At 41.2% G+C, this 288,358-nt stretch overlaps 1 protein-coding gene and 1 long non-coding RNA gene across 6 annotated transcripts; one reads left to right on the top strand and one right to left on the bottom strand.

Moving 5' to 3' along the window:
- The first annotated feature begins 10,722 nt into the window (after nt 1-10,722).
- LOC119562209 (monocarboxylate transporter 13) lies at nt 10,723-156,137 on the top strand. 5 transcript variants are annotated; one of them, XM_037875406.1, is made up of 6 exons: nt 10,724-11,032; nt 30,931-31,173; nt 103,349-103,442; nt 153,838-154,062; nt 154,121-154,247; nt 154,304-156,137. In XM_037875406.1, the coding sequence occupies exons 3-6, from the start codon at nt 103,352-103,354 to the stop codon at nt 155,826-155,828; spliced, it is 1,968 nt and encodes a 655-aa protein (XP_037731334.1). In that variant the 5' UTR covers nt 10,724-11,032; nt 30,931-31,173; nt 103,349-103,351; the 3' UTR covers nt 155,829-156,137. The 5 variants fall into 5 exon arrangements, with proteins under 5 accessions (XP_037731337.1, XP_037731334.1, XP_037731335.1 ...); XM_037875409.1 differs by lacking the exon at nt 153,838-154,062 and having other exon boundaries at nt 10,723-11,032; XM_037875407.1 differs by lacking the exon at nt 30,931-31,173.
- On the bottom strand, nt 114,597-115,160 carry LOC119562212. The gene is made up of 3 exons (XR_005221763.1): nt 114,898-115,160; nt 114,787-114,833; nt 114,597-114,730 (listed from the first exon to the last, which is right to left on the bottom strand). It is a non-coding gene; the product is annotated as an uncharacterized LOC119562212 (long non-coding RNA).
- Nucleotides 156,138-288,358: the final 132,221 nt, after the last annotated feature.

Genomic DNA, 288,358 nt, shown 5'->3' on the forward strand with positions numbered 1-288,358 from the left:
TAAAATTGAAGAAATTCCGGCTAGATGTAATGATAAAATTGCTAAATCTACTGAAGCTCCTCCATGAGCAATTCCAGCAAAAAGAGGTGGGTAAACAGTTCAACCTGTTCCAGCTCCGTTTTCAACCATTCTTCTCACTAATAATAAAGAAAGAGCAGGAGGCAGTAATCAAAATCTTATATTATTTATTCGTGGGAATGCTATATCTGGGGCCCCTAATATTAATGGAACTAATCAATTTCCAAACCCTCCAATTATAATTGGTATTACTATAAAAAAATTATAATAAAAGCATGTGCAGTAACAATTACGTTATAAATTTGATCATCTCCAATTAATGCACCTGGATGACCTAATTCAGCTCGAATTAAAATTCTTAGAGATGTTCCTACTATTCCGGCTCAAGCTCCAAAAATAAAATATAGAGTTCCAATATCTTTATGATTTGTAGAAAATAATCATTGTCGCGATTGGATTAAGTGGCTGGAGATTAGGCGATAGATTGTAAATCTATTTATAAGAGTTATTCTTCTTAATCAAATCAATTAAATTGGTCTTATAGTCAATAATGACATCAAACTGCAATTTTGAAGGAGTAAAATTTTACTAAGCCTTAAAGGAACACGCTTTATTTACAGCTTTGAAGGCTATTAGTTTGATTAACTTAAAGCCTTAAAACAAAAAAAAAATAAAGAAATTAAGAATAATTCGAAATAATTGAGTATAAAAGCTGAGTAACAAATCCGGATATAAAAAAATAATGTAATTAAAGTTTATATTATTATTAATGTTAATAAAATATATTGATTACATAATGTTAATTGTTGAATTACCAATCATTTAGATAAAAATCTTAAAAATGGAGGTAATCCACCTAAAGATAAAAAATTTATAAATAATGAAAATTTTAAAATTTTTCTATTAACAAATCAAGAAAATAATTGATTTAAATGAAATAATTTAAAAATATTAAATATAAATGTTAAAATAAAAGATAAAAATGAATAAAATAAAAAATAAATTAATCAAATAGATTCTCTAATTATTAAAGATCTTAATATGCATCCTAAATGATTAATAGAAGAAAAAGCCATTAATTTTCGTAATTAAGTTTGATTTAACCCCCCAATAACTCCAATAACTACAGATAAAATTACTCTAATTAATAATAAATTTTTAATATTTAAATAAGAAATTATAATTAATGGAGCAATTTTTTGTCAAGTTATTAGTATTAAGGCGTCTATTCATGTTAATCCTTCTATTATATTAGGAAATCAAAAATGAAAACGAGCGGCTCCACTTTTTAATAATAAGGCTGATATAATAATTATTGATGTAAAAGATTCATTAATTTCATTATTTATATTATTTTTCAATATTAATAAAATTGAAGAAATTAACAATACAGTTGATGCCAAAGCTTGAGTTAAAAAATACTTTAAAGAGGCTTCTGTTGATATTAAATTGTTATTGTCTCTTAATAGGGGGATAAAAGACAACAAATTAATTTCTAAGCCTATTCAAGCTCCTATTCAAGAATTAGATGAAACTGTAATTAATGTTCCAATAATTATAATTGTAATAAATACAATTTTTGATGAATTATTAAAAATTAAAGAGAAAAGGTTTATAACCTTTATAAATGGGGTATGAACCCAGTAGCTTAATTAGCTTATCTTTTTATGTATATAATAATAAATATAATAAGGCCGCGAACCAAGGATGCCCAAGGCGCTATACGAAGAGAAGACACGAGGGAACACCCCAGAAGTCTTCACAATCAAAGCGGCCAAGATGAAGGAAATATTTGAGGTCGTCAAAAGTAATGCGGAGCGGGCGAATGCCGACCAGATGCGCCACTATAACCTGAGAAGACGCGAATGGCGCCCGCCTTGGACTCTCTCGTGTTAGTAAAACAACAGCAACTGTCCAGAGGAGTCGACGGCTTCGCGGCGAAATTGGCGCTGAAATATGACGGCGTTTATTGTAAGCTGCACCAGTAGGCAGGGAAATCTTAGGGTCAGTTATATAAAGTAAGTTATCTACCCACTACAGATACTATGGAAGAAGAAGAGTCAGACTCCACTCAAGAGTGGACCGGCGAGGATGGCGAGATGGACGACGGTGGATCCGAATCGGAGAACGGTCCTATCGACCTCACCTTGGCGGGCGACGAGGAGGCTGCGACGTAAGCAGAAAGGGACAACCCATCGTGATCGAGTGAGCCGCCAGACGAGTCAACCCGGGACACCTCACTTGGGAGTACATCCCCCAGGGGTGCGTCTCCACGGTACGCGTCTCCCCAGTATGCGTCACCCCGTTACGCGTCCTCGGATTTCCCGACATCCTGGTACCAGCTGAACCCACGCTTCGCAACGGAGGAATCTCCTCCCTCGACGTACAGGGGCTACCAACCTCTTCCCCGCGGGCGGTGTCATTGCCCTCACCCAGCATCCTTTGTCAACCTGGGGGGGCATACGTATGAAGCCCGACACACCGACTACGCACCCACCTGAGGTCGCTCGCGTGACCCCAGACGAGGGCAAGGCGTATACCAGCGGACAACAGAGACGACGGTGGACCGGTACATGGAGTCACAAGAGTCCGAAGAAGAGGAGGATGAAGACAGCGAGTGGACTGCCAACTTCGTTAGGGAACGAGAGGATTACCACTGGGCGACAATCCCTGGGGGATATTGGGTCACCCAAGTCCGGCAGGTGACGATGGACATAATTCCACCACTAGGACAAGGTCCCGCGTTCCAGTTTGAGGCAAGCTGCGGCAGCACTCGTGCACCTCCCCTGGCTGAACGAGCAGCATGGAGGGAGGGATACTCCAACGAGAACACCCAGGTGGCCCGGGAACCCACGCCCCCATCCCAGGAGGAAGGCGACAATGCAATGCAGAGTCGCGAGGACAGACGGAGCACAGGACAAATGACGAACAAGATGCCGCTGAGGAAACCGGAGTCGCACGACGCCGTCGGATACGCCCGCGGAAGTATTGCACCTGGGACTCCATCCCGTCCGAGGAAGACGAGCAAGAGGACGACCAACCGCTCCTACGGCGTAGATAGTCCGGGGACTCTAAGTCTCCGACGACGCAACTCTAGAGCCGCGACGATCGAGCCCGAGGAAGCCCAATCTATACCAGAGGCGGAACCCGGAACAGAGGCCGGAGTAGAGGACCTGGACGTGATCGATTTCGACCTATGACTGGAAAACGTCGAAGAGGGTGTGGAGGAGTTACTCGACGACATCGAGGCGCTAGAGCGCGCCACTACTGAGACCCCTCGACGGGCGTTGTTGGAAGCACCGGAGACCTGGAGGGTTTACACGCCCGGCCGTATGCTTCCGGAAGAGTTAGTGGACGAATTGTCGAGATACGTGCCGCAAGGACCAAAGAGGGACCGCTTCACCCGAGAAGTCGATGGGGACGTGTATCGAGTGACACGGAATGTAGACGCAGGAAGGAAAACGGCGCTGACCGTAGTCCTTCGTCCTCCCAAGTAAGGGGGGTGTGACGGCGATTCCGACGCCGCCACAATTATTCCCGATCCCCACGGAGGGGAGGAGGAAATACGATATTTTTTTATTGTTATTCCTTTTGATTTTTATTAGCTTTAAGAGAAAACAATGGATTAAATAATTAGTATAATAAGCCTAGGCGCAAATAAACATAAATATATTATTCGATAAGTAGAAGGGAGGGAGGAGAGCGGGGAAGAGAGACGAGGCCGGGAACAACTCCTACGCAGTTGCCTAAGAAATTCACCCCCGAGGGAGCGCGAGAGAGCAGTAATCCGAACGACCTAAACGGAACGCAAAGCCCACCTTAGCGACTGCGCCGTCGACGACAACGGAGAGCGAGAGGGAATATCGAAAAGCGAGCTTGCAAGCAGAGGAGTTGCTGTTGCCAAGCCGAGAAAAGAGAGTCTCGAACTTTGCCGAGAAGTTCACCACTGCGACTGCGTGGTGAGAAAATGGTGAGATCGGAAAGGCCAAGGGCAGGAGGACGGAAAAAACTAAAGGAGCTCAGAGGGATTGACACGCGAACATCGGAGTCGGATAGACCTACTTAGGCAGACGAGATAAGTCGCGATTAGGCAGACCACGCGGTTTTTGTAGTCGGTAAGCGAAACGGTATAGTCGTGCAGGATTTTTACTGGTGCAGCGAGAAACGCGATTAGAACAAAGAAAACTGTAGACGGAGATTTTGTGAGAAGACGAGAGAAGCCAACAGTGAATAAAGACAAATTTAATGAATTATAACTTTGACAACGAATGTGTATTCCTTTACCTTACTGTAGACGGAAATTTTGTGAGAAGGCGAGAGAAGCCAACGGTGAATAAAGACCAATTTAATTAATTATAATTTTGACAACGAGTGTGTGTTCCTTTTCCTTGACTTTCGACCCGTCTCTATCAAGCCCGAAGAATAAATAAATAAATTATAACAAATGATAATAACCCTAACCCGAGAATCGATAAAACGTAACGGAACCGTAACCCCCACGCGTAATTAACTAACATATCGACCGTTAATAGAGTTATATCCTAGTTATTAATAAAACCCTGGGTCCGCCCGAGTTTCATCGTAATTAGTAATAAAACCTTGGGTCCGCCCGAGTTTTATCGTAATTAGTAATAAAACCCTGGGTCCGCTCGAGTTTTATCGTAGTTAGTAGTAGCGAAATTAGTAGCGAGTAGTTATTAATAAAACCCTGGGTCCGCCCGAGTTTTATCGTAATTAGTAATAAAACCCTGGGTCCGCCCGAGTTTTATCGTAGTTATTAGTAGCGAAACCCTGGGTCCGCCCGAGTTGTATCGTAAATAGTAATAAAACCCTGGGTCCGCCCGAGTTTTATCGAAATTAGTAATAGAACCCTGGGTCCGACCGAGTTTAATCGTTGTAATTAGTAGCGAAACCCTGGGTCCGCCCGAGTTTTATCGTAGTTATTAGTAACGAAGCCCTGGGTCCGCCCGAGTTTTATCGTAGTAATTAGTAACGAGACCCTGGGTCCGATCGAGATTTATCGTAGTAATTAGTAGCGAAACCCTGGGTCCGCCCGAGCTTTATCGTAGTTATTAATAGCGAAACACTGGGTCCACCCCAGTTTTATCGTAGTTATTAGTAACGAAACCCTGGGTACGCCCGAGTTTTCTACAATAGCCGTTTACCAAGTCCAGGGTCTGCCCGAACTCGGTAAACGGTCTTAGGTCTAGTCACGTACCTTTTGGTTCGATTTCCTCTCCTAATTATAAAGACCACGCCTCAAAACTCACTCGATTAACCCACATCGTCCACTGTAAATTTATAAATATTTTGTGGAGCCCCTAGCCAACCCCTGAGCATATCCTTGCTGGGAAAACATCCTTACAGCACGAACACCAGCAAAGATTAAATTTCTTATTCTTTGGGCCGCGGCTAACGGCGTTCATCGAAATTCACTCATCTGAGTACCGCGCTAAAAGACAGACCTGACGAAAAGCGTTAGCCGCGTATTTGCCTTGCGGCTTTCGTCGATGTGAGTTCTAGGCTTAAAGTAAATGGGTATATAGTATTAGTCTGAAAGTATGTTTTGTACGGTAGAATATATATATATGGTAATAATTTAGAACAGGTGCATGTGGTTCTAAATTCCCAAAAAAAATATTTTAAGGATTTATCCCAAAAGGTTTTCCGCGAATATCCGTGGTTCTCTTGTAATTTAATTTCAAAGTTGCGCGTTTTCTTATAAAAACAAAGTAGCTTCTACAACGATCTTGTGTGTTTTGCTTTAAAAAGATAGTAGGCCTTTTTACGATTTGCTATAAAAAATTACCTTTTCGAATTTTGTTTTTGATCTTGTGGAGCTATAAATTCCTGTTTAATGATTATGGGCAACTGCAGCAAGTGCTTTTCAACATTTAAAGCCTTTTATGTGAATAATACCTTTATATATCTGCAAACTACATAGCTAGCTTCAGTTTCTTGAAGACACTCGAACCACACAACAAGATTCCAGGCATTTTGTTTAGCAACGGTAAAATTGTATAATACTGATCGAAATGTATTTAAATACTTATTTTTTAATACTTATATCTTACACTCTTGCATTTAAAGAAACCACCGATACTGACAACGATGAGGAAAATGTTTAGTCTCTGAAATGTATTTGCAATATGGAGTATGCTTTGTTTTAGAGATAACACAAAAAACCAATATACCCTTATACTCTCAAAGTTTACTGTGAAAAAAAGTGCTTATACCCCAAAAAATGTTAAAATAGCTACCCCTCCTTGGACCGCGGCTTTTTTTGATTAACATTGCAAAGTTATATGAGGACACGCGATTCCTTGGAGAGTCTGTCGATGATATTTAATTGGCGGTTGTGGGAACTGGCCTGCTATTAAAATAATTTTTTTTTTTTTAATTTTAAAGAATGCTTATTATTTTAACAACGAATGATAAGCCCATATATATTTATAGCACAAAACTTAAAATCTCAGATAAGTCTGCTTTGTTTGTGCAGCATATCGATAATTTTGGACCTGAACGCCTTTGAAATCGCGATCCATCGAGGGTAATATTTTCGCGATTTAGATGACGGACAGATGAACATTTTTAAACCTATGGACCATCTAATGGTTGATGGTGGAAAGTCCATCCGTTGGAAACGGTTGGGATTTTTGACAAATGTAGAACTCCGGTCCCCACAGACCACATACACAATCTAGCATCCGACAACAGCTGATCTGAGAAGCTACGACAGCAAAATGAAGCCCACAGATTTTTAAAAAATCAAGTGGTTTCAAAGCAGTCGTTTTCTTGCACTGTCACTCCGGCCAGCCTTTTTTCGAAGACATTCACCCTACGGTAACCCTCTCACAGGGGTTGTGTCAACTAGCACGGTACCTTATAAGAACGGGGGCAATTCGGACTATTTTCTAGATTTATTACAGCCAAAATAAACCCACATATTTCAAGAAAATCAAGTGTTTTCAAAGCTGCCGATTTCTTGCGCGGTCACACCGGCCAGCTTTTTTTACCCTAGATGTGTTCCTTAAGAGTGTTTTTGGCGTGTCGCGGATGCTTCGCCATCTTCTCCGCGCCATCTGCATTCCAGCTCTGACTCGCAAAATGTCAACATGGGCCTTAAGTGAGTATGAGCTTGATTGGAAATTGAGTTTCGCTGATGGTGCAGGAAGTCACCCAGCATCCTGATAATATCTGGTAGAAGTCAGCACGTCCTCCAGCTTCTCATTAGCTGGCAAATAGCTCATTGGGAAGGACATGAACATAGACATCCTGCCGGGCGTGTCCACGCAAAGAAAGCAAGTTCTGGCCTAAAAAATTTGGTTGCGTTGTACTAATAAAAGTACCTTAACACGATCTCAGACAAGTTCTCCATTGGGGATTCGCTGGTCTCCACCACCACCAGCTACTTGGCAGCTAATGCGGAGCTGGAGGAAGCGCTGGCTACTATAGGGAGGAGGAAAAAAAACCACCCTCTAAGGTAAAGCTGGAGGAGCCATTACCAGCCATTGCCAGGACGCTGGGTGACTTCCTGCAGCGAAACAACCCCGTTCCTAATCCGGATCCCATTCACTTAAGGCCCATGTTGGCATATTGCGAATCAGAGCTGGACTGCAGGTGGCGGAAATAAGATGGCGAAGCATCCGCGACTCGAGAAGGAAGCTTTACAGTTCAAACTAACCTAAATAAAAACATTCTTCAAACATTCCATGTATAATTATTTCTTTGTGCACCAGCACATTCTTCTTTTTTAAATCGTGAACACAAAAAAAGTAGTAAGACCAAGTTACATGCATTCCGTTTGAACTTTGAAAACTTCGATCACACTAAATCGAATACGGTTTTTCGACTAGTGAAACTCTTAGCTGATCTGAGTTCTAGGCTATTTCCTTAGCTCATCTGAGTACCGCGCTGACAAACAGACCCGACAAAAAGCGTTAGCCGCCTATTTATCTCTCACTCACTCCTAAGGCTAGCTCGCGGTTTTCGTCGATATGAGTACTATCCCACGATTTAATGAATTTATTACTGACTTAGCTATTTGTTACGGAACTACAAAAAAAAGACAGCGCCAACTATTGAGAGCAAAATTCAGTAAGCAATCATCGCGGAGGAATGAGAGCATGAGCGTTAAAAGAGCCGCAAAAGATTTTAGTGTGCTTAGGAGTACCTTGAGAGACTGGCTAAAATATAACTATGAAGAAGTGGTTGACACATTTCTGCAGTTAAGGTGGGAAGCCCGGTTTCTGGCGCTGAATCACAAAAGACTTTGGAAGCATACATTTTTTTTGGTCGTTGCCCGTAACAGCTGTGTGCCTTGGCTATGTTATCGGAAAAATCTCTTTGTCGTTATGCCGCATACATGGGAGCAGAATAAAATGGCTGGTAATGAGTTCAGAAGCTTCCCTTCAGTTCCAACAAAAAGTTTCACTTGTGAATCACCTTGAGAATACCGCGGGACATTCCATATTGACAATTATATGGGTTTCCGCTTTTTCACAAGTAAAAATTCAAATGAAAATTTTTCGAAGTCCCTCGGGATTTAACTTGTTTCTTATAATCATTTGTAGCATGGCCTCACTGGGATTCTGTAGTGGATCTCCTCCAGCAGTTCAACTATTCTGCGGTTTTGCCCTTCCGTGGTCTTGCTTCCTGTCGGTGAAATCCCACAATAAAGGGCAACAGCTTGGATTAGGCGTCCTATTTCATCTGCACATACTCCTGCACGAACACCGCCAAAGATAAAATTTCATATTCTTTGGGCCGCGGATAACGGCGTTCGTCGAAATTCACTAGCTAAATCTGGTATTTTTTCTGGTATTTCCTCAGCTCATCTGAGTACCGCGCTGAAAAACAGACCCGACGAAAATCGTTAGCAACGTATTTGCCTCTCGCTCACTCCTATGGATAGCTCGCGGTTTTTGTCAATGTGAGTACTACCCTTCAGTTCTGCAGTAGGGACGCGGTGACATGGCTCAACGCAAAAAGCTTTTTTTGTGCCTAAAACGCTGTGCCGCTGTTGACGTCAGCAGAGCAGTCGGCGCAGCCGTAGAAGACTGCCCACGTAAACGATCGTGCAACAAAGAGAGGCAGATATTCGGATATTTCCCTCTCTTTCTTGTCTTATAATCTGCCTGCACTCCGCGCTCGCAGAGACAAATTTCGGACGGTCCGCTATTTTTTTTTGCGTCTCTCCGTTATGTTCGGCTAGCGACTAATTTTCGGCGGAAAAATTTTCGTAGAGCAGCGACATGTGAATGCCCTAATATTTTAGGCTCATTATTGTGTATCGAAAATATACAACTTATATTGTTTTATAAAAGTAAATTATTTGATTATAGAAAAATTAAGTAATTTGGATTTATTTATAATGTTATGTTTACTTATTATACATTTTTATTACAATATATTTTTTTAGTGTAATTATAGAAAATTAGTCCGTTAAAATTGATTTCAATATTTAAAACATTAGTAGTATTAGTATTAACATTTTTAAAAAATTCGTATTGTATTTTTTACTGAAGAAGTACAAATTATATAGTCGGATATATTTCGCCTTAGAAAGGGTATAAGTGCAGTGGCACGCGCCAACAGCGAAGAGAAAACAAAAGAAATCAAGTAAAGGGGTGAGAAGACTTGGTGCATTCTGTTTGAGTGATTGAAAGGGAAGCATCCATTTTAATGGTGCGCAGCAGAGTTACTTTAATCGTTTAGTTAATATAATAAAGTCAGGTAAGTGCTACATTAAGTTTAAGATGTTGTGCATTGATCTTAGTTTAAAGTACGTAAATTTTGAAGGTATTCAATGGGTTCCGTTAGCCGAAAGTGGATGACGAAATGTTTTGTGCCAATAAAAATCCTGCAAAGTAACCCTTTGCACACAGCTATAAAAGGTAAATATACAATTAAACAAATAAATCGCATTTTTTAAACATATGTTTTTTCAGGAGCGTTGGCCAAGGATTCAGAGGACCCGGACAAAGGTTTAAGAACGGCGATGACTAACGTTAAAAATAAGCTTACGAAGCATAAAAACAGAAACAATAATTGTACAATTTTTAATAATCTAAATAATACCATATATTTAAAATGAATGAAAATGAAATTAAATATGTACGTATTTTAAATTCTATATTTTTATAATTGACAACTCAAGGAAAAATTCTGATTTTCACAAGTGATTCACTTGGGACGTGTCCCTTGCAAGTGATTTCACAAGTGAAAACTCAAGGAAAAATTCTGATTTTCCCAAGTGATTCACTTGGGACGTGTCCCTTGCAAGTGATTTCACAAGTGAAAACTCAAGGAAAAATTCTGATTTTCCCAAGTGATTCACTTGGGACGAGTCACCGCCACGTGACAGGCCATACGAAAAATGAGTATAAGGAACAAGTGAAATCCCGTAGGACTTCGAAAAATTTTCATTTGAATTTTCACTTGTGAAAATGCGGACATCCCATACAATTTTCTGTATGGAGCGTCACTTGTTCTTCACTTGTGCACGAGGACAAGTCCCAGGTGATTCCCAAGGTGATTCACAAGTGAAACTTTTTTTTTGGAACTGAAGGGTAGGTTCTAACATATACATAGCGTAAACGAGCTGTAAAAGGGAGAGCAGCACTTCATCCTTAAATTCCACCGTTCCACTTTTGTCGCTAATTACTGCATATATTTCGTCGTTCCGCGATGGCCAAATTTTTTTCAATATTGTATTTTATGGTTAAACTGGGGTGAAAACAAGTCTTTCGTTTTTCGCGTTTTGTTTTTGTATATATTTTGAAAGAATTACATAAAGAAAACTGCCCTCAAATAGTGTACATAGTATGATAGTTAAGCAATAACTCGTTTCTGCTGTGGCGAATACTTATTAATAAATCAAAATATTCGGGTGTAAATAAGTGTTTGTCCGGTTACCATGTAACAGTAATAGCGAAAAAAAAGTCTTCCTTGTTGAGCAGATGTGTGACCTTATTTTGGCCGAATTTACATTGAAAAAAATTAAGATTCCAAGGTGAGCTAACATTTCCTTTTTCTTTCAGATAGTAGTTCGATGTGAACAGATCAGCTGACTTCTAACCAAAACATTGTCAATCGAACGTGGGGTCCGAATTTATAGCAAATTTATGTTGTTTTTGTTAAAACTCCCAAGACCTTTAAACAAATGTATATGGGACTAAGAGAATGTAAATATACATACATACTTTTAAATTATTTTAAGAAATAAAAAAAATTGTATGAATCAGTAATCCCGACAATTAATTTTATGTTGCCTTTCATCGAGAAAACATGTAAATCAAGGAAGTTTTTATACGCGTAACTCGTAGAGTTAAAGGGTATATTCGTCAGAAAGTATGTAACAGGTAGAAAAAGCGTTTCCGACCCCATAAATAATATATATTCTTGACCAGCATCACTCTACGAGTCGATCTAGCCATATTCGTATGTCCTTATGAATGCTGTGATTTCGGAAACTATAAGAGCTAGTGTTGAGATTTCAGATTAGATTCCTTAGCTTCGTACGCAGAGCCAGTTAGTTACGAGAATATGCCACCCACACTGTAACGCCCACAAGCCGCCCAAAACTGGCTTCTACAGTTTTAAAGCTAGAAAACATTTTTTACTGAAATGTATTGCTTTCGTAAATATTTACCTATCGATTGACCTACTAAAAATGTTGCCAAGCCTACTTAAAGAATCGCCACTATGAACACTGAAATCTGGGAAACAATCAAAGCTAGAGAGTCGAGATTTTAGATTAAGATTAAGCTTATTACGCTTATGTGCCACCCCTACAAGCCGCCCAAAACGTTGGCCCCCACAGTTTTCATGCTAGAAAAAGCTTTTAAAATAATAAATGAAAAACAGGTGCGCGGCTGGCACGAAATTTCTCATCAGAAAATACCTACATTACAAAATCTCGCAAGAGACCAATGTCCAATAAAGTGCCTCGAACAGAATAAAAATATTTTATCTAATCTGACTAACTTTAACTTATGGCGCTTAAAGCCCTATAGTGTTCTAAGAAACTTTCATTAACAACGACGCACATTTTAATGAACCCGTTTAGCTATTAGGGCCACAAAACTTTCATTGCCCATTAACTATCCTTATCCCACTTTCCCTTAACTTTTTTATAAGTGGGATATAAAATGAGGAAAACTCAAAAAAATTTAGGCTAATCCGATAAGTACAAACGAAGATGTTAACTCTTAAATGTTCTTTTTTCTATTGCAGGTAATATATAAGTCGGAACGAACCGGATCGGGCAACTATATACTATAGCTCCTATAGGAATGATCAAAAAATACTTTAAAAAAAATATTTAAAAAATTATAACTTCGATGTTTTTGACATATGTTATTCTAATCTTGGAATATTCTTTTAAAAGGTGAGTTCCAAAGTAAACAGGACTTTTAAAAAAAGACAGAACAAATAGTTTTTTCGGCAAAATCAATTTATTTTATTTTCAAAAGTCTCCTGCTGTAATACAGCGTTTTGCACGGTGCCATATCAGGTGAATACGGGGAGTGGTTGATGGTTAAAATGTGATTTTTGGTCAAATAGTCGGACACAAGCGTCGATCGATGAGACGGCGCATTATCGTGCAACAAACGCCAACTTCCATCTTCGCGATATTCGAGCCGAACACGTCGAATACGGTGCACCAAACGCTTCAAAACTCCAAGGTAGAATACCGCATTAACGTTTTGGCCGGGTGGAACAAATTCTTTGTGGACAATACCCTTGGAATCAGAAGAACAAATCAGCATTGTCTTTACTTTTGACTTCTCCAGGCGCGATTTTTTGGGTTTCGGCACGACCACTTTGAAAACGTTGAAACCACTCGTGCACTCTGCTACGGGATAGGCAATCATCGCCATAAACTTGTTTCATCAATTGAAACGTTTCGGTAAAAGTTTTACCAATTTTAAAACAAAATTTAATGTTGGCTCTTTGTTCGAAGCTCATTTTCGCACCGATGACAAAAACATACTGACACTTAAAACGCAATAACCTCACTTCCAATAGATGAAATGTCATGAGATTTTTACTGGAAGTCGATAAACGATAGCAGATTCTAACGCACCAGTTGACATATAGGTGGCGCCACTAGAGGGCGCTAGATTCAAAAAGTCCTGTTTACTTTGGAACTCACCTTGTAATATTTCAAAACTTCGATTAAAAATAAACAAATTATCGGACGACTTTATCATATACAGTTGCGGTTGTGCAGACTTAATAAGATAAGATTATGGGTAAAAATTGTACCAAGCATAATTTTACGATTTACCAGAGTAGGAAAATTAATCAATAGCAATCTATTCGAGTAAGAAGGTAACCTTACGTTTTGATCCCAGTTTTAACAAAAAGAAAAAATTGTTTCTGTACGGTCAATATGCACTTGATAATGTGGACTCCAAACAGAAGAACATTATTCTAAATTAGGACGGACAAGGGAAGTAAAAAGTAATTTGGTAGTGTATGGATTATCAGTTTATTCTTTAGACCAACGCTTTATAAAGCCAAGAACACTCATAGCTTTATTTACAGTAGAGATTATAAGAGAGTCAAATTTATGTTTTGGATCCATGAAAACACCTAAATCGTTGGCTGAATATATTCGGTTCAGAGACATGTTCTGAAGAGAGTAACTCATGAACGTTGGCGTACCCCTATAGAAAGTCATAACGTTGCATTTAAGATAGTTTAAATTCAAAAGGTTGTACTGACACCATTCCTGGAATCTATTAATATCTGATACAATCAGAAACAAAGCTTAACATTATCAGCATACATTAAAGTACACGAGAGTGAGTTACGATAGAGGGAAGATCATTTATAAACAGAGTAAAAAGCAAAGGGCATAAATGACTGCCCTGAGGCACTCCAGATGTCACGTTGATCATCTTGGAAACAGCGTTTTTGAATAAAACCCTCTGAGATCCACCATTCAAATAACTTGAAATCCAAGTTAACAGATTATTCGGAAACCCGAGCTGATCTAATTTGAATAAAATAAGAGAGTGGTTTACAGAGTCAAAGGCTTTGCTAAAATCTGTATATATAACTTCTGTCTGGAATTTTTTTTGTTAAATCCATCTGTTATAAAAGATGTCAATTCGAGCAGGTTAGTGGTGGTCGATCTTCGCTTTGGTAATAATGCGGTAAAATGGAATTAGGAATTAGGAATTTCACACAATTTGGAGATTTCTCTATACTTCTGAACATTCATCTTTGCAGATGGTAGGAAAAACAGATGATGAGATAGACAAATTAAAAAGTTTTAGAATGGGTTTACAAATAGTTCGGGCACAAACCTTAAGCAAACACCCAGGGAGTCCATCTGGCCCCGGAGAATAGGTTGGCGTTATAGTTTCTAAGTCACTTAAGAGAGAACTTTCGGTCATTACAGGAAAAAAAAATACAATTTGCCCGGTTTAAGTAATTGGCGTAGCTAGAATTAGACCAAGAAACAGAACTATAAGTAGATTGGAAGAATTCAGCAAATAAATCTGCAATTTCGGGATCCGTAGATGCCTCAATAGAGTTAAATCGTACTGATGATGGCAATGCTGAAGACTTTCGCTTAGCATTAACAAAGTTATAAAACTGCCTCGGATCCCTACAAAATTTAAATTTACATCGGTTCAAATACATGGAATAGCAATGACTGTTAAGTACGTTAAAATTAGTACGAGCCACCACACATCTTGAAAATTTGGATAGCCTACCCGACTTTTTGTACTTTTTATAGAAGTTCTTATTATTTCAAGCAGCAAAATGTCAACTCTCGTTTGAAAGAGTACGCTAGTTTCAGCATGAACTCCATACACTTTATCTTTGCGAGAAAAGGTAGATTTCCATATTCATTATTCTCCTAATCTGCAGAATCGTTCAAGTTTACAAGGCTTTTTCGCGTCGTTGTTCTTCAATGTCATTCACTGTGATAGTAAAATCATACAAATTGGTTTTCGCAGAGATTTCGTATGTGGTGGTCGTGAGTTTGTCTTTGCTGTCGGAATATGTTTGTATCCGGGTAAAAGGTCGTGTAATATCTCATACTTTTCTTTGGAAAGTTCTAAGTTTATAAACAAAGCCATTGCTGCTTAAGAACCATACTTTTGAAGAAACCCGCTTGGAATTGTAGGAATGCTTTCCTTAATGTTTTTATAGAAGTTTGTTTTGAGGTTTCTAAGTCTTTGCAACTCATTGGTAAGCCTATCTAACTTAGGAGGAAAACTATCAGGAACACATTTACAGAAAAAAGAGTTTAGGACACTATAAAATAGTTCCGTAGCACTTTCAATAACCAAGCAATTATATAAATTTGTCCAGACAAATTGTAAGTTCCAATGTGGGATGATATCGGTCTTCTGGCACAACTAGTGGGTCAATTCTAGATACCGTGACTTCAGACGGATCTAAAACAAATACAAGATCTAATTGTCTGTTTAGTGAATTACGTATAAAGCTAACTTGCTGTAATGATAATTCTAACAGACGAAGTCATGGACAGATAAAGGGGTATAGAAACTTTAGCTTGGCGAAGTTAGCTTTCTTTCTTATCAAACAAAAACAGCTCTTAACGAGGTAAAAAGTAGTGGCGAACGCGCCTTAAAAAATTTCTGATATCAACAATTGTGACGAAAAATGATATTACATTCGATAAAATAAATAAAATAAATAAATAAATGCGTATTCTCAGTAAGAATAAATTTAGCTAAACAGCCGGGGGTTTTAAGCCCCACCGTATCAAGCATCTCCCATTTTCTAAATTTTTACTTTAACACTTTCACCGCTTTTTCTCCAAAGCAAATCTATATTTCGAAAGTCTTGATATGCAATCTTCTTGGTTTTTGCGATACCTTTCGATTGGTGTATCACTCGTTGCGATCGAACCATAATGGCAGATTTTCAATTTGCGGCTATATATAGTAGTTGTCTTCGCACGCTCTCTTGCGCGCTTCGCCACTACGTGTACTGCCGTCCACAGTGATTTATCATGGCTTTAGTAACAAAGGCATCAAGCTATTGCTAAAACTTCGCACCTGTATCATTTTACCAGAAAAACAAAACTATGCAATTCAAATGTCTTTTTAAATAGGTTTTTAAGGTTTTGACAATCACTTTATAAGCAAATGTTTATATATGTTTTTATACTAGATTGATGTTTATACCCGTTACTCGTAGAGTAAAAGGGTATACTAGATTCGTCGGAAAGTATGTAACAGGCAGAAGGAAGCGTTTCCGACACCATAAAGTATATATATTCTTGATCAGGATCACTAGCCGAGTCGATCTAGCCATGTCCGTCTGTCCGTCTGTCCGTCTGTCTGTCCGGATGAACGCTGAGATCTTGGAAACTATGAGAGCTAGGCTATTGAGATTTGGCGAGCAGATTCCTGAGCTTCTTACGCAGCGCAAGTTTGTTTCAGTAGAGTGCCACGCCCACTCTAACGCCCACAAACCGCCCAAAACTGTGGCTTCTACAGTTTTGATGCTAGAGTAAAAATTTAAACTGAAATGAATTGTTCTCATCAATACCTATCGATTGACCCAAAAAAAAAATTGCCACGCCCACTTTTACGCCCACAAACCGCCCACAAACTTCAAAAAACCGTAAATATAAACGCGGATATATCGGAAAATATCAAAGATAGAGAAACGGGATTTCAGATTTAGATTCCGTAGCCTTGTACGCAGCGCAGGTTTGTTATGCGAATATGCCACGCCCACTCTAACGCCCACAAACCGCCCAAGCCTGTGGCGCCCACAATTTTTATGCTAGATAACAAATTTTAACTGAAATGTATTGGTCTCGTCAATACCTATCGATTGATCCAAAAAAAAATTTTCCACGCCTACCCTAACGCCCACAATGCTTAAATCTGTCTTCCGCCGGTAGGTGGCGCACTTAAATCTCGCTTTGCTGCTTGCATATCTCCATTTCCCTTTGGTCCCTTTAGCTGAGTAACGGGTATCTGATAGTCGAGGTACTCGACTATAGCGTTCTTCCTTGTTTTATACTAGATTCGTCGGAAAGTATGTAACAGGCAGAAGGAAGCATTTCCGACACCATAAAGTATATATATTCTTGATCAGGATCACTAGCCGAGTCGATCTAGCCATGCCCGTCTGTCCGGATGAACGTTGAGATCTCGGAAACTATAAGAGCTAGGCTATTGAGATTTGACGTGCAGATTTCTGAGCTTCCTACGCAGCGCAAGTTTGTTTCAGAGTGCCACGCCCACTCTAACGCCCACAAACCGCCCATATCTGTGGCTCCTACAGTCTCTAGCATCAATGCTTGAGAAAAAATTTTAACTGAAATGTATTGCTCTCGGCAATACCTATCGATTGAGACAAAGAATTGGGATTTTAGATTGAGATTCCGTAGCCTTGAACGCAGCGCAAGTTTGTTAACGCCCACAAACCGCCAAAGCCTGTGGCGCCCACAATTTTTATGCTAGATAACAAATTTTAACTGAAATGTATTGGTCTCGTCAATACCTATCGATTGATCCAAAAAAAAATTTGCCACACCCACTCTAACGCCCATAACGCTTAAATCTGTCTACCGCCGGTAGGTGGCGCATTTCAATCTCGCTTTGTTGCTTGCATATCTCAATTTCCCTTTGGTCCCTTTAGCTGAGTAACGGGTATCTAATAGTCAAGGTACTCTACTATAGCGTTCTTCCTTGTTATACCCGTTACTCGTAGAGTAAAAGGGTATACTAGATTCGTCGAAAAGTATGTAACAGGCAAAAGGAAGCGTTTCCGACCCCATAAAGTATATATATTCTTGATCAGGATCACTAGCCGAGTCGATCTAGCCATGTCCGTCTGTCCGTCTGTCTGTCCGTCCGGATGAACGCTGAGATCTTGGAAACTATGAGAGCTAGGCTATTGAGATTTGGCGTGCAGATTCCTGAGCTTCTTACGCAGCGCAAGTTTGTTTCAGTAGAGTGCCACGCTAACGTGCCCACTCTAACGCCCACAAACCGCCCAAAACTGTGGCACTTACAGTTTTGATGCTAGAATAAAAATTTTAACTGAAATGTATTGTTCTCATCAATACCTATCGATTGACTCAAAAAAAAGTTTGCCACGCCCACTTTAACGCCCACAAACCGCCCACAAACTTCAAAAAATCGTAAGTATGAACGTGGATATCTCGGAAACTATCAAAGATAGAGAATCGGGATCTCAGATTTAGATTCTGTAGCTTTGTACGCAGCGCAATTTTGTCACGCGAATATGCCACGCCCACTATAACGCCCACAAACCGCCCAAACCTGTGGCGTCCACAATTGTTATGCTAGATGAAAAATTTTAACTGAAATGTATTGATCTCGTCAATACCTATCGATTGATCCAAAAACAAATTTGCCACGCCCACTCTAACGCCCAGAACGCTTAAATCTGTCTACCGCCGGTAGGTGGCGTATTTAAATCTCGCTTTGCTGCTTGCATATTTCCATTTCCCTTTGGTCCCTTAAGCTGAGTAACGGGTATCTGATAGTCTAGGTACTCGACTATAGCGTTCTTCCTTGTTTTTAATTAAAGTTGCTTTGTTGTTGTTGATCCACAGCAATCGTAGATACGTAAAAAAAAAAAATCCTGAACAGTTGTGTATTTAATTTAACTTACTTCATCGGATTTTTTATTATAATAATTATCTTATTTCTCCTTTTTAATATATATACAAGTATATTTATAATTTTTTTCGCGCGGAATCTAACAGTCACACCTTCCAACCAACTGACTGAGGGGCGTACGGCGAGATAATGGACGTGTAGAAAAAGAAAGATATAGTTCGAGGAAAAAAGTAGGATCTAGTTCTGTGCTGAACAATTCAATATTAATAGTTTTAAGAGAGAGAGTCAGATATTGAGATAATAGGATAAAGTCTATTGCCTTTAGTCAGAACATAATACTTTGATAGGTTCATGCAAGTCATAGGGTAGAAGTCATAGGGAAATGTAATTCCTTGTTAAACAGAAAAGTTTAGCTGGCTAACCAAGTCGGGGCTATCAATAAAGATTGTTCCAAACATCATTCTGCGGTTGTCTAGGGAGGGTAAGTTAATTAGAAGTTTTGGGTCCAAAAGAACGCCAAGATCGTTTACTAGTTATTTTATCCAGTGAGCCGTCACTCAGCGGACATGTCGCATATTGAGTATCGACTAAAAGTCATTACCTTACCTTAGAGCAATTTGAATCCAGTAAATTGTCAGAGCACCATGTTTGAAAATGATTCAAATCTGATTGTAAGTCGGACTGGCAAGAAGTATCCTTGTACTGTGTAACTTTATAACTGAGGGAAGGTCGTTTGTAAGTAAAGTAAAAAGTAGCGGCCCCAGCTTTTGGGAAACCGGAGATAACGTGGAGTAGACAAGAGACAGCATTTTTATAAAAGTACTCTTTGTGTTCTGCAATTCCGATATCTTTAGATCCATCTTAAAGGATCTACAGGGCACCCTAACAAATCGAGTTTTCTAACCAGAAGAACGTGGTTTACGGAGTCAAATGCTTTAGTAAAGTCAGTGTAAGCCAGTTTGAAATTTTTTTTAAAATATAATTAACACAAATGAATTAAATTCCAAAAGTTTAGTGGTTGTTGATCTACGTTTCATAAAACCGTATTGAAACGGAGATATAACTTATCTACTGAGGTGCTGCAAATGGGAAGTAATAATATTTTCGAAAAGATTTTCGATTGCTGACAATTTAGAGATACCTCTATAATTATTTGCTTCCACTTTTCTACCCTTCTTGTGGAAAGGATTAACATATGGGGAAATTGTGAAGATTCCAAAGATAAGGTAAACAATTTGAGAAGGGTTTTGCATAAGGCCTCCGCGCAATATCTAAGCACGGAGCCAGGAACTCCATCGGGACCAGATCAACAAGTAGAGAGCTTTCGTTTAAGGTGGGACAGAATATTAAATTCGACTTGGATAAAGTGTAAAAACAAGGAAGAACGCTATAGTCGAGTACCTCGACTATTAGATACCCGTTACTCAGCTAAAGGGACCAAAGGGAAATGGAGATATGCAAGCAACAAAGCGAGATTGAAATGCGCCACCTACCGGCGGTAGACAGATTTAAGCGTTATGGGCGTTAGAGTGGGTGTGGCAAATTTTTTTTGGATCTATCGATAGGTATTGACGAGACCTATACATTTCAGTTAAAATTTGTTATCTAGCATGAAAATTGTGGGCGCCACAGGCTTGGGCGGTTTGTGGGCGTTAGAGTGGGCGTAGCATATTCGCATAACAAACTTGCGCTGCGTACAAGGCTACGAAATCTCAATCTAAAATCCCAATTCTCTATCTTTGATAGTTTCCGTGATATCCAAGTTCATATCTACGATTTTTTGAAGTTTGTGGGCGTTAAAGTGGGCGTGGCAAAGTTTTTTTTGGGTCAATCAATAGGTATTGCCGAGAGCAATACATTCCAGTTAAAATTTTTTCTCTAGCTTCAAAACTGTAGGAGTCACAGTTTTGGGCGGTTTGTGGGCGTTAGATTGGGCGTGGCACTCTGCTGAAACAAACTTGCGCTGCGTAGGAAGCTCAGTAATCTGCACGCCAAATAGCCTAGCTCTTATAGTTTCCGAGATCTCAGCGTTCATCCGAACATACGGACAGACGGACATGGCTAGATCGACTCGGCTAGTGATCCTGATCAATAATATACAAGGTGAGTTCCAAAGTAAACAGGACTTTTTGAATCTAGCGCCCTCTAGTGGCGCCATCTATATGTCAACTGGTGTGTTAGAATCTGCTATCGTTTATCGACTTCCAGTAAAAATTTCATGAAATTTCATTTATTGGAAGTGAGGTTATTGCGTTTTAAGTGTCAGTATGTTTTTCTCATCGTTGCGAAAATGAGCTTCGAACAAAGAGCCAACATTAAATTTTGTTTTCAAATTGGTAAAACTTTTACCGAAACGTTTCAATTGATGAAACAAGTTTATGGCGATGATTGCATATCCCGCAGCAGAGTGCACGAGTGGTTTCAACGTTTTCAAAGTGGTCGTGAGGACATAAATGACGATGAATATGTGGGCCAACCAAAATCCGTGATCACCGAAAAATCAGCCGAAATCATCATTGAAATTAATGGAAATAGAATTGAAAATCTCCAAAACATCGATTTATCGCATTTTGACCGAACATTTGGGCTTACAAAAGGTGTGTGCACGGTTTGTTCCGGACAAATAGACTGACGTCCAAAAATTGCTCAGAATTCAACATTCGAAGGACATCATTAAAGAGGCAAAAAAAGACCGGAACTTCCTTTACAAGTTTGTGACTGGTGACGAAACGTGGTGTTTTCAATATGATCCCGAAACGAAACGCCAGAGTGCTGAATGGAAGGCGCCGGACGAGTCGAAACCCAAAAAATCGCGCCTGGAGAAGTCAAAAGTGAAGACAATGCTGATTTGTTTTTATGATTCCAAGGGTATTGTCCACAAAGAATTTGTTCCACCCGGCCAAAACGTTAATGGGGTATTCTACCTTGGAGTTTTGAAGCGTTTGGTGCACCGTATTCGACGTGTTCGGCTCGAATATCGCGAAGATGGAAGTTGGCGTTTGTTGCACGATAATGCGCCGCCTCATCGATCGACGCTTGTGTCCGACTATTTGACCAAAAATCACATTTTAACCATCTACCACTCCCCGTATTCACCTGATATGGCACCGTGCGACTTCTACCTTTTCGGAAAAATGCATTTGCCGATGAAAGGAAAGCGTTATGCAGACGTAGAGGCCTTTCAAAAGGCTTGCACCGGCATACTGGCGGCCATACCGGGAAACGAGCTAAAACACTCGTTCGACATGCTTTTGGACGCTGTATTAAAGCAGAAGGAGACTATTTTAAATAAAATAAATTGATTTTGCCGAAAAAACTATTTGTTCTGTCTTTTTTTTTAAAGTCCTGTTTACTTTGGAACTCACCTTGTATATACTTTTTGGCGTCGGAAACGCTTCCTTCTGCCTGTTACATACTTTCCGACGAATCTAGTATGCCCTTTAACTCTACGAGTAACGGGTATAACAAGGCTGAGAAGGATGAGGTAAAGTAGAATATGTCGCTTGAAAAAACAAAAAAAAACAAATAGATCGACTGTTGCCTGATAAGTTGTTGCAGAAATATTTTTTTTAAAAGAGGTATCCACCAATTGGTGGATTTACACGTAGTGTTAACAAAATTATAAAACTTTATCGGTTTTCGATTTTAATAGCTTTTGTAACACAGAGAGAGCACGGTAAAACTAAACAAAGTACTTAAGTATCTAGAAACAGTTGCTCCGGATATATAATTAAAATATGACATGTAGATTCTTAATTTTTTATTTGTCAATATTGGCGCGCCAAGTTTTAGTCGGTCCGCTAGTTAATAAGTTAAATTAGTTGTTGAATACCGGGTATGTGGTAGTCTCGAATCTGGATTGTAGTAATTTGATCAAGTTAATACTAACTAATTTTAATAAAATTAACAAAAACTTACGCAAGCCGAAGATTCTATACCCTCGCAGGACGATTCTGTGGAAGCATTGTATGTACAGGACTTTCTGATTTTTAGAAAACTACAAAAGAGAAAAGACTATAGTCGATAGCCTCGACTATTAGATACCCAGATACCCGTTACTCAGCTTAAGGGAGTGCGAGTGAGATTGAGATATGCTTAAAGCAACTTTGCTTTTTTCATGAACCCACCTAGACTATAGCCCCACCTATCTTCTTTTTCTATAGCGCCACTTGGCCTACAGCGGGTCGGAAACCGTTCCTTCTACCTGTTACATACTTTCCGACGAGTCAAGTATACCCTTTTACTCTACGAATAACGGGTATAAAAATAATTACAGAAATACTAAAAATTTGTTCCATTTCAATTTTCTACCATATATGTATGTATGTTTACCGAAAACGAAAAATATAACGGTCTTTGCATTATTTTGACATTAATTATACAATCGTTTCCATGCCAGCTATATGATAAAATCATTCTTTTTTTTATAATTTTAATCGAAATTCTGAAATTTTAAAAGAATGTTATTCCCAAGAGTGGATCATTTTATTACATTTAAAAAATATATATTTTTCGCTCATTGCTATGGGAATGTTCGATCCGGCTCGTTCCGACTCATATACTACACCTGCAACAGAAATATGACTTTTGGGAAGGTTAATCCCAATAGCTTCATAACAGAGAGACTAGTTTGAGAAAAAAACGGACATACGGACGGTCAGATCGACTCGTTTAGTGATGCTAATCGAGAATAAATGAAGTCGGAAACGTCTCCTTCACTGCGTTGCAAACATCTGACTTATATCTTTATACCCTCTGCAAGGATATACAATGTTTAGATTCTTTAGTAAGTCATTAACAGACCAATAGGTTGTTAGAAAGTTTATCTAAACATATTTAAAAAAAGGGTATACAAATATAAAAAAAAAGCAGAGGCCAAAAAAAAGTTGCAATGAAAAATTTTTAATTTTTAAGGAGAAAACAGCAAGTGCGTTATGTAAATAAATAAGCGGTAATACTAATCAGTAAAAATCTTAAAATCTACTTTCTTGCGAATTTGCTAGTGATCAAAAATAAGATATTTGTCGTTTAAACTTATGTACAAGGTGAGTTCCAAAGTAAACAGGACTTTAAAAAAAAGACAGAACAAATAATTTTTTCGGCAAAATCTATTTATTTTATTCAAAATAGTCTCCTGCTTTAATACAGCGTTTTGCACGGTCCAAAAGCAAGTCGAACGAGTGTTTTAGCTCGTTGACCGGTATGGCCTTTTGAATGGCCTCTACGTCTGCATAACTCTTTCCTTTCATCGGCAAATGCATTTTTCCGAAAAGGTAGAAGTCGCACGGTGCCATATCAGGTGAATACGGGGAGTGGTAGATGGTTAAAATGTGATTTTTGGTCAAATGGTCGATCGATGAGACTGCACCATAAAAAAAAAAAGCAAAATGATTTTTGAAAAATTCTTTTTGCAGTTACTATTATTTTTGTTTGAAGAAACTTTTTGCATCAAAAAATTTAAGTTTTCAAGTCGAGGAAAAAAGTTTAAAAGTAGATGTTAACACAAATTCGTCCTTTTCAATAAGTACTGAATGGTTTAAGAAATGTATTGTATCATTCAAACGGCATTTAAATTACCTTTCCATTGATGCCAAAGTTTACAAGAAGTAAGTTCAAATTTTGAGTATATTTAACTTTTGTTTTGTCAAAATACTTATGCCGACCACTGTATGTTGTTGAAACTCGTTAAAAATGAAAAATAATTATGTTAGACTCAACTATTTATACTTTTGTGTACGAAAAAAATTCGTCAAATGGCTATTAAAATAAAAGTCATCTCTTATCTTTTGGGTTCATGAAATTTTTTTTTTCCGTAACAGCAAAATAAACAAATGTTTTAATAAGTTACAAATAAGTATGGCGAGTGGCTTTAAAAATATTAAAAATATAATATTCACATAAATGTCTATCCCTGTTGCTTTAGTTTTTAACAAAATAAATAAAAAAGCGGTAACACAAATCATTAAAAAATCCTTAGATCTGCTTCAATGCGAACTTGCTTGTGACCAAAAATTAGATGTTTTTTTTCAAACTTATGGATCTTGTTAAAATGAGTTTAAAATGTAAAATAATAATCAGGGTATTCCCTAAACTGTTGAATTGCTGAATTGTTAAAATTTGGTCAGCTGTTAATCAGCTGTTCCATACAAAGTCAACTTCCAGAAATTTCAGCAGTTCAACAGCCTCGGGGTTGCAAAATTTTTTTGAATTGCTGAAAACCAGAGTTGTTGCCGCTCTCGGCTAAAAGAAGAAGGGTAACTCTGGTCACTTGTGAACATGGAGTAATTGCAATCGTATAAAATATCCAAGTAAAGGATATCTGTTAGGATGCTGCCTTTTAGCAGTTCTAATAGTTTAGTTTTTTGGCTTATTTTCGACAATTTCGTTCATTTTAAACATAATCTTTGGTAAACACAGCCTGGCAATTTGACAATGTGACAAGCAGCTGATAGAACATCTGACATCTTAAAATTGAAAATTCAACAGGGAACTTTTATTGCTGAAATTTTCTGTTGAATTTTTAACAATTCAGCAATTCAACTGTTTAGGGAATACCCTGAATATTAGACTCAACTATTTTCTACTTTTGTATACTATCTCGTATCGTTGTATACTATTATCGACTATCAATTACCCGTTACTCATCTAAGGGAGTGCAAAGAAGAAGAAGATATGCATAGCGACTATTTCCAAGATTGCACACTTTATTTGCTTATAACTTTTTATGATTGGTCCGTTTTGAACCAATTTTGGTATGTAGATGGGCATTGATATACCAAACAAAGTCTCATTTAAATGTTTACAAAATATAAAAATCTGGGGGCCAGACAGGGTAATGGTCGTTTGTGGCCAGACAGACAGTCATGGCTAGACCGGCTCGGCTAGTGATCCTGATCAAGAATATATACCGTATGGGGTCGGAAACGCTACCTTGTACCTGTTAAGTACTTTCCGACGAATCTAGTATACCCTTTTATCCAAAAATGTGCCGCCCACAAGGGCTAAAATAATTAAAAAACAAGAAAGGAAGTTAGCTTCGGCAAGCCGAAGCTTATATACCCTTGCAGCTATAATTATTAAATTTAAAAACACAAAAAATGATATTCCCAATAGTATAAGATAATATGTCAAAAAACACCGAAGCTATAATTTGTTTCATATTATTTTCCTACCAATTTTCCGATCGTTCCTATGGCAGCTATATGATATAGTCGTCCGATTTTGATAAAATTAAATTCGAAACTCAGAACTAATTAAAAAATGTTATTTCCAAGCGTAGGAGGTTATATGTTAAAAAACACCGAAGCTATAATTTGTTTCATATTATTTTCCTACCAATTTTGCGATCGTTCCTATGGCAGCTATATGACATAGTCGTCCGATTTTGATAAAATTTAATTCGAAATTCAGAACTAATTAAAAAATGTTATTTCCAAGCGTTGGAGGTTATATGTTGAAAAACACCGAAGCTATAATTTTTTTCATATTATTTTTCCACAAATTTTCCGATCGTTCCTATGGCAGCTATATGATATAGTCGTCCGATTTCGATAAAATTTAATTCAAAATTCAAAACTAATTACAAAATGTTATTTCCAAGCTTAGGAGTTTATATTGTAAAAAACACCAAAGATATATTTTTTTTTCATTTTTTTGTCCGATTATTCCTATGGGAGCTATAAGATATAGTTGTCCGATCCGGCTGGTTCCGACTTATATACTACCTGCAAAAGATATAAGACTTTTGGGAAAGTTTCAGCCCGATAGCTTTAAAACTGAGAGACTAGTTTGCGTAGAAACGGACGGACAGACGGACAGACGGACATGGCTAGATCGACTCGTCTAGTCATGCTGATCAAGAATATATATACTTTATGGGGTCGGAAACGTCTCCTTCACTGCGTTGCAAACTTCTGACTGAAATCAATATACCCTCTGCAAGGGTATAATTAGTTGGCAAAGTGCAACAGCCGGCCGTTGAATCCCAAGATAGCAGATATCAAGAAACAGTAGTCCTAGTAATAATTCGATCCATACCGTCAGCCAAGTAAAAGCTCTAGACCTTATCCAACAGTCCTTGAAGAGGACACAAATCGCAGCTCGAAAGAGTCTTGTGTCGTGGAGAGGATCAACAATAAGGACGACATCCGACATACTGTGATACCCGTGATCCCCATGCTCCTGAAAATTGTTCAGCTGTAGGAGCCATCCGCTCAACAGTGAAAAATAACATACTTCGGAGAAAGTAGTGACGCAATATAAATGTGTTAATCGAGCCAATCAAAGCCAAAGTGAACCTATTCATAACCAAAGACCAATATTCTCAAATAATATAATTGGAGAACAAGTGAAAATCAAAAAAACATTGGAAGCATACAAACATGCATTTAAATACATTCAAACCAACCGAATCAATAGACAAAGTGCGAATCATGATGAACAATTAGAGAGGACGAGTCTCTCCACCAGCAGTTATGCCTCTGGCATAATATATCTATATATCTTGCAAAGGGCCTAAATGACTGCCCTGAGGCAAAGACCATAGAATAACAAGATGCGTAACAGCCATAGAACTGAATGTGCGGCAAAATTTTTGGTGTGGATTTTCGATGTGGATTTTCGTTTTTGCTAGTGTGCGTTGTCCGTGTAAAGCTCTTTGGTTGTGTTGGTGAATCATTTCGTGTGGTCTGCTGCAATAAGGGCTCAATCTCGCATTTGACTAACGCAATTTGTCAAAGGCCTCTAGGCCAGGGGTCTAGTCGCTCAACCGCGGGAATTGCAGGTCGGAGTTCAACCCCGACTGGCAACAACTTTTTTTTTTATGCAATCGGTTTTTTTTTTAAACAATTATTGAAAATGATGAGTGCTATTCACATAAAATGCTAATGTTAGATAAATTGATTAGTTTTGCTGTACAAAACTTGTAAGTGGCAAGACTCCCCAGACAAATGTAAGAGGAGCAATAAGCTAAATATAATTCGTCATAAATAAATAAATATCTGGGGATCTTTGAACAGTAAAGCTTTAATCTATTTATCGAACATTTGCATTTTATACACATTACGCTTTGATTCAAAGTGAATTGCTTATTGTGTTCATGTTTTTATTGTTATTAGATATTTGATCAAAACCTTTGTAAAAAGTAAGAAAAACTATAAAAAAAAAAATCTAAAAAATCTATGTGTGAAAAACTAAAACAAATTAAAAAAACAAAAACTAAATAAAAAAAAACTAAAAAATCTATCAAAAATATTTAAAAAAAAAAATTGTCAAAAAAGTACAGCTAAAAAGATATTAAAATAAAAAAAATATACAAAAATATTAAATTGATTCCAGCCTCAGAGTGGACTCGAACATGGAACTCAAATCCATTATCCACGGGTCACCAACATACGCAGAGCGCCACAGCCCGCTTATAAATCGCTTGAGCAATGCGTCTTTTAGATCGATTCCTATTCGTCAACATAATTCAAGAATCGACAATTGAGACAAAAATTGGAATTTGACTTTTTCACAGCGCGGAGTGTCGTGAGCGAGATAGCAAGAGAGAGGGAGAGCGAAGGAAGCAAAGCAACGGCATTCTAAAAATAGATTCCTATACGTGTAAGGGTTGCTTTGCAAAAATGAGGCCGCCTGTGTACATTTTCTTACTCCTAGTTACGCATCTTGTTATTCTATGGTCTTTGCCTGAGGCACTCCAGATGTCACGTTGATCATCTTGGAAACAGCGTTTTTGAATACAACCCTCTGAGATCTACCATTCAAATAACTTGAAATTCAAGTTAATCCCGAGCTGATCTAATTTGAATAAAAGAAGAGTGTGGTTTACAGAGTCAAAGGCTTTAATAAAATCTGTATATATAACGTCTGTCTGCAATTTTTTGTTAAATCCATCTATTACAAATGATGTCAATGCGAGCAGGTTCGTGGTGGCCGATCTTCGCTTAACAAAACCATGTTGACACGGCGATATTAAAGAGGAGCACAAGTGTTGCAACTGAGAGGTAATAATGCGTTCAAATGTTTTAGGAATTGCAGACAATTTGGAGATTCCTCTATAGTTCTGAACATTAACCTTCGCACCCTTTTTGTGGAGTGGAATAATAAAAGAATCTTTCCAGATAGTAGGAAAAACAGATGATGAGATAGACAAATTAAAAAGTATAAGAATGGGTTTGCAAATAGTTCGGGCACAAAACTTAAGCACACACCCAGGGAGTCCATCTGGCCCCGGAGAATAGGTTGGCGTTATAGTTTCTAAATCACTTAAGAGAGAACTTTCGGTGATTACAGGAGAAAAAATACAATTTGCCCTGTTTAAGTGATTAGGGTAGCTAGTATTAGACCAAGAAACAGAACAATAAGTAGATTGGAAGAATTCAACAAATCTTCAATTTCGGGATCCGTAGATGCCCCAAAAGAGTTTAATCGTACTGATGATGGCAATGCTGAAGACTTTCGCTTAGCATTGACAAAGTTATAAAACTGCCTCGGATCCTTTGAAAATTCAAATTTACATCGGTTTAAATACATGGAATAGCAATGACTGTTAAGTACATTAAAATTGGTACGAGCCACCACATATCAAAAAAAAATTTGGATGGCCTACCCGACTTTTTGTACTTTTTATCTAAGTTTGTTTTAAGGTTTCTAATTCTTTGCAACTCATTGCTAACCAAGAAGGCCTGTCTAACTAAGGAGGAAAACTATCAGGAATACATTCACAGAAAAAAAGAATTTAGGACACTATAAAATAGTTCCGTAGCACTTTCAATATCCAAGCAATTATATAAATTTGTCCAGTTATATTGTGAAATCATTTTGTTGAGTTTATTATAGTCACATTTACGAAAGCATCTACTTTTAGTTGGAGAAAGTAAAGGAGAGAGGGTATCAACGCAGGGAAAAGAAATTGTAAGTTCCAATGTGGGATGATATCGGTCTTCTCGCACAACTAGTGGGTCAATTCTAGATACCGTGACTTCAGACGGATCTAAAACAAATACAAGATCTAATTGTCTGTTTAGTGAATTAAAGATAACTTGCTGTAATGATAATTCTAACAGACCGTCAACGAAGTCATGGGCAGATAAAGGGGTATAGAAACTTCAGCTTGGCGAAGTTAGCTTTCTTTCTTATTTATCATGGCTTTAGTAACAAATTCATCAAGCTACAGATAAATTCATGATATGATATAAGCTGGGATGTCAAAATATATGAAATTTAAATATAGCTCTATAGAGTAGTAGGCTTTGAAGTAGGATGTGCCGCAGCATTTCATGTATTGAGGCTGAATTCATAGTCAACTTTCGTGTGTTATCACGAAACGGTGTTTATGCACACTCGATTTTACTCTTGTCATGAAATAGGCATAAACACAGTAAAAGAAAATTTTCAATAGTTAATTTTTATAAAAACTTACATTTGTAGGCCATTGTCGCACTTTAATAAGGTTCAACCAGTAGTAGAAGCGGATAACTCAAGTAAGTTCTACTTTTAGAAGTCTATATCATTCGCGTATTAGTTATCTTTGCAAAGGGTTGGCGTTGGGACTTGAACATGCGTAGCGACGTGTCGTTTTGTTTTCTAACCAAATAGTCCGGTCGCTTGCAAGGTCTAAAATTTAATACTTCGGTGCCCCAGAGCATGTTTAATTTTAGGGTGATGTTATTAATGCGTTAGCCTTCCAATTTGTGAAAATCAATTTATAAATGTAAGCAATTTATGTAATCAATTTATAAATGTGAGCATATTTTGCTTGTTTTTAAGGCAATTTTTATTCATATTCTTTTCTCAAATGAAATATATGTACGCTTTTTGATTTAACAAAAAAAAAACTTGCCTTAAAAAAAGTGCTGCTCTTAGAAAAATAAAATTTTAATGGGGATTATTTAAACCTGTTACTCGTAGAGTAAAAGAGTATATTGTATTTGGGGAAAAGTATGTAAGAGGAAGCTTTTCCGATCTCAACAAGTATATAAAAATGTAATTTTAGGTTTTTTTGCAAGGTTACACTAAATTACATTACATGAGATTGGCAACTCAACATTCTTGTTAATTTTGGCAGTTTAAATCAAAGATTATCGATACACATTTTCCAAAACAATGGACACATTAAAATTCGTATTATCTGATCTCATGGGTGACATGAAGATATTTGAGTTACGTTAACCTAAACAAAAAAAGTACATATATGTGCTTTTAAGATATATCTTAAAAGGACTTAATGTAAAGGTACACATATGAATGAAACACAATAAAATTAAAATTGGCTTTTTAATTTAACTCAAAATCTTGATTCCTCTTCCAGCATAGCGACTATCGCTTAAGTTCGATCTCTGAACCAAACCAAAGCCAAAGTGATTTGAGTCCACAGCCCTGGTTCTATCATCTCTATCTGTTCAAAAATCGACTTTAAGTGGAGCTGACGTGTATTTTTCGCTGAAGGGAAAATTTTGGATCCGTGAATTCAAGGCTCGCTATAAGATTTTGGCTCGATCAGTTAGAAAGTTGGTTGCAACATTAGGATGAAGAGCGTGGGCTCAAACCCTGGGTGAGTTATTTTTTTTAATGTTCTGTTTCTAAAAATGAAATCCCGAACCATTAGCAAAAATGTGGACCCCAAGAAGGTATCATGCGTTCAGTTCTTGTACATCGCGCCGACTTTATTAAAGACACCAAAATCAATTTGTTAATATGCGCTCAAAATTTGTAAAACACATAATTTGGCAGGAATTTTTTTATACAAGGGTGGTCAAAAGTATTTTCACAAAACAAAAGTTAAATATACTCATAATTTGAACTTACTTGTTAACTTTGGCATCAATGAAAAGGTAATTTAAATGCCGTTTGAATGATACAATACATTTCATAATCCATTCAGTACTTATTGAATTTGATGATGATGATGATTTGTGTGAAAATCTACTTTTTGAACTTTTTTTCTCGTCTTGAAAACTTAAATTTTTTGATGAAAAAGTTTATTCAAACAAAAATAATAGTAACTGCAAAGAAAAATTTTCAAAAATCATTTTGCTTATATTTTTTATGATTTTTTGAAAATGTTTAGAAATTTTTTCCGACATTGTCACCTTCAAAAAATCATCAAAAATATAAGCAAAATGATTTTTGAAAAATTCTTTTTGCAGTTACTATTATTTTTGTTTGAAGAAACTTATGGCATCAAAAAATTTAAGTTTTCAAGACGAGAAAAAAAGTTCAAAAAGTAGATTTTCACACAAATTCGTCCTTTTCAATAAGTACTGAATGGATTTTGAAATGTATTGTATCATTCAAACGGCATTTAAATTACCTTTTCATTGATGCCAAAGTTAACAAGAAGTAAGTTCAAATTATGAGTATATTTAACTTTTATTTTGTGAAAATACTTTTGACCACCCCTGTAGACATAGCTAGATGTATTTGGCTCTACAAAAACATGTAATTTTTAGATAGTTTATTTCTCTTCTAGGTCTCTTGTCCTTGAAAGAAATTTTTAAAGGAGTTAAAAAAGATTATACTGGGGTGTCACAGAAACTGAAGACGGTTTTGGGGACGATTAATTTTAAAGCCGTATCACTACAACTTTTACCTTTTCCGAAAATAGCAGTGCTTGATGCATGTACTCAATATAGAATACCGAACTTCATATACTAATCATCGATTTTGGCATGACTTGCGTTGACTTGTTTCAATAAATTTTAAATTCATTTTATGTGTTATTGCGGAACTAATAAATATTTGTTTATTGTACAAAATACAAAAAAAATTTAGTTATTAACTACCCGGCCTCTAAACACACAAATCACCCCTTTCTTAGCCAGCTGATTGCGACTGTTAAAAATTAATTTATTTATATTTTTAAGCAATCAACAAGAAAATACATTAATCAAAAAGACAATTCACGCGATATGGTTTTGCAATATTTGCGCAGGAAACTTTAAGAAGTTTACCCAATTCATTTTATTAAACAGATGGAACAGACAACGTCGACATTCCCTTAAAAATTAGCAATTTATTTAATCAAAATGTGTTGATAGTCATTTTCATGTATTCCAAATATGTGTGTACCCTGTTGTGACACTCACGGCTCCCGGAGGTTTTTCCACTTATTTCTAGAACTTATTTTTTTTAGCAGGTAGCTGAAATCTTTTTTTCAAATTCAATGAGTTACAAAAATTAAAATAAATAACATTTTTCTTACACTTATGGTTTGCCGCTCTTCAACTTCTTATAGGCATCACCTTTTTATACCCTTGCAGAGGGTATATTGATTTCAGTCAGAAGTTTTCAACGCAGTGAAGGAGACGTTTCCGACCCCATAAAGTATATATATTCTTGATCAGCATGACTAGACGAGTCGATCTAGCCATGTCCGTCTTTCCGTCCATTTCTACGCAAACTAGTCTCTCAGTTTTAAAGCTATCGGGCTGAAACTTTCCCAAAAGTCTTATACCTTTTGCAGGTAGTATATAAGTCGGAACCAGCCGGATCGGACAACTATATCTTATAGCAACCATAGGATTAATCGGAAAAAAAAAAATTTAAAAAAATTATATCTTTGGTGTTTTTTAGCATATAACCTCCTAAGCTTGTAAATAACATTTTTTAATTAGTTTTGAATTAAATTTTATCGAAATCGGACGACTATATCATATAGCTGCCATAGGAACGATCGGAAAATTGGCGGAAAAATAACATGAAACAAATTATAGCTTCGGTGTTTTTTAACATATAACCTCCAACGCTTGGAAATAACATTTTTTAATTCTGAGTTTCGAATTTAATTTTATCAAAATCGTAAGACTATATCATATAGCTGCCATAGGAACGATCGGAAAATTGGTAGGAAAATAATATGAAACAAATTATAGCTTCGGTGTTTTTTAACATATAACCTCCTACGCTTGGAAATAACCTTTTTTAATTAGTTCTGAATTTTGAATTTAATTTTATCAAAATCGGACGACTATATCATATAGCTGCCATAGGAACGATCGGAAAATTGGTGGGAAAATAATATGAAACAAATTATAGCTTCGGTGTTTTTTGACATATTATCTTATAATATTGGGAATATCATTTTTTGTGTTTTTAAATTTAATATTTATAGCTGCAAGGGTATATAAGCTTCGGCTTGCCGAACATTACATTATCATTACATTACATTACATTATTATCAAGTTTTTCAATACTAACAACTAGGGATGACATTGACGAGTAGTGTTGAAGAACTTAAGTGTGTTTTTAAATTCAAGTTAAATTGGACAGAAGGCGCGCGGCTAAGAATTCTCACTAGCCACGCAACATTTTCCACCCCGTGGTTCTTCTATTACCAATCCTTATGATGTCTATTTTAGCCAGTTTGATTGCTGGGCGAGTAACAAGTCCACCCGGTGTATGCACAAGACCGCTACGAACTTGTTCATCCTTCGCCCGATGAACACCCACGACGATTCCTTTTTGCCAAGAGTCTCGCTTGCTTGTTTCATCAACAATAAGAAGCACGTCATTCACGGAAGTTGGAGTTGGATTCGGCTAAAACCATTTTATACGTCTAGTCAGCGTGGGCAGATACTCTCGAACCCATCTTTTCCAGAATCGATCTGCCAGTTGACCAGCGATGCGGAAATGTTTGGCCAAGCGTAAGCCGGTGGATTCCATCGAGTATTTGTCGTATTTCGTTGACTCATATTTCTGCATGTTGATGGTGGTACTTCCGGTGGTGATACTCTACTAAAAGGTATGCAATTCTGTGGTGATGTGAAAGTATAGCAGGACGCTTAACACTGACTTCTATATTTTCGATAGCATCGATTCGACCATGCATGCGATGCACTCCAACTGGGTATGGCGAGCATTTATATATAATGCTTTTCCGGTTTGTCAGGCAGCGACCGTCTTTTAGGCATCGGATTTCGTCAAAAAATTCTTCCTCTTGACATATTCAAATGAAAATTGCATGCATTTCGACATCCCGCTTAAGCAGAAGCAATCTCTCCAACTCAGGTCCGAGCGGTTTTACAGAAAGAAGGCGTAGAAATTCTAACACTCTTTTGGGCAGCACGCAGACGCTCCAATTTGGTGAATGAGATTTGTTTGAGTTACCTCCTTGTGGTACAAAACTTGGGTCTAAAAATTCTCATGAACTTTCTCCATAAGAAGTTCTGAGAAGATTGGTTTAGAGCACGAACTTTGATTTGTTGAAACATTTCCCTTATATCGCCTAATACCGCTATAGGTCGTTCTCTGAAGCACAAAAGCTCTCCCAGCAAAGACACCAACAAAGCTTCGGATCCTTTAACATTTTTGCCTCAAGGCACTTGAGCCTTTTAAGAGCCATGGGGTACGAATTAGGCATGTTGGCTTTGTCGTACTTCCATAACAACCCAGTCTCCCAGCGACTTTCGTTGGATTTGTACTTTGTAGTTGCTTTCATTATCATTAGCGCCTGTTCGTCTTCCTTAGATCTCAACGGTTTTATAGGATTGCTCACGCCGAAAAACTCCAAAGAGAAGAACGCCATCATAGCTTTATCTATTTTTCGCTTACCACAAACTGTTGTGCAGTGGCAAATATCCAATACACTAGGTGACGTGTCATTTTCGGATCCTTCAGCTTCACGTACCTCGAACGCCACACTGATCTTAATGTTGTCCAGTCCGATGATAATTTCAGCCGTAACATCTTTGTATAATAACACCGGAACGCTTCTTAGGTGCTGACGTACAATGAGAGTCTGTTTATCGATGCTTTCCAATGGAAGATCCAAGTTGCCTACACTGCGCATTCCTTTAAGTACGTGTCTTACTTGCGGACCACACTAGCGCTAACGACTTTCGATTTTGAATCGCTCTAGGCAAAGCTGCTCTTCAGCTAGAGTATAATCATCTATGCACCTGGAATTATTATGCAATGTTACTGGTATGTTACGGAACAGAGCCTTTGTTGTGGATTTCTCATGGAAGAAAACCGTTAACTCACTGGTCTCTGACTCGCCGGTTTTTCTAGGACTGTCCTCCTTGTCATGACGAACATCGCTGTTAATCTCAGCATTCGGAGAGTGCAATAGCACATTGTGCGTTAACTTACATCCATCATTACAAGGCTTCTATACTCTGCAATTAAGAAAAACAACAAAAGCAGAGCCGTTTGGATTTAATAAATTCCACTCTCGAGTTGATGGACGTGGATAAGAATCCCTTCCAATTTGACAGCAAATGGTCGCAGCCACATTCTGGACAAGGACGTTCTTCTGTGACGTGTGCCTTCGGCTCGCCGTTCCTTTGAATACTTTTCACTTTTATCTTTCTCTGTTGAGTGACATTCATATGTCAAAGGTAGACAAATTGTCAATGCTAAGCGAAAGTCTTCAGCATTGCCATTATCTGTACGATTAAACTCTATTGAGGCATCTACGGATCCCGAAATTGCAGATTTATTTGCTGAATTCTTCCAATCTACTTATAGTTCGGTTTCTTGGTCTAATTCTAGCTACCCTAATCACTTAAACAGGGGAAATTGTATTTTTATACCCGTTACTCGTAGAGTAACCGAGTCGATCTAGCCATGTCCGTCTGTCCGTCTGTCTGTCCGGATGAACGCTGAGATCTCGGAAACTATTACTGTGTTTATGCGATGCCGAATTCACGCTTTCATTTCGCGATTTCAGCCGATTCGTGTGTGCATAAACGCCATTTCGTGAATTCGGCAACACACGAAAGTTGACTATGAATTCAACCTCAAAGCGTGAATTGGTGGCAATTAAACTCCGGTAACTCTATATAATTATCGGAGTTGCCACAACGATATAAATACATAAATACACCTTACATTTAACAAATTATTTGTTCATTTAGTGCCAATGGAAACTAGTTTTCATCATTTATTTTGACGGTAAAAAGATGTTATACTGGCTTGCACATACTTTATCTTTAATATTAGCAAGATTATTTCATGCGAATCGAGAAAAAATAATCGGTTTAATAATCGCTAACACCTTTTTCCACCGGTTCGGCACCTCTGTCAGCTGAGATTGATAGAATGCATGAATTCGGCGGTGTCGCATAAACAGGAGCAAATTTTATTTCACGCTTTTAAGAAATCATGAAACCCTTAGCATAAACATAGTATATGAGAGCTAGGCTATTGAGATTTGGCGTGCAGATTCCTGAGCTTCTTACGCAGCGCAAGTTTGTTTCAGTAGACTGCCACGCCCACAAACCGCCCAAAACTGTGGCTTCTACAGTTTTGATGCTAGAATAAAAATTTTAACTGAAATGTATTGTTCTCATCAATACCTATCGATTGACCCAAAAAAAGTTTGCCACGCCTACTTTACCGCCCATAAGCCGCCCACAAACTTCGAAAATTCGTAAGTATGAACGTAGATATCTTGGAAACTATCAAAGATAGAGAATTGGGATCTCAGACTTAGATTCCGTAGCCTTGTACGCAGCGCAAACCGCCCAAACCTGTGGCACCCACAATTTTAATGCTAGATAAAAATTTTTAACTGAAATGTACTGGTCTCGTCAATACCTATCGATTGAGCCAAAAAAAATTTTCCACGCCCATAACGCTTAAATCTGTCTACCGCCGGTAGGTGGCGCATCTCAATCTCGCTTTGCTGCTTGCATATCTCCATTTCCCTTTGGTCCCTTAAGCTGAGTAACGGGTATCTGATAGTCGAGGTACTCGACTATAGCGTTCTCCCTTGTTTCTCCTGTAATCACCGAAAGTTCTCTCTTAAGTGATTTAGAAACTATAACGCCAACCTATTCTCCGGGGCCAGATGGACTCCCTGGGTGTGTTCTTAAGTTTTGTGCCCGAACTATTTGTAAACCCATTCTTAAACTTTTTCATTTGTCTATCTTATCATCTGTTTTTCCTACTATCTGGAAAGATTCTTTTATTATTCCACTCCACAAAAAGGGTGCGAAGGTTAATATTCAGAACTATAGAGGAATCTCCAAATTTTCTGCAATTCCTAAAACATTTGAACGCATTTTTACCTCTCAGTTGCAACATTTGTGCTCCTCTTTAATATCGCCGTGTCAACATGGTTTTGTTAAGCGAAGATCGGCCACCACGAACCTACTCGCATTGACATCATTTGTAATAGATGGATTTAACAAAAAATTGCAGACAGACGTTATATATACAGATTTTAGTAAAGCCTTTGACTCTGTAAACCACTCTCTTCTTTTATTCAAATTAGATCAGCTCGGGTTTCCGAATAATCTGTTAACTCGGATTTCAAGTTATTTGAATGGTAGATCTCAAAAACGCTGATTCCAAGATGATCAACGTGACATCTGGAGTGCCTCAGGGCAGTCATTTAGGCCCCTTGTTGTTTACTCTGTTTATAAATGATCTTCCCTCTATAGTAACTCACTCTCGTGTACTATAATGTATGCTGATGATGTTAAGCTTTGTTTTTCATATAATAATATTGAGTCTGGTTTCTGCTTGCAGTCAGATATTAATAGATTCCAGGAATGGTGTCAGTACAACCTTTTGAATTTAAACTATCTTAAATGCAACGTTATGACTTTTTATAGGGGTACGCCAACGTTCATAAGTTACTCTCTTCAGAACATGTCCCTGGACCGAATATACTCAGTAAACGATTTAGGTGTTCTCCTAGATCCTAAACTTAAATTTGGCTGGGTTTATAAAGCGTTGGTCTAAAGAATTTGATGATCCATTCACTACCAAATTATTATTTACCTCCCTTGTCCGTCCTAATTTAGAATACTGTTCTTCCGTTTGGAGTCCTCAGTATCAAGTGCACATTGACCGTATAGAGTCCGTACAGAAACAATTTCTACTTTTTGCCTTACGTGGTTTGATCTGGGATCAAAACGTCAGGTTAGCTTCTTACTCGAGTAGATTGCTATTAATTAATTTGCCTAGTCTAGTAAGCCGTAGAACTATGCTGGGTACTAGTTTTATGAATAATCTTATCAGAGGCGATATTGATTCTGTAGATTTGTTAAGCCGCCTTACTTTCAATGTTCCTGTTAGACCAGGGGTCGGCAGCGGCCTGTCTAGTGAGCATAGGGAAGTGTTCTGCCCATCCTCTGCTCGCTCACGTATAACGTAGATGTTCGTATGACTTCGGCATGGGTCTTCGGGTCTTTTTTCTATCAGCTTCGGCGCGCTTTTTTGCTGCTGCGGCAAATAGTCCCAGGCAAAACAGAGAAACGTCAGACTGCGCCAACTTGGTGTTTTTACACTCACACTAATGCAAGGCAAACTTGTGATGGTATGTGTGTGCCGACCACTGTGTTAGACTAATGCGAAACTACTATCCTATCAACTTGCCCGATGTTCATCTAATTTTAGTCAGCATGAGCCCTTTTGCGTTCCTTGTAATAATTATAACAACCTATATCATTTAATTTGTTCCTCAACTTCTATCCCTGTAATAAAAACTAAAATCGTAGCTCATTTGCTTTAGTCTTGTTGATCTATGTTTTGTCCTCTCTTTGTACCTTCCTCGCGAACCGTATTTGCCCGAAATAAAAATGGGCCCGCGCGTAACAAGCACGTGCTTGGTGTCGTTTGGGCCACTTGTTTGTACTGCTCTTAGTGCATCAACGTTCAACAAATTAAATTTTAAAAAATTGGCGGCACCAGCTGCTAAGCGATGTCTACCCCAATCTAGCATCAAATCACTTGGCAACTTATCAAGCAAATCATTTAACAGAGATGAATAGTTAGGTATTCCGGACAACAGGTGACATCATTGCGGCACAATAATTCTGGGCTGGCAGTGCCAGTCGTATTACGGATTTTAAATTGTTGGGTTTGATGGGCGGCTCATCTTTTAGCTTCCGTTACAAGGTAGCGTGCACTATTTCTAAACGCCCACACAACATCCTTAGCGTTCCAATCTCATAAGGTACCATTTCTGGGATCATAAGCTTTCTCCGAACGTCTTCTAGCGCAGATCCTTTCAGGCACTTTTGAAGTCTGATACGATTTTCTTCGTTGGTGTCAGGTATCGTGATATGACCTGATGCGATGCAACTTCTACTGCATGTGGGAGTTGTGTGGCGGCAAACTGTGACACATGTCCTCCTGCCCACCATTGTAAAGGGCGTTACTTTGAGGGAAATTTACATTATTTGTGTTACCCGATGGTTTATTATCGAAAGAACGAAAATTCGGAGCGCAAGACAAAAACACGACAGGTCACTGTGATTTCAATAATTTGGCTAGTGATCGTGATCGGGATTATATAAGCTTTCTATACGTTCCCCACCTCGTGATTTGAGTATTACCAATCCTTGTGGTGTCCAATTTAGCCAGTTTGACTGCCGGGCGAGTAACGAGTCCACCCGGTGTACGCACAAAACCACTACAAACTTGTCCATCCTTCCCCCGATGAACATCCACGACGATTTCTTCTGGCCAGGAGTCTCGCTTGCTTGTGTCATCAACAATAAGAACAACGTCATTCACGGAAATTGGTGTTGGTTTCAGCCGAAACCATCTTGTACGTCTAGTCAGCGTGGGCAGATATTTTCAAATCCTTCTTTTCCAGGGTCGATCTGCCAATTGACCAGCGATGCGGAAATGTTTGGCCAAGCCTTAGCGGGTGGATTCCATCGAGCAGCGTTCCCGTAGTCCACTGGGCGGCCTTGGGTTTAAGGTGCATTCGAAATCGGTCAACGCAGCGCGCAATACTTTCTCGCGCAGTACGACGTTCGACAGAATTTCAGTCAGGATTGATTTCGTAGAACGTTCAATGCGTTTCCAGCTGCCGCCCATATGAGGCGATCCCGGAGGAATGAAGGTAACCGACATCTCAGGATACTTGCTTTCCACGGCTGATGTTGATATGCGTTCAATCTCTTGCGCGAGTACTCTGCTGGCTCCGCGAAAATTAGTCCCGTTATCGGATAGCAACTTAAGGGGTACACCTTTGCGAGCAGTAACTAGTCTCAGAGCCAACAAAAATGATTCCGTTAATAGAGAAGGCTCTTATTCTAATTGTACATCGCGAACTGAAAGAAAAATGATTCCTCTTTTCTGAATGGCCACCCCGACTCATCTTGCAACATTTTTTGTCCATTTAGTACCTTCATCCGTTACATTTAGATCCGATGGTTCCCAAAGCTATTCACCAACTTCGGATCCTCCAAGAATTTCACCACTCGTAAAGCTATAAATTGCGGGTTCTTCAATAATTTTTTTGACTCGTAAAGTTACAAATTGCGGGTACTTGCGAGCATATGATCTTATCCAGAACAGAAAATCTTGAGCATCAATCCAAAATACACGTTTTTCAATTTCGTTTGATAGCTCAGACTCCAAAACAATCTGCCAGGCGCAATCCCAAAGCCGCAGCCAGTAGCTTAATTCGAGGTACTGATATAGGTTTCAAAGATGCTACTGTGGCTATCGATGCAAATAGAGAACAGCGGATTTCGTCACCAAGATCAACTCGCAAATATGCTACCGCAGCGTAAGCATCCAAGCTAGCATCCACAAACATATGTAGCTTCAGGCTCTTAATATTGTCGTCACAGCTAACTCCAGACCTCCATATATTATGTGGGATAATTTTGGCGCGAAAGTAAGAAAATCAAAAAGGCCCGAGTGGATCGAAAATAGATATAACGGTACTCAACACTGGGCTTTTTTATGTGAGCCAGCTGACGACTTCTGCAGCAACTCAGACCTGATGACAAGCGTTACCGTGTCAGACACCACATTCCTAAAACTTTATCCTGCAGTTCGTCCTGTGAGCCAAGAAACTTAGGCGGTGCTTCATAAATGTCATCCAGAGAGTGTATGACGCGCTTGGAGTTCGCGTGGATATTCTTAATACTGTTCGCTAGTAGAACCATTTGATCCTCTCTACCTTTCAGAGTCTGTTCGTCGATGCTTTGCAATGAAAGATCCAAGTTGCTTACAGAGCGCATTCCTTTAAGAACGTGTCTTACTTCCGGACGACCTTCAGCGGAAAAACTGGCGCTAACGACTTTCGATTTTGACTCGCTCTGGCTCGTTTTCGTCGCTAGTCAACTTTAGGCAAAGCTGCTCTTCAGGACCGTCAAGTCCTAGCTCATCAGCTAATGATCGTTCCATTACCGTACAGGACGCACCTTCGTCGATTAGAGCGTAAACATCTAAGCTTCGGGAATTATTATGCAATGTTACTGGTACATAACGGAACAGAGCCTTTGTTGTAGATTTCTCATGGTAGAAAACCGTAAACTCGCTGGTCTGGTCTCTGACTCGCCGGTTTTTCTAGGACTGTCCTCCTTGTATTTACGAACCTCGCTGTTAATCTCAGTATTTAGAGAGTCCAACAGCGCTTTGTGCAGTAATTTACATCCATCAAGATTGCAATGCTTCCTTACTCTGCAATTACGAACAATATGCCTTCCAAAACAGCAAAAGCAGAGCCGTTTGGATTTTTATAAACTCCAATCTCGGCTTGATGGACATAGATTAGAATCCCTTGCAATTTGCCAGAAAATCGTCGCAGCCACATTCTGGACAAGGATGCTCGCCGATGTCATTGTTTCCTAGCATGTCGTTGCATTTACTTTCATCTTTTTCTGTTGAGTGACATTCATAAAGTGCAACCATCGTTGCGCATATTGCTATACCAAAGAGCCAATTGTCAAAGGTGGACAAATTGGCGGCACCAGCTGTTACGCGATGTCTGACACAACCTAGCTTCAAAACACTCGGCAACTTAGCAACCAAATCATTCAATAGGGAAGAACCATTAAGGTATTCCTGTAGTCCTACTGATATCATTGTGGCACAATAATTTTTGACTGCCAGTAGTACCAGTCGTATTACGGATTCTCAATTGTTGAGTTTGATGGGCGGCTCATCTTTCATCTTTTTGGCATTGCGAGGTAGCGTGGACTATTTCTGAACGCCCATATAAAATTCTTCGCGTTCCAATCGCATAAGGTACTAAAGCTGGGATCATAAGCTCTCCCCGAACGGCTTCTAGGGAAGATCTTTTCAGGAACTTCTGAAGTCTGATGAGATTTTCTTTGTTGGTGAATCCACATCTTTCGGTTGATTGCTCATAATTGCTTATAAATAAAAGCCACTCTTCGGGCTTTCCGCTAAAAACTTGCAGGTCTCGTGATGCAACTTGAGCTGGTGTCAATGTGGTTCCCGATGACCCTGCATGTGGGAGCTGTCCCAGTCGTAAATGACTGCAGTCCAGCACCCGTTCTTTCATTATGAAATGGCTCTGTCCATTCCTTTTACACGGGTGCAGGACAAAAAAATTTACCCGTTGCATGTATGCAAGTTATATGACACATTATGTGGGGGCTCTTACCCAATTTATAAACAACTTTGAGCCGAGAGCTAATTTCCAAATAACTCTGACAGACCCGAGATAAATCCGTGGTCAGCTATTTCTGTCAACCAGGCCTCCAAATCATTCCCACCCAGATCAATTTCACGCAGTCAGCATCAAACGGATGCTGTAAACATCCAAGCCGGTATTGTAAACATCGGAGTCCCAAAGCGAGCCCTGAGTCCGCTAACGTAAACAAAAGATCACCAAAGGGAGCTCAAAGTCCGCTAACGTAAACAAAAAGATCCCCAAAGTGGTCCCTAAACTCCGCTAATGTAAACACCAATTTCCGGCCAAAGTTTGGACTTCAAATTTAATTGCCAAATTGCATCATCCTATTTTCCGACTCTCTTGAGTCATTCTCTGTATCTAGTTTTGGGGATAAATCTCTTAAGCCGAGGTTTGATTATTGATCATTGAACTAGAGGAAAGGCAGTCCGTTTTTGAGTTCCGATTCGAGCAGTAGAGTAAATCGAGAAAATGTAAAAGAGCAGTCAATAAAAAAGTTCGACCTCTTGAAAAATTGTAATAGTGAATAAGTGATTAAAAAAATAAAAATACATTTTTTTAATCAATTCACTTCACGTTTAAGCACATTCTGGACGAACTCTTTTTTAATGCACCAATGTACCCAGGAATGCATCCATATGCTTTCAAAAATCAAATACCTGTAAGCTTTCCCAGGGAATACATAAAACTGGATTTCAATTTCATATTTTTTTATTTTTATATTTAAGAACGCAACTATTTTTATTCGGAATCACTCCCCATCTGTACGGGGCTTTGCTGCTTCCTTCTTATTTTTGTACTGGTATCATTTACACAGTTCTGTCCTTGGTGTGCCCATCGCGTTTTTGCGATTCTGAAAGATATAAAGCTATTTTAATATTATACATTTAAATACATGTGTATATATATTGCAAATTTACAATTGATCTATTTTGGCACAATTACACTGTTGTATGAGTTCATATTGTACTAGATTATCTACACTTAACTTACATGTGTAAGTATTGATGCAAAATTGGTGGCAGAAAGCAACAAACTTTCAAAACACGTGGCATAAATTTCACATTTCAGAATTAAAAATGCAACTGACACGAAATGCAAGAGACAAGAAAAACCGCGCACTTCCTTGCTTGTCCCCTTTTGTCTTTATTATTTGTTTGTCAAGAGAAAATACCGAAAAAAACGATCGTAAAAAAAGCACATCGGCTAACTTCGAGATTAAATTTTGTTTTTTTTACACATCTTGAAGGCCCCGCAATTGACTGCACCTAGTACGCACATTTGTTTTGGTAAATTTGCATAAGTGTTGCTTTGCGTACAAAATTTACGACCTCGAACAATTTTTTTTTGAATATGTTCCCAAACTTACGACTGGGGTATGCTGCCAAACTGTGGCGCGAAACCCAGTTCATTGGTTGACGGAACGAACCCTGCTGCACCATTTTGCTGTACGAACATTGGTGTATTGTTTGGTGGCATGAGTCCGACAGTATTACATAGCGATACGTGGCGCGCTGCGGTATTTGTCGGTATAAACTAACCTGTAACAGGTAGGAGGAAGTGTTTCCGAACCTACAAAGTGAATATATCTTGATCAGAAAACTTAAGATTTCTGCAAGAAAGAGCAGATGAAAATTTGTATATCTTTCGTAGCACGTGATGGTTCATTATTATCTCTCTCCATTATCTCTAAAAATTACATAAATATTTATTTAATAAATCGATCACGTGCAAGATGGGCTGCCGATATACGCAATTCGATCGACGGAGATTTGAAATTGGAAATTTAGGGGAAAAACAAATTGGTTTCGTTTTGCTATAGATGCACAAGTATATGGAAAGATATTGTTGCTGCCACGAATGCCCACCTATGTGAGGGTCTTAACCCTCTATGTTAACCTTTTATCTAGTTAGGGGTCTACTCAAGATTTATCATAAGACTTATTTATTATTGTAAAATATTAAAATCTACGGCTAACATTAGTTATCCAGGGCTTATTCCCAACCACAATGGAAATACAAATAATTATTCAAAATAGGAAAATATAGTCATAATGGTCATATATAAAACAAGGAAGAACGCTATAGTCGAGTACCTCGACTATCAGATCCGTTACTTAGCTAAAGGGATATGCAAGCAGCAAAGCGAGACTGAAATGCGCCACCTACCCATGATGTCAATACAGATTTAAGCGTTATGGGCGTTAGAGTGGGCGTGGCGCTGCGCTCAAAGCTACGGAATCTAAATCTGAAATCCCAATTCTCTATCTTTGATAGTTTCCGAGATATCCGCGTTTATACTTACGATTTTTTGAAGCTTATGGGCGGTTTGTGGGCATGCCAAACTTTTTTTTTGGGTCAATCGATAGGTATTGATTAGAACAATACAATTCAGTTAAAATTTTTATTCTAGCATGAAAACTGTATGAGCCACAGTTTTGGGCGTTAGAGTGGGCGTGGCACGCTGCTGAAAAAAACTTGCGCTGCGTAAGAAGCTCTGCATGCCAAATCTCAATAGCCTAGCTCTTATAGTTTCCGAGATCTCAGCGTTCATCCGGACGTACGGCTAGTGATCCTGATCAAGAATATATATACTTTATGAGGTCGGAAACGCTTCCTTCTGCCTGTTACATACCTTCCGACGAATCTAGTATACCCTTTTACTCTACGACTAACGGGTATAAAAATAAAATAAAGGGCAAAATAAATTCAATATGTATTTTGAAAAGAAAATAAACCATGTGTATGTTTAACGTACATAACACCAGCGGGCATAGACTGTGGAAGTTAAGTGGATTTATATGACTTACCATTTCACAATAATTAATTTGTATGCATTCTCTATTCGTGGCGAGTTCGGATGAAAATTCTAAGTAGGCACTCGCCGAACTTTCCAGTCGCTCGCCATGGTCGACTTCGACAAAATCGCATAACTTGAAAATATTTCTTGACCCTGAATATGCTTATACACACAAGCAGGAAGCTGTGATTATTAGGATGGTTTTCTATATTATTATTCAATCTTTCATTTCATTTCTTCTCTTTTGATTGTAAATCGCTCAGTTCAATTTTTTTCTTTTTTTTTAATTTTTAAGGAACAATATTTTTAATTTTTTTTTTATTTTTATTAAATGAGACAATTCGGCTAATGTTAGTTTGTCTGATATTCTGGTCGAGGTTGTTTTCTTTATGCATATTAGGAAAAGAGATGTTATAATAAATATAGGGTGACTCACTCTGATGGGGCGGGTCCGTGCCAAGCTGAGAACCCAAAATTTCCCAAAAGCAAAGGGTTGCTGGTTTCCTTGATCGGGCTTTACTTTTTATACCCTTGCAGAGGGTATATTGATTTCAGTCAAAAGTTTGCAACGCAGTAAAGGAAAAGTTTCCGACCCCATAAAGTATATATATTCTTGATCAGCATGACTAGACGAGTCGATCTAGCCATGTCCGTCTGTCCGTCCGTTTCTACGCAAACTAGTCTCTCAGTTTTAAAGCTATCGGGCTGAAACTTTCCCAAAAGTCTTATATCTTTTGCAGGTAGTATATAAGTCGGAACCAGCCGGATCGGACAACTATATCTTATAGCTCCCATAGGAATAATCGGAAAAAAAATGTTAAAAAATTATATCTGTGGTGTTTTTTAACTTATTACCTCCTTTCCTTGGAAATAACATTTTTTAATTAGTTTTGAATTTTGAACTTAATTTTATCATAATCGGACGACTATATCATATAGCTGCCATAGGGACGATCGGAAAATTGGTGGGAAAATAATAAGAAACAAATTATAGCTTCGGTGTTTTTTTTAACATAAAACCTCTTAAGCTTGGAAATGACATTTTTATACCCGTTACTCGTAGAGTAAAAGGGTATACTAGATTCGTCGGAAAGTATGTAACAGGCAGAAGGAAGCGTTTCCGACCCCATAAAGTATATATATTCTTGATCAGGATCACTAGCCGAGTCGATCTAGCCATGTCTGTCTGTCCGTCTGTCCGTCTGTCTGTCTGTCCGGATGAACGCTGAGATCTTGGAAACTATGAGAGCTAGGCTATTGAGATTTGGCGAAAAAATTCCTGAGCTTCTTACGCAGCGCAAGTTTGTTTCAGTAGAGTGCCACGCCCACTCTAACGCCCACAAACCGCCCAAAACTGTGGCTTCTACAGTTTTGATGCTAGAGTAACAATTTAAACTGAAATGAATTGTTCTCATCAATACCTATCGATTGACCCAAAAAAAAAGTTTGCCACGCCCACAAACCGCCCACAAACTTCAAAAAATCGTAAATATGAACGCGGATATCTCGGAAACTATCAAAGATAGAGTATTGGGATTTCATATTTAGATTCCGTAGCCTTGTACGCAGCGCAAGTTTGTTATGCGAATATGCCACGCCCACTCTAACGCCCACAAACCGCCTAAGCCTGTGGCGCCCACAATTTTTATGCTAGATAAAAAATTTTAACTGAAATGTATTGGTCTCGCCGATACCTATCGATTGATCCAAAAAAAAAAAATTTGCCACGCCTACCCTAACGCCCACAATGCTTAAATCTGTCTTCTGCCGGTAGGTGGCTCATTTAAATCTCGCTTTTCTGCTTGCATATCTCCATTTCCCTTTGGTCCCTTTAGCTGAGTAACGGGTATCTGATAGTCGAGGTACTCGACTATAGCGTTTTTCCTTGTTTTTAATTAGTTTTGAATTTCGAATTAAGTTTGATCAAAATCGGACGTCTACATCATATAGCTGCTATAGGAACGATCGGAGAATTGGTGGGAAAATAATATGAAACAAATTATAGCTTCGGTGATTTTTGTTATATTACCTTATACTATTGGAAATAACATTTTGTGTATTCTTAAGAATTTCGAATTCTATTTAATACAAATCGGAAGACTCTAACATATAGCTGTCAAAGAAACGGTCAGCGAAATAATGAAATATTTATTATACCCTTGCATTTATTATTATACCCTTGCAGAGGGTATATTGATTTCAGTCAGAAGTTTGCAACGCAGTGAAGGTGATGTTTCCGACCCCATAAAGTATATATATTCTTGATCATTTCTACGCAAACTAGTCTCTCAGTTTTAAAGCTATCGGGCTGAAACTTTTCCAAAAGTCTTATATCTTTTGCAGGTAGTATATAAGTCGGAACCAGCCGGATCGGACAACTATATCTTATAGCTCCCATAGGAATAATCGAAAAAAAAAATTTTTAAGAAATTATATCTTTGGTGTTTTTTAGCATATAACTTCCTAAGCTTGGAAATAACATTTTTTAATTAGTTTTGAATTTTGAATTAAATTTTATCAAAATCGGACGACTATATCATATAGCTGCCATAGGAACGATTGGAAAATTGGTAGGAAAATAATATGAAACAAATTATAGCTTCGGTGTTTTTTGACATATTATCTTATACTATTGGGAATATCATTTTTTGTGTTTTTAAATTTAATAAATATAGCTGCAAGGGTATATAAGCTTCGGCTTGTCGAAGCTAACTTACTTTCTTGTTTTTTATTGAATTAAGTACCGGTCGCGAACGTACGGGTCGCGAACGTACGATTTTTCCATGTTGTTTTATTAACAGTGAATCGAAAATTTTTTTGCTCTCCTTGAATTTTTATCTTTTTATTAGATTGCAATAAAGAGATTTGGTAGAAAAAGTTTTCCTTGCGAAAAAATTAATCATAAAAATGCCTTTAAAAGTAGCTAATAATGAAAAAAAGTGAATTTTTTCAGTTTTCAGGGAAATTTCTACAGCAAAACAAATGAAATATACTTTAATTCCACTGTATTATAAAAATATGGCCATTGATTTGTGAAAATACGCAAAAAATTCGATGATTTTGAAGATTTTTTTGTTTCGGTCCTGGTTGACCATTTTTCGGATTTGCCCATATTTTAAATACTTTAGAATTTTGAAATAATTTTTAACATATCGTTATTTTTTGGGAGATCCGAGGTGTAAATTCAGTCGTCATCTAGCTTTCTTTGCGTTCTGACGTGCTTAAAATTCTCGCAATTCTCGCTATGTTAATTCCCCGCTGTCCCGAGTGCAAAACCGATGTTACATTGGCCCAGCTTCGCGCTTCGGATGCTGTTCGCTGCTCTTCTCTGTGTCGTCGCGCCTATCATACTTCTTGAATAGCCCTACCGGACGATGTGCTCAAACTTTTATTAAATCCAAATATACTGTGGCAATGTGATAGCTGTGTGGTTGCGAATGATTCGCATTCTAAAATTGATGAATTCGATGATAAATTGAAAGCCCTGGAGCGCTTATTATCAGGGCCTTCATAATAAATTCTTGGAGGCGTTCCCCCTGAAGATGATGCATTGAATCAGAATGTAAATCCCAAACCTCGTCTATCGAGGCCTACCAACGTAGCTGCAGCTCCCCAGTCATATGCGGCTGCTGCTGCTACGGCTTCCGCGGTCGTTGACCCTTCTAATCATGCTCTGGATATTGAGAGAGGAAATTTCATACAAGTTCGAAATAAGAGGAGAAGGAACAACAATAAGCCCAAAAAACATGTTGTTGGAGTGGCTCCTAATGCCGAAGATCTTCATGTTTTGCCGACCAAGAAATTTTTGCATGTCGGAAAGTTTGCAACTGACACAGAGCCGAATGCTGTTTTAAAACATGTGTCCACCAAGCTTAAGGTGGATGCTAGTTCTCTCACTTGTGTAAAACTTGTAAAAAAAGATGTTGACGTTACAACTTTAAAGTTTGTAAATTTCAAGCTTGGTATTTTTTGTTGTCCGATCAGCTTTACGATACAGTCTTCAAAAACGATTTCTGGCCGAACTCAGTTAAGGTCAAAAGATTTATTCATAGAGAACGGGCCATTGTGGTAGGGGATAGAATCTTATCTAATATGCCGGAGCCTGGACAAACTTCATCATCAAGTCAGCCATCAAAAAACCCCTAGTGTTCGACGCCACTGTCGTCTATACTTTTGCGGGACATCGTTTGCAAGCCTTTCCTCATTTGTCGGAGTCGTTTTCGCAACAACATCGGCAGCTGCTTGCCTTTCTCACTGCGCTCTCTTCATCTTCTGACTCTCTCCTAACGCACCATTGACAACATCAGCCGGAGCTTTTGTTGTCCACTTTGTGCGACATTCGCCGTCCGCCTGGCTCGGATTTCGGCGCGCTCCTTGGAGTTGCGCTCACATCATTTTTCGTTGCTCTCCTGATGCTTCATCAACAGCATCAGCCGGAGCTTTTGTTGTTTGCTTTGCGCGACATTCGCTGTCCGCCTGGTTCTAGTATCGGCGCGCTCCTCGGAGTTGCGCTCTCATCATCTTGCGCCTCTCTCCCGTTGCACCATCAACAACATCAGCTGGAGCTTTTGTTGTCCGCTGTGCGCGACTTTCGCCGTCCGCCTGGCTCTAATATCGGCGCGCTCCTCGGAGTTGCGCTCTCATCGTCTTGCGCCTCTCTCCCGTTGCACCATCAACAACATCAGCTGGAGCTTTTGTTGTCCGCTGTGCGCGACTTTCGCCGTCCGTGACTTTCGCCGTCCGCCTGGCTCTAATATCGGCGCGCTCCTCGGAGTTGCGCTCTCATCATCTTGCGCCTCTCTCCCGAAGTACCTAGAAAGTCGGCTGGATTCTTACTCTTCATCGCCTAATATCGCTCTCCGTCTCTACCTTTCTGACGTTCGACTTTCTACAACAACTTTTATCGACACATTTGGCTGGATGGCGAGCTCAGAGTGCTCTCTCTGAAGGTGCTCTCTGGAGATGCTTTCGCCATCAACAACAATGGACTGCGGCTGCTGTAGTACGTTCTCGCTTATTGTTACCAGGAGTGAATTCACCTGCGTGCAGTTATATTTTGAATGCTAATATTGACTGCCCACCTAATATTTGGAGCGCCGATCACCACCCTATTCGTATCCGTACCGCTACTTTACTGAAGGTTCTTACAAATAATTTTATTAATTATGATAAAATCCCAGCGAGGCCTCTTACGGATTCGGGCCATGATGCTGGACCAGTTATTGATAGCATGACCATGGATGACCGGATATGCGCTAACAATAAAAATTTCAATATTTATTTTCAAAATATCGGTGGTATGCGTACGAAAGCTCAATCCCTTTTCCAGGCAACGTCTCATGGTGATCAAGACGTCATCATTTTTGTTGAAACCTGGCTCAACATGGATTTCTTCGATAATGAATTCTTTGATACAAATCTTTATCATGTGTTCCGTAAGGATCGAGATTCCGTTAAAACACGATGCTCCAGAGGTGGCGGAGCTTTAATTGCTGTGCGGCGTGAGCTGCGTTGCATTGCTATTCGTCTCCAGAACGAGGATTCTCTGCTCGACCAACTCTGTGCATCTCTCGCTGGTCCTACGGAAACAATTTTCCTGACACTATCATACATACCCCCAAGCAGCAGTTTTGATTTATATAAAGCGCATGTGGACAACATTGCCCACCTATACCAGGAGCTGGAAGATGGCCAATATATATGTGTTTTGGGCGACTTCAACCTATCTTCGCTCGTGTGGGCTCATGATCTTGAGTCTTCAGCAATGGTTCCCAGTAATTTGCATCTTCCCCACGAAATCTTAGTCATCGATGAGCTTCTTAGTATGGGATTAGTCCAGATTAACCATGTATTTAATAACTTAAATAAGCTTCTAGATCTAATTTTTGTACACCCTGATTTATGCTTTACCTTATGTTGCAGCGATAATCCTCTAGCCGCGTGTGATGCTCATCACAAGCCCCTATTCATCTTAATTACTTGTTATATTATCTCACCAAATAATTCTCGCTTGCCTCATACCTATATTAATTCTAGCAGTTTAGATTCTATCCGTAGTGATATTTTTAATATCAGATGGGCGGAAGTCCTCTCGCATGCGGATGTGAATACAACCTATGAAGTTTTTATATCTTTTCTCTCTACTATTATAGGCAGATACGCTAAAACTAGAGTTCAAAGTTCTTATAGACTACCATGGTACACACAAGGACTAAAAAAATACAAAAATCTCCGAAATAAATTCTATAAGCGCTACATAGAAAGCGGTGATGCTGCTAACTTTGATCGGTACAAACAACATAATCGTGAGTTTGAGTTCCTCAATAAATTCTAAACGAACAACCTCCTACTTTCCTTCCCATATGTCATATGAAAGACTTTCAGCTTCTTCAGATATTGGGGTCGCTAATCTATTTTCTAAGTACTTTGCATCCAACTTTGAACGGAGCTCGCTGTGGAATGACGATGATTCACTCAGTGCCATTGCCACGATGCTAAATATTGGGTGCTTAGATGTTACTGATTTGGACTGTCATATGGCGGCTGAGAGTTTTAACGACTCAGGAAAATTAGACTGCGATGGCCTTTCTCCATTAATTTTGAAAAACTGTATAGGTGTTCTTTGTGAGCCCCTAAAAATGATCTCCAACAAGTCTCCTTCCACTGGCGTATTTGCGCATAGATGGAAACTTGCCACAGTTTCTCCTATATTCAAGTCTGGTTACAAAAATATTGTTTCAAATAATAGGCCAATTGCAAAGCTAAGTAATGTCTCAAAAATGTTTGAACGAATTGTAGCTAAGCAGCTAACTTTTCTTGCTGGTCGGATCATCAGTCCTAACCAACATAGTTTTTTGCCTGGAAGGTCAACTACCACTAACGTAGCTACGTTTAATTTTTTTTGCATCCACTCGTTTATCAGTCATCATCAAGTTGATGTAGTCTACACCGACTTCGCCAAAGCATTTAACAAAGTCTCCCATAATGCTTTATTGGCAAAATTGCAGAAATTGGGATTTCATTCATCAATATTAAATTGGTTTAAATCTTATTTAGATGGGCGGAAAATAATATGAAACAAATTATAACTTCGGAGTTTTTTAACATATAACCTCCTACGCTTGGAAATAATATTTTTTAATTCATTCTGAATGTCGAATTTAATTTTATCAAAATCGGACGACTATATCATATAGCTGCCAAAGGATCGATCGTAAAATTGGAAATAAAATTTTTAAATAGTTCTGAATTTTGAATTTAATTTTATCATAATCGGACGATTATATCATATAGCTGCCATAGGGACGATCGGAAAATTGGTGGGAAAATATTATGAAACAAATTATAGCTTCGGTGTTTTTTTTTTAACATTAAACCTCTTAAGCTTGGAAATGACATTTTTTTAAATTAGTTTTGAATTTCGAATTAAGATTTATATATATTATATTGATTTCAGTCAGAAGTTTGCAACGCAGTGAAGGTGATGTTTCCGACCCCATAAAGTATATATATTCTTGATCAGCATGGCTAGACGAGTCGATCTAACCATGTCCGTCTGTCCGTCCGTTTCTACGCAAACTTGTCTCTCAGTTTTAAAGCTATCGGGCTGAAACTTTTCCAAAAGTCTTATATCTTTTGCAGGTAGTATATAAGTCGGAACCAGCCGGATCGGACAACTATATCTTATAGCTTCCATAGGAATAATCGGAAAAAAAATGTTAAAAAATTATATCTGTGGTGATTTTTAACTTATTACCTCCTTTCCTTGGAAATAACATAACTATATCTTATAGCTCCCATAGGAATAATCGGAAAAAAAAATGTTAAAAAATTATATCTGTGGTGATTTTTAACTTATTACCTCCTTTCCTTGGAAATAACATTTTTGAATTAGTTCTGAATTTCGGATTAAATTTTATCAAAATCGGACGACTATATCATATAGCTGCCAAAGGAACGATCGTAAAATTGGAAATAAAATTTTTAATTAGTTCTGAATTTTTTATACCCTTGCAGAGGGTATAATGATTTCAGTCAGAAGTTTGCAACGCAGTGAAGGAGACGTTTCCGACCCCATAAAGTATATATATTCTTGATCAGCATCACTAGACGAGTCGATCTAGCCATGTCCATCTGTCCGTCCGTTTCTACGCAAACTAGTCTCTTAGTTTTAAAGCTATCGGGCTGAAACTTTCCCAAAAGTCTTATATCTTTTGCAGGTAGTATATAAGTCGGAACCAGCCGGATCGGACAACTATATCTTATAGCTCCCATAGGAATAATCGGAAAAAAAATGTTAAAAAATTATATCTGTGGTGTTTTTTAACTTATTACCTCCTCTCCTTGGAAATAACATTTTTTAATTAGTTTTGAATTTTTAATTAAATTTGATCAAAATCGGAAGACTATATCATATAGCTGCTATAGGAACGATCGTAAAATTGGTGGTAAAATAATATGAAACAAATTATAGCTTCGGTGTTCCTCAACATATAACCTCCTACGCTTGGAAATAACATTTTTTAATTAGTTCTGAATTTCGAATTTAATTTTATCAAAATCGGACGACTATATCATATAGCTGCCATAGGAACGATCGTAAAATTGGTGGGAAAATAATATGAAACAAATTATAGCTTCGGTGTTCCTTAACATATAACCTCCTACGCTTGGAAATAACATTTTTTAATTAGTTCTGAATTTCGAATTAAGTTTTATCAAAATCGGACGACTACATCATATAGCTGCTATAGGAACGATCGTAAAATTGGTGGGAAAATAATATGAACAAATTATAGCTTCGGTGTTCCTTAACATATAACCTCCTACGCTTGGAAATAAAATTTTTTAATTAGTTCTGAATTTCGAATTAAATCTTATCAAAATCGGACGACTATATCATATAGCTGCCATAGGAACGATCGTAAAATCGGTGGGAAAATAATATAAAACAAATTATAACTTCGGTGTTTTTTAACATATAACCTCCTACGCTTGGAAATAACATTTTTGAATTAGTTCTGAATTTCGAATTAAATTTTATCAAAATCGGACGACTATATCATATAGCTGCCATAGGAACGATCGTAAAATTGGTGGGAAAATAATATGAAACAAATTATAGCTTCGGTGTTCCTTAACATATAACCTCCTACGCTTGGAAATAACATTTTTTAATTAGTTCTGAATTTCGAATTAAATTTTATTAAAATCGGACGACTATATCATACAGCTGCCATAGGAACGATCGTAAAATCGGAGGGAAAATAATATGAAACAAATTATAACTTCGGTGTTTTTTAACATATAACCTCCTACGCTTGGAAATAACATTTTTTAATTCATTCTGAATGTCGAATTTAATTTTATCAAAATCGGACGACTATATCATATAGCTGCCAAAGGAACGATCGTAAAATTGGAAATAAAATTTTTAATTAGTTCTGAATTTTGAATTTAATTTTATCATAATCGGACGACTATATCATATAGCTGCCATAGGGACGATCGGAAAATTGGTGGGAAAATAATAAGAAACAAATTATAGCTACGGTGTTTTTTTTATACCCTTGCAGAGGGTATATTGATTTCAGTCAGAAGTTTGCAACGCAGTGAAGGAGACGTTTCCGACCCCATAAAGTATATATATTCTTGATCAGCATGACTAGACTAGTCGATCTAGCCATGTCCGTCTGTCCGTCTGTCCGTCCGTTTCTACGCAAACTAGTCTCTCAGTTTTAAAGCAATCGGGCTAAAACTTTCCCAAAAGACTTATATCTTTTGCAGGTAGTATATAAGTCGGAACCAGCCGGATCGGACAACTATATCTTATAGCTCCCATAGGATTAATCGGACAAAAAAATTTAAAAAAATTATATCTTTGGTGTTTTTTAGCATATAACCTCCTAAGCTTGGAAATAACATTTTGTAATTAGTTTTGAATTTTGAATTAAATTTCATCGAAATCGGACGACTATATCATATAGCTGCCATAGGAACGATCGGAAAATTTTTGGAAAAATAATATGAAACAAATTATAGCTTCAGTGTTTTTCAACATATAACCTCCAACGCTTGGAAATAACATTTTTTAATTAGTTCTGTATTTCGAATTTAATTTTATCAAAATCGGACGACTATATCATATAGCTGCCATAGGAACGATCGGAAAATTGGTAGGAAAATAATATGAAACAAATTATAGCTTCGGTGTTTTTTAACATATAACCTCCTACGCTTGGAAATAAGATTTTTTAATTAGTTCTGAATTTCGAATTTAATTTTATCAAAATCGGACGACTATATCATATAGCTGCCATAGGAACGATCGGAAAATTGGTAGGAAAATATTATGAAACAAATTATAGCTTCGGTGTTTTTTGACATATTATCTTATACTAAAGGGAATATCATTTTTTGTGTTTTTAAATTTAATAATTATAGCTGCAAGGGTATATAAGCTTCGGCTTGCCGAAGCTAACTTCCTTTGTTGTTTAACATAAAACCTCTTAAGCTTGGAAATGACATTTTTTTAAAATTAGTTTTGAATTTCGAATTAAGTTTTATCAAAATCGGACGACTACATCATATAGCTGCTATAGGAACGATCGGAAAATTGGTGGGCAAATAATATGAAACAAATTATAGCTTCGGTGATTTTTGTTATATTATCTTATACTATTGGAAATAACATTTTGTGTATTCTTAAGAATTTCGAATTATATTTAATACAAATCGGAAGACTCTAACATATACATAGCTGTCAAAGAAACGGTCAGCGAAATAATGAAATATTTATTATACCCTTGCATTTATTATTATACCCTTGCAGAGGGTATATTGATTTCAGTCAGAAGTTTGCAACGAAATGAAGGTGATGTTTCCTACCCCATAAAGTATATATATTCTTGATCAGCATGACTAGACGAGTCGATCTAGCCATGTCCGTCTGTCCGTCCGTTTCTACGCAAACTTGTCTCTCAGTTTTAAAGCTATCGGGCTGAAACTTTTCCAAAAGTCTTATATCTTTTGCAGGTAGTATATAAGTCGGAACCAGCCGGATCGGACAACTATATCTTATAGCTCCCATAGGAATAATCGGAAAAAAAATGTTAAAAAATGATATCTGTGGTGTTTTTTAACTTATTACCTCCTTTCCTTGGAAATAACATTTTTTAATTAGTTTTGAATTTCGAATTAAATTTTATCATAATCGGACGACTACATCATATAGCTGCCATAGGGACGATCGGAAAATTGGTGGGAAAATATTATGAAACAAATTATAGCTTCGGTGTTCCTTAACATATAACCTCCTACGCTTGGAAATAACATTTTTTAATTAGTTCTGAATTTCGAATTAAATTTTATCAAAATCGGACGACTATATCATACAGCTGCCATAGCAACGATCGTAAAATTGGAAATAAAATTTTTAATTAGTTCTGAATTTTTTATACCCTTGCAGAGGGTATAATGATTTCAGTCAGAAGTTTGCAACGCAGTGAAGGAGACGTTTCCGACCCCATAAAGTATATATATTCTTGATCAGCATCACTAGACGAGTCGATCTACCCATGTCCATCTGTCCGTCTGTCCGTCCGTTTCTACGCAAACTAGTCTCTTAGTTTTAAAGCTATCGGGCTGAAACTTTCCCAAAAGTCTTATATCTTTTGCAGGTAGTATATAAGTCGGAACCAGCCGGATCGGACAACTATATCTTATAGCTCCCATAGGAATATTCGAAAAAAAAAAATGTTAAAAAATGATATCTGTGGTGTTTTTTAACTTATTACCTCCTTTCCTTGGAAATAACATTTTTTAATTAGTTTTGAATTTCGAATTAAATTTTATCATAATCGGACGACTATATCATATAGCTGCCATAGGGACGATCGGAAAATTGGTGGGAAAATATTATGAAACAAATTATAGCTTCGGTGTTTTTTTAACATTAAACCTATTAAGCTTGGAAATGACATTTTTTTTAAATTAGTTTTGAATTTCGAATTAAGTTTTATCAAAATCGGACGAATACATCATATAGCTGCCATAGGGACGATCGGAAAATTGGTGGGAAAATATTATGAAACAAATTATAGCTTCGGTGTTCCTTAACATATAACCTCCTACGCTTGGAAATAACATTTTTTAATTAGTTCTGAATTTCGAATTAAATTTTATCAAAATCGGACGACTATATCATACAGCTGCCATAGCAATGATCGTAAAATTTGAAATAAAATTTTTAATTAGTTCTGAATTTTTTATACCCTTGCAGAGGGTATAATGATTTCAGTCAGAAGTTTGCAACGCAGTGAAGGAGACGTTTCCGACCCCATAAAGTATATATATTCTTGATCAGCATGACTAGACGAGTCGATCTAGCCATGTCCGTCTGTCCGTCTGTCCGTCCGTTTCTACGCAAACTTGTCTCTCAGTTTTAAAGCTATCGGGTTGAAACTTTTCCAAAAGTCTTATATCTTTTGCAGGTAGTATATAAGTCGGAACCAGCCGGATCGGACAACTATATCTTATAGCTCCCATAGGAATAATCGGAAAAAAAATGTTAAAAAATGATATCTGTGGTGTTTTTTAACTTATTACCTCCTTTCCTTGGAAATAACATTTTTTAATTAGTTTTGAATTTCGAATTAAATTTTATCATAATCGGACGACTACATCATATAGCTGCTATAGGGACGATCGGAAAATTGGTAGGAAAATAATATGAAACAAATTATAGCTTCGGTGTTTTTTAACATATAACCTCCTACGCTTGGAAATAAGATTTTTTAATTAGTTCTGAATTTCGAATTTAATTTTATCAAAATCGGACGACTATATCATATAGCTGCCATAGGAACGATCGGAAAATTGGTAGGAAAATATTATGAAACAAATTATAGCTTCGGTGTTCCTTAACATATAACCTCCTACGCTTGGAAATAAGATTTTTTAATTAGTTCTGAATTTCGAATTTAATTTTATCAAAATCGGACGACTATATCATATAGCTGCCATAGGAACGATCGGAAAATTGGTAGGAAAATATTATGAAACAAATTATAGCTTCGGTGTTCCTTAACATATAACCTCCTACGCTTGGAAATAACATTTTTTAATTAGTTCTTAATTTCGAATTAAATTTTATCAAAATCGGACGAATACATCATACAGCTGCCATAGCAACGATCGTAAAATTGGAAATAAAATTTTTAATTAGTTCTGAATTTTTTATACCCTTGCAGAGGGTATAATGATTTCAGTCAGAAGTTTGCAACGCAGTGAAGGAGACGTTTCCGACCCCATAAAGTATATATATTCTTGATCAGCATCACTAGACGAGTCGATCTTGCCATGTCCATCTGTCCGTCCGTTTCTACGCAAACTAGTCTCTCAGTTTTAAAGCTATCGGGCTGAAACTTTCCCAAAAGTCTTATACCTTTTGCAGGTAGTATATAAGTCGGAACCAGCCGGATCGGACAACTATATCTTGTAGCAACCATAGGATTAATCTTTCGTGTAGCGATTTGCAGACTTTATTTTTACACCCTTGCAGAAGGTATAATGATTTCAGTCAGCAGTTTGCAACGCAGTGAAGGAGACGTTTCCGACCCCATAAAGTATATATATTCTTGATCAGCATCACTAGACGAGTCGATCTAGCCATGTCCATCTGTCCGTCTGTCCGTCCGTTTCTACGCAAACTAGTCTCTTTGTTTTAAAGCTATCGGGCTGAAACTTTCCCAAAAGTCTTATATCTTTTGCTGGTAGTATATAAGTCGGAACCAGCCGGATCGGACAACTATATCTTATAGCTCCTATAGGAATAATCGGAAAAAAAATGTTAAAAAATTATATCTGTGGTGTTTTTTAACTTATTACCTCCTTTCCTTGGAAATAACATTTTTTAATTAGTTTTGAATTTCGAATTAAATTTTATCAAAATCGGAAGACTATATCGTATAGCTGCCATAGGAAAGATCGTAAAATTGGTGGTAAAATAATATGAAACAAATTATAGCTTCGGTGTTCCTCAACATATAACCTCCTACGCTTGGAAATAACATTTTTTAATTAGTTCTGAGTTTCGAATTAAATTGTATCAAAATCGGACGACTATATCATACAGCTGCCATAGGAACGATCGTAAAATCGGTGGGAAAATAATATGAAACAAATTATAACTTCGGTGTTTTTTAACATATAACCTTCCACGCTTGGAAATAACATTTTTTAATTCATTCTGAATGTCGAATTTAATTTTATCAAAATCGGACGACTATATCATATAGCTGCCAAAGGAACGATCGTAAAATTGGAAATAAAATTTTTAATTAGTTCTGAATTTAGGATTTAACTTTATCATAATCGGACGACTATATCATATAGCTGCCATAGGGACGATCGGAAAATTGGTGGGAAAATAATAAGAAACAAATTATAGCTACGGTGTTTTTTTTTAACATAAAACCTCTTAAGCTTGGAAATGACATTTTTTTTAATTAGTTTTGAATTTCGAATTAAGTTTTATCAAAATCGGACGACTACATCATATAGCTGCTATAGGAACGATCGGAAAATTGGTGGGCAAATAATATGAAACAAATTATAGCTTCGGTGATTTTTGTTATATTATCTTATAACAATAACATTTTGTGTATTCTTAAGAATTTCGAATTATATTTAATACAAATCGGAAGACTCTAGCATATACATAGCTGTCAAAGAAACGGTCAGCGAAATAATGAAATATTTATTATACCCTTGCATTTATTATTATACCCTTGCAGAGGGTATATTGATTTCAGTCAGAAGTTTGCAACGCAGTAAAGGTGATGTTTCCTACGCCATAAAGTATAGATATTCTTGATCAGCATGACTAGACGAGTCGATCTAGCCATGTCCGTCTGTCCGTCCGTTTCTACGCAAACTTGTCTCTCAGTTTTAAAGCTATCGGGCTGAAACTTTTCCAAAAGTCTTATATCTTTTGCAGGTAGTATATAAGTCGGAACCAGCCGGATCGGACAACTATATCTTATAGCTCCCATAGGAATAATCGGAAAAAAAATGTTAAAAAATGATATCTGTGGTGTTTTTTAACTTATTACCTCCTTTCCTTGGAAATAACATTTTTTAATTAGTTTTGAATTTCGAATTAAATTTTATCATAATCGGACGACTACATCATATAGCTGCCATAGGGACGATCGGAAAATTGGTAGGAAAATAATATGAAACAAATTAAAGCTTCGGTGTTTTTTAACATATAACCTCCTACGCTTGGAAATAAGATTTTTTAATTAGTTCTGAATTTCGAATTAAATTTTATCAAAATCGGACGACTATATCATACAGCTGCCATAGGAACGATCGTAAAATCGGAGGGAAAATAATATGAAACAAATTATAACTTCGGTGTTTTTTAACATATAACCTCCTACGCTTGGAAATAACATTTTTTAATTCATTCTGAATGTCGAATTTAATTTTATCAAAATCGGACGACTATATCATATAGCTGCCAAAGGAACGATCGTAAAATTGGAAATAAAATTTTTAATTAGTTTTGAATTTCGAATTAAGTTTTATCAAAATCGGACGACTACATCATATAGCTGCTATAGGAACGATCGGAAAATTGGTGGGCAAATAATATGAAACAAATTATAGCTTCGGTGATTTTTGTTATATTATCTTATACTATTGGAAATAACATTTTGTGTATTCTTAAGAATTTCGAATTATATTTAATACAAATCGGAAGACTCTAACATATACATAGCTGTCAAAGAAACGGTCAGCGAAATAATGAAATATTTATTATACCCTTGCATTTATTAATATACCCTTGCAGAGGGTATATTGATTTCAGTCAGAAGTTTGCAACGCAGTGAAGGTGATGTTTCCTACCCCATAAAGTATATATATTCTTGATCAGCATGACTAGACGAGTCGATCTAGCTATGTCCGTCTGTCCGTCCGTTTCCGCAAACTTGTCTCTCAGTTTTAAAGCTATCTGGCTGAAACTTTTCCAAAAGTCTTATATCTTTTGCAGGTAGTATATAAGTCGGAACCAGCCGGATCGGACAACTATATCTTATAGCTCCCATAGGAATAATCGGAAAAAAAAATTATATCTGTGGTGTTTTTTAACTTATTACCTCCTTTCCTTGGAAATAACATTTTTTAATTAGTTTTGAATTTCGAATTAAATTTTATCAAATTCGCAAGACTATATCATATAGCTGCCATAGGAACGATCGTAAAATTTGTGGTAAAATAATATGAAACAAATTATAGCTTCGGTGTTCCTCAACATATCACCTCCTACGCTTGGAAATAACATATTTTAATTAGTTCTGAATTTCGAATTTAATTTTATCAAAATCGGACGACTATATCATATAGCTGCCATAGGAACGATCGTAAAATTGGTGGGAAAATAATATGAAACAAATTATAGCTTCGGTGTTCCTTAACATATAACCTCCTACGCTTGGAAATAACATTTTTTAATTAGTTCTGAATTTCGAATTAAATTTTATCAAAATCGGACGACTATATCATACAGCTGCCATAGGAACGATCGTAAAATCGGTGGGAAAATAATATGAAACAAATTATAACTTCGGTGTTTTTTAACATATAACCTCCTACGCTTGGAAATAACATTATACCCTTGCAGATGGTATATTGATTTCAGTCAGAAGTTTGCAACGCAGTGAAGGAGACGTTTCCGACCCCATAAAGTATATATATTCTTGATCAGCATGACTAGACGAGTCGATCTAGCCATGTCCGTCTGTCCGTCTGTCCGTCTGTCCGTCGTCCGTCCGTTTCTACGCAAACTAGTCTCTCAGTTTTAAAGCTATCGGGCTGAAACTTTCCCAAAAGTCTTATATCTTTTGCAGGTAGTATATAAGTCGGAACCAGCCGGATCGGACAACTATATCTTATAGCTCCCATAGGAATAATCGGACAAATAAATGAAAAAAAATTATAACTTTGGTGTTTTTTAGCATATAACCTCCTAAGCTTGGAAATAACAATTTTTAAATAATTTTGAATTTTGAATTAAATTTTATCGAAATCGGACGACTATATCATATAGCTGCCATAGGAACAATCGGAAAATTTGTGGAAAAATAATATGAAAAAAATTATAGCTTCGGTGTTTTTCAACATATAACCTCTAACGCTTGGAAATAACATTTTTTATTTAGTTCTGAATTTCGAATTAAATTTTATCAAAATCGGACGACTATTTCATATAGCTGCCATAGGAACGATCGGAAAATTGGTAGGAAAATAATATGAAACAAATTATAGCTTCGGTGTTTTTTGACATATTATCTTATACTATTGGGAATATCATTTTTTGTGTTTTTAAATTTAATAATTATAGCTGCAAGGGTATATAAGCTTCGGCTTGCCGAAGCTAACTTCCTTTCTTGTTTTAATTCATTCTGAATGTCGAATTTAATTTTATCAAAATCGGACGACTATATCATATAGCTGCCAAAGGAACGATCGTAAAATTGGAAATAAAATTTTTAATTAGTTCTGAATTTTGAATTTAATTTTATCATAATCGGACGACTATATCATATAGCTGCCATAGGGACGATCGGAAAATTGGTGGGAAAATAATAAGAAACAAATTATAGCTACAATGTTTTTTTTAACATAAAACCTCTTAAGCTTGGAAATGACATTTTTTTAAAATTAGTTTTGAATTTCGAATTAAGTTTTATCAAAATCGGACGACTACATCATATAGCTGCTATAGGAACGATCGGAAAATTGGTGGGCAAATAATATGAAACAAATTATAGCTTCGGTGATTTTTGTTATATTATCTTATACTATTGGAAATAACATTTTGTGTATTCTTAAGAATTTCGAATTATATTTAATACAAATCGGAAGACTCTAACATATAGCTGTCAAAGAAACGGTCAGCGAAATAATGAAATATTTATTATACCCTTGCATTTATTATTATACCCTTGCAGAGGGTATATTGATTTCAGTCAGAAGTTTGCAACGCAGTGAAGGTGATGTTTCCGACCCCATAAAGTATATATATTCTTGATCAGCATCACTAGACGAGTCGATCTAGCCATGTCCATCTGTCCGTCTGTCCGTCCGTTTCTACGCAAACTAGTCTCTTAGTTTTAAAGCTATATCTTTTGCAGGTAGTATATAAGTCGGAACCAGCCGGATCGGACAACTATATCTAATAGCTCCCATAGGAATAATCGAAAAAATAAAATTTTAAAAAATTATATCTTTGGTGTTGTTTAGCTTGTAACCTCCTAAGCTTGGAAATAACATTTTTTAATTAGTTTTGAATTTTGAATTAAATTTTATCGAAATCGGACGACTATATCATATAGCTGCCATAGGAACGATCGTAAAATTGGTGGAAAAATAATAGGAAACAAATTATAGATTCGGTGTTTTTCAACATATAACTTCCAACGCTTGGAAATAACATTTTTTAATTAGTTCTGAATTTCGAATTTAATTTTATCAAAATCGGACGACTATATCATAAAGCTGCCATAGGAACGATCGGAAAATTGGTAGGAAAATAATATGAAACAAATTATAGCTTCGGTGTTTTTTGACATATTATCTTATACTATTGGGAATATCATTTTTTGTGTTTTTAAATTTAATAAATATAGCTGCAAGGGTATATAAGCTTCGGCTTGTCGAAGCTAACTTACTTTCTTGTTTTTTATTGAATTAAGTACCGGTCGCGAACGTACGGGTCGCGAACGTACGATTTTTCCATGTTGTTTTATTAACAGTGAATCGAAAATTTTTTTGCTCTCCTTGAATTTTTATCTTTTTATTAGATTGCAATAAAGAGATTTGGTAGAAAAAGTTTTCCTTGCGAAAAAATTAATCATAAAAATGCCTTTAAAAGTAGCTAATAATGGAAAAAAGTGAATTTTTTCAGTTTTCAGGTAAATTTCTACAGCAAAACAAATGAAATATACTTTGGTTCCACTGTATTATGAAAATATGGCCATTGATTTGTGAAAATACGCAAAAAATTCGATGATTTTGAAGATTTTTTTGTTTCGGTCCTGGTTGACCATTTTTCGGATTTGCCCATATTTTAAATACTTTAGAATTTTAAAATAATTTTTAACATATCGTTATTTTTTGGGAGATCCGAGGTGTAAAATCAGTCGTCATCTAGCTTTCTTTGCGTTCAGACGTGCTTAAAATTCTCGCAATTCTCGCTATGTTACTTCCCCGGTGTCCCGAGTGCAAAACGGATGTTACATTGGCCCAGCTTCGCGCTTCGGATGCTGTTCGCTGCTCTTCTCTGTGCCGTCGCGCCTATCATACTTCTTGAGTAGCCCTACCGGACGATGTGCTCAAAGTTTTATTAAATCCAAATATACTGTGGCAATGTGATAGCTGTGTGGTTGCGAATGATTCGCATTCTAAAATTGATGAATTCGATGATAAATTGAAAGCCCTGGAGCGCTTATTATCAGGGCCTTCATAATAAATTCTTGGAGGCGTTCCCCCTGAAGATGATGCATTGAATCAGAATGTAAATCCCAAACCTCGTCTACCGAGGCCTACCAACGTAGCTGCAGCTCCCCAGTCATATGCGGCTGCTGCTGCTACGGCTTCCGCGGTCGTTGACCCTTCTAATCATGCTCTGGATATTGAGAGAGGAAATTTCATACAAGTTCGAAATAAGAGGAGAAGGAACAACAATAAGCCCAAAAAACATGTTGTTGGAGTGGCTCCTAATGCCGAAGATCTTCATGTTTTGCCGACCAAGAAATTTTTGCATGTCGGAAAGTTTGCAACTGACACAGAGCCGAATGCTGTTTTAAAACATGTGTCCACCAAGCTTAAGGTGGATGCTACTTCTCTCACTTGTGTAAAACTTGTAAAAAAAGATGTTGACGTTACAACTTTAAAGTTTGTAAATTTCAAGCTTGGTATTTTTTGTTGTCCGATCAGCTTTACGATACAGTCTTCAAAAACGATTTCTGGCCGAACTCAGTTAAGGTCAAAAGATTTATTCATAGAGAACGGGCCATTGTGGTAGGGGATAGAATCTTATCTAATATGCCGGAGCCTGGACAAACTTCATCATCAAGTCAGCCATCAAAAAACCCCTAGTGTTCGACGCCACTGTCGTCTATACTTTTGCGGGACATCGTTTGCAAGCCTTTCCTCATTTGTCGGAGTCGTTTTCGCAACAACATCGGCAGCTGCTTGCCTTTCTCACTGCGCTCTCTTCATCTTCTGACTCTCTCCTAACGCACCATTGACAACATCAGCCGGAGCTTTTGTTGTCCACTTTGTGCGACATTCGCCGTCCGCCTGGCTCGGATTTCGGCGCGCTCCTTGGAGTTGCGCTCACATCATTTTTCGTTGCTCTCCTGATGCTTCATCAACAGCATCAGCCGGAGCTTTTGTTGTTTGCTTTGCGCGACATTCGCTGTCCGCCTGGTTCTAGTATCGGCGCGCTCCTCGGAGTTGCGCTCTCATCATCTTGCGCCTCTCTCCCGTTGCACCATCAACAACATCAGCTGGAGCTTTTGTTGTCCGCTGTGCGCGACTTTCGCCGTCCGCCTGGCTCTAATATCGGCGCGCTCCTCGGAGTTGCGCTCTCATCGTCTTGCGCCTCTCTCCCGTTGCACCATCAACAACATCAGCTGGAGCTTTTGTTGTCCGCTGTGCGCGACTTTCGCCGTCCGTGACTTTCGCCGTCCGCCTGGCTCTAATATCGGCGCGCTCCTCGGAGTTGCGCTCTCATCATCTTGCGACTCTCTCCCGAAGTACCTAGAAAGTCGGCTGGATTCTTACTCTTCATCGCCTAATAGTGATGCGCTCTCCGTCTCTACCTTTCTGACGTTCGACTTTCTACAACAACTTTTATCGACACATTTGGCTGGATGGCGAGCTCAGAGTGCTCTCTCTGAAGGTGCTCTCTGGAGATGCTTTCGCCATCAACAACAATGGACTGCGGCTGCTGTAGTACGTTCTCGCTTATTGTTACCAGGAGTGAATTCACCTGCGTGCAGTTATATTTTGAATGCTAATATTGACTGCCCACCTAATATTTGGAGCGCCGATCACCACCCTATTCGTATCCGTACCGCTACTTTACTGAAGGTTCTTACAAATAATTTTATTAATTATGATAAAATCCCAGCGAGGCCTCTTACGGATTCGGGCCATGATGCTGGACCAGTTATTGATAGCATGACCATGGATGACCGGATATGCGCTAACAATAAAAATTTCAATATTTATTTTCAAAATATCGGTGGTATGCGTACGAAAGCTCAATCCCTTTTCCAGGCAACGTCTCATGGTGATCAAGACGTCATCATTTTTGTTGAAACCTGGCTCAACATGGATTTCTTCGATAATGAATTCTTTGATACAAATCTTTATCATGTGTTCCGTAAGGATCGAGATTCCGTTAAAACACGATGCTCCAGAGGTGGCGGAGCTTTAATTGCTGTGCGGCGTGAGCTGCGTTGCATTGCTATTCGTCTCCAGAACGAGGATTCTCTGCTCGACCAACTCTGTGCATCTCTCGCTGGTCCTACGGAAACAATTTTCCTGACACTATCATACATACCCCCAAGCAGCAGTTTTGATTTATATAAAGCGCATGTGGACAACATTGCCCACCTATACCAGGAGCTGGAAGATGGCCAATATATATGTGTTTTGGGCGACTTCAACCTATCTTCGCTCGTGTGGGCTCATGATCTTGAGTCTTCAGCAATGGTTCCCAGTAATTTGCATCTTCCCCACGAAATCTTAGTCATCGATGAGCTTCTTAGTATGGGATTAGTCCAGATTAACCATGTATTTAATAACTTAAATAAGCTTCTAGATCTAATTTTTGTACACCCTGATTTATGCTTTACCTTATGTTGCAGCGATAATCCTCTAGCCGCGTGTGATGCTCATCACAAGCCCCTATTCATCTTAATTACTTGTTATATTATCTCACCAAATAATTCTCGCTTGCATCATACCTATATTAGTTCTAGCAGTTTAGATTCTATCCGTAGTGATATTTCTAATATCAGATGGGAGGAAGTCCTCTCGCATGCGGATGTGAATACAACCTATGAAGTTTTTATATCTTTTCTCTCTACTATTATAGGCAGATACGCTAAAACTAGAGTTCAAAGTTCTTATAGACTACCATGGTACACACAAGGACTAAAAAAATACAAAAATCTCCGAAATAAATTCTATAAGCGCTACATAGAAAGCGGTGATGCTGCTAACTTTGATCGGTACAAACAACATAATCGTGAGTTTGAGTTCCTCATTAAATTCTAAACGAACAACCTCCTACTTTCCTTCCCATATGTCATATGAAAGACTTTCAGCTTCTTCAGATATTGGGGTCGCTAATCTATTTTCTAAGTACTTTGCATCCAACTTTGAACGGAGCTCGCTGTGGAATGACGATGATTCACTCAGTGCCATTGCCACGATGCTAAATATTGGGTGCTTAGATGTTACTGATTTGGACTGTCATATGGCGGCTGAGAGTTTTAACGACTCAGGAAAATTAGACTGCGATGGCCTTTCTCCATTAATTTTGAAAAACTGTATAGGTGTTCTTTGTGAGCCCCTAAAAATGATCTCCAACAAGTCTCCTTCCACGGGCGTATTTGCGCATAGATGGAAACTTGCCACAGTTTCTCCTATATTCAAGTCTGGCTACAAAAATATTGTTTCAAATAATAGGCCAATTGCAAGCTAAGTAATGTCTCAAAAATGTTTGAACGAATTGTAGCTAAGCAGCTAACTTTTCTTGCTGGTCGGATCATCAGTCCTAACCAACATAGTTTTATGCCTGGAAGGTCAACTACCACTAACGTAGCTACGTTTAATCTTTTTTGCATCCACTCGTTTATCAGTCATCATCAAGTTGATGTAGTCTACACCGACTTCGCCAAAGCATTTAATAAAGTCTCCAATAATGCTTTATTGGCAAAATTGCAGAAATTGGGATTTCATTCATCAATATTAAATTGGTTTAAATCTTATTTAGATGGGCGGATTTATAGAGTAGAGTGCAATGGTGTTTTCTCAAACCCGTATGTGGCTACTTCTGGCCTTCCTCAGGGAAGTGCATTCATCATCTTCCTTAATGATTTAAACTATTGCATAACAAATTCTGAATTTCTGTTGTTTGCGGACGATCTTAAAATATTTAGGTCTGTGAATTCAATCTCCGATAGTGAACTTCTACAAAATGACCTAGTAAAAGAGGGAAATTGGTGTTCTCATAATAAGTTGCCTCTGAACTTTTCAAAATGTTTCTACGTTAAGTACAGCAAACGATTAATTAATGTCCTTAGCTTGTATTCCATTATTTCCCATGTTCTTTCCATAAGAAATGAATCACTGGACCTAGGAGTTATGTTTGATACCAAATTTACTTTCATTGATCACATAAATTACATAATTCCAAAGGCATACGCTATGTATGGTTTTGTAAAACGAAATTCCACGCAATTTAAAGATCAGTACACGAAACTAAGCCTATTTTCTTCGTTCATTAGGTTCAGATTGGAATATGCTTCGTTTGTCTGGAGTCCGACTGGTACTACACACATCAATCGTATTGAGCGTGTTCTACTGAAACTTGTTGCCTTGTTCTACTGAAACAAACTTCCATCTCACATGCGGCTTGACCCATGCTCCCCCAGGGAATTAATTAAGAAAACCCTTTACAATTACATTTCGTCCCTTAGTATTTAGTTTAGTAATAGACAAGTAGCCAGTTAAGGTACCAACTGTTGGCGAAATAAATAAATAAACAAATAAATTGTGTACAGAATTTGGACCTAACTCATCCAGAACCTGGTTCGCAACTCTGCTTAATAGCGGAATGGAGACTACAAAAACTAAGCTGGTGGTTTGGTACAGCGTCATTAAAGGCGTCCCAGTTTATTAGCCTAGATGATTTTTAACTGAATATACGCGTCGAACGACACTCCATTTTTTAGAGTTTCCCCCGACTTTCGCTCAAAAAGTTTTTTGCGACACCCCCATATCCCATACGATCCAGTTTTTAATAACCAAGTTATATTGGGACGACTGGTGGTCATGAGGTATACTAGTATGAAAACTAACATTGAGATATTAATTGTATCTTTTAGAGTCATCAGGTTAATGACTAGCTCGATAAAGTGTAAAGAGGCTCCTGACCTGTTTTTCAAACCTAAAACAAAACTGACTTACTTAAAACCCATTTGACAGTTAAACAAAACCAAAGTTAGTTAAGTAGTTCAAGTCAACAACAAATAAAAATGGTTCAAGTAACCTCTTAGGTTTTTAAACAACTTTAAATTAAATTTTGCCAATAATGGACATGGTTTTTAACTAAAGAATTCGAGTTTTGAACACGGTCCAACGAGGTGCGTGTTCGTTTAGCTAAAACTGGCACACAAAAACAAGACACCAGTATTAAATTAAACATAAATTAATTATGCCTAATATTTTTATATTCGAGTCATGCTGAGTCTTCCAAAATAATTGGTCATACTCTCTTCAGTGCTAAGTCAGCTGCTCTACACCCAGATAAATGTGGGACGTGCATCTTTCTATCAAAAAAGTATACAAATGTTAAATAAAAAAAAAGTTTTGAAGATGTTAAATACACTCATAAATTAGTATATTTAAGATACACTTTTTTAAGGTTCCCATCGAAAACAAATATTTTATTTAGTTTTAATCCTTTTAAGAAATTAAAGCGGAGGAGAGTGTGGTACAGATAGTAAGAAAAGTTTGGTTGAGCATAGCATCTATAAAGAGTCATCACCATGAAAGTAGTATCATTAGAAAGCATGTACTTTCGGCTATAACTTCCAAGTCAGTTGCAAAGCCATCAGTTGCTAAAATACTTGTTAAACTACCCTTGCCCCAGTATTGGGGTAAAAATATATATAAATTTACTTACGATGTAAATGGTATATGGCTCAAAAAAAAATTTTTTTTTTTATTTCTTTACCTCTCAAATGAATTAGTTTTTTGTTTTTATACCGCTTACTCGTAGAGTAAAATGGTATATTGTATGTAAAAGGAGCGTCTCCGACTTAATCAGGATCACTAGCCGAGTCGATCCAGACATGTCCGTTAGTCTGTCCGTCCGTATGACGCTGAGACCTCGGAAACTATAAAAGCTAGAAATTTGGTATTTGGCGTGCAGATTCTAGAACTCCTTGTTGAACTCCAAGTTCCGTTCACTCAAGCGGTGGAGGTACGGGAGGCTGAGGACATCCTGGTTGGCGGTGATGTTCAACAGAGGGAAGCTGGCTGCCCCTGGAGCTCTTTTCTGGGTGTTAGCATGGTTTATGAAGAGGGTGTCGTTTATCATAGCCTGTTTTTCAAAGGTGACGAGGTGTGTGTTATGTATCTAGACTTCTGTCCCATTGTCCACACGAACTTTGGCTGATCTGTCGTTAAAAATTACGATCCCTTCATCCAGTCAGTTTTAGCTATTGGTTGCAGATCGCTCTCTTGTATTCTGCAATGCGCCACCCCACCTGCATGCAGTTCTTTGGCGCATGAACTCTCTGATGCCAAACGGCAGAACGTGGATCCCGGTGATACGGAGCAGTTCTTAATTGCATTCCGTTATGACGTTGTCTTTTATCTGCAAAATTGTCCCACTATGGACGACTGGGAAAACTGTTATTTTTTTACATGCTAGTTTAATTTTAGGAAATTTTATGATGAAATGTAAAATGTTAGCGGACTGCAGAATTTTCACTGACGAGACAGACAAAAGATCCCCCATGGGTGTGTTGGTGGGCTCCTCTAGCCAAACTGATTTTATCTTCATGATCTAAAATATTCGGACTAACAATATTAATTTTAGCAAGGGTTATCGCAAGCATTACATTTCGTAATTCTGTCATCAGCATTCTGTTTCTAGCAAGTAGTGTCACATATAAATGACCAGTATCTACATGTGAGTTTTTGGCCGATCTCAAAATTAAATTGACAGTAGAGGTTAGTTGATTAATTTGGTTTTGAATTTTAGTGTTGATTTGAATTTGCCTATTGCTCGACCCAACTAACTTCATTTCGGTAAATCTGATTTTTTCTAAGTCACCGGCATCTGGTGTCCCTGCTACGACCTTTAGCATCGATCCTAAGAAATCTAAACTCCTAGCTACTCTGTGATGAACGCCCAACGACTCTAACAAGTCCTGGAGGTGAGCGGTATCTACGCTTATAAGCTTCTTCATGTGGGATAGCGGAAACATGTCGATCACGTTGCTTGTTTCCTCTATTACGCGCGCATATTCTGAGAGGTTCGCTGTGTGTGAGACGAATGCGAACTCCTCCCATACTAGGATTTCACCATCAACGATGGGGATGTAATTGGCCTGTGAATAATTTATGATTATGTTTATGATTTTGGGAAACTTGGGCAAGGCCAGGTATTTCACGACATTGGACCTTAAGTCAGGTTACCACCAAATCATGCTTGTGGGAACGCGATCGTGAAAAAACTTCCTTTTCGGGAAACGGAGGCAAGTATGAATGAAGACTCCCTTTTGGTCTGAAAAATGCAGCCAGCATATTTCAGAGGACAATCGAAGACATTTTGCGGGAACAAATCGGCAAATTTTGTTACGTATATGTGGATGATGTGATTATTTTTTCAGAAAGCGAAGAATCCCATGTCACGATTGGGTGCTTAAGAATCTTTACGAAGCCAACATGAGGGTGTCAGTAGAAAAATCGCGCTTCTTCAAAAAAAGTGTAAGTTTTCTGGGATTCATAGTCACCAGTAGCGGTGCAACAACCGACAAAAGGTCAAAGCCATTCAAGACTTTCCGGAACCAAAATCCGTATTTGAAGTCAGATCATTCCTCGGCCTGGCAAGCTACTATAGATGTTTTATAAAGGATTTTGCAGCAATAGCAAGACCCATTTCAGACATCTTAAAAGGCGAAAACGGAAGTGTTAGTAGGCATAGGTCAGGAAGCATTCCGGTACAGTTTTCTGAAACGCAGCAACAAGCGTTTCAGAAACTACGAAACATCTTGGCATCTGAAGATGTGATGCTAAGATACCCCGATTACAAAAAGGCGTTCGATCTAACGACTGACGCCTCTGCCTATGGTGTTGGTGCAGTCCTAACCCAAAAAGGACGCCCCATTGCGATGATTTCAAGAACGTTAAAAGATAGAGAGTCAACTAAGCCACAAATGAGACGGAGTTATTAGCCATTGTATGGGCTTTGGCCAAATTACGGCACTACTTATGCGCGGTAAAAGATATAAATATCTTCACCGACCACCAGTCGGTATAGGAATCCAATTCGAATGAAAATTAATAAGGTGGAAAGCTCGCATTGACGAGTCTGGGGTGCGTATTTATTACAAACCCGGTAAAAAAATCTTGTTGCCGATTCACTTTCTCGGCAGCAACTAAATGTCATAGGGGAACAAGAGGCTGAATCGTGCGCTGTTACTATAAATAGCGTACTCTCCCTGACCCACACCATCAAAACAACGGACAAGCCCTTGAACTGCTTTCAGAATCAAATAACTCTGGAGGAGGCACGCTTTCCGTTAAAACGCAGCTTCGTACTCTTTGAAAACAAGAGAGATAATAGTTCCTAAAGACGTAAACGCCATCCATTGTGACTTGCACACGTATCATTACAGGACGAACTGGTTCACCAATTTCCAGACACAAAATTTTGGCATTGCAAAAATCGCGTAACAGATATTTTAGGAGCCGCGGAGAGAGCCGAAATCTTGACTGCCGAGCACAATAGGGCTTACAGATCGGCACAGGAAAATGTCAAGCAAGTACACTCCGAATATTATTTTCCCAAAATGACGAAACTAGCTAACGAAATCGTTCAAAAATGCAAGACCTGCGCGAGGGCTAAATATGGCATCCAAAGAAATAGATGAGATGTTACACATTGATATATTCTGAACGGACAGGAAATATTTCCTGACATGCATCAATAAGTTCTCAAAGTTCGCAGTCGTGCAACCTACTCCCTCTAGAACGATTGAGGACCTCAAACCGGCACTGATGCAGTTAAGGAACTATTTTCCAAGAGCCAAAAAGATCAATTGTGACAATGAACCGTCATTGAATTCGCATACGATCTCGGCCATGCTGACTAACCACTTTGGAGTTAGTATCGCAAATGCACCACACTTACACAGTATATCGAACGGTCAGGTGGAACGACTTCACAGCACCCTGCTGGAACTCTCTAGATGCATTAAAATCGACAAAGGCATAACCGACACCGTAGTGTTAATTTTACTAGCCAGTACCAAGTACAACAAGTCAATTTACTCGGTCATTGACAAAAAAAACAGCTGATGTTCTGCAGTCGAACACGGATGACTTACAAATAGAAATCCGAGAGAAAATAAAAAGCGCCCAGAACGCGCTAAGAAACAGGGAAAATGCTTCTCGGCAGAATAGGGTCTTCGATGTTGGTGAAAAGGTATTGGTAAAATCCAACAGAAGGCTAGGAAATAAACTCACACCCTTGTGCGAGGAGAGAGCCGTAGAAGCGAGCCTGGGGACCGCGGTCCTCATTAAGGGGAGGATGGTCCACAAGGACAATCTTAAATGATACAATCAAACAATGTCCTTTAAGTTTTTTAATTCATTTTTTATTACACCTTTAAGCCACACCCAAAAAAAAATCTTCGAGTGTCAATTTGATAAGTGTGTGTGAAAATGACACTATTTAGGGTCAAATATGATTTTTCATACAATGTAGTATACTTTTGATACTTATTTAGGATCAAATTGATCCCAATAATTTGATCCTAAATAAGTATCAAAAGTATACTACATTGTATGAAAAATCATATTTGACCCTAAATAGTGCCATTTTGACAACAACCGTGCATACTTCGATACCGATAAAAGCTTTTTTTGATTGTTCGAGTTTCAATTATCGGTTATCATCGGATTTGAACTAAGAATCCGCGGGAAACGTTGTGCGATAGACCAATGGGTAAGGTGTCTGTCTCTGGTGCGAAAGGTCCCCGGTTCAAGTGCGCGCCGATGCTGTACGATTTTTAAGAATAATATCTAACATTTCTCTATCAGTTGTAATAAAAAAGTTATATTTAAAACGTTTCCAGATTTCAAATAAAAAAGAAAATAAAGTTTGTCATAAGCGGGACTCGAACCACTATCCCTCTGGCCCGTGCATCAAAAACAATGCGCTAGCAGTCTGAGCCTCGCCTGTATTTTTTTATCAAGCGGCAAAATGCTTTTTTGTGACATAAAAGCTTTTTTGTAGAAAACTTTTTTCAAGTGGCATAGTGATCCTATATTAGGGTCAATTTGATGTGCTTCGTATCAAAGATTTTTTGACACTCAATAGTATCACATTGGCACCTAAGTAATGGCATATTGATGACGATTTTTTTTTCGGGTGCACTTGGCGCAATTTCTTACTAACTATAAAGTTCATAGCCACTGCCATAGTTTGTTTGGGAACCTCTCTATAAGCAAAAAATAGCTAGAGTTTAATTCCACAGGCTTGGACCAATACTTTGTCTATTCCTATCCTTGGCGTCGGCTCACATTACTGATTATGATCTGACACCCTCATGTTGGCTTCGTAAAGATTCTTAAGCACCCAAGCACCCAATCGGGACATGAGGTTCTTCGCTTTCCGAAAAAAAATCACATCATCCATATATGTGTAACAAAATTTGCCGATTTGTTCCCGCAAAATGTCATCGATTGTCCTCTGAAATATGCTGGCTGCATTTTTCAGACCAAAAGGGAGTCTTCGAAGTTCATACTTCCCTCCGTTTACCGAAAAAGAAGTTTTTTCACGATCGCGTTCCCACAAGCATGATTTGGTGGTAAGCTGACTTAAGGTCCAATGTCGTGAAATACCTGGCCTTGCCCAAGTTTCCCAAAATCATAGAGATACTCGGCATGGGGTACTTGTCAGACACCGTTCTTTCGTTAAGTTTGCGAAAGTCGATTACTAGTCGCATGTTCTTGTTACCCATCTCATCAGTGCCCTTCTTGTCTACTATCCATATTGGACTGTTGTACGGAGACACTGATTTTTGAATTATGCCATTATTTAAAAGATTTTTAATTTCTTTGTTAACAAAATCGGTCGCCCCCCATGGGGTACGGGTACAGTGGGGGTCACCAGAACAATCTACGTTAGTAAAATTGACATCAGCGCAGGTGGGGAAGGAAATTTTTTCGACCTCCGTGCCTCATTTAAGATTCCCGGTTTCTAAGCAAAGCGATGCCCCGGCCTGTTTTAACAGGTCGAAACCGATTATCCCGTCGAACGTTGATAAGTCCGATAGAACAAAGAATGTGGCCGTAATATTAAAAATTGAGACAAGGCATTTCTCTGTTATTTGAGTTGTGCCATGGATCGAGTGAATGCTGAAAGGGGCTTCTACTGGACGTACGCCTTATAGCCCCTTATAAGGCGTAATAAAGCTTTTAGAGGCGCCCGTGTCTATAAGAAACTTCATAACAGTCCCCGCTACTCTCCGTCTGAGAATGGGTAGCAGGGATTTTTCCCTACAAAATTAATAGCTTCTGGATCATATTCTTCAATGGCGTCTTCGATTTTCGTTGCTGCACTGGAGGCGACGCTGGCATAAGTTTTTCCTGCCTGCTCGCCACTCTGAGTGACATGATTAACCCTTTGTTTTTTTTTGTATGTTTGTTCGGTCAGACGCAGCTGCCCTCCTATTCTGATAAGCTGGGGCTGGGGGATGTTGTAACATTTTTGAAAAGGATGGGTCAACATCTATGGGATCTTGTTGGCCATGGCCGCTTCATACGTCATATTGACCTTGTTTGTTAATAAGGTAAGTTTTTTCTCAACCTCATCATAGTACTGTAAGAAGGTTAGGCCACCCTGTCTTAGAGTGCCTAACTCTTGCTCGATGACATGCATCGGTCGCTTGTCACTGTAAGTGAAGTCCAAGCGATTTATAATCGCGTCGAAATTAAACACAGACCCAATCGAAGATAGCACAGCATCAGCGGGACCCCTGACCTTACTCCTAATAATTATGACTGCTTAATAGTGGCGGGAGCTGCCATCATATCTTCTGAAAATGTGGTAGGCGGCTACAGCTGCTTATCGCCAAGATACGTATGATTCTTGCGTTCCCTCGAATTCGGGCAGACATTTAACGTCATCTAAAGGCTCCTTGCATTGTATGTCTTCTCTTATTTCTATGGCCACATATGTTTTTACTTGAGGGGAGCTGGAGCTGACGCAGTGCTTACTGCCGCTACTCGCCCGGGCAATTCCTCAATTTGCTGCCTAAGCGCTTGCTCTCTGAGCTGGTTTTGGGCGGCCTGTTCTGCAAGGGCATTACTAATGGCGGCCTGTATGACGGTTCGGAGCTGCGTATTGGTGTTGAGGTTCGGACCTGCCCTTCACTCTCTGACTCTGAGTCGCGCGAGTATTGTTTCTTGTTCCTATATGTGAGAAACGGACTCATGGACAGCTGAATTCAACTGCACAAAAATCCGTGCGCGTAAGCAAAAGCGCTACAAAAACAAAGTCGAAAGGCTTTGGGGTCGTATTTCCTTGCAATAAGCGGAGCAATAAAAAGAAAAACAATATCTGCAGGGTGACAATGTATGCACTGTGCATAAAATTTATATTGAGTACACAGTGAGAAAAAAAAATTACTGAAATGCCAGGCGAAATAGCGATGCGCCGTTACACAGAAAGAAAATTATAGGGCAAAAATAAATTTTAATATGCACTATTACTAATATATTTATTATTTATTTTTTTTATTAATTAAATCTTTTCGCATGGAAAATTATGTGCAATAACATTACAATATTTATGTTTTTGATACTGGGGTTATTGGGTAAAAGTTCTCCACCGGACACAATAAAAAATAAACCAACTGTAGCCGTCAAATTAAATACTGAGATTCTTTGAAAAGTCACTTCACACTCGTTTGTTTATATCTTTAATTTTTGTTCACTTTATTGTTACAGGGAAAGAATTTAATTCTTGTTTTTTTTTTTCAAGATTTTACACTAATCCGAATTATATACTGGTCGGCATATGTATTTTGACAAAACAAAAGTTAAATATACTCATAATTTGAATTTACTTCTTGTAAACTTTTGGCATCAATGGAAAGGCAATTTAAATGTCGTTTGAACGATACAATACATTTCTTAACCCATTCAGTATTTATTGAAAAGAACGAATATGGCTAACAAAAGCAAATATGCAGTGTTTGCCGTCTGTGCACGAGCGTCCGGCCCATTGCTAGGTCAGCAGTTTGGCCGGCGCGATGTTGTTGACGTAACTATGGGCAATGACTTTGGTCTTGCTGACCACAGTTTACTTGTCCACCAGGTTACAAGCGGTTGGCGTCCTCCCAACCCTTATGCTCAGATCTTTTCGGACAGACAAAAACACGTGATCTGCGTCTTCATTATCCGACTTGCAGAGTGGACAGTGCGGAAACGTTCATGCCTAAACCTTTTCAGGTAGTATTCAAAGCATTCATATCCTGTCAGCTGTTGTCTCTGCAGTTCTGGGATAAGCTTATACGTCCATCGTCCTTTGCTACTATTTACCCACCTCTCTTGCCACTTAGCTATGGTAAGTTCTCTGGATTCAGCAGTTCCGACCCCTGTGCTGCCTGCGCCGATATCAGCTGATTCCACTGCTAGCAGGTCAATCGGTATGACTCCCGATATTACCAGCGCCGCGTCTTGGGATACCGCGCGGAACGCACAGCATATCTGCACTGAGTCGCCGTCTTACATATAACTTCCTTTTTTTGTGGTTCGAGCCCATATGGGAGCAGCGTACATCAACGTCGATGTGACAACGCTAACCAGTAATTTACGTCCTTGTTGCCTCGGGCTCCGAGTGTTCGCCATAATTCGCGAAACTGCGGCCGCGGTCCTACTTGCCTTGCTACTAGCGTACGCTACATGTTGTTTGAAGGAAAGCCGGTGGTCGATCATGACGCCCAAGTATTTTAGGCTTGGACGAGATGTAATTGTGGTTTCTCCAATTTTGATAGTAGCCGCCACCTTCTTCAGTTTTGTGCGCTGCCAAGGCGAGTCCCTTGGAATCGAGCCATGGGCTTGCTCGTTTCCCCGCTTCGTTGCAGATTCTTTCCGCATCTGGGAGTTTCTTTGCCGTAACTACTATGGCCACGTCATCCGCGAAACCAATGAGTCGTGCCCCTTCGGGCATCGTGATCTCAAGGATCCCATCGTACATGACATTCCATAACAAAGGGCCTAGGACTGATCCTTGGGGGACTCCCCCGCTGACCCTGTGGGACGATTGCCCGGAATCAGTTTCGTACAGGAGCAGGGGCATTCGAAGTAGCTCGCTATTACTCTCTGTATATACACTGGTACATTTAGGTTGCTCAGTGCATTTAGTGTGTGGTGCCAGCTAGCGGAGTTAAATGCGTTTTTAACATCCAACGTTGCCGTTATGCAGTACTGCTTAGTGCCGTACAACCACCTTTTCCCCTCGATGGCTTTGTCTGCGATTTCGCACAGTTTACCGACGGCGTCGATGGTGGATAGCCCCTTCCGAAAACCGTACCGAACTTTATTCGGGATTCCATCTGGTCCCGGTGCCTTGTCGTCCAGTATTGTCTTCAATACCCGGAGGACTTCTTCGGCACTTGTGAGCTTTATGCTAGCCGTATTCAGGATCTGTGAGGTTCGCGCCATACTCTCTTGCTCTGGGAATTGTGTTTCCACTTTCCTTTTTAGGCTGACTGGGCATGTCGGTGATGGCCTACTAAGTGCCCCCAGCCGTTTTGTGACGAGTTTATATGCGAAGCCCCATGAGTTGGAGCCTATTTCTTCGCATATATTGTTAAAGCACCTGCGTTTGCTCTCTTTTATAGTTTTTTCCAGGTCTCGTCTTTTTTCCCTGAAATATATTTGAAGTGCCTCACATTCGGGCCTTCCTCTTGAGCGTTGGTATGCGCGTCTTGCCCTGTGGCAGTCTTTCCTGGCTTCCGTAATGGATTGGTTCCACCAGTATGCAGGTCTTCTTCTTGATGGGATTTTCCACTTTCTCTGCATAGATGCATCACAGGCTACCTTGGTGTATTCTGCGATGTGGTTTGCCCTTTCTTCAGCTGAGCCGCTTGTGGAGAGGTCCTCGAACAGCATCTGTACCATCTCCACGTCTAGCGTTTCTATTTTGTACCCTGGCACGGTCTTAGGAATTCGTGGTGGGCCATTTATAGATTTTATCGTGCAGATTATTGCTGTATGGTCAATCCATGTAGGTGTCACTAACCTCCCAGCTGGAGCCCGAGGCCAATCCAGCGCTCACAAATGTGAGGTCAATGATAGAACTGGTACCGGCTTCAGATGAAGTCGGTTTTGTTCCAGAGTTCAGCAGCATTAGGTCAAGTGCGGCGAAGTTCTCAAGTAGCGCCTTTCCCCTCGCATTTGTTCAGTAGGCATTAAAGTCCCCGGCAATTACGGCAGGGCGATTTTCCCGGGCATCTTCTGCAATCTCTTCGGGCACAAATATGGCCTGGGAAAGGCTAAAGCTTGGCGGCAGGTAACAGCTATAGAAAGCTATACCATTCACATGGGCCCTAGCGAAGCAATTTCCGTTTTTTATCCTTCTAATCTGACGCCTTGGATTTCCGCAGCTTCACATTGCCGAATTTTTGCTATTATTTGCTAGCCATTCTTCGGTACTTGTATTCCTGTATTGCTTGCTTATGAGTGTCATGTCTACGTTTTGCTCGATGACATTTTGCTTCAGCAACGATTGGGCAACCTCACAATGGCTTAGGCTTATCCGAAGGAACTTCTTTTACCCCTAAGCCCTTGCATAGCCCTCCTGAAGTACGGGCCTTTCCCACTCGTTGTTGGGTTGTCGCAATCTTTCTCCTTTTTGCGCTTGCAGAGCATGCAGCAGGATTGCTTTGCAGCCTCTGGCTTGGTGCTCCTTTGCGAAGCAAAGCATTTTGAGCAGTCCTCCAGGATCCTGCAATTCTCTGCTATATGGTTAAACTCCATACAGTTAAAACACCTTTTAGGTGTTATCTTTGAGCGGACTCCTAACCAATTCCATCCCAGCCTAATTTAACCCTTCTCCATGAGCATTCTCACTATGTCGGGCATGACTCTTAGTGTGGCGGTTTGGGTGCCTCCGTATGCCGCCCTTAGTCTTACTCTGACGTCAACATTGCTGCCCACGACCGCTTTCATTGTGGTCTGGAGCTCTGCGGTTTTGGGGTCAGAGACCTTATTTAGAAGGATTTAAGAGTTCCCCCTTAGCTGTGCGCTTAACGGCCTGTACGGCTTGTCCTAGCTCCTTCAGCTGCGGTTCAACCTTTACCTTTTTAAGGATATCAGCATAGGGCCATCCAGCATAGGTTGCGATGACCATCGCGTCGTTCCGTGACGGTCGCACCTTGGACTTCCTAACCTTCTGCTTCATCTGTGTCCACTCCTGTGGCTTCTTACCAGGTTTTTGAGGCTTGCTGGTGCTCACTGTCCCAGCATGTTTCCCCTTATTTCTACCATGGCTGGCGTCGCTTGCCGGTGCCTTATACATCGCCTTTTTTGCTGGTAACGCTAGCGTTTTCCCAGTTTCTTGGCCCCTGGGTCGCTTGCTTTTGCCGCTCGCGAGCGCTTCTGCGCAGGTTTTTTTTTAAGCTTTCTCCTTAGCTTTTTCCTGTTCATCGATTATGCATTGTACAGCCGACAGGACTTCCCTCTGAAGATAGTCAATTTCGTCGACTATATCCTTCATGGGGTTTGTAATGGAACGCTTTCCGTCCATTAGCTTCTTCAGCTCCCTGGCCTTTGATCCCAGGCCAGTCAGCTGTTTCAGCACACCCTCTGCTCTTCATCAGCAGCTTTTGGGCTGTTTTGTTGTCCTGCTGGGAAGGTGCCAGACTGCCTGCTAGTGCACTCCACCCTTTTTTCTGGCGATCTCCCCATTGCACTGCTTTTCTTGGACGGGTCAACTCCCATGTTGGCCCAGTCAAGTAGACTGGACAATGCACTTATGTGCTTGGCCTGAACTCTGTCCGAAGCTTGCTGCTTAGCACCCGCAGCCCTTTTCGCACACTACGATCAGCATGAAAATAGAAAGCGCGAGTGAAAAATTTGGCAACAGCTACACAAACAACGAGTGGAAAGAAAACAAGGAAGCACGTTTTAGTTGATTACCTCGACTATCAGATACCCGTTACGCAGCTAAAGGGACCAAAAGGAAATGGAGATATGCAAGCAGCAAAGCGAAATTGAAATGCTCCACCTACTGGCGGTAAACAGATTTAAGCTTTATGGGCGTTAGAGTGGGCGTGGAAAATTTCATTCCAAAATTTGGATCAATCGATAGGTATTGACGAGACCAAAACATTTTAGGTAAAATTTTTTATGTAGCTTGAAAATTGTGGGCGCCACAGATTTGGGCGGCTTGTGGGCGTTAGAGTGGGCGTTAGAGTGGGCGTGGCATATTCGTGTAACAAAGTTGCGCTGCGCACAAAGCTACGGAATCTAAATTTGAGATCCCAATTCTCTATCTTTGATAGTTTCCGAGATATCGACGTTCATATTTACGATTTTTTGAAGTATGTGGGCGTTAAAATTTGTATTCTAGCATCAAAACTGTAGGAGCCACAGCTTTGGGCGGTTTGTGGGCGTTAGAGTGGGCGTGGCACTCTGTTGAAACGAACTTGCGCTGCGTAAGAAGCTCAGGAATCTGCACGCCAAATCTCAATAGCCTAGCTCTTATAGTTTCCGAGATCTCAGCGTTCATCCGGACGGACGGACAGACGGACATGGCTAGATCGACTAGTGATCCTGATAAAATATATATATAATATATGGGGTCGGAAACGCTTCCTTCTGCCTGTTACATACTTTTCGACGAATCTAGTATACCCTTTTACTCTACAAGTAATGGGTATAAAAAGGCAAAGATGCCTCCCCTCCCTCACCTCCGAGCGGCCCCGGCCTGGCCGCCAAACCTGTTCGAGATTGATTCCCAGGCTGTTCCCAGGTGTCGTCCACGGCCTCCTGTCCACCAGCTGATGTCCAGGTGCGTGTCCAAATGCTCCACGCCGGATGGCCGGCTGCACTTTTGGCTTTACGCTGAAGAAGAAATAAACGGAGCGATTTTAAAACGCGTCCGCACTCTCTGCTTTCACAATTCTCTCCAGTGTCGAGCGGTAGTTTTATCCGCTCTCCCTCTCCAACTCTCCCCTAAGTCTTCGCTCTGCTCTGGAGCGCTTTAGTTAAGCTAGGCTTAAGGAGTTCTAATTTTCTAGTGAACTAATAAGCACCCACGCACGTCGCGCAACAACCCGAAAGTAATCCCGCGATTTTCGTACCATTTTTTCTTGGGACTTCCTACATTTCAGCAATCAAGCCACACCCCGCACCAACATTTTGGTCCTTCGAGCCGGGTTCCTTTATTCGTGGACTTTCCTCTCCTGCCGTTTCCTTGGATTTTTCCCAGCGGCAACGGTGGCACGAACCGCTTCAGAAAAGCTCCAGTTATTCGGACCCTATTTCGACTAACTTTCTGTAAGGTATATGGTATATTGGTACATCTAAATCCAAATTCCAGTGACATACCAAATATATCCCAATGCTATTCCAAGTGTGTGAAAAATATAACGCAGTCACAGAAAAAATTCCAGATTCTAAATATTTTACCTGAGAATTTTTCCTTTTTTTTTTCTTTATTTTTTACTGTGTAACAGCTGCTTATATAAGTTAAAAGATTACATATTATTTTTTTATTAAAAAAAATCAAACTTTATTTTAATGAGTTGGATTAAGAACTGATTTTAATTAAGCTAAACAATTATTCATTATGACTACGCGTCGATCCACCGCTGCCACCGTCTCTGCCGCTGTTGCCGTTTCTGCCAACGTTCTTTATTATCATTGGGTGCTGCTCTTCATCGCTGTCGCTGTTGACCAAATTTAGTTGTCATTGGCCAATGCATTTAAGTTATTGCTATTGTTATATGTACTTGGCTGAGGTCGGTCAACTTTGGAAATTGGCTATTCTGCATTCCCACGATCGCTAATCAAAAGGTGCAAGCCCAGCGCACGTGGCTTTGGGGCCATTGGTTGTGCAATCAATGCTTACTTCTACTTATGTCTGGGTCTTTATAAAATTTTGGGTGTTAACTCTTCCCTCATTAAACGCGACTGTCCTCGGTCGCAACGTAATAGAGTATAGGTCCGGAATGTTGAGGCTTTTCTTGCGTTTTTAAAATGGAAGCCAATGTACTTTCCGTTGACTTCTGTCTTCGTAGGAGTTCCGTGATCGATCCTATTATTAGTAGAAGTAGGATGATGGCGGATCCGTTACTAACGGAAGATTCTATAGTTGTTTTGCTTCTTAGTTTTTCCAGCGCTTTTGTGTTGTTGATATTAAGTTTCTTGACCATTTGTAGTGAGAAAACTTCCTCTAACTTCGTCTATTCTCCCATTAGTTGGAATAACGGAGGTAGTTTCGTAAATAGTTTCGGACCTTGCAGCGTCATCTATGTAAATTATGCGTTTATTTCAAGAGCTTGTCTATTCAACAATGTTATAAACTCCCTTTTTCCAGGTCTTCCCTATTACATTGGTATCTAGAGTTAGTATTTTATGGTAATCTAGTATTATTTTTAATCTAGTATTTTGTTGTATGATCGTTGCTTGCCGACCTGTAGGGGGTAATTTATTAGCGATTATCAGCTGTGCTACGCCCCTGCTCTCAGCTTTTGATAATCGGCATCGCAACGACCCTAGAAAACAAAATAAACAGTCAGATGACCAAACACTTGGGGTTTTTTAATTGCTTTTATTTTTTAAGTTCTACAGTTATCTGTTTTAATGGTTTTAATAAAATAAATGAATCGTTGCCATTTGTGGCTAATTTTAATTTAGTAAATTCCAATAATTCCTCTATGTTAAAAAATTTAAATTTATACTTCAAAATATTAGCTTTCTGATTTACGATTTCCTTTGAACTCTTGGTAACTTTCAATAATGGGACTTTATCTATTTCAGCGATCAAGCCACCCCGCCCCAACATTGTGGTCCTTCGAGCCGGGTTTTAAAATCTTTGGATTTTCCTCTCCTGGAGTTTCCTTTGATTTTTCCCAGCAGGGTTGAACCGCTCCAGATAAGTTCCACTTACTATATTTTGCCGGTCATACAGCCAGTTTTTCGAACCCTATTTTTCGACTAACTTTCTGTTTGATATATTGTCTAAATCCAAAAGTGATTAATCCGACGCAACGGCAATAAATATATGTATTTCAATTCCGTTATTTGTGCCCGACAATATTCCAGTTTCCTTTGCTTACGTCAAAAGGGCGTTTAATTTCAATAGGCAGTGTTGAGCGGCAGTTTTATCCAGATGTCTACATCTCGCGCGCTCGCACTGTCGTTCGCTCTCCCTCTCCATCTCTCCCCTAAGTCTCCGCTCCGCACTGGAGCGCTTTAGTTAAGTTAGGCTTAGGCCTATGCCCGTCGCGCAATGAACCCCAAAGTACCCCCGTGTTTTTATGCTTACCCTTCGTTCTTGGGACTTTATCTATTTCAGCGATCGAGCCAGTCATTTTCATGCAGTACCTATTGCTTCAATTGTCCTTTTTTGTCTTTTTTTTAGTTTCAAGTATGCGTAAATCAGTATGAATCTGTTTTAATTCGTAGGAAAGGTATGGGTGTAATGGATGAGATGAGGTGAGTGAATGAAATGATTCTTCTAACTTCGCAAGAGTTTCTTCATAGCTGAGTAAGTCAAAGATGTGGATGGTTTTAAATGTTCCGCCTTGCTTAGCCGCTAATTCGGTTTCGAGTGAGATGATTTGTGAGTTGGAATAGACGAGGACTGTGGTTATCCCCAAGCATGTTGGTAAAAATAGTTTGAAAAATTATGTTCTTATATTATTTTTATGTATGATTTTTCCGGTTTGCGTTTTAATATGGTCATTTTGTTTTCTACAACTTTCTCAGCGTTGTATCTAGGTGTAAGTTTACTTCCTAGCCTTCTATGTATTTTTACGTGGACTGTATCGCCTGGCTTAAAAAGTTTTGGTTGTACTTTGCCCTGATTGTGATATTCGAGGACGGCTGATTTTTTTTTCTGGATTTCTTTATGATTTCTTCTCATTTTTTTTTCTATATCGTCTGCTTCTAAAAAATATGTTTGTCGGACTTTCTTTTGTTACAGAATGGATCGATTTATTATATTCCTGAACTGCTTTAAAGATTAAGTCCTCAAATTTCTTGCTCCCGTTGTCTTTTTTGAGGCACCGCATGATTTCAGATATAGTTGAATAAAACCTCTCTATTTGTCCTTTACTTGTCGATGCATATGGAGCAGTCGTGTGCACTGATATTTTGAGTTCATCTTCTAACATAAACTTGATTGCTGCTGAGCCTAATGAGCGTTCATTGTCCGTTATTATCCATTTCGGCATACCGAAAGCAATTAACATTTCCCTCAACGGATTAATTATTAATTATTTCGTTTTGTTGAGATTCTGAAGTTACGTCGTCTATTTCGCACTGGGTGAACCTTACTTTAAATGATTTAAAAAAAAGTGGGGTAAATGTTTTGTATTTTCCCCATTACTTTTTTGGATGTAATGATTCCGTTTATAAGTTTAGGGTCAAGTCTGCTAGTTAAAATTGTTTTTCTTCTGTATAAGATTTTTGTTTAATAATTAGGGTATTCAATTGCGTTGCAAAAGTGTAAACTTTGTAAGTTTGCCAGACGAGAATTGTGAACGCCCTCTATTTCAATTCATCGTTGCAGGAAATTGACGTACAAAAGAAAGATAACTTTTAAATTTTTGTATTGCTCCAACATATAATCTAGGACTTTATTAACTTCGCTCTCAGACCATCGCTTAGTTTTGAGATCCCTGGCTCGCTTTTTTGAGGGTTTTTCTTCCATTGAAATTGTTATTCAATGATTTTGTTTTATAGAAGACAAATTTTTTTCTTTTGCATTTAAAATTCATATTTGTTTCTTTCCTTTCACTGTCATTACCATGGATTTAAACCCAACTTTTCAGTATATTTTTAGTATTTTAGATAAAATTCTTACCCAATATTAACCCCCTATTTCTACACAAGTACAACAGATTTGTATACATAGGCTGGGGTGTTGTAGGCCTTGAAAACTATTTTGTATGGAAATTGTTGTTGGAACTGCTTACACTTTTACACTTTTCAAACATTTGCAACGCAATTGAATACCCTAAATATGTATGTGATATGTTGGAAATGGCATTTCGAAGCTATAGGAATCTGTGTCATCTGTCAGTAAATATATCTGGTTTTTAAATACATTAATTGGAGCTGCTACCGAAAATATGGGATTGTGAGACGAGCTTTCCTCGCTATGAACTGATCCTGAGGAATTGATAACGCATCCAGGCTTGTACCTGATCTCGTGGTTATGCTCGCCAATGAGATCTCTCCAGCGTTTTAGCTTAGCGTTATGATTATTTACGCTATTTGCAAAAAACTCAGAGGCTGATCCGTGTATATTATCACCTTCGAATACCCGTAAAGGTAATGTCTTAGGCAGGGTGCGCGAAATGAAAGTTCTTGGTTTATGATTTTGTTCCAATACCGCGCCTATTGGGTAGCTTGAAGCATTTTCTGATATTGTATACCCCAAGAAATCTACTTCGTTTCTGAAAAAATGGCATTTCTCTATTTGGACTCGCATGCTAGCGTTTTGTAGGGTTGAAAATACCTTTTCAAGATTTTGACCGTGGTCTACTTCATTTTTGCTAAAGTATATGATATCGTCCACGTATACATAGCAAATTTTCACTTTGTATTCTCTCAGTATATCATCTCTAGCTCTTTGAAAACTGGACGGGGTATTTTTTAGACCCAACGGAAGTCTCGTAAATTCATATTTTCCGCCGTTTACGGCGAATGCTTTTTTTTCTATATCCGGTCTTTCAATGGTATTTGGTAAAAACTACTCTTGAGGTCTAATACCGAAAAGTACTTGTTGTCTCCAAATTGCGCAATAATTTCTCCAATTTCGGGGACCGGGTACCGATCTGAGATAGTAACTTCATTGAGTTTCCTATAATCGATTACTAATCTGTACTTTTTTTCTTAGGACTGACCAGATTTTTTCTGATCTCGCCTACTACTTTAGTTGTATCGTATCGGGATCTGCAAAAAGGGTTTTGTGACTTTGTACGAGGCGATTTATGGTTGATTTCTGAAACTTGATCATATGGCCGACTTGCGGTCTAACTGTATTTACTGCTTGTGTTGCTTATTGGTGAATTTTAATTTTGCGCTTATTTCCAAGAATTAATGTATCGTTCTGCACATCTATAATTGCTCCTAGATTTTTTTATTGTAACACTGACCAGTATACCGTGGAACGTTTTTAGTGTCTCTAGTAAAAAAAATTTCATGGGTGTACCTGAAATGTTAGGAAGCTAAAGTATTGCATATTGTGTTATTTTAGTGGTACCTCCAACAGAGCTGACGGAAAAATGTTTCTCATTTTGTTTTGGTTTTGGTACTAATTGGTTTTGAATATAATTTTAATTTGAGCCCGTGTCTATTAAAAATGTTAGGATTTTTCCGTTCCCCGTGGTTACTTTAAAGTAAGGTAATGAGGAACGATTTACTCCAAAAAATGAAGCTCTGACATTTTCCTGTCGCTCAATATCGTTTTGCCATACATATTCTTCCTGAAGCCCGTTTACATTATTTTCTTCTGCCAACTGATAATACTCTTTTTCTGGGCAATTCGTCTGAATTGTGCTGTGCATTACTTCCTGTCTCTGGATGGATATGGAATTGCCTAGGCATTTTGTTAGTATTTGGAACGTTGGCAGTGCTGAGAGGTCTTTGCCCTGCATAACCATTATTTGCTGGTCTGTTCATATAATTTATATGACGTGAGCGAATTGACTGATCGACATCCATAGGTACCGATTTCGGTTGGGGTCGTGGGGGAGGTTTTGGTGTGTTGTAAAATGCTACTGCACTGGCCTGGTTTGTACAGGGTTGGTTACAAGATCTGAATTGGTTAGTCTGAGTAGCTGGAGTTGTTTCAGCTATGGGTACTAAATGTATTTGGTTTGGGTTATGATAGAGTTGTGGATGGAAGTTTTGTTTGACCATCCTATAAGGCTGTTGGGATTTGGGTGGTAGCATAGCTGCCCTCCCTAAATAAGGAATTTTTGGTGTCTGACTATTCCTTGTATTTTGGTTCTAAAGTAGAGAGCACAGATGTAGGGCATGTCCTAAATCATTGGGTTTTTTAATGGCCAGAAATTCTGCCAAGTTTCCGTTAAGGCCTCTGACAAAGGTGTCCAAGGCTTTTTCTCTGTACATGGCTGTCAGAGACAGCACATTTTCTTGTGAGGCATCTAAGTTGCCAATTTGGTTCAGAATTAGTGACAACTGTTGGTACACTGCCTGATAATAATCAAATATACTATCGCTACCTTGATTAAGAGCATAGGGCTGATATTCCAAAGTTTTAAGGTCACGTATGTCAGCAAAATGCGCTGTAAGGCATTTTGAAATAGCTGTCCAATCTAAGGGGCTATTATACGATTCTAACACTGCGTCCGCATGTCCGGTAATTTTGTTTCGGATAGCTAAAAGAATTCCATAATATTTTGGGGAGCCAATCCTGAGTTCGTAAATTTTTAACACCCATTCGATACTTTTCTTCCATGACGAATATTCGCGTTTGTTTCCTGAAAAATCTCTAAGTGTCCGCACGATGTCTGGTAATTTATCTAGGTCACTAAGTTTGTGCACTAATTCTCTTTTAATAATTTGGTCTGTATACATAGAAAAGTCTTTATTGGGATTTAGTATTTCTTTTACTAGGCTACTAAGGTTTGCTTCTAGTACAGTATTAATTTTTTCTTCAATGTCTCTCTCGGTCATGATTCGCGTGTTTGTTTGTACGTTACTAACTGACGAAGGTGCGGAAAGATTCGCGAGTCTGTCTGCTAAATCTTGTTCGGTCATTTGGAATATATGAGCTATGAAGTTGAGTTAAACTTTTAATTTAAATTACTCAGAATTCGGAATTTTGTTGCCTTAAAGAATTATAGTACGGGTCTTTGCTTATGCTGCGAATTTTCACTTTGTTGTGTGTGGTTTTTTTTCTTAAAAACTATAGTGTGGGTCTTATACTTTCTATTTTTTTTAATAATTTTTTTTTAATAACAAGTTTGTTTTTTTATATATTCCTTAAAGCTATTCTTACAGTAATAGCATATTTTAGCGTCCTCTCGTGACGACAGGATCGACGAATTCCGGTTTATCCCACGCTGCAGCGATCTCTCCTGAGAGCTGGTTTACTAGGGGGCCTCCTCTGCACTTTGTTCACGTTCCCTCCGAATGGATACTAGAGGGATCACGGCAATAAATTTTGGTCTGATTAATTCACTAGGCACAAGTCCTGTTTTTAGGAGTGACAATACTGTGCCGTTTTTTTAACGGCACTTTCGGTTTCGGATTTTTCTTTTCACTTCTCACGGATTAGGTGGAGGTTTTTACTTTTCCGAACTTCACGAGACGCGGTACTTGTTATCCTTTCGCGGCTTTTAATCAGGCCCCTTTTCGGGCGCCAGTTATAAGATTAGTTATTATTTTGATAAAAAACAAGGAAGAACGCTATAGTCGAGTACCTCGACTATCAGATACCCGTTACTCAGCTAAAGGGACCAAAGGGAAATGGAGATATGCAAGCAGCAAAGCGAGATTGAAATGCGCCACCTATCGGCGGTAGACAGATTTAAGCGTTATGGGCGTTATAGTGGGCGTGGCAAATTTTTTTTTGGATCAATCGATACGTATTGACGAGCCCAATACATTTCAGTTAAAATTTCTTATCTAGCATAAAAATTGTGGGCGCCACAGGCTTGGTCGGTTTGTGGGCGTTAGAGTGGGCCTGGCATATTCGCGTAACAAACTTGCGCTGCGTACAAGGCTACGGAATCTAAGTCTGAGATTCCAATTCTCTATCTTTAATAGTTTCCGATATATCCACGTTCATATTTACGATTTTTTGAAGTTTTTGGGCGGTTTGTGGACGTTAAAGTGGGTGTGGCAAACTTTATTTGATTAATCGATAGGTATTGATGAGACCAAACATTTCAGTTAAAATTTGTATTCTAGCATAAAAACTGTTGGAGCCACAGTTTTGGGCGGTTTGTGGGCGTTAGAGTGGGCGTGGCACGCTGCTGAAACAAACTTGCGCTGCGTAAGAAGCTCAGGAATCTGCACGCCAAATCTCAATAGCCTAGCTCTTATAGTTTCCGAGATCTCAGCGTTAATCCGGGCGGACGGACAGACGGACATGGCTACATCGACTCGGCTAGTTATCCTGATCAAGAATATATATACTTTATGCGGTCGGAAACGCTTACTTCTGCCTGTTACATACTTTGCGACGAATCTAGTATACACTTTTACTCTACGAGTAACGGGTATAAAAATCAAACTTCACTTTATTGATTTGGATTAAGAATTAATTTTAATCAAGCTAAACAATTATTCATTATGACTACGCGTCGATCCATTGCTGCCACCGTCTCTGCCGCTGTTGCTGTTTCTGCCAACGTTGACAGCTGTCGCTGTTTGCCAAATTTAGTTGTCATTGGCTAATGCATTAAAGTTACTGTTATTGTTGTATACACTTGGCTGAGATCGGTCAACTTTAGAAATTGGCTATTCTGCATTCCCTCGATCGCTAATCAAAAGGTGCAAGCTCAGCGCACGTGGCTTAGTTCGTGTGAACTTTATTGGGGGCATTGGTTGTGCAATCAATGCTTACTTCTATTTATGTCTGGGTCTTTATATAAATTTGGGTGTTAACTTATATATTTAGTAAATATAGTACTTCTAATACAGTCCCTTCTACCATCACTTCTAATACAGTCTACTGCTATTCTCTACCTACAAATGCGATTTAAATATTTCTCAAAATGAAAAACTAATCCTAGGATCCGCAAATTTAACATTAATAATTTAACATAACATAAGCGAAGTCTTCACAATTCCCGCAAACATTTGTTAAAATTCAACGCTATTTTGCTATTCGCACCCCACATATGTACATTGTACATACATACGCACATCTTCGTGTTTTCCACCGCACAGTAAGTCAAGTGCTCACAATAAATGTGCGTTTGAAAAAAAAAATTAAAGTCTGTAGTTTCTTATAAAAATCCGAACATCCGACCTAATTAATAATTATTGAGTTTGCCCATCCAAGCTCCACTGTGACCGTATATTTTTACGGACTTTGATTGATTCCAAAAAATTCAACTTGTTTCTATCCCGATTCCTTTCCTTACTTCTAATTCAAATTTCTAAATTATTTTCCGTCATGGCTTTATCAGCAAAAGTTTGAGGCCAGTATAAACGTTCCAGGTGCATCCACACAACTTTTTCCGCCTGTAAAATCCGTCCATGTGGCAAATGGTAAGGGAAGTATATGACTATTCTCCGATTGCAGCGAGTGCGCCGCATACACCAAATCTATACTAAAGGCGAAATATAACGAAACGTATTCTATATAAAAAACAGTTGCAGCTCACATCCTCGAGCAAATCCAACAAGGCTCCTCCCAAATACCTCAAGCTCCAGTAACTCCTTTCCAAAAGTCCACGTCTTATGGCTGTCGGCTGCCTCCTATCGACAAAGGTTTTCTCGGGCGACTATCTTCGCTGGCCAACTTTCCGGTACCTTTTCACGGCGAAATACATTGACAATCCGAGTCTAACGCCCGTCGAAAAATTATTCCACTTAAATTCAAAATCTAGTGGCGAAGCTTATTCCATAGTTTCAAAATTCCCACTCACCAATGATGGCTTTCGCTCAGCCTAGAAAAATCAAACTGAGCGTATCGAAAACAAGCGACTGCAGGAAAACTGAAAACTCTTTTCAATGTGCAACCAATAGCACAGGAGTCTGGAGCAGCCTTAAACGAACTTCCACGCACCATTCAAGGTTGCTTAACATCCTTACAATTTTCCTGCGTTAATATTGAGAATTGGGACCCTATCCTGGTTTATATGTGCTCGACAAAACTACCGAAGCTCATGTTCTCATTATATAGGTTAAGTTAGGTTAGGTTGGGGCGGCTGTCGGACTATAGTCCGACACACTTAGACCTCAATGGGTCCGTTGTGATACCGCATGATCACGTTTCTTCCTTCTCTAGGGTCACGTTTCTAGTAGTTTCAGCTTGTGTTAAGCTGATTAGCATGTCTTCCACCCGGAAGATTTAATAAAGGCACTTATGCTTTTGAGATTAGTCTCCGATATTTCGGTAAGATCGTCGATGAAGGGGCTTCCTAAGTGTTTCAGTCTGAGTCTGCATAGGGCTGGGCAGAAGCAGAGAAGGTGTTCTACCGTTTCCACTTCTTCCTCATCCCTACAGCTTCTGCAGAAATCATTTTGCGGGGCTTTTAACCTGCCGGCATGCGCGCCAACAAACCAGTGGCCTGTAAGAGCTCGGATCAGCATGCCACGCTCTGTGCGGCTGAGCTTGAGTAACTCCGAGGTTTTCCTGTTGTCTATCACAGGCCATGTCTGGTGAGAGATGCGACACTGTGGTGCGTTTTGCCAATGGGTGTTGGCTAGTGTGTTGAAGGGGTTTTTTTTATGTTTTGCTTGCAAGTAGCCATGGGCATACCGACATTTTCCTCTCCTGGTAGGAGAGGCTTGGAGTGCCCTGCCTGGCTAATTCGTCCGCTATGCAGTTGCCTACGATGTCCCGGTGACCCGGAACCCATATTAGGCTGATAGTAAACTGATTTGCCATCTCGTGGAGAGATCTGCGACAGTCTGCTATTGTACTTTATAGCCGCTTGGCTGTCACTATATATGTTTATGTGTCCTCTCTGGAGGCTAAGGTTCCTTAAACAGGTTAGTGCTTCTTTTATAGCGTGGACCTCCGCCTGAAAGACGCTACAGTGGTCCGGGAGCCTGAATGACTTCCTGATATCTAATTGTTCGGAGTATACACCTCCGCCGACGTGTCCTTCTAATTTGGAGCCATCTGTATAGAAACAGATTGCGTCCGTCGTGCCCGGTCGGCCCTGTTCCCATTCCTCTCTATCAGGAATCAGGGCCTCAAAGGGTGTGTGACTATATTCAATAGATTTGCATAGATCCGTGATTTTCGGAATCGATTTATCATGCTGGAGAATTTTAGCATGGCCATTTAATTGGGCTTTCCATTGCCCTGTGTCCCTCAGTCGAATAGCTGCCGATTTGGCCCTTTCCATGCCTGCTAAGTCCAGGCTAGGGAGGTTCAAGATCGCATTCAGCGCTTCATTCGGGGTGGTTCGAAGGGCTCCACTAATACACAAAGCCGCCATTCGCTGTACTTTGTTTAGAGGAGTCAGTATGCATTGTTTGTGTAAGGCGGTCCACCACAGAGCCACTCCGTACAGTAGGATTGGCTTGACTACCGCTGTGTATATCCAGTTAACTATTCTTGGGGACATGCCCCATCTTAGCCCGATTGCTTTTTTACAGGAGTAAAGTGCAATGGTCGCTTTTTTGGTTCTCTCTTGGTTGTTTAAGCCCCATTTGAGGCGTTTATCTAGTACTAACCCCAAGTACCTGGCGTGATCGCTAAAGGAGAGATTACAATTGTTTAAAATGGGTGGGTTAAGTTGTGGAATTTTGTACCTATTCGTAAATAGAACAAGTTCTGTTTTCGAGGGATTTACCCCGAGTCCGTTCGCTATCGTCCATTCCGATAGCATTTTAAGTTTAGCGGTCATAAGATCGCAAAGTGTTTGTGGATATTTTCCATTAAAGATGATGGCGACGTCGTCTGCGTATGCCACGACCTTACAACCTCCTCCCTCCAGAATCCGCAGTAGTTTATTTACTGCGATATTCCACAAGAGGGGTGATAGTACACCTCCTTGCGGGGTGCCTCTGTTCACTAGTCTAGTATGGGTTGAGGTCCCTAGTGTGGCTGTGACCATTCTGCTTATCAGCAATTTATGGATTAGCCTCACCATTGGCGGCTCAACCCCTAGTTCTGTGAGAGATTCTGTTATAGCGGTGGGAAGCACGTTATTGAAGGCTCCCTCTATATCCAGGAAGGCGATCAGTGTGTATTCCTTGATGTTGAGTGATTTCTCGATGCTGTTTACCACCAAGTGTAGCGCCGATTCGGTTGACATACCTTTGGTGTAAGCGTGTTGTGCTTCTGATATTTGTGTCGGGTTTACGGTGGCCCTTATGTGTAGGCTTATCATTCTTTCAAAGCTCTTAAGCAGGAATGATGTTAGGCTTATTGGCCTAAAATCCTTTGCTGTGGAGTGAGTGGCCTTCCCTGCCTTGGGAATGAAAACCACCTTTGTTCCTTGCCATGCTGTTGGTAGTTCTCCTACCGCAGCAGGTCCAAGGACTCTTTACTGGAGTCTGACCATGATCCATCTGCTTTTTGAAGATAGCCCAAAGGCGCGGCTGTCTTAGAGAGTATTTTCCTGAGCCTTGCGGCATCAGTTGTTTTTTCTATGTCAGAGCAGAAGGTCTGCCATGCCGTTCGTTTTGCTCTTCTAATGGCCTTTTTGTAGGAGGCTAGTTCAAACTTGCTAGCCAGCTCAGCCAGTTGGTGTCCTCATTTCCCGCCTTTGCTCTGTTAAACAGGCATCTGCAGTTGGTTCTGAGGATAGATAGTTGTTGGGTCCACCAGGGGGGTTTTTTCCTTCCTCTTGGTTTCTCTGTGGGGCATGCCACTTTGAAGGCAGTGTTGCATGCCTCTGTGAATTTGTATACTGTTTCGTCCAGCTCATGTGGGTTTGTGATGCTTTCTGACGGTTCCATGGGGAGGATATTTGTCAGAACTTCTTTGTACCTGTGCCAGTCCGCTCGTCTGGGGTTGGCGAAGCTGACCGGCAAGGGCGAATCAAGGGACAATACGGTTTCTATGAACCTATGGTCCGAAAAGGAGTGCTCGTCAGAGACTGCCCAGTTTTTGACTGCGCCTACGAGTGAATCTGATACCAAAGTTAGATCTATGATCGTTTGGCAAGCTTTAGTTATGAAAGTAGGGGCATTGCCCCTATTGCATAAGAATAGGTTCGAATTTAGAATAAAATCAAAAAGAGACTCACCTCTGTCGTTGTTGTTTGGGCAACCCCACTGGGTGTGATGGGCGTTGGCGTCACAGCCTATTACCAATCCGTTCTTGAGCTTTTCGCATTCCTCTGCTAGTCCTCTGACCAGCGCATCTGGGGGGTTTTCCTTCTCAAAGCCCAAATAGGCCGATAGAACCCTTATAGAGCCACTCTGCAGCTCCAGGCTTACTGCGGTGTTGTCTCCGTTGCTGTAATTGCGAAGTAGAAATATACTAAGATGCCTTTTGGCTAATATGCAGGTTCGAATTTTACCTTCTTTGGGGTCAAGCATAAGCTTGTATTCCTTTGTTCCTAGTCCAGCAACCTCGCCTCCTACAACCCAAGGTTCCTGTACGAGGACTAGGTCGGCTCCGCCTTCTGTCAGGCGAAGCAGAAGTGCAGCAGACGCTGCTTTACTGTGGTAAAGGTTTATTTGTATAAGTCTTAATGACATCTACAGCTTCAACCTCCACCACAGTGACTTCGGCCTCCTCTGTGTCGTTGAGGTCCACGTCCTCGATTGCCGGTCCGAGCGCTCGCATCTCTCTGCTTAGCGACGAATCGGTAGAGTAGCCGTCCTCCGGCCCACCAGGTGCCTCCAACTCCTCAGCAAGCACCTGCTCGGCTGGATTGCCGGCAGAGCTGCTAGCGGCGTTGGAGTCGCCCTTATACACTTTGATGTGTATCGCACTGAACCCGAAGTTCAGCACTCCACGAGCAGTCTCGATCGGAGCTACTGACTCCTTGTTTAGGACCAAAACCGCCTGGTTGACATCCCCTTCATGCTCCTCCACCTTGACGACTTTCCAGTCCTTCGTGGGGAGGTGCGGGTTGCATTCTTGCAACATGAAGAGGATGTCCTCCGGCGTCTTGATCGCTGCTGGAAGCCAGATCCTGGCTCGGGGTCTACTGGGGACATCGCACCAGTCTAGCGCAACGATGTTCGCCCCTTCGTAAACCTCGCCGAGCTTGCTTGTCGCCTCTTTGTACATATCAGCCGACCGCTGACTGTCGCATGCTACCGCCTTGACGCTGCCCTGGTACCAGCCCGCGTCCATGCAGCAGGGCGAGGTGCCTGGCTTCTCTCGTACCATGCGCAGGCAAATGAGGGAAAGGTGGGACTCCACTGCCTTCCACTTGTTTCTGGGGATCCTGCCCTCCGGATTTCCCCTGTCAATTAGGCCAAGTAATACACGATTCTTCGTGATTTCGGCGAAAGAGACCGATGGCTGGATCTTAGATCTCTTCGCCGATGGCCCGGGTAGTTCGAGGGATCGCTGCCTTTTCGCCTGAGTCGCCTCTTGAGTGGGCTTTTCCTGCCCGTAGTTTGGGAGCACCTTCCTTGCCCACTCTACCTTCTTTAGCCATTCAGGCGAAGGCGTGGCAACGGTGCTCCTGGTGTGTGAGCGCAGAGTCTGGGCGGCAGTCCGCCTTTCTGCGTATGTATATTTAGCACCAGCGGGTGGCCCGAGCGCCTTGGCAGTGCCTACCGTTGCTTTCGGCGCAGATGCGCACGTAGCGGAGGCGTTTGCGGTTGGCTTTCTGCCACCCATCATCCCCAGTTTGGGATGCGGCCCTTTCTGGGCCGTGCTGGTATGGAAGGTGGAACCAGTGTTCGTCTTATCCATGGGTTTTTTAAGAGTACCCGTCTCTATGTTTTTTGTTTTTTTGTCTTCTGTTTTTTGATCCATAATTTGGTCCCACGAGTTGCGGAGAAGGGGAAAAGTCCGCCCGGGCAGAGATCCGCGATGCCCGGGTAAGGCGATAGTTAGAACAGGGGGTCGCCATGTCCCTGAGCACACCGTTTGAGACTGGGCTATTTTAGATCCGGGCCCCCAGCCAGGCTGACTCTTGGCACGGTCCGTATTACACCGTAGTCCGGCCCGGAGTGAGATGTTGTTTGGGAGGGGAGTTGGGTAGGTGTTGTGTTGGGAGTGGGTTTGTGTAAAGCAACTATTTAGATGCGGCTGAACAACTCGCATCGTCGGTATTGCTTCGTTGCAAAATACCCGCTGGCTGTCCGGGACTGTTTATTTACTGGGGTTTCCGTCCACGGTACCGTGTTTGACTTATCCCACCAGCTTATTCACAGTTGACCTCGAGAGAGGTCGTCCGCTATCCGCAACCTGCGACCCGCTCGGATGCCCCAGCTAGGCGACTTTGGAACCATCTCACAAGTTCCTCAGCCGAGTCTCATTATATAAATAAAGCCGAAATTCCTACGTGGCTCGAGCTTGATTCCTTTTTGACTGAGCATCATCGAACCCTTGAGGCCGTCGATAGCTTTCGAATTGCCACCCCCCTACGTCCAGTCCAAAGACACAAATAGAATGCAGAATTTTCAAGAATAAATTCGTTCACGACTAGGATCGGTCCAGTACTCAAAGGCTGCGATCTGTGTTTAAGGAAGAACCACCCCTACAAATTACGGTAGACAATCGCCTAGCCTAGCTCCAATTGCTTTGCAAGCAGTCATCAATTCTAGAATTGCACAAGCTTTGGATAGCAGACGTTCCCGAGGTATTTTATCCTACCAAGGACAAGTCTGCCAAAAGATCAATTCTATACGGAAGTGCCACCACTTTCTGCGGCTTAGCGCCCAGAAACGGCTCGTGGATGTACGTATCCACACTGCTCCAATTGTCGAGTGTCGAGCGAAAGTAAAAGTAAATGTAAATTATGCAAACATTTTTTCACAAACCCATATTTTTTTTTATTTATTCAGAACACTGCACCAAGGGAAATGTAAAGAGTTAAAAGCGCGGGAAGATCACAAACTCTGCACGCTTAAGCTTTCGATTAAGGAGAAAGTTAAGAAAGAGAATGCGAGTGTGCGGGTAATGCGCATCCAGAAGAAACAACACAAAACAGCACTGTAGCCTCGACGGATAACGCACAAAGGAAAGCCAATACAAATTAAAAAAAAAAAAATAAAACAAAAGAAAATTCAAATTGTAAATGGATTTACTAAGACTGTGCACAGAACAGAATAAATTCACTCGCGATGCGAACGAATAAATGAGCCAATTCAATTCAGGGACCTAGTATTGAGTTTAGATTTTAACCATCTCGGCATTATGCTTAATTTAAACAATCACCCAATGATTTCCAGATTTGTATGCTAGGCACTTTTATTTAGGCTGTCACTGAACTGTGGATGTTTGGTTCGGATTAACCGTTTGATTAAAATTGCATTCTCCTGCGCAGCTTTTAGAACTTGCCCTCTGAGCAACTGTTTTGTCGCGGGGTGCATCGGGTTACTTCCGATTGTTTAGATGCGCTTTCTCAACTTTTCGATCATCCTCTGCCAAAGAACATTTTCGTACTTCCGGCACTAGGCTAGGAAGCAGAAGCTTATCCCTCATAATTTTCTGTTCCCTACCTTTTAGACACTTTTGTAAACGAAGCATGCTTTGGAAATTAAAGAATCCTGCTGCTGCAATGATTTACTCAAATGTACTGAGAAACATTGACCACTCCTCAGGGTCCCCGTTGAACGAAGGAAGATTCTTGGGTACAGCTTGTTTTGCGGCGGTTTGGGAGCTGGTGATGCGGCTATCCGTCTAGCGGCCATCCGTCTACCTAAAATTGCAAAGCGTCAAAAGAAAACTTTAACTTTTAAACGCGTTTTTCTCCAAACCACATATTTTAAACTGGTATAATATGTTCAGTAAATGTGTGGCTATCATATAAAATATAAATGTCCAACATCGGTTAAAAAAAAACAAGAAAGAACGCTATAATCGAGTTCACCGATTATCAGATACCCGTTACTCACCTTAAGGGATCAACGGAAAATGGAGATATACAAGCAGCAAAGCGAGTTTGAAATGTGCACCCTACCCCCGATTTTAATATATGTTTATGTGGGCGGTAGACAGCTTTATGCGTTATGGGGGTTTGAGTGGATATAGGTATCAATCGATAGGTATTGAAGAGACCAATTACAATTTTTTACCTAGCATGAAAATTGTGGGCGCCACAGGCTTGGGCGGTTTGTGGGCGTTAGAGTGGGCGTGGCATAATCGCGTAACAAACTTGCGCTGCGTACAAGGCTACGAAATCTAAATCTGAAATCCCAATTCTCTATCTTTGATAGTTTCCGAGATATCCGCGTTCATACTTACGATTTTTTGAAGTTTGTGGGCGTAAAGTGGGCGTGGCGAACTTTTTTTGGGTCAATCGATAGGTATTGATAAGAACATTATTGATGAGAACACTGGCTAGATCGACTCGGCTAGTGATCCTGATCAATAATATATATACAATACTTTATGGGGTCGGAAGCGCTTCCTTCTACCTGTTATATACTTCCAAGAAATTTAATATACCCTTTTACTCTACGAGTAACGGGTATAAAAACTGTCATCTTAAAAGATTTTCAATTTCTACCAGGTACCGTAATCATTATAAGTTTTATTTTAAAACTCAAAAAATAATCATTATTTTTAATAAAAAAAAATAAAACTCAGAAATAGTCATAATTTTTTTTTATAATAAAAATCAAAAATAATCATTATTCCTGAGCAAAGAAAATAAAACTCAAAAATAATGATTATATCTGATTTTTATTTTTTGGATTAAAACAAAACTCATTTTGAAACCACGGCTTTCCTGTGCCGATTTTATGACATTTTTGAATAAACCTACAAAAAGAACGCAAAGGAGTGTCCTGGAACGCAAAACGGTTATATTGGCCATCTGCATACTTTCAGATGATGTTTTTGCTGGGCGGGATCTGCTGGAAACCCAAGTCAAGCCTCTTGCGAGACGATTTGGGTGCACAGAGAGTTTTTCATTGTAGGACGCTTTTTGTTTGTCTATTTCATCTTTTACGGCAAGAACGCCGAGGTCCCTGTGGAAGTTCCCCAGTGATAGTTCGTAGGATTTTCTATTGAGCGCGCTGTATAATGCTGCTGCTCGCGTTCCCCCATAGCTGGGAGCCATATGTCCAGATGGGCTTCAGAGTGAAGTTGTGGAGCAGAGCCTTGTAGTATTAGATGACCTTTAGTATTAGATGTACTTTCGTGTGATCGATGTGTCCTCTTCAGGTTAGTCGTCTGTCAAAGTGGACGCCGAGATAAGTTACTTCAATGACTTGGGGGATCTGCTTACTATTCAATGAGAGTGGAGGGCATGTTTGCCTTTTGAAAGTAAACGTTATGTGTTTACATTTTTGTTCATTTATTTTAATACGCCAGTCAGATAGCCACCTCTTTACTCCCAGGAGGTGATTGGCTAGGTGTGTTGTTGCTCGGCCTGGGCACTTCGAGCCACATGTGTTGCAGTGTCGTCAGCGAACGTAGAACATCTACTAGCTGATCGTTTGTAGGAATATCCGCTGTGTATAGGACGAGCAGATTAGGCCCTAGTGCGCTTCCTTGCAGGACTCCAGCTTCGATAATGTAGTCCTCAGATGTTGTTGTGTTGCACCTTACTTCGAAGACTCTGTTGTAGAGATACGACTCAAGTAGCTGGTAAGTGTAATCAGACAAGTGTGTTTTTATTTTGTATAAGGCCATCGAGCCATATCAGGACTCGATCGAAAGCTTGAGATACGTCGAGGAATATTGCGCTGCAGTATTCCCGATGCTCAAAGGCTGTTCGTATTTCTGATGTTATTCTGTTAACTTGTTCGATTGTTCCATGGTTTTGACGGAAGCCAATTGATGAGCTGGGATAACATTGTGTGCTCCTAGATACGAGAAGCCATTTTTCGAACAACTAAGACAGACACGATAATATACTTTTTGGTCTGTAGGAAGACGGAGTTGTGTATTCTTTTCATTATGATAATAGATTTTTTTCTATTTTCTCGGATAGTAGCCAAGATTTATGATTCATTTCATTTTTGGGGTTATTAGGTCACCGCCCAGGGCTTTTTTCGGTTTCAGTTCCCCTATGTCTTTCGCGATCTCCTTTAACTGAAGAAATGTTGGTAGGGAAATAGTTTCAGATTCTATTTGTGGTAAGACAGTAGCAGGGTTCGGGTGGAAGACGCTTCGGAGATGTGAAACAAAAGTTTCGGCTCTATATTCGTCGCTGTGGATCCAGCTGCCTGATAAATTTCCTTTCGGAGTGACTGTTTCGATTGGAGAGCTCAGATTTGGGTGAGCCCTCCAGAGAGGATGTTCTGTATTGGTTGGCGAAAACTTTTCAATATACCGCAGTTGTGCATTTTCTGACGCATTTTTTAAGACGTTGCTTAGATGACGGCGATCTGTTGGTTTGCCAGGCACATCGCAGGCGCGTCTTTTCTAGGACAAGCCGTTCAATTTGCAGTTTAGTTACCTTCCTTGTGGTGTTAAGATAGTGTCTGCCTCCACGAGTACATCTTCAAGAGCAGCGGTAGAGCATATGTGTATATATATACATTTCGAGGCCGGAGATATTAAGTCGTTTTTTTGCCGCGAACTTCTTTGAAGCGACATAAGTTCTCCATATCTAATTTAAAAACGACACAATTTTGAACGAACTTATGTCGCTTAGCAGCGACATAATTCCGCGGATGGCGAAATTAGGTCGTTTTTTCTGCGGCGGACTTATGGCGTTCTCAAACGTCATAAGGTCGCGCGAAATTATGTCGTTTTAAAATGGCGGAATTATGTCGGCGAAATTAAGTCGTTACCCCCTTTATGCGTTCCCTGATTAAGATGTCGGTTCCGCCGTGGGATTTACCATCTGGATGATCTGTGCGGTAGAAAGTAAAGCCTAATATTTGAAAGTTGAAGTAGCATAATGTCGATAAGATTTTAGCTGTACGATTTTGATAAAGCGTGCCAAATGTAAAAAAATTAAGAAATTGTATTTATTTAGTAGATCGTATAATACATTTTCGTCACAAAAGTTAATATCAGAACTTTTGTTTGCTGAAGGTGTGATCGTCACTAGACTTTTATTTCGTTAAGAGGTGTTTTCGTTTGATTTAATCTACTTAACATTTTACATTTTATCTACTTTACATTTTTATATATTACACATTTCACTTTTATCTACTGTGACGATGTTTACATGTTTCGACTGTTACTTTAATAATATAATGGAAAAAAAGAATTTTAAGAAATTTTTATCGCCATTTAAAGGGTAAGCAAAAAAAAAATGCATTTTATAATGAAGCGCAAATAGGCCTGTCATTAATTAATTTTTTTTTTTGAGATTACTTCGATTATTTTTAGAGTGTGACAGTTCTAGTGAAGCGTTCTAAATAAAGTCAGTTTACTGCAAAAAAGTTACGGAAAACGAAAACCCTTAAATTTTCGTGGAACCTGGAGTTTTCGAAATTTCAGGACGGAAAACCGTCCCGATATATCTGTGGAGCCACATCGAACAACCACACCAATTTTCTGTTTTTCTCTTACAGACCATGCATAAGGAAACTTTTATAAATTCAAAAAATGCTAAGAAAGTAAGCCACAAATTAAATGGAACTTCAAATGAAACTAGAAATAAAACAGGTCAGTAGAAAACATTAAAAATATAATTACTACACTTCACTAAGTACAAGACATCTGGTGTTCAATCTATACAAATATGTTAAACAAATTATTGAATTGAAGTGTTAATTAAAATTATTAATCGATTGGTGATGACAAGCTTTTACACTTTGACTAACCGCTTTTAGAAAGAGACAGTAAAAAGTAAAACTCGGGGAACTCTATCGACCACGGACTGACGTTAAAATCTAAACACAAATTATGGCTATTAGAGATAAAATAAAAATTGGTAATCTGTTTGGCTCTTGTTGATCTTTATTAAGGACCTATGTTATTGGCAATCTTATGTTGCAAATCAATGTTGTCATGTCGCCATCCCCGATAATCGAATAATCAGCGAAACCAGGTTTTAGAGAACAATGCTACGCAACGTGTAAATTTGGGCCCTTTAGCAGTGGTGTCGCTGAGGTGGCCATCAGCGCCAGTGTATGTAGCTAACACAGTTCTAACTAAATTCTGTCTGCTACTTTATTTAAAAGGAGTCATCTCGCGACAGTAAAATTTTTGCCGGTTGCCAATGCCAGAGAAAGGTCTCGGAAGCCAGAGTGGTTTAGGCCAGCCAGAACGAGACGAGGGAGTTTTGTGGCTTTGTGCGGCTAGCCAGGGCCAGGTCAAGACTTTAGCGGGGATCCAGAATGTTGTAGCGAAGAATTATGCAGCCGTTGTTGTATCGTTCATTTTTTATTTATTTTTTTTATCACCACATTTGTGGAGTAAATATTTTTTTTAGATGTAGTATATTACATTAAATATATTATTTATTACATAATACTTGTTTTATTAATTAAGGTAGTCCACGCAGACATTTAATTAACCACGAGTATTATTCTATTGTAATTTTTATAAATTGTACTTTGGAGTCCTTCTTCCAAGCAAGTCTTGATTAACACAATCTTTACGCTGAATCTCTCAGCTTAGACCAACGGTCGCGTCAAGGGTTGTCACCCTAGTCTGGGGTTCACTTAAGAAAGCTCTCCTAGGTAAGGAATGGATGCACCAGACTTTATCTTATTTATATCTTTCTCTGGGACACTTGTATTCGCCGGGCAGTGGCTGTTGCGTTTCTTTACCGGGAATCGAAGCGAACCTGTGAATGTAGATTTAATATTAACTAGCAATCCCTGCCGCGACGTAGTCCGCAAAAATTAAAAAAATTTGCATATTAGAAAAAAAATACTACAAAAATGTGGTTAAAACCTTTGAAAACCTATCGTTGGTCAATCCAATTTGGAGAAATGAAGTATTTTCTTATAATATGTATGACAATTTTAATTGGGCGCTTCCGATTTGTCCCAATCGGATATCTTGCATTTGCAACATAAATTTGGTGGGACGAACGTACAATATCTCTGGGCTAGTCGCGTCGTTTAAGTAGCGCGTAAAACGGTCGAAAACAGTTCGTTACAACATAATTTAATAGTAATAACAAGAAAAGACTGCTTTGATTTTGATTTAATATAAGCTGTTTTAATTAATTCTGGGGAAACCCATGGAGGTCCCACGTCAAAATTTGTAGGATTCAACAAGGATTATGTTTAGAACATTATACTTATTTTTTATAAAAATTAAAAATGCCGATTTGCAGAAAACCGCGATTGAATTTTTTTTTTAAGTTTGGACTATAATTTGCTTGGAAACTGTTATGGGAGTTATTTTTATCTGATAGGTTGGCAAAAATAATAATTAAGGAGAACTTTTTTTTATTTTTTACACCATGTAATTTAAAGTTAAACACAATCTTAACAAAAAAAAGGCATCGCCATATCTTTTCTTCTGTCAAATGGATAAATTTTTGTAATATTTTTAAAATCCTGTATAAATGGTATAATATCGTGATAAAAATATGAAGCCGTTTTGAGACCATAATGAAAATCTCGATACGTTTCACAAAGAATCACTCATATATAATTAGGGTATTCAATTGCGTTGCAAACGTTTGAAAAGTGTAAGCAGTTCCAACAACAATTTCCATACAAAACAGTTTTCAAGGCCTACAACACCCCAGCCTATGTATGTATACAAATCTGTTGTACTTGTGTAGAAATAGGGGGTTAATAATGGGTACGAATTTTATCTTAAATACTAAAAATATTTTGAAAAGTTGGGTTTAAATCCATGGTAATGACAGTGAAAGGAAAAAAACAAATTTGAATTTTAAATGCAAAAAAAAAATTTGTCTTCTATAAAACAAAATCATTGAATAACAATTTCAATGGAAGAAAAACTAAGCGATGGTCTGAGAGCGAAGTTAATAAAGTCCTAGATTCTATGTTGGAGCAATACAAAAATTTAAAAGTTATCTTTCTTTTGTACGTCAAATTTCCTGCAACGATGTTTTAAAATAGAGGGCGTTCACAATTCTCGTCTGGCAAACTTACAAAGTTTACACTTTTGCAACGCAATTGAATACCCTAAATATAGATAACTATGCTAAGGAAAGTAAATATAGATTAGAACTAGCATACAAAAGAGCTAGAATAATGATAGAAAAAACTAAGGAAAATTGCGTTGCAAAAGTGTAAACTTTGTAAGTTTGCCAGACGAGAATTGTGAACGGTCTACATTTCCAAACATCGTTTCACTAAATTGACGTACAAAAGAAAGATAACTTTTAAATTTTTGTATTGCTCCAACATATAATCTAGGACTTTATTAACTTCGCTCTCAGACCATCGCTTAGTTTCGACCTCCCTGGCTCGCTTTCTTGAGGATTTTTCTTCCATTGAAATTGTTATTCAATGATTTTGTTTTATAGAAGACACATTTTTTTCTTTTGCATTTAAAATTCAAATTGGTTTTTTCCTTTCACTGTCATTACCATGGATTTAAACCCAACTTTTCAGTATATTTTTAGCATTTTAGATAAAATTCCTACCCATTACTAACCCCCTATTTCTACACAAGTACAACAGATTTGTATACATATCATAGGCTGGGGTGTTGTAGGCCTTGGAAACTTTTTTGTATGGATATTGTTGTTGGAACTGCTTACACTTTTACACTTTTCAAACGTATGCAACGCAATAGAATACCCAAAATATTTTTATTTTCAAATATTTTCAAGACAACAAGAATATAAACAAAAGAGAAAAATTAAAATTGATAAAACTGTAGAGGCAACTAAGATACTTTTCTTAAAATCAAACTAAAAGCCAGTATATTTGTCTTGCAAATGCGAATGGTCAAACATGGTTTTAGAAATATGTTTCTTTGGCAATATGGCTTAAACTTGCCTATTGATTCCGTTCCGCCCGATGGATGATTACGTTTTGCACGTCCATATAAATGTATCAAATTTAAGGCTCCTGAGATATTTTTAACCAAATACTGAGTATTTTTCTTTGCAAACACGGAGTGTCAAACCTGATTTTAGAGACAAAGTTTCTTCGGCAATATTGCTTAGAATTGTCCATAGATTACGTCACTTTTCTAGCTTTCTTTTTTATGATCTAGGGGAACAACTCTACCAGGAACTACCATCATCCTTCTTGGGGCACTTTCAATATTCGCTTAGAACAGCTGATTACACTAGATTACAAAATAATTAGGGTATTCAATTGCGTTGCAAAAGTGTAAACTTTGTAAGTTTGCCAGACGAGAATTGTGAACGCCCTCTATTTTTATTTTGTAATCTAGTGTAATCAGCTGTTCTAAGCGAATATTGAAAGGAAATTTGTTATTACCTTTTACTTTCTGACGACGGGCGGTGTTTCGGCCATATTCCCTCTCCTTAACACGTTCGTGTGCCAAATGGCACCTATTGTCAAGGTTGTCCGTCGAAAGTTATGTCATTGTTGTTAGCTTACTCCACTTCATGGTTTTGAAATCTTTTTCCATTATAAGTTTATTTAATAAAATATTAGGCTTATACGAATTTATATAAAGGTATGTTAATAAGATAGAACCGTGTTCCGACAAACTTACCCCCTTTTTAAATCCTGGCCGATGCGATCTCGACGCCGTGGACCCTGGGCTTTGAAAGATATAATAATGGATATATATATATATCAAACAAAAACACCTCTTAACGAGGTAAAAAGTAGTCGCGAACGCGCCTTTAACAACAATTTCTGATATCAACAATTGTGACGAAAATTGATATTACATTCGATAAAATAAATAAACTATATTAAATTTATGATTTCGGCCCGCAACAGTAAATATTTATTTACCTACACGTAAATTTTCTGTTGTAGCGTGCCGAATACATAAATTGACGTGTAAATTAATAAATATTTACTGTTGCGGGCCGAAATCATAAATTTAATATAGTTTATTTATTTTATCGAATGTAATTTCATTTTTCGTCACAATTGTTGATATCAGAAATTTTTGTTAAAGGCGCGTTTACACTACTTTTTACCTCGTTAAGAAGTGTTTTTGTTTGATATCAGAAGTTTTTTTTTGCACAAGAGTTTCAGAACCTCAATACCATGACTAGGAGTCGTCCCCCTATGGCTTGGCTAATCTTAGCTGAACGCCGCCTTAAATTAGGCACAACAAGTTTTATCGCTTCAATTACCTATTTTAATAGCACAAGTTTGGAATCTCGGACCATAATGGCAGATTTTCAATTCTGCGGCTATATATAGTAGTTGTCTTCGCACACTCTCTTGCGCGCTTCGCCACTACGTGTACTGCCGTCCACAGTGATATATACTACTACTGGCATACTATATATATATATATTTCTGTTTAAGTAAATATGTAGAATGAAGAACAGCAGAATTTTTGGTGCACGTGTATTTATATATATATACATATACGTCTTCAACAGCTGGTGGAAAGACCCGTATTCTCTAGTTGTTCATCAGAACTCGAATTTTGCCTATCGATTCGGTTTATTTAAACGTAATTTAATACATTTTGAATGTTTTCGATGTTTTTATTTTCATTTGTCCTTAAATTGATTTGTATGGGGCTATCTGCCTTTGGTTATGTATAAGTTCACTTTTCGATTAACACATTTCTATGGCATCATTACTTTTCCCAAATTATGCTATTGGTCACTACGCCTCTGAAGGATGGCCTGTACATCTTAACAGACATCACAGTATGTCGGATGTCGTTCTTATGGTTGATCCCCTCCACGTTCTTTGATTTTACCGGCAGCGGTGGTTCGACACATAAGATTCTTTTGAGCTACTATTCGGGTCCTCCTTAAGGACAGTTGAATAGGGTTGCTGGTCCTGGTGGCGTAGCCTTGATGGCCTTTCCTCGGAGCTGGCGGCCAGACTAGAGCTTTTACTTGGCTGCCGGTATAGATCGGACTAACTAGGTGTTCCCAGCTAGAATTACTATTTCTTTGTAATGTTGTGCATGTTTTTAGCAGTATTTTTCAACCAGCGGTCCACTCGGAGACCCTTCCTTCTTAATTCCGCTAAAGAAGTTAGCGGGGATGTTAGAAGCAGCCGCCCATCTGAATGTTCATGTTGTCTTTCAACAGCTCAACAAATTCATTTTTGGCGATTTTATATTTCAGCTTGAAATGCAAGTTGTGCATATCCGAAACATAATCGCTGAAGGTTTCGTGCGACCCTCGCTTGCGTTCCATTGATTCCTTGACTTTCGTAAGGTCGCTTCCGGAAGTGCAAAACGCTGGTTTCATCTCCTGCGTCAATGAATAGTAGTCAAAATCGTAGTCTTCTACCTAGTTCTCTATTAGTTGCCAGTACCATAAGTGGCTGCACCTGCCAGTAGAATATGGACAACAACTCTTGCAATCGGTCGACGCGGAAGAGGAGACTTTCAACTGTCATGCCGCGACCGCTTTTATCGAACTTTAGGTTCCACTTGTGCAACCTGACTTCTTTTAGCCTCGGTCCCTGAAACGATAGGCTTCGATCTTTATCCGCGTGAAGCTGGTGGCTCGTCTCCTTCTCGATTGCTTGGAACTGTGGGACGGTGTGTCCATTCGCCTGGGTGTTCTTAACCTGTGCATCTGGCAAAATTTTACAATTTAAATTATGTCGATAATTGGCTATTTGAATGAAACGTTTTTTTAGAGTGTGGCCATTCACACTTTGTTTGTCATTGCTTAAATGCTTAAATTGTCAAATTTGTATTTTTAATTTATAGTCCACCTTAGTATTAGTTTAGTTTCTATCAAGAGGCTACTAAAGGCCACTGAAAAAGCTTGATTGGTTGCTGAGTCGATACAGCTGGAGTTAGCTACCAAAGGATATGTTGCAGACCAACAATAATTATCAGCTTGTGCCGATGCTGTTGCAAAAAAAAAAATGCAAAATGTGGCAAAACTGCAACCGTGCGATTAAGTCTGTTCTGCAGAGAAATTCGGATTGGCTTCAGATAGTAGAGAGCTTCAAGGTCGAAAAGTCGAAAGATGCTAAAAATCGCAGGCGTCCAAAAACTGAGTTCGCCGAATCGAAAATATCTGATATCGATAGGTCCCCTGCAAATGCTTTACGGAACACTGCCCAAAAGGAACGCAAAAGGAAATGAATGCAAACTTAACCAAAAATCAATATTCACTGATTCGACGTTATTTCAATTCGAAGCTTCCACACAACTTGTTACCAAGCTATGATAATGTTTTACATGCTAAAAATGGTGGACGGTAAAGATTGCAATGCATTGAGTGGAACGTCTTCAACAAAATTTTATATATGCGAAGTTAAGCCAACTGAAATGAACAATATAGAAAACTGTTTGAGCAAAAAAGTTCACGATGTCGGTATGAATTTGGTTCGTCACCTCTACGCGCTTACATACGATTTTTTGAATATTTTCTCCATGTATCATATCGTTTAGAGATACAATCGTGGCAAGTCAGATCTGCAATTGATAAAAACAATCTGCTGATACGAAAACGCAGGATCCAAACCGGGTTCGAAAGAAAATGGGGCTAATAGTAGAAAGACCATAGTTTGGCGGTAGTGGCTCATCAAACGATGGAAACACGGCTATGTTATTTGATCAATAAATGTTTTTAAAATTTTCACAATTTTATTAATAACTTATCATTTAAATATAATAATTAATTAATTGAATAATTGAATTTACATAAACGGCTGTGGAAAGGTATTCTGTATTTTTATAAGCATATGGTAAAAAATATAGACCTGTAGAGCTCATCTAAATTGCATTTGCGTAAATTTCAATAAATAGTCGGTCGGCACGCAGTTTTATAGTATTATAAAAAGGTAACCTCATAGTTCTTGGTTTAAAGAAATTCAATTTACCCATTAACAAAGGTCACCGTCACCAACAACTCGATATCGGAAGCGTTGCCAATTTCTGCAGCGCCGTTAAAGTTACAAATCCAATTGTAAGTACGAGGGCCAATATTGGCTATAACAAAAACAACAAGTGGATACGGCTGTACAGACTGGCATGGATCATTACATTAAAATCAAGCTAAGGCTTAGCCCATAAAATTAAATGTTCGGAAATAAACTGCCCTATTAAGGGCCGTGAACAACCAGGGACATCTTAAAACAACAGATTCGCCCTATCGCGGATGTTAAAAATAATCTATATGAACCTGGACAAGCGGTCAAAAAAAGTCAAGGCCCAGACCAATTTACAAAAGGGATCAGAACTCGAATGCCCTAGTAAAGGAAATTGTTGCGCTGGTTGGGAATGACAATTTTTATGTTACTCCTCTGGTTAAAGGAAATATTCACGAAAAAAAGCTTTAAGCTAAAACAGAAGATAATTTCCGAGTCTTAACCAAATACCTGGATGAGACTAAAAACCCTATTACATGCAATCTCAAACCACTCCTGACGCTTTCTTTGGGAAAGCAGCCAGATCTTCATTTGGCCCTTTAAACACAAATGGGGGAAGGACATACACCAGTGCCCTGAAAACAGGACTTGATAATCCGACCATGGTCCCACAAGCTCAATGCGCTGAGCCGAATATAATAACCTCTCAGCAAACAATAGGACAAATACAAATGGACTTTATGTCCTTCATGAAAAGAAAATGCAAAACCTTATGCAAAATCAAAACATTCTAATAAAGATGCTCGCATCACAACAATCTAAATATTCGATATCTTGCCTTCAAATATCCGTGTGGAATGCCAACGGCGTGTCACGGCGTAAATTTGGAATAACTCAACTCCTTATTGAAAACCACATAGACGGAATGCTGCTAGCAGAACATTACAAGTAAATACAACTTCCAAATAAAAGGATACTCTTCGTATTGCACAGATCATCCGGATGGTAAAGGGCACGGCAGAACCTAAATCTTAGTCAGGGAACGCAACAAACGCCACTTTCACCAGAGGTTTGCAACAAATTATTTGCAAGCTATATCTATAATATATCAATCAGGCAAAGACAGTATTACTGTCGCCGCTGCCTACTGCCCACCGCGCTTTACAATACCGGTAGGGCAATTCATGGACTTCTACAATTCACTCGGAGATCGCTTTATAGCAGGAGGAGACTACAAAAAGAAGCACACGTTATAAAGCAATCATAAACTTAAGCAACAAACTCAACTTACCTCACCTGGCAGCCCTACATGCCGGTCAGCTGAACCAGAAAGTTTCTGGACTTAATTGACTTCGCTGTGACAAAGAGCATCGCAAGAAATCTAATACGCGCGAAATATCTCTCTCTATCATCGGACCACTCGCCGGTCTTAATAACTCTTTTTCAAAGCCGAGAAATACCGAAGTACACCTATGTATAGGCTGACGTCGCATAGAACTAACTGGCTAAAGTACAAGAAGTACGTTAGTTCCCCCATTGATCTAACCACACAGTTCAACACCAAGAATGACATCGAATACTGTGCCGATGCCCTGGAATCCGTCCTCGTGACAGCAGCCAAAACCTCAAAACCGCAAGAGACGACAATACCAAACTAATCTGCAAATCGAACAACTTGTTCGGGGAAAAACGACGTCTACCACGCGCATGACAATCCAGCAAATCGCCCCATTCGAAACCACTTTTTATCAAAGCCACCCGCAAACTCAATAAAACCCTAAAGCAAGAAGAAGAACTTGCCCAGCGCCGGTACATTGAGAAATGATCGCAAAGCATTTCTTGTGGGGAGTCAGTCCGAATAGAAACTCCTCGGGTACTTAAGCAGGTCAACCGGATAACATCAGAAATTCGTACAGCTTTTGAAAATCGGGAATATTGTAGTGCGATATTCCTCGATGTCTCCTAAGTATTTGACCGATTTTGGCTTGAAAGCCTTACGCATAAAATCATAACATTACTGCCAGAAAACACTCATTAGTTGCTTGAGTCTTACATCTGTCACAGAGTCTTCTCGGTGAGATGCAGTGCAACAACATCCAACTAGTATACCATTGAATCTGGACTTCCACACTGGGCCCTACTCTGTTTATCCTGTACACAGCAGATATTCCTATAAACTAAAGGCTAATTGCGTCCACACTTGCAACTAGAGCAACAGCTCAACTAGCGGATCATCTGGTGAAGTGGCTATCAGACTGGCAAATCAAAATTAATGAACAAAAGTGAAAGCATATAACGTTTATCCCGGCGTCCACCTCGGCAGGGGTCTAACATGGAGGAAACACATTGAATGCAAGAAGGTACAAACTTAGAGCTAGCAGCCTACACTGGATTATAAATGTCACACCTGTGTCTAGTCTTGAAGGTTCTGCTCTACAACTCTTAAGCCCATTAGGATTTACAGCTCCCAGCGTTGGGGGAACGCAAGCAACAGCAACATTGATATTATACAGCTGTCACATTCAAAAATATTGCGAACAATCACTGGGGCACCGTGGTATATTCGGAACGAAAACATCCACAGGGATCTTGGCATACCCTTTTTTTTTTGTGCTAATATTTATTTAAGCGTTGATCAGCCAACCTAATGGCTATAAAATGCATGGAAATAACAAAGGAAAAAAATAACATGAAACATAAGAGAAATAAGGAAGTTAACAAATTTATAACAGTGTCAGTTCAACATTATTGTTTTAGGACACGGGTACGATGACGTCCTCGTGCCCAGATATCGCCAGGGTGCCGACGCTTCAGTCTTCTTCTCGTTGTAGTTGGGTTTGCCAGGGATGCTGCTAGATGTTTTGTGTGGGCTAGTAGACGGTCGTTGTAACGGCTTGAGTGCATGTTTATCTGCTCTCGCACCGTGGGGATGTGAAGATCGCAGGCTAGGACCTCGTTCCTTACGTACCAAGACGCATCCGCAATCGTACGTAGCGCCCGGTTTTGCACTCTTTGGACCCTCATGAAATTTGAGTCTGAAGCAGTACGCCATATTTGTATTCAATAAGTGAATGAAGGAACCACTATTGACCTGTACAGCAACATCTTGTTGCTAAGGCTGAGCTCACTTGTACCTTTAGGCATCAAATTTAGTTTCCGCAGTTTAGCACGACATGTTGCTGTAATCTTAGTTATGTGCTGCCTCCACGTTAGACGTTTGTCCAAAATCAAGCCCAAATACTGAGCCTAGGCTGATTGCGGTATGACTGTTTCCTGGAATTTCGCTCTGGGAGAGAGAAGTTGCAGTGCTGAGACTTATTCCCGTTTATCGAAATATTCCATCGATTCGTCATACAAATCCAATAAGTTTTGTGTGATTTGAGTCGCTTCAATTCGACACGTGGAGTTGGCAATAAAGGCTGTATCATCAGCATATGTAGCCAAGAGGGTACCCAGTTCCCTAGGGTCAGCAGGTCAGCAGAAGGCAGGTCAGTAGAAGATATTGGACAGTAGGCAGGATAAACAGCAAGCCATCGAGCAAAGCGCGGTCAAAAGCTTCTTCTGGCATACCACCCCAGCAATAATTATCAGGACCATTTAGTCTAAAGTCCCATTTCATGACTGTTAGTTAGTTTATATTAATTTTTCAAGATTTGATCCACTTATTGTTAGTCTCATTCAAGGCGACGGCAATTAGAAAAATATTCCACGTTAAGTATTACTTTAGTTGCTTTACGAGTTATAAAGTTGGGTCCGTAGAGCCATATTTCAACCCGACGGTTTTAGATGACTTTTGGCTTTGTCTGCAACGTTGATCTATGGCCTTTTATTCACTCGAGTTATCTCAGAATTTACTCTATTCTGTACATAGTAAGGTTCGTGAATACAATATTACGGACGCTGAAAATTTTTGTGCTAAACGTAACCCCATGCCACTTTGCTTTTTTCGGCAACCAGCATTTTTTCTGAAGAAGGATTTTTAATCCATTAGTATGACAAAGGGATCAAAGATCGGACTAAAAGCCAGGAAGACTTCTCTTGTCGTTGGAACTGCAAGATCTGTAAGAACATCTCTCTTAAGTTCTAATACTCTCCAATAAATACATACCCAGAACCTGTTCCGTAGCCCCAAAATGCACTGGCTTCTGTTTCTTGGAGTATTCTTTATACAAGGATACGATAGAACAGTTCTTGAATTTGGGGTTCAAATATCGAATCAACCTTACCTTGTTTACTTGTCCTGATTTCTCGATTTAGTTGTATTGAGTGTAGGGGTGATGCTTCATTGTACAGCCGTTTACTCCACAGCCCTTTGTATTTGTATACACTTGCAGAGGGTATAATGATATCAGTCAGAAGTTTGCAATGCAGTGCAGAAGACGGCCTCGATCCCATAAATTATATATACTCTCAATCAGCATCACGAGGCTAGCAAAGTCCGTATGACCATCCGTTCGTCTGTCCGCTTCTACGCAAACTAGTATCTTATTTTTAAAGTTTTCGAAATGAAAAAAGTCTTTTTTCACTTTCAGGAAGTAACAAGTCGGAACGAGCCTGATCGGAAAACTAGATCTTATAGCTCCCATAGATAGTAGAGCCATAGCTTTTTATTTATTTATATATATTTATTTATTTATATTTTAACCATCCTAGTGCTACTAGATGATCTTACGAAGAGGGCACTAGTCACATAGGGTTACAATAAAAAAAATTGCATTTTTTTTTAATATATAATATTTCTTATTTGTTTAACACGATCAGCATATATAAAGAAATGTTTTTCTGATGATGTAAAGTTTAAAAAGTATAGCGGTTCTTTTCTAGTTATTATTTTATGTAGAAATTAGTTCCCGCATTCCTATCCAATCACTTAAGTTTATTATTGTTGAACGTTGATGCACCAAGAGCAGAACAAACAAGTGGCCCACCGATTGGGCGAAGTATTTTAAGAGAATCAGTTCGTTTCAAATTAAAGGTACATAATTCTATGCTATTAAATACCATTTTCATCCGTTGCTTGAAAATTCGAGATTACGAAATCAGCATTCTGCGATTTTGTGGTGAATAACGTTTTGTGTGATGCAAATGTCCTAGAAAGCCATTAGTTCTTCAGATAGCCTTACGAATGTGGTCTGTCCAGTTTAATGTGTTATTAAAAGTTATAACGAGGTTGTTGGCATAATCTTCCTGCTCAATTGGAGAGTCGGCAACCATTAGTCGAACGTCTAATGATCCCTAAAAAATGCTTCTAAATCTTTTTATACACCACCAGCCATTTAGATTTAGAGGGATATTTCGGGTCACCCAGCCGCAGCAGCTAATTAACGTCTTGATTCGATCTCTGATATTAATTGCATCGCGAAAGGTATCTCTCTCTATCTAGCTCTCTCATTTTTGTGTACTTGCATTCTTGGGCCCAGCATTCGGCTGGTTGTCCCTTTGTAAAATCAGTACGAATTCTGATCTCGACATTAAACGCATTCTCGTCTCGCCTGCTGTACTCTCTTTCGCTAATAAATTGTTAATAAGCATAAAGCAACCGAAATTTCGTATTTTAATTTTGCAATAACTAATAAGAAAGCTTATTAATTCAACATTGGTGACCCCGACGTGATTTGTACATTAACAATACTAAGTGCAAATCATATAAGTCTATTTATTGACTTTTTAGTTCTTGCTGCTGCGGTGCATTGGCGGCGCAACAAATTATAAAGCCTTAAATGCAGTGAGCGATATAAATAAATAGCAGTTGGTGATTGCGGAAATTTTGCATATAAGGCGCAAAATCAGTTATACATAGGGGCGTACATAGCCAAGTAACGGGCTGTTATTCCCTCGTTTGCTTTGCGCTCATCTTCCCGCTGGAACCGAATTTCGGGCATTTCGTCTGCTGGGTTTGTTGTTGTTGTTGTAGCCATGCCTACGGGAACTTTTGGAGATGTTACCGCTAATGCAAACAGGGCAATATTTTTAAAGCGCAAGGCAACTGCTTTATTTAATCGAGTGGAGCGTTTAGTGGATTCCCTATCAAGTGCGGCGTTAACTTCATGCGACGAATCTGGTCTTCATGTGAGGTTGGAGTTGATTGATGAGCTTCAAGAATCATTTAAAAAGGTTCTCGGTGATCTCGAAGAATTGGATTTCGAGGAAATTGAAAGTGATTTGAGTGAGAAATTTGAAAATGTGAATTTTCTCGTAACTCTGATGTCATCGGTTCGAGCCGAAATTTCAAAGCGCGCCTCACAACTTCATTCGCACTCAACTCGCGGAGTTTTCGGCCCCCAGCAACGTCAGCCTCGACATAGGGCAGCATTGCTGCCCCCACTTGAGCTTCCAAATTTTGCTGGAGGTTATGCAAATTGGTTTGATTTTTATTATATGTTTACCACGATCATAGATAGTCATCCGGACCTCACCAATGTAGAAAAGCTGCAGTATCTACGATCATACCTGAGGGACGTAGCGTTGGAAACTATTTGCTTCAAAATAATCGTCGTTTGGTTTTTCAGGCTCACATTACTGAGATCCTGGGACTAAAGGCGGTGCAGAGTGGTTCCGTCTCGACACTTCGGGAGCTGTATTCAGAACAAGGGAAATGTAAAGATCGAATATTGCAAACAACTTAAAAGTGCGAGAAGATCACAAACTCTGCACGCTTAAGCTTATGATTACGGAGAAAAAAAGAGAGAATGCGAATGCATGAATTAAGGAAAATTATTGGGTACAGCTTGTTTTGCGGCGGTTTGGGTGCTGGTGATGCTGGAGTCCCCTGGAAAAGCCCGTCTGGCGACCATCCGTCTAGCACGTTTTTAATTAGTATCTTTTCGGAAGCTCTCTTTTTTTCCAACATGTCTAGTCATATCGTTGGTGATATTCTGCCCGTCGCTGCGCTTATTGTTTAAGCTTAATTTGGTTAACGGATGAAGAATTTTTTTAAAAATAATTCGCAAAAAAAAACCTAATATTAACCTAACTAAAATTTTGCAGTATTTAGTGTCGTTAGAAAGTAACAGCGCAGGAAAGGAATTTCCGCGGAAATCTCGAACTGGTATATTATGTTCAGTAAATGTGTGATTATCATATAAAATCAAAATACCCAACATCCTTTTAAAAAAAGAATTAGAATTCCAATCTTTCGTTTGGCTCGAGTTACTTTTTTGGCCAAAAATTTATCATTTCTCCCCTAGTATAGTTAAACAGGCATTTTAAAAAGATTTTTTTATTATATTATTTCTATATCATCTATAACATTATTTTAAACAAGAAATGAAGCTAACTTCGGCAAGCCGAAGTTTGTTTACCCATGCAGTTATACTTATTTATATTATATAAAATACAAAAAATGATATTCCCAATAGTATAAGAAATTATGTCAAAAAACACCGAAGCTAGAATTTGTTTCAAATTATTTTCCCACCAATTTTCCGATCGTTCCTATGGCAGCTATATGATATAGTCGTCCGATTTAGATAAAATTTAATTCGAAATTCAAAACTAATTAAAAAAAACACCGAAGCTATAATTTGTTTCATATTATTTTCGCACCAATTTTCCGATCGTTCCTATGGCAGCTATATGATATAGTCGTCCGATTTTTATAAAATTAAATTCAAAATTCAGAACTAATTAAAAAATGTTATTTCCAAGCGTAGGAGGTTATATGTTAAAAAACACCGAAGCTATAATTTGTTTCATATTATTTTCCCACCAATTTTCCGATCGTTCCTATGGCAGCAATATGATACAGTCGTCCGATTTTGATAAAATTTAGTTCGAAATTCAAAACTAAATAAAAAATGTAATTTCCAAGCTTAGAAGGTTATATGTTCGAAAAACCAAATATATAATTTTTTAAAATTTGTTGTCCGATTATTCCTATGGGACCCGATCCGGCTGGTTTCGACTTATATACTACCTTCAAAAAATATAAGACTTTTGGGAAAGTTTCAGAAACGGAAGGACAGATGGACATGGCTAGATCGACTGGTCTAGTTATGCTGATCAAGAATATATATACTTTATGGGGTCGGAAACGTCTCCTTCACTGCGTTGCAAACTTCTGACTAAAATCAATATACCCTCTGCAAGGGTATAAAAACACCAAATATATAATTTTTTTCAAATTTTTTTCCGATTATTCCTATGGGAGCTATAAGATATAGTGGTCCGATTCGGCTTGTACCGACTTATATACTACCTGCAAAAAAAGACTTTTTGGAAAGTTTCAGAAACGGACGGACAGATGGACATGGCTAGATTGACTCGTCTAGTTATGCTGATCAAGAATATATATACTTTATGTGGTCGGAAACATCTCCTTCACTGCGTTGCAAACTGCTGACTGAAATCAATATACCCTCTGCAAGGGTATAAAAATCAAAACGACAAGTATATATATAAACAACAACACCTACTTTTGAAAACAGTCGCGGATGAGTTTGAAGTTATGTGTGATCTTATTCACAAGTGTTCCTAGGCAAGATACACAACTAGTGACTTCGGTTTGGTTCCGTGAAACAACCAATAACATTAAATGCTCTTCCAATGTTGCCAAAAAAGATTCACTTGCATTGTTAACCAGCGGAACTACTTTTTCAAGAATATCCGCAACAGCACATATAAATTTCGCAGCTGTGGCAGAATGACATTTTATATTAAGATATGGCTCTATTGTCATGGCATGCCTAACCAGCAGTTGAGGCCGCACTTTAGCTAGCAAATGAAGTGTAGTAATACAACCCAACTTCGAGCATTATCTGTGTCCTCTAGTTCAATTAGTCTGTCAACTAATCCGTCAGCTAATTGTTGACAAGCTATCACAATATCCAGTGGGGGCTCCGTATTTTTTTTGATAGGTTCTTGTACGCATCCATCAGACTTTAACATATTATCTCTTGGTTTGAAAATCTACATAACAAATTTATAACATTAATATAAAATTATTAGAAAAATACTTTTCACTTACACTCATAAGAAGACCTTCTAGCCAAGTGGTTCCAGTATCATGTGCAGTATTTACCACGTCAATTATTTGATTAATCTTCCTTTGTATGCCGAGCTAAATAAGAAAAATAATTTGAACATTTTACTTTACGTAAAATCAGGAAGGGAGCTATATCGGCAGGCCGATGCTGATTTACCCTATCATGTCATTATATTAAAACTTTATTAAAATCCACCACTGTAAAATTGATTGAATTGAAGTAAATATACAGCTTTCATGGTGCCTGTAATAATGTCAATGGTGGTGCCAGTGGTGATTGAACCTGTTAACGAGAGCTCGACCACACAAGATGTCGTAATACTAAACCAAACGGTACAAAAAGCTGTCGGGGACGTCCAAAAAAAGTTGACACCGCCGAATTAAAATGTTATTTCCAAGCGTAGGAGGTTATATGTTAAGGAACACCGAAGCTATAATTTGTTTCATATTATTTTCCCACCAATTTTACGATCGTTCCTATGGCAGCTATATGATATAGTCGTCCGATTTTGATAAAATTAAATTCGAAATTCAGAACTAATTAAAAAATGTTATTTCCAAGCGTAGGAGGTTATATGTTGAGGAACACCGAAGCTATAATTTGTTTCATATTATTTTACCACCAATTTTACGATCGTTCCTATAGCAGCTATATGATATAGTCTTCCGATTTTGATCAAATTTAATTCGAAATTCAAAACTAATTAAAAAATGTTATTTCCAAGGAGAGGAGGTAATAAGTTAAAAAACACCACAGATATAATTTTTTAACATTTTTTTTCCGATTATTCCTATGGGAGCTATAAGATATAGTTGTCCGATCCGGCTGGTTCCGACTTATATACTACCTGCAAAAGATATAAGACTTTTGGGAAAGTTTCAGCCCGATAGCTTTAAAACTAAGAGACTAGTTTGCGTAGAAACGGACGGACAGATGGACATGGCTAGATTGACTCGTCTAGTTATGCTGATCAAGAATATATATACTTTATGTGGTCGGAAACATCTCCTTCACTGCGTTGCAAACTGCTGACTGAAATCATTATACCTTCTGCAAGGGTGTAAAAATAAAGTCTGCAAATCGCTACACGAAAGACACCTTGGTTTTTTCGTTAAAGCTAAGCTCCCTGTGTAAAAAACGTTATTAGCCTGTTTTAGTACCTATTTAATTTCTTGTCTCGAGTTATGGTGCTCCGATTTCGGTCATCAAATACACGTATTTCTAGTAGAACGAGCTTCAACCTTTCTTAACGCAACATATCTTTGTAGTCGCTAATATTGATGCTAGTGCCCGACAAAGTTGAAATAGTTGGTGAAATTCAAGAGGCGGAGCCAAAAATTCAGTCATTAAAAAGTGTCTGCACAGAAACCGAAATTAGTTTATAGTTTGTGATCCGCTTGTGTCACGCCCACTCTAACGGCCACAACGCTAAAGTCTGTCTAGGGGCAACATTTTAAAAGATTTATGGTCGTTGATGGGTTCCATTGCGTGATAAGAAGAAGTTAAATTTATTTAAAGGTTGACTCATAGAGAAATGTAAGGAACACGAAGGAAATTTTTTTTAATGAAATTATTGTTGTACGCCGGGGGGTAGCGGGGTACGGCGCTGGTGGAATGGCGTGGGAGGCGACGCGGGAACTGGCGGCGTCGGCGGGAACTGGTGAACGCGCTGGGCTTCGGCGTAGTGCTGCTGCTGCGGCTGGCGGTCGTCGGATGCGGCGATCTGCTTCGAAGCTGTAGGGGAGAAAACACACGCTGCGCGAAGTGCCCCTTGACCGAAAAGTATTGACGCAAAAAGTTCACTTGTAAAGTAGGCGGGGGTGCGACCGCGGTTTATTTGCCTTGAACTCCAAAATCGAACTACTTAAGTCTAAGCTGAGTTCCGCGCTCCAAAGCGCAGCGGAGACTTTAAGGAGGGGAGCTGGGAACAGAGCGGGAGAGCGGGAGCGCGAGAGAGCGGGAGAGCGGTGCAGTTGGATAGCGGGGCCGGGGTCCAGATTCACCGGACAGTGGGCCTGAACATTCCGCCCCCCTTGCAATCGCTAGCGTTGCAAAAAGAGACGGACCCCGGCCAGTCTCCTACGCCTTAAGCCTGCGTACAGGCGCCGGAGAGGATCCATCCGAACACCGTCTTCTGGGCTACTGGCAGTCCCTTGTCGACCACGTGGAAGCCCGGTTGTATCACCTTCGGGTAGACGTCCGCGCCCAGGATTAGGGAAATGGTGGCTGGCCGATGGAAACACTCATCCGCGAGCGGTAGCTCCTTAAACTTCTTGATTACGCTCTCACTGAGCGCATGGATGGGGGTGCGAATGCGCACGTTCGGCTCGATCTTGAGGACCACCTCCAGCTTGATGGCCTCGTCGACCTTCGACCAAATCGTCGCCGTGCAGATGCTCTCATCGCCCACGTTCGTTGTCGGCAAACGAAACACGGCGGCCAGGGATGCATCAATGGAGCTTGTCGGGGTGCACGGATCGATGAGTACGGCGGTGTCGAACGTCTTCTCCCCGGTCCCGACGATCACCAAAGCAGTCGGGAGGACGTTGACGCTATGACGTTGGAGAAGTGCCGCGAGCGACGGAGCTGGTGTCGAGGATGCTGAGCGCGGTGGAGGGGCAAGCGTTTGGCGAGTTGGCGGATTTTGCTGGCGCGAACGCTGTTTAGAAGCGGGCTGTTGCTTGGAGCCGGGCTTTTTCCGGGAAACAAGTTCGTGCATGTGGAGCAGCGTGTGATGGTTCCGGTCGCACGTTCTGCACCGGTCACCTCTACGACAGCTCCCAGTGGAGTGCTGGTGTGCGAGACAGTTCACGCAGTACTTGTTTATAAGAACTGCCCGCAGCCGCTTCTCTGCGCTCAGCTTTAGGAACCTCTGTCACTTCCGAAGAGGGTGAATTCCACGGCAGACTCGGCATCGGTAGGTTTGAGTACCTCTCGTACGTCTGCTATCCAATGCCTGAGCGCTACGTGGACGGGGAGCCATTTTCCTGGTTAGAGTGTGGATGAGGAAAAAACAAACAGGGCTGATTAAAAATGACGTGGATAATGGTTACGGACTAAGGTGTATAAGAAACGCGGCTCGTTACTAGGTAGTTTTGGATGGCTCTCTTCGAAGAAGAACCGCCTTGGTCACTAGACGTTTGACAATGCCGCGCGCCGTACGAATGTCGACTTCGCGGACATTGCCATCGGTTCCCGGAAAAACGGAGCCTATTCTTCCGTGTCGCCACTCATTTGAGGTCAAATTTTCTTCTTTAATGACGAGCATGTATCCGACACGCAGATTTTCTGTGGGAACTTGCCACTTGTTGCGCTTGTGGAGCTCCTTAAGGTACTCATCCTTCCATCGAGTGCGGAATTGCTGACGGAGAGACTTTAACTGCTGCCACCGGTTCAGAATTGACTTGGATTCGCCCTTTACTACAGGTTCAACTATGGATAGAAGAGGTCCACCAACAAGAAAGTGCCCTGGTGTCAACGCTAAGAGATCAGTTGGATCCTCGGACATGGAAGATAGCCGTCTGGAATTCAGACAAGCTTCGATTCTCCCTAGGTGGTTGGACAGCTCTCCCATATGGTGTGCCCCAGGAGGAATGAATTGCCAGATGAGCTGCTGATGACTATACGCATCGGTCACAGACTCCTTAACGGCTTGCAGGAAGTCTCGGGAAAGCACGGTGGAAGCGCCGACGAAGGTCTTTCCATTGTCGGACTGGACTTGGCGAGGACACCCTCTTCTTGATACAAAACGAGCGAAAGCGGCAAGAAACTTTTCAGTCGTTAAGTCGGATGTAGGCTCTAGATGGACGAAAACCAACACATACCCTTTTGTGATGAGACAAGCTCTTCCGGTATAATTTTTAATATCAAACGGGCTGGCGTAGTCCATCCCTGCGTACGTGAACGGACGGGAAAAGGACACTCGCTCTTTAGGAAAACTTCCCATCATCTGGACTTGCAATCTCTTTTTGTGGATAACGCAGACCTTGCAGGAGTTAACTACTACCTTCGCCAAGTTCTTTATTCTCGGAACCCAGTATCTGGACCGGGTGAGACGCACCACTAACTGGTTACCATCATGTAATGAAATGAGATGCGTGAATTTTACCAGAAGTCGCGAGAGTGCATTATTATCGGATGTCCTTCATCATACCGCAAACTGTCGGAGGCCGTTACGCGGCCGCATGTCCTGATTAGAGAGAGATTAGGGAGAGAATCGAACTCTTCGCGGGCACAGGACGCTTCTGACTCAAGCAGCGGTATTCTTCAGAAAGATACCTGCGCTGAGTGCAAATGAGCTGTTCCGCGGCGGCAAGGTCCTGGGCCTCTAGACGGACCCCGGCGATTGTCTTCGACATCGCTGGACAAATCGATGGACATACGCGAGGACCCGCAATGCTTTATCTAATTTGGAAAAGCGATCTAGGAAATCTTCTGTCGGCATAGACGCCACATAGGCTTTGACGGCACGCTTTTCGACCTCGGTCACCGGCAGGTCGGTTCCCTGGCTGGGCCAAAGATCGCGTGGACGTTGCAGCCAAGTGGGTCCATGCCACCAAAGCGGGTTATCCACCAGCTCTTGGAGGGGAACTCCTCGACTAGCCAAATCAGCTGTATTATGTTCGGATTGAACGTGTGACCAATTCACTGCCTCTGTGGATTCGGTTATCTTCGTCACCCTGTTGGCAACGAACGTTGTCCAATGGCACGCTGGTTTGGCTAACCATGCTAGCACAATCGTGGAATCGGTCCAACAATGGAGTTTTGAGGTCAGCCTCGGCATATTAGGAAGAATGGCTTCGGCCATCTCGGACAAAAGGAGAGCCCCACATAACTCCAGTCTGGGAAGGGACACCGTTTTGACTGGCGCCACACGCGTCTTGGCCGTGAGCAAGTGTACCATCGTCTTATGGCCCACCTCTACGCGCACATAGATCGCAGCACCGTATGCCTTTTGAGAGGCGTCACAGAATCCGTGATGCTCTACGCGGAACTCTGGACGGAAGGAAACCCATCTGGCTATTCTGACCTGGTCTAGGACCAAATAGCTCTGGAGAAATCTGTTCCACCTTTGGCACAGCTCAATTGGAAGTTTATCGTCCCAACCTAGATCCTGAATCCAAATCTCTTGCATAAAGATTTTGGCACACACAACAAATGGAGCGAGCCAGCCTGCTGGATCAAACAGCTTGGCAATTTGGAAAAGGACTTAGCGCTTCGAGGGGGTGATTTCCGTTGCTAAATCTGGTGGGACGAAAAAGAACTCGTCGGACGTCGCCTTCCAGCGTACGCCGAGAGTTTTGGCTGAGCTCTCAGTGTCGATTTCGAGGAAGTCTGTTGTCAGAAGATGATCGCTTTGGATATGAGCCAATATTTCTTTGTGGTTGGAGGTCCATTTTCATAATGGAAAGCCCGCGGAATCTAGAGCACTTTGTAGCTCGCGAACAATGAGCTTAGCGTCCTCGGCGGAGTCAGTTCATACATATGATTTCGAATGACGTTGCTCGCTCTTGGATGGCTGAGCTGCACGTCAGTTGCCAGCTGTTGCAGGACTCTAAAAGCCAGGAATGGCGCGCAATTGACTCCAAAAGTTACCGTCTGTATTTCAAGATCTCGTATGTGCGCTGTTGCGGAGATGCGCTGGAACGGGGAATGCTTCGGATCTACCCATATCTGCCGAAACATTTTCTCGATATCGGCACTGTAGACGTATCGGAAATATCGCCACTTCAGGATCTGGATAGTTAGATCGGACTGAAAGACTGGGCCAGCATGAAGGAAATCATTTAAACTGACCCCATTCTCTGAAGGTAATAACTGGCAGAATTATGGGTAGGACAGACTTCTTTCATGTGATGGTGGTCGAGATACTCTTGAATCACGGAGTCGTATTTGGCTTTGAGCTGACTGTCCCTCGTTGCTCGGTTCTTAGGAACTGCGACAACGCGAAGGATCTGGAGTGACCGAGGGCGGATTTAACGTTTTCGGGATCACGAAACGGAAGACTTACGACATACCTGCCGTTATCGTCTCTCGTAGTCGTCCGGAGAAAATTTTCCTCGCACGTCAAATCGGAAGATTTTGTCACTTTTACTGGCAGATCCTCCACCTCTCAAAATTTGGTGAGAAGCCTATCCAGGGACGTGTCAACCGTGTGGGAGATTCGTGTGGAAAAAACGGAAATCTGATTTTCCCTTGGAGCAGGAACGGGACCTGTTAGGATCCACCCGAAAATGGTTTCTTGACCGAGGAGAGAGCCACAAATGTTCGGCCGGGTGCCGCTTAGGAGAATGGATGGCAGTACGTCGGCCCCGACCAGAATATCTATCTGTGCGCTCTCGTAGAACTTGGGATCCGCTAGTGGCAGTTCGGGAAGATCCCGTAGAAACTGTTACGGAATCGGACAAGATGGAAGGTTTCCAGCTAATTGAGGAAGAACATAGGCCGTCGTGTTTATTTGCAAGCCAGGCCTGGTCGGAGAACGGATGGTAAACTGACAGAGCTTTTTGGATTCAGCGGATACTGTCTGGTTAAATCCTGATACTTGGGCTCGGATTACCTGGTGAGGCAAATTTATTAATTTGAACAGCCGCTCAGAAATAAAGGTTGCCTCTGATCCTGAATCTATCAAGGCACGAGCTTTAAAATTCGACAGGTGACATATGTCAATAATGGCGGTGCCCAGCAAGACGGATCTATACCCCGTCGCGAAGTAATTTTGGACTGTAGGGTCCGTGTACCGGGAAGCGGTTGCAACTGGTGTACTTGGTCTTGATCTGGGTCTTGGGGACGGATTCGAAGGCGATTGGGAGGAGATGCCTCTGTGTAGTAAGGTGTGATGGCGGCCGCGGCACGTAAAGCAACTATGAGTGCTTTCATAATCACGCAGCTGATGCCCTCGTGCGAAGCAGTGCTGCTTTCTCTTTATATATGCCGACCGCTCGTAGACCGTCATCTGGAGAAATCGTGCACATGTGCGGACAGGATGGTTTTCCTTCTTACAAAGGTCACATCCTTTGGGCTTAGGTGCTACCCTTGTCTCGTAAGAATTTATTCTTCGAGGCGCTGCAGTGGGGGCGGAGGTTGAGATTGACTCGAGCCTGACGGCCGTACGTCGTCTATGGCTTCTAAGGCGTTCAGATCCTGCCACGTCGGAATCTCGGCCTTATTGTGCAGGGACTGTAGCACATGTACACTAAGAGACAATCCCAATTTTCGGATTCAATTCCGGACATTTTTAAAGCCGTGAGGCAACCCTGGATAGTGCGTTGAAGTTCTCGGATAGCTGACCCAGATTTTTAATTGGCTATTTACTAACAACCGCTTGTTTTCGAAACGCTCCGTTTGGTTAGCCCAAGCTGAGCGAAAGCCATCGTTGGTGAGGGGGGAGTTCGACACTATCGTGTGTGCATCGCCACTTGTTTTGGCATTCAGGTGAAACAGTTTTTCGACTGGCGTCAGCCTTGGATTTATTATATATATGGCCGTAAACAGATCCCTAAAGGTCGGCCACCGCAGATAATCTCCGGTGGAAACCGCGGTATCGCACGGAGGCAGCCGACAGCCAGAGGAAATATAAGTCTGGGTAGGAACAGCTTGAACTTGGGAAGCCTGGGCTATCATATCCGCGATCTGAGCCCCACATCTGTCGTAAACGGAATAGCAGTAGCCGTATTTGGCTTTGAGAATTGGCAAACTAGCAGCTATCACTGTCTCCGGCTTCTGCTTTGCACCCGGTGCATTCATCGTATTCTGACTTGATGCGGTCCCATAACGCGCGTATTTCTTCGCGGCGGATGTTTAGCATGGACAGAGTAGGAGGGATCGGCGAAGGAGTGTTTGTTCTCGATTAAAACTCACTCAGCCGAACTGAGACCTCAATGAATTTGCTTAGAGCAATTTGGGAAGGTATCAGTGCCATTTTGACGTTTCCACGGGAGACTTTATTTTGGGGCGACGAGGACTTAGCGGTTAGTTCGGGTGTGGGCGGATCTACGGCTATGCCTGGAACTACGGCAGGTGGGATAGACAACTTGTTGTTATCACTTCCAACGGACTTTTAAAAAAGATGACCTTTTTTGGGTCAGAATCTGCTCGCCCTTGTTTATGTCGAATAAATAGGAAACCTGGCCCACTTCTGGAACAGTGGAACGAGGTGTCGACAAAAAAAGTAGTGGATCGGAGAAATAGAAAATTGGAGCAAGTACCGACCTGGCTTACTTTGCGGAATTAAACTCAATGATACGGATTAGGAACGGTGAGTTCGAATATCACCCGTTGAGAAATAATACTATAATATTTAACTCTTTTGGTATATGTATATTGGAATTGGGATCAAGTTTGGTATATATTTTTTTTTTTGCTGGTATTTTTAGCGTTTGAAATAAATTGATACCAAATATGTGTTAATATATAGTCCCCGGTGGAGTAATTGTAATATTTCGCCTTTATTTAAACTTCTGAATGAAGAAAAAATACCAAAATATGCCAAAAAGTTGTTGGCCGGAGGATGCGATCGGTTGATTATTTAGTATTAGTGTTGTTTCAATTTAATTTAATATTCGGAGGGAAAAATACAAAAAATATACCGAAAAAATTGGTGGACGGAGGATGCTATACATGCGGTGGAGTGCTGGTATTTTTTGCGTTTGGATAAAATAAATTTTACGGAGTAAATGCCAAATACCGAAAAAAAATACTAAAAAGTTTGATGGTAAATAAAACACAATGACCAAAAAATTTTCACGTCGGTTGGTGTAATTTTTATTTTATTATTTTTGACCGGATGGCCGACGGAAAACTTTAATTAGTCGGAACGGGATGGTGGAGTTAAAATTATATGTGGATGTATGTAGATATTTGTGTATATGTAGGTATTTGTATGTATTTTTTTTTTTTTTTTTTTTTTTTTTTTTTTGTGTTAGTGGTGGTTTAAAGCATCGAAAGCCAACTCGGAGCTGAACTAGCTTGCCGAAGTCTGGGACTCTAACCCAGTAAAAACTCCACCCCCTCCCCGCTTCCCCGGCGGTACTGCCGTTAGGTATTACTTCGCCGGGGGGGGAATGCCCTTAGGGCTCTCTAGGATTCTATCCTATTGGAATTTCGCAGTCTTTCTGCGATGCGCAGTTTTTTGAGTACTATTGTGGCCATGTTGCATACCGCAGACCAATTTACTTCTGATTCGAGCATAATGTCCACCAGGTTACAAGCGGCTGGCGTCCTCCCAACCCTTATGCTCAGATCTCTTCGTTCATTTTCGAATCTCGGACAGACAAAAAACACGTGTTCTGCGTCTTCATTATCCGACTCGCAGAGTGGGCAGTGCGGATAACGTTCATGCTTAAACCTATTCAGATAGTATTTAAAGCATCCATGTCCCGTCAACAGTTGCGTTAAGTAGTAGTCCACATGTCCATGCTTCCGTCCCAGCCATCTCTGCAGTTCTGGGATAAGCTTATACGTCCATCGTCCTTTGCTACTATTTACCCACCTCTCTTGCCACTTAGCAATGGTGAGTTCTCTGCACCTTTTCCGTACGGATTCTGCAGTTGCGACCCCTGTGCTGCCCGCGCGGATGTTAGCTGATTCCACTGCCAGCAGATCAATCGGTATGCCTCCCGATATTACCAGCGCCGCGTCATGGGATACCGTGCGGAACGCACAGCATACCCGTAGTGCACACAATCTCTGCACGGAGTCGCCGTCTTGCATATAACTTCCATTTTTTGTGGCTCGAGCCCATATGGGAGCAGCGTACATCAGCGTCGATGTGACAGCACTAACCAGTAATCTACGTCCTGGTTGCCTTGGTCCCCGAGTGTTCGCCATAATTCGCGATATCGCGGCCGCGGTCCTACTTGCCTTGCCACTAGCGTACGCTAGATGTTCTTTGAAAGAAAGCCGGTGGTCGATCATGACGCCCAAGTATTTTAGGCTTGGACGCGATGTAATTGTGGCTTCTCCAATTTTGATAGTAGCTGCCTCCACTTTCTGCCTGCTACTTATCAGGACTGCTTCAGTCTTGTGCGCTGCCAAGGCGAGTCCCTTGGAGTCGAGCCATGCGCTTGCTCGTTTCCCCGCTTCATTGCAGATTCCTTCCGCATCTGGGAGTTTCTTTGCCGTAACCACTATGGCCACGTCATCCGCGAAACCAATGAGTCGTGCCCCTTCGGGCATCGTGATCCTAAGTATCCCATCGTACATGATATTCCATAACAAAGGGCCTAGGACTGATCCTTGGGGAACTCCCCCGGTGACCCTGTGGGTCGATTGCCCGGAATCAGTATCGTACAGGAGCAGGCGGCCTTCAAAGTGGCTCGCTATTACTCTCTGTATATACACTGGTACATTTAAGTTGCTCAGTGCATTTAGTGTGTGGTGCCAGCTGGCGGAGTTGAAAGCGTTTTTTACATCCAACGTTGCCGCTAAGCAGTACTGCTTAGTGCCGTACAACCACCTTTTCCCCTCAATGGCTTTATCTGCGATTTCACACAGTTTACCGACGGCGTCGATGGTGGATAGCCCCTTCCGAAAACCATACTGCATCTCTGAGAGGCCGTTGGTTTCGGCAAGGGCACCTTCTAGCCGGGAGTGGATTATTCTTTCGAGAATTTTACCCACCGTGTCCAGCATGCAGAGTGGCCTATACGAAGAAGGCTCCTCCGCGGGTTTTTCCCCCTTTGGTATGAGTACCAGCCGCTGTGTTTTCCAGCGGCTAGGGAACACACCTTCCGTTAGGCATGCGTTATACATGTCAACGTACTCTTTAGTGTTTGCTTTTATGGCAATTTTGAGAACTTTATTCGGGACTCCATCTGGTCCCGGTGCCTTATCGTCCAGTATTGTCTTCAATACCTGGAGGACTTCTTCGGCACTTGTGAGCTTTATGCTCGCCCTGTTCACGATCAGTGAGGTCCGCGCCATACCTTCTTGCTCTGGGAATAGTGTTTCCACGATCCTTTTTAGGCTGACTGGGCAAGTGGAGCCATCACCGGCCGACTAAATACCCGCAGCCGTTTTGTGACGAGTTTATATGCGAAACCCCATGGGTTGGAGTCTATTTCCTCGCAGATATTGTTAAAGCACCTGCGTTTGCTCTCTTTTATAGTTTTTTCCAGGGCTCGTCTCTTTTCCCTGAAGTATATTTGGAGTGCCTCAAATTCGGGCCTTCCTCTTGAGCGTTGGTATGCGCGTCTTGCCCTGTGGCAGTCTTTCCTGGCTTCCGCAATGGATTGGTTCCACCAGTATGCAGGTCTTCTTCTTGATGGGTTTTTCCCTCTCCTCTGCATAGATGCATCACAGGCTACCTTGGTGTACTCTGCGATGTGGTTTGCCCTTTCTTCAGCTGAGCCGCTTGTGGAGAGGTCCTCGAACAACATCTGTACCATCTCCACGTCTAGCGTTTCTATTTTGTACCCTGGCACGGTCTTAGGGACTCGTGGTGGGCCACTTCTAGAATTTATCGTGCAGATTATTGCTGCATGGTCACTACCCGTGTAGGTGTCACTAACCTCCCAGCTGGAGCCCGAGGCCAATCCAGTGTTCACAAATGTGAGGTCAATGATAGAACTGGTGCCGGCTCTTGAAAAAGTCGGTTTTGTTCCAGAGTTCAGCAGCACTAGGTCAAGTGCGGCGAAGCTCTCAAGTAGCGCCTTTCCCCTCGCGTTGGTTCGGGGGGAGCCCCATTCCGTAGCCCAGGCATTAAAGTCCCCGGCTATTACGGCGGGGCGATTTTCCCGGGCGTCTTCTGCAATCTCTTCGAGCGCTGATGTTGCCTGGGGGAGGCTAAGGCTTGGCGGCAGGTAACAGCTATAGAAAGCTATACCATTCACTTGGGCCCTAGCGAAGCAATTTCCGCATTTTTTCTTGCTAATCTGTCGCCTTGGATTACCGCAGCTCCATATTGCCGATTTCTTGCTATTATTTGTTACCCATTCTCCGGAATTTTTATTCCTGTATTGCTCGCTTATGAGTGCCATGTCTACGTTTTCCTCGATGACATTTTGCTCTAGCAACGATTGGGCAACCTCGCAATGGTTTAGGTTAATCTGAAGGAACTTCATTTACCCCTAAGCCCTTGCATAGCCCTCCTGAAGTACGGGCATTTCCCACTCATTGTTGGGTGATCGCAATCTTTCTCCTTTTTGCGTTTGCATAGCATGCAGCAGGCCTTTGCTTTGCAGCCTCTGGCTTGGTGCTCCTTTGCGCCACAGTTGTAGCAGCATTTTGAGCAGTCCTCCTGGACCCTGCAATTCCCTGCTACATGGTTAAACTCCATACATTTAAAAACACCTTTTAGGTGTTAGCTTTGGGCGGACTCTACACCAGGTCCATCCCAGCCTTATTTTGCCCTTTTCCAAGAGTCGCCTCCCTATGTCGGGCATAACTCTTAGTGTGGCGGTTTGGGTGCCTCCGTATGCCACCCTTAGGTTTACCACCGCGGACTCTGGCAGTTCCACATCAAATTGTGATTGAACCGCGCATAAGATATCTGCTTTGTCGGTGGTCTCATCGATGTCTTTTACCTCGATCAGCATTGTCTCAGTCAGCGCTCTGACGTCGACATTGTTGCCCAGGACAGCCTTCATTGTGGTCTGAAGCTCTACGGTCTTAGGGTCAGAGACCTTGTTTAGAATCACTAGGAGTTCCCCCTTTGCTGTTCGCCTAACGGCCTGTACTGCTTGTCCTAGCTCCTTAAGCTGAGGTTCAGCCTTGACCTTTTTAAGGATGTCGGCATAGGACCCTCCAGCAGAGGCTGCGATGACTATCGCGTCGTTCCGTGGCGGTCGCACCTTGGGCTTCCGGACCTTCTGCTTCACCTGTGTCCACTCCTCTGGCTTCTTCCCAGGTTTTTGGGGCTTGCTGGTGCTAACTGTCCCAGCATGTTTCCCTTTCTTTACACCTTGACTGGCATCACTTGCCGGTGCCTTATGCATCGCCTTTTTCGCTGGTACCGCTAGCGTCATCCCAGTTTCTTGACCCCTGGGTCGCTTGCTGGTGCCGCTCGCGAGCACTTCTGCGCAGGTTTTTTTTTGCTATCTCCTTAGCTTTTTCCTGTTCTTCGACTATGCATTGCACAGCCGACAGGACTTCCCTCTGGAGATAGTCGATTTCGTCGACTATATCCCTCATGGGGTTAGTAATGGAACGCTTTCCTTCCATTAGCTTCTTCAGCTCCCTGGCCTTTGATCCCAGGCCCGTCAGCTGCTTCAGCATATCCCCCTGCTCCTCATCTGCAGCTTTTGGGCTGCTTTTATCTCCTGCTGGGGGGGTGCCAGGCTGCCTGCCACTGCACTCCACCCCTTTTTCTGGCGATCTCGCCATTACACTGCTTTTTTTAAAAGGGTCAGCTCCCGTGTTGGCCCAGTCAGGTAGACTGGACAAAGGCGTGTGGAAGCCGTCGGCATTAGCCGGCGCCGCCAGGCCTTTGTTTGCCGGCGTGCCTCCACTATTGGTTGGCCCAACCCCTAGGCTAGCGCCAGGGTGTTGTGCCCCCGATCCCCTGCCCGCCATTTCCCCGCCTGGGGAGTTCGATGGTACTGCAGTAAGCTTGGATCTTTACCCGCAGTATCTGCTGTTCTCCGATCGGACTTTAATATTTTTATGAATTATTTAATAAAAGGGATAAGTCTTAGTAATAAGGCTTATGGTTTTTATTTTCTAAATTTTTTTTTTAAAGAGCCACCCAAAATTCCCTACGTGCTACGGCACGCACTTATTTATGTGCTTGGCCTGCACCCTGTCCGAAGCTTGCTGCTATAGCACCCGCAGCCCCTTTCGCACACTACGATCAGCTGGTCGCGCAAGCGCTTCCCACCACTGATTCAGTGTTTGCAAAAATAGAAAGCGCGAGTGAAAAAATTTGGCAACTTCTAAACAAACAACGAGTGGAAAGTAATAAGAGGCAGAGATGCCTCCCCTCCCTCATCTACGACCGGCCCCTGCCTGGCCGCCAAACCTGTTGGGGATAGATTCCCAAGCTGCTTCTGGATGTCGTCCACGGCCTCCCGTCCACCAGCTGATGTCCAGGTGCGTGTCCCGAGTGCTCCACGCCGGATGGCCGGCTGCGCTTCTGGTTTTAAGCTGAAAACTTCAAGGAATAAACGGAGCGATTTTAGAACGCGTCCGCACTCTCTGCTTTCACAACTCTCTTTTCTGGGTATTTGTATGTATGTAGATATTTGTATGTATGTAGATATTTGTATGTATGTAGATATTTGTATGTATGTAGATATTTGTGTGTATGTAATTTTCGCCGGTTTTAAATTTATTAAATAATTATTGCCGGCGGGGTATGTGTTGTTGTGGACGTTTTCGATTTATTTGTATGTGGACTGTATTTGGAAAAACGAAAATATATGTGGAAGTACTTAAGCGGCTGCGGATATACAGTGAGAAAATCTTGGAAAGCTTTGGGGGCCTGAATTGGCAGAACACTGGATATTAAATAATTCTCACTGTATGCTTGGCTTATATTTGCACAATATTTTCTCTAAGCTTGGAATATTTTTTCTCGATTTTATATAAGTGTATGTATGTATGGAATTGTATGCAATTAAAAAAGGAGTCGGAAAAAATGGGCAATATGGCCGCACGTTGCAAAAGGAAAATCGAAGAAAAACAAGGAAGAACGCTATAGTCGAGTACCTCGACTATCAGATACCCGTTACTCAGCTAAAGGGACCAAAGGAAAGTGGAGATATGCAAGCAGCAAATGCGCCACCTACCGGCGGTAGACAGATTTAAGCGTTCTGGGCGTTAGAGTGGGCGTGGCAAAGTTTTTGTTGGCTCAATCGATAGGTATTGACGAGACCAATACAGTTCAGTTAAAATTTTTTATCTAGCACGAAAATTGTGGGCGCCACAGGCTTGGGCGGTTTGCGGGCGTTCGAGTGGGCGTGGCATATTCGCGTAACAAACTTGCGCTGCGCTCAAGCCTACGGAATCTAAATCTGAAATCCCGTTTCTCTATCTTTGATATTTTCCGAGATATCCGCGTTCATATTTACGATTTTATGAAGTTTGTGGGCGGTTTGTGGACGTTAAAGTGGGCGTGGCAAACTTTTTTTAGGTCAATCGGTAGGTATTGATAAGAACAATACATTTCAGTTAAAATTTTTGTTCTAGCATCAAAACTGTAGGAGCCACAGTTTTGGGCGGTTTGTGGGCGTTAGAGTGGGCGTGGCACTCTACTGAAACAAACTTGCGCTGCGTAAGAAGCTCAGGAATCTGCACGCCAAATCTTAATAGCTCTTATAGTTTCCAAGATCTCAGCGTTCATCCGGACAGACAGACAGACGGACAGACGGACATGGCTAGATCGGATTGGACTGACGTGAGGCAAGACGGTTGTATAGTCGAGTGCGCTCTGAATTTATCTCGTTTTAAAGTCAGTGTAGCGACGGTCGTTACCTAAAAAGTGTACTGTGTATAGTGCGAGACACTCCGGGACTAGAGGTACGTACCAGGGCACTGTTCCGGCGGGGCCTCCGAACGTATCCCCAAGTCTTGGACTGGTGAGGCTGCTGTCGGTTCGTGGGCCAGGGGGGGGGGGGGGGTCCTCTCCCGCGCCCATCGAGTGAGAGGCTTTCACCTCGAAAATCTCTCTCACGCGCACAGCATCCACAAGCTGCCACCCGCGCGTTTTTCTCTCATCACTGCAAACAACAAAATCAGCTGTTTACAGTGTTGAACAACGTCGGGGTAGGAGCTTAACAGCGTGGATCCCTGCGCCTAACAGCACATAGTGTTGGAAAGCGCCATAAAAGCGGGCCCAGCCTAAGATTTTGAATTTTGAATATTCGAAATTCTCCAAATTGTGGCACCGAGATTCAGGGACGGCAAAAGGCAGAAGGCCAAGGATCGGGCTAAATTCCAACCCCTCCGCCGCGGCGGTGTCTATCAAAAGGGGCACTGGGGACCGAAAAGGGGCGGTATATCCCCCATCGTAAGCCTAGGGGAAATCTGTGGCCAGCGCGGGAGCCTCCCTCGAACAAACCGGGTAGCCCGAGATGGAGGAGGCTGAAAACCCTTTCGCGGGCAGACCAGTGGTGGTAAGATCTCCCCGCCAGCCGAGGGAGGATGGGACCGACGGAGTTGCAGCGGCATTTAAGAAGGGCAGCAAGCTCGCCCGCTCGCCGGCACCTTCGACAACCCAAGTCGATGAGCTGATTGTAGACACCGAGGAAGCTAAGGAAACCCCTAAGAGGACGCGTGATCCTGCGAGCCCAGCTAACTCGCAGAGGACAACGCCGGCCAAAAGGAGCAAGGCCTCCCACGAGGCAACCTGCTTGGAGGATCTCTTGGAGCTGGGGAAGCTTCTGCAGGAGGTATCCACCAAGATGATAGATAAGACGGCGCGCCAAATAACTGTCGCCACGAGGGAGACGTTCGTGCGCATGAAGGCGCTTCACACGAACATCCTAGAGGCGAACAGAGAGGGCGGCAAGGACGACAACAACAGGGTGAATGCGCAAGATGCTGCAATTGTGTGCGCGAAATGCTCTCATAGCCTGCAGAGCGCCGACAAAAAACAGTAGACAACGCATGTCTGGAGGAGAGATTCTGCAGCGCAAACGGAGCCTTGGCGAAGGATAAGCCAGCCGACTGTGGCTGGAGGATCCGCGGCTCAAGTGGCCCCACCATCCACGCGCCCAACGCAGCAGAAAAGTGCCAAAGCTACCAGGAGCACCCGAAAGAACCCGCCAAAAAGGCCACAAGAGAGAGATGCGACGCACGCTGGCGCCAGTAAGACTGTGAGCCCCGCAATTCCGGTCGCTGAGTGGGAGGTGGTCAAGAAAAAGCCGAGGGCCACGCGTCGCGCCAGACCCGAGGCCGTCGTTGTCCAGGCGAGCGGGAAATCGTACAGCGAAGTGTTAGCCATGGTGACTCGAAGGGAAGATAAACAGCTGTCGGACTTGGGAAGCTGTGTATCCAAGATACGCCGCACCATTAACGGCAACCTACTGCTCGAGGTGGCCAAAGGCAGCGCAGAAAGTGCAGAAGCCATGAAGGAGAGCATTGCGAGGGTGTTAGGCGACACAGCGTCAGAGCGAGCCATGTCGGACGAGACCAAACTGCTCGTTCTGGAGATAAGGGACATCGACTCCATCGCGACGGAGCAGGAAATCTGCGCTGCGATTGCGAGCCAGTATGGTATCGACGCGGAGCGCATCAGAGTTCGGAGTCTGCGTCGAGGCTACGCGGAGTCGCAGTTAGCGGTGATCAGTTTGCCCTACTCCCTGGGGAAAGCCGTCCTCCATCGAGGCGAGGTGCGGATTGGATGGACCATCTGCAGGATCCGGGAAAGAACAGGCCCCCCAAGATGTTTCAAATGCTTGGAATCCGGGCATATTGCAGTTAACTGCAAGAGCCTAGTGGACAGGAGCGATTTCTGCATGAGATGTGGTGAAAAAGGGCACAAGGCAGCCAAGTGCAGCAAGGAGCCTTCATGCTTACTCTGCTCTGCGGCAGGAAGAAAGGAGACCAGGCACCAGGCAGGAAGCAGACTCTGCCCAGCCCCAACCAGCGGGACAGGGAGACCTCGGCCGTCATGCAATTGATTCAGCTAAATCTGAACCATTGTAGGGCCGCGCAGGACCTCCTGAAGCAGACGGTGCGCGAGCTGGGTTCTGAGGTGGCGATACTCAGTGAGCCCTACAGAGTGGAAAGCAGCAGCGATTGGGTCACGGATCGCACAGGCAAAGCGGCACTGTGGCTCTGCGGTGTGAGTGTTCCACCGATGCGGGACACGAGGGCAGTAGAGGGATTTGTCCGAGCGAACGTAGGCGGCACATGGATCTACAGCTGCTACCTGGCCCCCATCTATCACTGACGTCCTTTAGCAGGATCCTGGACGAGCTGATCAGCGACCTGAGAGGAAGGAGCAACGTGGTGATCGGAGGCGACTTTAACGCCTGGGCCGAGGAATGGGGTTCCCTCTATACCAACGCCAGGGGGCGGGCCATTCTTGAAGCAATTGCGTCACTGGACATCGTCCTGTTAAACGAGGGCTCCCAGCACACCTTCAACAGAGCTGGGGCCGGTTCAGTCATAGACCTATCGTTCGCGAGCAGCTCGTTATCCCGTAGCACACGCTGGAGGATAGGTGAGGTGTTCACGGCCAGCGTCCATGAGGCCATCCTGCTGACAGTTGGCGGTCCACCGTGCACACCGAACAAATTGGCAGCCAGACTGGAGGAAGCCTGTGACCAAAGCATGCAGCAGCGTAAGACCTTTCGGAAGCACCACGCGCCAGTGTACTGGTGGAGCGAGGAAATCGCTAGCTTGCGCAGGCCCTGCCTTCGAGCCAGGAGGTTAGTCCAAAGGGCGAGAGGCACCGCAAACCTTTCTGCCTGCAACTCTAGCTTCAAGAGTGCAAAGAAGGCACTCAAACTGGCGATTCGGGACAGCAAGAGGGAGAGCTACCTCAAGCTCTGTGACGAGCTGGAAAACGACCCATGGGGAAGAGCCTACAAGACGGTGGTCAAGCGTGTGAGTGCCGGCAACAGGTCGCCTACTGACTCGGCGGTCCTGGAAGGCATTGTCCGAGTGCTGTTTCCAGAGGGTCGCCGCCATTGCATCCCCCGATGGACGCGACAAATTGGGAGCCAGATATCTCCGGTCACGGAGACGGAACTATTGTCTGTGGCAAGGAACCTGAAGAGCAGGAAGGCACCCGGGCCGGATTTGGTCCCGAACAGGGCTGTGAAGACCCTGCTATCCCTCCATCCGGGCGCGGTAGCATCGCTCTACAACACGTGTCTGCTGGAAGGGACCTTCCCTGACAGGTGGAAGCGCCAAAAACTTCTGCTCCTGCCGAAGCCAGGGAAACCAGCGGGCGAAGCTTCTTCCTATAGACCCATCTGCCTGCTGGACACTATTGGCAAGGTCTTCGAAAGGGTCATTGCAACAAGGCTTAACGCTGCTATGGAGGATGCCGATGGACTGTCTTCCAACCAGTACGGTTTCCGGAAAGGGAAATCTACACTGGAAGCGATAGAGAGGGTCACCAACATTGCTGCTAAAGCCATCGCGGGTACCAGATGGAACGGTGGAACGAAAAAGTATTGTCTAGTGGTCACGCTGGACATACGGAACGCGTTCAACTCAGCCGATTGGGGGAGGACACTGGAGGCACTACGGTCCTTCAACATCCCGGATTACCTGCTGAAAGTAGTGCACAGCTACCTCAGCAAAAGGGAACTGGTCCTAGACACCTCTGTGGGCCCCAGGACTTACGAGGTGACAGCCGGTGTTCCTCAGGGCTCGGTACTGGGCCCTCTGCTTTGGAACACGATGTATGACGGTGTTCTGAAGCTCCCACTGCCGAGCAGCACCAACATTGTGGGCTTTGCGGGTGATGTCGCGCTGGTTGTGGTGGCCAAGGAAGTTGCGGCCGTGGAGGCAGCTGCAAACTGCGCAATTCGAGCAGTGGAGGAGTGGCTCGCAGTGGCGGGCCTAGAGCTGGCCTCACACAAAACTGAAGCGGTGCTGATTTCAAGCAGGAAAGCAGTGGAGTCGGCGCATATTCAGATCGGAGGGACAACGATAACTTCTCAGCGTGCCATAAGGTACATGGGAGTCATGCTGGACACCCGCCTCTCCTACCGCGAACACCTGGAGTTCGTAAACAAGAAGGCAAGCGAAACCACAGGATCGCTCTGCAGGATCCTGCTGAATACCAGGGGACCGAAGCAGGACAGACTCAGGCTCCTCGCGACTGTTGTCAAGTCGCAGTTGCTGTACGCTGCTCCAGTGTGGGCTGAGGCCACTGCGGTGAGCAGCTACATGCGAGGTGTTAACTCGACGTACCGCCTGTGCGCCGTCAGAATTTAGAGTGCCTTCAGGACGATCTCGGACGACGCAGCCCTTGTCATCGCAGGCCAAGTTCCCCTGTGTGAACTGGTGCGGGAGGCCAAGGAGATTCGCGCGGCTCTAGCAGGCGAACAGGCGGACCGCAGTACCAAGACCGAGGTGAAGAGAAGGACCAGGATGCAGAGCGTCGTCAACTGGCAGGCAGCCTGGGACATCTCCAGCAAGGGTCGCTGGACGCACCAGCTCATCCCCAGCATAGAGCCATGGTTAAATAGGAAGCACGGCCAGGTGGATTTTTACCTCACGCAGGCGCTGAGTGGACACGGCTGCTTCCGAAGCTTCCTTAAGCGCTTCGGGCACGACACGGAGGACGGTTGCCCAGAGTGCGGCAGTGGCATTGTCGAGGACGCTCAGCATGTCCTTTTTGAATGTCGCCGCTTTGGCTATGACCGCCAGATACTCATGGAGACCACCGGGGCAAGAGTTCGACCAGAAACGTTTGTGCCCCTCATGCTGCTGAAGGAGGCGTATTGGGAAGCGACGGCAGCCTACGCAGCGAGCGTACTGCGAACGCTGCGTCGAACCGACAACGAGAGGAGAGAAGCTACAGCCTAGGTGCCTACCATTGCGCGAAGCAATACCTTGCGGTGATACCGCGCAACCACGGCCCCCTACTCCTGTTCTTGAACTCACTTTTACTTGTATATAACTGTAGGGAATAAATGAATATAAAAAAAAAAAAAAAAAAAAAAAAATGGCTAGATCGACTTGGCTTGTGATACTGATCAAGAATATATATACTTTATGGGGTCGGAAACGGTTCCTTCTGCCTGTTACATACTTTCCGACGAATCTAGTATACCCTTTTACTCTACGAGTAACGGGTATAAAAATGGCGAAGTAATTTATTAATTGCCGTTGTCGGATTTAATCGGACTTGGATTTTGGACAAATCGTACAGAAAGTCAAACGAATTATATTTTCGAGTGGCTGACTGCAGACCGGCAATTAATGAGACGAAAAAACTTTACTTATCTTATCCGGCTCGAAGGACTAAAATGTACGGCGGAGGGGTAGCGGGGTACGGCGCTGGAATGGCGTGGGAGGCGACGCGGGAACTGGCGGCGTCGGCGGGAACTGGTGAACGCGCTGGGCTTCGGCGTAGAGCTGCTGCTGCGGCTGGCAATCGTCGGATGCGGCGATCTGCTTCGAAGCTGTAGGGGAGAAAACACACGCTGCGCGAAGTGCCCCTTGACCGAAAAGTATTGACGCAAAAAGTTCACTTGTAAAGTAGGCGGGGGTGCGACCGCGGTTTATTTGCCTTGAACTCCAAAATCGAACTACTTAAGTCTAAGCTCAGTTCCGCGCTCCAAAGCGCAGCGGAGACTTTACGGAGGGGAGCTGAGAACAGAGCGGGAGCGCGGGAGCGCGGGAGCGCGAGAGAGCGTGAGAGCGGTGCAGTTGGATAGCGGGGCCGGGGTCCATATTCGCCGGACAGTGGGCCTGAACAATTGTCACTAACGATTCTGAAGAATTTTACGATTCCAGTATTCAAATAAAGTCAAGAGATAAAAAAGATATGGATCATTGCAAATACGAATTAGAGGTTTTGGCATACCTTAGTGAACATTAATGAAATTTAGCAGCGTTACATAAATAAAAACGTGTCTTGGAAGTATTGCAAAATACAATAAAGTTATGCCCAGCTCTGTGCCAGTAGAACGATTATTTAGTTGTGGTGGTCAAATTCTAACCCGAAAAGGAAACAGGATGGGAGACAAGTTTTTCGAAACATTAGTAATGTTAAAAAAAGACATTATTTAAATTGATTCACATTATGATTGTTATGAGAAAAAACAAGAAAGGGAGTTGTATACCCTTGCAGCTATAATTATTAAATTTAAAAATACACAAAATGATATTCCCAATAGTATAAGATAATATGTCAAAAAACACCGAAGCTATAATTTGTTTCATATTATTTTCCCACAAATTTTCCGATCGTTCCTATGGCAGCTATATGATATAGTCGTCCGATTTTGATAAAATTAAATTCTAAATTCAAAACTAATTAAAAAATGTTATTTCCAAGCGTAGGAGGTTATATGTTAAAAAACACCGAAGCCATAATTTGTTTCATATTATTTTCCCGCCAATTTTCCGGTCGTTCCTATGGCAGCTATATGATAAAGTCGTCCGATTTCGATAAAATTAAATTCGAAATTCAGAACTAATTAAAAAATGTTATTTCCAAGCTTAGGAGGTTATATGTTGAAAAACACCGAAGCTATAATTTTTTTCATATTATTTTTCCACCAATTTTCCGATCGTTCCTATGGCAGCTATATGATATAATCGTCCGATTTCGATAAAAATTTAATTCAAAATTCAAAACTAATTAAAAAATGTTATTTCCAAGCTTAGGAGGTTATATGCTAAAAAACACCAAAGATATAATTTTTAAAAATTTTTTTTCCGATTATTCCTATGGGAGCTATAAGATATAGTTGTCCGATCCGGCTGGTTCCGACTTATATACTATCTGCAAAAGATATAAGACTTTTGGAAAAGTTTAAGCCCGATAGCTTTAAAACTGAGAGACTAGTTTGTGTAGAAACGGACGGACAGACGGGCATGGCTAGATCGACTCGTCTAGTCATGCTGATCAAGAATATATATACTTTATGGGGTCGGAAACGTCTCCTTCACTGCGTTGCAAACTTCTGACTGAAATCAATGTACCCTCTGCAAGGGTATAAAAAGAAACGTTAAATAATTTTAAGTGGACTGAAACCTAGACTTATTTTAAGTTGAATTGTTCGGCAATTTAATAAAACAAATAAATTAAAGATAAAATAAAACAATATATCTACCTTTTACCTTTACTTAGGTACTGGGAAAATTAAGTACCTTTACCTTACCTAGGTATTTATTACAATACCTTTTACCTTACCTAGGTAAAGAAAAACAGTACCTTTCACAACACTGGAAATGAACAAGGTCTTTGTGCTTTGTGCCACTTTTTGATAAATACAGGCACACCCCTGGCTTTATTCACCATGGGAGTATTGTGGTCAGAAAATTTAAGTTTGGGATCCATATAGACACTAAGGTCGTCAAAATGCGTTATCCTGTCTAACTCACAACCACTTAGAGTATAATTTGTGTAGTGAGGGCTTACACGAAATTAGGTTATTACCCTGCACCTAGAGCCATTTAATTTTAATTCATTATCATTGCATTATTCCATAAAGGTCAGATTGAAAAGCTATGCTCTGTGCAGGCTTATTCTATGGTGGGCTCAACTTAACATCATCTGCGTACATAGGTGCAGGTGACTTTGTTAGAACTAGAGGGAGATTCATAAATAAATAATGTAAAAAGGAAAGGACCAAGGTGACTTCCTTTTGGTACACATAAAGTAACTCGGATTAGGTAGGTGTGAGAAAGAGTTTTAAAAAATGGCATGTCCTCTTATTGAAATAACTTCAGATCCACTTAAGAAGATCACATAACAACCCTTATAGGTCCAATTTCAGGACTAGAAGCGATTGAGTTACAGAATCAAAAGCTTAAGTGAATTTAGAGTAAGCCACGTCAGTATAAAGATTTTTTATAAAACTATTTGTCACAAATGAAGTACACTGTAAGAGATTGGTTGTCGCTGACCTACATTTTATAAATACGTTAAATTGGTCGACGCTTTTACGTATACCATCCGTTCTGTCCAGAGATTAAAGGTCAACACTTAACCGCGACAACCATGAGCTACCTTTTTGCGCTTAGCAGAATTGGGCTTAGATGGCATTGGGCTGGTGCTGCGACTGAAGATACTTCCGTAACAGAGCTTTACCATAGCAGCCCTATAGAGATTGCCTTGTTTTCGTAAGCAACGCAATTATCACAGTAGTAGCGCAAGTCGCTCCTCATGTCAATTGGATAGCGTACCAGGACCGAATAGTCAAAACAAACACACCATAGCGACTTTTGCCATACCCGTTAACCGTAGAGAAAAAGAGTATATTAGATTCGTTGTATGCAACAGGTAGGCGGGGTGGTCAAAAGTATTTACACAAAACAAAAGTTAAATATACTCATAATTTTAACTTACTTCATTTACATTTTGGCATCAATGGAAATTTCATTTAAATTCCGTTTGAATGATACAAGACTTTTCTTAACCCATTCAATACTTATTAAATATGCCGATTTTTTGTAAAATAAACTTTTTAAATTTTTTTCTACGCCCTGGAAACTAAAATTTTTTGATTCAAAAAGATTCTCTAAACAAAACTAAAAGTAAATGGAAAAAAAATTTTTCAAAAAAAAAATTTTGCTTATATTTTTTATGATTTTTTAAATGTGACAGTGTCAGAAAAAAAATATTAAAAAAATCATAATAAATATAATCCATTAAAAAGTTAGAAGCAATTGAAAGAGTCTTCCATAGTGAACGGTCGCGTTTTTTCTGCACTTCTAATTATACCCGTTACTCGTAGAGTAAAAGGGTATACTAGATTCGTCGGAAAGTATGTAACAGACAGAAGGAAGCGTTTCCGACCCCATAAAGGATATATATTCTTGATCAGGATCACCAGCCGAGTCGATCTAGCCATGTCCGTCTGTCCGGATGAACGCTGAGTTCTCGGAAACTATGAGAGCTAGGCTATTGAGATTTGGCGTACAGATTCCTGAGCTTCTTACGCAGCACAAGTTTGTTTCAGTAGTGTGCCACGCCCACTCTAACGCCCACAAACCGCCCAAAACTGTAGCTCCTACAGTTTTGATGCTAGAATAAAATTTTTAACTGAAATGTATTGTTCTCATCAATACCTTTCGATTGATAAAAAAAAGTTTGCCACGCCCACTTTTACGCCCACAAACTTCAAAAAATCGTAAATATGAACTTGGATATCTCGGAAACTATCAAAGATAGAGAATTGGGATCTCAGATTTAGATTCCGTAGCCTTGTGCGCAGCGCAAGTTTGTTACACGAATATGCCACGCCCACTCTAACGCCCATAAACCGCCCAAGCCTGTGGCTCCCACAATTTTCATGCTAGATACAAAATTTTATCTGAACTGTATTGGTTTCGTCAATACCTATCGATTGACCAAAAAAAAATTTGCCACGCCCACTCTAACGCCCATAACGCTTAAATTTGTCTACCGCCGATAGGTGGCGCATTTCAATCTCGCTTTGCTGCTTGCATATCTCCATTTCCCTTTGGTCCCTTTAGCTGAGTAACGGGTATCTGATAGTCGAGGTACTCGACTATAGCGTTCTTCCTTGTTTTTATCTGTTTTCGTGTTTGCCTAAGACGGCTCAAATCAAAACTCCATAAATGGATACGGCTCAATATTTACATGGCTTCGCGAATGAATTTATTATATTCTGTGCACAATCCTAATAAATCCATTTTCAATGTGAACTTTCTGTTGTATTTTGATTTTGTTATTTTTATTTCCCTTCCTTTGTGTGTTGTCCGTCGAAGCTACAGTGCTGTTGGGTGTTGTTGTTTCTGTATGCGCCATAACTGCATTACGCTTCCGCACACTCGCATTCTCTCTCTTAATTTTTTTCCCTTAATCGAAAGGTTAGAGTGCAGAGTTTGTGCTCTTGCCGCACATTAAACTGTTCGTTTGCAATTTTTGACCTTTACATTTGCCTGTCACAGTGGTCTGAATAAAAAAAATATGGATACTTTTGACTGCTCTACTAAAAACTGCCTTAAATTAATCAGAGCTGACCAGTCAAAACTGACGTTTATGCGTTTAGGAGACGAACTAAAAGTGGCTTAAAGGGTGTAATTTTTAGCTTCGGCGTAGCTAGAGATAGTTTTCGCCGAGCAAATGAGTTACTCTCAGTGCTGGACTCCATGATCACAAGTCAACTAAGCGATTACATCGTTTACGCAAGTCTGACTTTCGGAAGGTAAACCTTTATATATCAGGCGTTAATTGGGCCGATCTCTACTCATCCCAAAATATGGATGATGCTATAAATATTTTCTGTAGAACCGTTAATTCGTTTTTTAATTCTTGAATTCCGTTATACTATCCGTCAGTCTCCAACAAGCCACCTTGGTTTAGTAAAAAGCTGACACACATAAGAAATAAGAAGTTCAGAATTTATTGGAAATTCAAAGATTCCGGTTCTCAATCTATTTGTTCTAGATACTTAAGTGCTCGGTCTAGTTTTATCGTGCTAAACTCTTAGAAATTTATTGTAATTCTTCTCCACAAAAAGAGCGGATGAAAAAAATTATTGAGGTATTTCTGATTTGTCAGCAATCTCAAAGCTTTTGCAGCACCTTCTGTAGATCTCCGTGTCAACACGGGTTAATGAAACGTAGATTAACAACCACTAGCCTTTGGGAACTTAGTTCATTTGCTTAAAGAGGATTTTAAAAATATGTTTAAAAAGACGTAGTATACACTGACTTTAGTAAAGCATTTGACTCTGTAAATCAATTAAAACTCGATTTATTTGGAATCCCCATTGATCTTGTTAAATGAATCTTAAGTTATCCGAATTGCAGAATACAATGAATATTTTTATTACAAATTCTCTCTTGTATACTCCACGTTACCTTCGGTGTCTCACAAGGGGGCTACCTGGGGCCGCTATTTTTTACTTTACTTATAAGTCACTTTCAGATATAAGTCACTTTCGTGCACTAATGTATGCAGATGATGTTAAATTATGCCTACAGTACAAGGATACTTCTTGCCAGTCCGACCCACAATCCGACAATAATAATTTCAAACATGGTGCTCTGACAATTTACTGGATTTAAATGGCTCTAAGTAAAAGGTAATCACTTTTTGTCGTGTCAATCATCAATAAGCGACATAAATGCTGAGTGAGGGCTCATTGGATAGAATAGCTTTAGTAAACGATTTTAGTGTTTTTTGGACACATTTCCTCCGTGGTGAATAAAGCTAGTGGTGTGCTTGGCACCCCTTTGAAGGAATTTAATGATCCTTATAATACTCATACCTTATTTAGTTCGCGTGTCCGCCCGATACTTGAGTATGGATCACCCGTCTGGAGTCCCCAATGCGGAATTCTTGTCGATCGTATCGAATCTGTACAGAAGAACCTTTTGCTATTTGCTTTAAGGCGCCTTAAGTGGGATGCAAGCCTCATTTTACCTTTTAATTCTAGTAGATTACTTTAATTAACTTACTCTTCCTAGCCAACCGCAGAACGATGGAACAGTCTTTATATTTAACCTTATTTGAGGTGAATTTGATAGCCCCGACTTGGTTAGCCAGCTTAATTTTTCTGTTCAATGCTGATTATCAAGAAATTACAATTCCTTAAATTTAGATCATTGTAGTACTATGACTTAATGAACCTTTCAGAGCATTGTAGCAAATAAACCATTTACGAGATTTTACAAACACGCCACCTAAAGACGATTTTTGACTTGTTAGTGAAATCTCGCACTCCCTTTAGCTGTGTAACGGGTATCAGATAGTCGAGGGCGTCGACTATAGCGTTTTCCTTTGTTTTAAATAAAAATTTGGAACAAAAATTAAAAAACATTCAATTTGTAAGGGTGATCAGAAGTTCCTGGGACAGTGAGTGCTCACCTGTTCGACATCTCTTCATGACAGCTCCAATGCTTCCACGACGACGTTTTGTGCCCGGCATAAGGTATTTTTATTATTGGTGATTAACTGTAAACAACTGGCCTTTTTTCAGTCCTTATTCTTGGTGTGCTGTATCGCCGAAGTCTCTTCTGGACGCTTGTAGATTTTCTCAATTTTCTCATAAGGGTTTTTTCCGATGCTAAGTCACGCCACACCGCTTGGGTGTTGTAATGCAAGGATTATGATTTAATTGGTTATATCGTGGAGCGCAGCTGACGCAGTAGATTATGAGAGTTAAGTTAATATATTTATTTGCGAGTAGAGACTGCTCGCTCGCTATACCAAATCATAACTAGGTCCAAAATGATGAACTTTTAGCCAAAAAAAATGTTTGTCACAGCGGCCACGCAAATATGCTGAGTTTGCCGTCTGTGCATGTGCAACCAGCAAAGTGTCCGTTGCATTGTCGAGGACTTTAAGTCTAGTTAACTATTCCCCCTTCATTATTGAAGCCGCCCTCGGCCGACTATATCCCAGCGATCACTTCCCTCAATTGGGCTGCGGATTTTCCGCCCCTGATGACTAGCTGACAGGGGAGCAAAATGTAAGTCAGCGCACAGCATACCGCTATTCTAATTAACGTTATCTGATGCGTTTGGGTGTCGTCGACTTCTTCTCCAACCTTCCGGATAAACCTCAACCTCCACCTTAGGCGATAAAGAAAAGGGAGGGTTGTCGTGGTTGACAAACCGGGTTCTATTAATTGTGGCACCCTCTTTTAATGTAATGAGATACGTGCCGTGTATCGAAACTTCTAAACCGTTGTCAACTCGAACCTGTGATCATTGATGATGATGGTGTCCTAATGCAATGCAGGTGATCGGGTGCAAGTCGCTCGGTTGAGTTGCGTTAAGATCTCTTGCGGATGAGCTACTTGCTGATAGTTGGAAGAACGTGGCACCAGGGGCTGTCGTACAATTCTTGACTTGACTCTACTTATCCTATATCCGCAAGATTTCATCGACCGGAAAAATAGTAACATTTTTACATAAAAATTGTATTATACGGACTTTTATTATAAAGTATAAAACGTTAGTGGACTGAAGTATTTTCATGGTTGCAACGGACAAAAGATCCCTTTTAGGGGTGTTAGTGGGGTCTTCCAGCCAAATTGACTCTAAATTTGCTTGGTCTAACATGTTAGGGTTGAAAATATTAATTTTTGCTAGTACAATGGCAAGCATTAAAATTCCATCACTAACATTCTGTTGCGAGCCAGTGACTGTAACTGTTAGTTGATGATTTTATCTTATGTTTTAGTATTCATTTATATTTGTGTAATATTTAAGTTAAATAATTGATATTCTGTAAATCTAATTTTCTCCAAATCTTTGGCATCTGAAGTTCCCGCCACGACCTTTTAAATGGACCCTAAGAAATCTAGACTTCCGTTTTGATTCCGATACCGCGAAAGTTATCGGTTTGTGGTCGGAGTAGATGCTTATACCCTTTGCCGCATATAGGCCATGACGTACTTTCTCTAGTGTCCATATGATGGCCAATAGTCCCCTTTTGTTGGTGGCGTAGTTAAGTTCCCTATTCTTGAGACAGCGCCGCACCAATTCCATAGGCTGATCCGTAGTTAGATGCCTTCTTGTAGCCTGGATATCTGAGGATGGCATCTTCGGACGCTAATATATTTCGCAATTTGTAAAAAGCCTGTTGCTGTGCTTCGAATACCGGGATACTCCTTAACTTGCGCCTGAAGGCACTTCCATTCTCTCCTTTTAAAATATCTGAGGTAAGTCTGGCTATCGACGCTTAGTCTTTTATAAAGCTGTAGTAATTGCAAGAATTCATGGAATTCATCTTAGCCGTTATGAGTCTGTTATAGCACCGTTACTGGTGCGAACCCAATATAAAGTATTGAGAGCTGTCCGATTTTAAATTTGTTGAGAAAATTATGACTTGCCGACTTGATCTCGCAAAATATCGTCAATAGTTCTTTGAAAAATTTTGGCAGTACTTTTTAAGCCAAATGGGATCATTCGAAACTCGTACTTTCCCCCGTTTACAGAAAAATTTTTCGCGGTCCTTTTCCGCGATCATATTTGATGATATCTGGATTTGAGATCCAGCGTCGAGAACTACTTGGCTTTGCCTAGGATTCCCAATATCATTAAGATATTCGGCATGGAGTACCGGTCGGCCACAGTCTTCTCGTTTAGCTTGCGAAAATCCATCACTGGTCTCATGTTTCGATTGCCCGTCTCATCGGTACGCTTCATATCTACAACCGATATCGGATTGTTATAAGGGGATCCCGATTTTTGGACTATACCATTTTTGTGCAGGTCTTGAATCTCTTTATTGACGAAGTTTACTGTCCCCATGGGGTACGGATAAAAATTGGCTTCAATGGGATAGCAAGGATCCCTTATTCTGATGATGGCTACCACCGAGGTGTTATAGTGTAAAGCTTCGTTTTAGTCTGCAAAGGCTTTTTTCATAATTTTTAGTATTTCAAATAATTTTTTGTTTACCACTTAGTGAAGTTGACGTCAGGGCACTTGTGAAATGAAATTTAACAGATCGAGATCGACTATTCCATCAAATGACGATTAGTCTGGTAGTATAAAGAAAGAGTATAGAGTTGAATATCGAAACATAGCACTTTTCTGTTATTGTAGTTACACCCCGAGTTGAGTGGATTGAAAAAGGTGACTCCATTAGGCGGACAGCTCTCAATACTTTATAAAGTTCTTGGACGCCCCAGTGTCGATGAGAAACTTAGTTTCTATCCCCGCTACTCTTCATCTGATGAGAGTTAGCAAGATTTTGCCCTAAAAAATAAATGGTATGGTGATTATACCCGACCTCTTGTGCCAAAGCCAGGGCCGAAGGCAAGTCTTACATCTGTGAGGTTTCGTCTTCAAGGAACTTTTTACACAGTATGCCATCCCTGAATCACTGGTAAGCAAGATACGTTTTTCGCTTCCTCGTCATGATACTATAGTAGGTTTAAACTTCCTTTTCGTTCTATAAACCTAAGCTAATAAGAATTCTGTGTGGCTTCGGCGGGCGTCCTTGGTTTACGCACTCACCCTGCAAGCAAATGGACGATCATTTTATCACGATAGAACCCATTTTAAAAATACAAAATAAACATCTATCACTTCTGAGTTACTTCTGGACGAAAGAAAGAGGATAACACATTTTACACAAACAAAATAATTCCGAAAACTAGCTTTCCTTCAATTGACTTCCATAAATTAACAAGAAGATTGAAAGGAAATCACAAAACAACGCACATGCGTTAAAGGGAAATCGCGATAAATCGCTCTGCAAGCAAATGGGCGATAATTCTTTCGCCTATCTTCCAGAAATCACTTCTTAGTAACTTTTGGAAGATAGCAACACGATAGAACCCATTTTGCTATATATCTATAGCGATGAAGTCACTTCCAACTCACTTTTGGACGATGGAACACATTTTACAGAACAAATAGGGTCGTGATGGCGAAGAAGGAACTTCTAAGTTACGGGACGATAGAAAGACGACGAACACATTTTACAAAATCAGTTTTTTGGAAAAAAATGTGTCTTCCAATGACTTCTAGAAGTTGAAAAGAAGATAGAGCGAGAATTTAAAACAACGCTCACGCTTTACAAGAAGATGCAAATTCCTCGGGTCTCCCTTTTGACCCATGCTTTTATTATTCGCCCAAGCGTCATTTGGTTTCGCGATTTGATTTTTTTATTTTGTTTTTAATTGTATAACATGACGGCAAATGTGACTACACTTCCAGAAATCACTCAGAAGTGACTCTTTTCCGAAGTGGCTCTTTTCTCCCGACAGGACAGGAGTCGCTTCGGCGACCCGAATGCTATACCGTCGAAGTCACTTAGAAGTCGCCGAAGTCACTAAGAAGTGACTTTTTTTTTATCGAGCGGTATATCACGCCCACACCTCCCGTCCAATCGACCGAGGGGCGCTGCCGTGTGTCGTACGGCACAAATTCACGAGATGACAGAATCCAATTCTGTGCTATACATTTAATATTAATCGTTTTAAGAGAGGCAGAGAGTCAGATATTGAGATAATAGGATAAAGTCTATTATAACCAGAACATAATACTCTAAAACAAGGAAGAACGCTATAGTCGAGTACCTTGACTATCAGATACCCGTTACTCAGCTAAAGGGACCAAAGGGAAATGGAGATATACAAGCAGCAAAGCGAGATTGAAATGCGCCACCTAGACAGATTTAAGTGTTATGTCAAATTTTTTTGGATCAATCGATAGGTATTGTCGAGACCAATACATTTCAGTTAATATTTTTAATCTAGAATAAAAATTGTGGGCGCCACAGATTTGGGAGGCTTGTGGGCGTTAGAGTGGGCGTGGCATATTCGTGTAACAAACTTGCGCTGCGTACTAAGCTACGGAATCTAAATCTGAGATCCAAATTCTCTATCTTTGATAGTTTCCGAGATATCCACGTTCATATTTACGATTTTCTTAAGTTTTTGGGCGGTTTGTGTAAGTTAAAGTGGGCGTGCAAACTTTTTTTTGGGTCAATCGATAGGTATTGATAAGAACAATACATTCCAGTTAAAATTTTTATTCTAGCATCAAAACTGAAGGAGCCTCAGTTTTGGACGGTTTGTGGGCGTAAGAGTGGGCGTGGTACTCTGCTGAAACAAACTTGCGCTGCGCAGGAATCTCAGGAATCTGCATGCCCAATCCCAGTATTGTAGCTTTTATAGTTTCCGAGATCTCAGCGTTCATACGGACAGACGGACATGGCTAGATCGACTCGGCTAGTGATCCTGATCAAGAATATATATACTTTATGGGGTCGGCAGCCTTCTGCCTGTTACTTACTTTCCGACGAATCAAGTGTATACCCTTTACTCTAAGAGTAACGGGTATAATTAGGGGAATGTAATTTCTTGTTAATCATGCTGGCTTACCAAGTCGTCGGGGTTGTTAATTTCACCTCGAATAAGGTTATAAATAAAGACTGTTCCAAGCATCGTTCTGCGGTTAGCTAGGGAGGGTAAGTTAATTAGGAGTAATCTTCTAGAATATGAAGTTTAATTCAGGCTTGCATCCCAGTTTAGGCGCCCTAAAGCAAATAGTAAAAAGTTCTTCTGTACAGATTCGATACGATCAACAAGAATTCCGCATTGGGGACTCCAGACGGGTGTTCCATACTCAAGTATCGGGCGGACACGCGAACTAAATAAGGTATTAGTATTATAAGGATCATTAAATTCGACACGACACACAACATGAATTCTGTATTCTCTAGACTTCAGACGGGTGCTACATATTCAAGTATCGGGCGGACAAGCGAAATAAATAAGGTCTAATATAAGGGTCATCAAATTCCTTTGACCACCTTTTAATAAAGCCAAGCGCACCAATAGTACTTTACAGGCGCTTGTAGAAGATACCCAAAAGAACCTTTTCAATTGTCAAATCCTTAAAACAAAAATATTTATTGTACGTATTTCGCAATATTTTGTATTTATTTTTCTCATAAGGGTATTGGCCGCCAGTGCACATGGTTCCTGGCACGCAAGGAATGCTGCTGATCAACTTTATTTATGCTTCGTTGATTTAAAACAAAATACAAGTAAACGTGAGGCATTACCTTTTATAATCAAATAATTAGAGAACATTTGAATGCCGGGGGAGAAACTCAGTTCCACGCTATGAAATTTTCACAGCTAACTTGTCCGTAAATAGCTGAAATTAGTCGTGCAGCTTCACGCCTAGCACGTAATCTCTAAGCCTTTGTCGAAACAGACATTATAATATATTTTATTATTAAAAGCAATTAGAAAAACAAAGCAATCTAGGGTGCCACAGAAATCGCAGAGCTCCGATTCAGCGTAAGTTTCTTGTGTGCATCAAAGTAAATTTTACACGACAAAACGCTAAAATCATTTCTACTAGAATTCATTTGAGATGCAATTTTTATACCCTTGCAGAGGGTATATTGATTTCAGTCAGAAGTTTGCAACGCAGTGAAGGAGACGTTTCCGACCCCATAAAGTATATATATTCTTGATCAGCATGACTAGACGAGTCGATCTAGCCATGTCCGTCTGAAATTTTATCAAAATCTGCCATAGCTGCCATAGGAACGATCGGAAAATTAGTGGGAAAATAATATGAAACAAATTATAGCTTCAGAGTTTTTTAACGTATAACCTCCTAAGCTTGAAAATAACATTTTTTAATTAGTTTTGAATTTCGAATTAAATTTTATCAAAATCGGACGACTATATCATATAGCTGCCATAGGAAAGATCGGAAAATTGGTGGGAAACGAATATAAAACAAATTAAAGCTTCGGTGTTTTTTGACATATTATCTTACTATTGGGAATATCATTTTTTGTATTTTTAAATTTAATAATTATAACTGCAAGGGTATACAAACTTCGGCTTGTCGAAGTTAACTTCCTTTCTTGTTAATCATAATCTATTCTACTCCATAGCATTTATTTTATTATTTCAGCACTACGAATTTCAATTGATAAAAATCGGGCTACTGTATCATATAGGTGGCATAGGCAGGATCACAAAATGAATTTTGATTTTGGCAAAACATAGTATTTATGCTCTGTATATACATTGCTCCCATAGGAACGATCTGAAAGGGTATATAAACATCGGCTTACCGAAGTTGGCTTCCTTTCTTGTTTGAATTCAAATTTAAAAAAAATATTTTTTAATTAATGCGCAGTCGGCCTACTCAACAAAAAAGATGACTCAGAATATGATCTTGTTCCACCTGATGGCGGATGGGGTTGGCTTGTGCTTTTGGGTTCGTGTATGACAAACATTCTAATCCCTGGAACTATTAAAAGTTTTGGAGTACTGTTTTCGGAATTCACCGACGCTTTTAACTCTTCACCCACAAAGGCTGCCTGGATACCCGCTCTGTGCTATTTTCTGTACAGTTCGTTGGGTAAGAGGCAACAGTACTTCTAAAGGCCTCATTTATAACTGTGTGAACTTATTTGCAGGTCCAGTTTCGAGCATATTGTCTGTAAAGTACTCTTATCGCACAGTCACCCTTCTTGGTGGAGCATCTGCGTCACTGGGAATGATACTATCCTTCTGGGCATCATCTATTGAGTACTTGTACATCAGGTAAATTTTTCAGCGCAGATATATATAGTAAAGTTATTCATACTTTTGTTTTTCAGCTATGGCGTTTTGGTCGGAATTGGGGCTGGCCTTTCTTTCCCACCCACTGTGTACATTGTGACGTCGTATTTTTCAAAGCTTCGCGGATTAGCTAATGGCCTGTGCATTTCAGGCAGCGCGTTGGGCAGCATTATTCTTCCGCCTCTGCTTCGCTGGCTGCTCGAGACGTACGGTTATCATGGCTCCTGCCTAATCATGGGTGGCATTACTCTGAATGTATTTGTTGCTGCTCTTTTCTATGAGCCTGTTGAACAGCACATGATTCGAGTACCTCGTATACGCCAGGTTTTGGAAGACATTCCTGAAGAGGAAGATATTGGCATTGTGATGAAGTTCGAAAATGTTGACGAGTCTGCCCCAAAAAACGAGGAGTCTGATAAGCATTTGTTACCTTACAACTCCCCTCCGTCACCACTGTATCTACCAGACGATGGGAAACAGTTTGTGCGGAGCGCATCCGCAGCGGTTGTTCAAAGTTACTTAAAGTCTGGAGACGAGTTTCAGTCTCGATCTCGTAAGATCAGTACCCCAGTGAGGTTACCCCAAAGAAATCAAACTTTTACGCCTGGCCAATTGAACTCGCAGTCATCCTTGTACGCAGTGCCCGAGGGTCGCTCGAGCTCCAACAAACTTACTCTGCGGAATTCATCTAAAACGCGGCTGTCCAAACGCTCGCCTTCGACCAGCAGTTTTTTATACGTCAGTACACCATATCATGGAAGCACATTGTCTTTCCAGCCGAAAGAATTCTCCTCTCATTTGTCCCTTCGCTCTGTGGGAAGTAGTGGAATAGGAGGTCCTAGCGGCGACTCGACCAGACCAGATGGAACTCAAGCTGACTTCGAATCACGAGGCAAAGACAAGCAGCCACACCGATCGAAGTTTTTCGATCTAAGCCTTTTAAAAGATCCTATGTACTTGGTCATACTTATTTCAAATTCTACAAATGCCATAAGCTATACAAATTTTATCATTTTGCTGCCCAGTTTTGGGGAAGCTAGGGGGTTTAACAAATCGTTATCTGCGTATCTGCTTTCCGTTGTCTCCACGACAGACCTAATTGGACGTATTGGAGGATCAGCACTTTCAGACATGGGATACATACCTAAGACCTGGTACTTTGTTGGCGGCTTATCCATATCGGGTCTTTCCCTTGCTCTTCTACCTTTTGCATGGACTTACAGCTCGGTATGCTTCTGGTGCGCACTGTTTGGTCTAGCTTCCGGAATCTACGTCGGAATCACTGCCGTGATTATGGCAGACATGCTTGGCACGGAACGATTGACTTCATCCTATGGTATAAGCCTTTTTGTTAATGGCTTGCTGCAGTTGGTTGGGCCGCCGCTATGTAACTACTGGTTCGAGGCGGTTAATGATTATAATCCTCTCTTCCACGCCCTCGGCTTGACGCTCTTAGCTGGGGCCAGCCTTTGGAGTTTTATGCCATGGATTAGTCGACGCAGAGCCAAAACGGTAGAACAACTAGATGCAGAAATCGAAGAAGACGCTGTCGATAGCTACTAAACGGGAGGAAAACTCTCGTGTTAAACGACGTACAATAACAGTTAGACTTTAAGCTTAAGCGTATTAACAATGATGAATATATGTGTGCATGCCCTATACGGCCAGGACTATGAGAAAAAATCTACATTTTGGAAACCAATGATTTGTACTTCAGCTTATTCGTAGTTACTATTACGCATAATTAAAGTATTGTTTCCTTAATATCATCTTTATAATAGCAAGGCCTTATAAAAACAAAAAAAAAAAAGGATTTTATAACTATTTTTTCTATAAATATGCAAAAACGAAATAAAAAAAAAAATGAAACAATGCTCAAAACAAGGACGATTCTAATTCGTACAATTTACGCGTAGTGGCTTTTTGTTTGGTAAATTATATTTAATATATTACATATCGTTTATTTACTAGAAGAGTGGCACATCTAACATAATAGAAATTTGAGTTAAACGTATTTGAAGTTTTCAAGCGCCATTTGTCATGCTCTGTGCATTAAAAATACGAATCAAACAAAATTTGTCAAAAATCGTTTTTTTTTTTACATATATCTATCTTATAGTAATTGAGCAATATGACTAGTGATTATAAAGCTGTTCTTGGTCTTCCTTAGATAGCAAATAGCGTATAAGAGACAGTATGGCACTTGTGATGCTAATTCTTGCAGGGGCAAGTACTTTGCGAACTGCGTAGGCCATACTAAAGGTGCATCCTGTAAAAACTTCCTCAATTTTGCGTGACGCAATTCCAAGGAATATCATTATAGGAACCAAAACCTGTATAAAAATAATAACAATTAAACAAATTAATATGATACTAAAGTAAATGCTTACAAGGACATATAAGACAAGAATGTTGTAACTTTAGTAGTGTAGAAAGTATCACATCAGATTTTCATTTTTTCGTGTATATATAGTAGTCGCCTAAACTATATTAGTGTGTTTTTGGACTACGCGGACTGCTATCCACCGTTCGGATAATCAGTCCTAATAGTACAAGACTAATGAAAATTGTTAAGTTTCTAGAAATTTAAATATTTAAATAATTAAGAACAAAGTGAAGGAAAAATACGAGAACTGCTGACGATAGTCAAAGAAAGAAGCCAATCAAGTTTTGATTTCGGTCGGAAGTAAAAGTAAAAACAGAAGCAACTAAACATTTTCGTTAGCCAAGTAGTAATGAAAATGCTGCGCGCTTCATCTTTCTCCTTTCGATTCGCGCGTTTTTAAAATTTCTAGAATTTTATCGGGCCTGTTCCAATTTCCACTCGGAAGTGAGTTCGTTAACATTGTCGGAATTCCCTTTAGCGTAATACAATTTCCCTTACTTCTTGGGTAATTTTTTTTAGGGAAATCCCCATTTGGTGTCAACAATAAAACAAAGCCGACAGCAGCGACATACTCTTGAAAAAAGACTTAACTTTGGCTGCGTTTTTCAGCCAAAGGTTCAATCAAATTTGGGCCGCTTCTGGATTTTATAAATTTATTGCATAGAATCCAATAAACAAACAATGGTTGGCATAAACACAAATTGCAATAAATTTGTAAAAATAAGACAGCTGTTTTATGGCAGTGATGTATAATTTTTACACTCACTAACACTTAAAACAAATATTCCATCACTGTCGCTAATCGTTGATGTGAGCAGCAATACTTTTTAATAAACGCATCCTGCTTAGAACAATTTTATTATAAATACATAAAGTCGCCTATCGCAAACAGAAATGTTTTATTAAAATATTTCAAAGTATTGTGGCTGGCACGTAACAGTGGTATTTTAAGCAAAAACATTTTTTTTTAAATCTCGGAACAATAATCTTTCTTACCAAAGTTCATCGAACCAAATAATAAATTATCAGTTCTCATCTCAACAAAATACTTTTTTTGCGTACCATGACAGCCCTAGTCCGTTTTAATCAAATCCGAACGGATTTCAAAACAGGGGCGGTGGGTTATGCAATTAATTAAAATTCTGATGTTGTTTCTGGTGTTCATAATCATTAAACATTCACGAATGTGATAAAAATATTTTTTGCATTTAAAGAAATCGCTAAGTATTTTAAATAAATAATGTTCATACTGTCGGATTTAAGTCCTCCAGCCCAATTCTTGGCGGAAAGTTTCCTTGAGAATTTTTCGGAAGTTTACAGAGTAACAACAGAGGAAAATTCGAATCCGTGCAGATATTTCGGAAGCGAGTCTTGAAACAGGTCTGTATATATTTTTATAAATGTACTTGAAATATTATTATGACATTTAATACTACAACTTTGAAGAAATCGTCTAAACCAATATGCCTTGGAAAATATTTAACTAGTCCAATAGCGTGCTCAGATGTTGCTTTTGCTTCCTATTTTTTCCGAAGTTGCAGCAACAGCTTATATTAAAAAGTAACAAGCAGTCAAAGCAAGAAACATTCAAATCATAAGACTCTCCTTACATTGACTGAAGCATTTTACACACCGTTGAAGTCTTTCTATAGCATCACAGAGAGCATTAAGTAAAGTGACGGAAAGTGGCGCTTCGCAACAATAGCCGCCCAGCAGCGTCCACAGAATCAGCGCTCCGTCTGCAGAATCAGATTATCTCTGGAAATGGCCTTAAAAGTCCTCGCTACGAATCTTTGGGCCACACAGGCAGAAGTCACTTTGATGCGCTGCACTACGAGGACTTGCTCTTATTTTGTTTGCCAAAACACACACAAACTACGTTAAAACGAAAAATGTTGTTTGATGATGAATTAACAGAAGCCCATTTAGTAATGTTAAGTTTTACGATAAAGGGAGCCTCCGTAAAGATACCAGCTGCTAAGTCAGCTGTTCCAAACGCAATTCTTGAGCTGTTAAAATTCCACGTTTTGCTTTCAATTTTAAAGTGCTTAAAATAAAGCAAATTAAGTAAACTTTTCGGTTTGAACAAAATTGATGGTGCTATATCCTAAGTGTTTGTTAGCACGGTAAATATCAATCGTTTTCTTCTTACAACTAAGTGCTAAAGGCAGTGGTTTAACAACAACAGCCGGCCGTTGACTCTTAGTAGCGAATATCGAGAAATAGTAATCCTAGGTGGGAACACCTAGTTAATCCAATCTATATCGGTAGCAATGTAATAGCTCTAGTCTGGTATAAAAGACCTTAGCTGATTAGAGAAGAGAGGAGAATCCATTCTGGTGTCTGACGGAAGCCGCCAGCTCCGAGGAAAGGACATTTTCCCATGGGCTTGGGCATCCGCCCACGGAGTCTACAACATCAGAACCAGCTAACCTATCAAGCAGTCCTTGAGGAGGACTGGAATAGCAGCTCGAAAGAATCTTATGTGTCGGACCACCGCTGCCAGTGTAATCAAAGAACGTGGAGGGATCAACCATAAGAACGACATCCGACATACTGTGATGTTTGTGGCCGCAGTACTCGAGATCGCCATTCTTATGAAAATTGTTAGGATGTACGAGACATCCGTTCAGAGGGGTTGTGACCCATAGGATACTTTGGCAAAAGTAGTGATGCAATAGAATTGTGTTAACCGAGCCAATCAAAACAGAACTTATTCATAACCAACGTGAGAAGTTGGTTAGGCCAAGAACAAGGATATAAACTTCGACGGACAACCTTGACAATAGGGGATCGTATTGCACGGCCCGCAACGAATAATTTGGCACACGGATGTGTGAAGGGGAGGGAATAAGTCCGAAAGACAGCCTGATCGTATCACGATCAAGCGACAGCTAAGCTTGTGGGACAGTGTGCACTGACGACTGACTGACTGAACTTTACGCACTAATATTATTTTCTAGGCACTTTAACCATTTATTCTCGTTGTGTTGGTGAGGGGCTTACCAAGATCCAACGACCCATATACGACGTAGCTTATGCCTGCAAAATGGGGCCTGCACATCGTACACCTCTCCCTCGGCTAAAGTCCTTTTCAGGACTCGAATACCTATTCTTGTTAAAATTTTTACGGTTAAAATCGCAACTTATTGACACTTTATCTGTTGTTTAATTTTTTTTACCATAACCTAGAATTTGGAAAATTTCCATTGTAAGGAGGTTTCTTGCTTTAAATTATTATAATAATAAAGCAGGAATAAGTAGCTCTGGCTACCTTAAGTGGTTTTGAAGGGTTGTAAGTCAAAAGTACAGCTACAACTTGAGCAAAATGTTGTAAATATATATAGTATATTATTATGTATTGAAAACGTATTTAAACGCAATTTGCAAAGTGATGTGGACTTATATCAAAAAGTGCACTGTTAATCTGATCATTCCTATGGCAGCTATAATATCATATAGCTGTTCGATTCGCGATATTTTCTTACTTAATATAGGTTTTTATAAAAAAGCAACTATTGCTTAAGTTTTACTTTGATATATTTAGAATTAAGGGAGTTATAAAATTTTTCTCATAAAAAGGGGTCAATTTTCCAATAGTGCACAGGTTGCGCTTGTAGATCGGCGTTCGAAATGTAGCATACATTCAAGGGCGGCAGCGCGAACTCCTTGTCAAGGAGCCCGGAAACTGACCAGTGCCCTATGGGGACTTTGACCCATGTTTTTTTTTGGCATAAATCTGTTTCTCAAAAGTATTTAAAATTGCGAAAAGTTGATGTTATCGAATTAAGAACAGATCAACATGAGATTGGGATCTCAGATTTAGATTCCGTAGCCTTGTGCGCAGCGCAAGTTTGTTACGCAAATATACCACGCCCACTCTAACGCCCACAAACCGCCCAAGCCTGTGGCGCCCACAATTTTAATGCTAGATACAAAATGTTAACTGAACTGTATTGGTCTCGTCAATACCCATCGATTGACCCAAAAAAAAATTTGCCACGCCCACTATAACGCCCATAACGCTTAAATCTGTCTACCGCCGATAGGTGGCGCATTTCAATCTCGCTTTGCTGCTTGCATATCTCCATTTCCCTTTGGTCCCTTTAGCTGAGTAACGGTTATCTGATAGTCGAGGTACTCGACTATAGCGTTCTTCCTTGTTTTTTTGTGAAATCTAAAACTAATATCTCTTGAACGACAAGACGTAAATCCTTCAAATTTGAACTGGATATTTATTCTGTATGTGTGTGTGTTAAAATGAATACAACCCTTATTTTGTGTGTATTTTTCAAACAATTTATAAATTTAGCAAGTGATGTCTTGGTATAACTTTTTAAAAGAAATTCCTTTTTTGCAAACATTACATTTTTATGTAGCAACCTCTCGATATGCAATGCGGCCCTGTTAGAAGCGTGGCGCAAGCAAACGTGCGGCCGTGACAAATAGAGTGCCGTATTCGCTTTTAGTTGTGAGCACATCCTCGACAATAGTCTTAAAATGAATGAAACTCGTTTAAAGGAGAAAACGTGAGTGTTTTCCGTAAATTTTTCGATTTTTCAATTTTGCCAAAATTGCAACAGAAAAATGCACATCTTTACTATGGATGGACAAGTTCGCTTGGATTTAATTGGAAGGAAAAAAAAGTAGAGCCGAAAAGGTAATAAGATGGTCGTCGAAAATTACATTTTCTTTAAAAGGCACAATACGCCAGAAAAAGGATGCAGAAGCAATAAAACAAAGCCGACAGCAGCGACAGTCTCTTGACAAAAAACTTAACTTTGCCTGCGTTTTTCAGCCAAAGGTTCGATCAAATTTTGGTCGCTTCTGGATTTCAGCTATGCGAATTAGTTGTGTATAAATTTTTTGCATAAAATCCAGTAAACAAACAATGGTTGGCATAAACACAAATTGCAATAAATTTGTAAAAGTAAGACAGCTGTTGTATGGCAGTGATGTATAATATTCACACTCACTAACACTTAAACCAAATATTCCATCACTGTCGCTAATCGTTGATGTGAGCAGAAATACATTTTAATAAACGCATCCTGCTAAGAACAATTTTATTATATATACATAAAGTCGCCTATCGCAAACAGAAGTTTTATTAAAATATTTCAAAGTATTGTGGCTGGCACGTAACAGTGGTTTTTTAAGCAAAAACATTTTTTTTTGAAATCTCGGAACAATAATATTTCTTACCAAAGTTGATCGAACCAAATATTAAATGATCAGTTCTCATCTCAACAAAATACTTTTTTTGCGTACCATAACAGCCCTAGCCAGTTTTAACCAAATCCGAGCGGATTTCAGAACAGGGGCGGCGGGTTATGCAATTAATTTAAATTCTGATGATGTTTCTGGTGTTCATAATCATTAAACATTTACGAATATGATAAAAATATTTTTTGCATATTAAGAAATCGCTAAGTATTTTAAATAAATAATGTTCATACTGTCGGATTTAAGTCCTCCAGCGAAATTATTGGCGAAAAGTTTCCGTAATAATTTTTCGGAAGTTTACAGGGTAACAACAGAGGAAAATTCGAATCCGTGCAGCTCTTTCGGAAGTGAGTCTTGAAACAGGTCTGTATATATTTTTATAAATGTTCTTAAAATATTATTATTACATTTAAGACTACAACTTTGAAGAAATCGTCTAAACCAATATGACTTGGAAAATATTTAATTAGTCAAATAGCGTGCTCAGATGTTGCATTTGCTTCGGCTGCGACTTCCTATTTTTTTCCGAAGTTGCAGCAACAGCTTATATTAAAAAGTAACAAAAGTAACAAATTATAAGACTCTTGTTACATTGACTGAAGCATTTTACACACCGTTGAAGTCTTTCTATAGCATCACAGAGAGCATTAAGTAAAGTGACGGAAAGTGGCGCTTTCCAACAAAAGCCGGCCAGCAGCGTCCACAGAATCAGAGCTCCGTCTGCAGAATAAGATTATCGCTGGAAATGCCCTTAAAAGTCCTCGCTATGAATTTTTGGCCACACAGGCAGAGGTCACTTTGATGCGCTGCACTACGGGGACTTGCTCCTATTTTGTTTGCCAAAACACATTTTTGAAACTATGCTAAAACGAAAAATGTTGTTTGATGATGAATTAACAGAAGCCCATTTAAGTTTAAGTTTTACGATAAAAGGAGTCTCCGTAAAGATACCAGCTGATAAGTCAGCTGTTCCAAACGCAATTCTCGGGCTGTTAAAATTCCACGTTTTTCTTTCAATTTTAAAGTGCTTAAAATAAAGCAAATTAAGTAAACTTTTTGGTTTGAACTAAATTGATGGTGCTATATCCTAGTGTTTGTTTGTTAGCACGTTAAAAATCAATCGTTTTCTTCTTACAACTAAGTGTTAAAGGTAGTGGTTTAGCACGAACACTTTTTAAGAAAACTAAATTTTAAATAGAGTAATAAAGTATGTCCAGCGGAGTCAATTTTTAGAGTACCTGTTATCCCCATACAAAGATTCACATAGCAACGACGAATCTTTAATCGAGGGAAGCGTTGCAATTGAATAATCAGACTCAGGCTGGTAAAGGCAGAAGAAAATTCAATTTGGAAATTTACGGGTGTTTAGTGGCCAGAACAACGGCCACGATCGACCTACTGGTAACCATACCCCGGCAGCTGGCAAAATGCAACAGCCGGCCGTTGACTCTTAGTAGCGAATATCGAGAAATAGTAATCCTATTTGGGAACACCTAGTTAATCCGATCTATATCGGCAGCCATGTAATAGCTCTAGTCTGGTATAAAAGACCTTAGCCGAGTAGAGAAGAGAGGAGAATTCATTCTAGTGTCTAACGGAAGCCGCCAGCTCCGAGGAAAGGACATTTTCCCATGGGCTTGGGCATCCGACCACGGAGTCTACAACACCAGGACCAGCTAACCCTAACCTAACCCTTGAGGAGGACTGGAATAGCAGCTCGAAAGAATCTTATGTGTCGGACTACCACTGCCAGTGTAATCAAAGAACGTGGAGGGATCAACCATAAGAACGACATCCGACATACTGTGATGTTTGTGGCCGCAGTACTTGAGATCGCCATTCTGATGAAAATTGTTAAGATGTACGACCCATCCGTTCAGAGGCGTTGTGACTCATAGGATACTTTGGGAAAAGTAGTGATGCAATATAATTGTGTTAACCGAACCAATCAAAACAGAACTTATTTATAACCAACGTGAGAAGTTGGTTAGGCCAAGAACAATGATATAAACTTCGACGGACAACCTTGACAATAGGGGACCGTATTGCACGGCCCGCAGCGATCAGTTTGGCACACGGATGTGTGAAGGGGAGGGAATAAGGCCGAAAGACAGCCCGATCGTATCACGATCAAGCATACATTCAAGGGCGGCAGCGCGAACTCCTTGTCAAGGAGTCCGGAAACTGCCCCATTCTTTTTTTTTTTGCATAAATCTGTTTCTCAAAAGTATTTAAAATTGCAAAAAGTTGATGTTATCGAATTAAGAACAGATCAAAATGTTATGTTACAGAACGGAAATGTTAACGTAACAGGCCACTGTTAAAATAACAGCTGTCAAACTCAGCTGCTGCAAGAGAACAGCACGTGAGTACGATGAGCCTATTTTTTTTGTGAAATCTAAAGCTGTAATCTCTTGAACGACAAGACGTTAATCCTTTAAATTTGAACTGGATTGTAGTATGCACTTATATCGAATATCTACTGTACCAAGAGTACTTAAAGCAAACACACTGTAACACTCTGTTGCAGTGTTTACATAAACAAAGGCCCGGTCATAAACCTAAGTGGCCGAAACATGAGTCCACCGGCGGCGTACACAGAAAGTGCAAGTGTCAGCATTCTGATACACGCCGGCCGCTCAGCCAAACTCAAGTACATGCATATACCTCTGCGCTCCAAAATAAGTGAGCATAGCTATATACTTAAGAATATAAAGGTCGTCTCTCCGCTGCCGCTGTTGGCAGCGCCGCTACGAGACTTAGACCTCCTTAGCTCCTAAGTAAATTAAGTTTGACGAGAAACTCTTTTGAGCTCAGAGCGGCAACAACGGCTGCTCAGCTCCTAATGCAAACAAAATAAATCTTTTAAATAAATGATATAAAATCCAAATATACAAAAACCTACATCGAAGTAAACTATTACATGGCGACCGTGACATTGGTCCGAAGGAATATGGACCTGGATATGGACCTCACAGGATAAGAAGACAGCAACAACGGCAACAACAGCAACAACGGCAGCAACGACAGCATACACTACAATAAAAAGAACCAAAAGAAGAAACGCAGTGAGTAGAGTGTGATGTGTGCCAAAAGAAGTGGCGTGGTAAAAAGATTGGATGCCAGAAAGGCTCAACTACTGAAGCTGCTCAACAGCGGCAAAGCAATAAATTGGAACGACTCGGTAAAAATACATGCCGAAGTTGAATACTTAAAAAATTTGCTATCAGTACGTAAGAATCAGACCACAGACACATCCACCTACCCTGTAATCCCAAATATTGCCAAAAATAAAAACACATTGCCTCCTCCATAAAAAGTTTCCATTCCAAAGCTGAAGAAGACGTGCCCGGATGACTGCGAGGGACCACTGTACTCCCCCTACTGCGAGTACACCTGTGCGGCCAGCACCGGTGCCCCAAAAAAGAAGACCGTCGAGGAAGTCCAGCCTGTGCAGCCAGCACCGGCCACGTTTTGCCAATCAAGCAAGACCAAGGAGAAGTGAGCCGACAGCGCTTCATAGAGCGCATATTTTTTTTACCATGCACTGCTTTGCATAATTTTTTTCATTGCACTGCGATGCATATTTTTTTTATATTATATAAAAACTAATGTTAAATTGAGCGACGTTAAAGTTGCCCAATTAGCGTGTGGCCTGAAAACCATGCAAAAACTAGGCAGGCTTTACCATTGTTAAAATTTATTTTTATCAAATTATACAAAAAATTTCACGGCCCAATAAGGCCGTAATTTTTAACTACATGAGCCAAACTAAATGGCAAAGATTATAAATTAAACTACACACCTATAGCTATAGCAGCTCACAGAAAAACACCCAAAATGGGTTTCGTAGACGTAAAAGAAGTGGACTCCACAGCAATCATTATAAATAAAATCGAGTCCAAAAATATTAATACAGATTTAACGAACATCTTATTATCAATCACTGTCTTTATAATGAGTGCATTTATTTTGTACAAGGCATATATGTTTCATAATAAATGTATATCAAAGAGAGACATAAATAAAAGCCGACGACCTCTCTGATCTGGACAAAATATAAATACATAAAGCGCCAACAATAATTATAAAAAGATGTTCAAAATAAAATACAAACAAAAGAGCAAACCATTTAATATAAATATGTATGTCCATATATTGATATATTGAATATAGATATTATTTTATCTAACAATCTTATCTAAAGTACAATAAAAATTAAATAAATAAAAAAAAAAAATAATAACAAATATAAAATATGATAAGATTTAAATTAATAGAGCACAAACAATTATTATAAAAATATGTTTCAAAATACAAATTAAAATCCAAAATTTGTAAATGTATGCAATGACATACCAAAAATAAGAGAATTAAAATTTTGAAATAAAATAAAACTAAAATATATTAACAAACAACGTGAATACCACAGATTGCATCAGAATTACTCTAGCCAATCAACCAAATTTTGAGAATAGGGTATTAGCCATACTTAGAAACAGAGCAGAGCCTCTATCAATTTCAGATTTTGAAGACGAATATATGAATAGGTACGACCTAGCTTTTTCCCCGCTTATTCATTGCAGCGGTACGCAAAATGCAATAGTACTGTCTACAGTAAGAAACTGTAAAGTATTCTCGGAAGTAGACATACACCCAGTGCTAGGTCATATAAATGTGCTAAAAATTACGCACAACTAATACAAAAAAAAAAGTCCTTTAGTATGGAATGGGAGCAATTAACACTCCACATACGAGAATTGAAGGACACATTTGACAAGTCTTACAAATGTATAAGCCAAAATAGGCCAATACATAAAGACACTATTAATAAACATGCAAAGATTCTTGTAGATTCTTTCAATGCTGCAAGAACTTTAGTACATGAAATTAGGGCAGCGATAAATAAAACGAATTGGTCAAAATTATCTAAATTATTGATCAAATTTCGTACAAATCTAATAACTGTCCATGATAGGTATAATTTAAATATATTGATACCGACAATTTTAAATACACCTTTGACAATAGATCAAGACACAGACCTAACGGAAAACGAAGATTCCGATTCGAGCGAAGGAATCGAACTAAAGGAAAAAGATCTACGTGATCTAACAATTCCTGCAAGTCTAACAGTAACAGAAGCAGAAGAAGAAGAAGATATAGAATCAGATATAAGCGTGCCAGACACAAAAGAAAACATAATGGCAGATCCAGCAGCCCAAAGGGCATATATTAAAGAAATATCGAATGCCATCCCGGAGTTTAACGGGCAAAGAGTACACCTTCAGAGATTCGTAACAGCTTTGAAGTTGGTTAATCTTACGAAAGGTACGTTCGAGGGTTTGGCTGTAGAAGTCATCAAATCCAAAATAATTGGATCGACATTATACAGAGTCCAAAAAGAAACCACAATAGAAGATATAATTAAAAAACTGCAATATACTATAGTCGGAGAAACATCCGACGTAGTTAAAGCCAAAATGGCAAAAATAAGCCAAAAAGGTAAAACTGCAGACAAATTCACCACAGCAACAGTCCAAAATGCATATATAAGATTACTAAATACTACAAACACAGATAAGGTAGTCTATATCAAAAACATTCATCATGATCCACTTTCAAACTACGAAATAGTAAAAACGGACTTAGAAGACAGACAAAAAATTGTATTATCCCAACTTGCAAAAAACTTCCCGCCTCAATTCAATGAACAATGCACCCAGTACAGCGATGTATTCGGACTAGAAACTGAATCGATCACTACCAATAATTTTTATAAACAAAAGCTGAGATTAATTGATGATGAACCCGTATATATAAAAAATTATAGAAATCCTCATAGTCAACAAGACGAAATTCAAAAACAAGTCCAAAAACTCATCAATGATGAAATAGTGGAACCCTCTGTATCACCTTATAATAGCCCACTTCTGTTAGTACCAAAAAAGTCACTTCCAAATACGGAAAATAAATAAAAAACTCTTGTCTGATAAATTTCCACTCCCTAGAATCGATGATATTTTAGATCAACTATTTATTTAGATCAATATTTCTCATGCCTTGACTTAATGTCGGGTTTTTAATAGCGGTTTAAAAATAGCGCCAAACTCTTTTCAGAGAATGATGACTTTAGCTTTCTCTGGATTAGAACCTTCGCAAGCATTTCTTTATATGGATGACTTAATAGTCATAGGTTGTTCCGAAAAACATATGCTCAAGAACTTAACTGATGTTTTCGAGAAATGTAGGAAACACAACCTGAAGTTACATCCTGAAAAATGTTCATTTTTCATGCATGAAGTCACTTTCTTAGGACATAAATGCACAGACAAAGGAATCTTGCCGGCGACAAAAAATACGACGTAATTCAAAATTATCCAGTCCCACATGATACAGACAGCGCTAGGAGATTCATTGCATTTTGCAATTATTACAGACGTTTTATAAAGAATTTTGCTGAATACTCCCGTCACATAACAAGATTATGTAAGAAAGATGCAAAATTCGAATGGACAACACAATGTCAAAACGCCTTCGAACATCTTAAATCAGCATTAATAAATCCCACTCTGTTGCAATACCCAGATTTTAGCAAAGAATTTTGCATAATCACTGATGCTAGCAAATACGCTTGTGGAGCAGTCCTAACCCAAAGCAAAAATGGACTACAGCTTCCAGTGGCATACGCATCAAGATCCTTTACGAAAGGTGAAAGCAACAAGAGCACTCAGAACAAGAATTAGCATCCATTCATTGGGCAATAACACACTTCAGACCATATATTTATGGTAGACACTTCACTGTCAAAACAGACCACAGATCACTTACCTACTTATTTTCAATGGTAAATCCCAGTTCCAAACTAACACGAATGAGACTTGAATTGGAGGAATATAATTTTACGGTAGAGTATTTAAAGGGTAAAGATAACTATGTAGCCGATGCGCTCTCTAGAATAACCATCACAGACTTAAAAAATATACAAACAACCAATAAAATTCTGAAAGTCACTACCAGAAACCAAAGTAGAAAAAAATCCTGCGCAGGAAAAGAACAAATAGAATTGCATAAGCAATCTACAGAAAAAGCATCAGAGCCCAACGTATATGAAGTCATTAATAATGATGAAGTACGTAAAGTAGTGACCTTGCATGTAAATACTAAAATGTGTTTATTTAAGCACGGAAAGAAAATTACAGCAAGATATGATGTTAGCGATTTGTATACTAATGGAACCATTGACTTAGGTCAATTCTTTCAAAGGCTTGAAAAGCAGGCCGGTATTCACAAAGTCAGCCAACTCAAAGTGGCACCGTGGGAAAATATCTTTGAACATGTTTCAATTGATAATTTTAAAATTATGGGCAATAATATATTGAAATCATTGAGAGTAGCGCTACTCAACCCGGTAAACATAAAAAAAAAGAAGAAGAAGCTATATTGTCTACATTCCATGGTGATCCAATTGGCCATGGTCCAGAGACACTATTACTGGAAAAATATGTCCAAAGACATAAAAGAGTACATAAAGAAATGTTCTAAATGCCAAAAGTCGAAAACGACTAAACATACTAAGACCCCACTAACTATAACCGAAACTCCACAAAGAGCTTTTGATAGAGTAATTGTAGATACTATTGGTCCACTTCCAAAATCGAATAATGGTGTAACGAACTGATTTTTATGGTCTGCTCGCTACGAGATTCGTGCGGCTAGCTCAGTATATTGTGTGTTCGTATTGGGTTTTATTGCGGGTATATTATTACAAGTGTCTTAGTCGCTTGGTTGGCCTTGACTCGTTGCTTGTGACCTTCGGTGCTTCCGACGGTCCTGATTGACTCGACGACCTCTCGCCTTGACGACTCGGTGCTCCAGTCCTGTAGCTCCATGAAAATACTCGCATCTCCCTGAAGATCCTCGCCGCTCCCTGAAGATCCTCGCAGCTCCCTGAAGACGCTCGCTCGCTGTTCACTTCTCACGCGTGACTTGGTGACTGCTGGTAACGACTCGGAATCGCGAGGGGTATCGGCCGTACGGGCTTAGGGAAGCGTCACCGTTCTCAGACTAGGGTGAACAGAAGCTGCGCTCTCCAGGATCGCTCCTTTCGACACACCGCCGCCTGTCCCTTGCTCTGTCCCGGATGGTCCCACTGGGTTTCTGCTCAGCCCGCGCGGACAGTCAAGGCGGAACGCCAGGAAGCTGCCTCGCGCCTTACTTCGCTTCCACGCCTAGTGTAAACGATCGTTCCACCCTAGCCTCACCCTTTTGCCTTTTGTCCGGGACGTTTCCGTGTGGCTTTTGGTACTCGGGGTTCGGGCACGCCGCTCCGGGACCTCGCAAGTCGAATCCGTAGGGCTCTCCTGGATAATTCCACTCGAGACCGTACCGATGACCGCTCTCCCTTCTGGCTTGTTATACTCGTGGTTCGGGCACGCCGCTCCGGGACCTCGCAAGTCGAATCCGTAGGGCTCTCCTGGACAATTCCACTCGAGACCTTACCGATCGACCGCTCTCCCTTCTGGCTTGTTATACTCTTTCCAGGCGTAACGCAAGGACTTTGTGGACAGGGTTAATCGACCGCCTTGACCTAGCCGTGTGATGCCCTCTGGATCTCAGCTACCTGCGTCTCAATTCGGAGATTCCTGGTATCCCAATCCCGAACGTCTCGACGTAGCAATCTCGCTCCTTGTAGGCTCCCACGGCGCTGCTTCTCTGGCGACTCGACTTGCTGCTGCTCCCTTGTAGATTATCTGGTTGTTTGATTGTTCACTTTGGTATCTGAGTGATCTTGACCGTTTGACTCCTTGTGATCGACTGATCCAGCTGCCAGCGCTCTGCGGCCTTATATAGGGCCTCCGGGAACCGTTATTTTCCTTCTGCGCACGGCCCGCTGGATCTCTCCACTCTGGGTCCAAAGTCCGTGCCTCCTGGATGACCCACTTGTCGTTCCCGTACCGCTTCCAATCGATGCTCCGCCCACTGCTGCCATCCCGCTGATTCCCGTGATGCTTGTGGCACGCCTGTGTGCCGCTCCACCGCCGAGATGTGGCACTTCCTCTCCCGGTCCAAAGTTCACGGGAGAGTCCAAAGTACGGTGGAGTCCCGTTACCCGCTTTTGCACACGGCACTCTTGTCTTGCCCGCGAAGTCTTCACTCTCTCTCGATCTCCATCCTTGGTCTCCAAACTCTCTCGCTCTCCTTCATTGGTCTCCAAACTCTCTCGCTCTCCTTCGTTGGTCTCCAAACTCTCTCGCTCTCCTCGCCGCGCCGTTACTACGCGAATTCGCCGCGTATCTGGCAAGCGGCCGGCCATCTGCTGCTGTTTCTATTTGTGGGGAGTTCCCCCATTCCCCCTTTACTTCGGGAAACATTTAAGACTGGTTCCTACTCTCCGGCGTTTCCTTGCTTATCCCCGCCTTCGAGTCCTTGTGATTCCCGCGGCGTTCCCTCGTTGCTCCCTCGATGCTCCCTCGACGCTCTTAACTCCGTTGAGTTCCTACAGCGCTGGTCATCCTCCTCGTAGCAACTTGAATCTCCCGCGCCGATATCTTTCCTGACTCCACTGGGACATCGATACTCGTGTGCTATCGATCCCCAGCTCGCTGCTCATCGCTGCGTTCTACTCCTTTTATTTTCATCCTTTCCCTCTCCACACGACCTCTCTCGCCTCTCGTCTCTCTCTCTCGCCCTTCAATCGTCCTCAGCCGGCTGAGCCTGGCTTTACGCTGGCAACACTCGAAAGCTGGTGCGGAGAGGACTTCGCATTTGCTTCGCTGCAGGTAAGTATTTTGAAGTCGCTTGGCTGCTTCCTGTATTAACCCAATATTGATTTCAGGATGCTGGAGCTGCCATGTATGCCCCTTACTTCTGGCCCCTGTTTCAGCCGCGTTTCCCGTTCTATGCCGGTTTTCAAACTCTGTTTTTCGTTTTATTCAAATTTTATTGCCGCTCCTCGAACACTCTCGTGCCCGCCAGCCCCAACCGGACGCGGAACGCGCGCCCCTCTCGCCATACGCGCACGCTGCGCCTGCCGCCCAGGATGCGAGCCTCCTCTACCACCGGTGCCTCCGCGATCCCTTCGGGCCACTCATGCTCCGCGATCTCTCGGCATCGCTGGCCCTCCGGCGCCGACACCGTCCGCGACAATCTCGGCCGTGCCACCACCTCGGATACTTCGGGCGCCGAGTGCTGCCGCTTGAGCGGAGGACGGCCGTTTTCCACGGGCTCAGGCCACACCCAGGGTCCTCGCTCCAGAGGCTCCGCGGTTAGTGTCGCGCTCCCAGTAGACATTGGCGTCGATGGCCCTGTCCTTGGCGTTGTGGGTCCGGTGCTCGGCGTCGGTGGCGCCCACTGCTCCGGTCTGCCACGGGTCCTGGGATCCAGCGGGCTCACCCGGGGACCACTTTCCTCCCAGATTCGGGGCTCTTCCGTCGCTGCCGTCTCCTCTACGGGTCCCTCCGGCCAGGTCCAGACAACCGTCTGCTGTCGCCACCTTACTCCTTCGGCCACGAACGTCCGGGTGCTGTGGCTCACATGGGCCGCCGGTATGTCCGTCCGGATGTGTTGTTGCTGCGGTGGTGGCTGCTGCTGCGGTGGTGGCTGCTGCTGCGGTGATGGCTGCCGCTGCGGTGGTGGCTGCTGCTGCGGTGATGGCTGCTGCTGCGGTGGTGGCTGCTGCTGCGGTGGTGGCTGCTGCTGCGGTGGTGGCTGCTGCTGCGGGGATGGCTGCTGCTGCGGTGGTGGCTGCTCGCGCTCGAGCTGCTGCTGCTGTGGTGGCTGCTGCTGCGGTGGTGGCTGCTCGCGGTCGAGCTGCTGCCACTGTGGTGGCTGCTGCTGCGGTGGTGGCTGCTCGAACCTCGGCGTGGGCGGTCGTGCTGGCATACACTGTGGTGACCCCTCGTACCGCGCTGTGGGCGGGATTTCGGGCAGCCACCGCGGAGGTGAGGACGCCCAGTCGTCTGCCACTTCTTGCGGCGGGATGCAGGGCTCGGGCGCATACCTCGGCGTGGGTGGGTACCCCGGGTTTTCCCACAGCTGCTGCTCCTCCTCCTCGGCCATCCGCAGTTGGGCCTGCCACTCCGGCGACTCCTCCATCTCCTTTAACCGCCGCTCCTCGCTCCGCCTTCGCGCCTCGCACTTTCGTCGAAACTCCCACGTAGCCGCTACCACAGCCTCGGCATGGCTACTGGGAGTTAGCTGGTCCTGGGGCGGCTCTTCGCTGGCCCACTCCACCTCCGCCGCGCCAGTCGGGATGCGTCCGTCGGCCCGGTTGCCCGCTCTGCGAAGCCGCCATCGCCGTTGCTCCATCCGCGGGTCCTCCACCAACTCGACGTCGCTGCCGGAGCTGAGAACCGGCTCGGGGACGCCCCGCCCGGAGATCCGCCGCGAGGTTCGGGTAGGCCGGGCTGCCGACCATCCTTGCCCCGGGTTAGATCCTCCGGACGGCTGGTGGGCAGCCATCATCTTGCGCGCTTCGCTCCTCGTCACACGTGTGCTCATGATGCTCGTCGATTTTGATTGCTCAGCTGGAGCCTGGGCTCCCTTTAACGACACCTCGGTTCCGAGCCTTCCTCTTTGCTAAATCCCGCTATTTCCATCGGCCTCTCCTTCTTACTACCCAGATCTACGGTACAGCTCTCTGCTCTGTGCCGTCTTCCCCCTTCCTTCGGCAGACTTTTGATGCGTGTTTTTTCCTTTCCTCCGATCAGTCCAAATCGAGACCTTAGACGCTCTGGTTCGCTCCCTTTGTGTTCTTAGCGTTCTCCTGATGTCCTTTATGTGTTTCATTGCGCCTTTGTAGATGCCCTGTAGTATCCTTGGAGTCGGTTTGTAGTATCCCTTTCGAATCCTTGGAATTTGTTCGTAGTATCCTTTGGGAATCCTTGCAGGTATCCTTGGACTCTTTCCGTAGTACCCTTTGGGAATCCTTGGACGTATCCTTTGACTCCTTTCGTAGTATCCTTTGGGCATCCTTGGAGGTATCCTTGGAATCCTTTCGCAATACCCTTTGGGCATCCTTGGAGGTATCCTTGGACTCCTTTCGTAGTATCCTTTGGGCATCCTTGGAGGTATCCTTGGACTCCTTTCGTAGTATCCTTTGGGCATCCTTGGGGGTATCCTTGGACTCCTTTCGTAGTATCCTTTGGGCATCCTTGGAGGTATCCTTGGGATCCTTTCGTAGTATCCTTTGGTCATCCTTGGAGGTATCCTTGGACTCCTTTTGTAGTATCCTCTGGGCATCCTTGGAGGTATCCTTGGGATCCTTTCGTAGTATCCTTTGGTCATCCTTGGAGGTATCCTTGGACTCCTTTCGTAGTATCCTTTGGGCATCCTTGGAGGTATCCTTGGACTTTTAATGTTGTTTTGCATCTGTTGTGTCTGCTTGCTGTAGCCGCTCGCTTGTGTTTTCCGTTTGTTGCTGTTTCAGCTCGCTTACGTGGATGGTCCGCTCTTTCTTTGTGTTTATGTGTCGTATTTGGAGATTACTGGTGACGCAAAACCTATGACTTGGTAAGGTCCGTCGTATCTTGGGGCCAATTTTGCTGCGAACCCCTCGGCCGCTTTTGATAAGTGGTGTTCCTTGGCCCACACGACGTCACCCACCTTTGGCGTCCATTGCCTCCTCCTTAGGTTATAATGCCTAGCCTGGTCCTGGGATGCTTTCTCCAGGTTCCGCCTTACAATCTCGAAGATTTCCCTGAGTTTGTTTGCATTCTCTTCCGGGGTCTCTGTCGGTCGTCCGGTCCCTACGGTTTCTCTGTCGTATAGGGCGCTCGGTAGTCTTGGTTCTCTGCCTTGGGTAATGAACGACGGTGTGTAACCTGTGGATTCTGAAACGCTCGTGTTTACTGCCAGCATGATTTCTGGCCATTTTTCGTCCCAGTCTCTTTGGTTCTGCCCTGCGAACTGCGCAATCATTGTTTTCACCGTCCTATTGGCTCTCTTAGTCGGGTTCTCCTGTGGGGTGTATGGAGCTGTGAACTGTTGCCTGGCTCCCATTTCGGCCAGGAAACTCTTGAAAGTTTTGCTGGTAAACTGGACTCCGTTGTCCGTTATGACTATTTTGGGGACCCCATACCTCGCGATTATGCGTTCTTTAAAAGCTTTCTTTAGGGACTCGGCCGTCGCGCTTCGCAGCGGCACCAACTCAGTCCACTTGGAGAACCGGTCTATCAATACCAGCAGCATTTGGTTGCCGTGCTTCGAACGCGGCAGGGGTCCGACGAAGTCCGCACATACCGTAGCCCATGGTTCCTCTGGCACCTGCGTAAGCATTTTCCCAGCCATTTGCATCTGATTCGGCTTGAATCTCATGCATGTCTCGCATACTCGCACGTGGGCTCGGGCGTCTCTGTGCATTCCTGGCCAGTAGTACCGGGCTGCCAGACGTGCTATTGTCTTTCGGCTTCCTACATGGCCAGCCGCCGGTGAGTCGTGGTTCTCCTTCAGCACCGTTTCCCGTAGAGCTTTCGGGACGCACATCTTCCATGTTGCAACATCTTCGCTGCTCGCTCTATGAGGTATATTCCTGTACAGGGTGTTACCCTCCATCACGTAGTCCGGATACTTTTGCGGCTGGGTCCTTATCTTTTCGCGCATTTCCAGAATCCAGCTGCATGCTGCAGAAACTTCCGCCGCCGACGTCTCCTTGATCCCTCGAAGCGTTTCCGGCAGTGGCTGCCTTGACAAAGCGTCTGCCACTACGTTGAGTTGCCCTTTGCTGTACGCTATTTCGAAGTCGTACTGCTGCAACTCCAGGGCCCATCTGGCGATCCTCCTTGAAGGGCTCTCTATGCTGTTGAGCCACTTCAGTGCCATGTGGTCGGTTACTACTTTAAAGTGGTAACCTTCCAGATACGGCCTGAGCTTTCGGATTGCCCAGACGATTGCCAAGCACTCCTCGGTCGTTGAGTAATTCTTCTCAGCGCCGTTGAGCGTTCGGCTTGAGTAAGAGATTACCTTTTCGCCTCGTTCAGTTTCCTGGGTCAAGATTGCCCCGATGCCGTAGTCGCTTGCGTCAGTTTGCAAGATGAATGGTTTGTCGAAGTCCGGGCATGCCAGTACGGGGTCTGCGACGAGTCTTGCCTTCACCTCTTCGAACGCCGTCTGATGTTCCTGTGTCCACACCCATTTATTGCCCTTGCGTAGCAGATCGTTGAGAGGTTTGACTATTTTTGCGAAGTCAGGTACAAACCGGCGGTACCATGATGCTACGCCCAGGTACTGTCGGAGCTCTCTTACTGTCGATGGTGGTTCTAGTTCGGCGATGGCTGCTACCTTTTCCGGATCCGTGCCTATTCCTTCGCTAGTCACTCGATGACCGAGATATAACAGCTCTTTCTTGAAAAATTGGCACTTCTCCGGGTTTAATCTCAGATTTGCCTCCTTTAGTCGTCGGAACACTTCCTTTAGGTTGGCCTTGTGTTCTTCCAGCGAGCGCCCGATCACTATGATGTCGTCCTGGTAAGCAAACGCGTGCGGCGACATTTCGGGGCCGATCACCCGGTCCAGCACCCGTTGAAAGGTCGCAGACGCCGAATGAAGTCCGAATGGCATTACTTTCCATTGGAATAAACCTTTCCCCGGCACTGTAAACGCCGTAAACTGTGGGATTTGCCAGTACCCATCCTTTAGGTCCAAGCTGCTGATGTACCGTGCTTCCCTCAGTTGGTCGAGAATATAATTTATTCGGGGCATCGGGTAGGCATCCTTTACAGATTTGGTGTTTATTTGCCAAAAGTCGACGCACAGTCTCCATTTGCCCGTCTTTTTCCTAACCATCACGATGGGAGAACTGTATGGGCTTGTTGAGTGTTCTATGTATCCCATTTGGAGAAGCTCGTCCACCTTCGCATTGATCTCCCCTTGAACTTTCGGATTCTTGGGATAGTATCGCTGCTTTATTGGTTTGTCGTCTTTCATCGTGATCTGATGCTCTGCCATGTTTGATGCTCCCTTCATGCTGCTGAAAGTCGATAGCTCTGCCTCCAGGAATTTCGTCGTGTCGTCATCTTCGCTTGCCCGTTGTACGACTGCCACCGACAACTTTTCCTCGAGTCATCCCTTGTGAAGATTCCTGGCCGGTATTATCACTTCGTGTCCAGCGCACTTAATTTCGTTACCGACTTGTGTTAGAAAGTTCCATCCCAACACCAATGAATCCACTACCCCTGGTAGTATCAGCAGGCTCATGCTCAGTCGCTTGTTCCCGAACGCGATTTCCACCTCCAGCTGCTCATCGATTCCGCCACATCTTCCGTCTGCCAACCTAACTTGCCGTCGTATCCTCGTAATCTTTCCGAGGGCAGCCAGGTCGTCCGCCAGCTCTTTGCTTATAAAGCTTGCTGTTGCCCCGGTGTCGATTGTTGCCTTGTATGTGCCCCCACCAATCGTCACCGCTGCGGACGGGTCTTGCGACCCCCGCTCGCCTCTCTGCGGCTGAGATCGCTGGGCATTTCCCGCCTGCTGGCAGCATTCAACGCTCCTGACGCCTACTCTCCCGCACACCCAGCAGAACAACAGGCGTTGGTGCCGACATCCCCGCGCCCAGTGTCCATGACCGCCGCACTTTCGGCAGGCCTCCTGGGGGTCTGTGATGTGTGTCGTTTCACGAGGCCTTTGTGTTGTACTTGGTGGCCTCCAAACATTGTTTGCTGGTTGCATCTGTTGCTGTTGTGGTGGTGTCCATTGGCCTCCGCGTGGTGCTCCAGTCGCCTGCTGCCGTGGTACTCGGTTAGGTGGCGACCATTGGTCGTTTCCCCGTGTCTCCCGGATTCCTGTCTCTTCGCATCTTCTGCATGTTACCTGCGCTGGCGATGCCGACTTGTTCTTAGAGAATTTGTTTTCCTGCGCGAACGCTTCCCGCTCCTTTTCGAGTTCTTCATACTCGTCTGCTAATATCATCAGCGTGTCCAGGTCCGACACTTTGTATGCCCTTAGGAAGATCCTTAGACTGGGGGTGCAGTTTTCCTTGATGATCCTTAGGGTCTCTATAGCGGAGTAATTAAGTGGCCTCACCATCGTCTGCATGTCGATCATGTAGTCTTTGAACGACTCGCTGAAGCCCTGCTTCCGTTGCCTGACCTGATCCGCCAGCCTGGTGAAGAAGTCTCTCGGTAGAAAGTATGTGTGGAAACTATCTATGAACTCCGCCCAGGTCTTCCATTGTTTGTTGTTGGCGATGAACCACTTCAAAGCCCTTCCCTTCAGCAATTCAGGCATCGCTCGGGGAATCATGTCTAACTCCAAGCCGTATGTGTTGGCGGACCATTCCACCTGCTCCAGGAACTCGAACGGTTTTTCCGCCCCGTCGAACCTGAACGACCATTCGCGGACCTGTTTAGCGATCCTTGCATAGTCTGATTGATTGGTTCTCGAGATCAGCGCTGTTGTTTTCCTGTCTTGGCTTGATTCTCTCCTGTTTGCCTCCTTTTGTAGGTTGTCAACGCTCAGGCTTGCCACTAAGTTGTCCCCTTCGGCGGTTGTTAACGTGATGCTGGGGCCGGCTTTGTCGTTGTATGTGGCTTCCAAATCGGCCCAGATGTCAACGAGTTGTGGGTCATTATCCGTTTCTGAGTAATACTCGGATAATGCTTTTCTCATGTCCTCTAATCTGCCGTCCAGGGTGACATTAAGCCTCTGTGCGACATTGGCGAAATCCTCCTTTTTAAGATCCACTTCTGCCCCATTCTGTTTAAATTGCTTTCACTGCTGGGACAATCACGTTGGGCGCCAGATGTAACGAACTGATTTTTATGGTCTGCTCGCTACGAGATTCGTGCGGCTAGCTCAGTATATTGTGTGTTCGTCCCACCAAATTTATATTAACGTGACCGCCCAGTAGCTCAGTGAGAAAGCACAGAATTCACGGGTTCGTATTGGGTTTTATTGCGGGTATATTATTACAAGTGTCTTAGTCGCTTGGTTGGCCTTGACTCGTTGCTTGTGACCTTCGGTGCTTCCGACGGTCCTGATTGACTCGACGACCTCTCGCCTTGACCACTCGGTGCTCCAGTCCTGTAGCTCCCTGAAGATACTCGCAGCTCCCTGAAGATCCTCGCCGCTCCCTGAAGATCCTCGCAGCTCCCTGAAGACGCTCGCTCGCTGTTCACTTCTCACGCGTGACTTGGTGACTGCTGGTAACGACTCGGAATCGCGAGGGGTATCGGCCGTACGGGCTTAGGGAAGCGTCACCGTTCTCAGACTAGGGTGAACAGAAGCTGCGCTCTCCAGGATCGCTCCTTTCGACACACCACCGCCTGTCCCTTGCTCTGTCCCGTATGGTCCCACTGGGTTTCTGCTCAGCCCGCGCGGACAGTCAAGGCGGAACGCCAGGAAGCTGCCTCGCGCCTTACTTCGCTTCCACGCCTAGTGTAAACGAACGTTCCACCCTAGCCTCACCCTTTTGCTTTTGGTCCGGGACGTTTCCGTGTGGCTTTTGGTACTCGGGGTTCGGGCACGCCGCTCCGGGATCTCGCAAGTCGAATCCGTAGGGCTCTCCTGGATAATTCCACTCGAGACCGTACCGACCGACCGCTCTCCCTTCTGGCTTGTTATACTCGTGGTTCGGGCACGCCGCTCCGGGACCTCGCAAGTCGAATCCGTAGGGCTCTCCTGGACAATTCCACTCGAGACCTTACCGATCGACCGCTCTCCCTTCTGGCTTGTTATACTCTTTCCAGGCGTAACGCCAGGACTTTGTGGACAGGGTTAATCGACCGCCTTGACCTGCGTCTCAATTCGGAGATTCCTGGTATCCCAATCCCGAACGTCTCGACGTAGCAATCTCGCTCCTTGTAGGCTCCCACGGCGCTGCTTCTCTGGCGACTCGACTTGCTGCTGCTCCTTTGTAGATTATCTGGTTGTTTGATTGACCTTTGGGCCTCCGGGAACCGTTATTTCCCTGGATCCCGCTGGATCTCTCCACTCTGGGTCCAAAGTCCGTGCCTCCTGGATGACCCACTTGTCGTTCCCGTACCGCTTCCAATCGATGCTCCGCCCACTGCTGCCATACCGCTGATTCCCGTGATGCTTGTGGCACGCCTGTGTGCCGCTCCACCGCCGAGATGTGGCACTTCCTCTCCCGGTCCAAAGTTCACGGGAGAGTCCAAAGTCCGGTGGAGTCCCGTTACCCGCTTTTGCACACGGCACTCTTGCCTTGCCCGCGAAGTCTCCACTCTCTCTCGATCTCCATCCTTGGTCTCCAAACTCTCTCGCTCTCCTTCATTGGTCTACAAACTCTCTCGCTCTTCTTCGTTGGTCTCCAAACTCTCTCGCTCTCCTCGCCGCACCGTTACTACGCGAATTCGCCGCGTATCTGGCAAGCGGCCGGCCATCTGCTGCTGTTTCTATTTGTGGGGAGTTATTCAACTCCTCACAATGGAAACGAATACGCAGTAACACTCATCTGCGATTTAACCAAATACTTAGTAGCTATACCTATACCAAATAAAAGTGCAAATACAGTAGCAAAAGCTATATTTGAAGATTTTATTCTAAAGTACGGTCCAATGAAGACGTTCATTACGGACATGGGAACAGAATACAAAAATTCAATTATTGAAGATCTATGTAAACACTTACATATTAAAAACATAACTTCAACTGCACACCACCACCAAACTGTAGGTACCGTGGAGCGAAGCCACAGAACACTCAATGAGTTCATTCGTTCATACATCTCAGTTGACAAAACAGATTGGGATGTATGGCTACGATACTTCGTCTATTGTTTTAATACAACCCCATCTATGGCACATGACTATTGTCCATATGAGCTAGTTTTTGGTAAAATTTCAAACCTACCAAAACATTTTAATAGCATAGATAAGATAAAACCCCTCTATAATATAGAAGATTATGCTAAGGAATCCAAATTTAGATTAGAACAGGCAATTAAGAGAGCTAGACTAATGCTAGAATCTCATAAGTTAAAACAGAAAATTAGTTACGACAAAACTAGTTTAGATTTCGATTTAAAAATAGGAGATCAGGTTTTATTGAAAAATGAAACAGGAAATAAGTTAGATTCGAAATATACAGGTCTTTATAAGGTAGAACGAATAGGAGATAGAGATAACATAACTATAATAAATAATAAAAAAAAAAAACAAATGGTACATTAAGATAGATTAAAACTCTTTATTTCATAATCAATTTTTATTTCTTAAATATATCACGTATGGCCATACATAATATAAGAACATATAGAATAACCATATCTAAAATAAGTAAACAAAAAAAAAAAAAAAAAAACAATTTAAAAACAAAAAAAATTTTTTTAATCTTATTGCTATAAATAATATCAAAGAGAATAACTCCATTATATTACGTTATTTTTCAAAAGGAGGGAGATGTAGCACTTATATCGAATATCTACTGTACCAAGAGTACTTGAAGCAAACACACTGTAACACTCTGTTGCAGTGTTTACATAAACAAAGGCCCGGTCATAAACCTAAGTGGCCGAAACATGAGTCGACCGGCGGCGTACACAGAAAGTGCAAGTGTCAGCATTCTGATGCACGCCGGCCGCTCAGCCAAACTCAAGTACATGCATATACCTCCGCGCTCCAAAATAAGTGAGCGTAGCTATATACTTAAGAATATAAAGGCCGTCTCTCCGCTGCCGCTGTTGGCAGCGCCGCTACGAGACTTAGACCTCCTTAGCTCCTAAGTAAATTAAGTTTGACGAGAAACTCTTTTGAGCTCAGAGCGGCAACAACGGCTGCTCAGCTCCTAATGCAACCAAAATAAATCTTTTAAATAAATGATATAAAATCCAAACCAAACCGGACTTATACTTTTTTGGGATATACAAAAACCTACATCGAAGTAAACTATTACAGGATATTCATTCTGTATGTGTGTACTATATGTTAAAATGAATATAATCCTTATTTTGTGTGTATTTTTCAAACAATTTATAAATTTAGCAAGTGATGTCTCGGTATAACTTTATAAAAGAAATTCCTTTTTGCATTCATTACATTTTTATGTAGCAATGTAGAGGCGCGGCGCAAGCAAACGTACGGCCGTGACAAACAGAGTGCCGTATTCGCTTTTAGTTGTGAGCACATCCTCGACAATAGTCTTTAGATGAATGAAACTCGTTTAAAGGAGAAAACGTGAGTGTTTTCCGTAAATTTTTCGATTTTTCAATTTTGCCAAATTTGCAACAGAAAAATGGACATCTTTACTATGTATGGACAAGTTCGCTTGGATTTAATTGGAAGGGAAAAAGGTAATAAGATGGTCGTCGAAAATTACATTTTCTTTAAAAGGCACAATACGCCAGAAAAAGGATGCAGCAGCAATAAAACAAAGCCGACAGCAGCGACAGTCTCTTAACAAAAGACTTAAATTTGCCTGCGTTTTTCAGCCAAAGGTTCGATCAAATTTGGGCCGCTTCTGGATATTGCATAAAATCCAATAAACAAACAATGGTTGGCAGAAACACAAATTGCAATAAATTTGTAAAAGTAAGACAGCTGTTTTATGGCAGTGATGTATAATTTTCACACTCACTAACACTTAAAACAAATATTCCATCACTGTCGCTAATCGTTGATGTGAGCAGAAATACATTTTAATAAACGCATCCTGCTAAGAACAATTTTATTATAAATACATAAAGTCGCCTATCGCAAACAGAAGTGTTATATTAAAATATTTCAAAGTATTTCAAAGTGGTATTTTAAGCAAAAACATTTTTTTTTAAATCTCGGGACAATATTCTTTCTTACCAAAGTTCATCGAACCAAATAATAAATTATCAGTTCTCATCTCAACAAAATACTTTTTTTGCGTACCATGACAGCCCTAGCCCGTTTTAATCAAATCCGAGCGGATTTCAGAACAGGGGTGGCGGGTTATGCAATTAATTTAAATTCTGATGATGCTTCTGGTGTCGTATACTGTCGTATTTAAGTCCTCCAGCCAAATTCTTGGCGGAAAGTTTTTGTGAGAATTTTTTGGAAGTTTACAGAGTAAAGCCTAGTACTCAGATCGGCTAAGAGTTTTACTAGTCGAAAAATCTTATTCTTTGTAGTGAAACCGCAGTTTTCAAAGTTCATCCGCAATGCATGTAGCATGGTCTTACTGTCAAGCAGCTGGGTTTGTTGCCAAATGAAAAACAAATCAATTGGAGCAATTTAAAAAAGAGTCTTCTGGTGCACAAAGAAATTAAAATAAAAATAAATAGAATGTTCAACGAATGCGCCACCGCAATCCAGCTCCGAGTCCCAATGGGCATATTGGACCTTGAGGAAGTGGGAGCCGGATTGGGAACGGGGTTGATCCGCTGATGCTGCAGGAAGTCGCCCAGCATCCTGGCAGTGGCTGGCCATGGCTTCTCCAACTGTTCCTTAGCGGGCGCCCTATTTTCCTCCTACCTATAGAAGCCAGCGGGTCCTCCAGCTCCGCTTAAGCTGCCAAGTAGCTGGTGGTTATGGTGTACGGAGTCCTAATGGAGAGGTCTTCGGAGATCATATTACTGGTGGTTCTGCTAAAAAGATTCTTCTATTAGTTAAAAACGCAACCAAATTATTTTGGCCATATCTTTCTTTTTTTGCGAGGACACGTCCGGCAGGATGTCCTTGTAGAGAGCGAAGGCCCACTCGGCATGTTCCGTCCACTGTAATTCTCTAGTGGATCTCCTCCAACGCTTCAACTATTCTGCGGATTTACCCCGTTGTGGTATTGCTTCCTGTCGGTCAAGTCCCACAACAATGGGCAACAGCTTGGATTAGGCGTCCTTTTTCATATGCACTGACCTCCTTTGCCGTTTTGGGTGTTTTTCTTCCATTTTTATTAATTTTTAAATTCTCCACCGCTTCTGCACGAACACCGCCAAAGATTAAATTTCTTATTCTTTGGGCCGTGGCTAACGACGTTCATCGAAAATTCACTCGCGAAATCTGGTATTTTTTCTGGTATTTCCTTAGCTCATCTGAGTACCGCGCTGAAAAACAGACCCGACGAAAAGCTGTAGCCGCCTGTTTGCCTCTCTCTCACTCCTATGGTTAGCTCGCAGTTTTCGTCGATGTGAGTACTAGGCTTAACATCAGAGGAAAATTCGAATCCGTGCAGCTCTTTCGGAAGTGAGTCTTGAAACAGGTCTGTATATACCCTTCAGTTCCAAAAAAAAAGTTTCACTTGTGAATCACCTTGGGAATCACGTGGGACATGTCCTCTTGCACAAGTGAAGAACAAGTGACGCTCCATACAGAAAATTGTATGGGATGTCCGCATTTTCACAAGTGAAAATTCAAATGAACATTTTTTGAAGTCCTACGGGATTTCACTTGTTCCTTATACTCATTTTTCGTATGGCCTGTCACGTGCCGGTGACACGTCCCAAGTGAATCACTTGTGAAAATCAGAATTTTTCCATGAGTTTTCACTTGTGAAATCACTTGCAAGTGTCACGTCCCAAGTGAAATCTTTTGGGAAAATCAGAATTTTTCCATGAGTTTTCACTTATGAAAATATAGAATTTAAAATACATACATTTTATTTACTTTTAAATTCATTTTAATTAAATAGTGTTATTTAGGTTATCTGTTAAAGGACAATTATTATAGTAAGCCTAGTTTTATGTTACGTTATTGGCTTTTTACATTGGTCATCGCTTTTCTTAAACCTTTGTCCGGGTCCTCCGAATCCTTGGCCAACGCTCCTAAAAAATGTATGGGGATATGATTAAAAAATGCGTTTTACTTGTTTATTTGTATATTTACCTTTTAGAGCTGTGTATACACCCTTTGCGGGATTTTTTTTTGCCACAAAACATTTTGTCATCCACTTTCGGCTAACGGAACCCATTGAATACCTTCAAAACATACGTACTTTAAACTAAGATCAATGCACAACATCTTAAACTTAACGTAGCACTTACCTGACTTTATTATATTAACTTAAAGAGACGATTAAAGTAACTCTGCTGCGCACAATTAAAATGGATGCTTCCCTTTCAATCACTCAAAAAGAATGCACCAAGTCTTCTTCTCACCCCTTTACTCGATTTCCTTTGTTTTCTCTTCGCTGTTGGCGCGTGCCACTGCACTTATACCCTTTCTAAGGCGAAATATATCCGACTAAATAATTTGTACTTCTTCAGTAAAAAATACAATACGAATTTTTTAAAAATGTTAATACTAATACTACTAATGTTTTAAATATTGAAATCAATTTTAACGGACTAATTTTCTATAATTACACTAAAAAAATATATTGTAATAAAAATGTATAATAAGTAAACATAACATTATAAGTAAATCCAAATTACTTAATTTTACAACAATCAAATAATTTACTTTTATAAAACAATATAAGTTGTATATTTTCGATACACAATAATGCTCCTAAAATATTAGGGCATTCACATGTCGCTGCTCCACGAAAATTTTTCCGCCGAAAATTAGTCGCTAGCCGAACATAACGGAGAGTCGCAAAAAAAAATAGCGGACCGGCCGAAATTTGTCACTGCGAGCGCGGAGTGCAGGCAGATTATAAGACAAGAAAGAGAGGGAAATATCCGAATATCTGCCTTTCTTTGTTGCACGATCGTTTTCGTGGGCAGTCTTCTACGCTGCGCCGACTGCTCTGCTGACGTCAACAGCGGCACAGCGTTTTAGGCACAAAAAAAGCTTTTTGCCTTGAGCCATGTCACCACGTCCCTACTGCAGAACTGAAGGGTATTTTTATAAATGTACTTGAAATATTATTATGACATTTAATACTACAACTTTGAAGAAATCGTCTAAACCAATACGCCTTGGAAAATATTTAATTAGTCCAATAGCGTGCTCAGATGTTGCATTTGCTTCGGCTGCGACTTCCTATTTTTTCCGAAGTTGCAGAAACAGCTTATATTAAAAAGTAACAAAAGTAACAAATTATAAGACTCTTGTTACATTGACTGAAGCATTTTACACACCGTTGAAGTCTTTCTATAGCATCACAGAGAGCATTAAGTAAAGTGACGGAAAGTGGCGCTTCCCAACAAAAGCCGGCCAGCAGCGTCCACAGAATCAGCGCTCCGTCTGCAGAATAATTATCGCTGGAAATGGCCTTAAAAGTCCTCGCTACGAATTTTTGGCCACACAGGCAGAGGTCACTTTGATGCGCTGCACTACGGGGACTTGCTCCTATTTTGTTTGCCAAAACGCATTTTTGAAACTATGTTAAAACGAAAAAGGTTGTTTGATGATGAATTAACAGAAGCCCATTTACGTTTAAGTTTTACGATAAAAGGAGCCTCCGTAAAGATACCAGCTGCTAAGTCAGCTGTTCCAAACGCAATTCTCGGGCTGTTAAAACTCCACGTTTTGCTTTCAATTTTAAGTGCTTAAAATAAAGCAAATTAAGTAAACTTTTTGGTTTGAACTAAATTGATAGTGCTATATCCTAATGTTTGTTTGTTAGCACGGTAAAAATCAATCGTTTTCTTCTTACAACTAAGTGTTAAAGGTAGTGGTTTAACACGAACACTTTTTAAGAAAATTAAATTTTAAATAGAGTAATAAAGTATGTCCAGCGGAGTCAATTTTTAGAGTACCTGTTATCCCCATACAAAGATTCACATAGCAACGACGAATCTTTAATCGAGGGAAGCGTTGCAATTGAATAATCAGACTCAGGCTGGTAAAGGCAGAAGAAAATTCAATTTGGCAATTTACGGGTGTCTAGTGGCCAGAACAACGGCCACGATCGACCTACTGGTAACCATACCCCGGCAGCTGGCAAAGTGCAACAGCCGGCCGTTGACTCTTAGTAGCGAATATAGAGAAATAGTAATCCTATTTGGGAACACCTAGTTAATCCGATCTATATCGGCAGCCATGTAATAGCTCTAGTCTGGTATAAAAGACCTTAGCCGAGTAGAGAAGAGAGGAGAATTCATTCTAGTGTCTAACGGAAGCCGCCAGCTCCGAGGAAAGGACATTTTCCCATGGGCTTGGTCATCCGCCCACGGAGTCTACAACACCAGGACCAGCTAACCCTAACCTAACCCTTGAGGAGGACTGGAATAGCAGCTCGAAAGAATCTTATGTGACGGACTACCGCTGCCAGTGTAATCAAAAAACGTGGAGTGATGAACCATAAGAACGACATCCGACATACTGTGATGTTTGTGGTCGCAATACTTGAGATCGCCATTCTGATGAAAATTGTTAAGATGTACGACCCATCCGTTCAGAGGCGTTGTGACTCATAGGATACTTTGGGAAAAGTAGTGATGCAATATAATTGTGTTAACCGAACCAATCAAAACAGAACTTATTCATAACCAACGTGAGAAGTAGGTTAGGCCAAGACCAATGATATAAACTTCGACGGACAACCTTGACAATAGGGGATCGTATTGCACGGCCCGCAGCGATCAATTTGGCACACGGATGTGTGAAGGGGAGGGAATAAGGCCGAAAGACAGCCCGATCGTATCACGATCAAGCATACATTCAAGGGCGGCAGCGCGAACTCCTTGTCAAGGAGTCCGGAAACTGCCCCATTCTTTTTTTTTGCATAAATCTTTCTCAAAAGTATTTAAAATTGCAAAAAGTTGATGTTATCGAATTAAGGACAGATCAACATGTTATGTTACAGAACGGAAATGTTAACTTAACAGGCCACTGTTAAAATAACAGCTGTCAAACTCAGCTGCTGCAAGAGAACAGCACGTGAGTACGGTGAGCCTAATTTTTTGGTGAAATCTAAAACTAATATCTCTTGAACGACAAGACGTAAATCCTTCAAATTTGAACTGGATATTCATTCTGTATGTGTGTACTATATGTTAAAATGAATATAATCCTTATTTTGTGTGTATTTTTCAAAAAATTTATAAATTTAGCAAGTGATGTCTTGGTATAACTTTTCAAAAGAAATTCCTTTTTGCAAACATTACATTTTTATGTAGCAACCTCTCGATATGCAATGCGGCCCTGTTAGAAGCGTGGCGCAAGCAAACGTACGGCCGTGACAAACAGAGTGCTGTATTCGCTTTTAGTTGTGAGCACATCCTCGACAATAGTCTTTAGATGAATAAAACCCGTTTAAAGGAAAAAACGTGAGTGTTTTCCGTAAATTTTTCGATTGTTCGATTTTTCAATTTTGCCAAAATTGCAACAGAAAAATGGACATCTTTACTATGGATGGACAAGTTCGCTTGGATTTAATTGGAAGTGAAAAAAAAGTAGAGCTGAAAAGGTAATAAGATTACATTTTCTTTAAAAGGCACATTACGCCAGAAAAAGGATGCAGCAGCAATAAAACAAAGCCGACAGCAGCGACAGTCTCTTGACAAAAGACTTAACTTTGCCTGCGTTTTTTAGCCAAAGGTTCGATCAAATTTGAGCCGCTTCTGGATTTTAGCTATGCGCATTAGTTGAGTATAAATTTATTGCATAAAATCCAATAAACAAACAGTGGTTGGCATAAACACAAATTGCGATAAATTTGTAAAAGTAAGACAGCTGTTTTATGGCAGTGATGTATAATTTTCACACTCACTAACACTTAAAACAAATATTCCATCACTGTCGCTAATCGTTGATGTGAGCAGAAATACATTTTAATAAACGCATCCTGCTAAGAACAATTTTATTATAAATACATAAAGTCGCCTATCGCAAACAGAAGTGTTATATTAAAATATTTCAAAGTATTTCAAAGTGGTATTTTAAGCAAAAACATTTTTTTTTAAATCTCGGGACAATATTCTTTCTTACCAAAGTTCATCGAACCAAATAATAAATTATCAGTTCTCATCTCAACAAAATACTTTTTTTGCGTACCATGACAGCCCTAGTCCGTTTTAACCAAATCCGAACGGATTTCAAAACAGGGGCGGCGGGTTATGCAATTAATTAAAATTCTGATGTTGTTTCTGGTGTTCATTATTGATGGACGTTGGATGCACTACGAGCAGTACAAACAAGTGGCCCAACGACACCAAGCACGTGCTTGTTACGCGCGGGGCCCTTTTATCAATTTGGGCAAAAAATACGAGTTCGCGAGGAAGATACAAAAAACAAATAGAGACGGGACACAAATGAAAATAAAAGAAGCATCTAAGAAAGAAGCAAATGAGTTAAAATATTAGTTTTTAATACCGGGATAGAAGTTGAAGGGCAAAGTAAATGATAAAGGTTATTATAATTATTACATAGAACGCGAAAGGGCTCATGCAGACAAAAATTAGATGTACATCGTGGCAAATTTAAGGGATAATAATTTCGTGTAAGTCTAACAGGAACATTGAAAGTTAGGCGGTTTACAAGTTCTACAGAATCAATATCACCTCTTATAAGATTTTGCATAAAAATAGTACCAAGCATTGTTCTACGATTTGCAAGGGTAGGTAAATTAAGCAATAGTAACCTACTCTGATAGGAAGGTAGCCTTATGTTTTGATCCCAGTTCAAACTACGAAGGGCAAAAAGAAGAAATTTTTTTTGTACCGACTCAATACGGTCAATATGCACTTGATATTGTGGACTCCAAACCGAAGAACAATATTCCAAAATAGGACGGACAAGGGAGGTAAATAATAATTTGGTTGTATAAGGGTCATCAAATTCTTTTGACCAACGCTTTATAAACCCAAGAACACTCATGGCCTTGTTGACAGTAGACATTATGTGGCAGTCAAATTTAAGTTTTGGGTCCAGAAGAACGCCTAAGTCATTAACTGAATATGTACGGTCGAGTGGCGTATTTTGAAGAGAGTAACTAACAAAAGTAGGAGTACCCCTATGAAAAGTCATAACGTTGCATTTAAGGCAGTTCAAATTTAAAAGGTTATACTCACACCATCCCTGAAAACAATCAATATCTGACTGTAAGTTGAAACCCGACGCTATATCATTATGTGATAAACAAAGCTTAACATCATCAGCATACATTAGTACACGAGAGTGTGTTATGATAGAGGGAAGATCGTTAATAAACAAAGTAAACAGCAAAGGGCCCAAATGACTACCCTGAGGCACTCCAGATGTCACATAGATCAGTTTTGAGGCAGAGTTCTTGAATATAACCCTCTGAGTCCTACCATTCAAATAACTTGAAGTCCAAGTTAATAGATTACATGGAAACCCAAGCTGATTTAATTTAAATAAGAGAAGAGAGTGGTTGACAGAGTCAAAGGCCTTACTAAAATCTGTGTATATAACGTCAGTCTGCATTTTATTCTTAAATCCATTTATTACAATAGATAACAATTCCAGAAGGTTGGTGGTGGTCGATCTTCGCTTAACAAAACCATGCTGACACGGTGATATTAGCGAGGAACATAAATTTTGCAAATGAGAAGTAATAATACGTTCAAATGCTTTAGGAATTGCCGACAATTTAGAAATACCTCTGTAACTCTGGGCATCCGCCTTCGCACCCTTTTTGTGAAGTGGAATGATAAAAGAGTCCTTCCAGATAGTAGGAAAAACTGACGATGAAATAGACAAATTAAAAAGTTTAAGAATCGGTTTACATATGGTTGACGCACAAAACTTAAGCACACACCCGGGGAGTCCATCAGGACCGGGAGAATAAATTGGCGTTGTTTTTTCTAAGTCTCTTACGAGAGAAATTTCCGTAATTTCAGGGGTAAAGATACAATTTGCCTTATTTAAGGGATTAGGGTAGTTAGAATTTGACCAAGCAGCCGAACTATAAGTAGTTTGGAAAAACTCGGCAAATAAATCAGCAATTTCAGAATCCGTCGATGCCTCCATCGTACCGATGAAGGCAATGCTGACGACTTACGCTTGGCATTGACAAAGTTATAAAACTGCTTCGGATCATTTGAAAATTCAAATTTACATCGACTTAAATACATAGAATAGCAATGACTATTGAGAACATTAAAATCCGATCGAGCCACCACATATTTCGAAAAATCAGATGGCTTACCCGATTTCTTATACTTTTTATAAGTGTTTGTCTTAAGGTTTTTAAGTCTTTGAAGCGCATTGGTAAACCAAGGTGGCCTGTTTGTCTTTGAAGGAAACCTATCAGGAACGCATTCATTAAAAAAGGTATTTAACACTATATAGAAGTGTTCAGTGGCACTTTCAATATCCATACAATTGTACAATTCTGTCCAATTGTATTGAGAAATCATGTCGTTAAGTTTTTTATAGTTACATTTTCGGAAACATCTCACTTTAGTTTGAGAAACTAAAGGAGAGAGGGTATCAACGCATGGGAGGCAGATTGTCAATTCCATTGTTGGATGATATCGGTCTTCAGGTACAACAAGAGCGTCAATTCTAGATACCGTGACTTCAGACGGGTCTGAATCAAACACGAGATCTAGTTGTCTATTTAATGAATTCCGTATAAAGCTTACTTGCTGTAACGATAATTCTAGAAGACCATCTACAAAATCATGGGCGGATAGAGGTATAGCGACTAGTGAGTCAGTAGGAGGAGACCAAGAAATATCAGGGAGATTAAAGTCACCCAAAACAATCAAAAGGTCACTGTTAGAAAGAAGGGATAGAACAGATTTTATCGCAGACAGGTGGTGCTCATAAATTATTAAATCAGAGCCAGGTGGAATATAGGAACATGTAACAAATATTGAGAATGATTGCAAGGAAACTTTCACACAAACAAATTCAATTTCATTAGGAGTATCAGAGTGAATTCTCTCGGATGTTAGGCTAGTGCTAACGGCAATCAGCACACCGCCTCCCCTACGTGAGGAGCGATCGGTCCTATAGGCATTAAAATTGTTAGACAGAACTTCATTGTCAGATATCTCTGGTTTCAGCCAAGTTTCCGTAAAAGCCAAAATATCAGCAGTAAATGCAGAGGAGTCAGCATAAAGCTTGGGTAGCTTCATATTTAGTCCCCTAACATTTTGATAAGCCAAAAATAAACTTTTTAGTTTTTTAGCGCAGTGGAAGGTCTGTTATTTGTTCTCGGTTTATTGGGAACAAATTCTTTTATTACTAAATCATCATTAAGCCAAAAGCTTTCAGAAAGTAGTACCTTAAACACATCAGGCGGAGCAAATATTTTAAAAGACGATATACTACGAGCATATGAAAATCTAAATTGTTCAACTGAAATATTCTCGGATGGGAATTTTTCCCGAATAAATTCCAAAACATCCTCAGATGTGGTATCTGGGGTGAGTCTCGAAACAAATAATTGTTTTCTATGTGGAACAACTGATAATTTCTTACGTCCCCCAGCAGCAGATTGCACCTCACTAAGCTGAGAGCCAGAAACAGTAACTTCTGTACCTAAAGGTACGGTCGGCACCGTAGCCGGCACTGAAGGTTTCTTTACCACCCGACTTCGAGAAGCAGTGACTTCACCTGAAACAGCTGTATCCATAGGCGCAGTAGGTTCACTTACCACAGTGTTAACAGAGACTGCTGCAGCCACCAAGTTCGGATTTGGGGTGGATACCGTGACCGTATTAACTGCCGCTAAGCTGGTTTTTTTACGTTTAGGCGACTCAGTTAGTAATTTTTTATTATTAAATTGGGCACAAACGGAATTGAACCCCTCATTGAGCTGTTTAAAAGCACCAGAGAGATTCAAAAGGCTATCTCGAGTCTGCTTCATAAAGCCGCTCATCTCAACAACCATTTCCTTGCAGGATCCGCATGACCACATGAGTCCAGAATTCTGATCAATGAAGTCTTTGACTCTACCAGTAAATCCTGCGCATTTAACGTGCATCATCGATTCGCAGAGCCAGCAGAAAATAAAAGGGTCTTTAGTTGAAGACGAAAGAGTACAATTTTTCTTTGAGCAAACAAGAGCCATTTAAAGGAAATGAAATAAAATAAAAACAAGGGAGAACGCTATAGTCGAGTACCTCGACTATCAGATACCCGTTACTCAGCTTAAGGGACCAAAGGGAAATGGAGATGTGCAAGCAGCAAAGCAAGATTTAAATGCGCCACCTACCGGCGGAAGACAGATTTAAGCGCTGTGGGCGTTAGGGTAGTCGTGGCAAATTTTTTTTTGGATCAATCGGTAGGTATTGACGAGACCAATACATTTCAGTTAAATTTTTTTATCTAGCATAAAAATTGGGGGCGCCACAGACTTGGGCGGTTTGTGGGCGTTAGAGTGGGCGTGGCATATTCGAATAACAAACTTGAGCTGCGCACAAGGCTACGGAATCTAAATCTGAGATCCCAATTCTCTATCTTTGATAGTTTCCGAGATATCCACGTTCATATTTACGATTTTTTGAAGTTTGTGGGCGGTTTGTGGGCGTCAAAGTGGGCGTGGCAAACTTTTTTTTGGGTCAATCGATAGGTATTGATGAGAACAATACATTTCAGTTAAAATTTTTATTCTAGCATCAAAACTGTAGGAGCCACAGTTTTGGGCGGTTTGTGGGCGTTAGAGTGGGCGTGGCACTCTACTGAAACAAACTTGCGCTGCGTAAGAAGCTCAGGAATCTGCAGGCCAAATCTCAATAGCCTAGCTCTCATAGTTTTCGAGATCTCAGCGTTCATCCGGACAGACAGACGGACAGACGGACAGACGGACAGACGGACAGACGGACAGACGGACATGGCTAGATCGACTCGGCTAGTGATCCTGATCAAGAATATATATACTTTATGGGGTCGGAAACGCTTCCTTCTGCCTGTTACATACTTTCCGACGAATCTAGTATACCCTTTTACTCTACGAGTAACGGGTATAAATATATGAAAAATACCTCAAGTAAATTTGGCACTGGGATCAAATTCCAAAACCACAAGGGCACAAAACACGAAAACAAATAAGAGCGCGAGATCGCGTATTATTTTAAATGTAAGAGAGCACGAGAGAATAAATCTTCTATCGATTGAGCGTTGCTTGTGGGACACTGACAACTTTACGCAGGAACAGTTACAATGTAAAGCAAGAGAGAGAGAGAGAGAGAGAGAGAGAGAGACAAGAGAATAGCACACCAAAAGTCTACCAGAAATTTAGCAGGTTCAGAGAGAGTTTAAGTTACAGTTGTAATATAGAGCGGGAGAGAAAGTGAAAATCAAAGAGTTTTAGGAAGTTTAGTGAGTATAAAATTACACTTACAAAGCTAGGAGATTAAACAAATCTAATATAAATGTTAAAATAACTATAATCACTGGGAGATCTAGTAAAAAACACTAAACACACTTACCCAGCGGTTAGGCTAAGCTTCGTTAATAAACATACACAAAACACTCGCAAAAAATCACAGAATAGACAAAAATTCAGAGCACAAGAGTAAACACAACCGTTCACAAGCGACGCTAAGTCGAAGTAATCATTAAACATTCACGAATATGATAAAAATATTTTTTGCATATAAAGAAGTCGCTAAGTATTTTAAATAAATAATGTTCATACTGTCGGATTTAAGTCCTCCAGCCAAATTCTTGGCGGAAAGTTTCCTTAAGAATTTTTCGGATGTTTACAGAGTAACAACAGAGGAAAATTCGAATCCGTGCAGATATTTCGGAAGCGAGTCTTGAAACAGGTCAGTATATATTTTTATAAATGTACTTGAAATATTATTAGGACATTTAATATTACAACTTTAAAGAAATCGTCTAAACCAATATGCCTTGGAAAATATTTAATTAGTCCAATAGCGTGCTCAGATGTTGCATTTGCTTCGGCTGCGACTTCCTATTTTTTCCGAAGTTGCAGCAACAGCTTATACTAAAAAGTAACAAGCAGTCAAAGCAAGAAACATAAAAATTATAAGGCTCTTGTTACATTGACTGAAGCATTTTACACACCGTTGAAGTCTTTCTATTAAGTAAAGTGACGGAAAGTGGCGCTTCCCAACAAAAGCCAACCAGCAGCATCCACAGAATCAGCGCTCCGTCTGCAGAATCAGATTATCGCTGGAAATGGCCTTAAAAGTCCTCGCTACGAATTTTTGGCCACACAGGCAGAGGTCACTTTGATGCGCTGCACTACAGGGACTTGCTCCTATTTTGTTTGCCAAAACACATTTTTGAAACTACGTTAAAACGAAAAATGTTGTTTGATGATGAATTAATAGAAGCCCATTTAGTAATGTTAAGTTTTACGATAAAAGGAGCCTCCGTAAAAATACCAGCTGCTAAGTAAGCTGTCCCAAACACGAACACTTTTTAAGAAAACGAACTTTTAAATAGAGTAATAAAGTACGTCCAGCGGAGTCAATTTCTAGAGTACCTGTTAGCTCCATACAAAGATTCACATAGCAACGACGAATCTTGAATCGAGGGAAGGGTTGCAATTGAATAACCAGACTCAGGCTGGTAAAGGCAGAAGAAAATTCAATTTGGCAATTTACGGGTGTCTAGTGGCCAGAATAACGGCCACGATCGACCTACTGGTAACCATACCCCGGCAGCTGGCAAAGTGCAACAGCCGGCCGTTGACTCTTAGTAGCGAATATCGAGAAATAGTAATTCTAGGTGGGTACACCTAGTTAATCCGATCTATATCGGCAGCCATGTAATAGCTCTAGTCTGGTATAAAAGACCTTAGCCGAGTAGAGAAGAGAGGAGAATCCATTCTAGTGTCTGACGGAAGCCGCCAGCTCCGATGAAAGGACATTTTCCCATGGGCTTGGGCATCCGCCCACGGAGTCTACAACACCAGGACCAGCTAACCCTAACCTAACCCTTGAGGAGGACTGGAATAGCAGGTCGAAAGAATCTTATGTGTCGGACCGCCGCTGCCAGTGTAATCAAAGAACGTGGAGGGATCAACCATAAGAACAACATCCGACATACTGTGATGTTTGTGGCCGCAGTACTCGAGATCGCCGTTCTTATGAAAATTGTTAAGATGTACGAGCCATCCGTTCAGAGGCGTTGTGACTCATAGGATACTTTGGGAAAAGTAGTGATGCAATATAATTGTGTTAACCGAGCCAATCAAAACAGAACTTATTCATAACCAACGTGAGAAGTTGATTAGGTCAAGAACAATGATATAAACATCGACGGACAACCTTGACAATAGGGGATTGCACGGCCCGCAGCGATCAATTTGCCACACGGATGTGTGAAGGGGAGGGAATAAGGCCGAAAGACAGCCCGATCGTATCACGATCAAGCATACTTTCAAGGGCAGCAGCGCGAACTCCTTGTCAAGGAGTCCGGAAACTGGCCAGTGCCCCAAGTTTTTTTTTGGCATACATTTGTTTCTCAAAAGTTTTTAAAATTGCGAAAAGTTGATGTTATCGAATTAAGAACAGATCAACATGTTATGTTACAGAACGGAAATGTTAACCTAACAGGCCACTGTTAAACTAACAGCTGTCAAACTCAGCTGCTGCAAGAGAACAGCACGATGAGCCTAATATTTTTGTGAAATCTAAAACTAATATCTCTTGAACGACAAGACATAAATCCTTCAAAATTGAACTGGATATTCATTCTGTATGTGTGTACTATATGTAAATATGAATATAATCCTTATTTTGTGTGTATTTTTCAACCAATTTATAAATTTAGCAAGTGATGTCTTGGTATAACTTTTTAAAAGAAATTCCTTTTTGCAAACATTACATTTTTATGTAGCAACCTCTCGATATGCAATGCGGCCCTGTTAGAAGCGTGTCGCAAGCAAACGTGCGGCCGTGACACACAGAGTGCCTTATTCGCTTTTAGTTGTGAGCACATCCTCGACAATAGTCTTTAGATGAATGAAACTCGTTCAACAGAGTAACAACAGAGGAAAATTCAAATCCGTGCAGCTCTTTCGGAAGTGAGTCTTGAAAAAGGTCTGTATATTATTATTATAAAATGCTCTACTATAATGTAAAATTTACAGGCGAACTTAAACTAAGCTATAGCTACGTGGCCTTAAGCTTAAAAACTAGATAACAAATTTCAATATTCATTTCATAACATCATTTATCTATAAGTTTACAAGCTTATTAAATGTCATTAATTATATTATTAGAGCTAAGGAATTTAAAATTTTTTTTATTTGTGGTGCGCTGGGGATAAATATGGATTGTAAGGGGTTTGTGGAAGTGAAGAGAGACGATCTTATGGAATCGAGATAGGAACATTCTATTAGGATGTGTCGAGGTGTTCTTATTTCATTGTTGCATAGGGGGCAAGAGGGTGTTGTGGGAGGGCGAGTAAAAAGATGGCTATGGGTTAAGTTAGTGTGTCCTAACCGAAGACGTACAATTTTTGTAAATTTTTGTATGACTTGGGATGAATAGGTCGACTTGGAGTCGACCATAATTGTATATATTGTTTTGACCTGTACTGTTTGATTTGTAATATGTATTTGTTTGGTTTAAAAGAGAAGTCTGTAGTTCTTAATAGTGTTTTTTAATTTGTTTTAGCATATCGGATATGTTCAGGTTGTCGTAGAATGTCAGGGGCAGTGCAAATGCGTTTTTGGCGGTTTCATCAGCAACTTCGTTGCCATGTATGCCGCAGTGACCCGGGATCCATTTAATGGTTAGTTTGTTAAAGTTTTTTAACAGAATTTGTCTGATTGTGGCTGGGTAGAAGGAATTATTGGAGGGATTTGTTATAGCATTTAACGCCGACAGGGAGTCGGAACAGATTACTGAAGAGTTTGGTTAGTGTTGAGCTAAAAGGACTGCATTGTAGATAGCAATGATTTCGGCAGAGAAGATGGAGCTATAGTATGGTAGTAAGTGCTGTTGGCTTTTGTCGTTGGATACTACACTAAAGGATGTCGCGCCTGAAATTTTGGAACCATCGGTGTAGATGAATGTGCTGGTCGGGTATTTGTTTTTGAAATCGAGAAACTTTTACTGGTAGACTAGTTGTGGAGTGGTGGCTTTCGGTAGTTTACGCAGAGTTGTATCTATCAAACTGGATACATCCGACCAAGGTGGGTTAATGGGTTTTTTTGAAATGGGTGGTTTGGTTGGTAAACCAAGTTCTACGGCGGAATTCAAAGCTCTGTGGACGACAGATGGAATCTTTGGGTTTCGCTTCTTTCTTTTTAATATTTTTGGAACTATAGATTTTAGCGGAGAGTTATGGGAGAGTAGGATGGGTTTTACAGTTTTGGAGATACAAAACTTGGTTCGGATATCTATTGGCATCATGTTGGACTCGAAGAGAATATTATGGATAGGGGTCGTTCGGAAAGCACCTAGTGCTGATCTGATGGCAGAGTGGTAAATGCTTTTAATTGGCTTAATTGTGGATGTTGTGCAATTACCGTAAAAGGGTAAGCCGAAGTCGATTTTTGACAAAATAAGCGCTTTTATAATGTTTAAGATGGTGAGGTGATTGCAGTTGAACTTGTTGCTCGATATGCACTTTATGATATTGAGGCGATTTGAGAGGGAAGAGACAAGGCTAGCTACGTGATCTGTCCAATTAAATTTCTTATTAAATGTTATCCCTAATATTTTTAACGTATTAGTATTGTCTATTGGTGCAAGTGTAGTGGATATTCGAAGTTGGCAGGAGTGTTTTTTACAAAATTGAAGGTGCTTGCACTTTTTGAGTGAGAGGACAGCGCCGGAGTATTCACACCAAGAGTGGATACCATTGAGAAGGGGGTCAATATTTATTTGTGTGTCTTTGTTTATCTGTTTGTGATTAAGGATAACTGTGGAACAGCGATGAGGAACAGAATTACTGAGAGTGGCGAACCCTGGGGAATGCCGTTGTGTTGCGGGCGGGTGAATGAAAGATTGTTATTGGCATAGACTTTGATTTTTCTGTTGGTCATGAAATTAATGCAGTAATTTATAATCTTAGGGCCGATTTTCCATGACTTCAGTTCGTCGACCACAGTATGGATTCCAATTTCATCAAACGCTTTTGTAAAATCAAGTAAGATCACTGATAAGTGATTCTTCGTTGATAAGGAAGAGGAAATCAGGTGATCTAAAATCAGTAGATTGTCTGATATTGACTTCCCTTTTCGAAACCCAGTTTGACGGCTATCGATCGATTTGTTGTAGGAAACGAACCACCATAGCCGATTAGCGATGATTTTGTCTAGCGTTTTAGCGAAGCTGAGTTTTACTGCTGGGTGGAGGTTCCTTAGCATTTGGTAGGAGACACGATCGAGACCTGGGAACTTTCCTTTTTGCTTTGACAGGGCTATGTTGAGTTGAAGGGAGGTGATGGGAGAATCGATTTTTAATGCGCTAGTGAAAGGCTGGTAATTCTGGTGGATGGGTTGTATGTTATTTTTGTGGTGGGTGAAGGCTGCTGAGAAATTATCGTCACTTGATTCGGAGGACCAAAAGTAACATAGTTCATTGGCTATCTCTAAGCTTTTTGTTATTTTAGTGGGTGAATTTGGTTGTGCGGTGCAGTGGATACCGATTCTTGGTCGAAGTCCACAGAATCTTCGAAGATTACTCAAAATTTTGGAGGTCGAAGAGTTTGGATTAATTTCGGATGTGAATATTGCTAGTGAGTTACGTTTAGCTATTTTTATTTCGCGTTTGAGAAGAGCATTGGCTCTTCTATAGTTAATTATGTTCGTGTTGGATATGTTTCGTCGAAGGATATTAAAGTAAGCGTTTTTTGATTTTTTGAGTGTTCCACCATGGTACTGTGCGTTTTGAATGGGGATTAGGTATGGATTGTGGGATAGAACAGTTAGCGCTTTCGTGAACTATTCTTTTAAGGCTAGCGGCTTCCTTATTAAGATTGTAGCTTATGGGTCGTTGAAGGTGGAAGTAGTTACTAGCTTCGACGTATTTAGGCCAGTTTGCGTCATCTAACTTGAGTTTAGGTAAGAAGGTAGGGGTAGAAGTAGTGTCAAATAGTGTTGTGATGATAGGAAAGTGGTCGCTTCCAAACGTATTTGATTCGATGAACCAAACGGATTCAAAGGCAAGGGTCGCAGATGCGAGAGTTGGATCGACGTGTGTGAGAGTGCTGTGGGTGCTGAAATGTGTGGGAGGACCATCGTTTAGTAGGGTTAGAGGAGATTGGTGAATAAATTGGGCAAGTGTATTTCCTTTTTTGTTATTCCTAGGTGAGCCCCATAACGTATGCCAGCTATTGAAGTCCCCGGTAATGAGGGTGGGGGAAGATAAATCGCTGTATACATTTTCAAGGTTGTTGCATGTAAAATGTTTTGATTGTTGAAGGTATACTTGGATTGGATTTTAGAGCTGAGTGACTCAGTCTTGTGGGAGATGAATTTCGGTGTGCTGAATTGAGTTGTGTACTAGGATAACAACGCCTCCAGAGGCATTGACAGCAGAGTTAAGAGTATATATAGAGTAATTGATTGAAGTGGGAAGTTTTTATAGGGTATTAGGTGAGTTTCTTGTAGACATATAATTTGTTGAGTGTATTTTTTTATCAGGAGTTGGAGTTGTTTGTAGTGGTTGAGGTAGCCGTTCATGTTCCATTGTAGTAATGAAATAGTCATAATATTTAGTTGTTAATGTAATGGATTAAAGTGTAACTTAGGATTTAGTTTGTTGTTTTTGTAGCATATATACTTGTTTAACGAATCTTTTCTCTCTTTTGGATAGTTTGGAAGGGTAGATTTTAGTAGTGAAATTAGACTTATCGTTAGTAGGTGGTTGCGAGGTGTCAGAAGCTGTATCCATCTATATTTTGTAGCGAAAAAGTTATTATTAATAATCCTGTGTCAGTTGGCTTGCGTTGTATAAGCTTGGTAATTTTCCTTATTTCGACTACTTTTTGGGATTTTAAGTTATCCAGGATTTCCTCGGTATCGATTCCATTTAGGTCTGAGCAGTATATGACTCCTTTGCATGTGTTTAACGATCGATGTTCTGAGACTGTTACAGGGATGTCGCCGGGGATCACTTTTAGATTTAAGAGTTTGTCCGTTTGGGTCTGGCTTTTGGTTTTGATATTTAATACATACAGCTGCGGCAAAAAAAAATAGCACCAATGTGTAGGCAATTCTTCTTTGTGCTACAAAATGGTCATTTTTTGCAATATTTTTATTCTGTTTGTAAGGGTAAGTAGGGTTACATATCTACTAACTAAAATAAAAGTGATTACGCCCAGAATGCGGATGGTTTTTAAAATTTCGATACACTTATCAAAAAAGTAGCAAAGTTATGCGGCAACAAAAATAGCCACTTAAAGAAAAGGCTTAAAAAACTTAAAAATACCGCGATTTGAAAATTTTTTTTGATTGAAATGTATGTTTTTATACATCTTAAGGTAGAAAAATATTGTTCTAAGGCTTGGGCTGGAACAACAACAAAAACAACGACCGACCTTGACGTCACTATACACCAGAATCTTTCCTTGGCAAAATTGTTGTGTGACTCTTTCAAAATAGCTCAAGGGCAGTTTTTTTTCTTCGGTTTTGCAATAAAAACACAGTTTTTTAACATTTCTGCTAAGATTTTCGATATCTTTTAGTTCTGGGGCTTGAAAGGTCCCCATTATACCATTAAGCTTAAGGGTTTTTATACTTTAGACGACTCTCTATCAGATTTTTTTGGTTTATAATCGTGGTAAAGCTTCCAAAATAATCTAATTTTGTATTACGAATAAAATTGCATCATAATTGCTGAGCTATCGAAGTTTACATGTTGATCCTGTATGGGTTTACATTATGACATGGTACCATTATTATAGTACGAGAATATGCCCATACCATGATACTTGCTTCACCATTATTATTCTTTGCAAATGTGAATTGGGGACTCAATTTAGGATTTGTAGGTTATCTGATGTAAATTTTATGTCTTTTTCATCTAAACATAAGCAATTTTCAGCCTCCAGGACATAAAAGAGTTTGCCCTTTAATTGTGGGCCTTATTTAAGACTCGTCCTTTAAATTCACCCATGCTCTGCAGTCTAGGGAGATTTTTTTTTTTCGACGTCAAGCGCATAATTTTTGTTTATGTACATTATATCCAACTTTTTATGTACTTACAAATATTTAAAAAAAATGCAACTTGATAGGCGGCTTAAGCGGGACCTACTTGTATTTATGCACATGACTTTTTAACAGTTATGGAGTCATTGCGGCTTTCGCACTGCGTGCTATTTTTTTGTGTTCTTGTTTTAGGTAACTACTAATCATTATTATAAAGAATTCGACGATTCAACTTAACTTATCTTTTTCATTGCCTTTATAAATTGGTTTTGTGAATGTCCTTCTATTTTTACCATTAGAGTGCGCTTAATGACCCATTGGGAACACTATTTTATTCATTACTTAGTAGTACTTATTCTTAATACAACAAAACCGTTAATAGTGCTATTTTTTTTGCCGCATAATTTTGCTCCTTTTATGATAAATGTATCGTAGTTTTAAAAACCATCCGCATTGTGGGCGTAACCACTTTTATTTTAGTTAAAAGATATATAAGCCTACTTACCCTGACAAACAGAATAAAAATATTGCAAAAAATGACCATATTGTAGCACAAAGAAGAATTGCCTACACATTGGTGCTATTTTTGTTGCCGCAACGTATATATATATATATATATTTCCATCTCTATGTTTTTTGCATTCTTCAACTACTCCTCCAACGGTTACGTCAATGATTTTTTTTCAGTGTAAACGGCCAGACCTTTGCTAGGGAACCGTCGTTGTTGTTGTCGGATCGAGCGATTATTAGGTACTTCCCGTCAGGTGCGGGGGGTCGTTTCCAGGGGGGGTCAAGCATTTTTTCGTCTTCAGTTGACTACGCGACGGTTTTTGGCGACGAAGAAAGTAGTTGGTGATTTGAATTGCTGATAAGAAATCAATAGGTAGGCGCGGGGTCGCGGGGGGTGGTTCGATTCGGAAGATTGAAGGTTTATTACTTAAGAGAACACAAGAATGGCACAACCGTTCCTATCGACTGCCGAAGTTGAACTGAGGTCTGTATATATTTTTATAAATGTACTTGAAATATTATTATGACATTTAATACTACAACTTTGAAGAAATCGTCTAAACTAATATGCCTTGGAAAATATTTAACTAGTCCAATAGCGTGCTCAGATGTTGCTTTTGCTTCGGCTGCGACTTCCTATTTTTTCCGAAGTTGCAGCAACAGCTAATATTAAAAAGTAACAAGCAGTCAAAGCAAGAAACATACAAATTATAAGACTCTTGTTACATTGACTGAAGCATTTTACACACCGTTGATGTCTTTCTATAGCATCACAGAGAGCATTAAGTAAAGTGACGGAAAGTGGCGCTTCCCAACAAAAGCCGGCCAGCAGCGACCACAGAATCAGCGCTCCGTCTGCAGAATCAGATTATCGCTGGAAATGGCCTTAAAAGTCCTCGCTACGAATTTTTGGCCACACACTACGGGGACTTGCTCCTATTTTGTTTGCCAAACCACATTTTTGAAACTACGTTAAAACGAAAAATGTTGTTTGATGATGAATTAACAGAAGCCCATTTAGTAATGTTAAGTTTTACGATAAAGGGAGCCTCCGTAAAGATACCAGCTGCTAAGTCAGTTGTTCCAAACGCAATTCTTGGGCTGTTAAAATTCCACGTTTTGCTTTCAATTTTAAAGTGCTTAAAATAAAGCAAATTAAGTAAACTTTTTGGTTTGAACTAAATTGATGGTGCTATATCCTAGTGTTTGTTTGTTAGCACGTTAAAAATCAATCGTTTTCTTCTTACAACTAAGTGTTAAAGGTAGTGGTTTAGCACGAACACTTTTTAAGAAAACTAAATTTTAAATAGAGTAATAAAGTATGTCCAGCGGAGTCAATTTTTAGAGTACCTGTTATTCCCATACAAAGATTCACATAGCAACGACGAATCTTTAATCGAGGGAAGCGTTGCAATTGAATAATCAGACTCAGGCTGGTAAAGGCAGAAGAAAATTCAATTTGGAAATTTACGGGTGTTTAGTGGCCAGAACAACGGCCACGATCGACCTATTGGTAACCATACCCCGGCAGCTGGCAAAATGCAACAGCCGGCCGTTGACTCTTAGTAGCGAATATCGAGAAATAGTAATCCTATTTGGGAACACCTAGTTAATCCGATCTATATCGGCAGCCATGTAATAGCTCTAGTCTGGTATAAAAGACCTTAGCCGAGTAGAGAAGAGAGGAGAATTCATTCTAGTGTCTAACGGAAGCCGCCAGCTCCGAGGAAAGGACATTTTCCCATGGGCTTGGGCATCCGCCCACGGAGTCTACAACACCAGGACCAGCTAACCCTAACCTAACCCTTGAGGAGGACTGGAATAGCAGCTCGAAAGAATCTTATGTGTCGGACTACCACTGCCAGTGTAATCAAAGAACGTGGAGGGATCAACCATAAGAACGACATCCGACATACTGTGATGTTTGTGGCCGCAGTACTTGAGATCGCCATTCTGATGAAAATTGTTAAGATGTACGACCCATCCGTTCAGAGGCGTTGTGACTCATAGGATACTTTGGGAAAAGTAGTGAAAAGTTGTGTTAACCGAACCAATCAAAACAGAACTTATTTATAACCAACGTGAGATGTTGGTTAGGCCAAGAACAATGATATAAACTTCGACGGACAACCTTGACAATAGGGGACCGTATTGCACGGCCCGCAGCGATCAATTTGGCACACGGATGTGTGAAGGGGAGGGAATAAGGCCGAAAGACAGCCCGATCGTATCACGATCAAGCATACATTCAAGGGCGGCAGCGCGAACTCCTTGTCAAGGAGTCCGGAAACTGCCCCATTCTTTTTTTTTTGCATAAATCTTTCTCAAAAGTATTTAAAATTGCAAAAAGTTGATGTTATCGAATTAAGGACAGATCAACATGTTATGTTACAGAACGGAAATGTTAACTTAACAGGCCACTGTTAAAATAACAGCTGTCAAACTCAGCTGCTGCAAGAGAACAGCACGTGAGTACGATGAGCCTAATTTTTTTGTGAAATCTAAAACTAATATCTCTAGAACGACAAGACGTAAATCCTTCAAATTTGAAATGGATATTCATTCTGTATGTGTGTACTATATGTTAAAATGAATATAATCCTTATTTTGTGTGTATTTTTCAAACAATTTATAAATTTAGCAAGTGATGTCTTGGTATAACTTTTTAAAAGAAATTCCTTATTGCAAACATTACATTTTTATGTAGCAACCTCTCGATATGAAATGCTGCCCTGTTAGAAGCGTGGCGCAAGCAAACGTACGGCCGTGACAAACAGAGTGCCTCGACAATAGTCTTTTGATGTATGAAACTCGTTTAAAGGAGAAAATGTGAGTGTTTTCCGTAAATTTTTCGATTTTTCAATTTTGCCAAAATTGCAACAGAAAAATGGACATCTTTACTATGGATGGACAAGTTCGCTTGGATTCAATTGAAAGGGGAAAAAAGTAGAGCCGAAAAGGTAATAAGATGGACGTCGAAAATTACATTTTCTTTAAAAGGCACAATACGCCAGAAAATGGATGCAGCAGACATCTTTCTCGGTTTAGAAATGTAATTTGAGGTTACTGGTACAAGCGGCAAGCAGAGCTGCTCGTAAGACTTCACCATGCAAAGAAGCTTAGCAGAATTTTTTGGTTTCACAGATGTGTTTCAAAGAGCAATGGTCTTCCGATCCCATAATTTCATCGGTAAATTTAAACAGGCGCATTCAGGAACAAAGGCGACTTCCCTTTCCACATGAAGTCATAGCATTGCTACCATCATGCGACTGGAAACCTACAGAGGGATTTTTAGACGGTGCTGACTAAAAGGAAGAAGACGATTATAACTTCCTTTACAACATTGAAATCAAAAATAGAGCACATATTAAATAAGAAAGAACAAAAAAAATTGTTTGTGGGGAGGGATACGGCGACACCCACACTTCTGCAAATTAAATCTAAGGGTGTACCGACCTCTAGAAAAAAAAACAAGGAAGAACGCCATAGTCGAGTACCTCGACTACCAGATACCCGTTACTCAGCTTAAGGGACCAAAGGGAAATGGAGATATGCAAGCAGCAAATCGAGATTGAAATGCGCCACCTACCGGCGGTAGACAGACTTAAGCGTTATGGGCGTTAGAGTGGGCGTGGCAAATTCGATAGGTATTGATGAGAACAATACATTTAAGTTAAAATTTTTATTCTAGCATCAAAACTATGGGAGCCACAGTTTTGGGCGGTTTGTGGGCGTTAGAGTGGGCGTGGCACTGCTGCTGAAACAATCTTGCGCTGTGTAAGAAGCTCAGGAATCTGCACGACAAATCTCAATAGCCTAGCTCTTATAGTTTCCGAGATCTCAGCGTTCATCCGGACAGACAGACAGACGGACAGACGGACAGGGCTAGATCGACTCGGCTAGTGATGCTGATCAAGAATATATATATATTTTATGGGGTCGGAACGTTTCCTTCTGCCTGTTACATACTTTCCGACGAATCTAGTATACCCTTTTTCTCTACGAGTAACGGGTATAAAAAGATCAAAACACCTTGCATAGTTCAGGAGTTATTAATTAATGCCAAAAAAAACAGGTCAAAGTCCTGTTACATACTTTCCGACGAATCTAGTATACCCTTTTTCTCTACGAGTAACGGGTATAAAAAGATCAAAACACCTTGCATAGTTCAGGAGTTATTAATTAATGCCAAAAAAAAAAACAGGTCAAAGTCCCCATAGTGCAGTGTCAGCTCTTGTGTACGGCTTAAGACTGATAGATGTCAAAAATCAAGGAGCTGAGCCCAAAACGTTAAAGTGCCGGTGAATGTCTTGACAGCCACGAAAGGTAAGACACCAAGCCTTGGAAATATTAGGAAAGATCTCAAGGGCTCCGGCTTTTAGAAATGGCAGCAGAACCCTGAGATCTTCGATCGTCCTAGTAGGGGCGGTAGTACAAGCACACAAGGAAACGAATAACTTGACACCCAAAGGCGACACAGGATCCAAACTGCCTTAAGAACATCGCGGAGCTTGGCAAGATTTTCGACGAAGTTCTCAGCGAGTTCTCATCAAAGAGGTTCGGCACAACTGTGGCGATGAAGACGAATCTGTCGAAACTGAAAGTCTTGCAATCTAGTCTTGTATTCTAGCGGTGCTAAGGAGCAGGAGCAGGAGACGGACATGGTACGACCAAAATGTATGCAAGGCATAGATGTCGGGCAGAAAACCGTCAATAGGGAGCAGCGGTCCCGGAAGGTCCGAAAAAATGATTGAGGGATCTGGTTGAATGTCCTTAATTTAACAAAATTTACATTACACAAATCTTAATTTGATATTTTAGCTATAACTATGATCTGGTCACACATTAGATCTTTTGATCTTTCCTTAGTCTTTGCATGTGGCGTGAGTGTTGCGACGAAAAGAGCATTTATAATTAAACATAAAAACGTATCTGTTCGTACTCAAGGGTGCTCAGCACGACCAGCACCCAAGAAATCAAGCAGGAGCCAAGTTGGGAACAGTACCAGGCGCTTAGTGGCACCCACTGCAGATGAGAATTGCTGATCAGCAACTGATCTACTGAACTACTGACCCAGTCAGTCAACCTAACTACCTACCTACTTTACAATATAGCTTATTTCACTAATCATTGCACTAAACTTCCGTGTTCCAAGCAGTATATAAGCATGTATCAAATTAAGAATAAATCAGTTATCAACGCAACTCATAACTCAGCGGTTGTACTTTCCCCCTCCGGGAATAGGGCTCGTACTATACTATCTCAACTAGCAGCTAACCACGCTAGCTCAACCTCAACGCAGTTCCCGCATCGCCTGTGGTCCGACATTACAGTAACCATCGTTACCATTGCCGCGACGCGATCGTCTTGCAAGTGTCTTCTTCGGCTAGGCACAAACATTGGTGACCCCGTCGTGATCCTTTACCAACATAGGATCACACTCCAGCAACCCCCTTTCCACCAAAAGCTGAACCTCTGACTGGTGAGAAGACCCATTAAGTTCACTACATCCACCCGCTCTGGAAACCATAGCTCATCCAGCTTCACAGGATACTCAGCTTAATCCAGCTTCACAGGATTTACAGCTTCATCCAGCTTCACAGGACACACAGCTTTATCCGGCTTCAGAGGACTCTTCGTTTCCAAGATACACATTATGTCAACTTCATTAATTTACACAATCGATTACTAGACAACCAAAACGAGCTGCAAGCGAAAATCCAACAGCTCATTAAGAATTATGGCAAGGATTCTGCCGACCGACGCCTCCGAGAAGGCTATTATGCCGGTAGATTAGAACAACTAAGGGAGCTATGGCAACAATTATGTGATCTGGATGAAGAGGTCTAGCAAGCGGCATTACTCACTGGAAGTGAATACGCTTCACGACTAGTAGCACTTAAGGAGCTGGTCGAAAAATATTAAAAAATATTTCTGGACAACAAGCCGACTGGAAGCAGGCTTCCGAAGGCCCCCAGGCGAACTTCGGCCAACATCAAGATCACAACAGGAGATCAAGTCAAAGGAGACTCCGCGATTGACACGGTTATCCGACAGTTGCAGAGAATTTAAAACCGGGTGACATAACGAAAGACAGTTTTTAAAAATAAAGCTAAACGAAATATAAAATGTCATTACTGTAGTATGGAGGGACACATCAAAAATATTGTTATATTATTAAAAATGTATATTCATGAAAAATTCAAGAAAACGGAATAGGTCAAATCGCAACGTCGCAACACGGTTGCACGGCATGGCATGAACGCAATGCTGAAAACATTGGAAAACAAATCTAGTCGAATAAATTTGATTTTATCCTTGACTGTGGCTCAACTTACCATCTTATTAAGGATGCTTCATTGTTTTCTGTACTATCCATTGAAGATCGCTGTGGCCAAACAGGGGTCATACACACATTACATCAAGCGAGGATTTGGAGGATGTCCTTAATTGCAAAGAGGCTTCCGAAAATTTAATTTCTGTAAAACGCCTACAAGAAGACGAGATGTCGTTTGAGTTCAATAAGGATGGCGTAATTATTTTTCAGCATGGGTTAGTTGTTGCCAAAAATGCAGGTATGTTGGAAAATATACCTATTATTGAATCCCAATCATATACAGTAAACGTACAAAATAAAGATAGTTTTCGATCATGGCATGAGAGGTTTGGACACATCAGTAATGCTAAATTATTAAAAAATAAATAAAAAGAACTTATTCAGCGATAATAGTCTTCTTGATAATTTACAATTGTCTCAATTACCTGCCATAATACAAGGTGAGTTCCAAAGTAAACAGGACTTTTTGAATCTAGCGCCCTCTAGTGGCGCCATCTATATGTCAACTAGTGCGTTAGAATCTGCTATCGTTTATCGACTTTCAGTAAAAATTTCATGACATTTCATCTATTGGAAGTGAGGTTATTGCGTTTTAAGTGTCAGTATGTTTTTGTCATCGGTGCGAAAATGAGCTTCGAACAAAGAGCCAACATTAAATTTTGTTTTAAAATTGGTAAAACTTTTACCGAAACGTTTCAATTGATGAAACAAGTTTATGGCGATGATTGCCTATCCCGTAGCAGAGTGCACGAGTGACTTCAACGTTTTCAAAGTGGTCGTGAGGACATAAATGACGATGAACATGTGGGCCAACCAAAATCCGTGATCACCGAAAATTCCATCGAAACTGTGCGTGAATTCATAAAAAATCAGCCGAAATCATCATTGAAATTCATGGAAATAGAATTGAACATCTCCAAAACATCGATTTATCGCATTTTGACCGAACATTTGGGCTTACAAAAGGTGTGTGCACGGTTTGTTCCGCACAAATTGACTGACGTCCAAAAATTGCTCAGAATTCAACATTCGAAGGACATCATTAAAGAGGCAAAGAAAGACCCGAACTTTATTTACAAGATTGTGACTGGTGACGAAACGTGGTGTTTTCAATATGATCCCGAAACGAAACGCCAGAGTGCTGAATGGAAGGCGCCGGACGAGCCGAAACCCAAGCAATCGCGCCTGGAGAAGTCAAAAGTGAAGACAATGCTGATTTGTTTTTATGATTCCAAGGGTATTGTCCACAAAGAATTTGTTCCACCCGGCCAAAACGTTAATGCGGTATTCTACCTTGGAGTTTTGAAGCGTTTGGTGCGACGTATTCGACGTGTTCGGCCCGAATATCGCGAAGAGTGAAGTTGGCGTTTGTTGCACGATAATGCGCCGTCTCATCGATCGATGCTTGTGTCCGACTATTTGACCAAAAATCACATTTTAACTATCAACCACTCCCCGTATTCACCTGATATGGCACCGTGCGACTTCTACGTTTTCGGAAATATGCTTTTGCCGATGAAAGGAAAGCGTTATGCAGACGTAGAGGCCATTCAAAAGGCTTGCACCGGCATACTGGCGGCCATACCGGGCAACGAGCTAAAACACTCGTTCGACATGTTTTTGGACCGTGCAAAACGCTGTATTAAGGCAGAAGGAAACTATTTTGAATAAAATAAATTGATTTTGCCGAAAAAATTATTTGTTCTGTCTTTTTTTTAAAAGTCCTGTTTACTTTGGAACTCACCTTGTAAGTGATAACAGCAACTATGTCATTTTTGTAGACCAATTTACACACTGTCGTATTTAATAAAGCAGAAATCAGATGTATTTAACATGTTCAAAGATTTTGTAGCAAAGAGTGAGGCACATTTTAATATTAAAATAGTTAACTTGTATATCGATAATGGTAGGGAATACTTGTCGAAAGAGATGCAGGAGCTTTGCATTCAAAAAGGGATTACTTATCACCTGACACCGCCGCACACACCTCAATTAAATGGGGTTTCTGAACGAATTATAAGAACCATTACTGAAAAAGCTCGTGCGATGGTTGATGGTGCGAAATTGCATAAAAGTTTCTGGGAGCACAAGGTGATAGAGAAACGACACCGTACGAAATTTGGCACGATAGAAAGCCTAATTTAAAACCACTAAAAGAATTTGATTCAACTGTATACGCAGTACGTATTACGTACACAAAAAAATAGAAAACGAAAGTTCGATGACAAATCATTTAAGGCCATACTTGTTGATTATGATCCAAATTTTTTTAAGTTATGGGATTCTGTAAATAAACCAAGATGATTAACTTTAGATTAAAAGACATATACATTCGTTGAGTTCTAGATTGCAACTGTTTATTTACAAGGGTGGTCAAAAGTATTTTCAAAAAAAAAAGTTAAATATATTCATAATTTGAACTTACATCTTGTTAACTTTGGCATCAATGGAAAGGTAATTTAAATGCCGTTTGAATGATACAATACATTTCTTAACACATTCAGTACTTATTGAAAAGGACGAATTTGTGTGAAAATGTCCTTTTTGAACTTTTTTCCTCGACTTGAAAACTTAAATTTTTTGATGCAAAAAGTTTCTTCAAACAAAAATAATAGTAACTGCAAAAAGAATTTTTCAAAAATCATTTTGCTTATATTTTTTATGATTTTTTGAAAATGCTTAGAAACATGCATTTTAGCCATATTTTTCTCTTTTTCATACAAATTTTTTCCGACAGTGTCACCTTTAAAAAATCATAAAAAATATAAGCAAAATGATTTTTGAAAAATTCTTTTTGCAGTTACTATTATTTTTGTTTGAAGAAACTTTTTGCATCAAAAAATTTAAGTTTTCAAGTCGAGGAAAAAAGTTCAAAAAGGACATTTTCACACAAATTCGTCCTTTTCAATAAGTACTGAATGTGTTAAGAAATGTATTGTATCATTCAAACGGCATTTAAATTACCTTTCCATAGATGCCAAAGTTAACAAGATGTAAGTTCAAATTATGAATATATATAACATTTTTTTTGTGAAAATACTTTTGACCACCCTTGTATATCAACTGTATGAACTTAGGGTAGGTAAACTGTGAAGGGATTTAAATAGGATCTTAAATTAAGGGTCGACACATGATCGCCAGATGTGAGCGTGACGCGCAGGTATAAAAGATAAGGACAGCGTGTTTATTTGGGTCCTCGACGGGGGTCGCGAACAAACTTATAAAATAACTTTACATCATTACATTGTTATCTGTTGCTCGTAAATTCTTAGATCTTTAGAAATGCGTATGTATTGCTACCCCACGGACAGAAGACATCTGCTTATAGTGTGGGAAGGTTTTAGGTGATATCTCAAGGATACACTTGCGGCAGTAAACATGTTATTTATGTAAGTTTGTGATCAGAGTGTCTAAACACTCTGCAAAAACCCATGAAAGGTTACGCTATATGGTATTTTAACATTTTTTGACTGCTTAATTTATAATTTAGTATTTAAACATTCATACACTGATGTATTACTTTAAGACATATTTTGAATGTTCGTTTTTCTTTAACTAAGTATGACAATGCCTTGCAATTGCCTTTCTACATTTATTATACCCGTTACTCGCAGAGTAAAAGGGTATACTAGATTCGTCGAAAAGTATGTAACAGGCAGAAGGAAGCTTTTCCGACCCCATAAAGTATATATATCCTTGATCAGGATCACTAGCCGAGTCGATCTAGCCATGTATGTTTATAATTTTTTCCACCTTTCCTAGTAGCCATCTGGCTGGATGACAATTTTCATATTTTAAGAGGACTTTTTGTCCTTCCTTTAGATTAGGACTTCCCCTCTTATTTTTGTGCCTCTGGTGGAGAGTATGCAAATTCTCATCTTTCCACTTCAAACACCACCTATCTAGATTTCAAATTTTTTCATCTGTCATTGGCTCAACTAAATATAATAGTGGTCTTCCAAACAAAAATGACTTCTTGTTGATCAATACCATCTTTCGCAGTGTATAAAGGTCTTTAGTTCAAACATGCCTCTATTTGACACAAGAGCATCGACATTTCTTCGTATGTTAGGCTGTTGTCCCCGATAACCCTTTCAAGATGGTATATCATGGATTTTACTCCAGCTTCCCAGTTACCTCCAAAGTGAGGTCCTGCTGGGGGAAAAAAATGCTCTTTTTCAAGTTGCGCATCAATCATAATATTTTCCTGGATTGCTTTAACTACATCTTGATCCAATTTTCTTGAAGCTCCTACAAAATTTGTTCCGTTATCAGAATATATGTTGGCACATTTACCTCGTCTAGCAATAAATCTTCTAAGAGCTGCTAAAAATGCATCAGAAGTTAAATCACTGACCATTTCTAAATGTATGGCTTTGGTAGCCATACAAACAAATACAGCAGTATATCCTTTGTAGGTTTTTTGCCTACGAGTTTTGGAGCATTTGGCGTAATAAGGACCTGCATAATAAATTCCAGTGTTCAAGAAAGGGTATGTCATCGTGACTCTATACTGAGGCAGACTGCCCGTTATTTGTGGAGCTGTCTTTTGTCTGTACCTTGCGCACTTGACGCATCCTGATAAATATTTCTTTAATGAATTTCTGATCCCGAAAATCCAATACTTGTAACGAACTGATTTTTTCTGCTGGCTCAGTAGATTGTGTGTTTGTCCCACCAAATTTATATAAACGTGACCGTATATTATGTGCGGGTATATTATTACAAATGACTTGGTAGCTTGGTTGGCCTTGATATCGCCACTTGTGGCCTTCGATATCTCCGATGGTCCTAGCTGTCTCGACGACCTCTCGCCCGGTGCTCCAGTCCTGTAGCTCCCTGAAGATCCTTGAAGCTCCCTGAAGATGCTCGCTCGCTGCTCGTCTCTGACGCGTTGACTTGGTGACTGCTTATGACGACTCGGACTCGCGATGGGGGTCAGCCGTGCGGGCTTAGGGAAGCGTCACCATTCTCAGACTAGGGTGAAGCGCTTTACTTCGCTTCTACGCCTAGTGTAAAGTAACGTTCCACCCTAGCCTCACCCTTCTGCTCATTGCCCGGGACGTTTCCGCGTGGCTCGATTTGTCTTGCGTGTCTGTCGTGATGTGGTGGCTGACTCGCTGCTGACAATGTCTTGCGCACTGCTCCTGGCTGTGCTGGCTGCGCGGCTGGACGTAGCGTGGCTTCTGGTACTCGGGTCGTACGCCTGGACAACTCCACTCGAGACCGTGCCGATCGACCGCTCTCCCTCCTGTCTTGTTATACCTGGGATTCGGACACGCCGTTCCGGGACTCCACGAGTCGAAACCGTAGGGTTCTCCTGGAAAACTCCACTCGAGACGGTACCGATCGACCGCTCTCCCTTCTGGCTTGTTATACTCGGGGTTCTCCAGGCGTAACGCCAGGACTTAGTTGATAGGGATAAACAGCCCGCCTTGACCTAGCCGTGTGAAGCCCTCTGGACCTCAGCTACCTGCGTCTCAATTCGGAGATTCCTGGTATCCCAGTGCCAAATGTCTCGACGTAGCGATGTTGGTCCCTGTTGGCTCCCATGGCGCTGATTTTCCGACGACTCGACTTGTTGTAGCTCCCTGTAGTTTATTTGGTTGACTGACTGTTCACTTTGGTATCTTAACTGATCTTGACGGTTTGACCCATCGTGATCGACTGTTCCAGCAGCCAGCGCTCTGCGGCCTTATATAGGGCCTCCGGGAACCGTTATTTCCCTTTTGCGCACGACCCGCTGAATCTCTCCACTCCGGGTCTAAAGTTCACGACTCCTGTTTGACCCACTTGTCCTTTACGCACAGCTTTCAACCGAGGTTCTGCCCGCTAGTTCCCGTGTTCTTCTTCTCCAACCGCTCCTCGCCGCGCCGTTACTACGCGAATTCGCTGCGTATCTGGTAAGCGGCCGGCCATCTGTTGCTGCTGTTGCTGAGATTTGTCTGGAGTTATTCAACTCCTCACAACTTTTAAAATTTTTTTAAAATCTTTACTTTTAATTTGAAGATTTACCTTGTGCTTTGATATACACTTTCTTGTGGATGATTTTTTTTTTGTGATTTCAGAATCTGCGCAAAGTCTTCTGAAATAATAGTGACCCACTGTCAATCAAAGCTCTAAGTGTTTCAAATTCTCCATTCGAAGATTTTTTTTGAACACGCGCTGTAGCCAACAGCACTTGTTCCGACGTCATGCAAGTGGTAACTTTTTCACTTTTTTGATTATTAACAATAAATATGTAACATGCCATAGTGATTTCTTTTGCACAGCGAACATGTTTTATCGCTAGTGCATTTTTTATTATGGGTGTGATTTAAGCATTTAAAACACAAAAATGCAAATATTTTCGGCACGTTATCCTTAAGATCTTCTTTCATGGTTTTTGTTACAGTTAAAACGTCAAACTCCAATTTATTTAAAACAGTGGTCGGCACACACATACCATCACAAGTTTGCCTTGCATTAGTGTGAGTGTAAAAAACACGAAGTTGGCGCGCAGCGCGCTGAAGCCTGACGTTTCGCTGTTATGCATTGAAATTCTTTGCCGCAGCAGCAAAAAAGGGCGCCGAAGCTGAGAAAAAAAAGACCCGAAGACCCATGCCGAAGTCATACGAACCTCTACGTTATACGTGAGCGAGCAGAGGATGGGCAGAACACTTCCCTATGATCACTAGATAGGCCGCTGCCGACCCCTGATTTAAAACATCACCATAAGTATCAACTACTTTAATAATTTCGTCTTCTTTTAAACAAACTACCTTATTTCAATAAAAAAATTTTTATCTATTCTGATTGGAAAAGTTTTATTTTTTCCATTATCTATAGCTATCAATTTTTCTTTTAAATCATTTTCTAATTGTTCAATGGATTTCGAAAATTTGCACATAGTTTTCGGACTCTGCTCTGAGTTTGAAGCCTTTGGACCCGGCCCGTAAGATACATCTATATCGGCACCAAAAGTCTTTTGCTTCTGCCCAGAAGATGAAGCCTCCTATCCTTGCTGCTCTTCGAAACCTAAGCACATTTTATTTTGACTATTCTGTTAATTCTATATATTTCGACATATCTTCATCATAGCTACATTAAGGTTTTTCCCAAAATAGTCGTGATCTTCTACACCAATTTCTAAGAGCAGTAATTTAGTAATTTATACCTGCCCTTATATTAAGGCTATCTTTAGACATTATTTAAACTTTTTTTTTTTGTAGACAAATTTTAAGTATAGACAAGAAAGGAAGTTAACTTCGGTAAGCCCAAGTTTGTATACCCTTGCAGGTATATTTATTAAATTTAATTCGATATTCTTACAAATATAAATAATGATATTCCCAATACATAAGATAATAATAACACCGAAGCTTTAATTTGATTCATATTATTTTCCCACCAATTTTCCGAGCAGTCCTATGGCAGCTATATGTTATAGTCGTCCGATTTCGATAAAATTTAATTCGAAATTCAGAACTAATATAAAAATGTTATTTCCAAGCATAGGAGTTTAGTTGTTAAAAAACACCAAAGAATAATTTTTTACATTTTTTTACGATTATTCCTATGGGAGCTATGAGATATAGTGGTCCGATCCAGCTGGTTCCGACTTATATACTACCTGCAAAAGAAATAAGGCTTTTTGGAAAGTTTTAGCCCGATAGCCCGATTAAGAGTGAGAGATTAGTTTGCGTAGATACGGACGGACAGACGGACATGACTAGATCGACTCGTCTAGTGATGCTGATCAAGAATATATATACTTTATGGGGTCGGAAACGTCTCCTTCACTGCGTTGCAAACTTCTGACTGATATCATAATACCCACTGCCTTCAATGTGGCATGCCCCACAGGGAAACCAAGGTTAAGGAAAAAACCCCCCTGGTGGACCCAACAACTATCAATCCTCAGAACCAACTGCAGATGCCTGTTTAACAGAGCAAAGGCGGGAAATGAGGACACTAATTGGCTGAACTACAAGTATGAACTAGCCTCTTATAAAATGGTCATTAAAAGAGCAAAACGAACGGCATGGCAGACCTTCTGCTCTTACATAGAAAAAACAAGTGATGCCGCAAGGCTCAGGAAAATACTCTCTTAGCCAGCCGCGCCCTTGGGCTATCTTCAAAAAGCAAATGGATCATGGTCAGACTCCAGTAAAGAGTCCTTGGACCTGCTCCTAGACGCTCACTTCCCGGGGAGCCAACAAACAGGTCATCCTCCTGAAAAAGGAACAGGAGCAGGGAATCGAATTAGATCCACTCCTATCAGACCGCAAAATGAAATGGTTCATTCATAGTTTCAAACCATACAAATCGCCGGGACCGGACGGGATAACACCGGCTCACATCCAACAAGCAGGACAAATAGCCATTAAGTGGTTGAAAAAAATCTTCCAATCCATCCTGGCGATAGGAGAACTACCAACAGCATGGCAAGAAACAAAGGTGGTTTTCATTCCCAAGGCAGGGAAGGCCACTCACACCACAGCAAAGGATTTTAGACCAATAAGCCTAACATCATTCCTGCTTAAGAGCTTTGAAAGAATGATAAGCCTACACATAAGGGCCACCGTAGACCCGACACAAATATCAGAAGCACAGCATGCTTACACCAAAGGTAAGCCAACCGAATCGGCGCTACACTTGGTGGTAAGCAGCATCGAGAAATCACTCAGCATCAAGGAATGCACACTGAACGCCTTCCTGGGTATAAAGGGAGCCTTCAATAACGTGCTCCCCAATGCTATAACAGAATCTCTCACAGAACTGGGGGTTGAGCCGCCAATGGTGAGGCTAATCCATAAATTGCTGATAAGCAGAATGGTCACAGCCACACTAGGGACCTCAACCCAGACTAGACTAGTAAGCAGAGGCACCCTGCACGGAGGTGTACTATCACCCCTCCTGTGGAATATCGCAGTAAATAAACTACTGCGGATTCTGGAAGGAGGAGGTTGTAAGGTTGTAGCATACGCAGACGACGTCGCCATCATCTTTAATGGGAAATATCCACAAAATATATTCATAATATCCATAAAATACTATCGGAATGGACGATAGCGAACGGACTCGGGGTAAATCCCTCGAAAACAGAACTTGTTCTATTTACAAATTGGCACAAAATTCCACAACTTAACCCACCCATTCTAAACAATTGTAATCTCTCTTTTAGCGATCACGCCAGGTACTTGGGGTTAGTACTAGATAAGCGCCTCAAACGGGGCTTAAACAACCAAGAGAGAACCAAAAAAGCGACCATTGCACTTTACTCCTGTAAAAAAGCAATTGGGCTTAGATGGGGCATGTCCCCAAGAATAGTCAACTGGATATACACAGCGGTAGTCAAGCCAATCCTACTGGACGGAGTGGCTCTGTGGTGGACAGCCCTGCACAAACAATGCATACTGACTCCTGTAAACAAAGTACAGCGAATGGCGGCTTTGTGTTTAGTGGAGCGCTTCGAACCACCCCGAATGAAGCACTAAGTGCGATCTTGAACCTCCCTCCATTGAATATAGTCACACACCCTTTAAGGCCCTGATTCCAGATAGAGAGGAATGGGAGCAGGGCCGACCGGGCACGACGGACCCAATCTGTTTCTATACAGATGGCTCCAAATTAGAAGGACACGTTGGCGGAGGTGTATACTCCGAACAATTAGATACCAGGAAGTCATTCAGGCTCCCGCACCACTGTAGCGTCTTTCAGGCGGAGGTCCACGCTATAAAAGAAGCACTAACCTGTTTAGGGAACTTAAGCCTCCAAAGAGGACACCTAAACATATATAGTGATAGCCAAGCGGCTATTAAATCGATCTTCTCGACAAACACCAACTTCCGTACAATAGCAGACTGTCGAAGATCTCTCCACGAGATGGCAAATCAGTTTACTATCAGCCTAATATGGGTTCCGCGTCATCGTAGGCAACTGCATAGCGGACGAGTTAGCCAGGCAGGGCACCACCAAGCCTCTCCTCCCAGGAGAGGAGAATGTCGGTATGCCCATGGCAACTTGCAAGCTAAATATAAAAAACTTCTTTAACACACTAGCCAACACCCATTGGCAAAACGCACCACAGTGTCGTATCTCTCACCAGACATGACCTGTGATAAACAACAAAAAAACCTCGGAATTATTGAAACTCAGCCGCACAGAGTGTGGCATGTTGATTCGAGCTCTTACAGGCCACTGGCTTGTTGGCGCACACGCCGGCAGGCTAAAAGCCCCGCAAAATGATTTCTGCAGAAGCTGTAGGGATGAGGAAGAGGTGGAAACGGTAGAACACTTTCTCTGCTTCTGCCCAGCCCTATGCAGACTCAGACTGAAACGCTTAGGAAGTCCCTTCATCGACGATCTTACCGAAATATCGGAGATTCATCTCAAAAACATAAGTGCCTTTACTAAATCTGCCGGGTGGAAGACATGCTGATCAGCTTAACACAGGTTGAAACTACTAGAAACGGGACCCTAGAGAAGGAAAAACGAGATCATGCGGTATCACAATGGACCCATAGAGGTCTAAGTGTGTCGGACCATAGTCCGACAGCCGCCCTAATCTAACCTTACCTAACCTATAAGTCGGAACCAGCCGGATCGGACAACTATATCTTACAGCTCCCATAGGAATAATCGGAAAAAAAATGTAAAAAAATTATATCTTTGGTGTTTTTTAGCTTATAACCTCCTTAGCTTGGAAATAACATTTTTTAATTAGTTCTGAATTTTGAATTTAATTTTATCAAAATCGGACGACTATATCATATAGCTGCCGTAGGAACGATCGGAAAATTGGTGGGAAAATGATATGAAACAAATTATAGCTTTGGTGTTTTTATACCCGTTACTCGTAGATTAAAAGGGTATACTAGATTCGTCGGAAAGTATGTAACAGACAGGTATATATATTCTTGATCAGGATCACTAGCCATGTCCGTCTGTCCGGATGAACGCTAAGATCTCGGAAACTATAAGAGCTAGGCTCTTGAGATTTGGCGTGCAGATTCCTGAGCTTCTTACGCAGCTCAAGTTTGTTTCAGCAGAGTGGCACGCCCACTCTAACGCCCACAAGCCGCCCAAATCGGTGGCTCCTCCAGTGTTGATGCTAGAACAAAAATTTTAACTGAAATGTATTCTTCTCGTCAATACCTATCGATTGACCCAAAATTTGCCACGCCCACTTAAACGCCCACAAACTTCAAAAAATCGTAAGTATGAACGTGAATATCTCGGAAACTATTAAAGATAGAGAATTGAATTCTTAGATTTAGATTCCATAGCCTTGTACGCAGCGCAAGATTATTACGCGAACACCCACAAACCGCCAAAACCTGTGGCGCCCACAATTTTCATGCTAGTTTAAAAATTTTAACTGAAATGTATTGGTCTCGTCAATACCTATTGATTGACAAAAAAAAAATTTGCCACGCCCACTCTAAAGCCCATAACGCTTAAATCTGTCTACCGCCGGTAGGTGGCGCATTTCATTCTCGCTTTGCTGCTTGCATATCTCCATTTCCCTTTGGTCCCCTTAGCTGAGTAACGACCACAATGTCACAATTTTATTCTATGTTTCGGCTTCGAATACTCCACTTTAACAATATTTTCGCGGTGGCAAAATGATAAATTTCGCGACCACAATATCACAAATGTGTTATAATTAATTTTTTTGTCAACCGCAAGCAGAAAAGACTCTTTTGTAACTTTTTTTTTTAAATTTGTTATAATCTGCTCTCACCAATAGGGGGAATACAGAGTGACCTATTTTGCGGCCTGTAGCTGTAATTGACTTGCACTTTACAGAATCTTTGAGGCGCTGGCTTGTTCTTTGAGAAGCATTACCATAGAGGGTGCAACTGCAGAGACGTCGAAGGACCAAAATGTAAATGCCTTGACCAAACCGAGATGAAAAGACGTATACATTCGTTGTATACGTTGTATTTCTATCAATTGTATGAACTTAAGTAGCTAATCTGTGAAGGGATTTACATAGGGTCTTAAATTAAAGATGTGAGCGTGACGCGCAGTTATAAAAGATAAGAACAGCGTGTTTATATGGGTCCTCGACGGGCGTCGCGGACATACTTATAAGATAACATTTTATAACTAAGTTTTTAACCTTTGTTCGTACATTTTTAGACTTATAGAAATGCGTATTTATTGCTACCCCACGGACATAAGACATCTCCTTATAGTGGGGGAAGGTTTACTTAATATCTCAAGGATGGCGTAAATATGTTGTTTATGTAAATTCGTGTTCAGAGTATCTGAACAGAAAGTAAGGATGTTGATAAAGATGAACTCCTGAAAAAAGTAAGAAAAGTTTTCATGAAGAATTCCTGAATGACAGTAAGAAAGTAGTTATAAAAATTTCACAAAAAAAAGTAAGGAAAGAGGCACTTTTTTTAAAATCGTTTTGCTTAAATATTTTATGATTTTTTTAAAATGTTTAGAAATTGCTTTCGAGTCATATTTTTCTCTTTTTTATACTACTTTTTTCTGACATTGCCACATTCAAAAAATCACAAAAATTATAAGCAAAACGAATTTTTAAAAATTATTCTTGCAGTTACTATTAGTTTTTTTAAAGAATCTTTTAGCATACAATATTTTTATACCCGTTACTCGTAGAGTAAAAGGGTATACTAGATTCGTCGGAAAGTATGTAACAGGCAGAAGGAAGCGTTTCCGACCCCATAAAGTATATATATTCTTGATTAGGATCACTAGCCGAGTCGATCTAGCCATGTCCGTCTGTCCGTCTGTCCGTCTGTCCGTCTGTCCGTCTGTCCGTATGAACGCTGAGATCTTGGAAACTATAAGAGCTACAATACTGGGATTAGGCATGCAGATTCCTGAGATTCCTGCGCAGCGCAAGTTTGTTTCAAAAGAGTGCCACGCCCACTCTAACGCCCACAAACCGCCCAAAACTGTGGCTCCTACAGTTTTGATGCTAGGACAAAAATTTTAACTGAAATGTATTGTTCTCATCAATACCTACCGACTGACCTAAAAAAAGTTTGCCACGCCCACTTTAACGCCCACAAACCGCCCACAAACTTCAAAAAATCGTAAATATGAACGCGGATATCTCGGAAAATATCAAAGATAGAGAAACGAGATTTCAGATTTAGATTCAGTAGGCTTGAGCGCAGCGCAAGTTTATTACGCGAATATGCCACGCCCACTCCAACGCCCACAAACCGCCCAAGTCTGTGGCGCCCACAATTTTCACGGTAGATAAAAAATTTAAACTGAAATGTATTGGTCTCGTCAATACGTATCGATTGATTTAAAAAAAACTTTGCCACGCCCACTCTAACGCCCACAACGCTTAAATCTGTCTACCGCCGGTAGGTGGCGCATTTGCTGCTTGCATATCTCCATTTTCCTTTGGTCCCTTTAGCTGAGTAACGGGTATCTGATAGTCGAGGTACTCGACTATAGCGTTCTTCCTTGTTAATTTTACAGACGTGAAAAAAAGTTTTAATAATAGATTTTCACAAAAATTCGGCAATTAATTAAGAAAAGTCTTTTGTCATTCAAACGGAACTTAAGTAACCTTTCCATTGATGCCAAAATGTACTCAAACTACACCCAGAAAAAAATCCGTTCGCAACGTTTGAAAATCAAGCCCAAACGGGGTCAAAAAGTGCGTAAGCCCATTTGTTGACAATTCATGAACGGTCGTTCATAAAATTTGACCGAAACTTTAGGGTTGGGCTCCGAACGAATGGTGTCAGCTTACGAGCATTTCGGGCTTAACTTGCGAACATAAAAATCTAAAAAAAATCTTTCTTGACGCCTGGTAGAGATTTATTTAATTTCCCATCTTATGTTTTGTTATTGCTAGAATTTAATGTATTTTGGTTATTTTGCTGATGACAAAGAATTTATTTATTAATAGAAGTACATATAAACATTAGAAATAATATTTTGATAAAACTTACAATTCACAACCGTCTTCTCACGGACTCGAACCTGTGCTACCATGTGCCTATGGCGGACGCTCTAGCAGCTAGACCACCGAGCGAATTTTTCGAGTGCGGAAAATCGGCACATTAGACCTACATACATGTTTTCATGAACGGTGTTGATAGTCTAAGAACGGCGTTCTCCCCATTTCTGTCAAGGCATTTTTCAGTGAAGCGTTCATAATTAAACCTAAATGTTCATGATTTGACCACGCGGCGTTCGTTTTTTATGAACGGAACTTAGCGAACGGATTGTTGTCAAATCATGAAAAATTTTCTTGATTTTTTTCGTTCTTTTTTTTTGGGTGTAATAATGGTATTTATCCCGACTGATCCTTTGGCTAAGATCCTTCTTTTAGACTTAAAATATACTGTTGAGTGGCCATCTATGTCTAAATAATGAACAATATATTTCTCGTATTTCGGTCATATTTCACCTTCTTTTAATTTTTGTAAATCGTGTCTTCTATTCGCCAGATATAATAGTTTCAGTGTAAATTATCCTACGTGGACATTCGGCGAAAGAGTGTAATATTGTAGAAATAGGTATGACGATAAATTTTGGAAACGATGTACTTTGATACGGGGTGGCCAGGTTGATATAAACCGTTCCGAACGGATTTGGCAAAAAAAAAAATTCCACATTTTTGATTTGCCTGACTAGTTTCAAAAAGTACCCTCTGTTTGCAAGTTTATATCTCCATCTGTAGTTATCCGATTGATTTCAAGTCTCTTGCATAAAATCCTCTGAAACCTCTACTTCTTAAAAGCAATTTTAAAACACAAAAAATGTTGAATTTCTTAAAAATAAAAACAAATTTTAATTTTAAAAAATTGCTTCGATCTAGCCATGTCCGTCTGAATGTTCGTCCGGATGAACGCTGATATCTCGGAAACTATAAGAGCTAGGCTATTGAGATTTGGCATTCAGATTCCTGTGGCTCCTACAGTTTTGATGCTAGAATAAAAATCTTAACTGAAAGGAATTGTTCTCATAAATACCTATCGATTGACCCAAAAAAAGTTTGCCACGCCCACTTTAACGCCCACAAACCGCCCACAAACTTCAAAAAATCATAAATATGAACGTGCATATCTCGGATACTATCAAAGATAAAGAATTGGGATCTCAGATTTAGAGTTAGTTTGTTACGCGATTATGCCACGCCCACTCTTACGCCCACAAACCGCCCAAGCCTGTGACGCTCACAATTTTCATGCTAGATAAAAAATTTTAAGTTAAATGTATTGGTCTCGTCTATACCTATCGATTGATCCAGAAATAAAATTTCGCCCACTACAACGCCCATAACGCTTAAATCTGTCTACAGCCGGTAGGTGGCGCATTTTTATCTCGCTTTGCTGCTTGCATATCTCCATTTCCCTTTGGTCCCTTTAGCTGAGTTACGGGTCTATGATAGTCGAGGTACTCGACTATAGCGTTCTTCCTTGTTTGTTTTCAAGATATCGAATTGAATGTTATAAGCCCTCTGATATTTTCAGCAGCCATCTTGTTCGCTCTCATTAGAACCTTATGGCGTTTGTATTTCTGAGTTATTTAACAATCTGTTGATAATTTCTAAATAAAAAAGGAAATATATTTAATTAAGATCAAATAAGTATTAATTTTACCAATTCTAAATTTTTAATTTAAATTTATTTTATTTGTATTTATAGGTTTTTTCTTAATGTATTTACTACATTTATTATGTAATTATTTTAACACAAGTCGATTTTTCTTGCAATGAATAAAGCAGCTATAGCTGCAGAAAAAACCTATAAAAACAAATAAAATAAACTTAAATTAAAAATGTAGAATTGGTAAAATAAATACTTATTTGATCTTAATCAAATATGGACAACAATACTGACACAAAACTAAAAACAGAGACGGGAACTCTTAAAAAGCCCACGTAAATGCCGAACAGTGGTTCCAACATCAGCACCAGCACGGTCCAGAAAGGGCCGCATTCAAAACTGGGAATGTCGGGTGGCAAAAAGCCACCCCGCAATGCCTCCGCCACGGGCGCTTCTGCGCCTAAAGCAGCGGTAGGCACAGCCAAGGCGCTCGGGCAACCCGCTGGCGCACAAATATACATACGCGGGAAGGCGGACGGCCGCCCAGACTCTGCGCTCTCAAGCTAGAAGCAACATTGCCATACCTTCGCCTGAATGGCTGAGGAAGTTAGAATGGGCAAGGACGGTGCTTCCAAACTACGGGCAGAATAAGCTCAACCAAGAAGGTGCTCAGGCGAAACGGCAGCGATCCCTAGAGCTACCCGGACCATCGGCGAAGAGATCCAAGGTCCAGCCATCGGTCTCTTTTGCCGAGATCAACAAGGATCGGGCAGGATTCCCAGGAATAAGTGGAAGGCAGTGGAATCTCAGCTTTCCCTCATATGCCTGCGCATGGTACGAGAAAAGCCAGGTTCATCGCCATGCTGCATGGACGCGGGCTGGTACCAGGGCACCGTAAAAGTGGTGGCCTGTGATAGTCAGCGGTCGGCTGACCTATGTAAGCAGGCGACAAGCAATCTCGGCGAGGTCTACGAAGGGGAGAACATTGTTGCACTAGACTGGTGTGACGTCCACAGTAGGCCCCGAGCTCGGATTTGGCTCCCAGTGGCGATAAAAGCCCGAGGGCAGCCTCTACATGCTGCAGGAATGCAACCCGCACCTCCCCACGAAGGGCTTGAAAGTCGTCAAGGTGGAGGAGCATGAAGGGAATGTTAAGCAGGCGGTCATGGTCCTAAACAAGGAGTTGGTTGCTCCAATCGAGGCTGCTCGAGGAGTGCTAAACTTCGGGCTTAGTGCCCTCCACATCAAGATATACAAGGGCGACTCCAACGCCGCTGGAAGCTCTGCCGGCAACCCAGCCGAACAGGTGCTTGCTGAGGGGTTGGAGGCACCTGGCGGGCCGGAGGACGTTACCGTCTGCTGCACTATTGCTTCGCCTGACCGAAGGCGGAGCCGACCTGGTCCCAGTACAGGAACCTTGGGTAGTAGGAGGCAAGGTTGCTGGACTAGGAACAAAATAACACAAGCTTATGCTTGACCCCAAGGAAGGTAAAATTCGAACCTGCATATTAGCCAAAAGGCATCTTAGTATATTTCTGCATCGCAATTACAGCAACGGATATAACACCGCAGTAAGCCTGGAGCCTACTTTGCCTTAGAAAAGGAAAACCCCCCAGATGCGCTAGTCAGAGGACTGGCAGAGGAATGCGAAAAACTCAAGAAAGGGTTGGTAATAGGCTGTGACGCCAATGCCCATCATACTCAGTAGGGTTGCCCAAACAATAACTATAGAGGTGAGTCTTTTATTCTAAATTCGAACCTATTCTAATGCAATAGGGGCAATGTCCCTACCTTTATAACCAAAACCTGCCAAACGATCATAGATCTAACGTTGGTATCAGATTCACTCGTAGGCGCAGTTTTTCAGACCATAGATTCATAGAAACAATGTTGTCCCTTGATTCGCCCTTGTTGGCCAGTTTCGCTAGCCCCAGACGAGCCGACTGGCACAGGTACAAAGAAGTTCTGACAAATATCCTCCCCATGGAACCGTCAGAAAGCATTACAGACCCACAAGAGCTGGATACAACAGTAGATAAATTCGCAGAAGCATGCAACACTGATTTTAAAGTTGCATGTCCCATAGGGAAACCAAGGGCGAGGAAAAAACCTCCCTGGTGGACCCAACAATTAACAAGGCCTGTTTAACAGAGCAAAACCGGGAAATGAGGACACTTACTGGCAGAAATACAAGCATGTACTAGCCTATTACAAAAAGGCCATTAGAAGGGCGAAACGAACTGCATGGCAGACCTTATGAGCTGATATAGAAAAAACGACTGATGCCGCAAGGATCAGGAAAATACTCTCTTAGCCAGCCGCGCCCTTGGGCTATCTTCAGAAGGCCAATGGATCATGGTCAGACTCCAGTAAAGAGTCCTTGGACCTGTTCCTAGACGCTCACTTTAATCAATAAAATTAGATCTCCTCCTATCAGAACGCAACATTTAATGGTCCCGGACCAAAAGCAAAAGGGTGAGGCTAGGGTGGAACGTTCGTTTACACTAGGCGTGAAAGCGAAGAAAAGCGCGATGTAGCTTCCTGGCGTTCCGCCTTGACTGTCCGCGCTGGCTGAGCAGAAACCCCAGTGGGACCATCCCGGAAAGAGCAAGGTACAGGCGGCGGTGTGTCGAAAGGAGTGATCCTGGAGAGCCCAGCTTCTGTTCACCCTAGTCTGAGAACGGTGACGCTTCCCTAAGCCCGTACGGCTGATCCCCCTCGCGAGTCCGAGTCGTTACCAGCAGTCACCAAGTCACGCGTGAGGAGCGAGCAGTGAGCGAGCGTCTTCAGTGAGCTGCGAGGATCTTAAGGGAGCTGCGAGGATCTTCAGGGAGCTACAGGACTGGAGCACCGAGTCATCAAGGCGAGAGGTCGTCGAGTCAATCAGGACCGTCGGAAGTACCGAAGGTCACAAGCGACGAGTCAAGGCCAACCAAGCTACCAAGACATTTGTAATAATATACCCGCAATAAACCCACTACGAACCTGTGAATTCTGTGCATTCTCACTAAGCTACTGGGCGGTCACGTTAATATAAATTTGGTGGGACGAACACACAATCTACTGAGCTTGCCGCACGAATCTCGTAGCGAGCAGACCACAAAAATCAGTTCGTTACACTAGCTATAAACTGGCTGAGAAAAATCTTCCACACCATCCTTGCGGTAATAGAACTACTAACCGCATGGCAAGAAACGAAAGTGGTTTTTAATCCCAAGGCAGGGAAGGCCACCCACACCACAGAAAAGGATTTTAGGCTAATAGGCCTTCCTGCTAAAGAGCTTTGAAAGAATGATAAGCCTACACATTAGAGCCACTATCGACCCGACACAAATATCAGAGGCACAACACGCTTATACCAAAGGTAAGTCAACCGAATCGGCGCTACACTTGGTGGTAAGCAGCATCGATAAATCACTCAGCACCAAGGAATGCACATTGATCGCCTTCCTTGAAATAGAGGGAGCATTCTACAACGTGCTTCCCATAGCTATAACAGAATCTCTCACAGAACTAGGGGTTGAGCCGCCAATGGTGGGGTTGATCCATAAATTGCTGATAAGCAGAATGGCAACAGCCACAATAGGGACCTCAACCCAGACTAGACTAGTGAACAGAGGCACCCCGCAAGGAGGTGTACTATCACCCCTTTTTTTTTCTTGGACGTTGATACACTATGGTCAGTACAAACAAGTGGCCCTACGACACCAAGCAATGCTTGTTACGCGCGGAGCCCTTCACCGTTTTGGGTGAGTAAACAAAATCGCGGACAAAGAAAAAGACAATATAACAATAGACAATTAAAAATACTGGTCAAAATACGAATAGACAAGATACATAAAGTAAAACTAATTAGTTACTAGGTAGGATAGATTTATTGATTTAAAGATAGGAAGTGATTAGGTAGTAGATATTAGGTGATATAGTCTATTATTGTTGGGGGACCAGACACCCTATACATTTATTCTTGTAAACTTTATCTCTCGCTCGCCTGTGTTATCTATTTACACATACACGCGCATGAGCGCAGTTTAATCGTATGTACGTGCAAGAGCTTTGCCAAATGCATTGCCTCGGTCAGTACTTTTCCATTTACGACTTAACTCAGCCTACTCTTGTAGTAATCTACCCAGCTACAGTCAGTCACATTTTTGCTACAAACGCAACCAGAGCGCATCGAGATTGATTGTACTAAATTATATTAAATTTTCGGTGAAAACAAATAAAATCAATTGAAACATTTACACATCTGGCGTCTTATTTGTTAACATAAAATTACTGGTCCTTCGATCGCGGATAGCCAGAAATGCGTTTGTTTTCGGGACATTTTAATTAAAATTAGTACTTGTCAACGGCGATCTATAGATATCTGCATCGTATAGAACCGTCCTCTAACCTCAATCGTCATGCGGAGTGTGATTCAACAGCGGGGCTTTTGCGAAAGCCAAATCACTCGTGCGCATAACAATGCCACGAAATTTGTGGAAGATATTCAGTCAATCCCGACATTAGTCGCGCGATTGGCCCAGCTACAGGACAACTATTTGCGGTATGTGCGGCTTACGGAGGATTTGTACGCCTACGAGTCTGAAGACGGTTGGGAAGACCCTGCTGAAGACCTTGATATATACGAGGAAAAACACTACGCTACATACGCTATTCTCAGCAATACGCTTGAAGATTTAAAGGCTGAAGTCGGTAACAATAGAATTCTGGTTTCCGATCAATCATTCAACTCTACTCGCAGAAACCATTTGGACTTTTAGTTCGAGCGAATCAAGCTCCCAACCTTTTCAGGAAATTATGAGGATTGGAAACATTTTTCGGACATGTTCACGGCATCGATTGCATCAAATACGAATTTCACTGATTGCCAAAGATTTCACTATTTGAAATCCTACCTGTCTGGCGAGGCGCTCGCATTAGTGAAACATATTCCCGTGACTAATGAAAACTGCAGTGAAGCCTGGGACAAGTTGGAAAAGCGGTACAACAAAAAGCCGCTTATTATCCGATCATTTTTGAACAGTTTTTTAACGCTACCTAGTGCCACAACCAGTAGCATCAGCACTGTGCGTAAATTGGTTGACGGCACAGATGAAGTTATTCGTGGATTAAGAGCACTTCAGTGCGATGAACGAGATCCCTGGTTAATTTTTATATTATTATCAAAGTTAGATCCTGAAACTGGGCAGTCATGGGCCCAGCGCGCAGAATCTGATAATTCCAGTGTGACGATCGACCAATTTCTAACTTTTCTCACATTTCACTGCGACACCTTTGAAGCCTGCCAACTGGGTCGCGCGCCTCAAGCTCGACGATCTGCTGCTACTCATCATGCTGAGGCCCACTAGAGACGCGACGAAAACAAGTGTTTGTATTGCCAGCAGACTCATCAACTGTACAGGTGTGACCAATTTCTAACGTTGGACATCGCAGCTCGCCGAGAATTCCTGAAAACCAGAAAGCTCTGTTTTAACTGCCTCAGCGCTTCACACATGGTCGGCAATTACACATCGAAACACACATGTCGGGTCTGCCGCCGCAAACATCATACATTGGTCCACGACACGCCGCAGCCTTTTCGAACTGGAGAGCCTAATGAGTCGCCTAGCGTAAACACCGGCAATCTGCCCTCAACACCCCGACCTAGATCTTTCAGCACAAACAATCCACTTCGCTCTCACGAAGATGCACCCTCAGGCAGCGTTCCTCCCGTGGGGAACAATTACACTCATCATACCCTGGAAAACATTCCGTATGCAGGTTCGCAAACCCTATTGCCAACCATTCTCGCAGACGTCGACGACGCTTGGGGAAACACAACAAAATGCAAAAGGCTCTTAGACACGGGATCCACCAATACTTTGGCATCGGAATCATTTGTGCAGCGGATTGGCGTGCATCGAACGCATGCACGAATTTCAATTCTTGGTCTGGCCGCAAACAACGCCGGTCATACTCGAGGGCGCGCACACTTTAAGCTGCGCTCTCGGCATTCGGATCATATTATCGAGATGGACTCCTTCATTTTGTCCTCGCTGACGTCATCGCTTCCAGCGCAAACGATTGATACATCATCTTCAACCTGGAAGGAAATTTCAGCACTTCCCTTAGCAGATCCGACGTTCTGCACTCCTGGATCTATAGATGTCATCGTTGGATCTGATCAACTATGGCCTCTGTATACCGGAGAAAGAAAATATTTTGGTAAGAAGTATCGCTCTCAATAAAATTTTTGGTTGGATTATTGCAGGCTCGTACACCACATTACTCCGGCCGTGACCCATCACGCGGATCTCGACACGATGGTTAGATCGTTCATGGAAATGGACAATGTGCAACCTAACCAGTCTCTCTTGGACTCCAGTGATCCCACAGAGAGTCATTTTGCCAGCACTCACACACGCTCCGAAGACGGGGTCTATATCGTCGAGTATCCCTTCAAGGATGGAGCCCCACCTATCGACTCAACTCTTCCCCAGGCCATCAACCGCCTAGTCTCATTGGAGCGACGGTTTCGTCGACATCCGGAACTCAAAAAACAGTACGAGGAGTTTTTGGATGACTACTTGCAACGCGGTCATATGGAACAGCTGACATCAGCCCAAGTAATGGACGACCCTGACACTTGCGTTTATCTACCGCACCACGCTGTCATCAAGCAGGATAGCCTGACGACCAAATGTCGGGTGGTCTTCGATGGGTCTGGGAAAGACAGTTCTGGGATCTCCTTAAACGACAGACTTCATATTGGACCACCGATTCAGCGGGACTTGCTCGGGGTTTGCCTACGTTTCCGGCAGCACCGATATGTTCTATGCGCAGATATTGAAAAGATGTTTAGAGGGATTCAAGTTTCCAGGCGTCACACAAATTTTCAACGTATTGTGTGGCGCAAAAATGAGAATGAACCTATGCTTCATTTTCGGCTGTTAACAGTCAAGTACGGCCTAGCGCCCTCTCCATTTCTGGCCGTTCGAGTTTTGAAGCAACTAGCTGACGATCATCGCCTCGAGTACCCGGCCGCATCACAACCATTATCACAAGATGCTTATGTGGACGATATCCCAACTGGATGCAATTCGGTAGAAGATTTTTTGGTTCTAAAGACGGAGCTGATTGGACTCTTAGGAAAAGCGAAGTTCAAGCTACAGAAATGGAGCTCTAACTGCTGGAACCTTCTGCAATCATTACCTGAAGAGGATCGATGTTATGACCCAGTTCAGCTCACCAAAGGTTCACCCATGGAATCGTCAAGGTCCTTGGAATTCAGTGGAATCCAGGTCGTGATGAAATGTTCGTCAAACCTTCAGAATTCGATCTCAGCACTGTCCCCACGAAACGAGAACTCATTATCGCAACTTTCCAAGATCTATGACCCACTCGGGATTGCAGCGCGTACCACCGTGCTTCTCAAGCACATCTTCCAAGAAAGTTGGACCGCTGTAATACACTGGGACGAACCTATTCCTGAAGCCCTGAATGCACGCTGGAGGGCATTAGTAGAGGAGGTAGCTGCTGGAGCCATGTCCGCTCCGAGGATAATCCTGCCGACTGCGCATCCAGGGAACTTCACCCATCTAAGCTTCTTGACCACGAACTTTGGTGGAAAGACCCATCCTGGATGGCCTTGCCACAATATGAATGGCCTCTGTCTACTAGCAAGTTCCGAGTTGATACACGCTTGGAGGTCAGAGCTGGACGTTCCAGCCAAGCCAAACGAAAGTATCGACGAGTTGCTCATTAACAAGATCTCATCCTGGACTCGGCTCATAAGGGTAACTAGCTATTGTTATCGCTTTATTCATCGTCTTCGTTTGCAGCACAGGCCTTATTCTGAGTACCTAACTTCAACGGAACTGCAGGCAGCTCGAGACCAACTTCTTCGTCACATCCAACGCAAGGCTTTTCAAAGAGAGTATACGCAGCTAGAAAACGGACGCCAGCTTTATGCAAAATCGCAGCTGATCCGGTTTTCTCCATTTCTTGATAAGGACGGACTAATGCGAGTTGGCGGACGAATCGAGAGGTCGACCCTTAACTACAACGCCAAGCACCCGGTTATAATTCCAAAGAGTTCTCCAATCGCCGAGCTCCTGGTAAGACATTCTCATGTGACGAATCTTCACACTGAAGTGGACGCCACGTTCACAAATCTTCGACAACAGTACTGGATCTTGGGGGCACGAAATCTCGTCCGAAAGACTGTCTTTCAATGTAAACGCTGTTTCCTCCAACGCAAGAGCACAAGTAGCCAGATCATGGGAGAGCTACCTGTACCTCGGGTTCAAGCCAGCCGTCGCTTTCAACATACCGGCTTGGATTATGCCGGGCCAATTTCAATTAAAGGTTCAACTGGGCGCACACCAATGATCGGAAAGGCATGGTTCGTAATATTCGTTTGTCTAACAACGAAGGCTCTCCACATCGAAGCAGTCACCGATTTAAGAACCAAGGCCTTTATTGCGGCTTTCCAACGATTAATTGCTCGGCGATCCAAACCAACTGATCTCTACTCAGACAACGGTACCACCTTTCATGGCAGCAAACGAGTACTCGACGAAATGCGGCTGCTAGCCATGGAGCAACGCAAGGATGAGAATTTAGCAAACTTCTTCGCCAACGAAGGAATCCTGTGGCACTTCATACCGCCTTCAGCCCCACACTTCGGGGGAATATGGGAAGCCGGAGTTCGGTCCATCAAGCTACATATGAAAAGGATAATGGGATCGTCAGCCCTAACCTTCGAGGAATTGTCTACAGTCTTAATACAGATTGAAGCCTTACTTAACTCTCGTCCTCTTTGCTCATCAGGGGATTCTACTTTGGATCCGCTTACTCCTGCCCATTTTTTGACTGGCGCTCCCTATACTGCCTTACCGGAGCCGTCCCGTCTAGACGTCCCCATCAACCGCTTGGAACGATGGACTCAACTACAAGCAATGGTCCAAGGCTTTTGGAAACGCTGGCATATGGAGTACCTAACCTCTCTGCACGAGCGCACCAAATGGCAACTGGAAGATTTGAAGGTCGACACACTGGTAGTGCTTAAGGAAGCAAATTTACCTCCATCGAAATGGATTCTAGGACGTATCCAGGAGGTACACGCCGGACAAGACGACAAGGCCCGAGTTGTTACCGTAAAAACCGCCCAAGGAGTCTTCAAGGGGCCAATTACCAAATTGGCGATCTTGCCCCTTTGCTGAACAGCCGTTCAGGGGGGCGGTATGTTGGGGAACCAGACACCCTATACATTTATTCTTGTAAACGTTATCTCTCGCTCGCCTGTATTATCTATTTACACATACACGCGCATGAAGCGCAGCTTTATCGTATGTACGTGCAAGAGCTTTGCCAAATGCATTGCCTCGGTCAGTACTTTTCCATTCATCTCTTACGGTAACGTGTTTACGACTTAACTCAGCCTACTCTTGTAGTAATCTACCCAGCTACAGTCAGTCACATTTTTGCTACCAACGCAACCAGAGCGCATCGAGATTGATTGTACTAAATTATAATAAATGTTCGGTGAAAACAAATAAAAATCAATTGAAACAGTTACACTTCTGGCGTCTTATGTGTTATCAATTATAATCATTGCAAAGTACTCTAAAAGGTTCATGCATTGCGTAATTAGAGATACAGTGATTTAATACTTAAGGAATATAGTTTCTGGTGAATCTATTTGGCACATTAAAATGCAGGCGACCCAGTAACTCGGGACTCTCCACATTACTATGAATAAGATTTCTAATAAACGTAATACCAAGCATAGTTCTACGGTTAGCTAATGATGGTAAGTTAATTAGAACTAGTCTACCACAATAGGATGGTAGTAGGAGGCTTGTATCCCAGTTAGGTCTCCGTAAGGCAAATATTAAGAAGTTTTTTTGCACAGACTCAATCCGATCTTTATGCACCCCATATTGGGGACTCCAAACAGAAGCGCAGTACCCAAGAATTGGACGGACTAATGAAATAAACAAGGTCTTTGTGACATAGGGATCATCGAATTCCTTCGACCCCCTTTTGATAACTGCAAGCACGCCCCTGGCTTTATTTACCATAGTAGCAATGTGATCAGAAAATTTAAGTTTGGGATCCATATAGACTCCTAGGTCGTCAGCATGCGTTATCCTATCTAACACACAAGCACTCAACACGAAAAAAGGTCATTAGTTTACACTTAGAACCATTTAAATTTAATTCATTATCCATGCACCATGTTTGAAATGCATTGAGATCAGATTGTAAGGCAAAACTTTGTGCGGGGTCATTATATTGCAGGCACAACTTAACGTCATCTGCGTACATAAGTACACGTGACTTCGTTAAGACTAATGGAAGGTCATTTATAAATAATGTAAGCTGGAGCGGGCCAAGATGACTTCCTTGTGGTACACCGGACGTAACTCGGATTAGGTATGAAAAAGAGTTTTTAAAAATAACCCTTTGAGTCCTGTCATTCAAATAACTTAAGATCCACCTAAGAAGATCACATGGAAACCTTAAAAGGTCAAATTTCCGGACTAGAATTGGGTGATATACAGAATCAAACGCCTTACTGAAATCAGTGTAAGCTACATCAGTATGACGATTTTTTCTAAAACCACTTATCACAAATGAAGTAAACTCCAAAAGGTTGGTTGTCGTTGACCTACGTTTTATAAATCCGTGTTGACAAGAGGAAATAAGGGACCTACAACTGTGTTGTAAATGGGGCGTAATAATGTTCTCAAAGAGCTTCTGTATAGCTGATAGCTTTGAAATACCTCTGTAATTATATGCGTTCAATTTACTCCCTTTTTTATGAATCGGGATAACAAACGACTCCTTCCATCTGTGTGGGAAATCGGACGTTTCTAAAGACAAATTAAAAAGTTTGTGCAATGGTCTACACAAACTCTCAGCGCAATACCTAAGCACACATCCAGGCACTCCGTCAGGACCCGGAGAGTAGACTGGTTTGACCCTTTGCAAATCGAAAAGAAGTGAGCTTTCACTTATAACAGGACAAAAAATAAAGTTTGATTTAGGCATGTCATATGGGTGAGACTGATCTGGAGGACTTGATGTTGAATAGGTGGTTTGAAAAAACTGTGCAAAAAGATCGGCTATGGCCTGATCAGTGTTTGCGGACGAATTTTCAAATTTAAGTGATGTTGGGTAACTTGAAGATTTACGCTTTGTGTTAACAAAATTATAAAACTGTTTTGGATCCAGTGTAAACTGGGTCTTGCAACGAGCTAAATAGTTTTTATAACACTGGGCGTTAAGCACGGTGAAATCAGACCGAGCACTTAAGAATCGGGAAAAGGCAGCTTGTGAACCTGAAGCTCTAAACTTCTTGTAGAGTCTAGACTTTACATTTTTAAGTCGTGCCAGCTCTTTGTTAAACCACGGAGGTTGGTTTGAAATTTTAGGATAATACGTAGGAACGCATGTATCAAAAACTTCGTTTAATACATTATAAAATATATTAACAGCTTCAGTTATATTAGTACATAAGTACAGATTACACCAATCCGAGCAAGCTATAAGGCTATTAATGAGTGCAAAGTTTGCTCTACGAAAGCAGGGGTTGCATTTAGCTGACTTTTCAGATAGTTCAAGCACTTTTGTACCCGTGTCAATGTCAGCTCTAGCGTTGGGTGATATGGGTCTTCAGGTAAAGTAATTGCAGAGGACTGGAAACAAAGCATAGATCGAGTAATCGTCCTAAAAAATGTAAAACGTGATTTACCTGAGACAATGAAATATCAAGCAAACCGCCAAGAAAATCATGCTGCGTTGAAGGTAACAATATATTTGATGTTTCGACGGTGGACCATGTCGCCTTAGGTATATTAAAGTTACCTAAAACTATTAACTGATCCCTGTCTGATAGTTTATTTGAAAAAAAAAAACTGGATAGCGGACAGATGATTCGCATATATTGGGAATTCAGATGACGGCGGAATATATGAACATGTTATGTATATAGAAATACCCGGAAGGGATAGTTTTATACACAGAAATTCAATGTCATACATTTCGTCGGACGTTATTACTTCAGACGTAAACTCTGAGTCAACTGCAATTAAAACTCCACCTCCACGTCGGGACGGACGATCAAGTCTGTAAGTTGTGTACTTACTTGGAAAAAATTCGGAAGTAAGAATTCCCGGTTTTAACCAGGTTTCTGTAAACACAATAACATGGGAAGACAAGGAAAAACTATCAGTGTACATTTTGGTCAACTTACTTTGTAAGCCTCTTGTATTCTGATAGGAAAGCTGAAGAAAAGAATCTAGTTTTATGAGCTAGATGAGGATGTAGATGTGGATGGCTCTTTAAAAGGATTTCCAACTTCCTTTGAACGATTTTTCTTTTTTTTTAGCTTCGTACTCTTTAACAAAAATGCCTACTGGCCAAAAATTGGCTGAGCACACAGTTGCAAAATGAGCAGAGGGAACACCGATCTTAAATGATGATACTTCCCTAGCATATGGAAAGTTAAATCGTTCAACCTTTAGATCATCAATCTGAACTTTGTTACGGATATAGGCCATAATGTCCAGGGATGAAAGGTCAGGACTCAGCCTAGAAACAAAAATTTGTTTCCGCTGCGGTACACAGGTGACTGTTTTAGGTACCACGCATGTGACAGATTTTGGTACTACGGTATTTATGGCTGCACTACCAGTTTCAGTCGGAACTCCGGACGTTAAGTCAACATGCGGCGTTGGAATTATTATTGTATTATTTATTATTTCGGGCGTCTCATGCGGCAAAATCTCACGTCCTTTGCATTCGGAAACCGAATCTTTTTTAGCTTTCGACCTCAGTACCATTTGTGCGGCAGCTGAGATCGACTGCTGTGCTGCAGACCCCGGATCGCCAGAGAGAGCTACACTAGCGGCAACCATGGGTTGTCTATTGACCGCGATCTTTTTACGCTTAGTGAGCTGCGACTCAAGCGCCACAAGCAGATCCGTATTTCTACGGCTGTTCCGGACTAATTCCGAAACAGTGCTTTTTGTAAGCCGCTTTATAGAGAGTGCCTGGGTTTCATAAGCAATGCATTCATCACAATAGTAGCGCAAGCCACTTCTCATGTCGATTGCATCGCGTCCGAATAGCCAAGGCATTTTGCATGAAAAATATTCTCCTGTAGAATTAAGAAAACCCTTTACAATTACCTTTCGTTCCTTAGTATTTAGTTTAGTAATAGACAAGTAGCCAGTTAAGGTACAAGCTGTTGACGAAATAAATAAATAAATAAATAAGTAAATATCGCAGTAAATAAACTACTGCGGATTCTGGAGTGAGGAGGTTGTAAGGTAGTGGCATACGCAGACGATGTCGCTATCATCTTTAATGGAAAATATCAACAAAAAATGTTGCGATCTTATGACGATGGGGCATGTCCCCTAAAACATTGTCAACTGGATATACACAGCGGTAGTCAAGCCAATCCTACTATATGGAGGGGCTCCGTGGTGGACAGCTCTACAGCGAATGGCGGCTTTGTGTATTAGTGGAGCGCTTCGAACTACCCCGAATAAAGCGCAAAATGCGATCTTGAACCTCCCTAGCCTGGACTTAGCAGGCATGGAAAGGGTCAAAACGGCAGCCATACGACTAGGATACCGGGCAGTGGAAACCCCAGTTTTATGGTCACGCTAAAATTCTCCAGTATGATAAATCGATTCCGAAGAAAACGGATCCATGCAAATCTCTTGAATACAGTCACTCACCCTTTGAGGCCCTGATTCCAGATAGGGAGGAATGGGAACAGGGCCGACCGGGCTCGACGGACCCAATCTGTTTCTATACAGATGGCTCCAAATTAGAAGGACACGTTGGCGGAGGCGAATACTTAGAACAATTAGATATAAGAAAGTCATTCAGACTCCCGGACCACTGGAGCGTCTTCCAAGCTGAGGTCCACGCTATAAAGGAAGCACTTAACTGTTTAAGGAACACAAGCCTCCATGGAGGACACCTAAATATACGAGTATATAGTGACAGCCAATTGGCTATTAAATCAATATATTACACAAACACCAACACCCAAATAATAGCAGACCGTCGCAGATCTCTCCACGAGATGGCTAGTCAGTTTACTGTCAGCCTAATATGGGTTTCGGGTCACCGGGAGGTCGTAGGCAGCTGCATAGCGGACGAGTTAGCCAGGCAGGGTACTATCATGCCTCTCCTTCCAGAAAAAGAGAATGTCGGCATGCCCATGGCAACTTGCAAGCTAAATATAAAAAACTATTTAAAAAAATTAGCCAACACTCATTGGCAAAACGCACCACAGTGTCGTTTCTGTCACCAGACCTAGCCTGTTATTAACAGTAAAAAAACTTCGGAACTACTCAAATTTAGCCGCACAGAGTGTGGTATACTAGTTTGAGCTTTTACAGGCCACTGGCTCGTTGGCACACAGGCAGGCTAAAAACCCCAATAAATGCCTTCTGTAGAAGCTGCAGGGATAAAAAAGAAGGGGAAACGGTAGAAAACCTTCTCTGCTTCTGCCCAGCCCTATGCAGACGTAGACTGAAACACTTAGGAAGCCCATTCATCAACGACCTTACCGAAATAAAAACATAAACTTTTTATGAAACCTTCCGGGTGAAAGACATGCTGATCAACCTAATCCTAGGTTGATACATGTTAGATAGGAGACCCCAAAAAGGAAAAACGAGATAATGCGGTATCACAATGGACCCACAGAGGTCTAAGTTTGTCAGACTATAGTCTGGCAGCCGTTCTAACCTAACCTAACCTAAGTTGAGAATAAAATTATTTGCATTGAGTATACATCCTCAGATGGAGAAAATCTTTACCATACCGTTGGCAAGAATTTTGAAACGCTAGCCCAGATTAGACTTTAAAATAATGGCTGATTTATATTCTTATTTTACCTATTTAAATTACCACAACTAAAAATTAAGGTGATTGAGAGAAAGAAATTTACTGATGAGTTTTTATAATTTTATTCTCTAATTGAAAAATAACTAGAGGAAAGCAAAACATAAGTCGCGTTTTTATTGGTCCATATGTTTTCCCTACACCTTTGATTTCGTGGTCATTCCAGTTCAAGGTTCTATTAAATGTGATACCCAAATAATTGGCGGTTTCCACGTACTCAATTGGTGTTTTGTTAATCATCAGGGGGAATAGTTCAATATTGCATAATTTCTTTTAAAAAATGATTAAGCACTTTGATTTTAATGAATTGATGACAATACCGTTGTTTTTTTTCCATTCATTTACTTTTCCAAGCTCCGTTCTACAAATATCTAAACACTCACTAATTCTATTTAAAGGACGACTAACATACATCTGAACATCATCAGCATATAAATGGGCATTACATGTCGACAACACAGACGGAAGATCATTTATATATAGTGTGAATAATAGTGGTCCAAGAACCGAACCCTGGGGTACACCACGCTTCAGATAGGCAAACGAAGAACAAATATTTGACGACACAACATATTGGAGACGATTTTTAAGATACGAACACAAAAGTTTGACGGCATTATTGGAGAGGAAATACAAATTTTTGAGTTTGGAGCACAAGATTTCATGATTTACTGTGTCGAACGCTTTGCTGTAGTCCAGCAATAGTAAGAAGGTGACATACGAGATGTCCGTCTGTTGACGAATATCTACAGATATTTTAGAGATGGCTGAGGTACAGCTACGGTTTTTCCTAAATCCAGATTGATGGTCATTTAAGATGCTATTGACAGATATAAAATTATTTATTTGTGATGTGACAATATTTTCAAACACCGTTGAGAGGTACGGAAGAATAGATATCGGCCGGTATTCTTCGTTTGCTTTAGGTATTGGGATAATTTTGGCGGTTTTCCAGCAATCCGGGAACGTAGACGTGGTAAGAGCCGTGTTAAATGTGTGCGTAAGGTAAGGGATAAGTTTAGGAAGTAGAATTTTTATAAATTTACGATAAATATCGTCAGGTCCCATTTCGTTAGACTTAATTTTAAGAATATTATCTAAAATCGATTTAGCGTCGCTTGTGACCGGTTGTGTTTATCTTGTGCTCTGTGATTTTTGTCAATTTGTCATTGATATCTGTGATACTGTTGCCTTGCTTTGTGACTTAGTCCAACATAGCCAGCCGTGCTTGTGTTTTAAATCGCCTGTTTATGTTTAACTGTCTATTTTATCGTAGCAATTTTAACAAAACCTAACTCTGTTTTTAGCTTGTGTATTTTGTTATTGTAACTTCTGTCCGCTGTGGTGCATTTGTTTCATTGGCTTTTGTTGTTGTTTCCCATAACTTTCTTGTAATCTCTCTCCCGCTTCTTGTCGTGTATATTTTGTTTGTGTTTCGCAAGCCACGCTCAGTCGACAGCCACTCTGTCGCTCTCTCTCGCTCTCGCAGTCTCTACGCGCTCCTATACTTTTGTGTTCTTGTGTGTCTACATTTTATTGTTTGATCCCAGTATCAAATTAAGTGAGGTATTTATAATTCTTTTTGGTTTTATAAATAACTTTTTTTTTTTTTAAATGAAAATACTAAAAAATTGCTCTTTTTTGTTCCAAAAAAGATTGTCACCTATTGACGTTTTTATACCCTTGCAGAGGGTATATTGATTTCAGTCAGAAGTTTGCAACGCAGTGAAGGAGACGTTTCCGACCCCATAAAGTATATATATTCTTGATCAGCATGACTAGACGAGTCGATCTAGCCATGTCCGTCTGTCCGTCTGTCCGTCCGTTTCTACGCAAACTTGTCTCTCAGTTTTAAAGCTATCGGGCTGAAACTTTCCCAAAAGTCTTATATCTTTTGCAGGTAGTATATAAGTCAGAACCAGCCGGATCGGACAACTATATCTTACAGCTCCCATAGGAATAATCGGAAAAAAAATTTTAAAAAATTATATCTTTGGTGTTTTTTAGCTTATAACCTCCTTAGCTTGGAAATAACATTTTTTAATTAGTTTTGAATTTCAAATTAAATTTTATCGAAATCGGACGACTATATCATATAGCTGCCATAGGAACGATCGGAAAATTGGTGGGAAAATAATATGAAACAAATTATAGCATCGGTGTTTTTTAACATATAACCTCCTACGCTTGGAAATAACATTTTTAAATTATTTTATCAAAATCGGAAGACTATATCATATAGATGCCATAGGAACGATCAGGAAATTGGTGTGAAAATAATATGAAACAAATTTTAGTTTTGGTGTTTTTTTTGACATATTATCTTATACTATTAAGAATAACATTTTTTGTATTTTTAAATTTAATAATTATAGCTGCAAGGGTATACAAACTTCGGCTTGCCGACGTAAACTTCCTTTCTTGTTATTTACTGTCGCCTCTGCAACATAGTCATACATCTGAAATGTACTGGACTTGTTGGCAGAGTAAAAGACTATATTGATCTGCGTGTTGGTTTTTCGTGGACTTGTGCCTCATGCGTTGAAATAGACCGTGATTTGGATGGCTATGTTGTTAAAAAATGTCAGTAGGGTCACCTAAACGCAAAAAGACCGCTCCTTCAAAATCTGTTGAAGTAAAGGCATCAGTTCCAAATCCAAACTTAGCTTCGAACATTTTTACCCGATCGGTAACGGCAGCTATGTCGGCATCCACTGGCGCTGGGGACCTAAAGCTTCACTGCCAGCAGTACCCATAGGTACCAAAAGCTCTGGAGGAGTCCCTAGTCTCGATAATCAGACGAACGATGTTCAGATTGCTGGTGGTGGAAGAAAGAGCCTCTCGGTTGTTCCTTATAGGAAGCAATTATTTGTGCATCGTTTACCACCTGAAACCACATTCGCAGATGTTTTGGAATTTATACACCAGGAATTCCCATCTCAAAACATCACAGTGGAGTATCCTCAGTGGATATCCTCATTTAAAATATCTGCTCCTCCTGAAGTATTAAATGTAATAAATTCTAAAAGTTTTTGGCTTAATGATGAATTGGTCATTAAAGAATTTGTTCCAAACAGACGGAGAACTAATAATAGGCCTTCCACGACAGTACATGCGCCAAAAAACTGAGCAGTATATTTTAGGTCTATCAAAATTTTAGGGGAATTAATATGAAGCTACCTAAGCTTTATGCTGACTCCTTTGCTTTTTCTGAAGACATTCTGGCCTTTACTAAGACTTGGCTTAAACCGGAGATATCAGACTCTGAAGTTCTGTCCAAAAAATTTAATACGTATAGAAATGATCGCTCTCCTCGTAGGGGGGGAGAGAATATACTTTCTTAATCCCAATGACTTAGAATTCGTTGGTGTTAAAGTCTCTTTGAAATCTTTTTCTATTTATGTAACTTGTTCTTATATTCTACCAGGATCCGACTTAACAATTTATGAGCAACATTTGGCTGGAATAAAAACTGTTCTATCTTATCTTCCAAAAGGGATCTTTTGATTGTTTTGGGTGATTTCAATCTCCCTGTCATTTCTTGGTCCCCATCCACTGACTCACGTGTCTCTACCCCTTCGTTGACGGTCTGTTAGAATTATCATTACAGCAAGTTAGCTATATACGTATTTCTCTAAACAGACAATTAGATCTTTTATTTGTTTTAGATCCGTCTGAAGTCACGGTATCTAGAATTGACCCACTAGTTGTGCCAGAAGACCGGTATCATCCCACGTTGGAACTTACAATTTGTCTTCCCTGTGTTGATACCCTCTCTCCTTCACTTTCTCCAACTAAAAGTAGATGCTTTCGTAATTGCGACTCTTAATAAACTCAACAACACGATTTCACAATATAACTGGACAAATTTATATAATTGCTTGGAAATTGAAAGTGCTACGGAACTATTTTATAGTGTCCTAAATTCTTTTTTTCTGTGAATGTATTCCTGATAGTTTTCCTCCTAAGTTAGACAGGCCTCCTTGGTTTACCAATGAGATGCAAAGAATTAGAAACCTTAAAACAAACTTAGATAAAAAGTACAAAAAGTCGGGTAGGCCATCCGATTTTTTTTAGATATGTGGTGGCTCGTACCAATTTTAATGTACTTAACAGTTCCATGTATTCCATGTATTCCATGTACTTAAACCGATGTAAATTTGAATTTTCAAAGGATCCGATTCAGTTTTATAACTTTGTCAATGCTAAGCGAAAGTCTTCAGCATTGCCATCATCAGTACGATTAAACTCTTTTGGGGCATCTACGGACCCCGAAATTGCAGATTTATTTGCTGAATTCTTCCAATCTACTTATTGTTCTGTTTCTTGGTTTAATACTAGCTACCCTAATCACTTAAACAGGGCAAATTGTATTTTTATACCCGTTACTCGTAGAGTAAAAGGGTATACTAGATTCGTCGGAAAGTATGTAACAGGCAAAAGGAAGCGTTTCCGACCCCATAAAGTATATATATTCTTGATCAGGATCACTAGCCGAGTCGATCTAGCCATGTCCGTCTGTCCGTCTGTCCGTCTGTCCGTCTGTCTGTCCGTCCGGATGAACGCTGAGATCTCGGAAACTATGAGAGCTAGGCTATTGAGATTTGGCGTGCAGATTCCTGAGCTTCTTACGCAGCGCAAGTTTGTTTCAGTAGAGTGCCACGCCCACTCTAACGCCCACAAACCGCCCAAAACTGTGGCTCCTACAGTTTTGATGCTAGAATAAAAATTTTAACTGAAATGTATTGTTCTCATCAATACCTATCGATTGACTCAAAAAAAAGTTTGCCACGCCCACTTTTACGCCCACAAACCGCCCACAAACTTCAAAAAATCGTAAATATGAACGTGGATATCTCGGAAACTATCAAGGATAGAGAATTGGGATCTCAGATTTAGATTCCGTAGCCTTGTGCGCAGCGCAAGTTTGTTACGAAAATATGCCACGCCCACTCTAACGCCCACAAACCGCTCAAGCCTGTGGCGCCCACAATTTTCATGCTAGATACAAAATTTTAACTGAACTGTATTGGTCTCGTCAATACCTATCGATTGACCCAAAAAAAAAATTTCCACGCCCACTGTAACGCCCATAACGCTTAAATCTATCTACCGCCGATAGGTGGCGCATTTCAATCTCGCTTTGCTGCTTGCATATCTCCATTTCCCTTTGGTCCCTTTAGCTGAGTAACGGGTATCTAATAGTCGAGGTACTCGACTATAGCGTTCTTCCTTGTTTCTCCTGTAATCACCGAAAGTTCTCTCTTAAGTGATTTAGAAACTATAACGCCAACCTATGCTCCGGGGCCAGATGGACTCCCTGGGTGTGTGCTTAAGTTTTGTGCCCGAACTATTTGCAAACCCATTCTTATACTTTTTAATTTGTCTATCTCATCATCTGTTTTTCCTACTATCTGGAAAGATTCTTTTATTATTCCACTCCACAAAGAGGGTGTGTTGATGAACGCATTACATCCGTTATTTAATTTTTAATCTTATTTTCTTTTGGTATAGGGAATACTAACTTTGCCTTTTTTAATATATTTTGTTGCTGCGTCACACTTTAGAGATTTTTTAGGTCTTAGTGTTAAGACAACAACGGAAAGCATCGGACACACAAAAAATGTGACAAACTTAATAGTTGAAATACAGTCCACTCAATTTGGGAAATAAAACGTTTTTATTCTTCACCATATCTTTGGCCCTTCTAGCCAAATTTAGTTACGGATAAACACGGATAAACTTTTGAAGGCAGCTAGAAGTCGTGCGAAGGCAAGCATTACGCGTTTGCTAACGGCGTCTCAAGATCCACGTGCGGGATCAAAATGGGAGCTTGATGAAATACAAGTTTCATTGGAAAGGCTCAACATCGTTCGGAAAGAATTCGAGTCTATTAGCGACCAAATGGCCCTTTTTGACGAAGAGGAAGGGTACGTCAATCCAGCCATCGACAACGAAAGGTACGAGGACAAGTACTTACAAGCGAGCACATTATTTCGCAACCTCATACGCACCTGTGAAGAATCTCAGAATCGCTTTTAAGGGCAAACTCGGCAGCAAATGTAATGCATAATGAACTGCCAAAAATCCACATCAAGCTATTTACTTGCGACTACAAGGAGTGGCCAGCCTTTAAAAACATTTTCGAGAGTACGATCCATAGCAAGCAGCATTTGACAGCAATACAAACGTTGCACTACTTGAAAACGTACATCACTGGAGAAGCAGCTGACTTGATACGACATATGCCAATAACAGATGCAGCTTACGAGGCTGCTTGGACTTGCCTAACTGATCGGTACAATAGACCACGTCATATTGTTAACACTCTGCTGGAGACATTTGTTAACATACCTTCGACCGCCAGAGCAGATGTAATAGTTCTGCGCAAGGTGACGGACGGAGCCACCGAAGCAAGGCAAAGCGATCGTCCCACGCTTTAGTATCGATGGAAGCAAACACTTTTGTAAGGTGTAACTCCAAGGAGCACAAGATCTTCGCCTGCTCAAAGTTTGATGAATTGACAGTCGAGCAGAGACGCACATTTGTTGAGGAAAAATCTTTGTGCTTTAGCTGCCTTAAGCCTGGGCATGTGTCGCGAAAGTGTGAATCCAAATTCACATGCAAGTTTTGCCATAATCGTCACCACTCTTTGCTACATGCAGATATTCTTAATTCGCAAGCCGCTGTCACTTCGACACACTCACGAGATGATGAAAGGCACATTCCAAACGCTCCCGAAGATGCTAGGCTCACCATCAGCCATATCGTACTGGCTCCCACAGCTGAATCCTTGTGCCACGGTTCAACAACAGCAACACAACCACAAGGGCTTCGAAAAAGTGTATTGCCAACAGCTCTAGTGTTTGTCAAAAACGCAACAGGATCGCACACTTCCTGCCGGGTGCTTTTGGACCGTGGTTTGGAACTGTCGTACATCTCCGAGCGGTGCGTACAGGCACTCGGACTGGCACGCTCTCCGTCACGAATTTTGGTGACCGGAATCTCGTCAATCAAGGCTGAGACAACTAGAGGCTGCAGCACACTGGACTTGCAGTCAAGGATCTCAGATCACACAATGAAGGTACGTGCTCACGTACTCAGCAAAATTACCTCCACGTTGGCAAGACCCATATCGCCACCTCAGCACTCAAGGCATTCGTTGGCTTTGAGCTTGCGGATTCTGACTATCAGTCGTTGGCGCCAGTTGATATACTCCTGGGCAGCGACTACGTTTGGACCGTGTTCACCGGTCAAAAGATGTTCGACAACCAGGGCAACATCATCGCCATTTCGACCATATTTGGATGGGTCATAACATCTATCGATACTACCGGATGTTCATCTACAACAACAATGGCTATTGACATTGACGCTTCGCTACAGCGCTTTTGGGAGCTGGAGGATGTCAATAAGGAATTCCATGGGAAACCAGAGGACGATGAAGTTGAACAGCACTTTGTGAAGACGCACACTCGGGACTCTAAGGGGCGTAACATCGTCGAACTTCCGTTCAAAAACTCAAAGGAACAGTTTTCGGATACATTACAAGGAGTGCTAAGAAGATTCAGGGGTGTAGAACGCCGCCTAAAGAAAGACCCCAATGTGCATTCACAGTACGTGCAATTTATGCGAGACCATCTTCAGTTGGGCCACAAGCGATAACTATCGCCAGAAGACATTGACAAAAAGCCGAGCTTTTACTTGCAACATCATCCTGTAATCACCCAAAAATTACGGGTCGTATTTGACGGTTCATTCAAGGACACGAATGGACGGTCCTTAAACGAAGCTCTGCACATTGGACCCAGCATTCTACGAAACCTTTTCTCGATTTGTATGCGTTTCAGAATGTTCAAGTTCGTCTTCTCAGCAGATATTGTCAAAATGTATCGACAATTCTGGGTGGCTGCCAACCATTGTGGCTATCAGCGAATTGTTTGGAGATAAGATGAAACGACTCCTATTAAACACTATGAACTGTCCACGGTAACATACGGCACATCCTGCACACCATTTTTGGCAGTGAGGGTCCTGGATCAGCTAGCTTACGACCATCAACCCGACTTTCCTACCGCTGCACGGATCTTGAAGGCGCAGTTTTATGTGGACGACGTTCTGACGGGAGCACATACCGAGGTGGAGCTCATTCGCAATCAAAATGAGTTGATCCAGTTGATGAAATGTGCATGCATGGAATTTGGTAAATGGGTTTCCAATTCATCACATGTCGCTGATAGATCTCTCGCTACAACCGAAGTACAAGGCAAAGGATCCAATTCTACAGCAAAAGTTCTTGGCATTCATTGGGATCCAGAAGAGGATATGTTATCCTACAAAGTTTGCCTTACAAAAAATCCGCACAACACCAAACGCCAAGTGCTGTCAGATGTGGCACGATTTTTTAAACCGCTGGGTATTCTGTCACCAGTGGTAGTGCAGTTTAAAATTCTATTCCAAGAATTGTGGCTACTCGATCTCGACTGGGACACGGAGCTTCCTTCGAAAATTGCGGACTGGTGGAATAAAGGCCGTAGCGACCTGCACAGATGCCTCCATCAAGGCATATTCCGCAGTCATCTGTAGCAGAATGGTGCGAGCAGATGGCACCGTATCTGTTTCACTCATAGCAGGAAAAACCAGAGTTGCTCTACTGAAGCAGCAGTCTCTACCGCGTCTTGAACTGTGTGGCGCTTTGTTACTGAGCCGACTGATCAGTCAAGGCTGCTCTACAACACAAGGACATTGAAGTTCATGCATGGTGTGATTCAACCATAGTCTTGGCTGGGCTTTCACATCCACTATCTAAGCTTAAAACGTTTCTAGCCAACAGAACCTTAGAAATACTCAAAGCCTTATCGCGCAACGCATGGCATCATGTAAACACAAAGGACAATCCGGCGAACTGTGCCACACGAGGAATGCTTGCTTCGGACCTTCTCCATTTCTACTTATGGTGGATGGGACCTTCATGGCTGCAAGATCCAGAAATGCTAGCGGTAAAGTTGAGCTGTAAAAAGTTATATTTTTCCCTTTCAGAAAACCATGTAAAAGAAGAAGTGAGGACCACCGCATTAACCGCACAGGAAAGCTGCTCATTGTCACCAATCGAAGCTTTGACTCAACGCGTCTCGTCCTGGTACGCGTTGTAGCTTACGCCTTACGCTTCATCCAAAAGACCAAGGCCATTAAATCTGCATCGCTGGCAAATGGCAAGATGCTCACCTTTGAGGAGATTCAGGCTGCTCGCATTCTTTGCCTGCATGAGGCTCAGAAATGTTTCATGGAAGACCGCAAACTACTGACAGAAAACAAGCCACTTCACAGCCGCTCCCAGTTGGCAAAGCTCTCGCCGATTATCTGCAAGGATGGCCTTCTTCGAGTTGGTGGATGACTGGACAAGTAACTATTACCAGCTGATGTAAAACACCCAATACTGCTTCCAAAGTCGAACCGCGTCACAAGAATGATTTTGGAACACGAGCATACGACAAATCTTCATCCAGGAGTTTCTGGACTTTTTGTAATTGCTCGTCAAAAGTACTGGATCTTTGGTGCGCGTAACCTGATAAGGAATCTGGTTCACAACTGCATTAAATGGTCCATTTATACTAAAGGAAAGGAGATGGCGAAATCCCCGAAAAACTGAGGGCTACATATGCCTCTTTGTTTGCCTTGTAACATCAGCCATACATTTGGAACTGGCCACCGATCTTAGCACAGACACATTCCTGGCATGTCTTCGGCGTTTCATGTCCCTTCGAGGAAAATGCTCACAGATCTTTAGCGACAACGGGACGAATTTTGTTGGCGCCAAACGGTCATTAGATGAGATGCAGCAATCTTTATCTTCGCAGGAGCATCAACGCAATCTAACACAATCGCTGGCCATTCGCCACATTGGGGAGGAAAGTGGGAGTCATCAGTACGTTCCGCCAAATTACATCTGCGTCGAGTTGTAGGAAAAACTGTTCTAACCTTTGAACAAATGCAAACTCTGATTGCTTAGATCAGTGCAGTGGTGAACTCGCGACCGTTATGCTATACACCTGACACTGACCTTACCTACTTGTCTCCGTCTCATTTTTTAATTGGACGCCCATTCACAACTGTTCCAGAGGGAGATCTGACTCATTTGCCGATCACTCGTCTGGACTATTGGCAGCACTTGCAATCGATGTATCAAGGGTTTTGGAAACGCTGGCACCAAGCGTATTTAACATCCCTGCAGCAACGCCAAAATCGAAGCAACAAGGAACGCAACATCGCTGTAGGCAATGTAGTCAAGGACTCAAATCTCCCTCCAGCAGCTTGGATACTAGTCCGTGTAGTGGAAGCTCATCCTGGACCAGATGGACTTGTACGCGCGTCTACTGGAGAGATGACCCGGCCCATCACCAAGTTAGCTGTACTGCCTAAATCTGAAACATTGTTTCAGGGCGGGCCGGGATGTTGATGAACGCATTACATCCGTTATTTAATTTTGAATCTTATTCTCTTTTGGTATATGAAATATAAAGTTTGCCTTTTTTAATATATTTTGGTGCTGCGTCACACTTTAGAGATTTTTTAGGACTTAGTGTTAAGACTACAACGGAAAGCATCGGACACACAAAAATGTGACAAACCTAATAGTTGAAATACAGTCCACTCTATTTGGGAAATAAAACGTTTTTATTCTTCACCAGGGTGCGAAGGTTGATGTTGAGAACTATTTTTTTTTTTTTTTTTTTTTTTTTTGTGTTAGTGGTGGTTTAAAGCATCGAAAGCCAACTCGGAGCTGAACTAGCTTGCCGAAGTCTGGGACTCTAACCCAGTAAAAACTCCACCCCCTCCCCGCTTCCCCGACGGTACTGCCGTTAGGTATTACTTCGCCGGGGGGGGAATGCCCTTAGGGCTCTCTAGGATTCTATCCTATTGGAATTTCGCAGTCTTTCTGCGATGCGCAGTTTTTTGAGTACTATTGTGGCCATGTTGCATACCGCAGACCAATTTACTTCTGATTCGAGCATAATGTCCACCAGGTTACAAGCGGCTGGCGTCCTCCCAACCCTTATGCTCAGATCTCTTCGTTCATTTTCGAATCTCGGACAGACAAAAAACACGTGTTTTGCGTCTTCATTATCCGACTCGCAGAGTGGGCAGTGCGGATAACGTTCATGCTTAAACCTATTCAGATAGTATTTAAAGCATCCATGTCCCGTCAACAGTTGCGTTATGTAGTAGTCCACATGTCCATGCTTCCGTCCCAGCCATCTCTGCAGTTCTAAGATAAGCTTATACGTCCATCGTCCTTTGCTACTATTTACCCACCTCTCTTGCCACTTAGCAATGGTGAGTTCTCTGCACCTTTTCCGTACGGATTCTGCAGTTGCGACCCCTGTGCTGCCCGCGCGGATGTTAGCTGATTCCACTGCCAGCAGATCAATCGGTATGCCTCCCGATATTACCAGCGCCGCGTCATGGGATACCGTGCGGAACGCACAGCATACCCGTAGTGCACACAATCTCTGCACGGAGTCGCCGTCTTGCATATAACTTCCATTTTTTGTGGCTCGAGCCCATATGGGAGCAGCGTACATCAGCGTCGATGTGACAGCACTAACCAGTAATCTACGTCCTGGTTGCCTTGGTCCCCGAGTGTTCGCCATAATTCGCGATATCGCGGCCGCGGTCCTACTTGCCTTGCCACTAGCGTACGCTAGATGTTCTTTGAAAGAAAGCCGGTGGTCGATCATGACGCCCAAGTATTTTAGGCTTGGACGCGATGTAATTGTGGCTTCTCCAATTTTGATAGTAGCTGCCTCCACTTTCTGCCTGCTACTTATCAGGACTGCTTCAGTCTTGTGCGCTGCCAAGGCGAGTCCCTTGGAGTCGAGCCATGCGCTTGCTCGTTTCCCCGCTTCATTGCAGATTCCTTCCGCATCTGGGAGTTTCTTTGCCGTAACCACTATGGCCACGTCATCCGCGAAACCAATGAGTCGTGCCCCTTCGGGCATCGTGATCCTAAGTATCCCATCGTACATGATATTCCATAACAAAGGGCCTAGGACTGATCCTTGGGGAACTCCCCCGGTGACCCTGTGGGTCGATTGCCCGGAATCAGTATCGTACAGGAGCAGGCGGCCTTCAAAGTAACTCGCTATTACTCTCTGTATATACACTGGTACATTTAAGTTGCTCAGTGCATTTAGTGTGTGGTGCCAGCTGGCGGAGTTGAAAGCGTTTTTTACATCCAACGTTGCCGCTAAGCAGTACTGCTTAGTGCCGTACAACCACCTTTTCCCCTCAATGGCTTTATCTGCGATTTCACACAGTTTACCGACGGCGTCGATGGTGGATAGCCCCTTCCGAAAACCATACTGCATCTCTGAGAGGCCGGTTTCGGCAAGGGCACCTTCTAGCCGGGAGTGGATTATTCTTTCGAGAATTTTACCCACCGTGTCCAGCATGCAGAGTGGCCTATACGAAGAAGGCTCCTCCGCGGGTTTTTCCCCCTTTGGTATGAGTACCAGCCGCTGTGTTTTCCAGCGGCTAGGGAACACACCTTCCGTTAGGCATGCGTTATACATGTCAACGTACTCTTTAGTGTTTGCTTTTATGGCAATTTTGAGAACTTTATTCGGGACTCCATCTGGTCCCGGTGCCTTGTCGTCCAGTATTGTCTTCAATACCTGGAGGACTTCTTCGGCACTTGTGAGCTTTATGCTCGCCCTGTTCACGATCAGTGAGGTCCGCGCCATACCTTCTTGCTCTGGGAATAGTGTTTCCACGATCCTTTTTAGGCTGACTGGGCATGTCGGTGATGGCCGACTAAATACCCGCAGCCGTTTTGTGACGAGTTTATATGCGAAACCCCATGGGTTGGAGTCTATTTCCTCGCAGATATTGTTAAAGCACCTGCGTTTGCTCTCTTTTATAGTTTTTTCCAGGGCTCGTCTCTTTTCCCTGAAGTATATTTGGAGTGCCTCGAATTCGGGCCTTCCTCTTGAGCGTTGGTATGCGCGTCTTGCCCTGTGGCAGTCTTTCCTGGCTTCCGCAATGGATTGGTTCCACCAGTATGCAGGTCTTCTTCTTGATGGGTTTTTCCCTCTCCTCTGCATAGATGCATCACAGGCTACCTTGGTGTACTCTGCGATGTGGTTTGCCCTTTCTTCAGCTGAGCCGCTTGTGGAGAGGTCCTCGAACAACATCTGTACCATCTCCACGTCTAGCGTTTCTATTTTGTACCCTGGCACGGTCTTAGGGACTCGTGGTGGGCCACTTCTAGAATTTATCGTGCAGATTATTGCTGCATGGTCACTACCCGTGTAGGTGTCACTAACCTCCCAGCTGGAGCCCGAGGCCAATCCAGTGTTCACAAATGTGAGGTCAATGATAGAACTGGTGCCGGCTCTTGAAAAAGTCGGTTTTGTTCCAGAGTTCAGCAGCACTAGGTCAAGTGCGGCGAAGCTCTCAAGTAGCGCCTTTCCCCTCGCGTTGGTTCGGGGGGAGCCCCATTTCGTAGCCCAGGCATTAAAGTCCCCGGCAATTACGGCGGGGCGATTTTCCCGGGCGTCTTCTGCAATCTCTTCGAGCGCAGATGTTGCCTTGGGGAGGCTAAGGCTTGGCGGCAGGTAACAGCTATAGAAAGCTATACCATTCACTTGGGCCCTAGCGAAGCAATTTCCGCATTTTTTCTTGCTAATCTGTCGCCTTGGATTACCGCAGCTCCATATTGCCGATTTCTTGCTATTATTTGTTACCCATTCTCCGGAATTTTTATTCCTGTATTGCTCGCTTATGAGTGCCATGTCTACGTTTTTCTCGATGACATTTTGCTCTAGCAACGATTGGGCAACCTCGCAATGGTTTAGGTTAATCTGAAGGAACTTCATTTACCCCTAAGCCCTTGCATAGCCCTCCTGAAGTACGGGCATTTCCCACTCATTGTTGGGTGATCGCAATCTTTCTCCTTTTTGCGTTTGCATAGCATGCAGCAGGCCTTTGCTTTGCAGCCTCTGGCTTGGTGCTCCTTTGCGCCACAGTTGTAGCAGCATTTTGAGCAGTCCTCCTGGACCCTGCAATTCCCTGCTACATGGTTAAACTCCATACATTTAAAAACACCTTTTAGGTGTTAGCTTTGGGCGGACTCTACACCAGGTCCATCCCAGCCTTATTTTGCCCTTTTCCAAGAGTCGCCTCCCTATGTCGGGCATAACTCTTAGTGTGGCGGTTTGGGTGCCTCCGTATGCCACCCTTAGGTTTACCACCGCAGACTCTGGCAGTTCCACATCAAATTGTGATTGGACCGCGCATAAGATGTCTGCTTTGTCGGTGGTCTCATCGATGTCTTTTACCTCGATCAGCATTGTCTCAGTCAGCGCTCTGACGTCGACATTGTTGCCCAGGACAGCCTTCATTGTGGTCTGAAGCTCTACGGTTTTAGGGTCAGAGACCTTGTTTAGAATCACTAGGAGTTCCCCCTTTGCTGTTCGCCTAACGGCCTGTACTGCTTGTCCTAGCTCCTTAAGCTGCGGTTCAGCCTTAACCTTTTTAAGGATGTCGGCATAGGACCCTCCAGCATAGGCTGCGATGACTATCGCGTCGTTCCGTGGCGGTCGCACCTTGGGCTTCTGGACCTTCTGCTTCACCTGTGTCCACTCCTCTGGCTTCTTCCCAGGTTTTTGGGGCTTGCTGGTGCTAACTGTCCCAGCATGTTTCCCTTTCTTTACACCTTGACTGGCATCACTTGCCGGTGCCTTATGCATCGCCTTTTTCGCTGGTACCGCTAGCGTCATCCCAGTTTCTTGACCCCTGGGTCGCTTGCTGGTGCCGCTCGCGAGCACTTCTGCGCAGGTTTTTTTTGCTATCTCCTTAGCTTTTTCCTGTTCCTCGACTATGCATTGCACAGCCGACAGGACTTCCCTCTGGAGATAGTCGATTTCGTCGACTATATCCCTCATGGGGTTAGTAATGGAACGCTTTCCTTCCATTAGCTTCTTCAGCTCCCTGGCCTTTGATCCCAGGCCCGTCAGCTGCTTCAGCATATCCCCCTGCTCCTCATCTGCAGCTTTTGGGCTGCTTTTATCTCCTGCTGGGGGGGTGCCAGGCTGCCTGCCACTGCACTCCACCCCTTTTTCTGGCGATCTCGCCATTACACTGCTTTTTTTAAAAGGGTCAGCTCCCGTGTTGGCCCAGTCAGGTAGACTGGACAAAGGCGTGTGGAAGCCGTCGGCATTAGCCGGCGCCGCCAAGCCTTTGTTTGCCGGCGTGCCTCCACTATTGGTTGGCCCAACCCCTAGGCTAGCGCCAGGGTGTTGTGCCCCCGATCCCCTGCCCGTCATTTCCCCGCCTGGGGAGTTCGATGGTACTGCAGTAAGCTTGGATCTTTACCCGCAGTATCTGCTGTTTTCCGATCGGACTTTAATATTTTTATGAATTATTTAATAAAAGGGATAAGTCTTAGTAATAGGGCTTATGGTTTTTATTTTCTAAATTTTTTTTTTTAAAAAGCCACCCAAAATTCCCTACGTGCTACGGCACGCACTTATTTATGTGCTTGGCCTGCACCCTGTCCGAAGCTTGCTGCTATAGCACCCGCAGCCCCTTTCGCACACTACGATCAGCTGGTCGCGCAAGCGCTTCCCACCACTGATTCAGTGTTTGCAAAAATAGAAAGCGCGAGTGAAAAAATTTGGCAACTTCTAAACAAACAACGAGTGGAAAGTAATAAGAGGCAGAGATGCCTCCCCTCCCTCATCTACGACCGGCCCCTGCCTGGCCGCCAAACCTGTTGGGGATAGATTCCCAAGCTGCAACATTTGTGCTCCTCTTTGATATCTCCGTGTCAACATGGTTTTGTTAAGCGAAGATCGACCACCTGCTCGAATTGACATCTTTTGTAACAGATGGATTTAACAAAAAATTGCAGACAGACGTTATATATACAGATTTCAGTAAAGCCTTTGACTCAGTAAACCACTCTCTTCTTTTATTCAAATTAGATCAGCTCGGGTTTCCGAATAATCTGTTAACTTGGATTTCAAGTTATTTGAATGGTAGATCTCAAAAACGCTGATTCCAAAATGATCAACGTGACATCTGGAGTGCCTCAGGGCAGTCATTTAGGCCCCTTGCTGTTTACTCTGTTTATAAATGATCTTCCCTCTATAGTAACTCACTCTCGTGTACTTATGTATGCTGATGATGTTAAGCTTTGTTTATGACTTTTTATAGGGGTACGCCAACGTTCATGAGTTACTCTCTTCAGAACATGTCCTTGGACCGAATATACTCAGTAAACGATTTAGGTGTTCTCCTAGATCCTAAACTTAAATTTGACTCCCACATAACCTCTACTGTAAATAAAGTTATGAGTGTTCTTGGGTTTATAAAGCGTTGGTCTAAAGAATTTGATAATCCATACACTACCAAACTATTATTTACCTCCCTTATTGATTCTGTAGATTTGGTAAGCCGCCTTACTTTCAATGTTCCTGTTAGACTAATGCGAAACTACTATCCTATCAACTTGCCACAATGTCCATCTAATTTTAGTCAGCATGAGCCCTTTCGCGTTCTTTCTAACAATTATAACAACCTATATCATTTAATTTGTTCCTCAACTTCTATCCCTGTATTAAAAACTAAGATCTTAGCTCATTTGCTTTAGTCTTGTGGATCTATGTTTTGCCCTGTCCTTATTAGTTCTATGTACCTTCCTCGCGAACCGTAATTGCCCGAAATAAAAATGGGCCCGCGCGTAACAAGCACGTGCTTGGTGTCATTTGGGCCACTTGTTTGTACTGCTCTTAGTGCATCAACGTTCAACAATATAAAACATCACATTGGTCAACATACAAATATCTAAACCTAGTATCACAGATGTTTTCAGGTACTGCATTCAGGTACGTGTTGGTTGTGACCTCAGGAACTTGGCATTCTGCTAATTATACCCGTTACTCGTAGAGTAAAAGGGTATACTAGATTCGTCGGAAAGTATGTAACAGACAGAAGGAAGCGTTTCCGACCCCATAAAGTAGTAAAGTCCCCGAGTCGATCTAGCCATGTCCGTCCGGATGAACGCTGAGATCTCAGAAACTGTAAGAGCTAGGCTATTGAGATTTATCATGCAGATTCCTGAGCTTCTTACGCAGCGCAAGTTTGCAGCAGCGTGCCACGCCCACTTTAACGCCCACAAACCACCCAAAACTGTAGCTCCTACAGTTTTGATGCTAGAGTAGAAATTTTAACTGAAATGCATTGTTCTCATCAATACCTATCGATTGACCCAAAAAAATTTTGCCACGCCCACTTTAACGCCCGCAAGCCGCCCAAAAACTTCAAAAAATCGTAAATATGAATGCGGATGTCTCGGAAACTATCAAACATCTCACTCCGGGCCGGACTTCGAGTCAGCCTGGCTGGGTGCCCGTATTAAAAACTAGCCCAGACTCGAACGGTGTGCTCAGGGATATGGCGACCCCCTGTTCTAACTACCGCCTTACTTGGGCATCGCGAAACTCTGCCCGCGAGGACCTTTCCCCTTCTCCGCAACTTGTGGGACCAATTATGGACAACAATACTGACACAAAACTAAAAACAGAGACGGGAACTCTTAAAAAACCCACGGAAATGCCGAACAGTGGTTCCAACATCCGCACCAGCACGGTCCGGAAAGGGCCGCAGCCAAAACTGGGTATGTCAGGTGGCAGAAAGCCAGCCCGCAATGCCTCCGCCACGGGCGCTTCTGCGCCTAAAGCAGCGGTGTGCTGGCGCACTAATATACATACGCGGGAAGGCGGACGGCCGCCCAGACTCTGCGCTCTCAAGCTAGAAGCAACATTGCCATACCTTCGCCTGAATAGCTGAGGAAGTTAGAATGGACAAGGACGGTGCTTCCAAACTACGGGCAGAATAAGCCCAACCAAGAAGGTGCTCAGGCGAAACGGCAGCGATCCCTAGAGCTACCCGGACCATCGGCGGAGAGATCCAAGGTGCAGCCATCGGTCTCTTTTGCCGAGATCAACAAGGACCGGGCAGGATTCCCAGGAATAAGTGGAAGGCAGTGGAATCTCAGCTTTCCCTCATATGCCTGCGCATGGTACGAGAAAAGCCAGGTTCATCGCCATGCTGCATGGACGCGGGCTGGTACCAGGGCACCGTAAAAGTGGTGGCCTGTGATAGTCAGCGGTCGGCTGACCTATATAAGCAGTCGACAAGCAAGCTCGACGAGGTCTACGAAGGGGAGAACATTGTCGCACTAGACTGGTGTGACGTCCACAGTAGGCCCCGAGCTCGGATTTGGCTCCCAGCGGCGATAAAAGCCCGAGGGCAGCCTCTACATGCTGCAGGAATGCAACCCGCACCTCCCCACGAAGGGCTGGAAAGTCGTCAAGGTGGAGGAGCATGAAGGGAATGTTAACCAAGCGGTCATGGTCCTAAATAAGGAGTTGGTTGCTCCAATCGAGGCTGCTCGGGGAGTGCTAAACTTCGGGTTTAGTGCCATCCACATCAAAATATACAAGGGCGACTCCAACGCCGCTGGAAGCTCTGCCGGCAACCCAGCCGAACAGGTGCTTGCTGAGGAGTTGGAGGCACCTGGCGGGCCGGAGGACGGCTACTCCACAGATTCCTCTCTGAGCAGAGAGATGCGAGCGCTTGTACTGGCAATCGAGGACGTGGACCTGAGCGATACAGAGGAGGCCGACGTCACTGTGTTGGAGGTTGCAGCTGTAGAAGTCAATAAGACCTCTGCAAATCAACCTACTCCACAGTAAAGCAGCGTCTGCTGCACTATAGCGAATGCGAAAAACTCAAGAAAGGGTTGGAAATAGGCTGTGACGCCAATGCCCATCACACTTAGTAGGGTTGCCCAAACAATAACTATAGAGGTAAGTCTTTTATTCTAAATTCGAACCTATTCTAATGCAATAGGGGCAATGTCCCTACCTTTTTAACCAAAACCTGCCAAACGATCATACTTGTAGATCTAACGTTGGTATCAGATTCACTCGTAGGCCCAGTCTAAAATTGGGCAGTCTCTGACGATCACTATTTTTCAGACCATAGATTCATAGAAACAATGTTGTCCCTTGATTCGCCCTTGTTGGCCAGTTTCGCTAGGCCCAGACGAGCCGACTGGCACAGGTACAAAAAAGTTCTGACCAATGTCCTCCCCATGGAACCGCCAGAAAGCATTACAGACCCACAAGAGCTGGATACAACAGTAGATAAATTCGCAGAAGCATGCAATACTGATTTTAAAGTTGCATGCCCCATAGGGAAACCAAGGGCGAGGAAAAAACCTCCCTGGTGGACCCAACAATTAACAAGGCCTGTTTAACAGAGCAAAACCGGGAAATGAGGACACTTACTGGCAGAACTACAAGCATGTACTAGCCTCTTACAAAAAGGCTATTAGAAGGGCGAAACGAGAATGGCATACGCAGACGATGTCGCTATTATCTTTAATGGAAAATATCAACAAAAAATGTTGCGATCTTATGACGATGGGACATGTCCCCTAAAACATTGTCAACTGGATATACACAGCGGTAGTCAAGCCAATCCTACTATATGGAGGGGCTCCGTGGTGGACCGCTCTACAGCGAATGGCGGTTTTGTGTATTAGTGGAGCGCTTCGAACTACCCCGAATGAAGCGCAAAATGCAATCTTGAACCTCCCTAGCCTGGACTTAGCAGGCATGGAAAGGGTCAAAACGGCAGCCATACGACTGAAGGATACCGGGCAGTGGAAACCCCAGTTTTATGGTCACCCTAAAATTCTCCAGCATGATAAATCGATTCCGAAGAAAACGGATCCATGCAAATCTCTTGAATACAGTCACACACCCTTTAAGGCCCTGATTCCAGATAGGGAGGAATGGGAACAGGGCCGACCGGGCTCGATGGACCCAATCTGTTTCTATACAGATGGCTCCAAATTAGAAGGACACGTTGGCGGAGGCGAATACTCAGAACAATTAGATATAAAAAAGTCATTCAGACTCCCGGACCACTGGAGCGTCTTCCAAGCTGAGGTCCACGCTATAAAGGAAGCACTTAACTGTTTAAGGAACACAAGCCTCCAAGGAGGACACCTAAATATATATAGTGACAGCCAATTGGCTATTAAATCAATATATTACACAAACACCAACACCCAAACAATAGCAGACCGTCGCAGATCTCTCCACGAGATGGCTAGTCAGTTTACTGTCAGCCTAATATGGGTTTCGGGTCACCGGGAGGTCGTAGGCAACTGCATAGCGGACGAGTTAGCCAGGCAGGGTACTATCATCCCTCTCCTTCCAGAAAAAGAGAATGTCGGCATGCCCATGGCAACTTGCAAGCTAATTATAAAAAACTATTTTAAAAAATTAGCCAACACTCATTGGCAAAACGCACCACAGTGTCGTTTCTGTCACCAGACCTAGCCTGTGATTAACAGTAAAAAAAACTTCGGAACTACTCAAATTTAGCCGCACAGAATGTGGTATACTAGTTTGAGCTTTTACAGGCCACTGGCTCGTTGGCACACAGGCAGGCTAAAAACCCCAATAAATGCCTTCTGTAGAAGCTGCAGGGATGAAAAAGAAGGGGAAACGGTAGAAAACCTTCTCTGCTTCTGCCCAGCCCTATGCAGACGTAGACTGAAACACTTAGGAAGCCCATTCATCAACGACCTTACCGAAATAAAAACATAAACTCTTTTATGAAACCTTCCGGGTGGAAGGCATGCGGATCAACCTAATCCTAGGTTGATACATGTTAGATAGGAGACCCAAAAAAGGAAAAACGAGATAATGCGGTATCACAATGGACCCACAGAGGTCTAAGTTTGTCAGACTATAGTCTGGCAGCCGTTCTAACCTAACCTAACCTAAGTTGAGAATAAAATTATTTGCATTGAGTATACATCCTCAGATGGAGAAAATCTTTACCATACCGTTGGCAAGAATTTTGAAACGCTAGCCCAGATTAGACTTTAAAATAATGGCTGATTTATATTCTTATTTTACCTATTTAAATTACCACAACTAAAAATTAAGGTGATTGAGAGAAAGAAATTTACCGATGAGTTTTTATAATTTTATTCTCTAATTGAAAAATAACAAGAGGAAAGCAAAACATAAGTCTCGTTTTTATTGGTCCATATGTTTTCCCTACACCTTTGTTTTCGTGGTCATTCAAGTTCAAGGTTCTATTAAATGTGATACCCAAATTATTGGCGGTTTCCACGTACTCAATTGGTGTTTTGTTAATCATCAGGGGGAATAGTTCAATATTGCATAATTTCTTTTAAAAAATGATTAAGCACTTTGATTTTAATGAATTGATGACAATACCGTTGTTTTTTTCCCATTCTTTTACTTTTCCAAGCTCCATTCTACAAATATCTAAACACACACTAATTCTATTTAAAGAACGAATTTAATTGCCATTACCTCTACTTTAACATCGGAGAGAATATACTTTCCCAATGACTTAGAATTCGTTGGTGTTAAAGTCTCTTTGAAATCTTTTTCTATTTATGTAACTTGTTCTTATATTCCCCCTGGATCCGACTTAACAATTTATGAGCAACATTTGGCTGCAATAAAAACTGTTCTATCTCATCTTTCCGAAAGGGATCTTTAGATTGTTTTGGGTGATTTCAATCTCCCTGACATTTCTTGGTCCCCTTCCACTGACTCACGTGTCTCTACCCCTTTATCTGACCATGACTTTGTTGACGGTTTGTTAGAATTATCATTACAGCAAGTTAGCTATATACGTATTTCTCTAAACAGACAATTAGATATTTTATTTGTTTTAGATCCGTCTGAAGTCACGGTATCTAGAATTGACCCACTAGTTGTGCCAGAAGACCGGTATCATCCCACGTTGGAACTTACAATTTGTCTTCCCTGTGTTGATACCCTCTCTTCTTTACTTTCTCCAACTAAAAGTAGATGCTTTCGTAATTGCGACTCTTAATAAACTCAACAACACGATTTCACAATATAACTGGACAAATTTATATAATTGCTTGGATATTGAAAGTGCTACGGAACTATTTTATAGTGTCCTAAATTCTTTTTTTCTGTGAATGTATTTCTGATAGTTTTCCTCCTAAGTTAGACAGGCCTCCTTGGTTTACCAATGAGTAGCAAAGAATTAGAAACCTTAAAACAAACTTAGATAAAAAGTACAAAAAGTCGGGTAGGCCATCCGATTTTTTTAGATATGTGGTGGCTCGTACCAATTTTAATGTACTTAACAGTCATTGCTATTCCATGTATTTAAACCGATGTAAATTTGAATTTTCAAAGGATCCGAGGCAGTTTTATAACTTTGTCAATGCTAAGCGAAAGTCTTCAGCATTGCCATCATCAGTACGATTAAACTCTTTTGGGGCATCTACGGATCCCGAAATTGCAGATTTATTTGCTGAATTCTTCCAATCTACTTATTGTTCTGTTTCTTGGTCTAATACTAGCTACCCTAATCACTTAAACAGGGCAAATTGTATTTTTTCTCCTGTAATCACCGAAAGTTCTCTTTTAAGTGATTTAGAAACTATAACGCCAACCTATTCTCCGGGGCCAGCTGGACTCCCTGGGTGTGTGCTTAAGTTTTGTACCCGAACTATTTGCAAACCCATTCTTAAACTTTTTAATTTGTCTGTCTCATCATTCGTCCAAAGAGCTACTGGGATGGCTCGGAGGGCGCCGAGCTGAAGGCTACCGACCGGGTCGCAGGTTGCGATAGCGAGCGCCCTGGTTCTCCAGGGTAGCTACGAATAAGCGTGGAAGTTGGATACGGCGCGGCTACCGCCAAGCCCCCAACACGAAGCGTAAATAAGTAGCCCCGGACAGTCAGCGGGTATCTGCGCCGTAGCAGTACCGACGTCGCGCTTGTGCTGCCGCCTCCGAAAAATTGCTCACACATACCCCCTTCCCACACTCTTTGAACCTACCTCTTCCCTCCCCCACACAACTCATCTCGCCCCGGGCTGGACTAAGGTGTCACTCGTACCGTGCCGAGAGTTAATCTAGCTGGGAGCCCGAGTTATCAAAAAACTCAGTCTCAAACGGTGAGCTCAGGCAAGTGGCGACCGCCTGTTCTAAGTCAGCCTTACCCGGGTATAGCGGATCTCTGCCCGGGTGGACCTGTCCCTTCTCCTCGTGGGAATAAATATGGAGAAATTAATAAATAACAGCAACAAAAAAGGACATCGACAACAAAAAAGAGCTCGACACTCTTAAAAAGTCGGAAGTCGTAACCAACGACGGCAAGAAGAGCAAGATCACGGCTCCGATTACCCTAGTCCCTGTGACGTCTACCCCTGCCAAGGCCAGCGAACAACGCAGCCGGCTAAGCCCAGCTCACCACAACGACAAGCCCAAGCCTCCCATCAGCGTAGGTGTGGCTAACCAGCTACTCCAACCTGAGGGGATCGCCAAAGCCGGTCTCGTGGTGAGTACCAGGGCAAAGGAGTTCAAGAGGATACCACCTAACCAGGCAGGACCTCTTGAACGTAAGAAAGCTTTTCGGAGCCTCAAACGGCTGGCCACCAACCCGATACGTGAGGATCAAACGTCAAAATTAGATTACCTAAAAATCCAAGAGGACATAGCCTGGGCAAAGACTTTGACATCGCTATGACCACCAGCAACAGCAACAAGCGAGAGAGGTCGATGGAGTCAGCTCAACCAGCGAGCAAGAAGGCCAGAGTAACCAACCGCGGCACATGGTCGAGATCCTTTGCTGAAGTAGTAAAGGATCGGAAGATCTTTGGAATCATCGACCAGAGCGATGAAGGCGGAATGATCCCAAGGAACCAAGGGGGTCTGGTTAGACGGGCCCTTGCGTCAGTGGCCTTAAAAGTGCTGGACGAGAACCCAGGTCCGCCACCCGATTGCACAGATGCAGGGTGGTGCCAGGGCAACGTTAAGTTGATTGCCTGTGAAGACGAGAGATCGGCAGCACTTTACAAGGCTGCCATTAACAAGGTCGGCGAGGTCAAGCTGGCAGCTTGCGAGGCTGCAGACATCCCGTCTCGACCGAGAGCGAGGGTGTGGCTGCCGTCGGAACCCTCGGAACCAGAGGCTATACTCAGCCTGCTGACCAGGTTCAACCCGAAGCTTCCAACAGACGGTTGGAAGGTGGTCAAGGTGGAGAAAACCGAGCGCGTCACCATGAACGTGGTTATCCTCTTGAACCAGGCCTGCTTGGAACCCCTCGCAGCCCAACAAAACCGGGTGAACTACGGGTTCGATATGGTGCAACTACGCATCTATGACACAGATAAGCTAGCGGCAGACAACCCGGCTGCCTGTGCGTCGTACGAACCCCCGAGCGACGACGAATTTGAGCATGAGGAGGCCACCCTTACCGGCTACGTGTCAACCGACTCGGAGCTGACAGAGAGCCTGAAGCAGTTGTGCACTCAGGACATAACCCGACCAGGGCGCACTGTTCTCCAGGACATAGCGGAGGAAGCGGAGGGTACCCAGCCCGGTGTCTGCAGATTAACCTGCACCTCAGCAAGGCAGCATCCGCTGCCCTCCTCACCCGCCTGGCAACAGGCAACATAGACGTAGTCCTCATTCAAGAGCCATGGATTGTTGGTAACAACATCTGTGGCTTATCAACCCCCCTATACAAGCTATTTTACACCATGGATAAGGGTAAAACCAGAACTTGCATTCTTACAAAGACACACTTTAACACATTTCTTACTCCACAGTTTAGCGAAGGCGACCTCACCACGGTCAGACTGGAGCTAAACGAAAGCACTCATCACACCGTAGCATCATTCTATCTGGCTCACGACTACGAAAGGCCACTACCAAACATCACTACACAACAACTCATACATACACACTCATCTAAGGAACTCATCCTAGGTGGGGACGCTAACTCACACCACACACAATGGGGAAGTACAAACACTAACGAAAGGGGTGAGTTACTCTACGACTATCTCCTTCAATCAAATCTATTCATCTGCAACAAAGGTAATGACCCAACTTTCATCACAAGAAATAGGAGGGAAGTCTTAGACATTACACTAATATCTGATCCCCTACTTAACCAGCTAGAAGCGTGGAAGGTGGGGATCGAGCACTCATTTTCAGACCACCGATACATAGAATTTGCAATAACTCAAGACTGTCCTCCCGCCGAGAACATTACTAATCTAAGATTAACAAACTTGGGATACTACAAAAATCTCCTCAATAGGAACCTACACGCTCCGCCGACGCACATACGAAACGGTCAAGAATTAGATAACCTAGTTAACACTTTTACTGATATCTGCGGTGAGGCCTTAAAAAGGGCTTGCCCCAGCAGAACAGTCAAAGCAAAGCACAAACCCCCATGGTGGAACGCAGTCCCGGCGAACCTTAAAAGAGAGTGTAAAACTTACTTTAATAGAGCTAAATACAACAATAGCGAATATTCCTAGAATTTATACTCTACAAAACAAAGCCTTTACAAAAAGGAAATTAGAATATCAAAACGAAGAGCTTGGGCTAATTTCTGCAATAGCATAGAATCTACTGCGGAAGCATCCAGACTCAGAAGAATTTTAGCAAAATCTCCAGCAAACATTGGCTATCTAAAAACCAATGCTGACAGCTGGACCAAAAACAGTCAGGAAACCCTTGAACTACTGTTAGGCACCCACTTCCCTAAAAACACCCATGCAGTGGAGGACCTCTACATAGAGGAGAACTTAGACGACCATAGTATAGACAACATCTCAAACCCTGGCCACATTCAATGGGCTGTTAACTCTCTTAAGCCCTTCAAATCCCCCGGCCCAGATGGGTTCTTCCCGGCCCAGCTACAACGGACACTAGATATTTCCCTACCCTGGCTGACAGCCATCTTCCACGGCTGCCTTTCTTTAAACCATATTCCAACAAGGCGGCTGGACGTTAAGGTAATTTTTATACCGAAAGCCGGGAAACCCTCCCATACCAACCCAAAGGACTTCCGCCCGATTAGTCTCTCTTCCTTCTTGTTGAAGACCCTGGAAAGACTAATTGACACCCATATCAGGCTAACCATCGACCAAAGCCTACTCTCTGACGCACAACACGCGTACCGTAAGGGTAGATCAACAGATACCGCCCTCCACTCTCTAGTATCCAGTATAAAGAGAGGTTTCCACAATAAGGAATACTCTCTGACAGCGTTTCTAGACATAGAAGGCGCCTTTAACAACGTCACCCCAACGGCGATTACTGGTGCTCTGACTGAACTGGGAATTGAGCGGCCCATAGTGGGACTTATACACACCATGCTAACCAGCAGAGTGGTGTACTCCACTATGGGATCAGCCCACTCGACCAGGAATGTCAGCAGGGGAAGCCGACAAGGGGGCGTACTCTCACCTCTTCTATGGGTTTTAGTGGTCAACAAACTGCTATCACTTCTAGTAGAGGCGGGCACAAAAGTGGTAGCCTACGCGGACGACGTGGTTATCCTACTGCAGGGCAAATTCCCTCAAACTCTTTGCATTCTAATGGAGACAGCCTTATCCACCCTCTCCAGGAGGACGGCTGTCTGTGGACTGGGAGTTAACACAGAAAAGACCGAACTAGTTCTCTTTACAAGGAAGTATAAGATACCAAATCTAATTCTCCCAAAACTACACCAAACGCGCCTAACCCTTAGCAACCAAGCAAAGTACCTAGGTGTCATCCTTGACAAAAAGCTTCTCTGGACAGACAACATCCTAGATCGCACACGCAAAGCGGCCATAGCCCTCTTCGCTTGTAAAAAAGCCATAGGGAGGAAGTGGGAAGTTTCTCCCCCATGATAGTTCACTATCATATACACTGCAATAGTCAGGCCCATTCTCCTCTACGGAAATATTGTATGGTGGCCTTCCCTAGAAAAGAATTTCAGCCTCCGGATCCTTCACAAAATCCAAAGAAGCGCAGAACTCTGCATCAGTGGGGCGCTTCGCACCACCGCCACTGAAGCACTAAACGCAATTCTCGACCTCCAACCCCTGGACCTACTTGCCAAAAGCTGGGCATCTGCAACAGCGCTGAGGCTCCGTGAAGCAGCGGCATGGACAACGGGCTCCACGGGTCACTCCATTATCCTATCAAAACATTCAGACTGGGACAACCTCCCACATCAATTCGTAAACGCCGTCAACATATACACGGACGGCTCCAAGTTTAACTCCCAAACAGGTGGGGGAGTCTTCTCCCCCGAACTAGACATAAAAGTCTCATTCCGCCTACCAGACCACTGTAGTGTTTTCCAAGCGGAAGTGATGGCAATTCAGGAAGCCACTACCCACCTGAACACGTCTGTACATAAAGACAGTGATATCTTCATCTTCTCGGATAGTCAAGCTGCCCTCAGGGCCCTCGACTCCTACACAACGAGCTCAAAAACAATCTCTGAATGCCGCAAATCTCTTAACGAGATGGACACTCATCTGAGAATCAACCTCATCTGGGTGCCTGGACACCGCAATATTGAGGGCAACTGCATAGCAGACGAGCTGGCAAGACAGGGGACAATCGCCGACAACCTTCGCGATAAGGACACGGTGGGCATGCCCATGGCTACCTGCAAGCTCCATTTCAGGCAGAGACTGTACACACTTTCACAACCTGAATAGTTCAACAGCAAATAGTCATTGCCTTCTGTGCATACTAGCAAAGCAGACCCTGGTCTCAAGATTTGTCATATAAATGCCCAAAGCCTGACAAAGAAAATGGAAGATTCGGAAATTGATGTTATATGCGTGTCGGAAACATGGTTTGTCCAGAGTTTATGTGATGTGCTAGTATCGTGTGATCGATATAATGTGTACCGTTCTGATCGTTTTTGTCATGGGGGAGGAGTTACTATATATTTAAACGAAAAATTAAAAGCCACAATTATTTGCCAACACACAATAAACAGTGCAATAGAATATATTTTTCTTGAAATACAAAACCCGATTATAGAGAAAAATCTTTCAATTGGCTGCATTTATCGTCCGCATTGCAACACAAATTATGATGATCTAATCAATATTCTGACAGACATTACAGTAAACTTTACTGATGTAATCCTTGCAGGCGATCTTAATAGTGATATTCTGAGGGAATCTCACCTTACCAGCAACATGGATTCGCTAGGTCTAAAGCCAGTAAATGAAAGCATTTCCAATCCACTTCAGCAGAACACGTAACACAATATTAGATTAAATTAGATCAGCTAATCGTTCCGTCTTTTTCAAAACATGACCTTATATACCTGACCTATAACTTTGACTACACGGACCATACAATAGTTTATCGTAATCTTAAGAATATTAATTATATACTGTTGAACGAAGCATTTGACCAATGTCAACTTAACCTTCTTCATCTTAATATTAGCCACTTATTCGATAGTTTCGTTCCAGTTAAAAGTAAAACAATTCGACCGTCCGAAAAACCATTGTTTACCAATAATATAAAATTGGCAATTATAAAACGAAATGAAGAACACCAGAAGTGGAAAAGAAACAAAACACCGCAACACCACAGCATGTTTGTATCTCTGAGGAAAGCGGTTACCAACCTAATCGACTTTGGAAAATCAAACTTTTTTAGCCAAAGATTTAAAAACTTAACCTCTTCGAGTTAAACATGGAAACAGATTAAAGCTCTAGGGACAAAAGACATAACAGACATCACATAAAACAAGGAAGAACGCTATAGCCGAGTACCTCGAATATCAGATACCCGTTACTCAGCTAAAGGGACCAAAGGGAAATGTTGATATGCTAGCAGCAAAGTAAGTGGGCGTGGCAAACTTTTTTTTGGATCAATCGATAGGTATTGACGAGACTAATACATTTCAGTTTAAATTCATAGATTTGGGCGGTTTGTGGGCGTAAGAGTGGGCGTGGCATAATCGCGTAACAAACTTGCGCTGCGTACAAGGCTACGGAATCTAAATCTGAGACCCCAATTCTCTATCTTTGATAGTTTCCAAGATATCCACGTTAATATTTACGATTTTTTGAAGTTTGTGGCCGGTTTGTGGGCGTTAAGGTGGGCGTGGCAAACCAATGTCAATCGATAGGTATTTGCGAGAGCAATACATTTCAGTTAAAATTTGTATTCTAGCATCAAAGCTGTAGGAGCCACAGTTTTGGGCGGTTTGTGGGCGTTAGAGTGGGCGTGGCACTCTGCTGAAACAAACTTGCGCTGCGTAAGAAGCTCAGGAATCTGCACGCCAAATCTCAATAGCCTAGCTCTTATAGTTTCCGAGATCTCAGCGTTCATCCGGACAGACGGACATTGCTGATTCGTCTCGGCTATATATATACTTTATGGGGTCGGAAACGCTTCCTTCTGCCTGTTGCATACTTTCCGACGAATCTAGTATGTATACCCTTTTACTCCACGAGTAACGGGTATAACTACTGAAACTGAAATTTGAGCCAAATATAACTAAATTTATTTTAAAGTGATCTTATCGGGCTTTTCTGGGTTTCCCACGGAAGCATTGTATATCCCAGAATGAACACTAGCCATCTTAGAATAAGTCATTCATGAAGAAGAAGTAAAGCTTTGGTGAATACAATAGTTTAAGATAAGTGAAATGTAATTTTAGAGGGGGCGTGTTGAATACACTTGTTCAATTAACAAAAATTACACAACAATCAATTTGATTTGTTAATTATAACTATGGTCTGGTCACGCTTTCGATCACTTGTTCTTTTTTTCTTATCATTTGCATGTGGAATGAGTGTTATGAAGAAAAGACCATTTATAATTAAATAAACATAAAAATGTAATGAAGGAGTAATCTTATTGTGTGGGAGTTGGGAGTAGTTTTACAACAAATTCTTACCGACCCTATGCAAGCTTGAAGGTCTGGAAAATGCTACAAACGGCTGGAGGACCATCAAGAGGACGACGGATAATCGAAGCCCCATATTAGTCTACCATTTACCTTAGAGAATGCGGTGCACAAGGCATGGTGCCAGCTGCCGACAGGAAGGAGTTGCAAGATCGGATGCTTCATATTGTAACTCATAATGCATAATCGAGTATTTATATTTATGTAACAGGTAGATAAATATAAATACTTTCCGAAAAGTCTGGTATACCCTTCTATTCTACGAGTAACGGGTATAATTAACTTAAAATTTAAAGAAACAATATGAAATTCGATATTGCTGACGTATCCGTAACTCAATTGATAAAGTGATTCAGCTTCTAAATTTGCCAACAACGGGGTCCAAGTTCGAAACGCGCTAAACCGTCGCGCTTTTCTTTCTTTCTTACGTAGAGCGGAATGCTTTCTTTCGGGTCCCGCCACAGACAATCAACTATGTGAGTGTTGGGCCTCGTGACTGCGTCAACAAAATTAATTGAATAGTTGTCTTTTCATCTAGGCAGTCATATGCTCTCTAGCAGTCATAGACGATGAAAGATAGGTCTACTTGTTCTTTTAGAAAAACCAGGAACATTAAAATGCAACTACAAAAAAACCATGGTTGACCGTCAAGATTGTTTTGCGTGTAAATTCTTAAGAAATCGCCGTCCATCGAAGAATATTTTTTCGAATTTCATGGGTGAGTCCCATGGACTGGATTTGCTGACAGCGACCGTGTGAATTTCGTAAACAGGGGCTAGGCTTATTACAAAGTTATAAGTTTGTCAACTTTTATTAATAACACCCCTAAAAACAAAACCATCACAAAATTGGGCAGTGTGGCGGTCAATGCATCTAAGTCTGGTATGAGTGTACCACTTGCGGGCCGTCAAGTACTTAATTGTCTGATGGGTTCCATCTTTTTAGTTTTTTTCTGTTCATACCCTTCAGTTCTGGAGTAGGCACGAAAGGCAAAAAGCTGTTTTTTTTTGTGCCAGCAGAGAAGTCAGCGTAGCGTAAAAGACTGCCGGCTTCGGAGGATCCCTCTCTTTCTTTGTCTTATAATCTGCCTCCACTCAGCGCTCGCAAAGACAAATTTCGGCCTGTCCATTATTTTCTTGCGTCTTTGTGTTAGTTCAGCTAGCAACACATATTTTGACGTAACATTTTTTGTGGCGCAGCGACATGTGGATGCCCTAATATTTTTGGGGTATTATTATATCAAACAAAAACAACTCTTAACGAGGTAAAAATCTTGTGGCGAATGAAATTTTTTAACATTCGGCACGCTTTATGAAAATCCTACAGTTTTTATAGGGTATACAAACTTCCAAGCGTAGGAGGTTATATTTTAAAAAACACCGAAGTTATAATTTGTTTCATATTATTTTCCCACCGATTTAACGATCGTTCCTATGGCAGCTATATGATATCAAACAAAAACACCTCTTAACGAGGTAGAAAGTAGTGGCGAACGCGCCTTTAACAAAAATTTCTGATATCAACAATTGTGACGAAAAATTATATTACATTTGATAAAGTAAATAAACTATATTAAATTTATGATTTCGGCCCGCAACAGTAAATATTTATTTACCTCCACGTAAATTTTCTGTTGTAGCGTGCCGAATACATAAATTTAATATAGCTTACTTATTTTATCGAATGTAATATAATTTTTCGTCACAATTGTTGATATCAGACATTTTTGTAAAAGGCGCGTTCGCTACTACTTTTTACCTCGTTAAAAGGTGTTTTTGTTTGATATCAGAAGTTTTTTTTTGCTCAAGAGTTAAAGTACCCCAATACCTTGACTAGGAGTCGTCCCCATGAATATTAAACTTTTTAATAACAAGTTTTATCGCTTCAATTACCTATTTTAATAGCACAAGTTTGGAATCTCAAGGGCTGTATAGTTTCAGATTCCAAGAAAAACCTGTCGTTTCTTATATTTCCCGCCGAACTAGCGGGTTTTTCCAAAGTGGTAGAACAAATACATCATGTTTCCTATTTCGATTAGCTTCATGAAAGTAAAGGACCCTAAAACCATAACAGATTTTCCGTTTGAAAACATCTAATAAGAATATTTTTCATCAAATTGGTTTTTTTTTGTTTATTCCAATAAGTATGAAATATTTCGTATACGGAGCTGAAACGAGTTGCACTTTTTATCGCTTAAAATCTTCCAAACGGTAATTTTGAGGGCAAAAAGTGTTATAAATTAAAAGTTGAGGTATTTCAAGGGCTATATGATTTGAAATTGAAAAAGAAATCGTTCGACTCAATTTTGAGAAAATAGTCAAAAAGTGGTGTAACAAAATAACTTTTTATCATAACTCTAAATCTATTATATTCAGACAACTTTACTATATGAAGGGTATTTAGCAAATTAAATTATCTTTTCAGAGATATATAGCACGTTTCTGTAGCATTAGTTGTTTAGATACTATTTACATTTAAATCTTGTTTTTTTGTTTTATTTTCCGCTAAACTAGCGGGTTTTTCCAAAAGTCGTAGAACAAACGTTTTTTATTTCAAGCTCCTTTATACACCCATAGGGTTTTCAAAACCCTAAAACTAAGATGGGATGCATACAAACCCACAAACAAAAGGACAAACATTTTAATTTTGGGAAGAAGAAGAAAATCTTCTTTTTTGAATTACTTTTGAACGGGACATCGGGTTTTAACAAGTGACGTGTCATTCGACGCGTATTCTCAGTAAGAATAAAACTAGCTAAACAGCCGGGGGATTTTATCCCCACCGTATCCAGCAGCTCCAATTTTCTAAATTTTTACTTTAACACTTTCACCGCCTTTTTTCCCAAACAAATCTATATTTTGAAAGTCTTGGTATGCAATCTTCTTAGTTTTTGCGATACCTTTCGATTGGTGTATCACAATTCTGCGGCTATATATAGTAGTTGTCTTCGCACGCTCTCTTGCGCGCTTCGCCACTACGTGTACTGCCGTCCACAGTGATAATACATTTTCGTCACAAAAGTTGACATCAGAACTTATGTTTGCTGAAGGTGCGACCGTCACTAGATTTTTACCTCGTTAAGAGGTGTTTTTGTTTGATATCAGAAGTGTTTGTTTTAAACATCAATCACATAATTCATCTTCATACAGCTTCAATTTTCTTAATTTTAATTTTTACACTTTAACCGATATTTTTCCCAAACGAATTTAAATTGTTACAGTCCTTGTATGCAATCCTTTTAGGTTTTGCAATATCTTTTGATTTTCGTACCACTAGTTATGATCGGACCATCACATCAGTGATGCAGTGGGCTTCGTCACAAAGTGAACTGGCGTCCACAGTCATGTTAGCTTTCACATTAGTGTACCTCAACACCATGATCAGAAGTCATGTTTAAATTCAAAATTAATACAACAGTGTTTTTACTTTTATTCCGCTGCGAAGGTTGGGATTTCCAACGCAATCCTGTGGAGCGCACATTTAAAGATTTTTCCACAATGTAAACGGATGTTTGAAAATGATTGTATTAACGCAAAGAAGGAATAAAAGTCGTTTCGAAAGGCGTACAATATATTTCGAAAGTCCTCTTAGTTTACAAGTTACGGGTGTACTAAGAATAGTTATTTATAGCTGCTTTTCTGCCAAACTAACGAGTTTTTCCAAAAGTTATAAAACTAAAGTTTCTTATACTAAGCTTTTTAACATCGTAAATGCACTGGCAGTGTTCGATGTTCTGAAATGTGGCCATTTTTATACCCTTGCAGAGGGTATTATGATTTCAGTCAGAAGTTTGCAACGCAGTGAAGGAGACGCTTCCAACCCCATAAAGTATATATATTCTTGATCAGCATCATTAGGCGAGTCGATCTAGCCATGTCCGTCTATCCGTCCGTTTCTACGCAAACTAGTCAAACTTTCCCAAAAGTCTTCTTTCTTTTGCAGGTAGTATATTAGTCGGAACCAGCCGGATCAGACCACTATGTCATTTAGCTCTCATAGGAATAATGGAAAAAAAAAACTTTTTAAAATGATATCTTTGGTGTTTTTTAACATATAACCTCCTACGCTTGGAAATAAAATTTTCTAATTAGTTGTGAATTTCGACTTTAATTTTTTTTAAATCAGACGATTATATCATATAGCTGCCATAGGAACGATTGGAAAATTGGTGGGAAAATAATATAAAACAAATTATAGCTTCGGTGTTTTTTGAAATATTGTCTTTTTTGTATTTTTAAGAATTTTTAATTAAATTTAATAATTATAACTGCAAGGGTATACAAACTTCGGCTTGCCGAAGTAAACATCCTTTCTTGTTGTTGATTATTAACTTTAAAACGAGGAATCTCAAGGGCTAAACACCCTAAAATTTAATTTGAAATCGTTAAAGCCGTTTTTAAAAAATTATGAAATATGTTAAAAAAATCTAAAAAAAACCACTTTGGCCCATAACTTTAAAACGGTGGTATTTGGACAAATTATGTTTAAAAGGCGTATAGAGTATTTCAAAGTACCTTTCTAACGACTATAGCACAAGCATGTAGCTTTAGTAGTTATTTATAGCCGTTTTCTCGCCAAACTAGCTAGATATTCCAAAAGTGGTAGAACTAATGTTTCTAATATAGAGCTGTTTATCCACGTCTAGAATTTTCAGGACTCTAAAGTAACGTTTTGGGACAAGCGACAAAAAAAATAAAATTTTCATTTTGAGAAGTCCCAAAAAATCTTGTCTTGCTTATTGCTTATGAACGAAGCATCCGATCTTGACAGTTGAGGTGTCATTCGACGCGTATTTTTAGTGAGAATACAAATATGTAGGTTAATAGCGGGGGTATTTATCCCAACTAGCCCCAACAGATAAAATTGTCTACATTTCGCACACCCTCCTGGTGCGCTTCGTCACTACGTGGACTGCCGTCCACAGTGATTTAAAAAAATACAACTAATATAAGACAAAATTAAATAAAAGAAAATTATAAGATCATGGTAAAATTAAATAAATTAAGTTATCACAATGTAATTTTTTAGTTTAGTTATAGAAATTTAGTCCGTTAATATTTATTTATTTATAACATTTTAATATTAACATTTTTTTTAAATTCATATTGTGTTTTTACTTAAGGACTAAAAATTTTATAAGCGGATATGTTTTGCTTTAGAAAGGGTTATGGAGCAGTCTCATGCGCCTACAGCGAAGATTAAACAAATTAAATCATGTAAAAGGGGTGAGAAGCAGGCTATTACAATTGTCCGCAGCGAATTAAACAGAGCTTTTCTTAATACTGAATTATTATTATGAATTAAAGATAGCTTAGTCTTGTGGATGACGCGTTTGCATGCAGCGACGCCATAGTGACCACTTCTGCCTAACCAGTGTCGTTGTTCCAGTATTTAAAAGGCCATTATTTAGCTGTGGAAGAGCAGGTAATTACCGTTAGCAGTGGATGCGGCAGCGGCAGACTGTGTCTTTGGAGTCAGGAGTCGTTAACAGCAGCATCAATATCCAGAAGTCAACTCGATCAGCAGTTTCATTCAACTCAATAAGGATTGTAAGATGATCCATTAAGGTCCAGTGTTAGCCCGACGAAACAGTAGCCTTGGTGTTGATCTAAGTTTATTTGAAAATATAAATACCAATATAAAAGAAAGGAAAGTGCGTTAGTCCTCCTGTAGCAAAGACTTGCAGCCTTGAAGACGTAATATGATCTAAAAGCTAAGCACCTCACGGTGAAGAGTGACTACAACCCCGAAATTGATTGTGAACACTCCAGTCACCAGCTATGATAAAACGATTTACAAATTCGCTGAACAGTTGTCCAAAATCTGGAGCAGACCACGGAAAGGATGGGGCTCACAAGTCCGCGCTTAAGGCAATTGCAGCAGCTTGACATTTTACAGATGAGTTTGTACTGTAATGGGAGTATTGCAAGTGAAAGCAGACTTATATAGCAACACCTTGCAGCATTATCATTAAAATTATCAAATCCGTGGAAAAGAAAAATCTTTCTCATCATCAATCAAAGAATCCGCCGAAGCATCCAAAAGGTCTTTTAAATTGTCTTGCGATAAAGAAGAGGTATCAGTAAAATATTGTAAATTGCGTTCAGAATTAAATTTCTGTGATCTGTGAAATTTCTTAGACCACGATCTCTAGACGACCTTGAAAACTCCTTGCTAAAACTGACATTTAAATTCTCTATTATAAATTGATTGTAAGACGAAAAAGCATCGCAGTAATCCACATTCGCCACATATAAGGTCCTCACTAGCTTGATGCGTTAAAGAACTCCAAGTACAACAGCACAAAAACTTACAAAAACGTAAATATTTTGTATGGAAAAAACGAAACAGATTTAAAAAAAAATATTAAAAAAAATTCAGAGAGGTGCTTAGAAATCGTTCCAAACACGATATAGGACTTATAAAAATGTCTATTTGACAGAAGCACATGGTATATTTTTGTTAAGTTTACTTATAACTTAAAATTACACCGTCTAAAAAAATAAAAGTACTCATAAGGTATAAAAATAAATATGTGATTCTTGTGATGGTGGCGAGGGAGGGGGTAAATGTAAATTACAAGCTAAATTTTATTTTCAGGGTTTGATATCTCTTATCACATTCTGCTACCTGCAAAACCATTGAGCATCTAAAGAATGGGGGTAGATGTTTGGACTGTATAATTGTCTACCCTAAAACTTACTGCGTGACGTCAGTTACTGGAAGCGCTCCAGTTACAGACATTCTTCTTTTCCGTTTTTTCGTAGTTTTGTTTGAAATACCGAACCAGATAACAGTCAATTTGTTAATACATACACATGTACATAATTTTGGTCAGTTCCAGCTTCTGTAAAAATGAAATGTAACCGATACAGTCTGCGAGCAACAGTCAATGTATATGTATAATGGGTACGTTCGGATGACGATTTGGTTAGAAACGATTATTGAAGAAAAGTTCCAAGTCTCGCTTTCAATTAAGCGGTCTTGAGTAAGAACTCAACATGAACAAAGCATAATGGCGTGAAAGTGAAAAATTATGCCGAAAGATTATATCTATTCTATTGTAATATCGTAAGTAATAATAGATAAAAACGTTCTCCAGGGCAGAGTGATTCAAGCCACGCGGGTGAATTATCTTTGTGTTCTTGGAACATTCCTTGTGGAACATTTTGACACAAAACGGCACATTGCAGCTCGCTATAAATTTTTAAAGAGATGAAGCATTTACAAACACATAGAGATTGGGTAGCCGACAGAAGCCCCAGCGAACTCTTGCAGATGTGCTCATAGACAACTACAAAAACCGTTGTAGTGATGCCAGATGAAACAAAAGTGTGCTAAAATCTTGCTAAAAATCCGTGGTAGTGATGCCAGGTAAAACAAAAGTGTGCTAAAATCTTGCTTTGCTTGTGGGCACAATCGTTGCAGAGAGAAAGGCAGGTTTCGAGATCCGCAAGTGCGGTAGAAAAGAACACATAGCTGTTTTCTGCATGTCGAAGCAAGACAAAAATAAATGGCAAAATCATAAAATCCGCAACAACAAAGCAAAACAAATCAAAACGATGGATGCAGTAAAGTCAAGTGTTCCCGAGTGTTACATACGTCTGGTCATACACCAGTACCATTGCTAAGGGAGTGCACACTATTGCAGTGTTGTGAAAAAGAGAAGCACTTTGTATTAATTGTTGCAAGCGTTGAAACTTCCACCAATCGTTTGGCATGGATTTATTCAACATCTTTGGCTTTGATATTATGCAAGTAACAAACATCATCGAGGTGCATGACAATGAATTAAGTGACCTTTGCAGCAAGTAAACGAGACGTTCAAACCAGCCATGAGCCTCATTTAAAACTTTAAGGCAAGTGTCTTCTTAAAATCGTCAGCAACGCCCAAATTTTTCAAGAGCCGTCAAAATCCATTCGCACAGAAGGACTAATTCAAAGCTGAAGCAGACAACCTTTCACAAGACCGAATTTGAAGCCGATCAAATTCAGCAATTGGGCATCCCCAATTGTGTTTGCACCAAAACCAGATGGCGCTAATTCATTCTTCAGGAGAACGGTATCAGGTGCAAGAAGGAAATATACTTATTTTCAAGGATTAAATCGAATATTTAGGACAAAGAATCAGCGCACAAGGGATTCTTCCAAACAGCTCAGGCTTGGAGGCTGTTAAACTGTTGCGTCCGCCTTCTAAGTTCCAACATTTGGAAGAGTTCATGGGCAACAATATTTACTATTGCAACTTTATACCCAGTAAGCCCTTTCGCATAATTTAACTAGATGGCAAGGAGAGACCTTTTATTTTCGCATCAAAAACGCTTGATAAACATCAGGTAAAATATAGCCAAATCGAAAAAGATGGATAGAAATAGATGGAAATATTATACTCGGAGTAAATCGTTTCTATTAATAGCCGAAAGTTTTCACTCGAGCACGCATCTTCCTTTGATGACGTCAAACAGGCTACCGCGCTGGGCCATCTGCTTTGAGACCCTTCGCAACCACATCGAAAAGGATAAACTTCTCAGCCATGTCCTACGGTACACACAAATGCTAGTCGTCTAGTAGTTCCAGTTACTCCTCAAGCGCATATTCTGAAGCTGTTACACGAAGGACATTGGGGAATTGTTCGAATGAAGCAGTTAGCTAGACAACCTAGACCTAGACAAGACAAGCCTACAATTGACAAAGACATTAAAAACTGGTTGAGTCATGCAGCATCTGCTAGAGCCACAATCCTGCCCCACGGAAAGAGTAACGAAGTTGGCCTGCAGCAACAACAGCGTGGGAGCGGATTTATACCGACTTCGCCGGCCCAGTACTCGACTCTATGTAGATAATCTGTGTAGACGCCGTCTCGCATTTTCCATTTGTAGTTCTAATGTCGTCCTTTACAACCGCCAATACGATCGCTGCACTAACAACGATTTTCGCCACCGAAGGATACCCAAAAATCGTGGTCAGCAAAAGCGATACGGAGCCTACCGCTGACGCCTTTGCAAAAACGCGGAATAAATCACATACCCACAGCACTATTCCATTCAGCATCCAACGATTTAGCAGAGCGTTTCTTTCAGACGTTCAACACAACGACAAAATCAACCGGAAACTCAGCCTGCTGTTCGGCAACGTAATCCTGAACCTGAGCCGCCCCAGAGCTCCACCTCATCTACCCAGCAACCGAGGAGAGCTCAACCAGCACGACTGTTATCCGGCAATCCTGTGCACCAAAGCAGTCGTGTTCGTCAGGAAGAGGATCGTTTCAAAGCCAAGGATTTCAGAAAAGCAAAATATCCCAATCGTTCTTAATCAAAGGAGGAGATGTGTTTTATATTGTCAATTTGTTAGCTCACATCTGTTTTTGTATTCCGTAAGTTTCGCAAAGAATAAAATAGTCTTAAGTAAGAACTCAACATGAACACAACAATATATATAATATAAACATTTTAATATATAATATAATATATAATATAAACACTATATGCAGGTACTAGAGCAGCAGTCTATGGTGCAGAGCGGCGACCCAGCCTACGGTTTCTACAAACTTGTCGTTACTGCATTAAATCATGGGAAAAATTTGGCATTAACCTCTCCCATCAAAGTCACCTCTTAGTCTACATAGTGACTAAGGAATTAACTGCGGAGCTGCGGTTGTACTGGGAGAAATCCCTGGCTACTTCGCAGGAGTCACCAATACTCGAAGAGATCTCTGCGCAACTCGATGGGCAATACAGGACTATGCTAACTGCAGCCAGTGCAAGGGACTTATATTGGCTTATAAGGAACGAAAGGGAGGATCTGGTTCATTTGAGAAGCGCCGAGATGTGAAATTTTCTTTTGCAGCCCGATCGGAGGAGAAATGCGCGATGTGTGGGAAAAATGGTCATTCTGTACAAGGCTGCAGGGATTTCGAGCATGCATATAACAGCACGGAGGGAAGCTGTTATGAAGAACGGATGTGCTTCATTTGCTTGGGGAATAACTATAACAGGAAGATGCAGACTTAAAATCAATTGTTTGGTATGCGCAGTTCAGCATCATACGCTTATACATTTTGGCCGGGTTCATCCAATTAAGGAAGCAAGTTCAACAAGTTACTTTGCATTTCATTAGCAGGATTTCGTGTACAAGTGTGCCTAGTTACGAAGTGCTATTGCCAACAGCGGTAGTTATGATCCAGTCCGCAGTAGGTTTTACACTACAGCTCCGATCATTTCTGGACCAAGGATCGTAAGCTTCGTCTGTATCGGAAAACGTAGCTCGGAATTGGGGACTGACTCGACAAGAGCAATTAGATACGCATTCCTCGCCCACGTGGAATAGGTGCATTAAATATATAAGAAGGATGCTCATTTTCAAAGAATTTTGGGGAAACCGTCAACAGCGACCACATTGAGGAGTATGCTTGCTTCACGGTGATGTTTGGCACGAGCTGAGCTCCCTATCTGTCTTTTAGAGTTATGCAGCAGTTAGCCGAAGATGAAAAGCATAACAACTCGCTGGCAGCCAATGTACTTAAAAGTCAAGTGTATGTGGACGACGCTTTATATGGGGAAAATTGCATGGCAGAAGCAAAAGAACTTCAGGCGCCAGTTATAGGTGTGATGAGAAAAGGATCTTTTGAGTTGCAGCAACTGCCCTCAACTTTTGGAAGGAATACATCATGAACATCGTGAAATCAATAACCCCTCAACTTTCAGGGTGATGAGACGATTAGAGCATTGGGGTTATATTAGACGCTCAATGAAGACAAAATGCGACTCCAAATTATCCTTGAAGGGGAAATGTTTTCGACGATTGCAAGGTTATTCGACCAAATGGGATGGTTAAGCCTAATCTGCGGAAGACAAATCTTAATTGGGACGACCACTTACCGATGGATCTTTAGAAAGAATGACAGAAAATCATTCAAGAGCTGCCAAGTTTGTCTAAGATTTATATACCGCGCTATATTACTTGGGGACTGTCGAAGGAAACTCCACAGTAAGACATTTTTATTGCGACGCGACAGGATACGCGTACGGTGCGGCAGCCTACTTATGAATGCCTATAGGAAAGAACGCATTCCCAGAGCGAAATTGTGTGCAGCAGTTATTGCTGCAAAAATGTTCAAGTATCTAAAGGATCACCTAACAATTCATAATAATATTTCAGAGACTGTCTTCTGATCAGACTCGATGATGGTCTAGAGCTGGATTCAAGGAGATGCTGCGAGATGGAAAGTATTCGTTGTCAACCGAATTAGCATAATTATGGAGGTATACGATGAAAAACAACGTCGACATATATCAGTGTTACTAAATTATCATCGTGCCATCTTGATAGTGGAAACGATAGACGAGTCACCAACAAAGTAGGTAAGTGCGTACACTGCAGCGCAATTTCTGTAGCAAAAGAGAGCGGATCATTTATTTTAGAAATCATACACAAGTCTCATTCGCATCCTGGCATATGCTCAGAGATTTTTAAGGATTTCCTAGACATTGAAATCTGATCGAATGGTCAATTCTCTCACGGTGAGCGAAGTTTCTGAATGGTTTTGTGTGGTTCGTTTTTGTACAAAATGAGTGCTTTGCTGGCGAATGGAAACTACATGAGCAATGCTCGCTATCACCACTCAACCCTTGTTTTGATGAATCGAAAAAATTCATCTTTATCAGCATCCGTTTACAAGTATGGTAATTCGTTGATGCACTGAGAGCAGTACAAATATGTGGCCCAACGATACCAAGTTACGCGCACAGCCCTTTTTTCATTCCGGGCAAATACGGTTCGCGAGGAAGGTCCATAGAACATATAAAGACGTGATAAACAAAACAGACTGATGCAAATGAGTTAAGATTTTAGTTTTTAATACAGGGAAAGAAGTTGAGGAACAAATTAGATGATATTGGGTGTAATAATGATTACACAGAACGCGAAAGGGCTTGTGCGGACTTAAATTTGATGAACATCATGGTATATCACCTCTGATAAGATGATGGGTAAAAATTATACCAAGCATTATTTTACGATTTACTGGAGTAGGAAAATTAATACATAGCAATCTACTCGAGTAAGAAGTTAACCTTACGTTTTGATCCCAGTTTTAACAAAAAGAAAAAATTGTTTCTGTACGAACTCAATACGGTCAATATGCACTTGATAATGTGGACTCCAAACCGAAGAACAATATTCTAAACTAGGACGGACAAGGGAAGTAAATAATAATTTGGTAGTGTAGTGATCATCAATTATTCTTTAGACCAACGCTTTATAAAGCCAGGAACACTCATAGCTTTATTTACAGTAGTGATTTTAAGAGAGTCAAATTTAAGTTTTGGATCCATGAAAACACCTAAATCGTTGGCTGAATATAAATATGAATAAATAACTCATGAACGTTGGGATACCCCTACAGAAACTCATTACGTTGCATTTAAGATAGCTTAAATTCAAAAGATTGAAGTGACACCATTCCTGGAATCTGTTAATACCTGACTGCAAGCAGAAACCAGACTTTATTATTATATGAATAACAAAGCTTAACTTCATCAGCATACATTAGTGCTCGAGAGTGAGTTACGATAGAGGAAAGAACATTTATAAACAGAGTAAACAGCAAAGAACCTAAATGACTACCCTGAGGCACTCCAGATGTCACGTAGATCATCTCTTTGAACATAGCCCTCTGAGACTTACCATTCAAATATCTTGTTAACAGATTACACCAGCTTACAAAAAAAAATCGATGAAATACGCCTTCAAGGAAACATTGTAATACATAACGTCAGTTTCCTTGCTATTTCCTTGCTAAAAATATATGAAAATGATTTCCTCGTAACTGCAATCGCATACTTTTTAGCTTGCCCAGTACTAATAGCAAGGAAACTGACGTTATGCATTACAACTGGCACCAAATGCTTACGTTCCCCAACACTAAAAATTTAAAACAATGTTTAACGAATACTGAAATTGGGTATATATGTACCTTTAAAAATCTGTAAAAAATCGATTTACCAACGGATTGTCGTGATCAAGGGCGCATATACTCCGTTAAGGTTCAGCCTTCAAGAAAACAACATAAAACGAGTTTCGGTTTTTTGTCGTGTATTTTTAAAGAACCCATTTATGACAGCGTTTTTGCATTTTTTCCAACTTTTTCAACTTTGACGAAGTGAAGCTTCTAAACTAATGAATGGATCTCAATGATGTGAATAAAAAAGTTAAAGGGCATTCTATTACCTGTAAAATTAGTCTTTGATAACCGGTGATGATTCGGTTAATCAGAACTCGAATTAAAAAATAAAAAAGTGCAAAAAACGTTTTTTACACTTTAAAAACAAGAAAGAACGCTATAGTCGAGTGCCTCGACTATCAGATACCCGTTACTCAGCTAAAGGGACCAAAGGGAAATGGAAATAAGCAAGCAGCAAAGCAAGACTGAAATGCGCCACCTACCGGCGGTAGACAGATTTAAGCGTTATGGGCGTTAGGGTGGGCGTGGAAAATTTTTTTTTGGTCAATCGATAGGTATTGACGAGACCGATACAGTTCAGTTAAAATTTTGTATCTAGCATGAAAATTGTGGGCGCCACAGGCTTGGGCGGTTTGTGGGCGTTAGAGTGGGCGTGGCATATTGGCGTATCAAAATTGCGCTGCGTACAAAGGTTCGAAATCTAAATCTGAAATCCTGATTCTATATCTTTGATAGTTTCCGAGATATCCACGTTCATATTTACGATTTTTTGAAGTTTGGGGGCGGTTTGTGGGCGATAAAGTGGGCGATAAAGTGGGCGTGGCAAACTTTTTCTATCTATTATCTAGCATGAAAATTGTGGGCGCCACAGGCTTGGGCGGTTTGTGGGCGTTAGAGTGGGCGTGGCATATTGGCGTATCAAAATTGCGCTGCGTACAAAGGTTCGAAATCTAAATCTGAAATCCTGATTCTATATCTTTGATAGTTTCCGAGATATCCACGTTCATATTTACGATTTTTTGAAGTTTGTGGGCGGTTTGTGGGCGATAAAGTGGGCGATAAAGTGGGCGTGGCAAACTTTTTTTTAAGTCAATCGATAGGTATTGATGAGAACAATACATTTCATTTAAAATTTTTATTCTAGCATCAAAACTGTAGGAGCCACAGTTTTGGGCGGTTTGTGGGCGTAAAAGTGGGCGTGGCACTCTACTGAAACAAACTTGCGCTGCGTAAGAAGCTCAGGAATCTGCACGCCAAATCTCAATAGCCTAGCTCTCATAGTTTCCAAGATCTCAGCGTTCATCCGGACAGACAGACGGACAGACGGACAGACGGACAGACGGACATGGCTAGATCGACTCGGCTAGTGATCCTGATCAAGAATATATACACTTTATGGGGTCGGAAACGCTTCCTTCTGCCTGTTACATACTTTCCAACGAATCTAGTATACCCTTTTACTCTACGAGTAACGGGTATAAAAATTGGTACCATAGAATAAATTTTAAGTGCCCTTTTCTTAATCAGGGAGATATACCTTACCGGAAAACAAAGGTTTCCTTGAAGGCGTAATTCATCAATTTTTTTTTGTTAATTGGTGTTATTTGGAAATCCGGGCTGATATTATTCGAATAAAAGAAGATAATGGTTTACAGAGTCAAAGTCCTTACTAAAATCTATATATATAACGTCTGTCTGCAATTTTTTGATAAATCCTTCTATTACAAAAGATAACAATTCGAGAAGGTGGTGTAACGTGTCACGTTCGACTGAGGGACTAATTTTCGAAAGGATCTGTGATGGCGTAGCACGCTGTAGGTCCGGCGCTAGCTCGTGGCTTTGGGTTGGAGGTCTTTCTCACACAGATTCAGTTACGATGCACACATTATTATTAACATCACAAGAAATTGAGCGTGCTTGCGACATTGAAAGGAGCTAGTCATATAAATCGGAAGAACGATAAGCCAAATTTAAAAAAAAAGAAAAGAAAGGAAAATGAAAAAAAAACAAGGAAGAACGCTATAGTCGAGTACCTCGACTATCAGATACCCGTTACTCAGCTAAAGGGACCAAAGGAAAATGGAGATATGCAAGCAGCAAATGCGCCACCTACCGGCGGTAGACAGATTTAAGCGTTGTGGGCGTTAGAGTGGGCGTGGTAAGGTTCTTAGATCAATCGATAGGTATTGACGAGACCAATACATTTCAGTTAAAATTTTTTATCTAAAACGAAAATTGTGGGCGCCACAGGCTTGGGCGGTTTTTGGACGTCAGAGTGGGCGTGGCATATTCGCGTAACAAACTTGCGCTGCGCTCAAGCCTACGGAATCTAAATCTGAAATCCCGTTTCTCTATCTTTGATATTTTCCGAGATATCCGCGTTCATACTTACGATTTTTTGAAGTTTGTAGGCGGTTTGTGGGCGTTAAAGTGGGCGTGGCAAACTTTTTTTAGGTCAATCGGTAGGTATTGATGAGAACAATACATTTCAGTTAAAATTTTTATTCTAGTATCAAAACTGTAGGAGCCACAGTTTTGGGCGGTTTGTGGGCGTAAGAGTGGGCGTGGGACTCTTTTGAAATAAACTTGAGCTGTGCAGGAATCTCTGGAATCTGCATGCTTAATCCCAGTATTGTAGCTCTTATATTTTCCGAGATCTCAGCGTTCATACGGACAGACGGACAGACGGACAGACGGACATGGCTAGATCGACTCGGCTAGTGATCCTGATCAAGAATATATATACTTTATGGGGTCGGAAACGCTTCCTTCTGCCTGTTACATACTTTCCGACGAATCTAGTATACCCTTTTACTCTACGAGTAACGGGTATAAACAGCATGTAAAGCAAAGTTTAAAGAAAGAGGGATGTAACTATTTGCGTGGCCGCTGGTGTAATTGCGCCCGCTTATCGCCCACCCTACCTAGGTCGCCTTCCGCTAGAGCATGGCTCTGGTGACCCCTTCTTTCCCTACGACCGTGGAGTCATCAGCTCAGTTCAGCAACACGTTTCTTTTAGGTTTCCATTTTTAATGACAAAATTCAAAAGATCGTAATATTATCAAAGAAAATATAGTAAATAAGGCTTATAATAATAATATAGAGTGTAATAGTAATATAACCAAAAAATAATAATTCATTATACTATTTTTTTTGTAAAAATATGTTCAGGCATAGGTATAATTTTAGAAAATATATAAGAAGAGAATGTGTTTAAGGTATAAACTTCATTATCGGTTTTTTCATGTATTATCTTTTCCAAAAATGTTCTCCTGGGGGCTTAAGAATTTAGGTTTAATTAGTTTGGTTTAAATGACCCGAGTCAATTTCTTCTCAAGGTATAGAATTGACGAACTCCGAGTAATAATTTAATATTGAAATATCTAGTAAAATATATTATAATTATTAATGTTTTCCTCTTCTTTATTTATTTATTTTTTGTAATTGGTGTCTTTTAAATCTCGACAAAGACTAAACAAAAGTTTCAACCATAGATTCGGATACCATTCGAATGCGAATGTAAATTAAACAAAGACAACTCACTCAGATTTCCATCGGCGAAAGATCGATCGTCCGTTCAACGTACATGCTGAATAAAATCAGGCGTTTCATACCACCCGATGGGTTAAAATACTTTCACTTTTCTTGGCGAATACAAACGATTGGAAAAAAACTTTTCTGATTATTATCCCGGCATTCTACATCGCGAATATCTCTCTCTCACAAAAAAAAAAGTTTGGCCAAGACATTGTCTGTCATGCGCAATTGGTTAACTGTCGGAAGTCGCTCCTCCTCTGCACTAGTTAACTGGTGCTAGTCGAACATCCATGGCACAAACGGGTCAAGCCCCAGTGGCCAGGTCGTAGCTCCAGCAATGACGACGTCAACCGGGGAATCTAAACGGCTCCTCTGACGGCTAAGCGAACGAGTGATGCGCGCCCCTCAGGCAGCGGTCTCCTAGGCACTTCTCCGGCGTGATTCCTCTACGGCGGGGCTACTCCGGTGCGCGCTCCTTGGCAGGGCGCTTCTCTGGCGGATGCTTATCAGATGCGGCCAAAGCGGCTACTACTCCGACGTGCGCTCTGTGGGCAGGGTGCTTCTCTGGCGGATGCTTCTCCCATGCGGCTAAGGCGGCTACTCTTCCGGCGTGCGCTCTGCGGGCAGGATGCTCCTCTGGCGGATGCTTCTCCGATACGGCCAAGGCAGCTACTCCTCCGGCGTGCGCTCTGCGAGCATGGTGCTCCTCTGGCGGATGCTTCTCTGGTACGGCCAAGGCAGCTACTCCTCCGGCGTGCGCTCTGCGGGCAGGGTGCTCCCCTGGCGGATGCTTCTCCAATGCGGCCAAGGCGGCTACTCCTCCGGCGTGCTCTGCGGGCAGGGTGCTCCTCTGGCGGATGCTTCTCCGGCGTGTTTTCTTTGGGCAGGGTGCTCCTATGGCGGAGGCTCCTCCGATTTGGCTGCTCCTCTGCAGCTCTGGTGGTTTTGGGGTTCTTATGCCCCAAAAAAAATGGTCCACAGATTTAAGGAAAATGTATTCGCTATCGGATTTATGGCCCTATCTCCGGGGCTTTCCTGTATTTCCCGCCTGAGATACACGTGGGATGTTACCAAATTAATTTGATTAGAGAGTAAGTGCATCTGCACTCAATGACGGCTTGATTTGAAAAGCCCGAATCCAAAATAGCGTGGCGTAACTGGGGCCATCGGCAGAAATATTTTACAGCTGAGTCGAGCTTTCCAAAGACTCCCTGCGCCGTCTGACCTTCGATGAATTACCATTCTCATTGGTATTACCCCGATAACATTGCACCAAAATTTCGGATATGCAACGAAGCTCGGCTTACAGATACTGAAGAGGAGCATACTTCTAGGATGAACTAAAACGGCCAATTCAGTCGCCACTACAGTGGTCGATCTTCGCCTAACAAAACCATGTTGACACGTTGATATCAGAGAGGAGCACAAATGTTGCAAATGAGTAAAAAGGCGTATTGCCATATTTAAGTGATTAGGGTAGTTAGTATTAGACCAAGAAACGAAACTATAAGTAGTTTGGAAGAACTCAGCAAATAAGTTCGCAATTTTGGGATCCGTAGATGCCTTAATTGAATTTAATCTTACCGATGGGGGCAATGCTGAAGTCTTTTGCTTAGCATTAACAAAGTTATAAAACTGCCTCGGATCCTTTGAAAATTCAAATTAACATCGGTTCTAATACATGAAATAGCAATGACTGTTGAGTACATTGAAATTAGCCACAACATATCGTGGAAAGTCGTATGGACTTTTTTTTTTCTTTTTATAAGAGTTTGTTTAAAGGTTTTAAGGTCTTTGCAGCGCATTGGTAAACCAAGGGGGGCTATATAACTTTGGAGGAAGACTATGAGGAACGCATTCATAAACAAGAAAGGAAGTCAATGTATGCCCCTGTATGTATAACCCTGCTGTTATAATTATTACAACCAAAAAAAAGAATGAAATTTTCAATAGTATAAGATAATATGTCAAAAAACATCGAAGCTATAATTTCTTTCATGTTATTTTCCAATTTTTCGATCGTTTCTATGACAGCTATATGATATAGTCGACCGATTTTGATAAAATTAAATTCGAAATTCAGAACTAATTAAAATATGTTATTTCTAAGAGTAGGAGGCTATATGTTAAAAAACACCATAGATAAAATTTTTTTAAATGTTGTTTTCCGATTATTCCTATGGGAGCTATAAGATATAGTTGTCCGATCCGGCTGGTTCCGACTTATATACTACTTGCAAAAGAAAGAAGACTTTGGAAAGTTTCAGACCGATAGCTTTAAGACTGAGAGTCTAATTTGCGTAGAAACGCAAAGGTATAGTTCAGTAGCTCTCTCAATATCCAAGCAATTATAAAATTTGTCCACTTATATTGGGAAATCATGTAATTGAGTTTATCATATTCACATTTACGAAAGCATCTGCTTTTAGTTGGAGAAAGTAAAGGAGAGAGGGTTTTGAGCTAACAAGCTCTTTTGTTAGCTATTTAAAAAACAAATCACAAGGCGAGATAAATTCCATACTTCAGTTTATTAACGTTTATATACAAGGGCTAAGGGCCTTGCGAACACCGCAGCTTGCAAGCAACAACAACAAAACCAAACGTATGCGCTGGCGACGGACCGTAGGCGTTGAGGGGCGGGCTCGGACTGCGAACTCCAATTAATAGAGAGATAAGGGGAGCCGCTTAGAAATGAGTGATTCTGACTCTCTCTTTAGTTGCCGCTGCGCTCAACATACTCCCCCCGTTGGAAGCCTGTCTTTCAGCTTCATCATTGATGGGCAGCAGGCACAACTTGTTGACAGCTCTCCTTATGTCACCCGTGGACGTCTTCAGATCAGCAATTCGGCAAACGCCATCTCGTCCAGGAATAAGTGCGCTCACCCTAGCTAAGGGCCAACGCATGGGAGGTAGATCTTCATCCTTTATCAGAACTACGTCGTTGACCTTTAGCCTTCGTTCAGGAGACCGCCATTTGGTGCATTGTTGCAGAAGGGTGAGGTACTCCTTCTGCCATCGGGA

Source organism: Drosophila subpulchrella, unplaced genomic scaffold (assembly GCF_014743375.2).
Source record: "Drosophila subpulchrella strain 33 F10 #4 breed RU33 unplaced genomic scaffold, RU_Dsub_v1.1 Primary Assembly Seq40, whole genome shotgun sequence".
Classification (NCBI taxonomy): Eukaryota; Metazoa; Arthropoda; class Insecta; order Diptera; family Drosophilidae; genus Drosophila; species Drosophila subpulchrella.

Excerpts from the sequence above, each read along its gene's own strand:
- LOC119562209 (XM_037875406.1), top strand. The coding sequence starts at position 103,352 with ATGCATAAGGAAACTTTTATAAATTCAAAAAATGCTAAGAAAGTAAGC. Across the intron at positions 103,443-153,837 it reads TGAAACTAGAAATAAAACAG|TCGGCCTACTCAACAAAAAA; the intron begins GTCAGTAGAAAA and ends ATTAATGCGCAG. Across the intron at positions 154,063-154,120 it reads TTTTCTGTACAGTTCGTTGG|GTCCAGTTTCGAGCATATTG; the intron begins GTAAGAGGCAAC and ends ACTTATTTGCAG.